General features: G+C 53.7%; 11 protein-coding genes across 19 annotated transcripts in view; 5 read left to right on the forward strand and 6 right to left on the reverse strand.

Annotated features, from left to right (window-relative positions):
* The window catches only part of LOC136138644 (CMRF35-like molecule 8), a 14,203-nt gene extending 2,930 nt beyond the window's left edge, over nt 1–11,273 (forward strand). Inside the window, exons 2-7 of the mRNA XM_065897437.1 lie at nt 2,150–2,479; nt 3,168–3,309; nt 5,815–5,909; nt 9,712–9,749; nt 10,197–10,304; nt 11,139–11,273. Coding sequence (XP_065753509.1) covers nt 2,150–2,479; nt 3,168–3,309; nt 5,815–5,909; nt 9,712–9,749; nt 10,197–10,304; nt 11,139–11,273 — 848 coding nt within the window. The remainder of the gene's footprint in view (nt 1–2,149; nt 2,480–3,167; nt 3,310–5,814; nt 5,910–9,711; nt 9,750–10,196; nt 10,305–11,138) is intronic.
* A 36,999-nt stretch (nt 11,274–48,272) lies between these two features.
* Nucleotides 48,273–119,052, forward strand: RAB37 (RAB37, member RAS oncogene family). Of its 4 annotated transcripts, none has more exons than XM_065896613.1 (9): nt 48,273–48,344; nt 104,776–104,886; nt 115,306–115,347; nt 115,857–115,923; nt 116,029–116,081; nt 117,020–117,085; nt 117,655–117,711; nt 117,785–117,861; nt 118,029–119,052. In XM_065896613.1, the coding sequence occupies exons 1-9, from the start codon at nt 48,273–48,275 to the stop codon at nt 118,132–118,134; spliced, it is 651 nt and encodes a 216-aa protein (XP_065752685.1). In that variant the 3' UTR covers nt 118,135–119,052. The 4 variants fall into 4 exon arrangements, with proteins under 4 accessions (XP_065752685.1, XP_065752686.1, XP_065752684.1 ...); XM_065896614.1 differs by lacking the exons at nt 48,273–48,344; nt 104,776–104,886 and adding exons at nt 110,850–110,861; nt 114,255–114,365 and having other exon boundaries at nt 118,029–118,134; XM_065896612.1 differs by lacking the exons at nt 48,273–48,344; nt 104,776–104,886 and adding exons at nt 111,488–111,580; nt 114,255–114,365 and having other exon boundaries at nt 118,029–118,134.
* CD300LF (CD300 molecule like family member f) lies at nt 70,748–76,233 on the reverse strand. The gene is made up of 6 exons (XM_065896451.1): nt 75,885–76,233; nt 74,440–74,560; nt 73,522–73,634; nt 71,867–71,889; nt 71,395–71,541; nt 70,748–70,903 (listed from the first exon to the last, which is right to left on the reverse strand). Exons 1-6 carry the CDS (start codon nt 76,231–76,233, stop codon nt 70,748–70,750), a joined length of 909 nt encoding a protein of 302 aa, XP_065752523.1.
* Nucleotides 119,053–120,744: 1,692 nt separating the features above from the next.
* On the forward strand, nt 120,745–137,955 carry NHERF1 (NHERF family PDZ scaffold protein 1). The gene is made up of 6 exons (XM_065896993.1): nt 120,745–121,426; nt 131,938–132,099; nt 133,143–133,296; nt 135,561–135,601; nt 136,757–136,846; nt 137,058–137,955. The coding sequence occupies exons 1-6, from the start codon at nt 120,965–120,967 to the stop codon at nt 137,247–137,249; spliced, it is 1,101 nt and encodes a 366-aa protein (XP_065753065.1). The 5' UTR covers nt 120,745–120,964; the 3' UTR covers nt 137,250–137,955.
* Nucleotides 137,956–139,845: 1,890 nt separating this feature from the next.
* NAT9 (N-acetyltransferase 9 (putative)) lies at nt 139,846–143,222 on the reverse strand. Of its 6 annotated transcripts, none has more exons than XM_065897099.1 (7): nt 143,140–143,216; nt 142,755–142,757; nt 142,134–142,243; nt 141,442–141,585; nt 140,788–140,847; nt 140,484–140,563; nt 140,242–140,376 (listed from the first exon to the last, which is right to left on the reverse strand). In XM_065897099.1, exons 1-7 carry the CDS (start codon nt 143,214–143,216, stop codon nt 140,242–140,244), a joined length of 609 nt encoding a protein of 202 aa, XP_065753171.1. The 6 variants fall into 6 exon arrangements, with proteins under 6 accessions (XP_065753169.1, XP_065753171.1, XP_065753168.1 ...); XM_065897096.1 differs by having other exon boundaries at nt 140,484–140,578; XM_065897097.1 differs by lacking the exon at nt 142,755–142,757 and having other exon boundaries at nt 139,846–140,376; nt 140,484–140,578; nt 143,140–143,222.
* A 1,599-nt stretch (nt 143,223–144,821) lies between these two features.
* Nucleotides 144,822–199,954, forward strand: TMEM104 (transmembrane protein 104). The gene is made up of 9 exons (XM_065897629.1): nt 144,822–144,866; nt 152,228–152,349; nt 155,020–155,101; nt 155,571–155,667; nt 156,650–156,730; nt 161,023–161,122; nt 161,567–161,675; nt 184,775–184,868; nt 199,194–199,954. The coding sequence occupies exons 1-9, from the start codon at nt 144,822–144,824 to the stop codon at nt 199,952–199,954; spliced, it is 1,491 nt and encodes a 496-aa protein (XP_065753701.1).
* A 5,908-nt stretch (nt 199,955–205,862) lies between these two features.
* Nucleotides 205,863–217,982, reverse strand: GRIN2C (glutamate ionotropic receptor NMDA type subunit 2C). Its single transcript, XM_065896452.1, has 12 exons — nt 217,584–217,982; nt 214,714–215,312; nt 214,296–214,410; nt 213,015–213,226; nt 212,693–212,858; nt 212,196–212,349; nt 210,518–210,643; nt 209,975–210,204; nt 209,428–209,588; nt 208,740–208,927; nt 207,552–207,784; nt 205,863–207,101 (listed from the first exon to the last, which is right to left on the reverse strand). Exons 1-12 carry the CDS (start codon nt 217,980–217,982, stop codon nt 206,013–206,015), a joined length of 3,672 nt encoding a protein of 1,223 aa, XP_065752524.1. The 3' UTR covers nt 205,863–206,012.
* A 6,332-nt stretch (nt 217,983–224,314) lies between these two features.
* FDXR (ferredoxin reductase) lies at nt 224,315–234,439 on the reverse strand. Its single transcript, XM_065896367.1, has 12 exons — nt 234,312–234,439; nt 233,076–233,173; nt 228,768–228,863; nt 228,447–228,569; nt 228,154–228,267; nt 227,716–227,817; nt 226,617–226,724; nt 226,286–226,370; nt 225,953–226,152; nt 225,699–225,870; nt 224,906–225,076; nt 224,315–224,773 (listed from the first exon to the last, which is right to left on the reverse strand). Exons 1-12 carry the CDS (start codon nt 234,388–234,390, stop codon nt 224,643–224,645), a joined length of 1,479 nt encoding a protein of 492 aa, XP_065752439.1. The 5' UTR covers nt 234,391–234,439; the 3' UTR covers nt 224,315–224,642.
* A 6,217-nt stretch (nt 234,440–240,656) lies between these two features.
* FADS6 (fatty acid desaturase 6) lies at nt 240,657–254,893 on the reverse strand. Its single transcript, XM_065897375.1, has 6 exons — nt 254,682–254,893; nt 253,857–254,023; nt 244,496–244,676; nt 243,050–243,237; nt 241,444–241,623; nt 240,657–240,856 (listed from the first exon to the last, which is right to left on the reverse strand). Exons 1-6 carry the CDS (start codon nt 254,842–254,844, stop codon nt 240,707–240,709), a joined length of 1,029 nt encoding a protein of 342 aa, XP_065753447.1. The 5' UTR covers nt 254,845–254,893; the 3' UTR covers nt 240,657–240,706.
* A 14,157-nt stretch (nt 254,894–269,050) lies between these two features.
* Nucleotides 269,051–272,849, reverse strand: USH1G (USH1 protein network component sans). Its single transcript, XM_065897688.1, has 2 exons — nt 272,503–272,849; nt 269,051–270,272 (listed from the first exon to the last, which is right to left on the reverse strand). The coding sequence occupies exons 1-2, from the start codon at nt 272,664–272,666 to the stop codon at nt 269,051–269,053; spliced, it is 1,386 nt and encodes a 461-aa protein (XP_065753760.1). The 5' UTR covers nt 272,667–272,849.
* A 1,306-nt stretch (nt 272,850–274,155) lies between these two features.
* OTOP2 (otopetrin 2) overlaps nt 274,156–278,579 on the forward strand; it is a 7,295-nt gene continuing 2,871 nt past the window's right edge. The window contains exons 1-5 of the mRNA XM_065897678.1: nt 274,156–274,474; nt 275,010–275,146; nt 276,291–276,349; nt 276,819–276,952; nt 278,558–278,579. The exon at nt 278,558–278,579 is cut by the window's right edge and continues 856 nt beyond it. Of these exons, the coding sequence (XP_065753750.1) occupies nt 274,156–274,474; nt 275,010–275,146; nt 276,291–276,349; nt 276,819–276,952; nt 278,558–278,579 (671 nt within the window). The remainder of the gene's footprint in view (nt 274,475–275,009; nt 275,147–276,290; nt 276,350–276,818; nt 276,953–278,557) is intronic.

Consider the following 278,579-nt stretch of genomic DNA (forward strand, 5'->3'; position numbering starts at 1 on the left):
AGACCCACAGAGAGACAGACAAACAGACAGAGACAGAAAAAAAGAGACAGTGAGGGAGACAGATGGAGAGAGAGAAGGACAAACAGAGAGACAGAGACACAGGGAGAGAAACAAAGAGAGACGGAGAGGTAGAGCAAAGGGAAGGTAGACCATGGAGATAGATGGTTGGGTACTGTGGGTGGGGGTGATGGGGTGACCCAGACCAGGGAGGGGAGCTGAGAGCCAGGCAGAGAAAGGTGACAATTCACAGTGAAGGAGAGGCAGGGAATCGAGTCTGGATGTGGGGGCCAGGGGCAGCATCTTACGTGAAGGAAGGTCTGGGATAGACATTTATCTATTAAGCACTTGGTATGTGTCAATTTTACTGATTTTTGTTTCTCTAGAAAATCACACATTCATCCAGATTTACACATTTATCTGTAGAGAATTTCTGCAAAGGACCGTCTCTGATTCTTTTAATTTTCTCTGTCTCTGTGATTATTTTATCTTTTCGTGTCTTCATTCAGCTGGACAGAGGATTATCTATTTTTATTAGACTGAATTTTCTGAAATTCCTTTTTTCTTCATCAAAAATAGTAGAATGTCAGCAATTTCGTATGGTTCAACCTAATATTATTTGCCAGGCATTTTACACCCATTGTCTCATTCAACGCCCCCAAATGTCATGTGAGGCTTACCGATCATCACCACATAGCAGATTAGGCATCTGAAGCTCAGAGAGGTTAAGTTACTTGCCACCAGAACACACAGCAGATATGTCATAGTACCGACAAAACCCAGATTCTTCTGCTGCCCTTTCCACTTCACCATGGCCATGGCTGCAGAGCATCTCAGGAAACATCACACCTGTGACGGGGCTAGGAAAGGTTTCTCTGAAGGGCGTCTGCCACCCAGGCCAGGAGAGGACGTCCTGATGGGCACCCGGGAGTAGGAGGATGGGAGTTTGCAGTCAGCTTTGGACACCTGTGGACTGAGAGCTGCATGGGGTGGGAGATGTGCTCACACCCAAGTGTTTGTTGAGGGCCTACTATATGTCGGGCACTTGTAGACATTGAAGATATAAGAAGGAGGCCCCTGGAGTTTACATTCCAGCGTCTTCATGTGATTTAAGAACCTGAAAAAGCAAGTGAAATTAAAGAGTTCTAACTCTAGCGAAAGAGAGCAAGCCACCCCTCCCCCACCACTCTGGGGGCCTGATCACAGAATTACAGGGGTGTGAGGAGTGGTACCCAAAAGCATCAGGGAGGGGGGCGTGTCCTCGGCTTGGTGGCTAGCATTAACGTCACATGCATCGTCTTCGTCCCCCAACTCCCCTTAGCTGAGGACTCTCTGGGAAAATGGCAGACGTAAAATCTTAGAAACAAAACACGAGGTTCCAAAAAAAAGAACAAACAAACACTAGCTTCCCTTGAAAATTAAGTCTACAGGAGCTGCGCAAACGGAAGTAAGACCCAGGATGAAATGTAGGCTTTCATCAGTAAACTTCCTGTGTGTGTGAAGGATTGTTGTTTTTGTTTTTTTTTTGTTTTTTTTTTTGCGGTACGCGGGCCTCTCCCGCTGCGGAGCACAGGGTCCGGACGCACAGGCTCAGCGGCCATGGCTCATGGGCGCAGCCGCTCCGCAGCATGTGGGATCTTCCCAGACCGGGGCACGAACCCGCGTCCCCCGCATCGGCAGGCGGACTCTCAACCACTGCGCCACCAGGGAAGCCCGGTGTTTTTTTTAATCCACAAAGTTTACCAAGTGTATCCAGTCTTCTTTTGTGCACTATTTGGCAGCCCTTTCTTGGCCTTGGTGCATATTCCCTCGGTGGGAACAGATTGCTGTGAGGGCTTCTTCAGGCCTCAGGGCGAGATGCTGTCCCTCAGGAAAAGCCGGGTGCTTGGAGGCGAGCTCTTATTGTCCAGATAAGTTCGGAAGTGGGAGGTGTCTGGTTGGTGAGGGGTGGGAAGGGCAGAGGAAAGGAGATTGGGATCTGGAGGAAGGAGCTGCTGTGATCAAATCTTAGGGGTGACAGCGTGGACGGGGAAGGACTCTCTGGCTGATGGGAGGTGGCTGGCATGAGATGGGGGAACACTGGGGGGTGACCCCAGCGTGCCCCTGACCCAAGCCCACCTAGTGAACAGCCAGACTCGGTTGTGTTTTCCAGGCTGTTTGTCCCTGAGGGGCCCCAGCAGAGTGACAGGCGTTGTGGGGGGATCCTTGAGCGTGGAGTGTCGGTACGCGGAGAAATACAAAGACAATAGCAAATACTGGTGCAAAGCCCCATGTTTGTTACCGTGGAAGACTGTGGAGACCAAAGAGCCAGAGAGAGAAGTAATGCGGGGCCACGTGTCCATCAGAGACCATCCTGCAAACCTCACCTTCACAGTGACCTTGGAGAGCCTCAGGGAGGACCAAGCAGGAACGTACGAGTGTGGGATCACGGTACCATTTTCACTTGACCCCACCGTCCAGGTTGTGGTGTCTGTGTCCCCAGGTGAGCCGTGCACACCCCTTCCCCCTGTACCAGCAACAGGGTTACCTAAAGAGTGTCAGGTTGGATTAGCCAAGGTAGAAATCTGATCAGAGACCAAACTGTGTGTGTGTGTGCGTGCGTGCGTGTGTGTGTGTGTGTGTGAGAGAGAGAGAGAGAGAGAGAGAGAGAGAGAGAGAGGGAGAGAGTCAGGGCGCTGGCACCTCTCCTCAGTCTTGAGCGATGGGAAGGTGCCTGTCAGGGAAAGGGGAGGCTGAGAGAGTGAGCGTGCAAAGGAGAGAGGAGGGCGTGCTGGGGGTGGGAGCTGAGTGGAGAGGGGGTGGTGGCCGGGTGCCCAGTGCAGCGGGGGTGCTAACAAGATCTGCAGTCCAGACAGCCGTCTCTGGCAGGCAGCGTGTGGCTGTGACTTGGGGTGGGGGGAGAACGAGCCTGGCAGTGGGAGTGATTGTGGGCCCTCCGGAGGACCCTGACCTCATCAACAGGATGGAATCGGGGCTGTTGGGGACCTGCGTCCTGTTAGGAAATGCTCACTCAGCCCCGGGAGGGTCCTGGGGAGACTTTGGCTGCAGGGTCCTCCATCCTGCCCTCTTCCTGAGTGAGCATTTCGTGTGAAATCAAACAAAGAAGGTATTGGCGAGTGGTGGGAGCGTCAGAGAGCATTCCCTGGGTCTGATTTGTGTTTCAGCACCAGCACCAGTGCCAACCCACCCTACTGCTGTGGCCGAGACCTCGACAATCACAATCAGTATTTCAACAATGTCATTCACCGCCCTGGCCATGGCACATCCCACCTACAGCGCCAGCAACGAGGAGGAAGCCATGCAGGGGTGGGGGTAAGGCACCTGAGTCCCCATGTCTTGGAGGTGGGCTTCCTCTTGTCCATTTGGGGCTGGGAGCCCCATCCCTTTGGCTGGGGACCTCTGGCTCTCTTTGCATCCAGGCTGGAAGCCGGTCTGCATCTCCTAGCTTGGGTTGTAGGGGTCAGGGTGAACCTGCCTTGGGCTCTGAGAGAGGGCTCAGGCCGGAAGGAAGCTGGGGGGTGGCTGGAGGGAAAGTAAATTTTTTTTTTTTTTTTTGCGGTACACGGGCCTCTCACTGTTGTGGCCTCTCCCGTTGCGGAGCACAGGCTCCGGACGCGCAGGCTCAGCAGCCATGGCTCACGGGCCCAGCCGCTCCACGGCATGTGGGATCTTCCCGGACCGGGGCACGAACCCGTGTCCCCTGCATCGGCAGGCGGACTCCCAACCACTGCGCCACCAGGGAAGCCCGGAAAGTAAATTTAATGAGAGCTGATGATATCCTACCAGGCTCGTACTAAATGCCTCACCTGAATGTCCGCACTTGTTACTCACAACCTTTACCATTATCACCCTCATTTTACAGACCAGTAAACCAAGGCTCTGAGAGGTTAAGTGATTGGCTGGGTCATGCAGCCACAGAGGCAGGCTAGGCTCCCAAGCCAAGTTTGTGAGATTCCAAAGTCTTAGATTCTTTCTTCTAAATTCGAGATTCTCGATCCTTTTTTTTGTGGGGTGGGAGGCCAGAAACCCCAGGAGAATCTGACAACATTTATAGATTCTCTCCCCAGAAAATACATACTGTCAGAAACCATTTCTGGGGTTCACAGGCTCTCTATTCTGACACCACCTGGTGCCCTGCAAGGTGATTCTGGCACTGACCACCTGGAATTAGCACAGACCCCAGCGTCCCACGAGACTCCTAGGGCTCAGTGCCGTAAGACGGCCTGACTTCAGAAATGCCAGAGCATGTTGGGGATTCCCCAGGTCATCACATTTCTGATCAATTGGATACAAATTTGGGGGTTCCCATGGGAAGTGCTGTACTTACAGTTTTATCATAAAGGATAAATGTCAGGACCAGCCAATGGAGGGACACCCAGGGCGAGGTCTGGGAGGATCCTGGATGCAGAGTTTCCGTGCCCTTTCCCAGTGGGGTCAGGGGGCATCGCCCTCCCAGGACATTGATGTGTTCACCGGCCAGGAAGTTCCTCCAAGCCTCAGTGTTCATCGTTTTTATTTGGGTTTCATGACACGGGCCTGACTGATTGAATCATTTTCCACATGACTGACTGCAATCCCCGGCCCCCCTTCACTTCCCTGAAGGTCAGGCTGGCTCAGAGCCCCAAATCTCTGATTACGTGGTGACCAGCTTCCATCCTGGGTCATGCCATCTCTCAGCAAGAACTCAGGCAGATCTAAGGGGCTCGTGAATAACAAACGTACTCCTATTACTAGGAAAATCCCAAGGATTTAGAGTCTTCCTTCCAGGAGCCAGGGGCAAAGGCCAGTCAGGTTCTTTATTACATGACACCCCCAAGGCCCCTCCACTGGCTTCCTGACAACCCAAGTCACAATCCTAATAACAGGCAAGGTGAAATTCAGCCCCCAAATATGCCACCTGGCTCTGTGGATGCACACCTGGGGGACAGAGCTGGGTTTTGTATGGCTGAGGCCTATACAATTTACAGGGGGCGGGGAAGTGCATCTTTAAGAAAAGACTAGAACATTATGGATGCAAACAAGGCATTAAAGAAGGGGCCCGAGCAAGTGAGGGACCAGAAACCCCAAGTTATGTCAGCGTCCCAGGAATTCAGCTGCTGCTTGGCCAAGTGTGAAATGGTATAGTTACAAGGTGAGTTTTTGCAGCCATGTTTGTAATTGCAATAGACTGGGAGAAATGCCCATAGAGAGGGAAGAGTTAAATAATTTATGGTCCGTCCATGCAATGGAATCCTATGCGGCTGTAAAACAAAACAAAACAAAACAAACACCCCGAAGGACTTCTTCATGTACTGACATGGAAAGCTCTCCAAGATGCATTGTTAAGTAAAAAAACTAGTGTTTAGGGCTTCCCTTGGGGCGCAGCGATTGAGAGTCCGCCTGCCGATGCAGGGGACACAGGTTCGTGCCCCGGTCCGGGAAGATCCCACATGCCGCGGAGCGGCTGGGCCCGTGAGCCGTGGCCGCTGAGCCTGCGCGTCCGGAGCCTGTGCTCCGCAACGACGGGAGAGGCCACGACAGTGAGAGGCCCACGTACCACAAAAAAAAAACCAAAAACTAGTGTTTATACCCTGCCTCTTTTGTGTGAAAAAAGGACATATGTAAAAATAATGTACATTCGTATTTTCTTGTATCTGAATAAAGAGCCTCTGGAAGGTTCTTAGGTATACTGTGTGTGTGTGGGGGGGGGATTTAGGTAGATGGGGGATGTGTAGAAAGGAGACCTTATACCATCTACATTTTTTCAATGGGACCTTATCTATCTATTGAACAAGAGAGGGAAGGCGTGATGCCCCACCTCACCCTCTCTCCCCTCAGGCTCCAAGTGCTGCTGGCCTTGTTAGCACTTCTGCTGCTTCTGTTGGGGGGCATCTCACTGCTGGCCTGGAGAATGGTTCAGAGACGGATCAAATGTGAGTGAGTTCCTTACACCTGCCGCCCCGGGGTAGGCAGGCCCCGCCCACAGCCTCTGGCATCTGAGGCTCTGTGTCCTGGTTCCCAGAATGGTCTTCAGATGCATCCCCTGACACCACATATCCTGGGTGACCCTAGAGGGCAGACCCCAGAGGCGGTGTCCTGGCATGGCAGATCCAGGCTGTGGGAGATGGCTCCCCGAAAAGAGGCGTTTCCCACAGCGGGGCCTGGGGTGGGTGCTTGTGAAGCAGTGTCCCTCTTCTGTCTAAACCCTTCTGTGACCTCCCACACTCTCCAAAGTCCAGGTCCCCACGGGACACTGAAGGCCCTCTGCAACCTGCCCGTCCTTACATTCTGGAACAGCTGGAAGGCAGCTGTTTCCCAACTTCTGCGTTTGCTCTGGGCGCCTGGGGTGCCCCCCTGCCTCTCTGTGGCTCACTCCTGCTGGGCCCTAAGCTCTGCTCTCAGATTTCCTTTCCTCTGGGACTTTTCTTGGCCCCCCAAGAGCAGCTTAGAGGCCCTTTCCGGGTGGACCTCGGTTCTTCCACCACGATAGCCCTTTTCACACCAGATTGTCACACCTGCTTCCATGCCCACCTGCCCACCAGCCCGTGCGACTCCTTAAGATCAGGGACCCTGACTCGAGAAAGTACAGTATTTGTTGAATGAATGTATTATTTAATATCGTCACGTTGGGCACCCCAGGAAGCTCCAGTCACTCTTCTCTGAGCTCAGATTAAAAGAGAGAACGTAGGGTGCACCCAGCATCCTGTCCAGTGCTCAGTAAGTAGGTGCTCAATAAACAGTTGAGCAAATTTAAATAAACAGAAGAACAGAGGAACCGGTGAAGCTGTGGTCCTGTTGCTGGCTGGAGGCCCAGCTGTCCCCTGGAGGACAGCCGGTTTCTGCCCGAGATGGAACGTGAGCCTTAAGTTTTCTTACCGTGCTGACGGTTCTTGATTCCATGCGCACAGGGTTCTGGGGGGATGTTCGTGCGTAGTTACCAATGCTGAGCCTTTCAAGCTTGCTCTGCTCCATAGCTGCAGTGCTAACTGGGAGTTGGTACTTTCTGGGGGCCGGGTAGAGGGGACCCTGCATTACTCTCCCACCTCCAACATCCCCGTGGGGTTCAGCCTCTCCCCCCAGCACAGCTCAGGCCTTTAGGAGAGAAATCAGCCTCAGCATATGTATCCATGGTGGATGGAAAGAAAACCACTTCCTCTTCCCCATCTGCTGCTCGCATATCATTTTTGGGAACCCTCCCCCTAAACTTCAACCCATACTGCTTACCACATGGGGATTTTCCCAGCCTGGATTGCCTCAGATCTGTGGGTCCCAGCCATCTCCACAGTGCCCTTTCACCTAAAAAGCACCGCCCCGCTCCCCCCCCCCCCCCCCGCTTAAAAAAGGGATGCATGATCACTGTAGAAAATTGGAAAAGTAAGTAAAGCACAAAGAAGGAAATAAATTCACCCTAGTAAATAAAAACGGAAGCTCGCACCACCTAGAGAAAACCAACCACGGGCATTTGAGTCACGTCCTTGCAGTCCCTTTTGCACATCTGACTTCTTAAAATGTTTGCATCATACTGTAATTCCACTTTTTTTTTTTTTTTTTTTTTTTGCGGTACACAGGCCTCTCACTGTTGTGGCCTCTCCCGTTGCGGAGCACAGGCTCCGGACGCGCAGGCTCAGCGGCCATGACTCACGGGCCCAGCCGCTCCACGGCATGTGGGATCCTCCCGACCGGGGCACAAACCCACATCCCCTGCATCGGCAGGCGGACTCTCAACCACTGCGCCACCAGGGAAGCCCTGTAATTCCACTTTTAAACCTTAACATATTGTATGATTTTCCCTGCTAACAATGTTCTTCCGAAAATCCCTGACTCAGAGTTGACTTGTGCGGGTGGATCACACCTTGTTACGTGATCTTTGTTCAACACGAGAAAGGTTTTCTGTTCATGTAGCCTGACTGTCCCTCCCCTGCTTTGCGTCGCAGCTCCTGTCTCCTGGCTGCATCTGGGGTTGTTTACCCAGTGTCCTTGCCCCTCCCGCCTCAGCCTGTTGCCTGCCCTACCACCCCTCAGCCCACTCTTGTTCATTCATTCATTCACACAGCAAAGCTGTCCTGAGCACCTATTGTGCACAAGGGCCTGTACCGGGCTCTTGGGGACACTGTCATGACCAGGGTAGACTGGCTCCACCTTCAGGGTGCTTCCCGTCCAGCTGGCTGCCACCCAACTCTTTCAATGCCAACTTCCCTCCCCAGGAATGGACTCCCATCCCTTCCTCACCAGCCCCCTTCCTCCTTATCATCAAATCACCCATCTCAGCTGAAGGGACGGAGGGTAGTGGGGCACCCGCCTGCAGCATTTGGAACAAAATGTGTTCATATCTCAGAGCCCCTGGTTGCATGTTCTGCTGAGTCAACTGATGGGGCTTAGCAAACACTTCTGTCATACGTGCCCTTGTGTCTCCTGAAGGTGGGTATCTCACCTTTGACTTTGGGGCTCCCTCCCTGAGGCTGGACAGTGTCCCCCCGCAGCGTTTAGTGGACTGGGCTCTGGAGTTGCCTGGCGGTGCGCCTCGACCTATAGGACATTCTGGCTGTGTGTGCATCACCTGTCCCCATCGGCTCCTGGGGCTCCAGGATGAAAGGGCCAGGGGTGCACAGAGCTTTGCTCGGAGGCAGGACACCTGCAGAGCCACGCTGCAGGAGCCAGAAACAAAAGGTTGTGTGACCTGAGCTGCGATCCCTCAGAGCTGACAGGGCCTCGTGTCTGGGAGGGGTGGACGCCCAGGCCAGGGGTCAGAGCAGATGACCCTTGTGACTTTGTATAGTTTGATGTGGCTCTAGGTCTCCACAAGAACACTGCCTTTTTCCGTTGCGGAGCACAGGCTCCGGACGCGCAGGCTCAGCGGCCATGGCTCACGGGCCCAGCCGCTCCGCGGCACGTGGGATCTTCCCGGATTGGGGCACGAACCTGCGTCCCCTGCATCGGCAGGCGGACTCTCAACCTCTGCGCCACCAGGGAAGCCCAAGGACACTGCCTTTTATTTTATTATTTTATTTAAACAAATTTAGGGCTTTGCTAAAACACAGATAGCTGGACTTCATCCTCACCGTTGATAATTTAGTACATCAGCAGTGGGGCCTGCAGATCTGCATTCTTTTTTAATTGCGGTAAAAAAATATGTACCATAAATTTTTTTTTTTTTGGCTGCGTTGGGTCTTTGTTGCTGTGCGCGGGCTCTCTCTAGCTGCGGTGAACTGGGGCTACTCCTCCTTGCGGTGCGCCAGCTTCTCACTGCGGTGGCTTCTCTTGCTGCGGCGCACGGGCTCTACGCGTGCAGGCTTCATTAGTTGTGGCTCACGGACTCTAGTGCACAGGCTCAGTAGTTGTGGCGCACGGGCTTAGTTGCTCCGTGGCATGTGGGATCTTCCCCGACCAGGGCTCGACCCCAGTCCCCTGCATTGGAAGCGTGGAGTCCTAACCAGGGGACTGCAGGGGAAGTCCCTGGGGAACATTTTTATGAGTGACTGTTTGGAGAACTACCTTTGTTTGGCCCCTCTCCCCACGCTGGGTCCTTCCTGCTCATTTGTTTATTCATTCATGTCCTCGTTGACTAATTCACCCATTCAACAAACCCTTGAGTTCCTACCATGCTACCGGCCTGAGGCAGTAGGTCCCCAGGGCTGAAGTCTCTAGGGAAAGGCCTTCCTCCGGTTGGACCGTAGGGATCCCCATCCCTGCCTTGCGCTGGGCTTCGACCTCCTTTCTCTTCTCTTGTCTCTTTAGCTGGTGAGAATCCACAGCCTCCCCAGAACCCCAGTCAGGTAAGAAAGGCTACTGCAGGAGGAGTGTCTGGGTAGCTGCGGGGAGCACAGAGGATGTTGGGGGCCTGAACTGTCCCATCAGCCAGTGGAGGTCTGTGTGGATCACACATGGATGGAGCGAGGTGCTCACTCCGAACGGGATGAACAACGCCTGGGAGATCTGGTCATTGGGTCATCATGAACTCTAGCCAGTCTCTTCCCACCCCAGGGGAAAGTGGAGTGAGGGAGAGTCCTCCCAGCCCAGCTGTTGACCTGACCATTCAAATTCTCCCCTGAGAGGACCAGCGTGTGGGAAGGGGGAGGCCGAGTGGGAAGACTGGGATGCTCAGAGCAGAGAGGGAAAGGGGAGATGCTTGCAGAGAAGGAAGGACAGCGGGCACTCTGGGCTGGACCACGGAGGGGCTCTGTGGACACCCACCAAGCCCCCACACCTCCTGCCCACCCTAGGATACTGAGCAGAGTGAACCCTGCTATGAGAATCTAGAGCTGCAGATGTGGCCCCTTCCGGAACAGCCCGTTCGACCCACACAGGAGGAGGTGGAATACAGCAACTTGGTGAGTGCAAGGGCCCAGCTCCTGTCACAGGGACCCCGGGCTATGATAGAGGCATCACCTAGTGGGGTGGCAGCAGGCAGAGAGGGGAGTGAGGGGATCAACACTGTTTCTCTAGGACAAGGACACGTAGAAAACGGAGCAAGTGTAGATTTTGCCAAAGGTTGTTGTCCTTGTAGCTGGGGGTGAGGGGGTGGGGTGGGAGACGAAGGAGCTGTTGAAATGGCCGGTGATAATCAGTACTCAGTAAAGCACAGCATTCATCAGGCACCGACCATGTACCATACACCCAATGTCAAAGACTGCGATTTCTCACTGCTTTGGTCCTATGATCTCTTTGGTATGAACTCTGCTTTTCAGATTTTTATCGATGACCCCCTGTGGGTCAACCCACAGCCATTGTAAAGTAGAATGATGGAAGAGGCTGCCTCCCAACCCCACCCGGCCCAGGGTCGTAAGCCTCCCATTAGTGGAACAGTTTAGGCAGAGGCTGAGGGATCAGTTGTTAGAGAAGATGAGGGGGAGATTTAAGCATCAGACACGTGGCCCTGAGACTAACAACATCCTTGTTTTTCTAACTTGGTGACTAATGACCTCAAAGTAAACCCCAGGGAATCCCCCGGCTCTGAGGCCTGAGACTTTGTGCTGTGTCTTGACCAGGTCGGGTGGAGCAGGTGGGTGGACAGGATCTTGGAGACCAGCCCTTGCAAGAGAAAGAGGCCAGGACAGTGGGGGAGGGTGGAGCCACCGCCCCCCCAGTGGAACCTCTCTAAGGCCCTAAGCTGGGGATTCCTGCTTCCCCTGCCTCTCCTGAACCTCTGGTCTCTGTCTCTGCAGGGCCTCCCCAGTGAAAACCTTCACTACACCTCAGTGGTATTTGATCCCCGAAGCCAGGATTCTAAGACGGACAGAATTCCCTCCCAGAAGCCCCAGACGCAGGAGCCAGTGTACAGCGTGGTTAAGAAAACATAAGCTTGTGTCTCCAGCCTTGCCAACTGGAGGGCTGTGTGGGTCACAGGAGGCCCGGGGCTCAGCCCCCACCCACGTCTGCCTCCACCTGCTCCCCTTGATGGTGACCGACAAGGCAGCTGGGCTCCCCAGGACTGTCCCTCTTGTGCCATCAGCCAGGCTGGCTTCATTGAGGATGACCAGGAATGGGGCTCTGGATGGACCTGTGGGAAACCTTCCATCCTACTGGCTCTCGATGCATCTTTCCCGTCTTAGCTCTGTGTGTGGACGGCAGGAGGTCAGCCCCATGTGACTCCAGGAAAAGATGTGGCTCATGTAGGGTGGTACCTTCGAATAGCTTTGTAAATCACAGCCCCATGGAAATGTCTGGGATTGCTGGGGAGTGGGGAGAACTGATGCAGAGCCAGAAGCATATAAAGGCACTGCAGGCTGGGTGCCCCTCATCTTACAGACAAGGAGACTAAGACCCAGAGAGAAGAGAGTCTTGCCCATGGCTCCCGAACTAGCGGCGCGTTTCTCTGGACTCTTAGGTTTACTGTTAATATGAGAGATATTAATAAAGCTTAAAGTATCTTAAGAGAGAAGAAAAAATTAAAAGAAAAATCCTTTCTTTTGAAGGCTGAATAATATTCCATTTATGTACATATCACATTATGCTAATCCATTCATCTGTCAGTAGATACTAGGGGTGCTTCTATGTTTTAGCTCTCGTGAAAAATGCTGTTATGAACACGGTGTACGAGTATCTCTTCGAGACCCGGCTTTCGATTCTTTTGGGTATATACCCAGAAGTGAAATTGCTAAATCATAGGATAATCTATTTTTAGTTTCTGAGGAACTGCAACACTCTTAACTGCCGCATATGTACCGTTTTACATTCTCACCAACTGTGCACAAGGGTTTCCAATTTTTCCACATCCTTTTCAACACTTGGTTTTTATTCCTGTCTTTTGTCTGTTTGTTTTTTAATAGTAGCTACCCTAATGGAGGTGAGGTGGTATCTCATTGCAATTTTGATCTGCATTTCCCAAGTGATTAATGATGTTGAGCACTTTTCATGTGCTTATTGGCCATTTGTATATCTTCTTCGAAGAAATGTCTGTTCAAGCCTTTTGCCCATTTTCAAATTGATTTTTTGGTAGTTGTTGAGTTTTAGTTGTCTGTGTATCCTGGATGTTAATCCTTGTCAGATACATGATTTGCAAATATTTTCTCTCATTCTGTGGGTTGCCTTTTTACTCTGTTGATAGTGTCTTTAGAGCACAAAACTTTAAAATTTTCATGAAGTCCAATTTGTCCATTTTTTCTTTTGTTGCCTGTGCTTTTTGGGTCATATTCAAGAAATCATTGCCATAGCCAAGGTTGTGAGACTTTGTCACATATTTTCTCCTAAGAGTTTAATGGTTTTAGGTCTGACATTGAGGTCTTTGATCACTTTGAGTTAATTTTGTATATGCTGTTACGTAAGGGACCAACTTAATCCTTTTTTTTTTTTTTTTGCGGTACGCGGGCCTCTCACCGCTGTGGCCTCTCCCATCGCGGAGCACAGGCTCCGGACGCGCAGGCTCAGCGGCCATGGCTCACGGGCCTAACAGCATGTGGGATCTTCCCAGACCGGGGTACAAACCCGCGTCCCCTGCATCGGCAGGTGGACTCTCAACCACTGCGCCACCAGGGAAGCCCCAACTTAATTCTTTTGCATGTAGATATCCAGTTTTTCCAACACCATTTGTTGAAAAGACTGTCCTTTCTCCATTGAATGGTCTTGACCCCCAAGTCAAAAATCATTTGACTATATATGTGAGGGTTTATTTCTGGACTCTATTTTATTCCATGGGTCTATGTGTTTGACTTTATGCCAGGATCACTCTCTCTTTTTGAAAATCTATTTATTTATTTTTTATTTTTGGCTGCATTGGGTCTTCGTTGCTGTGCACAGGCTTTCTCTAGTTACAGCGAGTGGGGGCTACTCTTTGCTGCGGTGCGTGGGCTTCCCATTGCAGTGGCTTCTTTTGTTGTGGAGCACGGGCGTAGTTGTGGCACGTGGGCTCAGTAGTTGTGGCTCGCGGGCCCTAGAGCACAGGCTCAGTAGTTGTGGCACACGGGCTTAGTTGCTCCGCGGCATGTGGGATCTTCCCGGACCAGGGCTCGAACCCGTGTTGCCTGCATTGGCAGGCGGATTCTTATCCACTGCATCACCAGGGAGGTCCCCAGGATCACTCTCTTTCAATTACTGTGGCTTTACAGTGAGTTTGAAACCAGGAAGTGTGAGTCTTTTAATGTTGTTCTTCGTTGTCAAGATTGTATTGGTTATTGGAGGTCCCATGAGATTCCATATGAATTTTTGGATGGGTTTTTCTATTTCTGCAAAAAATGTCATTGGAATTTCGATAGGAATCGCATTGACTCTATAGATCACTTTAGGTAGTATTTTTATCTTAACAACATCAAGTCTTCCAATCCATGAACATGGGATGTGTTTTCATTTATTTACGTCTTCTTTCATTTCTTTCAGCAATGTTTTGTAGTTCTCATTGTACAAGTCTTTCACCTCCTTGCTTAAGCTAATTCCCAAGTATTTTGTTCTTTTTGATGCTATTGTCAATGGAATTGTTTTCATAATTTCCCTTTCAGATTGTTAACTGATAATGTACAGAAATGCAACTGATTTTTGTGTGTTGATTTTGTACCCTGCTACTTTGCCAAATTCATTTATTCATTCTAACAGGGTTTTTTTTTTGTGGAATCTTTTTGGGTTTTCTACATATAAGATCATATCATCAGCAAACAAATAATTTTACTTCTTTCTTCCCAATTTGGATGCCTTCTATTTCTTTTTCTTGCATAATTGCTCTGGCTGGGATTTCCAGCACCATGTTGTATAGAAGAAGCCAAGTGGGCATCCTTAGCTTCTTCCTAATCTTAGAGGAAAAGCCGTCATTCTTTCACAGTTGAGTATGATGTCCACTGTGGGTTTTCTATATATGGCTTTTATAATGTTGAAGTCGTTTCCTTCTATTCCTAGTTTGTTGAGTGTCTTTATCATAAAAGGATGTTGAATTTTGCTAAATGCTTTTTCTGCATCAATTGAAATGATCACATGGGCTTTTCCCTTCACTGTGTTAATATAGTGTACTACGTTGATCAATTTTTATGTTGAATCATCCTTGCATTCCAGGAATAAATCTCACTTGGTCATGGTGTATAATTCTTTCAGTATTTTGCTGAATTCTGTTTGTTAGTATTTTGTTGAGGATTTTTGCATCAGTGTTTATAAGGGAAATTGGTCTTTAGTTTTCTTTTCTTATAGTGTCTGGCTTTGATATCAGAGTGATACTGGCCTCATATAGTGATTCTGGAAGAGTTCCTTTTTTTTCTATTTTTTTGGAAGAGTTTAAGAAGCACTCGTATTACCGCTTCTTTAAATGTTTGGTGGAATTCATCTGGGAATCCATCTGGTTCTGGGCTTTTCTTTGTGGGGAGGTCTTTGATTACTGATTCAGTCTCCTTATTTTGTTATTAGTCTGTTCAGGTTTTCTATTTCTTCTTTTTTTTTTTTTTTTTGCGGTACGCGGGCCTCTCACCGTTGTGGCCTCTCCCGTTGCGGAGCACAGGCTCCGGACGCGCAGGCTCAGCGGCCATGGCTCACGGGCCCAGCCGCTCTGCGGCATGTGGGATCCTCCCAGACCGGGGCACGAACCCGTGTCCCCTGCATCGGCAGGCGGGCTCTCAACCACTGTGCCACCAGGGAAGCCCTCTATTTCTTCTCGATTCAATCTTGGTAAGTTCTAGAAATGTGCCCATTTTCTCTAGGCTATCCAGTTTGTTGGTGTACAGTTGTTTGTAGTACTCTCATAAACGTTTTTGTTTCTGTGGAATTGGTAGAGATGTCTCCACTTTCCTTTCGAATTTTGGTAATTTCAGTCTTCTGTTTTTCTTAGTCCATCTAGGGAAAGTTTTGTTGATTTTGTTGATCTTTCAAAGAACAAACTTTTGGTTTCGTTGATTTTCTCTCTTTTCCTCTATTCTCTATTTTGTTTAGCTCTGCTCTAATATTTATTATTTCCATCCTTCTGCTAGTTTTGGGTTTATCCTTCTTTTTCCAGTTCCTAAAGTTGTAAAGTTAGGTTTTTTATTTGAGATCTTTGTCCCCCCCCACCCCCGTTAATGTAAGCATTTAAATTTCCCACTTAGCACTGCTTTTGTTGTGCCCCATAAGTTTTGGTAGGTTGTGTTTATGTTTTCATTTATCTTTAAGTGTTTTCTAATTCCATTTATGATTTCTTCTTTGATCCATTGGTTGTGTAAGAGTGTGCTGTTTAGTTTCCACAAGTTTGTGAATTTTCCAGTTTTACATTTTTTCCCTTTTCAAGTGTTTATTGAAAGATAAATAAACATAAATTGGTTGTGTCAGTGTCAATTCGTTTTTTGAATTCTGTCTTATAATACTGTGTAATCTCTTATAAGAAAAAAAAATTTTTGAGCATTAAGTAATGCCCTTGCAGTATGAATTGGGCCAACCATCAGATGTGGCTCTTCTCCTGTCTCAATATGAATAAAATGCAGTTAAAAAACAATGAAGAGAATCCAGTTTAACATTTGTTATTTATTTCTAATTTCATCCTGTTGTGGTCAGAGAAGAAACTTTGTGTATCTATCTTTTAAACCTATTAAGAGTAAGTTTGTGGCCTCATATATGGTCTATCCTGGAAAATGTCCCATGTGCACTTGAGAAGGATAAGTATATTGTTTTTGGGTAGAGTGTTCTGTATGTATCTGTTAGATCTGGTTGGTTTATTGTGTTAAGTTCTCTATTTTCTTACTTATCTTCTGTCTGGTCGTTCTATCCATTATTGAGAGTCAGGTAATGAAGTCTCCAACTACTACTGTAGAACTGTCTATGTCTTCCTTCAATTCTGTCTGCTTTTGCTTCACATATTTTTTTTTTTTAATGAATTTATTTATTTATTTTAAATTTATTTTTGGCTGTGTTGGGTCCTCACCGCTGCGCACGGGCCCTCTCCAGTTGCGGTGACCGGGGGCCACCCCCTGCCGTGGTGTGCGGGCTTCTCACTGCGGTGGCCTCTCCCGCTGCGGAGCACGGGCTCTAGGTGCGCAGGCCCCAGCAGCTGTGGCTCGTGGGCTCTAGAGCGCAGCCTCGGCAGCCGTGGCGCACGGGCCTACTTGCTCCACGGCATGTGGGATCTTCCCGGACCAGGGCTCGAACCCGTGTCCCCCGCATCGGCAGGCGGACGCTCAACCACTGCGCCACCAGGGAAGTCCCTGCTTCACATATTTTGATGGTCTGCTGTTAGGTCCATAATTATGTATGATTGTTGTATCTTCTTGATCTTACTACCTGTCCACATTTATGTTGTATGAGACAAATAAACCTGAACGTCTTTAGGTAACTGTTTGTTGGAGTTTCTGCGATTTACAGGAAACTACATTCCAAACTGAGGCAGAGCTCTAACCCAGAATCTTTTCCTATTTTGTCAGGGATGTTTGTTAAAACGTCACCATCCACCCAGATGGAGGAGACATCTGTTTGGAGTTCCCCCAGTATGTCCTAATCAAGTCTGTATTCATTCGTTTGCTCATTCACTCAACTATCTACCTAGTCATTGGTTCAACAAAAATTATTTGAACACTCAAAGGTACTATTAAATGCAGCAGTGAAACTATAGCAGCAAATACAGTAGAGAAAAAGAAACACCATACCTGTTTTCAGAGAGCTTGCTGTCTAGTGGGAGCACTATTAAATTACAAAATGAAAACAGCCAGAGGAATAGCCAGGTGGCCTCATGCATCTGTGAAGCCTGACCATGACACGGCGGTAGGTGGAACCCTTCACATACAACACGGTGTTGAGTGGTGTTCCCTGATGCCGTGCAACATGGACTCCTGGCAATGAGGATTTGAAAGGTGGATGTGAAGAGTGTTGAGGGGCCCCATAATGTGGACAGGGGCTTAGTCACATACCTGTGCAGAGTAAGTGCTCAAAAACATTTGTTGACGTGAACTGAATTCGGTCCAGTCACATTCCAAGCTTGACCTAAAGCGGCCCTTAGAGGTATCCCCTTTCCAATCAGACAGTGACCTCTGCAGGGTGGTTTAAAACATAGAAGGACATGGTAGAAGATAGAATCTAAGACCTAAGAGGTTCTTTGCAGGACTCTGTCCCCTCAAATGGAGTGAATTTTAAGATATTTATTTAGTCTGAATTTTCACCAATTAGAAAGAAATCCTCTGTAAAATGCAAATATCTAGAGTATCAGTCAGGGGAATTAATGCTAGCTGCTGTAACAACCACAACCATGAAACTGGTTGGCATGGCAGTGGGGGTCAGATCAAGATGGTATTTCTGTTATAGCTGCATACTGTCCCCAACCCCTGTCCCATGAATCTCTAAGGTGTAGTGTAGAGATGTTTCCCAGTGTAGACTGCCCAGCATGGTTGCTACCCCTTGGGAGTCCTTAATATCACTTCCTGAGAGTGGGTCTCAGTTGAGACCATCCCAGTTCTCCAGAGGAGGTCTACCAGAGAAAGTGGGGTTGGCTCTCCATCTTCTTTTCGCAGAAGTCTTGTTGCCTTAATCTACACAGATTTGCCCAACTTCCTTTCAGGAAGCTCTGCACACCAAAGGACATTGGGAAAGGCAATCTTTGCAAGCCAGATATTTTTTCAAGTTCTTTTATAGCTTTCCTCCAGGGCTCCCGGGGGAAGTGTATCATAACTGCGTCAGGAAGAGCGGCAACCTGGTGACTCTTCCCTGAACAAATATCTGCTCTAGGGTGATTTGTCGGGAGATGCCTCAACTTACCTTCGACTGGATTTCATATTTAAGTTGTATTTATTAGAAATTAGGTATCGTATTACCCAATTGAAAACTCAAAATTTATAGGAGAATGTACAGTGAAAATCAGTGCCCTTATTCTTGTCCCTAGTCATCCAGAGATAAATGTTAATATTTCTTACGTTTATTCCCTTTTAATCATATAGCATATATCTATACAGCATATATCTCTAGCTACCTACCTATCTATATATCTATCATCTATTTATCTATGATGTATATGATATATATAGATATATAGTATATATGGTTTGATACATGATATGTGACATATATGTGTCTGACCTTCAGTTTTCTTATCTGTAAAATGGGGGAAATAACACTATAAACCTTTGTATGTTTGCGATGAGGATAAAATGATATAGCAGGGTACTTAAATCACATAACACAGTAATAATAAATGCAGCTGATATAAAATACTACCCCTGCCCACAGGGAGTTTACAGCCTGTCCCCCGGCACCTTTCCCTCCCTGGTCCTCCAAGCCAAACCATCATTCCCTAAACTGGCCTCTGGTCATCCTTCTTACATTCAAGCAAGTGACGCTGAAGAGGCTGAAGGATCGGAGCCTTGACCTGAAAAGAGGAATCTGTTGACCCCGAATTATCACCTCCTGGTGGAATTGGAAGAGTTTTGGGGGAAATCCTTTTTCTACTAGGGAGCTGCCCACTGCTCTCCCCATCCCCTGCACCCCACAACACAGAAAACAAAATTAAAGGAAAAAAATACTTTGCTGTACGAAAATAGTTTTGATTCAGTTTTGTAGTTCCTGGTAGTTCCTTCTAATCCATTCAGTCCACTGGGTTTACTGCCCTCACCGTTCAGGGAAGCCAGGGCACCGCAGAAAGCAGAGGATAAAGGTTGCTTGTCTTCGTAGTTCCAAAACTGTAAAGGCTTTGTTGCAAGAGGAAGAAATGTGCACTGACCATAGATTTGAGGGACAAGTGAGGAGCGAGAGAAAGCTTTCCAGCCTCAGACCAGAAAAGAGTAGCCTGGATGGGGGCTGGGGCTGGACCCCAGCTTGGAGCTGCCCAGAGAACCAGCGCTTCTGCTGTTCACACTGAGGCAGCCATGAGACACAGGTGGGTAGTAGCTCTTGAAATGTGCTAGCTCTCAAATAAGATGGGCTGAGTCCAAGAAGACAATGAAAATAAGAGGATTTAGAATATCTCATCGGTAATTGAACGCAATGATTACATATTGAAATGATAATATTTTGGATATATTGTAAATAAAATACACTACTAAAATCAATTTCACTTGCTTTTTTCTTTCCTTCCTTCCTTCCTCCCTCCCTCCATCTTTCTTTCTTTTCTTCCTTCCTTCCTTCATTCTTTCTTTCTTTCTTTCCTTCTTTCTTTCCTTCTTTCTTTTTTCTTCCTTCCTTCTTTCTTTCTTTTTCTTTCTTTCCTTCTTTCTTTTTTTCTTCCTTCCTTCTTTCTTTCTTTTTCTTTCTTTCCTTCTTTCTTTCTTTCTTTCTTTTTTCTTCCTTCCTTCTTTCTTTCTTTTTCTTTCTTTCCTTCTTTCTTTTTTTCTTCCTTCCTTCTTTCTTTCTTTTTCTTTCTTTCCTTCTTTCTTTCTTTTTTTCTTCCTTCCTTCTTTCTTTCTTTTTCTTTCTTTCCTTCTTTCTTTCTTTCTTTCTTTTTTCTTCCTTCCTTCTTTCCTTCTTTCTTTCTTTTTCTTTCTTTCGTTCTTTCTTTCTTTCTAGGGGAATGGGTGAGCTGAGGTTTATCCATACAGTGGAACACTCTACAGCAGTGAAAAAAATTGGATTCTTTGTTTTACAGAAGAAGAGACACAGGCCAGATAGGTTACCTGAAACAACCAAAGCCACTCAGATGGGTGGCCGCTGAACCTGCGCGTCCGGAGCCTGTGCTCCGCAACAGGAGAGGCCACAACAGTGAGAGGCCCGCGTATCGCAAAAAAAACACAAAAAACAAAAGAAAAAACCCAAAACCTTTTATTATTTTAAAACAATTTCAAATTTACAGAAAAATTCTGAAAACAGTAGAAAGCACTCCCATATATCCTTTATCCAGATTCACCTTTTTTAAAAAACACATTTTGCCACATTTGTTTTGTTATTCTGTTTATATCTAAACATAATTTTTTTCTGAGTCTATCTCTATTGGACTAAGCCTGCTACACTTAGATGCCCTCCTGGTGTGTCTTCCAGTGGTGTCTGATAAAGTCCTCCCTGAGTTGTGTCTTTTTTTTTTTTTTTTTTTTTCCGGCTGTGCCGGGTCTTAGTTGCAGCACACAGGCTCTTCATTGCGGCATGTGGGATCTAGTTTCCCAACCAGGGATGGAACGCAGGCCCCCTGCATTAGGAGTGCGACCACCAGCACCACCAGGGAAGTCCCTCCCCCAGTTGTGTCTTGCCTTTGTTTTACAGTCCATAGTCCCTTTCAAAATACAGCACTGTGTTTGCACAGGGCGCCAGCATGATAAATATTTGCAGTATTAAATAATGTTAGGTTAATCATGTATTCACAACTGGTCTAAGGAATTGTAAGGTATTTCTAAATTATCCCGAGTCCTTTAGAAAAATGACCCCGGGCTGCCTTACTCAGGGTTAAGAAAATGACTACAAAACTATGTTTGTTTTTAAACCTTACTACCCAGCTAATGCACTGTTGGGTAAACCCTCAATACGGCTCAGCCTTGGAACAAGACATAGGGATTGACAACCACGTGTCTCCACCTTGTGGCCATGTCTGTAATCACACATCTTGGATCCCAAGCCCATTTCAGTTGCTCCAGCTGGTCTGTCAATGCAGAAGGAATTCTGTGTTTTCCGGGTCCATGCAGCTGAGAAGGGGAAGCGCCTGAAACAGGGGAAAGGACAGGAAAGCTCTGCTCAGCCTTTCAATTCCCCCGTTGCAATTCCCGCCCCTTGGATGTCATTGTGCTGAAAGAAAAACTTCCTCCTCAACCTTGACTTCACTTGTTTGGTGCCCAACTGCCTTTTTCCAATTCCTGGATTTTCCCAGCCCGACTTCAGCAGGTCAATGGGAAGGGCAGTCATACCACCTGTGGCTGATGTAATGGATTTGGGGGTCAGACAGAGCAGGTCTTAAATCTCACCTCTGCCCTTACCAGCTCCAGGGTCTGGGGCTGTCATCTGAGGCCATTGAGTCTCTGTTTTCTCATCCAGCGACCACTAGTGGCCCCTCCGTGTTTTCTACCTCGCCAGACTCAGAACCAAGCTCTTCTTAAAAGGCCCTTTCCACTCTGCGCCCCCTGCCGTCCACGCTGTTTGTTGCCTCTGAGATTCCTTCCAGGGGCCCTTGACCTGAATTCTTGGTGTCTGCAAGTTATCTGTTGCCAATTCTTTGATGTAACGCTCTTCCCGGATCTTTTGAATTTGACCCTCAGGACTCTTCCCCTTTCCTTATGGGCTGCAAATCTGGGCCACCTGGGGCAAACGAACCCACAACACTTCCTAAAACCCAGGCCAAGGGCAAACCCTGGGTTCCCATGTGTCTGGGGGAAAAGCGTAAAAAGGGCATGACGGTGCTTTCAGGATTGTTGAGAGTCATGGCGATGCACCGAATAGAGGCCTTGAGTCAAAAAATATTCTCCGTATATGTGAACGACCTTCCTCCCTCCCTCCCTCTTCCTTCCTTCCTTCCTTCCTTTCTTTCCTTCTCTCCTTCCTTCTTTCCTCCCTCCCTCCCTCTCCCTTTATTGGTAATTGTTAAGACGTCTATAAGGCACCACGACCTTTATTTTAATAGGTATAAGAGGGAGCATAACTAGTTGCCCTCTACAAGTAAAACTCAACAGCGCGTGTTGGTTGATTTCAGTGATGAAATGACCCAGTCGACCTCAGCTGCCTAATGCAAGCTGTAATAACGTGTATTTAATAGCCACATAACGAAAACAAACTGTAAGGATGCTGGCTGTACCAGCCAGACATGTAACAGTTCAGTAAGTAAAGCACCACGTTGGCATCGATGAGTTCGTGTGTGCAGGTGCGTGACTCTGGAAGGCAAGTGAAGAGGAGGGATGACAGGTTATAAAGAACGAGCAGGGAGCTTGGATTGACAGGGGTCTCTGATCACCTAACACTCGATGCACTGAACTCAAGGTGAAAGTCACCAGTGAGACTCACAGATGCAGAGAACAAAGTAGCGGTTACCAGTGGGGAATGGGGAAGCGGGGAGGGGCAAGAAAGGGGCAGGGGATTAAGAAGTCCAAACTACTATGTGTAAAATAAATAAGCTACAAGGATATATAGTGCAGTGCAGGGAATACAGCCACTCTTTTATAATAACTGTAAATGGAGTAGAACCTTTAAAACTTGTGAATCACTACATTGTACATTTGTGACTTATATAATATTATACATCAACTATACTTGAATAAAAAAGTCACCTGCAGGCTTCCCTGGTGGCGCAGTGGTTGAGAGTCCGCCTGCCGATGCAGGGGACACGGGTTCGTGCCCCGGTCCGGGAAGATCCCACATGCCGCGGAATGGCTGGGCCCGTGAGCCATGGCCGCTGAGCCTGCGTGTCCGGAGCCTGTGCTCCGCGACGGGAGAGGCCACAACAGTGAGAGGCCCATGTACCAAAAAAAAAAAAAGTCACCTGCAGAATATCGACTGGCTAAGCTGCTCTTCACTTCCGTAGTGGCAGAGCTGTCCTCACAGTGTGGGATCGGTCAGTGAGAGGGTCAGACATGTCCTAAACTTGTCAGATTATCAAACTCATGGGCTGTCTGCTGATCAAAAGGATATGGGGTCAGGAGAAAGGTCTGCATAAAATTCTCTACAAATGTCAGAGAAAGAGCTCTGGGGCTTTGGGGGCTCTTTCCATTCATGTCACAAATGAAGTTGACATGGCGTCATCTTCACTAAGACCAGAGCCAGCCACTCAGCATCTTAGGGTCACCTTGGAAGGTGTGTGTGTGTGTGTGTGTGTGTGTGTGTGTGTGTGAGAGAGAGAGAGAGAGAGAGAGAGAGAGGATCAAAAATCCATACATCCATCCTTAGCCATCACGAACCACGTTTTTGTACATGTGTCAGGGTGTATATCTGTGACTGTAGCTGTCAGAAAAAGTCCCCTCGGTGGAAGGGATTGATAGATATTGACAAGTTTCCCTTCAGAAAGGCCTTGCTCTCTTAACTTTCTTGTCAAGAATACCCGAGAGCCCATTTCCCTTCACTCTTGCCAATCTTGGATATTTTCAGAACTCTTATTTTATTTTCAGTGTGATTGGAGAACATAGTATCAATTTGCATCCCCTCGTGGGTGAGGTTGAACCCATTTTCACGTTTACTTACCATTTTAAGTTCTTATCTTGTGGACTACCCATTGGACCACTTGGCCATTGAGTTGTTCACCATTTTCTTATTGAGTTCCTACCTGAGCGCTTTGTAAATGAAGGCTCCTTGTCAAACGCCTGCAACGTTTCCTCCCCAGTTTGCCATTTCATCCTGAATTTGTTTGGGGTATTTTCACCCAGGGCAGCTTTATGTTTTTATGAGGGCAGATGCCTCCATCTTTTGCATTATGGCTCACGGGGTCCAGGTCCTTACATCGTTCCCATTTCAAGATTCTAATAGATTCACCCATTATTCTAAAATTTTTAGTTTCATTTTATTTTATTATTTTATTTTTTTGGTCACACCTCATGCCTAGTGGGATCTTAGTTCCCCGACAAGGGATTGAACCCAGGCCCTCGGCAGTGAGAGCACGGAGTCCTAACCACTGGACCTCCAGGGAATTCCCTAGTTTCATTTTGTATTTAAATCTTTCGTCTATCTGTAAATTATTTTGGCTAAGAGAGTGACATATGGATAGAACTTCATTTTTTCTAAGATTCAGCCGGTTATGTCAATGCCATTTATTGAAAAATCCTTCCTTTCCCATGCGTCGTACAAGGCTCTGCTGTGCTCCGTTGGAATCTTTCCAATACTTACCCAGTGTTGGAAACCTCTTCTGTTTGGCTCAAAAGTCCACAGCCTTTCCTTCCTGCCTTGATTTTTTGACCACTGCTCTTTGTTTTACAAGTGATAGCAAGTCCTGAAGGGTCCCACCGTCCGGGATGGGTCCCAGGTCTGAGCTATTTGCTGCTCTAATTGGATGTGAAGGGTCTTTAAGGGTGAGGTCACACACAGGAGTGGGGCCCCGAGGCTATGTCCTCACAGGGAGGCAGCTGCCTCTGCTGGGTGCTGTCGGGGGGGCCCCAGAGAAATCCCAGACCCCAGCAACTCTCCCGCCCACCTGTCAAATCACCTACGTCCCACCTGTGCAGGTGGGAGCTATTTATTTGGATCTGCAACTTTAGAAGACTTTGTTCCTCTGGGGAGACTCGGGAGCCTCTGGGGCAGGAGGGGTTTGGACAAAGTCCTAGACGAGGCTCAAGATCAGCTGGGGTAGCAGAGGGGATGCCCCTGGACTTTGTGACTTTCCTCTTGAAAAGGTGTAAGGCTTCTAATAGGAAGCCTCTCTCACCTACAGAGATGTAGCCAGCAGTGGGAGTGGAGGGAAAAGACTCTGGAGGGAGAGGCCAGGGATCCAGACCGCGGTCCAAAATCCTCGAGAAGGAGGGAGCGAGAGTTTTCTAACCCCAGAAGCCGGGAAATCGCCACTTTCATCTGGACCCCAGGTCAGGTGCCACCAAGCGCTAAGCCATGTTAGTAAGTGTGGGCAATCGTCACGGTCACGGTGAATGTGCATCCCCGTGAAGTCCTTGAGGGACACAGCCTCTCATCACTTCCAGCCTGAGGCACATTTCAGCTGGCGTCCCAGGCTGCCCTGACACCCCTGTCGCCCAGAAGCCTTCCACCTGGTTCGAGTGACCCTCACTGCTCAGCCCACGGGATCCCATCCATCCACTGTGTGGACTCTGCCCACACAAGCAGAGATGCTCAGTGCTCTGGAACAGCCTAGAGAATGCCAGCCTCAGACCCACGCATGCAGGGAACACAACCCAGGTCCACGTGCCCGAGGGAACTGTCCAAAGTCTACATCAGGAGCTCCTGGTGGAAACTGGCCAGGAAGGTGTGCAAACAGCAGGACTTCCTGCCTTCCTGGGACTCTGGCTTAGGGACAAACACCTGTCCTCACCCTTGTCACTGAAGCACCTTTCTTCCTGGGGACACAGCTTTAGGGGGTTGACTTCAGAAGGAGCCACTCTCTACCCACAGATATCTGAGGTAGCAAGTCCTCCAATTTCAAATTCTCTGCTGACAGAGCAGTACAGCCTGGTCAGTGATCAGAGAGGCCTGGAATCAGGTACCAGGAAACGGGCATCCTGTCCTGGCTCAGAATCATGGGAAGCAGGGGCTGGCAGGGGTGAAACAGGTCACGCATCATCCATTTCACAGATGTAAAAACTGAGGCCCAAGGAGGTGAAGGGATGCCCCCGAGTCTGCACTGTTTGCACAGAGCCTGGATTCTGGACCAGGCTCTAAATAGACCTCTAAGTAGACCTGAGTCTATACTTTTTTTTTTTTAATTGAAATATAGTTGATTTACAATGTTGTGTTAGTTTCTGGTGTACAGCAAAGTGATTCCGTTTTTTTATACACGCATACATATTCTTTTTCAGATTTTTTTCCTTATAAGTGATTACAGGATACTGAATATACTTCCCTATGCTATACAGTAGGATCTTGTTATTTAGCTATTGTATATATAGTAGTGTATATCTGTTAATCCCAAACGCCTCATTTATATCCCTCCCCCACCTTTCCCCTTTGGTAACCATGAGTTTGTTTTCTATGTCTGTGAGTCTGTTTCTGTTTTGTAAATAAGTTCATTTGTATTATTTTTAAAGATTCCACATGTAAGTGATATATCTGTCTTAACCTGACTCACATCACTTCGTATGATAATGTCTGGGTCCATCCATGTTGCCACAAATGGCATGATTTCATTCTTTATTTATGGCTAACATTCCCTGAGTCTATTCTTTGAGTTGAATTCCTTCACCTGTGAAGTGTTGGAAAGGACAGGTGGGATGGATGTGTAAAAGTGTGGTTTGAGCTGTCAGCACGTGGTGCGTACGTGTTACAAAACGTTATTACCGACCTATGCTGTGAGTCTCCTGCCCTCCCCTGACCATCTGCTCACAGCGGGGTTGACTCTCTCTGACCTCCCTCAGTGGGCCCTTCTCCTTGCTCCTGAACTCTAGGCTCAGGACAACGATTTAGTGAGGACATGCAGGGGTGATGCTGAAATGAGATCAAGAGGGTATGTAGAATCGAATCCAGCAAGGAACCAGAACCTGTGCCGTCAACGTCAGGCGTGAGTGAAATGGCAGCTTGCTCTCCATCTCCTCTTGCTGACGATCCTTCAGCTCTACCGTCTCCCACCTCCTCTCCCTCCTCCAGTGAGTAACTCTTCTTGCCTGTTCACTCCGTGCCAGCCCCTGTGTGCCGGCTGTTGTACTATACTGCTGTACTTTTCAAGGTACTGTGCTGTGAGATGAAAAATGCTTTATTTTGGGGGTTTGCATTAGTTGTGTGAAAAGTATTATAAACCTATTACAGTACAGTACTAGATAGCTGATTGTGTTAGTTGGGTACCTAGGCTAACTTTGTTGGACTTAACGAACAAAGTGGACTTAAGAACGTGCTCTCGGAACGGAACTTGTTCGTATGTAGGGGACTTACTGTACATTGTAGGATGTGTAGCAGAATCCCTGGCTGCTACCTGGTAGATGCCAGCAGCAGCCCCCAGCCCAAACACACACCTGTCGTGACAACCAAAATCGTCTCAGACACTGACAGATGGCCCCTTGTTGTCTTGTCCCTGGTTGAGAACCTCTGGTTTAGAGGGTTTCTTTGGCTTATTAAAGTGAAGTCGGGAATTCCCTGGTGGTCCAGTGGTTAGGATTCCATGCTTCCACTGCAGGAGGCCCAGTTTCGATCCCTGGTCAGGGAACTAATATCCCCACAAGCTGCTCAGCACAGCCAGAAAAAAATAAATAAAAAAAATAAAGTGAAGTCAGGTCATGGCATTGGTCCTTTGGGCCTGGCAGACATTCCACGTGTCTTTCTAAATTTCCTCCCTCCCCAGCCCCCAACACTGAGTTTTATTTTAATGTATTTTTTAAAATTAATTAATTATTTTGTTTATCTATTTTTGGCTGCTTTTGGTCTTCGTTGTTGCACGCAGTCTTTCTCTAGTTGTGGTGAGCGGGGGCTACTCTTCATTGCGGTGCACAGGCTTCTCATTGCGGTGGCTTCTCTTGCTGTGGAGCACGGGTTCTGGGTGCGCGGACTTCAGTAGTTGTGGCACATGGGCTTCAGTAGTTATGGCTCGCGGGCTCAGTAGTTGTGGCTCGTGGGCTCTAGGGTGCAGGCTCATTACCTGTGGCACCCGGGCTTAGATGCTCCGTGGCATGTGGGATCTTCCCAGACCAGGGCTTGAACCCGTGTCCCCTGCATTGGCAGGCAGACTCTCAACCACTGCGCCACCAGGGAAGCCCCCCCGCCACTTCTTCATTTTAAATATCTTGAATTTTTTCACTTTGTTTCCCAGCAAGTTCAAGTGGCCCACTGACCTATATTCTACATCAGAACGCTGTCTACCTCTCCCACCAATATTCCCTAAAGCAGTGGTTCCCAACCAGCAGTGATAGTCAATAGCTGAGATACGGCAGTGTTTGAAGACATCTTTGATTATCACAATTGCTGGGGGGCAGGGAGGAGGGGGGAAGTTGCTGCCCTTGAGTGGGTAGAGGTCAGGGATGCTGCTAAACACCCCACAGTGCACAGGACAGCTCCCGCCGGACAGAGTGATGAAGCCCCAATGTCAGCAGTGCCGAGGTTCAGGAACCTTGCTGGGGGGGGCGCGCAAGATGCCCAGCCTGAAGACCTCCAGACTCAGGCTTGGGAGTTGGCAGGAGTGGGTACAGCAGCACGGAGCCCGCTCTGTGCATTTGCTGGTGTTCTGGGCCCAGGCTCTGAGGGCACTGGTCAGTGATCAGTGAAGGGAAGCCAGAGGCCGGGCATGTGTGCCAAGTGTTCACCGTTCCCGGTCTGAGCTGTTCCAGAGCCAGATCCTGTAATAACTCTGTCTCCGTGACTCTGACCCCTGAGGATCGGAAACGATTTCACCCTTGCTGTTCAGCCAGGTGAAGAGTCGTCCTCACTGAACCTGTCAGGGTTCCAGGCCCCTTAGGGACACGGAGCCTGGATGGAATCTGTTTGCGGTTTTAGCACCTCCTGGAGCCCTCAGCTCCCATCTGACCCAGCAACACCAGGAAACCTCTCTTAACCGCACGCCACCTAAGAACCACCCACATGGCTGCCAGGCCACCAAGCAAGCAGGCTGGACCCAGGGGCGGCCCCCAAACCCTCTCCCCACACCCTTTCCATCACCTCCTTTCCCCCCATCTGCCAAAATGAAAAGTCAGTCTTCAAGAACAAATCCTGAAAAATGAGTGAATATGGAAAACCAGGTTAAGAGGAAAGTATCACTTAGGCTTAGAGCATTAAGAGGGGAAAAGTCTAGAAGGAAACTTGAATGAAGAGAGGCAGTGTCTGAGGGGAAAGCCAGCAAGAAGTTAGAAGGGTGGAGTCTAGTCCCGCTTCTGCCATTCCCCCGGGTCTGAGGGTTCCCACCTGCAGAAGGAGAAAACAAGAGCCAGTGAGGGAGCCAGACCTCACAGCTCCCACCTGAGGTCCTGGCCCCCCTCAGAGGTCGTCTCTAGGCCTTAGAGGGAAGGGCTGATAGAGCCAGCCTCCACGGAGCCCCCCTGCTTCAATTAAGGCAGCTTCCAGGTGAAATTTTCTGCAACCTACAAAAAAAGAATATTAAATATTTCATACAAAGAGTATATATAACCTAGAAGTACATGATAAAGACTAATAATAAAACGCACACCTGTATGCCCCCCATCCAGCTTAAGAAAATTTCTTTAGTTTTTTTTAATTTTAAAAATTTTTAATTTTTGTTTCCTCGTTTAAATGTAATATATGTTCACTATAGAAATTCCGCAAGATTCAGAATACTGGGAAAATAAAAATCATCGCAATCCCGTTACCTCACTGCTAATACTCTGGTAATAATACTTCCCCGTTTATTCTGGATATACTACTTTTCTGAAACTGAAATCCTATTATACAAAATGTCCCCTTTTGTCATCATGACCACTTTCCTTGAACCAGCTAATCTCTCAGCATCCTTCCACCTCTGGGATGCCAAGAAAATGACCCCCATATACTCTTACTTTTGACCTGAGAGTTGTTTTTCCAAAAAGAAGCAGATGCGGGAATTGGTGGATGGGGGAGATCTTTCTTGTCTGGCTTCCACCTGAAACATAAACTAAATTAAGAGATTGATAAGGTGCATCCTGTCATGTCTGGCACAGGGCGGTATCTGGTGAATAATTGTTGATGGATGATTGCCTCTAACGAGGCTGAAAGCACCTCTGGAGATGAGAGGGAAAACAAAAGCCAGTGCTTTCATGATAAGCAAAAATGCCTGAGAAGCCTTCTCTTCAGCCCAAGCCAAGTTCTGGGTCCAGGGTGGATTCTCAACACAGACCAAGAGTTCTCATTACCTGTGCCTTGTCATTGCATCTTTGTTTAATCATAATTGGTCCAGAGAATAAGACACAGTGTTGGGGGCTTTGAGGCAGGCAATGAAGAAGCTGGCATGGGTATTGCTTTGAAGGAGTTAACAATTTAATGGGGAAAGTAGGACACGCAGACAAAAGACTCTATACCCTTTGTAGCCCAGCTCCCTGCGCACAGTTGGCTTCCTCCGAGAGAAGGAAAATACAGCCACTGACCTCTCCCAAGTTTACCTTCTTATGGGTTTTACTCCCAGAGAGGGTCTTACTCCCTTATTGAGTCTCAGTTAAAAGAAAATAAGAAATCCTGGGAAGAACTGAGATTGGCCTGGCTTTCATCAGGTGCACATCCTGGACTGTTCCACTGTGGCCAGGTGGGCAGGGTCCTTTAAAAGTGATGCCACAGGGCTTCCCTGGTGGCGCAGTAGTTGAGAGTCACCTGCCGATGCAGGGGACACGGGTTCGCGCTCCGGTCCGGGAGGATCCCACATGCTGCGGAGCGGCTGGGCCCGTGAGCCATGGCCGCTGAGCCTGCGCGTCCAGAGCCTGTGCTCCGCAACGGGAGAGGTCACAACAGTGAGTGGCCCGCGTACCGCAAAAAGAAAAATGTGATGCCACAAAAAAATAAATAAGTGATGTCATGCTTCCTCCATCATAGCCATGGGGGATATCTGGGGCCAAGAGCAGTGGGACTTGAGTCACGACAGTGGCTGAGATCACCCAGCGAGCGTACACAAAGAACAGAAGAAAGGGAGGACAGAACCCAGCAGGAAAATGAAACATAAAGAGTAGAAAGAAGGAAGGGAAAGAGGAAGGAAAGGAAGAGGGAATGAGTGACAAAAGGAAGGGAAGGAAGTGAGTGACAAAGCATGTAGGTGGGGGACCAGGACAGCCCAGGGTCACAAGAGCCATGCAGACTAGGGTTTGAAGGAGGACAGAGAAACCAACAACATGGAGTCCAATAAAATATGCAAAGAATGGCCTTGGGATCTAGCGGTGTAAGGGTCATTTGTGATTTATCCAAATGCCACTGAGTGGAGGTGTAGGCGTGGAAGCCAGTTGTCGATGAGGCAATGCAGACCACGAGTGTAGTTCTTGAGGAACTTAGAAAGGAAGGGTGGAAAAGCAGTGGGAGATGAAGTGACAGAGGTGAGGGGACAGCCCCCTCCACCTGAACCATGTGGGCTGATGGAATCGAAACCCCTTGACACTAAACCCTTTGCGGGCAACTTCCCATTATGAAATCAGCCACCACATTAAATGCTTATGCTGTACAATGTAATAAACTATTTCTAGTAATAATAGCTAATAATTATTATCATAAATTACACAGATCTGACCCCAAACTCATATTCTCACCCATTCTTTCTGCTACCTCCCCACCGGTGGATGCAATACAAAGATGTAAGTTATCCAGAAGAAGACGACAGAGTCGCAGAAGCCAGCCCCCCTCAGCCAGCCCCTTCCTTAGGGCCTTCCACAAAGAAAAGCTCTCTGCTTCTATGTCTACCACCATCTACCTCCATTCCCACCAAGACTCTCTCCCAGCTCACCGAAGGAAACAAAGCTCTATTTGAATTGTTTTTAGGCACAGTCATTGCTTGGATCAAGCAGCAGTTCCAGACAACTGCCACATCCAGTTGGCTGCCTCTTGTGCCCGTGACCCATCCCTGGAGTCTGGATCTCCCCTTGTCCATGCCTGCGCTATGGGGAAACTGCAGGGCTGCCAATGAGGTCATGTAATGACTTGATCTATAACAGACACAGACAGTACCAGACTCTGGGAGATTACTCCAGGCTGACTTTATTTACTGTGTCTCACAGCCAATGATCACCTGGCAGACTGTGATGCTGTAGCCGATAGGACAAGACAAAATAGCTCTGACACCTGCATTGGCCTCCTGGAGGTGGGAAGAACATGAGACCAAAGTCCCGTCCTCAGAGCTTGTCTTGGAAATAGGTTCCCCCTCTAGTTCGGCCACAGCCATTGCCTGGTGACCTCCCTTCAAATACGGCTGGGAGGTGTCAGGTGCTAGTACTCACCTGACTGTCACAAGTCCCTGTCCTTTGTCACAAGTCCCTGTCCTTTGTCACAAGTCCCTGTCCTTTGTCACAAGCTCCCTGTCGAGTGCAGTATTTTTGTCCCCGTCTATGCCTGTTTTTTTTGGGGTTTTTTTTTCTGGTACGCGGGCCTCTCACTGTTGTGGCCTCTCCCGTTGCGAAGCACAGGCTCCGGATGCGCAGGCTCAGCGGCCACGGCTCACGGGCCCAGCCGCTCCGCGGCATGTGGGATCTTCCCAGACCGGGGCACGAACCCGCGTCCCCTGAATCGGCAGGCGGACTCTCAACCACTGCACCTCCAGGGAAGCCCCTATGCCTGGTTTTTAGAGCAGTTAGATGAAATAAGACCTCCTGTCTGTTCCCACTCCTAAAATATCGGGTGTAAAGAAATATTCTCTCCGAATCAAAAATACTCCACGTTGAGCCGTTGACTTGAAGGTTACCCCTGACTCTCCTTTTCCCTTTCCTCTCTTCCATTCTTCTCCTTTAATTCCTCTCCACCCAACCCCATCCAGTAGTTCCTAAACTTTTCTTCACATTAGAGTCATCATAGAACTTTATAATAATGCAAATTCCCAAGCCTTACGCCCCGCCCCCCCAACCAAGAGATCCTGATTCAGACAGTCTGGGGAAATCTGTATTTTTGATAATGGCATCCAACCGTCTCTCCGGTTCCAAGGGAACTCGTCTGAAGTCTGTATTGAGAACTATTATTAGACTCCCTCCCTCCAAATCCAGGATTTGAATCTCTTCTGCAGAGTCCCCACCCAGTGGACACTCGGTCTATGCAAGGAGCTCACACTACACCCCAGGTTAACAGCGGCACCTACTGTGAGCCAGGCACCGGCCCAGAGATTTATGGATTATCTCATTTAATCACACAAAAGCCTCAGAGCTCAGGATAATTCCTAACCCCCACAGGGAAGCAGAGACTCCAAAAGCAAAGTAAGGTTCCTGAGGTCACAAGCAGGTAAGTGGCGTGGGCTAGCACAGTGTGAACTCTGACGTGTTACCTCAAGGGGGCGTACTTACTCTCAGGCAGCTCTGCGTCTCCAGCTATGCTCTGATGTCTCACTGTTTCTTGCATGTTATTTTTAATCCTCAGATATATCATAAATCCCTCTAAATTGAGAATTGCATGCTTTATTTCTGTTATTCTGATACTAGGTATAACAACATAGTATTATAGTAGATGTACAGTATATATGATATTGTATAGGAATAATGATAGCACCTGGGGGTTGATATAAATGAAAGAATAAGCATATAGAGAGTACCTACTATGTGGTAGGCAGTGCTTATCGCATTTATTCCTCACGACCCCGTGAGGCAATATTATTGCTCCTCGTTTTAAAAATGGGAACACTGAAATCCAAAGAGGTCAAAAATGCTCCATGTCACATACCTAGTAAGTGACCCAGGTGGACCTTGGATCAAGTCTGTCTGAACCAGAATCCCAGGTTTGTCTCAATATGTCACAGCCCTTTCCAGCAGAGCGCCGTGCAGCTCCGTCCCCCCAACAAGGTTTGATGTGAGGAATGCCACACTCTCCACGATGACCAGGGCAGTACATGCGGTGGGTTTGAATAAATACTTCTCAGATGGAGAAATAAAGAGAAACGCTTGCACATGTACAACGAGACAGTTATGAGACAGTTTACAGCAGCGTTGCACACAACAGGTAAAAACCAGGAACAGCCCACGTGTCCTTCAGTACAAGAACAGATAAAAAAAAATGTGGCCTATTCATTCAACCAGACACACACAGCAGTCAAAACAACAAACGACAGCGAAAAGCAAAAATATAGAAGAACCTTAGCAATATAATCTTAAATCAAAAAAAAAACTAAAAAGAAAAATGTATTTTGAGAAATGCATACAGGTGCAACAAAACTATCTTTATAAAGGAAAGAAGGAAGTGATGGACACAGGAGTCAGTATGATCATAACCTCAGATGCCGGAGACAAAGGCATGGGTGGGATGGGTGGAGGGAATATGACCAAACATAGGTGATTGTCAAGGTCCCAGCTTTTGGTCTGGGTTTACAGGTTCTTACTGCATTATAATGAAAGAAGGAAGGAAGGAAGGATGGAAGGAAGGGAGGAAAGGAAGGAAGGAAGGAAGGAAGGGAGGAAAGGAAGAAAGGAAGGAAGGAAGGAGGGAAGGAAGGAAGGGAAGGAGGGAGGGAGGGAGGGAGGAAGGAAGGAAGGAAGGAAGGAGGGAAAGAGGGAAGGAAGGAAGAAAGGGAGGGAGGGAGGGAGGGAGGGAATCATTCATGGATGAATGATGAATGTACTAGAATTCAATTATTTTGATTATCCCAATTCTGTACACCCTGAAGTTCAATTGAAAGAAAAAATAGGTTAATAGATGAATAAATAGCTTGAGATCCTTGCATTATCAGCTCTTGGAAGGAGGGATTGAATTCTCCTCTTCCCAGTTTTGACGTTCAGTTGTGTGCCTTGAGGAGAAACTCACAATGGAGAGGGAGCACGTAGGAGCCCAGAGTACCTTCTGCCTCTTCTGAAAAATACCTGAAACTGAATCTGCAGATCCCTGCAAGCAGGTGGCAGGCTGCATAAGACGGCCTGCTGGTATAGGATCATGGCCAGGTGGTGTGTGATTTCAGCAAAGAAAGACCCTCAAAAAAACATGATGCCTCCTACACAGAGATGTACAACACACACCTGCTGCTAGCTATGGATAAAATCTTCTGTTAATTCTCACAGCCAAGGCTGAAGCCTAAAGAACAAATCCCTTCCCAAAAGGTGATATGTGCAATGGAAAGCATATTAAGATGTAAACGACAGGTACCTTCACTTCCTAAAAGTATATTTCTTATGTGCAAAGGGGCCCAAGTTCCACAAGCAGGAAGGGCTGGAGCAGAAAGGGTAGCCGAGTGAAGCGCAGGTAAACTTCGCCCACTTCGTCGTCTAGTCTGGGCTTGCCTGACTATTGGGCAAACGCAGCCCATCTCCCCCGATCTCCCCCCGGGGCTTCTGACCTTACAGTCCTCCAACAGCACAGCTGCCAGCTTCTGTGAGCCCGCTGGGGACAAATGTCCACAAGGAGGAGACAGTAAGTTACAAAGGACTTTGAGCTCAGTAGGGAGCCTGCCTGGATGCTCCGTGGGTCCGGAGGTCTGTGCAGCTGGTCTGTACATGAGACAGGACAGCACCCCAGTACTGATGACCCGTAGAAGGACCACCGGTTTGTGGGTCCCAGCCCATGCGGGTTATCACACTTGCGCAGATTCCAGGTAAGAAAGGCACTGGGACACCGCTCACAACTTTGTGGCAATCCCCTGTATGTGCCAGGTATGGGGGTGCTGGAGCAGATGTGTCAAGACCACCAGCACTTTTTTTTTTTTTTTTAAGTTTAGGTGTTTTTTTTTGTTTTTTTTTTTTTTTTTCGGTACGCAGGCCTCGCACCACTGTGGCCTCTCCCGTTGCAGAGCACAGGCTCCGGACACGCAGGCTCAGCGGCCATGGCTCACGGGCCCAGCAGCTCCGCGGCATGTGGGATCTTCCCGGCCCGGGGCACGAACCCGCGTCCCCTGCATCGGCAGGCGGACTCTCAACCACTGTGCCACCAGGGAAGCCCCCACCAGCACTTCTGTGCCTCTAGAGAGGCAGACCCCCTTAGCTTTTCCTCCCCTGACCCTGACTGACTGGCAGAAAAGGTTGGAACTTAGAAAAAGTAGTGTATGTCAGAGTGTGTTCCCAGTGATGGAGCTTAAAGCACTGAGCAAATCTCTACAGCCCCTTCTGTAGAAAAAGAAAACCACAATTCTTTTTTTTCTTTTTATAAATTTATTTAATTAATTTATTTATTTATGGCTGTGCTGGGTCTTCGTTGCTGTGCGCGGGCTTTCTCTAGTTGCGGCGAGCGGGGGTTACTCTTCATTGCGGTGCACGGGCTTCTCATTGCAGCGGCTTCTCTTGTTGTGGAACACGGGCTCCAGGTGCGCGGGCTTCAGTAGTCGTGGCACATGGGCTTCAGTAGTTATGGCTCGTGGGCTCAGTAGTTGTGGCTCGTGGGCCCTAGAGTGCAGGCTCAGTACTTGTGGTGCATGGGCTTATTTGCTCCGCGGCATGTGGGATCTTCCCGGACCAGGGCTCGAACCCATGTCGCCTGCATCGGCAGGCGGATTCTTAACCGCTGCGCCACCAGGGAGGTCCCCACCATTCTTGACTGATGGTTCTATGCAAATGAGGCAGTTGCAGGTTGTGAAATGCATATCAGCCTGCGGCCGCACTGCAGGAACCAAATCTCAGTTCTGTCTGCTATCTGCGTGATCTCGGTGATGAGTGTCCCTGAACTGAGCTCACTTCCACCATCCATGAAACCGGAAGAAGAGTAGCTTCCTCCAGAGGATTATTGGGTTAGATTAAACTAGATACCTGAAAAATACCTGAAAAAGAGTGTGGCAGATGGCGATCATAATACAGGCTCATTCATTATTCACCCTTGCATCTCCCAGAAAGCAGCCAATAAAGAAGCCAAGGCAGCAGAAATCTGGTACCATGGTTAAGTTACCCCAGTGGCCTTAGAGTGAATTTCCCTCATTGGAGGCTCTTGTCAATGGTCAAAAATGTGACTGGGCTTCCCTGGTGGCGCAGTGGTTGAGAGTCCGCCTGCCGATGCAGGGGACACAGGTTTGTGCCCCGGTCTGGGAAGATCCCACATGTCGCGGAGCGGCTGGGCCTGTGAGCCACAGCCGCTGGGCCTGCGCGTCCGGAGCCTGTGCTCCGCAACGGGAGAGGCCACAACGGTGAGAGGCCTGCATACCGCAAAAAAAAAAAAAAAAAAATGTGACTCTTTGGAGTTCTGGGACAAGGGAAGATACTATCTGGGGGCCTTTTTTTTTTTTAAGATTTTTTTTTTGATATGGACCATTTTTAGTCTTTATTGAATTCGTTACAATATTGCTTCTGATTTATGTGTTTTGGTTTTTTGGCCACGAGGCATGTGGGATCTAGTTCCCCAACCAGGGATCAAACCCGCACTCCCTGCATTGGAAGGCGAAGTCTTAACCACCAGACTGCCAGGGAAGCCCCTGGGGGTCTTTCTCAGGAAGGAAGTGTCAGTGCTTGGAGATCCCTTCCTGGATGAAACCCTCCCTGACTCCCACCCTCTTCCTCATCTCCAGGCAGAGAGCTGATCACCATTTTCTCCAGACTAGCAGCACACGTTATTCTCAATATTTACCAGGTACTGAGATGAGCATTTCCCGTGCCTTATTTCATTGAATCCTCACGACAACCCCATGAGAGAGGAAAGTGAAGATTACCAAAGTGAAATAATAGAGTCGTCCAGACAACAAACGGCAGAGCTGGGATTCAGACTGCTGACTTCAGTGTTACACTGTCTCCCGGACATCCCCTCATGGCCCGTATCACATGCTATGCTCTTTCTGTATCTGTTAGTCACACCTCGTAGACTGTCAGCTCTTCAGAGGCAGAAACCAAGAGGCTCTTTTATGTATTTATCCCCAGCACTTAGCACAGTGCCTGGCTAAGAATGAATGAATGATCTTCTCCAAAGCCCCAAGGAAGGAGACCACACCATTGCTCCTCCTAGGTCAATATGACTCATAACCTCCATCCTCATCCAAGCTTGTTGGGGGAGGGGGTGGATTTGGGGGAAAGGACAGGTGGCTGCATATACAGGCTGCTCCTTCCCATAGTGCGTTTCTCACTCACGCCAAGAGCCCAGAGCTTCATCACGGGAACTGAGCCAAGCCCTTCACTAGGGGAGAGATGTTGCTGCATCTTTATTGCTACAAAGGCCATCCCATCTCCTCCTCTCACAACTTTTTGCGGCATTAAATCATCATGGAGTTGATGCTGGATATCAATAGTTAAAGGGAGGAAAAGGTTAATCAAGAGAATTATCCAAAGAAAAAGGAGACACTCATCTTCAAACTGAAAGGGTCTACAGAGTACCTAGCACAGCAGATATAAAAAGGTATACAATCTATACTCGTGCTTCTCTTCATAATTGAATGAATCGTTTGCTTTTTACTAAAGATTCATATAGGGATGGAAAAGCATGACTGTTGCCTCAATTTTTTGAGGCCTTGTGGGAATAAACAAGGCTGATATTTCTGTGATAAAAATAGATCTAGGGGCTTCCCTTGTGGCGCAGTGGTTGAGAGTCCGCCTGCCAATGCAGGGGACGTGGGTTCGTGCCCCGGTCCGGGAAGATCCCACACGCTGCGGAGCGGCTGGGCCCGTGAGCCATGGCCGCTGAGCCTGCGCGTTCGGAGCCTGTGCTCCGCAGCTGGAGAGGCCACAGCAGTGAGAGGCCCACGTACCACAAAAAAAAAAAAAAAAAAAAATAGATCTAGCGATGGACCTTCCTGCTAGTCCAGTTTGTGAAACTCGGTGCTCCCGATGCAGGGGTTCCGGGTTTGATCCCTTGCCTAGGAGTATGATCCCATGTGTATCCAGCAACTGGGAGTTCACATGTTACAACTAAGGAGCTCTCCTGCCGCAACTCAGGAGCCCACGTGCCGCAGTCAAGACCCGGTGTAACCAAATAAATAAATATTTTTTTAAAAGGGTATACAATTAGGTAAATTAATGTGAAATTTCAGAAAACCATGGATCAGGACAAGATCCTAAAAGCTGCCAAAGAAAAACAAATAATAAAACAGCTCATTTCCAAAGCTGAGGAATTCGTCTGGCAACAGACTTTCTGTTGGCAACACTTCCAATTAGCAATGCTCACTTCGGTTAGTGCACCTGAGGGCACTGCAGTCATGTCTTCAAACTTGGGGGAAATAGTCTTCAACTGGAATTCCAAATTCAGCTGAAACTGAGTAAGAGGAGAACAAACACATTTTCAGATGTGTCAAGACTCAGGAAGTTCACTTCCCATACTCCCTTTCTTAAGAATTTATTCGAGTACATTCTCAAGTAACTTCCTCAAATACTTATTCACGAGAAGTAAATCAAGAAAAGTAAGCCAAGTTCATGAGGGGGTAAACAAAGAAAGAGGAGGAAGGTGTGAATCACGGGGAATACGGAATCCACATGGGAATAAAACTGAAAGAAAACACCCGAGTGACAGCTATGCAGCAGGCCCAGAAAACAGCCAGCTCAGACTGGAGCAGGAATATAAAGTCCTAGAGTGGAGAGGTTACGAGAGAGCATAGAAGTGAACTTGGAAAACGAGGCTTGAGCATGTGATGAAGGCCCAGAATTCAACTTTTTTTTTTTTTTTTTTTGCGGTACGCGGGCCTCTCACTGCTGTGGCCTCTCCCATCGCGGAGCACAGGCTCCAGATGCGCAGGCCCAGCGGCCATGGCTCACGGGCCCAGCCGCTCCGCGGCGTGTGGGATCTTCCCGGACCGGGGCACAAACCCGTGTCCCCTGCATCGGCAGGTGGACTCTCAACCACTGCGCCACTAGGGAAGCCCCAGAATTCAATTTTTAAAAGCAATTAAACACTAAAGGAAAAGGAAATAAATATAAGAAAGTCATTATCTAAATACAAAGAAACCAGTCCATATCAGACCCGGAAGTCACTGAGATTCAAAAAAGGAATGGAATGAATACCGCATAAAAAGAAAAGCAAAAAAGACGGAAAATCTGGGAGATATAATAAGAAAAAGGAATGTACCTCCTATTCCAACAAGCATAAAGAAAGGCAACATCAGAGAAAAGACAACAAATATACAAAAAAAAAAAACCCAAGTACATATTAAAACAATGCATGATTTTGAGCAATGGGAGTATTATAAGAATAATCTTTTTTGAGCTTGATGATATAAACCTTTGAAAATGAAATGAAAACATAATCGTAATGTACTATCTGCTTCTCCGAGTAAACTGTATTTGCCTACCTATAGCAGTTTAAATACCAGCGTTTGGAAAAGGATTCAAATTTTAGAATAAGTCTATAAAGAATCACAAAAGATTAGAATATAGTTACATATTATATTACTATGATTACATAAAATACATTCTATCGGTTGAGAAACTTTAAAAGCAAAAGTACACCTGACAGGGGCTTCCCTGGTGGCTCAGGGGTTAAGAACCTGCCTGCCAGTGCAGGGGACACAGGTTCAAGCCCTGGTCCGGGAAGATCCCACATGCCGCGGAGCAACTAAGCCCATGCGCCACAACTACTGAGCCCACATGCCACAGCTACAGAAGCCCACGGACCTAGAGCCCGTGCTCTGCAACAAGAGAAGCCACCGCAATGAGAAGCCCACGCACCGCAACAAAGAGCAGTCCCTCCTGGCCACAGTAAGAGAAAGCCTGCACGCAGCAATGAAGACCCAATGCAGCCATAAAGTAATTAATTATTTTTTTAAAAAGTACACCTGACAATATCTCAGTAGCAACGAACATATCAAGCACCCAGATCTTGTTCCTAATACTTTCTCCAACAAAAGGAACCAGGGGTTCTTAGAGAAATGACTGATTCTAAGTCTGGGGTAGAAAAGTATAAGATAACCCTAATTAACAGATACACACTACTGTATATAAAATAGATAAACAAGGTCCTACTGTATAGCACGGGACTATATTCAATATCTTGCAATAACGTGTATGGAAAAGAATCTGCTTTTATATATATAATCACTTTGCTGTACACCTGGAACTAATACAACATTGTAAATCAACTATACTTCAATAAAAAAAAGAGGGAAAAAGAAATATACAAGATAACCCTAGAGCTAGGACCCTGGAATCCTAGGAATCTTAGTTCCAGAAAGAATGAAGTATTCCAAAAGAAAAGAAGGATGTTAAAGAGGAGATAGGGCTTCCCTGGTGGTGCAGTGGTTGAGAGTCCGCCTGCCGATGCAGGGGACACGTGTTCGTGCCCCGGTCCGGGAAGATCCCACATGCTGCGGAGTGGCTGGGCCCGTGAGCCATGGCCGCTGAGCCTGCGCGTCTGGAGCCTGTGCTCCGCAACGGGAGAGGCCACAGCAGTGAGAGGCCCGCGTACCGCAAAAAAAAAAAAAAAAAAAAAAGGACATACAAACAAAGTATGGACTTTAGTTAATGATAATACATCAATATTGGTTCATAACTGTGGCAAATGTGCACAGGTTAATAGTAGGGGAAACTGGGTACGGAGTATATAAGAACTTTCTATACTATTTGTGTAACTCTTCTATAAGCATAAAATAATTCTAAAAGGCTATTTTTTAAAGTATATCTGAGAGAGGTTGGGAAATGTACGGGGAAGAGAAGTGAAAGGAAGGATGGGGGTGCTAATTATTCATCTCACACCTTGGGGACTAAAAAGATACAATCTACGATTAATGAAGCAAGAAACGGAGGTTTCAGTCTGTTACACGAAATGGCAGAGTTAACTAGTGAAAGAACGGAAGACAGTGGCATAACTATATCAGGAAGGATGAGTGGGGAGATATAGGGGTACAAGTCAACAGCAAGTGTCTGTAGTTGACAAACATAAAATTGACATCGTAGGAACTAAAAACGAGAAAGAGCTAGAAAGGGTTTGCCTTAAAGGAGAGAGATTGGTAGTGGAGAGAAGAGCCTTTTCTCACCGTTTTATTTTCCTTTTTATTTTTTTTCTTTAATATAGCATTCTGGTTTTGACTATAGGCATTTATTTTTTGTTTTGTACTTTTTGGGTTTTTTGGCCACGCCACGTGGCATGTGGGACCTTAGTTCCCTGACCAGGGTTCGAACCCGCCCTCCCTGCATTGGAAGCGTGGAGTCTTAACCACTGGAAGTCCCTATTGCTTTGTTTAAAACTTTCAAAATGAAGTGAAAAAAATAAAATTCTTTAATGTCGTTAGTTCAGTCGTGACAGATAGGGAAAGGAAATCCACCAAAAGTGATTGTCTTTCCCAGACAAAGGACTGAAAGCTTCCTATTAAAATGTAAATGAGTGCTCGTAAGAATCCCATCTAACAGGGAGTTGCTGAGAGAGATAAATTTCTCAGGGTGGACATAACCTGCCATTAATATAAAAATGTGGATTGCAAACCACAAAGGCAACTGAACCCACATAACCCAACAGCACTGATCACTGGAGTTGTGCAGAGATAAGGAAGGGAAACTGAGCACAGAAAATTCAAATACTCACTGACCCTGAAATCAAGGGCTGAAAGAAGAGACTCTGAGAACCACAGGCCCTAGTAGAATTCTAACTCCATTTCCCAACAGAGGGAGCTGGACCAAGAGGCAGACCCCAGCACGGGGAATAAGCAGTTGGCAACAAAGCTGGATTTGCAGTGTAGTTGCCTCTCTGCCTCTTCAAGGAAACATGGCGCCAGAGAATCCATGCGCAAAGAAATTACCTCCTCAGCACATGGAGACAATTGTCGACAAAAAACTGAATCCAAAATAAATTTTTTTTTTGGCTGCGTTGGGTCTTCATTGCTGCACACGGACTTAGTTGATCTAAGAAAGGACCAGATAATTTTATTCAAGACAACCTAAGGGTTATAACCTGGGAGACAGTCTTTCAGAAAGCTCTGAGGACTATTATATATGTTTCTGAGACAAAGGGTTATACATCAAATGAAGTATTGATAGTTTATCCAATCCAGATCTGCACGTACAAAGCGAGTAATGGGTCATCGTGACCACTTACAAGATTAAGAAGGAATGGTATCGTCTAAGGAGGTCTGGGTAACGCAGATGCATGATACACACTAAAAGGGAGGGAGGAGACCCAAACAGGCAGAGAAATATGTTAGATTTGAATTTTTCTTATCTTGCCATAAAATATGAATTTTATTTCATTGCAGTGTAAGAAAATGTCACTTTTAAAATCTCCATAAAATGAATCACTATCCTGAGATAGGTCTGCTAACGTGTAGGCAGATAGGGTTGGGGGTCCCCAGAGGAAGAGAACCAGACATAGCTTTCTTGACATAAAAAAGGCATCTTGGGCCGAAGCCATTTGGTGACCTAAGCCTGACAGCAATGCTCACCCTTGCAGAATAGGTCTCAGTAGTTAATGATTTTAAGACGAATAAAGAATGTAAGAACAAACAGCTATTACCAGCCCAGAGCGATAACTTAACCATATCGGAGGCAATATATCAGTTACAAACACTCCCAGTTCTGTTTTGAAGGTAATGAAAAAACTTTTAGCCTAAAGCACGTTCTTGAGCTGTTTTGCAAGATCCAACCCCCCTTAAGCAGTCAACCACCAGACGAACTGGAACCTAGGGAATGATGATGCTAACCTTTGCCAACCATCATGACTTCAATCAACTAGAGCTTGGACTCTGTCGACCCAATTCTATGCTGAATTCTCCTCTGCTCAAGCCCCTTCATGAACATGCATGCACTCTTAGCTTAAAATTTTCCCAATTTTGCTGTTCGGAGAGACACTGCTTTGGGAAAGATCCCCAGTGTTCTCCTTAGTTGCTGAAAGTAATAAATCCTTCCTTCTCCCACACTTTGGCTTAGTTGTGTCTTTTTTTAGACACCCCCTCAAGAGGCAAACCCAGTTTTCAAGTAACAAATGTACTTTCCAATGACACTTGAGCAGCTCCAAATATTAAAAACATACCAATCCAAAATGTAATTACTGTGAGAATAAGGTGTCTTTGAAAATTATTATGTTGATTTAAAATGTTACAAAAAGGTCCAGAAGACATGAAGCCCAGAAAAAGAGATTGGAAATCAAACTTCTGTTTGTTTGGCTGGTTGATTTTTGTATTTATTTTGTTTTGTTTTTTGGTATTTTTCCCAGGAAAGATGATACTCTAATTCTAAATGAAGGACTCGTGGTTTTAACTCTGATAGGTAAGAGTTGGAAGTCATCACTCCCATCCTTACAGGAAAACGCAGGACAAACTAAAAATCAACTGCTTTTCTGGGACCTATCAGAGAACTGAGTCTGCAGGGAAAACTGCTACCCTGAAATCTGGAGAGACAGATGAATCCAGAAAGTCACGGCCGAGATCTGCTTCCCTGGAGGAGAAGATGCTGGAGCCATGAACTGATAGGAACTCTTAAATGGTAATGTTAGGGGAACCACTGACTGAAACCGCCCACCCTGGTCAGGCACCACAGTAACCATCTGCATGAGTTATCGTGCAACAGGAGGTCCTGGTAAGGAACTCAGAACTAACAAGCCACGTCCAACCGGAAGAATTCAGGAAAGGTCAAAAGGAGAGAGGAGATACCAGTCCTACCAACCTCCCAGAATCCTTCTCGCTGGAATCCATCTCAGCTGAGTGATGCACGCACCACCAGGAAGGACCCTGATTCAGAGTGATTGGCCAGAGACAACCCAGAAACTAACCCCATTACCATTAGGCTTCCCTGGTGGCGCAGTGGTCGAGAGTCCGCCTGCCGATGCAGGGGCCACGGGTTCGTGTCCCGGTCCGGGAAGATCCCACATGCCGCGGAGCGGCTGGGTCCATGAGCCATGGCCGCTGAGCCTGTGCGTCCGGAGCCTGTGCTCCACAACGGGAGAGGCCACAACAGTGAGAGGCCCGCGTACCGCAAAAAAAAAAAAAAAAAAAAGTAAAGGGATGGAGGGCTTCCCTGGTGGCTCAGTGGTTGGGTATCCGCCTGCCAATGCAGGGGGCACGGGTTCGAGCCCTGGTCCGGGAAGTTCCCACAAGCCGTGGAGCAGTGAGGCCCATGAGCCACAGCTACTGGGCCTGCTGCGCTCTAGAGCCTGCAAGCCACAGCTACGGAAGCCCGCGTGCCTAAAGCCCATGCTCTGCAACGAGAGAAGCCACCGCAGTGAGAGGCCCGCGCACCACAGCAAAGAGTGGCCCCTGCTCACCACAACTGGAGAGAGCCTGTGCACGGCAATGAAGACCCACTGCAGCCAAATACTTGAGGCCAAAACTGATAGAACTGAAAGGAGAAAAAGACGAACCCACAATTATAGTAGGAGGTTTCAAAACCTTCTGTCGGTAACTGATAGATCTAGCATGCAGAAAATCAATAAGGATAGAGTTGACTTGAAAAGCACTATCAGTCAACTTGATCTGATTGATATATTTTTAAACATCTTTATTGGAGTATAATTGCTTTACGATGGTGTGTTAGTTTCTGCTGTATAACAAAGTGAATCAGCTATACATATACATATATCCCCATATCTCCTCCCTCTTGCTTCTCCCTCCCACCCTCCCTATCCCACCCCTCTAGGTGGTCACAAAGCACCCAGCTGATCTCCCTGTGCTGTGTGGCTGCTTCCCACTAGCTCTCTATTTTACATTTGGTAATGTATATATGTCCATGCCTCTCTCTCACTTCATCCCAGCTTACCCTTCCCCCTCCCCGTGTCCTCAAGTCCGATCTGATTGATTTTTATAGAATACTCCATCCAACAACAAAATACATATTCTTCTCAAGATCACCTGGAATGGTCAGCAAGATAGATCATAAAACACACCTTAACAACTTTAAAAGAAATCATAAAGTTTGAAATTCTAAATTAATAGTATTAGTTATTTGAACATAAATAGCCCTAGAATAAAGAAAATCAATTTATCATCCTATCACATTTTAATGGACACAGTCCCTAAAGAATATCAATTTTTCTTTACTTATATTGTTTGCTCAACAATACACTTTCTGGGGCTTCCCTGGTGGCGCAGTGGTTGGGAGTCCGCCTGCTGATGCAGGGGACGCAGGTTCGTGCCCCGGTCTGGGAAGATCTCACATGCCGCAGAGTGGCTGGGGCTTTGAGCCATGGCCGCTGAGTCTGCGCGTCTGGAGCCTGTGCTCCGCAACGGGAGGGGCCACAACAGTGAGAGGCCCGCGTACCGCCAAAAAAAAAAAAAAAAAAAAATACACTTTCTGATATCCTCTGCCTGGCTAACACCTACTTATGCTTAATCCAAACTTAAAGATTAAAAACTTTAATATGGTACAATAAAAGCATAAGCAAAGTTAATCATTAGAAAATAATCCACAGAAAATAATGAAATATTTATGACATAAAAGATTAATGTCGGGCTTCCCTGGTGGCGCAGTGGTTGAGAGTCCGCCTGCCGATGCAGGGGACACGGGTTCGTGCCCCGGTACGGGAGGATCCCGCATGCCGTGGAGCGGCTGGGCCCGTGAGCCATGGCCGCTGAGCCTGCGCGTCCGGAGCCTGTGCTCCGCAACGGGAGAGGCCGCAGCAGTGAGAGGCCTAAGTACAGCAAAAAAAAAAAAAAAAAAAAAAAAAAAAAAAAAGATTAATGTCCTTAATATATAAAGAGATTTTAAAATCAATATAAAAAAATGAGCACATTTATTCTTGACTCTTAATCCATTCTCTACACAATAGCCAGAGTAGTATCTTTAAAGCTCAAATCTGACCACGTCACTTCCCTATTTAAAGTCCTTCCATGGTTTGAATTGCTTAGAATAAAGTCCAAAACCTGGCCCACAGATACGGTCCTTACCTCTCTAGACTTGTCTCCCATCATTTTTCTCCCCTCCTTTTCTGGACTCCAGCCAGACCGGCTTTTGTTTTTTCAGCTCCTGACCACCGTGAAGTTTTTTCACATGCTGATCAATGTGCCTAGAGACACACCACCACTTCCTTCACCTGACAGATGCCCACTCTTCCTCTAGATCTCAGCTTAAACATCATTTCTCAGGGAAGTCTTCCATCATCAACTCCAGATCAGTTCAGATCCTCCATTATGTGCTCTTCATAAGCCTTGAGCAAACAGATGAAATCATGTTTATGAACCTTCAGCACTCAGAACCAGACCCCAAGAAGTGGTGACCCTTCCCAGGAATGTAAAGTTCAGGGCTAAGCAGCTGTTGGCTTCTGGAACCTTCTTAACTACAGTAGTCATGGATGGTGAGGAAGCTCAGGGAAAAGTTATGATGAGAGTTTCTTTTAAGCTGTTGACCCTTAAATTTTTTTTGAATAGACAACTTTGAAAACATAACGAAATCTATGAGACTTCTCTCCATAAAAATCCACATAAGCAAAACTTTTCATAACATTGTTCCATCAAACAATGTTTCACCGTTCACCTCAAGTCCATCTGTTCACCTCAGGTTAAGAACCCCAACCACAGGACTACTGAGAACCTCATACATACAAACACAGTTTCCCTGGCTTTGTTCATTTAACTAATACTTATTGAGTATCTATAGTATAGAGTTTCCAGTAATACTAACACCTGGTAAGTGAAAGTTATTTTACAGTTTAAAAAGAAAGTAAGATGTTCACATAATTGTCTTCTTTACTCCTCACAAAAACCCAATGAGGTAGGTACACATAGCTCTACCTATTTTACAGATGAGAAAATGTTAGCGATCCCACAGAACTTAAGTGATTTGGTTAAAGTGACCCAGCCAGAAAAGGAATTGAAGCCCAGAAGTAAATGCACCCTTTTAAACTTAGGCCTGGCCCTTTCCCTCCATATTAATATTGACTCTAGAGGCCAGTGGTGATAGGACTTGTGTCTAATGAGGTAGCTGCCTGCTGAATGCCAAGGTCATCCTATTAGGAAAACCTCTGAGACCACAGTCTCAGCTCCCAGTTCCCATGGTGGTCATCTTCATGCTCACCTTTCCTGGTGGTAACACAACTCTGCAAATTGGTGGTCCCAGCAGCAGGACTCTCCTGGTGTTTAGGGGAGGTAGACAGAGCTCCCATCCCCTTGCCCAGAGAGCACAACGGCTAACATTTTTTTGAGTTCCTAATATACGTCAGGCACCGTACTAGGCTCTTTACATAAATAAACTCATTAAATCCTCAGAACAACACCATGGTGGAGGTACTCTTATTATTTCCATTTTGTGGACACTTAGGGGAGGTTAAGTAACTTGCCCAAGGTTACACAACTTATAATTTTCAGAGCCATGATTTGAACTCTGGAGTCTGTGCTCTTAACCAAACAACACTTCTGCCTTTCCCAAGACAATTGTTCTTAACTTTGGGGGGGTATATGCATCCTAGAGAGTGTAATTTAAGCTCTGGACCCTCCCTCTAGGAAAATGCAGTTAAGCAAGATTTTGAAAAATATTTCAGAAACGTCAGGGACCCCTCTGGGTGATCATCTGTCGACCTCATATCATACATACTGGAGGGAACTGTCCAGAGACCAAAAGAGAAGGGGCTCCAGCGCCGCAGGGCTTTGCCTCTGCAACCGCGGGAGGAGAGTTGAGCGGCGTGGTGTGACGGGCATGCTCGGTCACTAAGAATCAGGGACGGTGAGCTCCCGGGACCGCAATACCCTGAGAACGCAGCTGGGTCGCTGAGGCTCCGGAATCCGGTAGCTGAATGAGATACGCACGGGTCACCGGCTAGACTGAAATCTTGCGTCCCTCCCAGCATCCTGGAGTCACGAGACAGGGGACTAGGACAGAACTCTGGTCCCAGGCGCGCAGGGACTGTATCGCTGTTCCTGGTGCTGAAACGCCGCGGTTGCCGAGGGCAGCAGCCGCCTGCTCTCAGGGTACCGCGCCGCAGCGGCTGCGGGAGCTGTCCAGTGCTGAACCGGATGCGGCCCGGTCCGCGGGGCTTAGACCCGAGCCGGCTGCACCCCGCAGAGCCCGGACAGAGCTTCTGGGAGCACTGACTGCAGAGCTCTGGGAGAGTGGGGAGCAGCGGGCTCCAAGCCAGGCATGGATCTGCAGAGACTCGACTCCTACCAGGGGGGAGCTGCCCCTGACTTCCATGAGCACGTCCTGTATAAGGTAAGGATCTCTAGTCCCCCGCCCCCATCTCAATCCTGGGAGAGGGCGCCGTCACCAGTTCTCTCCGTTCCCCTCGCTTTGCTTTGGAACTTAAAGAGAAACTAGCCTGTATCTGTGAGCCTAGAGAACGCTTTCTGCGTGATCCTGTTTGCTGCTCAAAACAGATGCTTGAACGTGGGGGAGGGGCCGCCCCCAGTGGTTCAGAAGATCAGGAGCTTGGCTCATGCATTTAAATCACCTGTGTCCCTTTCTCACTCACTCTTCCTGCCTCTCAGCCCTGTGAACCTCGAGCACCTTTGCCCTCCGTTAACCCTTGTGGGAGGCTACATTTGTCCTCCCACCCTTACCTCACAAGCTCCGGACCCGGTAAGTCTGGTAGCTACGATCAAATATCTGAATTCCTGGCCAACGTGGCTGACATTAAACATAGAAATGATCTGTAGCAGGAATAAACTGTTGTTTTCAACCCAGATTCCCTTGTGCCTCCAGAAAGCTGCCCTCCAGCCATGACTCACTCATAACCTCCTGAAAGTGTTTGCTTATTTCATCGCTCAAGCTCATCCCTCGCTTCCCTCATTCAAGTTTTTTTAGACAACTAAGTTACCAGTAACATAACTAGATTATAGCTAAATTATCAAAAACGTCCTCTTGAAGTGATTGTTGGGGAAAAGTAGCAGCTCCTCTCTAGGCAACACTTATGGATCCAACACCCATCACCCTGAAGCATCAGAACCTTATATTTGCCATAAGAAGTCGTTATTGTACCTCATCCCTTTCTCTGCCCTCCTCATTCAGCCCTTATATTTCCCACTTTGCTAATACCGGTTTATCTATTGGTCCCCTGAAAGGCTGTACATGGTCCTATAAGTGGAGATGTTTTAAAATCAAAGTATCCCTCTGAAAATTCCATGAACGTAAGCTTCGAGGTCATCTCATCCACTTTGGTCCCCTATTATACAGTTGACATTTGAGGAAACTCAAATCCGGAGAGGCAAAGTGACTTGTTCAAGAAAACAAGGCCAGGGATTATGATTCAAAGCCTAATATTCCTTTCCTTCTACAAGTTTGGTCCATAGACCAGCAGCATTGGCATTACCTCACAGCTTGTTAGAAATGTGAAATCTCAAGCTCCACCCCAGACCTGCTGAATCTGAATCTGTGTTTTAACACGATCCCTGGAAAATAAATACGCACATTAAAGTTTCAGAAACACAGCCGTGTGCCACACTGGCTATTTCTGACACAAATTGCAGAAAACCAACTACTAAGGGAAGTGGGCTATAGATTTGAAGAGCCCAGTGACTTCTCCCTCCAGGTCCCTAAGCCCCTAGGGTATAGAGAAGGAGAAAAGTGTGTAACTTCCCCAGTCAGGAAGTTTAAAAACCACTACAGTTTGAAGTAAACTAGAATAAGATCTGTGTTCTTTGAGGTGGTGAATCTAGCCTCAGTAGAAAAGGCATGCAAACAAAAGGGAACATAATTACAAATCAATTACAAAAGCATCCTGGTGACTAGATACATGGGTCTCTTCAAGTTTAAACCATCTTATAAAGATATAAATATTCATTTTAAAAGCTTTAAGATTTGGTGGTCAAAGATTTTAAATTATTGATCAAGTGTGGTCTTTCCCACCTCAATTACCCACGCATGAAATGCAGGATGTAGCCCATGAGAACTTTCACTTCCTTTGGGTTTATTGATTACCAAATTGGAAGAGAGCCTTTTCCTACGAGTCCCAGTATATTTGAAGACAGGTGTCTACTCACCACTAGTAAATACTCGATATCTTCAGCTTGGTTGTAAGCATCCCGAGAGCAGAAGCTGGCCTTAAACCTTCTGTGATGCTCAACAAAGTAACATATATGTGGAGCAATTTTCCTTTTCCTATAATACTGGTCACCTCGTCCTAATATTATTTTATTTTTGTACATGACTTTTTATTATGATACGCTTAGAAACCTTTTTGTAAAGGGGCAAGGTATCAACATATTTGTATTTTTTTAATTAATTTATTTTGTTTATTTATTTTTGGCTGTGTTGGGTCTTCGTCGCTGCACGCAGGCTTTCTCTAGTTGTGGCGAGCGGGGGCTACTCTTTGCTGCGGTGCGTGGGCTTCTCATTGTGGTGGCTTCTCTTGTTGTGGAGCACGTGCTCTAGGTGCGCGGGCTTCAGTAGTCGTGGCGGGCGGGCTTCAGTAGCTGTGGCTCATGGGCTCTAGAGCACAGGCTCAGTAGTTGTGGCGCACGGCCCCAGATGCTCCACGGCACGTGGGATCTTCCCGGACCAGAGCTCGAACCCGTGTCCCCTGAATTGGCAAACAGATTCTCAACCACTCTGCCACCAGGGAAGCCCCTGGAGGGGACATTAGTCTTAAGGTCAAACATTCCTCATGGGTCATGTATACATTATAATGCTTACTGTATACATTTCACTTGATAAAGCTAATTACATCGCATTATTTGTGAATATCCAAATTTTAAAAAGTCTTAAAATTAAAATGGCAGTGTGATACAACCAGCATATAATATTGGTCCCCACAGAGTCTGATGCCTTATTCCTTGTTTTCCTTCTTTCTTTTATCTTCCCACTGAATCAAAGCCTCAAGTTACCTAGATTTCCATCTGATAGTCTGATTAAATTAATTGAAACTCAGATTTGAATTAATGATAGATCAATAATCTTACTAATTTTCCCAAAACTATAAAAGATCTCCAGTTGACAGAGTAAGAAATGATGATTTTCCTGGCATAACTCCAGGCATTCTTCTTAATCCATAAAATGGCAGGCATGTCCTTCTCCTTCCTTCCATATATATCGAGTAAACCTGCTAACGTTGGAGGGTCTTCTGCAGAGGCGGGGGGTGGCCGTGGCTCACCGTGAGGGCAAGGACACCGGCAGCAGAAGTTCTGGACATATTTGTATTATTTTTAAATGTGCTGTGTAATAGAGTCCAGGGAATCCTGGTGATTAATTAGAACATATTGACCATGGGAGGTAGGGCTCCCCTCCAACATTAGTTGCTAGGAAGGATTTTTTAATTAAACATTTTATTGAAGTATAACAAACACAAGAAAAGCCCAAATCATATGTGTATACCCTGATGGGGTATAACCTGATGGGTTATCACAAAGAGAGCCGCTCTGTGTAACCGCTATTAAAATAAAGGTAGACCCTTACCAGCTTCCCAGAAACCACACCCCACATACCCCCTTCCACACACACTTCCTATTCTCCTCCCCAGAGGTCACCTTTATAGAGGAGGAAGTGTTGTTTAATGTTTTGACAGGGCTATCAGATTTTATGTAGGATCGTCTTAGAAACCTGCCAGAAAAGAGGTATTGCTGTATGATGGAAAGAAACCCCAGGCTTGGAATCAGACCTTGATGTGACTTTGAATGGCATCTGTGAGCCTTTCTTTTCTTATCTATAAAATAGGAATAGTAATACCTGGCTTATTGGGGTTTTTTGAGTGAAAATGTTAGATAACATAATGTAATTTCTTTCTTTCTTTCTTTCTTTCTTGGGTGTATAGGAAACATTCAATAAATGGTTGTTATTAGGACACACATCTTGAGCTCCAGCACAACTTCAATAGGTGTCACATTGGGTCTCACCCAAAATAATGAAGCTTTGTGAGAAGAGCAGCAACTTCATATGCAGAAACACACACATATTTCACAGGCACGATCCCATGGGATTAAGCTCACACACCCACCTACACAAAAATCATGACTGTGTGAACTTGCAACCCTGAGTTCCTACGTTGAATAGCTCTTTTCTCTGGGAGGTGAGATATGGGGTGCAATGAAAAAATTCACTTATCTGGAAAACACACACCAAGTATCATCAACCTTGGAAGACACTTGCACTTTAGCTCATCCGGAGAGGTGGAGGCTGACCCAAATGAGCCTGAGTAACTCTTAGAATATCCTCTGAGTGTGGGCTGGAAGCTGGGAACTGTCTGGAAACACTGAGTCCATCCATGACATGCTTGGAGTTTTTAAATAGAGTCGCTGATGTTCTCACCAATCTGAATATTTGATGCAACTAAATAATTTAAAACATGTGAACAAGCTTGCTGCTCTTTCCCTTAGAGTACTCCCAGCCCTCTTTCGCTGCCAGTACAATCTCATGAGCCATCGAAGGCAATGATGTGAGTTAGGGGCTCAGAAACACTCCGTGGTGGGTTCTTGCTGTGTCAGGCCCTGACTGTGAATTCTGAGCAAATGAAGTACAGAATGGGGGCAGCTTTTGCCCCAGATGCTAGTGAATCAGGACAAAGTGAGTTCAGTAGCTCACTTCCTGGACTTCCCTGGCGGTCCAGTGGTTAAGACTTGGCGCTTTCACTGCAGGAGACACAGGTGCAATCCCTGGTCAGGGAACTAAGATCCCGCAGGCCACGTGGTGCAGGCCCCCACCCCGCAAAAAAAAAAAAAAAAAAAAAAAGGAGCTCACTTCCTAACTCATCCTCCCCAGTGCTGTGATGAACACCCTCAGGCTAATCTTGTTCCAAGAGGAGCAAATAATTACTAAGTTAAAGTCAGTCTCTTCTATCAAAACTCAGAAAAACCAGCAACCAGGGGGCATAAAGGCGTGGATGGTCCATCCATTCATCCAGGGCTTGGGCCTCACTGGAAAAAAAATGGAATCATTAGAGAGATAAGGATGAAAGTTCTCTGTCCTACAAGGATTCCCATGTCCTCTAACTCTGCTCCAACACCTCTTCTAGGTGAGTGGAAAAGGTAAGCAGGTCACCTCCACTCCTCGCCCACCTCTCTTGTGCTTGTGTTTCATGTCCCTCTTCTACGGCTCATCTTGTATGTCTACCTCTTTCAATAGTCCACGTGCCTCATCTAGTCATTCAGCAAACATGTACTGAGCATTTTCAAAGGATAAGAAACTATGCTGAGCGTTATAAAGAACACACACACACACACACACACACACGCACGCACACGCACACCCCAAAAAAGTAGTTCCCACCTTCAGTAAGCTCATGACCTGTAAAACATGCACACAGGGCTTCCCTGGTGGCGCAGTGGTTGAGAGTCTGCCTGCCGATGCAGGGGACACGAGTTCGTGCCCCGGTCCGGGAAGATCCCACATGCCGCGGAGCGGCTGGGCCCGTGAGCCATGGCCGCTGAGCCTGCGTGTCTGGAGCCTGTGTTCCGCGATGGGAGAGGGCCCGCGTACCGCAAAAAAAAAAAAACATGCACACAAATTGCTATAATACTGTATAGAGTCTCAGATGGGCCCTGATAAAGGTACAAGAAGATACAGTGAGATAACTCAGAAAGAAATGGTCACTTCTGACCCCAATTTGAGGCCTCTCTCTCATGGCCTCTGCTTGAGACTTAATATCTAAAAAAGGCAAAGTTCCATACACCAGCCAGCCTCCCTCCCACAAGGCTGTCACCCACTGATCCTAGAGAAGGGTCTGGGTTCAATGGTATTGTTATTCCTTGCCAGGAGATTTTACCACAGAAGGACAAATCAACCAGCAAGAGGCCATACCAGCTATTCTATCTCCCTCTACCATTCTTTATCCCTCAAGAGCACTTTTCTTCCATTAAACAATGTTGATGAGGGACTTCCCTGGTGGTCCAGGTGCTAAGACTCTGCGCTCCCGATGCAGGGAGCCTGGGTTCGATCCCTGGTCAAGGAACTAGATCCCACATGCTGCAACTAAGAGTTCGCATGCCACAACTAAAAGATCCCTCATGTTGCAAGGAAGATGGAAGATCCTACGTGCCACAACTAAGACCCAGCGCGGCCAAATAATTAAATAAATATTTTTTTAAAAACAATGTTAATGAAACACAAATTTGTGGTCAAAGAATCCGATTCCACAGAAAATCCATGCCCTGTAGGTGAAGAGATTTTAGTCTCAAAGTGAGTTCATCAATACTTCAATACCATAATACCTCAATAAAGTGGTTTATTTTCTAAAAAAGGAAAAAGAGAGAGAAAAGAAGAAGAAGAGGAGGCGAGGAGGAGGAGATGCAGGAGGAAGAAGCAAAAGAAAAAAATATACAGGGTTTCCCTGGTGGCACAGTGGTTAAGAATCCACCTGCCGATGCAGGGGACACGGGTTCGTGCCCCGGTCCGGGAAGATCCCACATGCCGCGGAGCGGCTGGGCCAGTGAGCCACAGCTGCTGAGCCTGTGCTCTAGAGCCCATGAGCCACAACTACTGAAGCCTGCGGACCTAGAGACCATGCTCCGCAACAAGAGAAGCCACCACAAGAAGCCCGTGTACTGCAACAAAGAGTAGCCCCCGCTCGCCGCAACTAGAGAAAGCCCACGCGCAGCAACAAAGACCCAATGCAGCCAAAAATAAATAAATAAATAAGAAATTTTATTTTTTTTTTAAAAAAGTTTTTAATTTTTTTTTAAAAGAAAGAAATATATAAAAGGAAAGTGTGAGAAGACTAGATCCAATTCTTGCCAGATTTCTATCTTCAGCTCGGGAACAAACAAGAAAGCCAAGAAAGGTTAGCTGCTCCACTCCCTGTAGAATATTTCCATTTGCTTGTTTTCCTCTCTTGCCTGCTCTGGAGACTTTCGGATAAACAAATGTGTATGTTACATCATTAACAATCTCTGACCATCTGGGACTCCTTTGGCTAATTCATCAGTCCCGCCCAGATCCCAGCCAGCCAGCTAGCATGGGGAGTGATGCCGGCTGGTTCTCCTGCATAACCTTAGCAGGAAATGACCGTGACTCTGTCCAATGTCTCAAAGGCATTTTCCAAACTCTCAGGCTTCCCTCTCCAAGCACTCTTCCCTCTAATTTAGAGCTCCTGGGACCCTTTGTGAAGAAACTTCTGAAACTCACTAGTGTTGCTATGCTAATGTTTCCCTTGTGAGGTGTTCTGGGAAAGGGCTACGCCTTCCTTCATCTTCAGGGCAGGAAATCCAGCTTTGCTGGAAGTAAACAGCCAGAGGTGAGCATCAGGTTAGGGAATTGTGGAAATGGACGTTTGAAGTGGCTCTAAGTTTATCCCGGCATGCTCCTTGTTTCTATCCTCCTCTCTCAGGCAAGAGAAACAATCCTTGGAGATTCCAAGTGAGAATGGAGATCACAGCTCCTTTGCTACCTAGCAGAGCTCAGGCAATGTACCTCCCCAGACGGAACAGCCCTGGACCATCCTCCCATCTGCCAAGCAGAGGAGGTTTTCTGGGGACAAATGAGAGAACTCCAACACAGCAGCAGACAACAGATCTGTGAATCTTAACCCCTGATTGCACCCATCAAAGCCTCCCCGACCTCACGCTGCTCACAAAGTTAGCAAGGTCCTAAGCAGTGCAGTGAAAATAATAGAACTGTTGAAACAAGCAGAACTCAAAATTCCCCAGCAAATGACTCTTACTTCCCTGACCTTGATGCCAAAGTCTGCTCCCTCCCTTCTTGTTTGCATTTCTGCGTATTAGCGGACAGTTTTTACCCATCAACATAAGGGTGTATTTTTAATAATTTGTGCTTATGTAAATGCCATAGGTGGTATGCTTTCAGGTGTCTTGAACCAAGTTGTGTTTAAGCTCCTATTTCCTTTTGCTTTCTAGTCCTCTGCCCACTGCTGCCAACAGCACACACACACTCCTCTCACAAGCTATAGGCAGGGCCAGTGATGAGGCGTTCTTATTCTTTGTCTCTTCTTTGGTTGTTACGAGCCTTTTAAAGGCAAAGCAAGAACTTTCCCTTTTCTTCCTCCCTCTGCCATTTGAGTTTTGCATCCACATCTCTGCTGGCAACTGTGCTTTTTAAAAAGCGGCTCTGCCCTCTATCAGAGTGATACCCCCAGGGGACAGTCAGGAATTGGCAACTACTTCTTCCAGCCCCTCCCAACTTCACATGGAGAAGCCACTTAACCTCTGCGAGGGAATGAAGCTGCTGGTACGGGCTCAGCACAGAAGAGGCAGAGACCCCATCCAGCTCCTCAGGACCCCCCTCCCTCTGTGGGAGCAGTGCCAAACCTTCTCCGTGCCCAGATTCTTCCCTCTTCTCTGGTCCCCTTCCCAGGTTTCATTAGGCTATGAACTAAGTATTAAAATCGTCTACACTATAGTCTAGAGGGGCCCAGTAAGACTAACAATTGTTAATAATAAATGATAAAAATAAAGACAAATGGTTCATTTGTGGAGCATTATAGTTTACAAAAAACTATAATGCAAATGCTATGACACTTTACTCTTACCCCATGCTTTTTCCAGTAGCTGTTATTATTAATTCCATGTTATAAATAAGGAAATGAAAGCCAGATGGAAAAAAAAATAGTTACTTGCTCGAGGTTCACAGCAGGTAGGCGTTATGGGAATTCAAACAATAACAGCAGAGCCTTACATAGCACGTATGTGCCAGGCACCGTGCCCAGCACTTTATATCCTTCAGTCCTACAACAACCCTATTTTTTTTTTAATGAATGTATTTATTTATTTTTGTCTGCGTTGGGTCTTCGTTGCTGTGCTGTGCGTGGCTTTCTCTAGTTGCGGCGAGCAGGGGCTACTCTTCGTTGCAGTGCATGGGCTTCTCGTCACGGTGGCTTCTTTTGTTGCAGAGCACGGGCTCTAGGCACACGGGCTTCAGTAGTTGTGGCACACGGGCTCAGTAGTTGTGGCGCACGGGCTTAGTTGCTCCGCGGCATGTGGGATCTTCCCGGACCAGGGATCGAACCTGTGTCCCCTGCATTGGCAGGTGGGTTCTTAACCACGGAGCCACCAGGGAAGTCCCAACAACCCTATTTTAATCTCATTTTACAGATGAGTAGACTGAGGCACATAGACGTTAAGAAACTTACCTAAGGTCACCCAGCTAATAAGTGGCAGAGCCCAGATTCAAACCCCAGCAAGCTGGAAATGCAAAGAGGTAGAGTCAGGAGAGGGCAAAGGGTTTCTCCAAGGGGCTCACAGATTGTCATCCCTTTATGGTGTCCCCAACTCTGCAGGATCAGAGATGAGTTTTGTTCACTCAGTCAAGGGTGGAGCCATCTCAAAAAGCATTAAAAATAGAAGCCAAAAAATGCAAAATAAAGCAAAAAAAAGAGTGGAACCATATCTCCAGGCAGGCTTGTGTTCATCAAAACTGAGGTATTGTCCTAGACGCCAAGCCACATTATAATCAGGGGATGGTTTGCTAAGCTTGAAATTCAGAAAAAAAAAGAGAGAGAGAGAGAGATTTGGAGACCTCAGATGTTTAAAGATATCAGGCTGATATGGTTTGACGGCTGGCTACACTACAAGGACAGCCTCAATCTACAACCCCCTCTGCCCCTCCGACCCTCGGGTCCTCTCCACACTGACCTCTGCCTCCCTTGACTGTGTTTAACTGTGACTTAGGGCAGGTAGGCATTCTATTCTCCCCAGATACCCAGTTTCCAACACTCCTATAGGGACCACTTGCCTTTGAGTTTGAGAATGCCCTGGACTTGACCTGGTGATGGGGAGAGAAGAAGGTGGGGGAGGGATGCTTCCCCCAGCTGTCATCCCACCACTGCCTCCATCTCGCTCAGGGCCCATGTCAGGGCCTTAGGGATATGGGTTTCAGGGGAGAGACCACGAAAGAGAAAAAAGGTGATTGCAGTCATTTCCTTATATCCCACCACTGCCCCATTCCACATGCCCCCCTTGAAACTGGATATTTCTGGTTGAGAATCTTGAGAATCAGCAAATGTCTGCCGGATGCCATGTGTCCCTGAGGGTCCAGGCACAAGACCCATTCCCCACCCCAAGGAGCTGAGTCTGGCAGGCTGGGTGGCTTAGCCGGCTGGCACAGAGGACTCAGGCCATATCTGACTGTAGCCCATGTTGACACATGGACATCAGTGCCCGTGAAGACTTCTCAAAAGTCAGAGACCTCTCGTCTCACATGGTGGGAAGCAGGGGACCAGGTCAGATACTTGCAGCTCTCTCAGGCTGCCACATTCTGGATCCTGATTCAGCCACTGATCCGAAAGGCTGTAAACTCCACAGCCCCAGGAAAGGGCCCCATCTCTGAAGGCCAGAATGGCTCTGGGCACCCAAGACAGGGATCCCTTCAAATCCACATCCAAAAAAGGAAGGTGTTTGTTCTGTGAAGTGCCCAGAGCAAAGATCCGTGGCCCAAGCATGGCAGAGTCAGATTCAGAGAAACAAAGCTGGTACCCCTCCCTCAGCGTCTCTAAAGATCTGAGCCAAAAAAACATCCAAATTCAACAATGCCAGGGCCCTTTTTTGTTTATTTTTTTACTTATTTGCGGTACGCGGGCCTCTCACTGTTGTGGCCTCTCCCGCTGCGGAGCACAGGCTCCGGACGCGCAGGCTCAGCGGCCATGGCTCACGGGCCCAGCCGCTCCGCGGCACGTGGGATCTTCCCAGACCGGGGCACGAACCCGCGTCCCCTGCATCGGCAGGCGGACTCTCAACCACTGCGCCACCAGGGAAGCCCCAGGGCCCTTTCTTGATTTGGATGATTTTATTTATTTTTCTTTTCTGATTGTTCTATCTGCAGCTTACACTACTGTGTTGGATGAAAGTGACACAAGTGGCAAAAAAAAAAAAAAAGGCCAGGGCCCTGACCCCTTAGGATGACAAGTTGATGTATGAAGAGAGGCTTTAGAAAGACAGAAGTGAGGGGCCAGGTGAGCTCTGGGGTCACGCCCTCCAAGACCTTCACTCTGCCCTGTCTATGCCTGAAAAGCCAGGTCTCCCCCAGACGTCACGGACACCACAAACGCATGAGAAGGCCACACAGAGTAGTCCCGGACCCCCTCTTGTCCTGTCCACTTTCTTCCCATCTACACCCTGCTCTGTTCACCCCTGTCCTGTCCACCAACTATCCTGCCCACTCCCTGCCCTGTCTGCCACCTGCTCCATCCAACACTTGCTGTTTTCACTGATTTTCTTAGAGCAGGAGGCAGCTCATTAGCGATACAAGAGAACTGGGCTCGGGGTGTTGTCCTGGCTCTGCATCAGCTGACTGACCCGCCCTGGTCATTCCATTCCATTCAGAAGCCCTTTGCACGTAAGTTGTCACATTTGATTTCCACAGCACGAAGCGTAAGCCGCACAGACGTTATTACTGCCTGTGAAAGGGGAGCTCTGTGGTCAGGACCCTTTTGATTGCCAGTGACAGAACCAACTCAAACCATCTTAAGCCAAAACGATAATTCACTGGCGAGCCTGGGGATGCTGCTGACATCCGGCTCGGTTGGATCTGGGGACTCAGACAATGGCACCAGCAGCCTCGCTCTCTCTGTCCCTCAACATTCTTCCCTCTGGTTCAGCTTTAATTACAACTTCCTCCTGGGGTCACATGGTTGCCAGCAGCTCCAGGGTCACATCCTCACAGCTCCCTGTTTCAACTAAAGTCCTAGATCTAATGCTCATTGGGCTGAGATGGGTCACGTGTCCACCCCGAAGGTGGAGTCCGTCCTGCCCATTCCCTGTCAGTGGAGGGTGGAAGAGAGCAATTTCCAAGGAAAATGGGGGTGATGTAAGCTGTGGGCTCGCCATGCAATGACAGATGTCCCTATGGCAATCCCAGAGGAGGTTGGGTAACAGTGTCTTTTAAATGTTTTAGTGAGAAGTGATTGACAAAGAAATGAACTGAACTTGCCACTCTCCCATCGAAATCGGGCTAGTTGTGTCCCGCTCACGGTGTCACTTAAGACTGACTGATCCAACTTAGTTTCTTAGTAACCAGACCCAGGAAAGGAACTGACGTCACCCTATAAAGGGATTGGTTTACTGGGGCTGTGGAGCCAGACCTCACCCTGAGGCTGGGAGTAGATTTTCCTATGGAGGAAGATGACCCGACTTTCCACTTTCAATCACCCAGGGAGGAGGCAGATTGGGGTGGGGGAAGGGGGGCGGGGATGAGGATGCAGGAGGTGAAGCTCAGGCTGGAATGAAGGAAAGTTCTTCCTCTTCATTTTGGGATGAGAGTCAGATGGTGTGAAGATGCCTGGACTGGACGCAGGAAGGCAGACGAGAAGTGAGACAGAAGCCCGCCCAACAAGGCAAGTGGCATGAGTGTGTAGCCTGGGCCCTACATTTGGAAGGGCTCCGTGATTGTTTTAATGCTCTGCTGTCACCATCTTGAGAGTATTAATTTTTGTGCAAGGAACCCCATATTCTTATTTTGTGCTGAGACCCACAAAATATATAACCATTCCTACTGTCAAATAGGAAGCCCTGGAGGGTCTGAGCACAGGTCTCTGCAGTAGTTCTGAGCTATCCTTTGGGGCGTATCTCCTTTCTTTTGGCCTCACCCCACGCCCGGTTTCAGATGAGCTGGGAGGACCTAGGGAAGGGCTACCTTACGCTCTGGGCAGAGCGGCTGAGGAATGAGTTGCACTCCTCCCCAGGGCCATCACTGTGTCAGCAGTGGAGGCCACTGGCAAAGAATGGCCCAGCCGCAGAGCAATCTGCAAGGGCCGTGAGCAGGAAACCTGGCATGGAAGGCAGATCAGAGCATCCGGGGGCGGGTAAGCCAGGCCCCAGCCTCGGGCAGGCCCCTGGGGGTGAGTGGCCGCCACATAGGCCGGGGAGAAGTAAATGAGGCTTGAGCACGGTGCTGGGTGAGCAGTCAGCTTTTATTGGTGGCTGTTAGTTAATAATGGGAGCCATTATTATTAATACACGTTTAATTACAAATTTGAGAAAAGCAAAGCAAAGAAAAAAGTTACCTGTGATGCCACTACTTCAAAACACCTTCCTTAAATAAAAATGGAATTGCACTCTGAATATATCTATTCAGAATATATAGAATATATATATATAGATAGATAGATAGATAGATATCTATTCAGAATATATAGAATATATCTATGTATATGTGTGTGTATATATATGTGTGTGTGTATATACATATGTGATGTGTGTGTATATATGTATGTATGTATATATGTGTGTATATATGTATGTGTGTATATACATATGTGATGTGTGTATGTATGTATGTGTGTATATATGTATATATGTGTGTGTATATATGTATGTGTGTATATACATGTGTGATATGTGTGTGTGTGTATGTGTATGTATCTGTGTGTGTGTGTATATATATAGATAGAGAGATAGATAGATAGGACAGGCATTTTGTCATCCACATTTTTTTAATGACTACGTGATATTCCATTGTATGGATACGTGTTAATTCTGAAATTTTAAAGCTTAACAAAAGATACAGAGACTAACATAACAAAAAAGAAATGCCCACATGCCCACCATCCATATTAACTAAATGCTAACATTTTGCCTTTAAAAAAGCCTTAAAGGAGCTTTCTACTGGGTGTGTGGCAGTAGCTCCTGAGGGACCTCTCAGAGAGAGCTGGGGTCAGCTGGAAAGACATCAGCGGGGCCTACGCTATTACACACTGGGAACCAGAAGGTTACCTTGAGATCACAAACTAGAGGGTCTGTGGCACTTTGGTTAACCTCCATCTTGCAGAGGACTGAAAAGACCCTGAGACACATCTATGATTGTCCAAGGCCACCCAGCAAATAAATAAGAAAAAGACAGAACCCTGGAACTTCCCTGGTGGTCCAGTGGTTAAGACTCCATGCTTCCACTGTGGGGAGCACAGGTTCAATCCCTGGTTGGGGAACAAAGATCTCACATGCCATGTGGTGGGGCCACAAAAAAAGAAGAAAGAAAAAGGAAAGAAGGAAGGAAGGAAGGAAGGAAGGAAGAAGAAAGGAAGGAAAGGAAGGAAGGAAGGAAGGAGGAAGGGAGGAAGGAAGGAAGGAAGAAAGAAAGAAAGAAAGAAAGAAAGAAAGGGAGAAAGAAAGAAAAAGACAGAACCCCAACCTGGGGCATCTGACCTCAGGCCCTGAGCTCCTCCCCATTATCATGCTGGCATGTCTCACCTTGGACCACCTGGGTCCACAGGAGACAAAAGCTTGCACTGGAAGCTGCCTCAAGCCCCTTCTGTTGCTGACCTCCCAAAATTCTAGTGCAGCCCTGGCAACTATCTCAGCCTAGCCCTGGACATACACTGAAGCGCAGTCGATGCCAATGGGGGACACGAAGCAGATTCAAGACTCTGCCTCCAGAGCTGCCCAGACATCATTGGAAAGTAGGCCTGGTGCAGTGAGCCCCTGTTAATGGGGCTCAGGGGCAATATTATCCCCTGGGAATTTGCCTCCATCAAAACCTCACTGCGACTGTCATACAGAGTGAAGTAAGTCAGAAAGAGAAAAACAAATATCGTATATTAATGCATATATGTGGAACCTAAAAAAACGGTACAGATGCATATATGTGGAACCTAAAAAAATGGTACAGATGAACCGGTTTGCAGGGCAGAAATAGAGACACAGACGTAGAGAACAAACATGTGGACACCAAGGGGTGAAAGTGGTAGCGGGGTGGGTCGGGGGGCGGGTGGGATGACTTGGGAGATTGGGATTGACACGTGTACACTAATATGTGTAAAATAGGTGACTAATATGAACGTGCTGTATGAAAAATAAATAAAATTAAATTTAAAAAACAAAAAAACCCACTGCTGGGACTTCCCCGGCCGGTCCAGTGGTTAAGACTCCGAGGTTCCACTGTGGGGGACACAGGTTCGATCCCTGGTCAAGAAACTAAGATCCCACATGCCACACAGCACGGCCAAAAATATATATATATTAAAAAAAATACAATACGCGATAGATAAACAACAAGGACCTACTGTATAGCACAGTGGACTCTATTCAATATCTTGTAATAACCCAGAAAGGAAAAGAGTCTGAAAAACAATATATGTGTGTGTATATATATAACTGAATCACACCTGAAATTAACACAACACTGTAAATCAACTATACTTCAATAAAAATTTTAAAAAAAATTAAAAACCAGCTGCAAGATAACAACCCCAGGAAAGAAAGCCAAGATTTACTGACACCAAGACAGCTCCAGGGAAGAATCTCCTTCGTTTTACCTCCACTTTCACATCTGTTCTCATGTCTCAGATATTTTCTGGTAAAATACTTCTCTGCTAGTTCTGCTTTCATTTGCCATCCGAAAGACATCAGCGTGTTTCAGTGGGAGGACAAGGGTCTCTGGTATTTGGTCCTTCTGCTTTTGTGGCTTATTACAAATCTTGCAAAGGCCTGTGAACTTTTGAAATGAGTACATCGTCTGAACTTTGCAGCTCCTTCCGATAACCAGAGGGCTCGTACTGGGAAGTGTGGCTAAGACCAAGGGCTGTGTCCTGGTGCTTCCTTGTCACAGAAACCCTCACCATCCTTGATAGAGGGGAGCATTCTGCATGGGGATGCCAGAAAGAAACTCAATGTGTTTGCTCCCCCAGTGACAAACCCATCACCAGATCTTTAAAGAGCACATAGGCACAGTTAAGCAATTGGCTTGTAGGTTTACTGGGGGAGAAAAGTCGTATTAATACAGGAAGAGGCGCATAGGTTTGTTAACTTAGTATGAACGCTGCATAATGTAGACCAGCTATCTGATGGCTTTGGTAATTAACATGAAGGCAAGGAGAACAGGCCAAGCGTCGAGATGGGCCCTTAGAGCTACCTTAGGCAAGCAGCACATTCTTCCTTGGAAGAAAACAAAGACAGACAACGAGTGGGTGGCTTCGGTGGATTTGATAATGTTCCATTTCTTCATTAAGGCTGTGAACATGAGGTGTTTGCTTCCCTATCCTTTATAACATATCTGCATCCTATATAAACACATAGTATACACCAAATATTTTATAACTGCAAATGAAATAATTAATAAGCTAATAAAACACAGGATTGGGGATATCTGGGTTTGTGGCACTGCAGATGGAAAGGGTGATAGGGAGGATGCGGGAGGCTTCAGAAACTCCCCAGGATGGCATTTTTATTCTGGGAACGTAGAGTAGGCATCCCTCCTTTCTGCTAAGAGTGGATTTCCTACCACACAAGCATTCAGAATGTCTCTTCTCTATTTCTGACCCTTAGAAACAGAGTCTTACCCCTTCCTTAATTCTGAACCGCTCCTCAGAGGTTCAGTGGGTGGGTCACCCTTCCTTGATGCTAGAACCGCACCCCTTCAGGACAAGACCGTGTGAGTTTGCGATCACAGTGGATTATTTGGGGGAGAGCTTATGCTGGGCGGGGGAATCTAAGTGATTAAAGGGACCTTTCTCCCAACTGATGTAGTATCACGGGGCCCTCATGAGTGAAAACCTTAGAGTTTCGATGAATAAGATTACTCGAAGGCTTTAGGGGAACACTAGACCACACTAGCTGGACCTAGAGGAGAGAATCCACGTCTAGAGAACAGTGTAGACAAGCTCAGTAGCTGCCAATCCTTAGCCCATGTGTGAGCACCAGCCCTTGACAAAGTATCGATAAATGTGTAGGAGATTATATACACACACAACAGAAATCCATATTGGCATAAAGTCGCCAACTGTCCTTCTTGGGAAACACTGCCTATTCTGACTTGGGGTGCTTAAATGTCCTTTCTTTTATGAAACTATGGTCATAACAGATGGTTTAGTAGAAACTGTCTTAACCAACCCCTTTCTTAACCAACTTATTAGATCAGCCAGCACCCTCCAATCTCTTGGTGAAACATACTATCTTTATGCTTGTGGCAATGGGCAGATTCTCTTGAAGATCCCCTCGCTTCTGCTCTCACCTGCTGAGGTATGTGTTTAACAAGAGTCAACGGCATTCAGGCCCAAACTTGTTTAAGCCGGTCAAACATGTTAATTATAATTATGCAATTTAATGAATTCATCCATAAACTAACCAATTAAGAGTGTAAACAGAAAGGATATTGACCAATGACAGGAAATGTAAACAAAGAGAACGGTTATTTCGACAAAAACTAAATTGAATGCTTTAGAGCATGCCATTTTTTTAAAAAAAACATCAAATTAGGAATGAGGGAGAGGACTGTAAAATATTCACAGTGAAAACATAAAAATGAAAAAAGCTTTTTCAATCAGGTTGCGTCGTAAGTATCTAGAATGTCTTGCTTCACGTTAGGGAAACTGGAACTAGGAACTCCAGGACGAGACAGTGTGTGTGATTTGTGCAGAAAAGGCAATGAGTCCCTCTTTCAGCAGACCCATCAGTGAAAAAGAGGCTTAGAGCTACATCCAAATACTAGCAAATGACGACACATTTAGATATTTTGAGCCAAAGAAAGCATTTAGAGAAAGAATATATCTTTTGTGTGATTCCTTGATTTTTTTTTTTTTTTTTTGCTCTACGCGGGCCTCTCACTGTTGTGGCCTCTCCCGTTGCGGAGCACAGGCTCCGGATGCGCAGGCTCAGTGGCCATGGCTCACGGGCCCAGCCGCTCTGTGGCATGTGGGATCTTCCCGGACTGGGGCACGAACCCGTGTCCCCTGCATTGGCAGGTGGACTCTCAACCACTGCGCCACCAGGAAAGCCCTGATTCCTTGATTTAACCAACTTTTCCAATGAGCTGACCAATAGCAATTTCAACTACATTGGGTAAGAATGCACCTACTTGATAAAATAAAAGGCTGACTACTGACTATATCAGTCCCTCCTGATCTAAAAAATTGTTGATACATGAAATCAACAGGTGTTAGCTGGCCCTTCCTGCTAAAGGCCATGTATTTTGAAGATCGCCAGTGCAGTATATTTTTCTCCCTCAACTGACTCTCAAAAGGGCTCTGTCCATAGAGAACGGACTTGTTTGCCAAGGGGGAGGGAGGGTGGGAGGGGGAAGGATTGGGAGTTTGGGGTTAGCAGATGCAAACTATTATATATAGAAAGGGTAAACCACAAGGTCCTACTGTCTAGCACAGGAAGCTATATTCAGTATCCTGTGATAAACTATAATGGAAAAGAATATGAAAAAAGAAGATATATATATATAATATGTATAACTGAATCACTTTGTTGTACAGCAGAAATCAACTACACTTCAATTTTTTTAAAAGGGCTCTGGGGCTTCCCTGGTGGCGCAGTGGTTGAGAGTCCGCCTGCCGATGCAGGGGACACGGGTTCGTGCCCCGGTCCGGGAAGATCCCACGTGCCGCGGAGCGGCTGGGCCCGTGAGCCATGGCCGCTGAGCCTGCGCGTCCGGAGCCTGTGCTCTGCAACGGGAGAGGCCACGACAGCGAGAGGCCCGCGTACCGCAAAAAAAAAGATAAATAAATAAGAGAGAGAGAAAGGGCTCTGTCTTCTGAAAGCCAGCAATATACACATAGTTCTCAAAAGGAGACTACCCAAGCCCTCCAATTTTTATAAAGTGGAATCTTTAAATATTAATCATTCAAAAAGCAAAGGAGGGAAACCCCGGAAGCTTTAGTCAGGTTATAAATAATCGTGCACTCAACCAGAACTGAGTGGTTAAATCTCTCAGAGTTTGTCTTAACAGAATGTGCTTTCCTGGAAAGTGGTAAATGCCACCCTCACTCATATCATCAGAACCTTATCTGAACTTTCTCTCTCTTGCAATAAAGGTGCCAGTCCACAGCCCAAAGTCTGCCTTAGCAGGGTCTCTGTGGAGCAGCCGGATACGGTTGAGACAACACCTAGATGCCAGTCTATAAACATTATGAAACAATTTCCCTTCAAACCTCTTGCACATGTTTGCCTCCCTTCCCCCACCCTGACTACTTCCCCAGCGCTCTCAGGACTGAACAAATCGGGCTGGTTTCAGGGCAGAGTCCTGTAGTCACAACCCAAACCTAAAGAACCTAAATGCCTCCCGTGAGGACCACCAGTCAGAAATCTGCTCCATCCAGCTACAGAACGGACTGGACAAATTTCACAAGTATCATGGGCTACTCAGCTACATCTCTAAGGACATGAGAAGGTCTCTTTTCAGACAGCCACCCATCCAGATGGCTGGGAGCTGGGATAAAAACATTATATCCCGCGATATATCTGGTAGACACTTTTTTAAAGCTTGAATGAGGCAATTAAAAGTGTGAATCAGAGTGAATCTGTCTTCTAGGCTGATTTACCTTTCCTCGGCTCAGCCGGGCGGCCAGGACCTTCCACATCCAGCCCATATCCACCATGCAGACAAAGTCAGGGTGGGAGGGAAGTCCAAGAGGGAGGGGATATAGGTATACATATAGCTGATTCACTTCATTGTGTAGCAGAAGCTAACACAACGTCGTGGAGCAATTATACTCCAATAAAAAAAAAAAAGAGGAAGAAGAAGCAACCAGACTCCTCCAGCCAAATCAAACAGAACTGAATACTAGTCTGTGTTCCTAGATATGTCACAAGTTTCACGACAGTAAATCTTTACTAGTATCTGTGGTAGATTCCAGAGAAGATGAGTCCCCTACAATCTGACAGAAGCTTGTACTGAGCGAGTCTATTTTGTGCGGGCTGCTTAAACACTCAACAGTAAAGGCACTTCACGCACAACGGTTAAAATGGCGCAGTGACGCCATTCAGAACGTGACTGTCTGTTATGACTTATTCATAGAGCTCAATTCACTTTTTCATTTAAAGGTCTCCCTACAGGCACTTCTCGCTCTGTAAATCTTAAAACCACCTGGGTCGAAAACACTCTTACTCTGACGCACTCAGCTCAGGTGACCAGCCCAAGAATATTTAAGCTTGCTTGGGCTCCGTAAGCTCTCCCAGGATGATAAAGCCCTTGAGATTCTAGGGAATCATCTTTCAGGGAGTGGGGGCAAGAAGAAAGCGCAGCCCATGCTGAGATGAGAGGCCATCCACTAAGGCCACCTCCGCCAGACTACTTGGGATGTCCAGAGCTGTGAGAAGTTGGGGAAACCCCAGGACACACTGATAATGGCTCAACTAAACATTCCTACCGTCCCAATACCTGCTGGGGCACTTGTCTGTGACCCCCAGGCAGAGCTGGTCCTTTCTTCCCAAGTCATGACTCCCTTCCCTGACACTTCCCTCCAGCCTGAAACAAAAGAAACCCAAGCAAAGGAAGAGACCTTTGTCCTCCAGTCAAAGGGAATCATGGCGCCTCACCGCTCTCATTTCGAGAGGGGGAAAAAAAGTCTCTCCACTGCATGCTGCTGGGAAGGGGATCCTGAAATCCCTCTGGTTGTTCAGGTGACCCAGGGGTCCCTTCCTCACGTGATGGATACGGGTGTCCCTGCTCCTGAAAGCTCACCCTGAGTTCCCAAGTCTGAACCATCACGTTACTTATTCATTCGGTCAACATACAAATATTCAAGAACCCACCCTGTACCTGACATTAAACTAGGCATGGGGGATACAGCAGTGAGTAAGATAAATTCCCCACCTCTGGGCAGCCTACAGCCTGGTGGAGAGGGGGCAATCAGTAAACCCATGTGCCAATAAACAAGTTAGCTCATAAAGTAGTAAGTACTACTTTTTTTTTTTTTTTTTTTTGCGGTACGTGGGCCTCTCACTGTTGTGGCCTCTCCCGTTGCGGAGCACAGGCTCCGGGCGCACAGGCCCAGCAGCCATGGCTCACGGGCCCAGCCGCCCCGCGGCATGTGAGATCTTCCCGGACCGGGGTACGAACCCGTGTCCCCTGCATCGGCAGGCGGACTCTCAACCACTGCGCCACCAGGGAAGCCCAAGTACTACTCTTACTTAGGGCAATGTGACAGAGAGGAATCAGAGGTGTAGCAGGGGCCACTCCTGTTAGGGGGGTCTGGGAAGACCACCCTGGGAGGGAACATTTGAGCTGAGCTGTGATAATAAAAATAAGCTTTTTTTTTTTTTTTTTTTTTTTTTTTTTTGCCACACCACGTGGCTTGTGGGATCTTAGCTTCCCGACCCGGGATTGAACACAGGTCCCTGCAGTGAAAGCACGGAGTCCTAACAACTGGACCACCAGGGAATTCCCTTTTCTCCTTTTCTCCCTCTCTCCCTCCCTCCCTCTCTCCCTGCCTTTCTCTCTCTTTGGCAAACCTAACTATTCACATATCCGTTGGAAGACCATTCCAGAAAGAAGGAATAGCCAGTGCCAATGCCCTGAGAAGGGACCACGTATTATCTTGTTAGAAGGATGGAAGAAAGTCCAGTGTGGGCAGAGCAGGGCAAGTGAGAGGGAGAGTAGCCAGAGAGAGGGTCTTAGGGGCAGGCAGGGACCCATGGACCCTGGGGGCCTCCTGGGCTGTGGAAGAAGCCACTGGAAGGTTACAAGCAGGGAGTGATCAGGTCTGTGCTTTAAAGAGATCCCTCTGGCTGCTGGGAGGAGACTGGACTCAGGAGCAGAGAACAAGAGGGACTCCAGGCCGGGGACTGGAGTAGTTTGGTAACCATGGAGATGGCAAGCTGGGATGAGATTCAGGATTCCAGAGGGAGAGCTGCCAGGACCCTAGAATAAAGGCAGCAAGTCCAGCGTCTGTATATACTCGATGGCTGTCCCTGTGTGAGTAGCTGTGTATAGACACACACACTCACACTCACACACACACACACACAACACACATTATCCTCCTTATATGCACAGTCCAGGGTGGTGGCCCAGACTCCAGATTCTGGAGCCAAAATGCCCAAGTTCAAATTCTAACTTATCCACTTGCTAGCAGTAAAATTTGGTAAGTCACTGAACCTCTCTGTACCCAGATTCCTCCTCTGTAAAATGGGGACAATAATAAAGGCGTCCTCTTAGGGTTGTGGTGAGGAATAAATTAGTTACTGTAGGTAAAGCATTTAGGGAAGAGTACCTGTTACATAGTATATTTTTTCCTAGTACTGCTGTAACAAATTACCACAAATGTAATGGCTTCATTAACACAATACAAATTTATTCTCTTACAATTCTGGAGACCAGAAGTATGAAATCAGTTTCACTGGGCTAAAGTCAAGACGTCAGCCGGGCTGCTTCCTTCCGGGGGGCTCTGGGGAGGATCCGTTCCTGCCTTTTCAGCTCCTGGAGGCTGCGGCGTTCTGTGGATCCTGGCTGCATCACTCCGACCTTTGCTCCCACCATCACACTGTCTTCTCCTCTGTAACCGTCTTGCCTCCCTCCTATAAGAACCCTTGAGCTTATATTCAGGGCCCAGTTGGATAATCCAGAATCGTCTCCCCATCCACAATCCTCAACTCTGTTACACCTGCACAGTCCCTTATGCCACAGAAGGTAACATTCACAGGTTCCGAGGGTCCAGGTGCCAATAAGTCTTAGGACCGTTGTTCAGTCCAGCGCTCGTGATAAGCGATAAATAAAAGTGAATTACTATTATTATCGTTACCATTGTGATTGCCCCCTCAGCAGCTCCAGAGTGTAGCCCCAGCCCCCTCCCAAGCTGTGTGGGAGAGAAAGGATGTGGAAAGACCCCTGTCTAACTCCCAGCAGCTCCCTGAGACTAGGCCCCGAGCCCAAACCATAGCTGGCCACGATGCTGACTGTATCAGACGGAGGCCTCAGGACCTGGCTGGTCCCATGAGGGGACTGGGGGGCAGGCAGAGAGCAGATGAAGCAGGAACGTACTCAGAGGCCTCGAGTGGGTCTGAGAGGGGCCCCTAGAGCGCAGGCTAAGGCTTCCTGATGGCGCTGTATTCCGTGGGTTCCTCATGGCTCCTGCTGGGAATGCGGGTGATGAGGTGCCCCATGTTGCTATAGGTTGGCTCTTGATCTGAGGTTTCCAAAGACAGAGCTGCACGGGCAACGTCTTCCCTGAGAAAGGAAGCCTGCAATGAAGACGTCCTCGGGGTTAGAGAGGCCGGCAGGAGGCTGTGCTCATGGACGGAGGAGACCTTGGAGGAGCCTGGGGAGACAGACCCTCCAGGGCTTCTGGAGTCTTCTCCCAGGCCCCCCAGCTGCTCCCCCCTCCACTCTGCCAGGCACCTTTAGCTCCGGTCACGGCAGAAGATGCTCTCCCTCAATTCCATGCCAGGGCAGCACATTTGGCACGGAATCCCAGGTCCCTCAGCCTGTCTGGGTCTCCCCTGCCCAGCATGAAGACCGTGTCTGACCGGACTCTGAGTCTCCCAATGCTAAGACCTGGTGTGGAGGCACTTCAAATGCCAAAAGCACGCAGGAGCTCGGCCAGCAAGTCTTTCAATGGCTGCATCTTGGCCCAGCACCCACCCTCCCACGTGGGCGGGAGAAAGCCGGTCCTCAAAGGAAGGGCAACAGCGGGTCCGGTCTGAGCCCCATAGCAGCCCCACCAGGCGCATACCATGGTGACATAATCCACTTCCTCCACGTTGGCCTGGGCTGGGGAAGAGGACCTCGTGGAAGCCTTCTTCCGGGACGACCCAGAGTTTTCAGTCTGTTGCAGGCTCAGGTTTGCGTAGCAGATGTCGCCCTCCTTGGGCTGAAGCACCTAGGAGAGGAAACACAGGTTTCTCTTCCACGGAGGGACGCGTGGCTCTCGGCTTGGAGGACCCCCCTCTCCCAGCTCCCTCTGCAACCCCCGTCTCCTCTTAGCCTCCCACACCTCCCCCTCCCAAGCCCTCCTCCCTTCTGGCTGATTCCCGCATACGACCGGGCCCCTTCCCCGGCCCTTGCAGCTAGGCCATGAGTATATGGACATTTGGGTACAGGGTTCGTCTGATACATTTGGACCTTGGTGCTCCTGGGAGATGGAAAAGAAGGAAGTGAGGGAAAGGTGTCTGGTGTCTCTGCTCTGAGCTCGGGGACTCTCTTACCTGCTCTGGGGATATCCCAGCAGCTAAAAGACAAAAGCAATAGAGTTAGAAAGCCCATCCAGAGGCTCACAGGCGCTCTCAGGTCTGGGAGAGAAAAGAGGTGAATTAGGCTTCGGGCTCAGAGAGGAGAGACCTGGTTCTAATTCTGATCCCTCAGATGAGAACTAAGGAGACCTCAGCCCATCCATTCCCCACATCACAGAACTGTGCAATCAGCTGCTCAGGTGGCCCTGCCAATTACCAACTCCCCCGGGATTAGGCTCAACCTAAAACTTCTGCTGGGATTCTGCCTGTGACGCCACCATTTCTCCACCTGCAGGGGTCAACTCAAAGTCACACCTACTTTCTCCAGCTATCCAGGCTGTCGAATCCCTCCCTCCCTGGCTCCCAGGGCATTTGATTTATGTCTATCTCATCACCCTTGTCCCACTGAATTCTGGTTGGTCTTCAGGTGGGATGCGGGCTGCTGGATGGCTGAGCCTGTCCCTCCCATGCCTTCTGGGTGTGGACTGTACCAGGCACAAGAGGGGCTCCATCAGTACAAGGTGTCCACGAGACGGGATGGCTCTAAGCTGCCCTCTGAGTGGAGTACCCGAGCTGGGTCATCACTGTCTGGACCAGCTCTCAGGTGCCCTCAGGTTCCTGTTTCTTTCTCTCCCTGCCCTCCCCCTGCCACCGTCACGCCCCCAGCTTCGGAGACAACAAAGAAACAAGAAGATTTTCCCTATGGTTTTTAGATACTGAGGGGGACAGAAAGTATTTTTAACTTAGGTCGCGGACAATACATTGGGGGGAAAGTATGATGAACAGGAGTCAGGCTCCCGTCTCTCCAAACTACAAGATTCCCCAGGCTGTGGGGACAGAGCAGTGTTAAAGAGGGTCCCGTGAGCTCCCAGATCCCAGTGGGTTCTGAGAAAGGGAGGAGGTGCAGTTAATGTGAGAACGTGGAAGTGGAGCCAGACAGGAAAAGTGTTTGGCCGAGGCCAGACCTCGTGATAGACAAATGCAGACTCGTGAGCAGAGGCCCTTCCCTAAAGGGCAAATATACACAGAACAAGTAGGGTAGCCTGAGAAAGGGCTGAAGGGAGGAAGGGCAAACATAGGAGCGGCCACCAACACTCCTGAGAAAACACAGAGAACTGTGTATGAGTGTGAACAGGTACACGTGTGCGTTCGTGTGTGGGCTATGTCGCGTGTGCGTGCGTGAACGTGTGCTCGTGCACGTGTGTGTACACCCGTGCGTGTGCATGCGTGTGTGTGTGTTTCTCCATGCCCCCATGTCTATTCAGTACCTCCTTGACCACCACAGGAATTCTACTAAAGTGTCTGGGGACCCTAGGAAGGCTGCCTGCCTAAGGCCATTGCCATCTCTGCCACCAGGAACCAAACCAAGAAACAGACAGGGAGGCAGAGCAGAGAGGCAAGAGGAGCAAAGAGGGATGAGCAAGGTAGAATTGAGTCCAAAACCTCCTGGGTTCACCTCCAAGCTCCAGCCCCTCAAACTTCCAGTCGCTGGGGCCTTTGGGACGGCACCCCTTCCAGACTGTGCAGGTATCCCCTTGGGCTGATGGTTCCCAGATGACCATGCTGGCCATCAATCCCACACACTTCCCCCCCAGCCCAGCCCCAGCCCGGTGTCAGCCAAGTCCCCTCACCTTTCTTCTGTTGTTTCATCATTCTCCAAACCACAAGTGAGGCCACCATCAAGAGAAGAAGCAACACAGCAGAGATTAAGGGAAGGAGGGTGCTGGTCTTCAGGAAGACACTGCTGGGAACGACAGAGGATGCCCCAGGCACCCAGGCTCACCTCCTGTCTTTGGCCTTATCCCACCCACCTGGGAGCAGGGACAGCCACAGGCCTTGAAACCTTTCAACCTACAGGCCTGAAGTTTCCAGTCTGGGAACCCCTACTCCCGGGTGCCCTCAAAGATGGTTTTTTAAAAAAAGAGAGAGGAGGGTTCCACAAGGTGTCTCAGTGGGTCTAGAAGCCAGACAGAAATTGTATGGCAAAGGCTCTGAAAAGGCCTCCCTGCTTCTAAGCTTGCCCCTTGTACAGGCTGAACAGTGTCCCTCATCCAGTAACTCATATTCATTAGGAACTGGAGAAGGTGACCCATTGGGAAATAAGATCTTTGCAGAGGTCGTCAAGTTAAGATGAGGTCATACTGGATTAGGATGGGCCGGAATCCAATGACTGGTGTCCTTATAAAAGGGAAATGGGGGCAGACACACAGACACAGAGGGAAAAGGCCATGTGATGACAGAGGCTGAGATTGGAGTGATGCTGCCATAAGCCAAGGAGTGCTTGGCTTACTGGCAACCACCAGAAGCTAGGAGAGAGGCCTGGGACAGAGTCTACTTTTGAGCCCAAAGAAGGAGCCAACCCTGCCGACACCTTGATTTCAATTCTGGCCTCCTGAGCTGTGAGAGTAAGTGAGAGGAGGCCCCAGCATCCTTGAACTTGAGGGTCCGGAGACAAGCTCTGGCTGGGAGCTGGGACTACAAAAGTCCCCCCTTTGGAAGAGTTTGGGCCAAGTGGGCCACATGTAACAGCAGCATCAGAGCTGGCTTACCCGCTGTTGGAGCCGGGGCTGGTCGCATCCAGGGAGTCACTGGTCTCTTCCAAGCTGACCGGCACTGTGAACGTGTCGATAGCAGAGGTGGCAGGAGTGGTGGCCGGCACTGTGGTTGGTGCTTGGCGTACAGACCAGGTTACACATTGCTCTGCCTGTTCACCCACTCGCAGCCTTAAACATGGCTCTGAGCCGGGGGTGGGGTGGGGGAGTGGGGATCATGGGCTACCTGAGGAGTCTGGAGCAGGGCCAAGGGAGAGGGCCTATAGCCTGGACTGCTCATATCTCCCTGGCCGCTAGGAGACTCAGAGCCTCAGAGGCAGGTGGAGCTGGCACAGGTCCGGGGAGGACATCAAGCAGAACTTGGAAGGTTAGGGGGGGCCAGGCTTGCCTCAGGACAAGGGCAGCTGGAGTTCAGCTGGAATTCAAACACTCCGGCTGCTTATGACAGGGCCTCGGCCAGTGGCCAGTGCCTCTCACCTTATTTATCCACAAGGACATGAACAGAATGGGGGCTCTCAGGTGGCTGACATACCCCAGATCTGTGGACCAGCCCTGAGCAAATTCCTGAGGTTCAGGAAGAGCCTTTACTTGGGGCAAGTTATAAAGCTTTCACAATGGGGATGGTCGCATCTCAGGAACGTCGTCAGGATTGAACGAAATAAGGCTGTGCTTTGCAAGTATAACAAGCCTCACACGTTCCTGGTGTGGTGGAGGCTCCGTTGACTCTGCGCCCAGCCCCGTTGCCACAGGTGCCCAATGAGCCGGTGTCACCTGTCCGAGGGTCAGCAGAAGCAGAGCCCAACAGATAAACTCGATCAGACCAAGGCACTGAGACCCCTGAGCCGACACGCTCAGAGTGTTTGCATTCTGAAAGGATTTAGGAAGAGAACATCCTTAATCCCAAATGTGTAAATGACAAATGATGGGATTTCAGGCACCTGGGAATGCAGCCCTTTGATTGTGGAGGCCTTTCCAGACCCCAGGAATTAACCACAGCAGCCCCGCTGTGCTGGGTCTTTCCCCCTGAGATGGGATATGGACCAGGGAGTGGGAGCTGCAGCTCTGAAGACCCAGCCCCAAATTCCAGAAAGAATAGGAACACCTGGGCAACGAGGGTCCCAGGAAAACATTAGCAGAAATTAGGGTCTCCGGGTGAGACCATCACCTTGATCTCCATGGGCAATAGACTCAGGCACTGGGAAAAATAATGTGTCGAGAAAGACTTGTCCCATCCTGGAGGAGGCCCTGGGGGCCATGAGAGCCTCTAAGGGAAGCCTTGCCCCTCCCAATCCCAGGTGGTCAGTGTGGGTTCCATGAGACCTCAGGACTCCCCCACCCTCTGTGACAGTTCACTCTGAGTGACAAGTCACTAAAGAGGGACCCCAGGGACCAGGACAGAGCAGGCCCTGAAGAGACACATCTACACATACACATACGCTTACCTGGGTCAATGGTCACTTTAACTTGGACCCCAAGGTCAGTTCCAAATCTCTCAATCCCACACCAGTAAGTGTCTGCATCGTTTAGCCTGAGCTTCTCCATGGTCACGGCGATGGTGCGGTTTTTCCTATTGTCCCTGATGGACACGCGGTCCTTCTTCACCTCCTTCTCTGGTTCAGTGGTTTTAACGACGAACTCGCAGCTGCTCCAAGCAGCTCCTCGGCACCACCACTTCACATGCTTCTCCCACCCAGGGCTGTATCGACACAGCACAGTCAACGAGCCCCTCTCTAGGCTTCTCACTGCTTTTGGGCCAGTGATGGCAGATGAGCCTGGAAAACACGAATCCATGTACCTGTCACCTCCCATCCTGAGGGCAGGGCCACAGCCTCCTGCATTGTGAATCGTTCCAATAAACCCAAGGTCCTCATGAGTTAAGTAGCCATCAAGAAAGGAATATACCTTACACATAAAGACCTCTTGTTCTTCAAAATTCTACCAGATCAAAGCCACCAGGAAAATCCCATAAAAGCACAACTACAGACCTTAAAGAAACAAAAACGTTGACACAGAGCAATAATAACTTCCTGTAGTTCACCCCCTCTCCCCTTCTCTGTGGCCAGTAAGTCTTTCTATTTCCAGCAATGTCCTTTTGCAACCGTCTCTGTGTTATGCTGGTCTGATGGGGAAGAAAGACCACAGCACCCATTTCCACAGAAGATGACTTTGTACTGAGGACCTCAGGAGGTTCAGCTGAAACACCCGCATCACCTAGCCCTGGAGAAACTTCCTAACGGTTCTAATTGTTTTGAGCGTTTCTACTGTAAACCACCCTGGAAGGAACGCCTTTGAAATCGACCAAAACAGTGATGCAAATCAGTCTCCCCATGCTATGGCACCCGTAATGCCCAGATCCCATTTCTCCCCATTGAATTGCTTTGGTTCCTTTGTCAAAAAGCAAATCTGTGGGCTTCCCTGGTGGTGCAGTGGTTGAGAGTCTGCCTGCCGATGCAGGGGACACGGGTTCGTGCCCCGGTCCGGGAAGATCCCACATGCCGTGGAGTGGCTGGGCCCGTGAGCCATGGCTGCTGAGCCTGTCTGTCTGGAGCCTGTGCTCCGCAACGGGAGAGGCCACAACAGTGAGAGGCCCGCGTACCGCAAAAAAAAAAAAAAAAAAAAAAAAAGCAAATATGTGAGTTCTTTATGGATTTTCCATTCTGTTCCGTTGATCCATTTGTCTGTCCTTTTGCCAATCCACACTGTCTTGAATACTATAGCTTTGCAGTAAGGCAGGTATCATAGAGTAAAGCAGCATTTCCCAATATATATGTTCTTACTCTTTCTTTCATTTTCTCGCCTTTGAAAGACTCAAGATACAGAGAAATGTATCTTTATTATAAGAAAAACAACACTTCAAGCATGATGAAGAATGGCATCAGTGTCAGACCCTGGGAGGTAGTGAGGACCAGGGCAATCTGGAGAGCAAACGCCCCCCGCAGAGGCGTGGCCCCTCCCACTCAGCCCACTGTCCTCATGCAAGAAGCAAGCAGTGTAATTTAAGATCTTTTCATTTTTCTGGAGGAGTCCAAATTCTGGGTTTGGGGTGGAACCTCTCAATTTTAAAACTCTGGCTTATTTAGAAACAACAGCAATCCAGCCCGGGCCACCCAAACCCGTCTGCCGGCAGAGCCTGCTGTCCGGGCTTAACTCAGATCCATACTCATAAGGGAGGTTCTTTCTGTCATTTTCCTTGTGTGTCTTTGTCAGCGTCGGTAGTAGAGATACGCTACTTTCACACAATTGATCTGGCAGATTTCCATTATTTTGTGCTCAGAGATCAGAACATAAATAGAGCAAAGGAATTTTGGTTTCTTTCGGATCTTAAAAAATTGGCTAGAAAACTATCTGGCAAATTCTTCATTGGGGCAAATTCTTTGATTACTTAAATTTTTTTCTCCATGAATATTGACCTATTTAAGCTTTTTTTATTGTTCTTTAATAAATTCTGTTCTTTGTTTTGTTTTTCCCCAAAAGATATCTATTTTACAGTGTATTAGCATAAAGTTCTGCAAATATAAAGTATCCTTTAATAATTAAATTTTTCATACCTATTATAATGACACATTTTGCTGACATGTGCTGTTTTATTTTATTGATTACATGTGTCACAAGATTTCCTCCTTCATGTTTTTCCTCCCCCTCTTCCTCTTTCTTTTTTCCTGTGCTAAACCATTTTGAGATTTAGTTGGTAAATGTTACTGTTTTTAGTTTTAAGTTATTAATTTCTCATAGATATAATTTTATTTCCTTGAGATTACCACGTATCTTTTTCTAATTTGCTAAGTTTAACGCTGGGATAATTGTCTTCCTTTCTAAAGTTAAATAAAGCATGTTGAAAACTAAGAATTTACTTCTGTCCACTTTTAAAGTTAAGATATAATTTGCATATCATAAATTTTACACTTTGAAAACGTATACTTCCGTGGGTTTTAGGATATTCACAAAGTTGTACAACCATGAACTCTATCCAATTCCAGAATGTTTTCATCACCCCAGAAAGAAGCCCTGTACCCATTAGTAGTGACTCCTCACCTACCCCTTCCCTGAAGCCTCTGGAGACCACTAATCTTTCTGTCTCTATGGACTTGCCTTTCTGGACATTTCATATAAATGGAAGTACACAATATATGATCTTTTTTGTCTGACTTCTTTTACTTAGCATAATCTTTTTAAGATTCATCCATGTTATAACATGTATCAATATTTCATTCCTTTTTCTGGCTGAACATTATTCCATGGTGTGGATCTGCCACATTTTGTATATCCATTCATCACTTCATGACGTTTGGGTTGTTTCCACTTTATACATAATTTTGGAACACTGTAAAAGTGTTTTTCTTATAAAACAAAGCATGAATCTATCCTCTGACCTAGCAATTTCACTTTTAGATATTTATCTAAGAGAAGTTAAAAACAAATGTCCACAAAAAAGAATTTTTATCACAGCTTTATTTATAATACCAACATATTAGAAGTAACTCAATGGAGTGGGAGGTTGGGGTGAGCAGATGTGAGCTTTTATATAGAGGATGGAGAGACAGCACGGTCCTACCATGCAGCACAGGGAACTATAGTCAATATCCCATGATAAACCCTAATGGAAAAGAATATATTTTAAAGGAACGTATATATATGTATAACTGAGTCACTTTGCTGTATAGCGGTAATTAACACAACACCGTAAATCAACTGTACTTGAAAGAAAGAGAGAAAGAAAGAAAGAAAGAAGAAGAAACTCAAATGTTCACCAACAGGGGAACAGGTAAACAATTAGTAGCATATTCATAGTAAAAGCATAGTACGGAATAATAAGAAGGAGTGAATTGGTGATACAGAAAACAACATGGATGAATCTCAAAAACACACTGTGTGAAAGATCAAAAGAGAATAAACTTCATGATCCCGTTTATGCAAAGTTCTACATTAGGCAAAATAACCTTCGGTGATAGAAATTACAACAGTGATTCATGGGTGGGGGAAAGATTGGGAGGGACACTAAAGAACTCCAGGTGATGGAAATGTTCTGTATCTTGATAGGTGATACAAGTTACACGAATTTGTCAAAACTCAGAATTATACACTTAAGATCTATACATTTCACTATATGTAAATTATACCTTAATTTAAAAGACTCTTATGGGATGCATCTGGAGTTATGCTTAAGGACATTTTATAACGTTAAATGCATCTATTAGAAAAGTAAAAAGGACTTAAATTTAATAAACATATATTTCAGAAGTTAAAGGAAAAACAGAAGGAGGAGTAGGAGGAAAGAAGAAAGTAGAAGAAAGGAAATAATGAAGTTAATAAAAATTAATGAAGTGGAAAAAATCATATAATAAGGAAATCAAAAAAGCCTAGAGTTGGTTAAAAATAAATAAATAAATAACCCTAATTAGATATTCATTACAGAAAGAGAGAGGTCTAAATAACGAATATCAGGAATGAAATTGGGGACATCAGTACATATCCTGCACACATTAAAAGGATAATAAGGACTTCCCTGGTGGCACAGTGGTTAAGAATCCGCCTGCCAATGCAGGGGACACGGTATCGATCCCTGGTCCGCGAAGATCCCACGTGCCGCGGAGCGTGCGCCACAACTACTGAGCCTGCGCGCCTCGAGCCTGTGCTCTGCAACAAGAGAAGCCACCGCAATGAGAAGCCCGCGCACCGCAACGAAGAGTAGCCCCTGCTCCCCACAACTAGAGAAAACCCGCGCGCAGCAACGAAGACCCAATGCAGCCAAAAAACAAAAAAACTAACAAGAGGATAAGGCAATAATAGGATAGGATAATAAAAGGATATCTAGATAAGATTATGGCAATAAATTTAAAATTTTTTGGAATAAACAGATGCCTAGCAAAAATAATACAATGTGCTAAAACAACACAAAAAGAAATAGAAATCTGAATAATCTTACAACTATTTAAATAAATTAAATCCATTATTAAAAACCTCTCCAAAAGAAAACTCGAGACTTATATAGCTTCAATGGAGATATCTATTTACTAAACATTGAAGGAAGAAGTCATGTCTACCTTACACAAAAGAATTCTGAAACAAAGGAAAGGAGGATGCAATCCCAAATCCATTTAATGAGACTGGCATAATCTTGTTGCCAAACCCTGACAAGGGCAGTGCAAGAAAGAAATATTATAAGCAAATATCACTCATGAATATAAGTGCAAAGGTCTGAAATGAAAACTCAGCAAGCTGAATCCAGGGCATCTTTTTAAGATTCATGCATATGTTATAACATGTGTCAGTATTTCATTCCTTTTTATGGCTGATCACTCTTCCATGGGTCTGCCACATTTTGCATATCCATTCACCAGTTCACAACATTTGTTTTTCCCACTTTACACTAAGATCCCACATGCCGCGAGGTCAACACCCATTCATGATTTTCTAAACATTCTTAGCAAATTAAGAGTAGCACATGCTTTATCTGATAAAGATTATCTATTAAAAGCCTCAGGGCTTCCCTGGTGGCGCAGTGGTTGAGAGTGCGCCTGCCGATGCAGGGGACACGGGTTCGTGCCCCGGTCCGGGAGGATCCCACATGCCGCGGAGCGGCTGGGCCCGTGAGCCATGGCCGCTGAGCCTGCGCTCTGGAGCCTGTGCTCCGCAACAGGAGAGGCCACAGTAGTGAGAGGCCCGCGTACCGCAAGAAAAAAAAAAAAAAAGCCTCAGCAAATACCACAATTAATGTGAGACATTGGCATATACTTTATAATAATGTGTTAACCTGGACATTGATTCTGTATCCACTTTTCTGTACATGTGCTGTTTTCTGAAATTCTGAGACATGGAAAAATATAAAATAAATTACTGGGGGGAAATAATAACATTTATAGAAAAATTTTAAATCTTAAGTTTAAAAGGATTTTCATTTATAATGGAATTCAATAGAGTGGCTAAAGCCACAATAAATATATTAAAATCAATGGCTTTCCTATAAACCAGTAACAAGTAGTTGGAAAATAAAATAGAAAAGTGCTCATTTACAGTAGTAATAAAGGTGTATTAAATACCAAGGAATAACTTTAACAGAAACAATCAGGACTTATAGAAAAAAAACCATACACAAACACAATGAAGTTTTCTTGACAGACATAAAAGTTTAAATATAAGAGAAGAGCTCAGTTATGATCCCGAATGAAAATGCTGTATACTGTAAAGATTTTCCTCCTTCCCAAATACATTTATAGATTTAACTCAAAACCCCCAGAACATTTTTAGAGCATGTACATTTTTTTTCAGCTAATCTCCATCTATACAATGTGTGTATATATATGAATATGTATGGCTATGTAATAAATATTATATTTAATATGTGCTAGAGATTATTTGAATAAATGAAGAGAAAAGAATTTTTAACATATTAAAGATGAGCAGTAAGGAGGGACTTGCCTGCCAGGTATCAAAATAGTACCAGGCCAGGGGCTTCTTTGGTGGTGCAGTGGTTAAGAATCCACCTGTCAATGCAAGGGACAAGGGTTCGATCCCTCGTCCAGGAAGCTCCCACATGCCGTGGAACAGCTAAGCCCATGTGCCACAACTACTGAGCCTGCGCTCTAAAGCCCACAACCCACAACTACTGAGCCCGCATGCCACAACTACTGAAGCTCTCGAGCCTAGAGCCCGTGCTCCACAGCAAGAGAAGCCACCACAATAAGAAGCCTGCACGCCACAACGAAGAGTAGCCCCTGCTCTCCACAACTAGAGAAAAGCCCACGTGCAGCAACAAAGACCCAACGCAGCCAAAAATAAATAAATATTTTTAAAATAAATTAAAAAAATAAAATAGTACCAAGCCATAATAAAGAAACCAGTTTGTGAATATAACAAGACTGTATACACATATCAATGTGTATACAGGACACAGTCAATAGCCTAAAAACAGACCTAGTCTATTTAAGAATTGCACATATACCATAGAAGACTAAAACGATAAACAGAGAAGGGAAGGGTTAAGGCATAACCCTATCCTGTCACCTCTCAGGGTGCTCCATTTAGGTAAATATAGAGAGATTAAGGAGGTCAGCATAAAATAGCAAAGCATTTTTTAAACTGAAAGAAAACAGAAGTGAATCTCCATAAAATTCCTGGATGACAGGGGGATCTTTCGAAACTTGAAATCAATGGACGACAGGAAACAAGAAAGAGTTAGTAGTGAATTTGACTGCATGCAAATATAGCACTTGGACATACCAATAAAAAAAGACTGAAAAGGCAAAGAACAGACTGAGAGAAATATTTAGAACAAACAACATAGAAAAGGATTAATAGAGTTTCTCTCGATTAAGAGTGTATACAAGAAAAACATTAATACCCCATTTGGAAAACTGATGAGAGGTAAGAGGCAAGTCACAAAGAGGAAATTCAGAGGCTAATAAAATTCAAATGTTTCATTTAAATAATCTAGCAAATAAGAAATGTGGAAGACAACACCTTTTTTCACATAACAAACCAATCAAGTTTTGATGACTCACTTTTTTGCTGACGGGGACCAGGTGGTCCAGGCACTGTGAGAATATGCTGGAAGGAATGTAGCTGGTTCAGCCATACAGAAAGCCATATGGCAGTCATATGTATCAGACACAGTCATGCCCTTTGCTCCAGTAATGCTACATCTAGGATTTGGTTCTCGGGAAATAATCAAAGAGGCTAACGAAAAGGGTGTGCACAAAGATTCATCACATAATTAGCAAAAATAAAGGAAACAAAGTTAACTTCCACCAATTAGGGAAATAAGTATATAATGAAATATAATGCAAACACTGCTACTTATGCTTAGAAATATTTTTAATTATGTGGAAAATTCTCATATGAAGTGAAAATAAGGGTGTTAAAAAATCGTATGCAGTATAACACCAATGAACTTTTAAAATATGCATAGAAAACAAAGCTTACACATAAATAAACCAAAATCTTAACAACTGGTCACCTCGGGCATTAAGACAGGCATAAGGGTTTTTTTTGTTTTTGTTTTTGTTTTGATTTTTATTTATTTATTTTTGGCTGTGTTGGGTCTTCATTTCTGTGCGAGGGCTTTCTCTAGTTGTGGCGAGTGGGGGCCACTCTTCATCGCGGTGCGCGGGCCTCTCACTGTCGCGGCCTCTCTTGTTGTGGAGCACAGGCTCCAGACGCGCAGACTCAGTAGTTGTGGCTCACGGGCCTCGCTGCTCCGCGGCATGTGGGATCTTCCCAGACCAGGGCTCGAACCCGTGTCCCCTTCATTGGCAGGCAGATTCTCAACCACTGCGCCACCAGGGAAGCCCCAGACATAAGGTTTTTTTATTTTTCCTAATTCTTCATTTTTTTCCTGTACTTCCCCAAGTGTCAACAATGAGCATTTACTACTTTCAAAATCATAGGAAAAACAAATGCCTGGACAGGGCTGTTTAATAGTGTGGTAGGCAGAGCAATGGCCCCCAAGGATGTCTGTGTCCTAACCCCCAGAATCTGTGAATATCTTCACCCTTACATGGCAAAAAGGGACTTTACAGATGTCATTAAATTAGGGATCTTGAGATGGAGAGATTATCCTGGATTATCCCAGTGGCCCAATATAATCAGAAAGGTCCTTAACCGAGGGAGGCGGGAGGGTCTGAGTCAGGGAACGAGTGATGACAATGGAGCGGGGGCTGAAGTGACGTGGGACCACATGCCAAGGAAACCAGGCAGCCTCTGGACTTCCCTGGCGGTCCAGTGGTTAAGACTCCGCACTTCCACTTCAGGGGCCGCAGGTTTGACCCCCAGTGGTCGGGGAAGTTCCGCACGCCACAGGGTGCGGCAGGCAGCCTCTGGAAAGCCTCTGGAAGTCGAGGAATCAAATTTTCCTCCTAGAGCCACCAGAAGGAACGCTGCCCTGCTGACTCATTGTAGACTTCTTATCTCTAGACTGTAACGTTATAAATTTGTGCTGTTCTAAGCCATTAAGTCTGTGGTCATTTGTCCCAGCAACCCTAGGGTTCTAACGTGGATGGCCGTTCCATCTTTAGTTGTCATTTAGTAACAGATCTGACCCTTGAACTCGACTGAGCATTTAGTATCAGCTCTGACCCTTGGACCATCTGCTCCACTCACTTCTCGGATCCCTCTTCCAGGTCCCCACTCCCCATCAACCTGTGCTGTGGGAACCCTCCTGGCACAGAGGCAGCCTGGAGCTCCAAGAAGCAGCATCCTCCCTGGGCATGGTTACTCACAGCCTAGATGATCAGGAATAATCCTAGATCAGGTGGAAGCTGAGCCCCAGGGGGAGGTGAGTGGCTCACGGTCAGTGAGTGACAGTTGAGACTGGACCCCATCTCCGGCTCAGCAGGGGACATCAGCTAATTTCCACTCTGGGTCAGCACGTCTGGGGTCTTGTCCACCTCTGCCACCACTTACCGTGAGGCTTAAGTTGGACAAGACGGCTAATTTTTCTCTGAAAAAAATAGCATCATTAAGACTCTTTTCTCATAGAAAATGAATGCTATAAAGCCCAGTGGGAACTTTCTGGGATATTTTCTTGTGTACTTTTAAAACAATGAACCCTTGCGAAGAGGGAAGTAGTGCTGGTTAAATGTGTTACTTGCAATCGGAAGTTCTATGGGAAAGGCCAGTGACAGGTGGCACAGAGGTTCCCACTTGAGACTGGCTTCCTGTTAGTGCACAGCTGAGCCTGTCCCACTTCAGACGGATATTCCCGCTCTGCCTCAATCACTCCTAAACCACATACACACGCGTGCGCACACACACACACACACACACACTACTCTCACATCTGCTCACCATCAAGTTCCCCTGTTCCCAGACGTCAGGGAAAAAAAAGCAATCCTTTACGTGCATTCCCTGCTTCGCTTGTCAATTTGTCCCCTATCTTCTCTGTTTCTACACCGAAACTCAAGGCTGAGCACCCACAAGCCACCCGCAGCCACCGGCAGGAGGAGAGCCACACATCTCTCTCCTCCCCAGAGACCTTTTCCCCAAAGAGATAATAGTATCCTCCCAATCGGCCCCAGCAGGCTGTTGTGAAGTGTGTAAGGAAGCCACAAGGCCTTTCTGTTCCTCAAACGTACCACGGCCAAGCTCATTTCCACATCAGAGCCTTGCTGTGCCCGGTGCCTGAAAAGACGTCCCTGATCTGAAGTGCCCGTTCCTTCTCATCTCCCAGGTCTCAGCTCAGAAAGCGCCTCCTCAGAGGGCTCCTTCTAAGCCCACCCTATCGAAAGCACAGCCACCACCCCCTGAGTCAGCGCATCTGGCTCAGCTCTGTTCACAGCACGTGTCACTGCTTGGAAGCATCATTTTCATTTCTATGCCTGATGGAATGAATGATCCAATCAGACCACGTAAAAGAGTCACGGGTCACAAAGGGATGTCCGGTTGTCATGCCCTCTGGAGACTCAGATCCAAACGCAACCACAGAAACTTTTCTCAGGAGAACACGACTGCTCCTAATTCTTCTCTCTGCTCCTTATTATCTTCTTATGGAGATATAATTCACATACCATGTAATTCACCCTTTTAAAGTGGTTTTGTAAGATATTCACAAAGCTGTGCAAACATCATCACTAATTCCAGAACACTGTCATCATCTCAAAGGAGAAACCCCATACTCACTAGGCGTCCCTTCCCCTTACTCCCTCCCCCAGTCCCCGGCAACCACTAATCTACTTTCGGTCTCTATGAATTTACATATTCTAGACTTTTCATATGAACGGAATCATGCAAAGTACAGCCTTTTGTGTCTGGATTCTTTCACTGAGCTCAATCCAGGTTGTAGCAAGTGTCAGTACCTCATTCCTTTTCACGACGAGTAGTATACCCTGGTATGAGTATACCACGTTTTATTTATCCATCCATCAGTTGATGTGCATTTAGATTGTTTCCACTTTTTAGCTATTATGGACTATGTTGCCCTGAACATTTGCATACCAGTTTTTTGTGTTTTGTTTTTTTTTTTTGCGGTACGCGGGCCTCTCAGTGTTGTGGCCTCTCCCGTTGCGGAGCACAGGCTCCGGACGCGCAGGCTCAGCGGCCATGGCTCACGGGCCCAGCCGCTCCGCGGCATGTGGGGATCTTCCCGGACCGGGGCACGAACCCGCATCCCCTGCATCGGCAGGTGGACTCTCAACCACTGCGCCACCAGGGAAGCCCCCCCTTGACTTTTAATCAAAATGGTATCCATGGGACTTCCCTGTCGGTCCAGTGGTTAAGACTCCAAGCTTCCAATGCAGGGGGTGTGGGTTCGATCCCTGGTCGGGGAACTAAGATCCCACATGCCACACGGCGTGGCCAAAAAAAAATGGTATCCATCAACCTCAAGTTGGCTTCAACCCTGTGTCTCTGCTCACATCCCTGTCCCCTTTTCCTCTTCATTCTACCAAGCTAACCTCCTCTCGACCTTTCCATTCTACTATTTCCTTCCCCGAAAGCCTAGAACTGCCTCTCCCTCTCCATCTGGCAAACTCCCGCTTCCCTTCCTTCCAGGCCCCCTTCACCCTCACCCCTTCCCCAGAGCCCTCCCTTGCTCATAAAGCTTTCTGGAAGGTGACAGTGCAGGAGCGAATATTCGCCAGTTCTCCTGAGCAACCAGGGTGCCTCTGCTTCTCTGTGACCAGTGGGAGCCATCCGTCTGTCCATTTTGAATGACCAGCCCCTGGGTGGTCAGGAGTTATGCCTGGTTCTAGGTTCATCATGAAGACCATGCTCCATATTTCTGCATCGGCCGTTGTGGGCACCGCAACACAAGGGTGAGGGATTGAGTGGATGAAACACAGGCTCACGACGGGGAGGAACTACTTAGAAAGCGGGTTGGTTTCTCAGCAGGACACCTTGCTGGGCTCCCTCCTCCCTCTGCCAGCCACTTCCTCCTGCCCCATAGGCTTTTCCCGAGAGAACAGACCCAGGCCCAGCTCACCTGCGAGCCAGCGGAGGAGATAGAACAGCAGCAGCAGGTGCATTTTCTCTTCACACGGGTCCTCCTTGGTGGAGTGTGTCAGCGAGAACCAACTGCAGTCTGCTTCATCTTCCAGCCCTTCTGTGTTCACTTATTCTCACTCTTGTACTTCCTCTTTCAGGCCCTTCCCACTGGCGAATGAGACTCAAAGAGGAAGGAGGTGGAATAGGTGAAATTTCAAGGCAGTTGGCAATTCAAGAAGTGATCATAAATAAGCTTTTGAGAAATACCTCCCTGTCCGGAGCCATGATGGGTTCTCTAATAGGAGAACTTTGCTCCTTCTTGGCCTTGAAGTTTGCAGACCCACCAGTTCTGAGCAGCTCTTACTCAGTCCTTCTCCGTTGGTGGGAAGACTGGGATGGGGGAAAACCAGCCCCACTGGAGAAGTCGTGGGGAGCTAAGGCTGATGCACACAACGTCCTAAATGTGGAATTTCAAGCGTAGCCAAATTCTCGGGAGCCTGGAAGGTCAGGAGTTCCACTGTATCACGGGGGGCTTGAGCCAAAGTCAGAGAAGAGATTGTAGATTCCAATCTAGACCAGAGATTGGAATGAGGGGGTGAGGGGGTAACAAAACCCAGACTACCTACTAAAAGAAAGGGGCTCAAAGAGTAGGGACACAGGTATTCCCTGGGGGTCCAGTGGTTACGGCTCCGCACTTCTTCCACTGCAGTGGGCACGGGTTCGATCCCTGGTCGGAGAACTAAAAAACAGAGTAGGGACAAGTGAGCAGGGAACTACTGGTCCGATGGGCAAGAGGGGCCTCTGTCCTGAGAACATACCAGGAACTCTTGTTGCTGTACCCCAGTTTACAGCGTGAGAATCCACGGATATCGATTCCAGCCTGAATCCTCCAGAAACTTGTCAGTTATACCTTCCTGAAGAAACCAGCTCATTGTTCATGGCTAGTACTCGCTAGCTCCTCTCACCCCCGACACACACCTTGTGATAACCATCTGTTGCAGTGGGAAGAAAGGATGCACCAGCTTCGCCTGTCTGACTCCCTTTCTTTTTTGACAATTTTGTGCCCATCTCCCACCCCTCTCCCCCATCAGAATCCCAGCAGGACCTGGGATTAAGCACGGAAATTAGGAAAGGATTGGACGTTTCTCATATTTTGTTCCTAGAGCCACCTTTGCTGTGTGTCACACATACCTTGTGACATCTTGAGGAGTGAGTGAATCCCAAGGAGAGATATAAGCCCTCACAGGCTCATCAGGAGTGAGTAGGCATCAGGAGGGCTATCTGCACTGAAAAACACAGCAGCTAATAAGCCAGGATGTGGCCAGAATTGGCCTCTCACTTTACATACCTCCAGACCGTAAAATAAGGTCAACAACAATACAGGGTGAGAGCTCGGTCAGCCCTTGGTCCCCATGCTCAGCAAAGCCATCCTTGGCCTGTGGCACTGAACAGCTATGCCAAGAGACATTGGGCCCCAGCAAACAGGAACACCATTTGGCTTCCAGGGGAAATGACCAAGAAATTAAGCAATTTGGAGCACCCTGAAAAATAAGGGACAGGTGCTTTGAGGGATGTGGGGTAATCTTTCCTTTCTTGAGAGCAGGCAGTAGGAGTAAACAGCCTCTGAACTACCCCAAAACTCTGCCTGTGGCCTGACCCTCTGCTCCTGGGCCCTTCTGGATCAAGAAGAGAAATTCTCCTTTGAATCAAGAAAAGAGAATTCTTGGGCTTCCCTGGTGGCGCAGTGGTTGAGTCCGCCCGCCGATTCAGAGGACACGGGTTCGTGCCCCGGTCCGGGAAGATCCCACATGCCACGGAGCAGTTGGGCCCGTGAGCCATGGCCGCTGAGCCTGCGCGTCCGGAGCCTGTGCCCCGCAACAGGAGAGGCCACAGCGGTGAGACGCCTGTGTACCGAAAAAAGAAAAAAGAAAAGAGAATCCTCTGAGCATCTCTAAGTGATAGCAAGTGTGTTCCTCTAAACAAATGCCTCTGGGCACTCGGGGAGCGTCAGGCTTTTCTGGGGGCCCTGTGTCCTCAAAGACCCGTTTGAGGCCCTCATCCCGGCTTGGCCATTGACGTCTACATAAGCAGTAACCTTCAATGGCCTCCAATGTCCCGATCTGCGAAGGAAGGAATTGGATGGGTCGTCTGAGATTCCCCTGCCCCGAGGCACCTGTGGGTGTGCGCGTGAATATGTGTATGTGTGCACACATGCGTGTGCATGTATGAGCACACGTGGTGTGTTCCTGTTTGTATGTGGGCCCATGTGTGGGAGCTGTGTTACAAGTGTGTCATGCATTGTGCGTGCTAGTGCTGTGTGTGCACATATGTGGTGTGTGTGTTTTGTGTGTGTGTTGATGCAATCATCAGCTTCTCCTGGTGGCAAGGAGCAGGTAGCTTGCTCAAGCTACTTCTCTAGGTCATACTGGACTTACAAACTACAATCATTTCCGAACCCAATCTGTTCTCAGGGGGAGGAGCTCCTGTATCGAAAGGGCCGGTTTTGTTGAGTCTCTCCCACTCTGGAATAGAAGGCCCACGAGATGTCTGTTCCAAGACCCACCGGAGAATTACAAAACCAAAGTCTAAACCAGGTAGAACTGAAGAAAACCAAGGAACTAAGCCTCTCCACGGAGGAAAAACAAGAAACAGCCAGACTTCACCGGGACCAGAGCAGATGGGTGTCCAGAATCCAGGCACCCCTGGGCTGAAAGAGCCTCACTCTGGGCTCTGCCACCAGCACGGCAGTGGCTCTGCTGTGCTCCCCTTCTCAGCTCTTCTCACTGGGGTGGCTAGATTCTCGCTTCTTTGTGACAGTGAGGAAGAGGTCCATTTGCCACGAATCAATGGTGTCAGCACCCCTCACTTGACCAGACCCCTATATCAAATTTTGTGTTCATAATTTGGGGATCCTTTTTTTCTTCAAAAGAGCCCCCAACATTGTATAAGCTGATATAAGCATTGTATAAGTGATAGATGGTCCCACCCTGGATATCTACCCTTTGACTCCCTAGCCCTTCTCACAAAGAGGCAGAGTCTCTCCCCACTCCACCCGAGTCTGGACCAGACTTAGAATCTACTTTGCCCAAGAAAACGCAGCAAAAGTGATGCTGGGACTCCCCTGGTGGTGCAGTGTTAAGAATCCACCTGCCAATGCAGGGGACACGGGTTTGATCCCTGGTCCGGGAAGATCCCACATGCCGCAGAGCAACTAAGCCCGTGCGCCGCAACTACTGAGCCACACTCCAGAGCCCACGAGCCACAACTACTGAAGCCCACGCGCCTAGAGCCCGTGCTCTGCAACAAGAGAAGCCACTGCGATGAGAAGCCCGCACAGCACAATGAAGAGTAGCCCCCGCTGGCTGCAACTAGAGAAAGCCCGTGCGCAGCAATGAAGACCCAATGCAGCCAAAAATAAGAAAGAAAGAAAGAAAGAAAGAAAGAAAGAAAGAAAGAAAGAAAGAAAGAAAGAAAGAAAGAAAGAAAGAAAGGAAGGAAGGAAGGAAGGAAGGAAGGAAGGAAGGAAGGAAGGAAGAAAGAAAGAAAGAAAGAAAGAAAGGAAAGGAAAGGAAGGAAGGAAGGAAGGAAGAAAGAAAGGAAGGAAGGAAGGAAGGAAGGAAGGAAGGAAGGAAGGAAGGAAGGAAGGAAGAAAGAAAGAAAGAAAGAAAGGAAAGGAAGGAAGGAAGGAAGGAAGGAAGGAAGGAAGGAAGGAAGGAAGAAAGAAAGAAAGAAAGGAAAGGAAGGAAGGAAGGAAGAAAGAAAGAAAGAAAGAAAGAAAGAAAGAAAGAAAGAAAGACAGAAAAGAAAGGAAGGAAGGAAGGAAGGAAGGAAGAAAGAAAGAAAGAAAGAAAGAAAGAAAGAAAGAAAGAAAGAAAAGGAAGGAAGGAAGGAAGGAAGGAAGGAAGGAAGAAAGAAAGAAAGAAAGAAAGAAAGAAAGAAAGAAAGAAAGAAAAGAAAGGAAGGAAGGAAGGAAGGAAGGAAGGAAGAAAGAAAGAAGTAATGCTGCACCATTTCCAAACCCCAGCCTGCGGAGGCCTCCTGCACTTTCTCTTATTCTCATGCTCTTCTGCTTCTGCCACGAGAACACGCCAGGCTAACCAGTGGCTGGATTGAGAGACAGGTGGAACAGAGCAAGGCGGCCCTAGCGAACAGCCAGCTGACCCCCAGATGCGCAAGGGAGCCCACCTGAGGCCAGAAGGACCACCCAGATTAAACTGCCAATTCACAAACTTATTGCATGCCACTGAGTTTGGGACAGTCCATTGTGGCATTATTGTAGCAATCAAAAACTAAAAGAAGACCCCACAAAATCCAGACCCGCCCTGACAGCACCTGCCTCCATCCCCCACTCCATGGTTTTACCTGCCCCAAGGTTTCTGTTCACTCCAATCCTCTCTGCCCTTCTGACTTTTCCTCGCAGCTCCTCAAGGATGGCCTGTGCTGGCCCTTCTGTCTCAAGACTCTCACCCTCACCTCTTCCCCAGTGTGGTTCAAATCAGAACAGCCTTTGGACCACTAGAGACATCCGTGGCTTGTGATTCAATAAATTGGTCTAAATTACGAAAGCAATACATGTTCATTTCAGGAAAGTAAATTGTGAAATAGAGATAAGGTCAAAAGAAAAGGATTTAATTGTTTCACTTTTAAGAGATAATCACTTGTAACATTAAGGTTTATACTTCACCCATCTTTTTTATCTCTTCCTGCAGAAATGCAACGTTATTCCAGAAACTAGATAGAGCCACTAATGTATGAGTTCACGTCACTCACTGCTCAACAGATTCCCACTGCAAACAACACTATCTCCTTTGGGGAAAGATGTCCTATAAAACAAATATCATCAAGGAGGATGGTTTTAGGGAATTCCCTGGTGGTCCAGTGGTTAGGACTCGGTGCTTTCACTGCTGTGGGCCGGGGTTCAAGCCCTGGTCAGGGAACTAAGATCCCGCAAGAAGCGTGGCCCGGCCAAAAAAAAAAAAAAGAAGGATGGTTTTAAAGCTTTGGAGAGTAGAACCAGTTCACATTTCTTTTTGGTGGAAATGCCTCCAGCGACTGCATGACCACAAATTCCTCTTCGTCCCGTTGGACTTGCAAACTACAGTCTTTTCAGAACATAACTTGTTCACAGGTGAAGGAGCTCCTGTATTGAAAGCACCAGGCTCGTTGGGTCTCTCCCACTCTGGATTAGAAGATCTGTGAGGGCTGTATCCCCAGTGGCTAAAACCACATTTGACACTTAGTAGATTCTCAATAAAGTAATTGGTGGAAAATGAATAAACGAATGAACCATTTTTACTGCATTGTTATTCTTCCCCTAGCCATGTAACCTCTGCTAAGAAGCTCTGTCTAGCACCTAGGAACCAGTCATAAACCATAATTGTTCTCAGCAACTGTCCCCAACCCCTTTCAGTTCATCTTGGACCCAGCCTCACTCCATCTTTCCAACCCACTATGTGCCACGCTCCATGTTTCATATCGTTACCGTATTGAACCCTCACTACAAATCTAGGGGAAAGGTGATGTGATTCCTATTTTTCAGGTAAAGAAATTAAGGCTCAGAGAGCAAGTACCTTGTCCAAGGTCACATGGCTAATAACTGGCAAACCCAGGATTCAGCCCCAGGTCTGGCTCGTATAAGCATGCCATCCTGCTTCCTGCTGGAGAGGTTGAGAAAGAAGCCAGCTGCCCTTTGATCCTGTTCAGTGCTGACAATGAAGAGGAAGGTCAGCATCAAAGAGTTAATAAGACAGAGCATTCTTGAGCTGCTTGTCTTCAGGGTATCCCCTCCAACGCTGTTTTCTTTTTTTTAATTTTATTGAAGTATAGTTGATTTACAGTGTTGTGTTAATTTCTGCTGTACAGCAAAGTGATTCAGTTATTCATATACATATTCTTTTCCATTATGGTTTATCACAGGGCTGAATATAGTTCCCTCTGCTATTCAGTAGGACCTTGTTGTTTGTCCATCCTATATATAATAGTTTGCATCTACTAATCGCAAACTCTCAGTCTTTCCCTGTCCCCCACACTTGGGAACCACAAGTCTGTTCTCTATGTCTGTGCATCTGTTTCTGTTTTGTAGATATGTTCTTTTGTGTCATGTTTTAGATTCCACTTATAAGTATTATCATATGGTATTTTTCTTTTTCTGACTTACTTCGCTTAGCGTGATAATCTCTAAGTCCATCCATGTTGCTTCAAATGGCATTATTTCATTCTTTTTAATGGCTGAGTAATATTCCATCTTCTTTATCCATTCATGTGTCAATGGACATTTAGGTTGTTACCATGTCTTGGCTATTGTAAATAGTGCTGCTATGAACATAGGGGTGCATGTATCTTTTCGAATTATAGTTTTGTCTGAGTAAAGACAAAAAAACCTTCTCCAAAAGTGAAAGAATGTGTTATCATGAACTGGAAACTGATTTAACAAAGCAAGTGACTGATAACACCGGCGTTGAACATTTTCCAGGTCTAATGCCCCTCTAGTCTGCAGTCTATGGAATGAGAAACTGAGTCTCAACCAAGCTCTTGTCCAGGAATTCAGGCAGAGGCAAAACTTCTTTTTGAGAAAAACGCAGGTCTCCAGAGAGTGAGTTTACCCCCTACTAGGATCAGAAGATGAAAGGGTTTTTTGATTTTCAGAACAGAGTGTCTGTCATCTCTGCTGCCTGTTCCTCGGGTATCCAAGGTGTGCAACACCTGCTGAAATTGATGAAACGGAATAGCTGCTATTCAGGTTCCCTTTGCCCAAAGAGCCTGATCCATTTTAGTGTGCTAGATTTGTTTGCAAAAATAAAATCAAGTATTTTTAAGCAAAATTAGGCTAAACATTGGCATTCTTCTTGGCTTTTACCAGAGTTGTCCTAGCTCACCATGCTCCCCCAACACAGACACAGACTTTTTCAGATTACAAAAGTAATGTGTGGGACTTCCCTGGTGGTCCAGTGGTTAAGACTCCATGTTTCCACTACAGGGGGCATGGGTTCGATCCTTGGTCAGGGAACTAAGATCCCGCATGCTGTGTGAGGCGTGGGCAAAATAAATTAATTAATTAATTAATTAATTAATTTTTTAAAAAAGCTTATGCAAAACCAGCATATATACCTAAGTGAGGTACACATAGGTCATCATACAAGCAGACCTCTCTGCCCCTTCTTCTTTTTTTTTTTTGCAGTATGCGGGCCTCTCACTGCCGGGGCCTCTCCCGCCGCGGAGCACAGGCTCTGCACGTGCAGGCCCAGCGGCCATGGCTCACGGGCCCAGCCGCTCCGCGGCATGTGGGATCCTCCTGGACCGGGGCACGAACCCGTGTCCCCTGCATCGGCAGGCGGACTCCCAACCACTGCGCCACCAGGGAAGCCCCGCCCCTTCTTCTTTGGATTAATAATATAGTTTTCCCCAAACAGCACATATAGATCTTCCTCATTCTTTTATCATTCCCAATATTGCATTGCATGTACATTCTAGAGTTTATTTCACCTATACCAGCTGCTTAATTATTTGCTTCTACAAATGCTACAATGAGCAGCCTTGTACACATATCCTGGTGTACTTTTGCAAGCAAAGCCACAGAATTGCTGAATCAAGGGAATTTGCTTTTGTAACTCTGCTATTGTCAACTGCTCTCCAAAATGCCCCAATGTAGACTCCCACCAATGATGTATGTGTGAGTACCTGCTTCCCCAAGTCTCAGCCAATATTGACCATTACCAAAGTTTTATCGAACCTTTGTATATTATTTTGTATCAGTCAGGGTTCTCCAGAAAAACAGAACCAGTAGGAAATATATCTATAAAGAGAGATTTCATTCAAGGAGTTGGCTTTCACAACCGTGGGAGTTGGCGAGCCCAAAATCTGTAGGGATGGCCAGCAGATTGGAAATCCTCAGGCAGGAGCCAATACTACAATCTTGACGCATAATTTTTTCTTTCTCAGGGAAATCTCAGCTTTGCTCTTAAGGTCTTTCAATTAACTGGATAAGGCAAATGCAGATTATTGAAGACTTACAAGTCAACTCACTGTAGATGTTAATCACATCGAAAATATGCCTTCACAGCAATCTCTAGATTAGTGTTTAATTGAATAACTGGGATTATAGCCTGGCCACGTTGACACATAAAACTAACCATATATACACACACATAAAATATATCTATTCATAACCTTTGTTCATTTTTCTATTGAGACTTTCTTTTGAGAGCTCTTTATATTACTTGGTGTTTTAACCCTTTGTCTGTTATACGTCTTGCCAACATTTTCCCTCTGTCTTTTTTTTTTTTTTTCTGTTTGTAACTGCATTTTTTTCATTTTTTTTAACATCTTTTTTTAACATCTTTATTGAGCTATAATTGCTTTACAATGGTGTGTTAGTTTCTGCTTTATAACAAAGTGAATCAGCTCTAGAGCCCGCGAGCCACAACTACTGAGCCCTCGAGCCACAACTACTGAAGACCGTGTGCCTAGAGCCCATGCTCCGCAACAAGAGAAGCCACCGCAATGAGAAGCCCACGCACCGCAACGAAGAGTAGCCCCAGCTTGCCGCAACTAGAGAAAGCTCTCACGTAGCAATGAAGACCCAACATAGTCAAAAATAAATAAATTAATTTTTTAAAATGGGCATTTGTAATTTTGCAGAAGATGCAAAGTTTTTCCTATAGTTTTTGTATCGACCCTTGCTAAAAGCCAGGGACTAACATTAAATCACATTTCCATAGAGGCCTCTCAACGGGAGCTGGGCTAATGCTGTCTAAATACATTGCTTTCCTGTGACTTCGTGATTCAGGGGAACATTTAGAAAGCAAGATGAATGCGGTGGTTACCATGGCTCTTACAGTGGCTCTGAGCGACCTTCTTTTTTTTTTTCTTTTTCTTTTTTAACATTGGTGTGTTAGTTTCTGCTTTATAACCAAGTGAATCAGCTATACATATACATATATCCCCATATCTCCTCCCTCTTGCGTCTCCCTCCCACCCTCCCTATCCCACCCCGGCAACCTTTTAAATAAGACAGAAAATTTAGATGCCATAAAGAAAAAGATCAATAGATCTGCTTGTATAGAAAAAAATACTCCAGTCTACAGAAGATACCAGCAATAAAATCAAAAGACAGAGGGGGACATATATACACTACCAAATGTAGAATAGATAGCTAGTGGGAAGCAGCCGCATAGCACAGGGAGATCAGCTCGGTGCTTTGTGACTCAGTAGTTGTGGCACACAGGCTTAGCTGCTCTGCGGCATGTGGGATCTTCCTGGACCAGGGATCGAACCCGTGTCCCCTGCATTGGCAGGCGGATTCTCAACCACTGTGCCACCAAGGAAGCCCTACAAATGCCCTTTTTTTTTTTTGGCAGTACGCGGGCCTCTCACTGTTGCAGCCTCTCCCTTTGCGGATCACAGGCTCCGGACGCACAGGCTCAGCGGCCATGGCTCACGGGCCCAGCCGCTCTGCGGCATGTGGGATCTTCCCAGACCGGGGCACGAACCCGCGTCCCCTGCATCGGCAGGTGGACTCTCAACCACTGCGCCACCAAGGAAGCCCACAAATGCCCATTTTGTCATTCAGGACCTCTTGTATAAGAATCTACATAAGAGTTTCCTCTCAGCAGCTCATGTCAAGAGAAAATACTCATTGATTGACAGGACTCAAGTACCACACACCCCTTCTGGTTTCCCATTTTGTCTTGACTGCCAAGAAACTCAGAATCAAATGTAATTCTCAAATGCAGGAAAAACCCAGCCTCACTCTGGGGCAGAAATTCCTCAGGCAGCATCATTAACTGCCCTCTTTTACAGTGGGTTTTGTTGTAAATCACCTCAAATCCCTTTTGGATGTGGATGAGGCACAAATACAGACATAAACAAAATGACTTAAGAAGAGAGAACAGGGTTCAAGATGGCAGAGTAGAAGGACGTGCGCTCACTCCCTCTTCGAGAGCACCAGAATCACAACTGCTGAACAATCATTGACAGGAAAACACTGGAACTCACCACAAAAGATACCCACATCCTAAGACAAAGGAGAAGCTGCACTGAGACAGCAGGAGGGGCGCAATCACAATAAAATCAAATCCCATAACTGCTGGGTGGGTGACTCACAAACTGGAGAACACTTATACCACAGAAGTCCACCCACTGGAGTGAAGGTTCTGAGCCTCACGTCAGGCTTCCCAACCTGGGGGTCCAGCAATGGAAAGAGGAATTCCTAGAGAATCAGACTTTGAAGGCTAGCAGGATTTGATTGCAGGACTTTGACAGGACTGGGGAAAACAGAGACTCCACTCTTGGAGGGCACACACAAAGTAGTGTGCACATTGGGACCCAGGGCAAGGAGCAGTGACCCCATAGGAGATTGAACCAGACCTACCTGCTAGTGTTGGAGGGTCTCCTGCAGAAGCAGGGGGTGGCTGTGGCTCATGTGGGGACAAGGACACTGGCAGAAGTTCTGGGAAGTGCTCCTTGGTGTGAGCCCTTCCAGAGTCCGCCATTAACCCCACCAAAGAGCTGGGTAAGCTCCAGTGCTGGGTCACCTCAGGCCAAACAACCAACAGGGAGGGAACCCAGCCCCACCCATCAGCAGACAAGCGGATTAAAATTTTACTGAGCTCTGCCCACCAGAGCAACAGCCAGCTCTACCACCACCAGTCCCTCCCATCAGGAAGCTTGCACAAACCTCTTAGATAACCTCATCCACCAAAGGGCAGATAGCAGAAGCAAGAAGAACTACAATTCTGTAGCCTGTGGAAGGAAAACCACAATCACAGAAAGATAGACAAAATGAAAAAGCAGAAGACTTTGTACCAGATGAAGGAACAAGATAAAACCCCAGAAAAACAACTAAGTGAAGTGGAGATAGGCAACCTTCCAGAAAAAGAATTTAGAATAGTGAAAGTGAAGATGATCCAGGACCTCAGAAAAAGAATGGAGACAAAGATCGAGAAGATGCAAGAAATGTTTAACAAAGACCTAAAAGAATTAAAGAACAAACACCTAGAAGAATTAAAGAACAAACAGAGATGAACAATAACTGAAATGAAAAGTATACTAGAAGGAATCAATAGCAGAATAACTGAGGCAGAAGAACAGATAAGTGACTGGGAAGACAGAATGGTGGAATTAACTGCTGCAGAACAGAATAAAGAAAAAAGAAATGAAGACAGCCTTAGAGACCTCTGGGACAACATTAACAACAACATTCATATTATAGGGGTCCCAGAAGAAGAGAGAGAAAAAGACCCGAGAAAATATTTGAAGAGATTATACTTGAAAACTTCCCTAACGTGGGAAAGGAAATAGCCACCCAAATCCGGGAAGCGCAGAGAGTCCCAGGTAGGATAGACCCAAGGAGAAACACGCCGAGACACATAATAATCAAATTGACAAAAATTAAAGACAAAGAAAAGTTATTGAAAGCAACAAGGGAAAAATGACAAATACAATACAAGGGAACTCCCATAAGGTTAACAGCTGATTTCTCAGCAGAAACTCTACAAGCCAGAAGGGAGTGGCATGATATACTTAAAGTGATGAAAAGGAAGAACCTACAACCAAGATTACTCTACCCGGCAAAGATCTCATTCAGATTTGACGGAGAAATCAAAAGCTTTACAGACAAGCAAAACGTAAGAGAATTCAGTACCACCAAACCAACTCTACAACAAATGCTAAAGGAATTTCTCTAAGTGGGAAACACAAGAGAAGAAAAGGACCTACAAAAACAAACCCATAACAATTAAGAAAATGGTAATAGGAACATACATATCGATAATTACCTTAAACGTGAATGGATTAAAGCCTCCAACCAAAAGACACAGGCTCGCTGAATGGATACAAAAACAAGACCCATATATACGCTGTCTACAAGAGACCACTTCAGACCTAGGGACACATACAGACTGAAAGTGAGGGGATGGAAAATGATATTCCATGCAAATGGAAATCAAAAGAAAGCTGGAGTAGCAATACTCATATCAGATAAAATAGACTTTAAAATAAAGAATGGGGCTTCCCTGGTGGCGCAGTGGTTGAGAGTCCGCCTGCCGATGCAGGGGTCACGGGTTCGTGCCCCGGTCCGGGAGGGTCCCACATGCCGCAGAGCGGCTGGGCCCGTGAGCCATGGCCGCTGAGCCTGCGCGACCGGAGCCTGTGCTCCACAACGGGAGAGGCCACAACAGTGAGAGGCCCACGTACCGCAAAAAAAATAAAAATAAAAAAAAAAAATAAAGAATGTTACAAGAGATGAAGAAGGACACTACATAATGATCAAGGGATCAATCCAAGAAGAAGATATAACAATTATAAATACATATGCACCCAACATAGGAGCACCTCAATACATAAGGCAACTGCTAACAGCTATAAAAGAGGAAATCGACAGTAACACAATAATAGTGGGGACTTTAACACCTCACTTACACCAATGGACAGATCATCCAGACAGAAAATTAATAAGGAAACACAAGCTTTAAATGACACAATAGGACAGATAGATTTAACTGATATTTATAGGACATTCCATCCAAAAACAGCAGATTACACTTTCTTCTCAAGTGCACATGGAACATTCTCCAGGATAGAGCACATCTTGGGTCACAAATCAAGCCTCAGTAAATTTAAGAAAACTGAAGTCATATCAAGAATCTTTTCTGACCACAATGCTATGAGATTAGAAATTAATTACAGGGAAAAAAACGTAAAAAACACAAACACAAACACATGGAGGTTAAACAATACATTACTAAATAACCAAGAGATCACTGAAGAAATCAAAGAGGAAATCAAAAAATAGCTAGAGACAAATGACAATGAAAACATGACGATCCAAAATCTATGGGATGCAGCAAAGGAGTTCTGAGAGGGAAGTTTATAGCTATACAAGCCTACCTCAAGAAACAAGAAAAATCTCAAATAAACAATCTAACCCTACACCTAAAGGAACTAGAGAAAGAAGAAAAAACAAAACCCGAAGTTAGTAGAAGGAAAGAAATCATAAAGATCAGAGCAGAAATAAATGAAATAACAACAAAGAAAACAATAGCAAAGATCAATAAAACTAAAAGCTGCTTCTTTGAGAAGATAAACAAAATTGATAAACCTTTAACCAGACTTATCAAGAAAAAGAGGGAGAGGACTCAAATCAATAAAATTAGAAATGAAAAAGGAGAAGTTACAACAGACACTGCAGAAATACAAAGTATCATAAGAGACTACTACAAGCAACTCTATGCCAATAAAATGGACAACCTGGAAGAAATGGACAAATTCCTGGAAAAGCACAACCTTCCGAGACTGAACCAGGAAGAAATAGAAAGACAATATGGTACTGGCAAAAAAACAGAAATATAGATCAATGTAACAGGATAGAAAGCCTAGAGCTAAACCCACGCACCTATGTTCCACTAATCTATGACAAAGGAGGCAAGGACACACAATGGAGAAAAGACAGTCTCTTCAATAAGTGGTGCTGGGAAAACTGGACAGCTACATGTAAAAGAATGAAATTAGAACACTCCCTAACACCATACACAAAAATAAACTCAAAATGGATTAGAGACCTAAATGTAAGACCGGACAATATAAAACTCTTAGAGGAAAACATAGGAAGAACACTGTTTGACATAAATCACAGCAAGATCTTTTTTGATCCACTTTCTTGAGTAATGGAGATAAAAACAAAAATAAACAAATGGGACCTAATGAAACTTAAAAGCTTTTGCAAAGCAAAGGAAACTACAAACAAGATGAAAAGACAACCCTCAGAATGGGAGAAAATATTTGCAAACGAATCAACGGACAAAGGATTAATCTCCAAAATATACAAACAGCTCATGCAGCTCAATATTAAAAAAACAAACAACCCAATCAAAAAATGGGCAGAAGATCTAAATAGACATTTCTCTTAAGAAGACATACAGATGGCCAAGAAGCACATGAAAAGCTGCTCGACATCACTAATTATTAGAGAAATGTAAGTCAAAACTACAATGAGGTATCACCTCACACCAGTTAGAATGGGCATCATCAGAAAATCTACAAACAACAAATGCTGGAGAGGGTGTGGAGAAAAGGGAACCCTCTTGCACTGTTGGTGGGAATGTAAATTGATACAGCCACTATGGAGAACAGTATGGAGGTTCCTTAAAAAACTAAAAATAGGATTATCTTATGACCCAGCAATCCCACTACTGGGCATATACCCAGAGAAAACCTTAATTCAAAAAGACACATGCACCCCAATGTTCACTGCAGCACTACTTACAAGAGCCAGGTCATGGAAACAAATGCCCATTGACAGACAAATGGATAAAGAAGATGTGGTACATATATGCAATGGAATATCACTCAGCCATAAAAAGAACGAAAATTCCTTTCGTAGAGACATGGATGGATCTAGAGACTGTCATACAAAGTGAAGTAAGTCAGAAAGAGAAAAACAAATATCGTATATTAACGCATATATGTGGAACCTAGAAAAATGGTACAGATGAACCGGTTTGCAGGGCAGAAATAGAGACACAGATGTAGAGAACAAACGTACGGACATCAAGGGGGGAGAGTGGCGGTGGGGGTGGGGGTGGTGGGATGAATTGGGAGATTGGGATTGACATGTATACACTCATATGTGTAAAATGGATAGCTAATAAGAACCTGCTGTCTAACAAAATAAATAAAATAAAATTCAAAAATAAGTCCTATGATAAACAATAATGGAAAAGAATATGAAAAAGAACATATATATATAACTGAATCACTTTGCTCTACAGCAGAAATGAACACAACATTGTAAATCAACTATACTTCCATAAAATTAAAAAAAAAAAAAAGAAGGGAGAACAAAGACACTTGTCTGAATGGTGGCGAAGCTGACACAGATTTCTGTCACAACCACAATTAATTAACAGTTTCATAAATGCTCCAAAAGAGGGAAGGTGGAGTAGAAAATCTAGATCTGAGGTTGACATCTGACTTCTCCAAGCAGTAACATTTGGAACCCCCCTGGAGAAACTTGAGGAAAATCCTGGCAGCTTTTGAGTGGAGAAACTCCATTGTGTCTCTAAGGTAATAGATTAGGCAGACCCACCTGTAACATTTGGGAGACCAGGGCTAGAATACAAATGGTGGCCCATCAACCTTATGTCTCAATATTTTCACGTTCTAAATCAAGCTAAAAAAACTATCCAATCAAGTGCATCTGATCTTCCTACCTTGACAAAAATACCGGCCTACTGACCCAGAAGCTGGATTTGAATGTAGGATTCTCAGAAGTTCTGCACCGAAACGTGGCAGCCTAGTGACAGCCACCTCCCGGTCCTCAGCCCGCCATCCACAGACACTCCCCTGCCCTTCTCCCTCCTGCACATTCCACACCCCAAAGGTCCTCAGGAGGATGCATGTAGACACCCCAGCCTTCACATCCAAGCTCTGTTCACATCCCTGCGAAGAGCCACCCCTTGGCCACTCCTCAGGCAACTCTAGCAGTGAGCTGGGAGTAAAGTATAGTCTATGGGAGGGACACGGGTCTTTGGACCACTCATTTCATGGGGAGGGGCACAGGCAGAGGGTGACCAGGGCTAAGGGTGGTCCTGGATTTAGGGGGAAATCATTCAATTTGTAAACTGATCCACTCTGAGCTCTCCATGGTGGCCCAGGAAAAAAGTCTGTAGCGTCATCAATTGATTTCCTGATGTGATCACCTTCACGGGGCTGATGTTTCTAAAAAGCCCTATACGAGGGCATCGTCCTGGCCCTGCCTCCAGGCAGGATTCACCTGGATCTGAAATGCTGAACCCCGTCACCCCGGAGTGTGAGCTCACTGAATCAGAAGATGTCCTAAGAAGAACTGTTTTCATATGAGAGAACGTCCTAAGAAGAACTGTTTTCATATGAGAGAAGAAAGTGATGAGAACTCTTCACCCTGGAAAGGAAAAGGATATATCCTTTAGTAAATGAATGAGGTGGGCACGGATGGACAGATTGACCCCTCACATTCTGGAATATTCTCTCTAGGAAGCACTTCCTCCAGCTTGAGGAAGTTAGATTTGAGACGTGAATTATTAAAGCCGCTACACACAACAAACAAATGGAGCCTTTTAACCCGGGAGGAAAATAAAAGCTGAATGGAATTTGGTTTGCGAAGTGTGGGTGGGGGACGGTAGTCAGAGGAGGTCCAAAGGCAGCATCATGGATAACTCCATGTTTGCCCTGCTATCGAGTCAACGCCACGGTCAGAGCAAACAGTGCTGACGCCCACGGCTCTGACCTAAGGAGGCTCTGTCAATCTTTATGCTTTTACATTTTTGGTTTTTTATGTCTTTATGTTTTTTCAAGTTGAGCTAAAGTTGGCATCTCCTAAGCCTTTCCAATGACTTTGAATGCTTGCCTTTGGAAAGTGGCTACTGTCCACTTGGAAACTAAGGCATTTATCCATTCATTCATTCAATGAGCACACACTGGGTATCAGCCTCTGGGTGCAGGTGTATTTCTTCCCTGCTGCTTATGATTTTCTTTCAAATACACACCTGAACTTCCAGCTAATTCTCCCCCACTTACTTCTTCCAAGTTCAAAAGTAGCCAGACCCTTCTTTCCCAGACTCTGCTTCCCTTTGAAATGCCGTCCTCTCCAAGGCCAAGTGCAAACTCTTCCCAAGATCTATATCCACACAACCTGATTTTTTTTTTATTCTATAGGCTTTCCCATACAGGAAACCCATTGTGTTAATCCAGGTCTTCCAAGAAGCAGATGCCGAAAGGGAATTAAATGCGCAAGGATTTTATTAGGGGAAACACCTACAAGATAAATGGAGAGGGAGCCAGGAGAGGTAGGGAGAGCAGTGAGGCCATGGGGGAGGGCAGGTCTGACCCCAGGTGAAGGAGGGAGAGCAGCAAGGTTGGGTAGAAGCATCTCAGGCTGCTGTGAAGTCTCTGGAAGGTTCTGTAAAACCTAGAGAGAGTCCTTGAGCCTAATTTGGCTTTTAGGGGAGTCTTGTGTCTCCCAGGAACAGATCTGCCTCAGTGTTTCCGCCACGCTCCACCTTTGGCCAGGAAGTTCCCGTGGGAAGCATGGCCTCAGCACAAACACATCAGTGATGGATTGGATTGCAGAGTGCAGCCACGGGGGCCTCAGTCAGGAATGCCCCTGTGTCTGGAAGTCTGAGAGGCACATTCTCAAGGTCACCTCAGATGCCAATTAACTTGGGTTGAAACGAGATTTCCTCTGTGCTTTCATGCTGTCCTCCGTGGTTTCAATAGGAAATCCGGAGCTTGGCCTGTGTCTGTGTATGTGTGTGTGTGCGGGGGTGGATGTGTGTGAACACACGTATATGTGTATTTAGAGAACCCGCTCCCGCAGCCACCAGGACCTCTCAGCAGACTAATCTACACCGCAGGCCCTCAAACCCCTCTGCTGCTCCCTTTCAGACCATCCTGGTGGGCGACAGCGGCGTGGGGAAGACATCTCTGCTCGTTCAGTTCGACCAGGGCAAGTTCATCCCGGGATCCTTCTCAGCCACCTTGGGCATCGGATTCACAGTAAGTACCTCTGGGCTCGGGGGCCCCGCTGGGCCTCTGACAGGGTCCCGGCAGGAAACAGGTGGATGCTCACATTGGATCATTCAGGAGGTTTAATAGAAATGCTATTTACCAAGGTGCAGTCCATGGGTGGGGAAACCAGGAGGGATGGCCCAGGGCCCTTGGGCAGGTTCAAGGCGTCCATCCCACCCCGAGCCTGAAAATCAGTGAGGAGGGCACCGTCACCAGAACCAGGGACAAAGGGGGCTGCGTGGGCAGGGCTGGGAGGAGCTGCTACCCTCGGTGGTGGAACGGAGCAACCAGGGCAATAAGTCGGCCGCCCTCCCGTGTTGCTCTCCTCCTGCTTCCCCTCCATCTTCTTCCTGGGCTCCGCTCCAACTAGTAAGCAAGGGAATAGCTTGATACAGACACAGGGCAAGAAGAGCCTGGAGAGGCAAAGGGACGCCTTAAAAGTTTAAGCACAGGGCTTCGTTGGTGGCGCAGTGGTTGAGAGTCCGCCTGCCGATGCAGGGGATGCGGGTTCGTGCCCCGGTCCGGGAAGATCCCACATGCCGCGGAGCGGCTGGGCCCGTGAGCCATGGCCGCTGAGCCTGCGCGTCTGGAGCCTGTGCTCCGCAACGGGAGAGGCCACAACAGTGAGAGGCCCGCGTACCGCAAAAAAAAAAGTTTAAGCACAATCCCAACTTGGCATTGTCATGTGGGTCCTAGGGCACTGGCAGGTCAAGGGTTAAAGTTCAGGTTTTAGCACTCTGTCTCTCCCTGGACACAGCCTCAAGTTTCCTCTATTCCCAGCCCTTCTGTGGGCCACGAAGCCCTCGCTCTAGCTCACATCCGCACTTTCAGCATGGCTGCCGGCTGCTGTCAGAAGACCTTGAACCCTGGGGAGGCCTTTGGAAGGGTCTCAGCCCTCCCTTGGACAGTGGCAGGAGCAACAGGACCCTCTTTGGGGGTCTCCAGAATCCTAGTCTCCAGAGATGCAGAAGAGCAAATGTCATTTCTTGGGCAGCATGGGTATTTGAAAGGCCAGCCCCCGGGACCAAACAGCACCAGGCCTGCGAGGTGCTGGGACACAGCAGAGCCACGCTGGTGGGAAGAGAGAGGGGACCCCCAGAATCTGGGCCTGCCCACTGGGTCACAGTGCAGAAGGCAAGGGCCCACGATGGAGCAGAAATGAGAGGCTGGCCAGGGTGTGCGCCAGGGCCTGGAGTGAGGGGCGGGACCGAGCCCCCGGAGGGCGGGGCCGAGTCCAGGGGGGCGGGGCTGAGTTCCAGGAGAGTGTGGCCCATCCTGGCAACCCCCAAGCCTTGGACCAGGCTGCCATGAAATGAACCAGGATGGCGGTGTCAGGCGTCCTCCACCGCGGGCCCACGTCACCTGGCCCTCAGCACCCAGGGCACACGGTGTCCCCACAGTCACACTCCTCACTCACTCCAACCCCGTCCTTCCGCCTGTCAGAGGACAGGAGGCAGAGAGTGGGGTGGGGAGCCTGATTCACGCTCCACAGAGGCACAGGGGTGGGACCTCCAAATTCTGCCACCAGCCTGGTAAGAAAAGTGAGGCAACTCGCCCGTGAGACGGAAGAAAGTGTGTGGTCCACAGGGCAGGCCGGGCTCTTCCCCTCTCCTGGGCCAGGGCCTTCCAGAGCCTCGGCTGCTCGCCTGGCACCGCTCAGCACCTCAGGACAAACCCGTGGGCGGCTGATGCTGAGTGAGGGCCTGAGGGCCCAACTCAGGCCTGAACCTGGGCCCTCCTGTGTCAAGTACATGACCTGGGAGCAAAACGGGTACATAGTCTACCCCTCAGCTGGGACACAAACCTAGGGGAACCCCCATACTGGTGGTAGAGGGCAGGAACAACAGCCCACGATGGGAACCACACCAAGGACAAGTGACTGACCCTGGGCCTAGACACACTGCCCAGTTATATACAAAGAGGTCTGCAGCTCTCGCTGAGAAAATGTCTGTCTCCTCCGCAAGCCCCCTTCCCACCCCTCATCTAGCACTAAGGACCCTCAATTCCTTTCCTTTCCAGAGACAGGTCTTTTTCCAACCCTCTGCTCAGAGCAGCTCAATCTTTGTGGAGCAGCTGAAGTCTCCTGTGTTGTCTGACAAAGGGGCTGGAGGGCATTGGGGTCTCCTTCCAATATCAGTGGTCTAGGGAGCCCCAGGGAGCTGGGCTGCAGGACACTCATTTGTCTGTCTGTCATTTGCACAGAGGTTTGAATCACTGCCGACAGCTGGCCATGTGCAAGTGCCCTGTGGCCAGCCCTGGTTGTGGCTGAATTCCCGGTAACTGAGGTCCTGCTGGCCTAGCTCATAAGGCTGAGTGTGGCCTGGGCAGCAGAAGAGGGGAGGAGTCCTTGATCTTCACTTTAAAGGAGACAGAGGTGGGGAATTCCCTGGCTGTCCAGGGATTAGGACTCTGCACTTCCACTGCAGGACAGCAGGGGTCACGGGTTCGATCCCGCATGCCATGCGGCCAAAAAAATAATAATAATACTAAAAAATAAAGGAGACAGAGGTAAGTGGGGGGAACCACCTGGTGTCTGTCCTCAGGCCACTTCTCAGAGCCTCTGGAGCCCACTGCTTCCAGAATTGGGACCGGCCCAGGTCCTGGGTAGATGCCTCTCAAACCAGTATCTTCCCCGACTGCTCCATCATCACCTCCATCAAACTGGCTGTTGAGTCCTGCGGATGGGTTTACTGGGGTGCTGACACGGACCGGGCTCACACAGTAGTTGCTCCAGCTGGCCCCTCCCGCATGCCAGTTCAGGTCCTCCTGGCTACCTCCTGCCTCGGTGTGCCCCAAACTCTGCAGTCTTGCCTGAACACTGCTGTAAAGTTCATCTTCCAAAAGCCTTGCCCCTGCGCCCCACCACCAAGCACCATCAATCTCACTACCGCCTTCCAGTAAAGTCAGAACCCCTCATCTGCCAGTCGAAGTCTTGCACGATTTAGCCTGGTGGTTTTTCAAGCACTCATGTAATGCACACGAAAACCTCCATTTTGTCTGCGGTGCAGACCCCAAGCTCACCCACGCACGTGTGGGGACCAGAATTTGCATGTTGTCAGCCGCCATGGACTCTCATGGAGATGCTCCACGTGCCTCAGTCCCCCAGCCTCTGTCTTGGTCTCCCCTCCACATCCTGACCCTGCACTCACAGGGCTGTGCACCTTTCCCCCCAGCTCTGGGCGTTTCTTCCAGCCCCCTCTGCTCGTTCCCCGATCTCCTTGGCCGCACACAAGGGCCCCCCTCTGAACAACCATGAGGTTTCACGAGGTATCGTCACCTGCTGTATCAGGAAGGGGTGTGGCTGTGTGGGGTGACTTGTGCACAGGCGGGCAGGGAGGTCTGTTAGGGGTAATGTGGGGTGTATGTGCCTTCTGGATTTGGAGGTGATGGGAGGGGCTGGGGTCATTTAAGAGGCGCTTTCTGGGAATTCCTCGACGGTCCAGTGGTTAGGACTCCTCGCTTTCACTGCCGAGGGCGCGAGTTCGAGCCCTGGTAGGGGAACTAAGATCCTGCAAGGCCCGTGGCACGGCCGGAAAAAAAAAAAAAAAAGAGGGGCTTTATTTGGAGGGTGATTTGTACATCTGGGGACGGCGTGAGACATGGGGGCCAGTTAGGGGTGTATGTTGGCGGTGTGGGATGAGCTGTGTCTGTAACTGTGATGTGGTGAGAGGTGTTTAGGGGGACGTGAGGTGTGTGTTTGGGAGGGGTGGTCATTTAAGACGCGTGTTTGGGGGCGGCCGTGTAAGGCATTGTGTGTTTATGGTATGATATGAGGTGTGCCTGTGTTCATGATGTGACATGTGTGTTTGTGGGATGATGTAGGGTATGTGTGGCTGTGGTATGTCATGAGGCGTGTACGTGTGATTGTAGCTGATACAAGACGGTGTATGTGGCTTGATTTGAGACGTGCATGGTGTGGGGGTATGTGTTTCTGTGATGTTGCGTGTATGTGAGATTTGAGGTGTGTGTGTGAGTTGTATGCACGATGTAAGGTGTCTATTTGTGGTGTGGCGTGAGCTGTGTGTGTCTGTGTGGGGTGTGTGGTGTGGGTGGGGTGACGTGTGCCTGGTGTGAGCACTTGGGGAGATGCAGGCTGGCCCAGCATGTACACAGCACTAAAGAGGCTGTCGGGAGGCCCGGACCTCGAAGCGGTTGTGCTCTCCAGGACGCCCGTCTAAAAAGCCCCCATCCTTGAGTGGGTTGTGCTCCCTCCCTTTGGGGCAAAAGCTGCCTCTCCTGCACCCCCAATTCTGAGCACCCCTGACCCCCTCTCGCTTCTGCCTCACTGGCCACTGCCCTTGAACACCCCGCCTGACGCTGCAGTGTCCCAGAGGACAGTGTGTAACACTGCATACAACACAGCCCACAGGCCCCGGACCCAGCGGGCCACACAGGCATGACCCAGAAGAGGGCAGCCGGGCCCCTCCAGTGCCACCAGCCCACTCGGACTCCACTGCAGCGTACAGCAAGACAGTGTTTGTATTTCTCCCCTACTTCTGGAGTGTTCACACTGATGGGCAACCATCTCCATCCCAAACCTGTGTGCCACAGGACAAAAAGGGTCTTGGTGGAGCCAATATAAACCACAGCCGGAGGCCAGAAATCAAGGCGTCGGCAGGGCCACGCTCCCTCTGAAAGCTCAGAGGGAGGGTCCTTCCTTGCCTCTTCCAGCTTCTGGTGGCTCCCAGAAATCCTTGGCATTCCTTGGCTTGTAGCTGCAACACTCCCATCTCTGCCTCTGTCTCCACATGGCCATTTTCTCCCCGTGTGTCCTCTTCTTATAAGGACCCCAGTCGTACTGGATTAAGGGCCCACCCTACTCTCTATGACGTCATCTTAAATAATTACATCCGCAATGACCCTACTTCCAAATGAGGTCACATTCTGTTACTGGGGTTTAGGACTTCAGCATCTCTTTGGGGAGTGGGGGGAGCATAGTGCAACCCGTATCAGCCTGGTTGGCAGTGGAAGGCCCGGGAGGACCAGGCCAGGTCCCGTCTCTCCTTCCTCCTTGGTCATTACCCACTTGCGCTGAAACCCGCTCCCCTGCAGGGTTCCTGGAGGAGCCTTCAGGAGCCCGGAGCCCAGGACATTGAATGGACTGGGGCGTTATGTACAGCCAGAGCCTCTGGCACCCGAGCAGCAGGCAAGAACGCACACCTGCAGGGCTGTGTAGAGCTGCTCCTTGCCCAGGTATAGTCCCTCCCTGTGTGCAGATGAGGTTATGGCACACCACTTCCGGCAAACAGCTCCAGCTGACGCCAAAAGTCACGTGGTAGGAAGCGGGTGCACACACGGTCCCCTCGGGGCCTATGGTCACCCATAAGCCATGCCTGCCCCTTGCCCCTCGCCCCAACATGTAGGTAAAGAGGTGCAGGGCCCCTGCCTCTCCTCACACCCTTCACACAGTTCCTTTGTATTGCACCCACCCTGTTCCGCGGGAACCTGACCTCACTTATATAAGACGTTGGGACAGCGTAATTTAATGGTTAGCCCAGGCCAGGGCCCCTGAACTCCGCTATGGACAACCCCGGACATACTCTCACCCTCTGTCACCAGGAGCTGCAGGGTTCCTTGGATGTCCTGGAGACTCTGCTCAAAATGACTCACCACAGGGACTTCCCTGGCGGTCCAGTGGTTAAGACTCTGCGCCTCCATTGCTGGGGGCGTGAGTTCGATCCCTGGTGAGGGAAGTAAGAACCCAGGTGCCAGTGCGGTGGAGCCAAAAAAAAGATTCAGGACTTCATGAATTCTTTTGATACCAAACGTTTAAGGCCTACTCGGTGCCAGGGGTCAGCTCTGCCTTCGGGAGCGCCTGGATTGGGAGGTGTGCAGGGAAGCCCACCTCGGAAGGCTCTCCGGGGTGGGTACATTCTGGGCGCAGCCCAACAGAGCAGGCAGAAATGGGAGGTGTCAAAGTCCAAGCACCGGCCAGGGGCTCCGAAGTGCAAATGTGCTGCAAGGTGAATATCCATCGGTCGGTAAACACAATTACATTCAGGTGACGTCGAGCTGGGGTGCATTAGCAAAAGCGAAACTGCCTGAGAGCTGCGCTCGGAACGCACGCCTCCTCGTGAACCCCGCGCCGCGCTGCCCAGGGGCGTCTCCAGCCTCCCCCAACCCCGCTCCCAGAGCCACCTGTTGCCCGCCAGCCGGATGGAGCCCAGGCGCCGCCTCCTGGCCACGCCGCGCAGTGGCAACCCGGGCGCGGGTCCGCGGGTCCCAGCGAGGCCAGACCTTCCCCTGAAGGCGGGGTCTCCAGGGACAGCTCCCGGTGGGAACCTAACCCCGGCAGCTGGCAACCCTGGGGACCGGTCGGTCCTAGGGCTGGATTTGGCCCACGCCCTCAGGCCAGTGTGGCGCACGGGGGCCCTCCTGCTCCTCGGGAGCTGACCCTGCGGTCCTGCGCGCCTCCGCGGGACAGCCCGCTCCCCGCCAGTGTCTTTCAGGTGGCGGACGGAGGGAGGAGCCTGTCGGGGTCCGGGCCGGGGCGGTGGAGGGAAGAAGGAGTGGGTGGAGCCTAAGGCGAGGCGGTTCCTGCGCCATCCCTCGCCCGCCGCCTGCCCCAGCTCACCTCTGGTCCAGGGACATGACGGGCACGCCTGGCGCCGCTGCCACCCGGAACGGCGAGGCCCCCGAGCGCTCCCCACCCTACAGTCCGAGCTACGATCTTATGGGCAAGGTGGGTGGGCACTGCACCCAGCGCTGGGGACTCGGTGCCGGCTCTGGGGGTCACCCCTCCCCGCGCTCTTCGCCCTGAGACCCCGGCCTCCCCGCCCAAGACCCTTTCTGGCTGCGTCTGCGTTGGACTCATCCCTTCCCCCCAGGCAGCCGGGTCTCCCAGAATAAGGAAGGAGGGTCGAGACAGAGCCCTGGGCCCATGCCAGCGTCCAGGGATCTGGGCTGGCTCCGTGGGAGAAGGGAGAGGAAGGTCGGAAGGAGCGAGTGACTCCCCACCCAGAGGACCCCAACCCCATTTTCTTCTGCCACACTCCGGCCAATACGAGCCCCAGGAATCCCATGCTTCTAGGTAGGGTTTGAGCGCACAGCCCTCCAGGGTACAGGCACCCGAAGCGCTGGGAAATAGGGCTGCCTGGCGACTCGGAAAGGACGCCCCCTGGCGGCGGGGAAACTTGCAGTTAATGCCCTTCTCCCAGTTAACCAGGCCTTAGGACTGAAGATCTTTAGGACCCCAGCTGCCCCCAGGCGCTACCCCTTCCCTTTCCACCCCTGCAGTCACTGCCCACACCTTCTTCTGGGAGGATGTTGCTAGCCAGAATGCAGACCCACGCGGGAATTTTTAGAACGTGAGAAAGACCTGGGGCGTTAGGCACAAATCTGCCACCTGGGAGAGCTTAAGTCAGCTGTCTGGGGCTGGTTCCCTCTGCGGGTGGCCCTGAACGGAAGCAGGTGGGGCTGGTGGCGGACACTGGTCTGTCTGCCCTCCCTTCATGCCCTTGGAGCAGGCAGGTACCAGGAACTCTGAAAGAGGTGCTGAGAGAGCCCAGAGCCTCCACTCCTCCTCTGTAGGGTTAGGGATAGATTAGCGAAGGGGCCGCCCGTCTCATGCTACATGGCCTTGAAGGAGACCTGCCTCTTTCTGCGCCTTGGATTCCTCCTGCAACCCCCCTTGTTTCAGAGGAAGCTACTCTGCAAGTCACCCACCCAGAGCCGTTGCGATAAGCGTCCTCTGTGGGCTCCAGGCAGGAAGTCGGCCCCCACTGTGTTCAGGGGAGGGGAGCTGCTGAGGGCCAGCCCCAGGCCGCTGGGAACTGCCTGACCTCCTTGCCTGACACGCCAGCTGGGTGTTTGCCTAGGAGGTGGCAAGGCTGGGCAGCTGTTTGGTGGACTTGCCTGGCTGGGTGGGTGGCATCATTTGCTCCAGGCAACCGTCAACTGTAAAGTACATAGGTGCTTGCCCTACCTCCCTCTCTCCCTCCTTCCCCATCGGGTACTGGGACCCAGGAGCCAGGGAGCAATGCAGGCTCCAGAAGGCTCCTTAGCCCCCAGCCTGCCATTTGTCCCCTGGGCCAAGCGGCATTTGTGGAGAGTTGGCCTCTGGCCCCCACCAGCCTTCGTGCCCGAGGCCTGCCTAGGAGACTGAGTCCGGGATGGTCTGGGAAGAGCCTGGTGGGAGCTCCTTGGGGAGGATTAGAGGGGATGGGGCCACAGGCAGGCAGCACCCACCCCGGGCCGCTCTTCTGGAGTCAGGTGGTTCATGCCAACATTGTTGACGGAGTCTAGAAAGGCCTCAAAGAAATTATCCCTCTTTCCTTCTAACCTCTATGGAAACTGCCACAGAAGGGTTAAGAAATCTTCCCGAAGTCCCCCAGTAACCCATGTACAAGCCAGGACCCCAGCCTTCATACACCTTTGGTTCAGCCCCCCACCTCTCCAACAAAGTTAGCTAATCCCATACCCCATGCCCACAGCAGGAAAGCCCTTGGGCTCCGTTGTCAAGGTCAGAGCCTCAAAAATAACTCAAACCTAGTCCCTGCTCAGCCCATTAAGTATCGACTCGGCCTGTTGGGAAAGTTCCAGCATTAGGTCTGGACCTCTGTTCTCCAAGATTGAGGAGTGACTAGACAGAGGGGTCCCCTCGCCCGCCCATGGTCCCCAGAGAAGATGAGCAGAGACTGGACAGACAGGAAAGGGACAAACATATCCCCCCACACACTCCCTCCTGCTCTGCCACCTACAGTGACCAGGGATGCCAATTGTCAGCCATTTGTCCCACGTGGGAGGTTTCTGCGGAACGAACTTCAGACTAAATGTCTCTCCGCTTCAGTATAAATTTCAGCCTTCCCTAATTCGTGCAACGCTTTTATAAACATAAAATGTCATTAGGAACTTCCAAATAAATGTAACCAAAAGTAAAACACCGGAACAAAAGTAAGTTTAGAATATGGCCTTGCAAATGACAGAGCCGTGCCCCCATCAGATTCTGATACACTCCCTCGGGTGGGAATCCCTGTCCGAGGTATTAACACTTCTCTTTCTGGCACCATAGCCCCACCCACATGTGCACACATGCGTGGAACACACACAGAGAGGGAAGGGATCCTAGCATGGGGCAGAGTCGAGACCACGTGAATGTGGATGTTCTCTGGGGCCACCGAGCACGTTTGAGGTCCTGTTGGTGCTAAGTTGGCAACTCAGGCTTCCAGGAAACCAGATGAGGACAGGAGGGTCAGAGGGAGAGCCTGAGAGGCAGCCGGAGCCAGGGAGTGTGGAGAGGAGAGGCAGGGTGAAGGCGGCAGCAGGCTTTTCCAGAAGCAGGTGCCCTCGGGGCAGTGGGCATCCTTCCCTGGCTCTCCCTGGAAGCCCAGCTAACTGCCTCTGCCCCCATCTCCTAGGTGATGCTTCTGGGAGACTCAGGCGTCGGCAAAACCTGTTTCCTGATCCAATTCAAAGATGGGGCCTTCCTGTCCGGGACCTTCATAGCCACTGTCGGCATAGACTTCAGGGTGAGGTGGCTGCAGGCTCCTTCTCCAGCAGCGAGCCAGGGGCTGTGGCTCAGGCACGGGGGACGGTCCTCTCCTCACCTGCGCTGGCTTCTCAGGACTGCTGCGGCTCACCCTAGGGCACACCATGCTCCCCTAGGGACCCCAGAGGCGGCCAGCTTAGAGGAGTCTGGGCTTGGGGAGGCTCTTGGCTCCCCTACAGGATGAGAAATGAGAGACTGAGTCTTAAAATCCTGCCCCCAGCCGGGCAGACATATCCCACAGTGCTAGCTGGGCCCCCCGGCAAGACCTGAGGTCAGCCAGTCTTTCTGGAGTCCCGGGAAGCCCAGCACGGCACCAGGTGGAGGAACTGGGCTGGCCCTGTGGGGAGAGAGCAGCTTGCCAGCATCCCTCCCCCTCACCTCGATGAACCCATCTTTACAAATCGGCATCCCGGGTCTAACCCTGGCAAGGGTGCTCTCAAAGGCCAGGTGCCTCCCTCCCAGTGCGAGGGGAAGCTTCACTGAGGAGAACTAGTGGACAGCCAGGGGAAAGACGGCCCTGCAGATCCAGCCTCTGCGATCCCCGAGATGCCGGTGGGCGTCTCATCTCTAAGAGCTTGGAGGCTGGGCTCCGCCTGTGTACCTTGCTGAGCCCCGGGCCGGGGCGAGAGGAGGGGTGCGGTCAGGCAGGCTCTCAGGCTCTCCCTGCCTTGGGGTGTTGTGAGAAGGGCAGACGGAGTCCCCAGAAGAGAGGACTCCAAAGTAGGGGTACCTGGGGACACAGTCCCACTGCCCTGATGGGGCGATCTGGCTGGAGATGTCTCCGGGGCTCACCGGACCCCCGTGGCCCTGGGGAGCAACCAGACAGGATGTTTGCTGTACTGTAGGATTCAGCAGAAGGCAGAAACCGAGACTCCCCTGCCCTCCACGCCCACCTCTCCCTCTGCCCTTTTCTCTTTCAGAACAAGGTGGTGACCGTGGATGGTATGAGGGTGAAGCTGCAGGTAAGACCAGCGGCTGGGAGGGCTGGGGTGTGGGTGAGAGGATGGGGGAGCCTGCCCAGCCTCCGCACCCAACCACAGGAGGCCTGCGGCCCTGCGCTCAGCCTGGGCTAACTTCCTGTGGGGGTCAGGAGAGGAAACGGCCTTTGTTTGTTTGATGTCTGCAGAAAAAGCCATTCCCAGGCACCCTCCCTTCTGTCAAAGGCAGCAGCTCTAAGTGCCTTCAGACAAGCTTAGGCTCGCTCCAAATCATCCCCAGTTTCCCAGGCCTCATCTGCTCTAGGAGGTTGGACACCTCTAATCCCTGGGCTGGGCAAGAGGCAACAGCACCGAACTAGCTTGAGAACTCATTAACTACCGCCATCCGGGACATCACCAGATGTTCACAAGCCCATGAGAAACTAAAGAAGGAAACATCTCACCTCCCCGCCCATCTCTCGTACCACAACATGGCTTTCCTCTGCCCAGCACAGTCCCTGCCCCCTTCTGACCATTTGTCCATCCCTTCCTAGATCTGGGACACCGCAGGGCAGGAGCGGTTCCGCAGTGTCACCCACGCTTATTACCGAGATGCCCAGGGTAGGTCCCTCACGTGCTCCACCTCCACCACCCCCCCCCCAGCCCACTTGTAACGTCCACCCTTCTGCCCCAAGTTCCCCATGTGACCTCTCTCTCCCCCTCCAGCCTTGCTCCTGCTGTATGACATCACCAACAAATCTTCCTTCGACAACATCCGGGTAGGTCCTCCCCACCCACCACTCACGAGCAGGCAGGGCAGGGCCTGTGCAGGCCAGGGCTGCTTCCTGCTTTGTGGGAATGGGTGGAGCGTGGAATACTGCTGCCTCGTTAAAAACACCGGAGCTGTGACTCAGAAGTAATAAACTACTCCTGGGTAGTTGATGGGCATGTGGGCATAAAGGCCAAGCAGGCTGTGTGCTACCTGCTCACCCCTGACTATGATTCATGGAGCATTTCATGACAAAATGTTCAGAAAGTGCCCAGCTCCACCCTGGACAATTACCCACAGAGACCAAGAGGAGAGCCCAAGCAGAAAAGTCTACCCGTACATCCACCCCAACTTTCAAGAAGGTGACTCAGGCAGACAAAGTGAGTAGCTCCCTCCTCACAAGCAAACTATTAAATAGTCGAGACAGTAATTCAACAAATACAAACACTGACTCTGTGCACAGCATCGTGACGATTTCACATGCTCCCTGACCTCAAGGGGTTGACAAGCAAACTGGGGGAACAAGACATACAGATATAAAACTGCTTATAAACTGGATGGAATCCATGGCACTCCTACCGCCACCTCCAACCCCATGCTCATGGCAGACATCACTAATCAATCACAGTATTTTTGATCACTGAGCCCTTATGGGGCCTTAGAATCCTCAACAGGGCACTCGAGGAGACTGCTGGTGACTACCAGCTGATTTATAAGATAAAGCCTCTGTCACCTCTGTCTTTCATAGAACTGAGAGCTACACTGCAAGGGGTTTAGAGCTACTCAGGACTGGAGAGGCCCAAACAAAGATGTAGATGAGAGAATGCACAGGGCATTATGATCGGTGTTCAGGGGCAGTGAATAGTCCAAGATAATCCACAGGGCAGAAGAAGGAAAGGCAGGAGGGAGGAGGGGAATGGCTGGGGCTCAGCGCACCCTCTCCCACAGGCCTGGCTCACTGAGATTCACGAGTACGCCCAGAGGGATGTGGTGATTATGCTCCTAGGCAACAAGGTGAGTGGCTCCAGGGCAGGGTCAGCCCACCCTTCTCCCACTGCCACAAGTATTAGCTGGACATCCTTCCAGCAAAGCACTCTTTACAGCCTCCAGTTCAGGAGTCAGACCTATCTGGAGGCTTCAGTCCATCATATCTGCCCTCTTAAAGCTTTGGAAATGGCCCCCTGCAGGGAAAGGTCAAGCTGCTTCCTGAGAGATCCAGGGATGACCAGCTGCTCAGCCCCTATTAGATCCTGGGGACTAGATACACGGATTAAGAGCTGTGTGTGGAAAGGGTTAACCTCAAATACTGTCAGCCCTTCGAGGCTGCCCACCACCCCCTTGCCAAGCAGAGTTACCCACCTCCCTGAGTTGGGGTGAGATCCCCCTGCTGGGAGCTGGGTAAGAACTTGAAGAAGGCAGAAGCCCTGGCCCCAGGTGGATCATACCACCCGCAGTCCCGCAGGCTACCAGCAGAGGGCGAGAAGTGCCTGCTCCCGGGGCAGAAAGCTGGGCCAGCGGGGCAGGAGAGGGGCCATCTGGGGTCAAGGCTTCCTTCCCCAGAGTGACCCACCTGGGCTTGACAGGCGGATGTGAGCAGTGAAAGGATGATCCGTTCAGAGGATGGAGAGATGCTGGCCAGGGTAAGTGACTGCCTGGGGGGAGTGGGGGTGGGCAGCCGGAGACTGGCCACTGAGGATAATCTCACCCTGGCAGGAGTATGGAGTTCCCTTCATGGAGACCAGCGCCAAGACGGGCATGAACGTGGAGTTAGCCTTTCTGGCCATTGCCAAGTGAGCGCTGAGCCGGGAAGGGAACGTGCAGGGCAGGGTGGCACCATCTGGGAATTCAGTAGGGCCTGGCCCTTGGCATTCGGAGGGCCCCTGGCCCCGGGCCGTGGGAGTGGGAGAAGGCTCAGTTCCTCACTGCCTGCCCAGCCCATTTCTTCTTCCTCTTCAAGGGAGCTGAAATACAGAGCCGGGCGGCAGCCTAATGAACCCAGCTTCCAGATCCGAGACTATGTGGAATCCCAGAAGAAGCGGCCCAGCTGCTGCTCTTTCTTGTGAATCCCAAGGGGCTGAGAGGAAGCTCCAGAGACGCACAAGGATGCAGCCTTCTCCCTCAGACCTGGTTTATTCTAAGTGGCTGAGCCAATGAGGAGAGAGTTGGGGGACCCAGCGCACAGCCCCTCCGTACTCCTGCCCCTATTCTAGCTCCTGTAGCTTCCCTGCATCCCCGGAGGAGGGTAAAATATTTTTATTTCATTTTAATGATACATAATCTAATCAAAAGGACACCAGAAAACGGAGGAAGGGAGCTGGTGCCCCTTTTGCCTCCTAGTGCTAGGACTCAGGGGGCCTGGGCCTCCCACCTACCCACCATGAGGGTGGTATTGCACCAGCTCAGCACCAGGGGGCACTGATGCACTTCTGGGGTATGAGGCAGGTAGTGACCCCATTCCCACCCTTCAGCTGGCAAGAGGCTGAGCAGACCCAGGCCTTCATTTCCTCCGGCTCCCCAGAGAACAATCTTCCCCAATAAGACAGGGCCCTTGTGCCGGGAGCTAGACCAAAGCCTCAGGAAGATAAGAGATGTGGAGATTGGGCAGGGACCCAGCTCCCTGGGGGGAGGGGGGGAGAGGAGTAACAGAGATTAGGTCTATTAGGCTACCTCTGGCCTTACTAGCCCCTCTCTGGGAGGTGCACCCCATTTCCCCCAGCCCACAAGCACATTAGGGCACCTGGAAACATCTGGTTCCTATTCACTGGACCTCAGATCCCAGGGGAGCCCCTCCTCCCTGAATCCCTGGCCTTATCTTCCTACCTTTCTGCCTGTGTCCCCAGACACCTACAGTTACTGATAGGGAAAGGTTATTCTTCTGTTCCAATCCTTTGGCAGGTATGCAGCCCACAGGCTACTTCTTCAAGCAGCTGTAGTGCTTCCACTGGATAAAGAGCCAGATAAAAAGAAAGCCCTGACTCCTGAAGTAGGTGGGAGGTAGAAGTGAGCAAACCTCACCCCATTGTGTAACCCCTAAACCCAAGGGCCATCTCCTCCCCCATCAGCCACATCCTTTTCTTCTCAGACGGACATTCGGGCCCAAACTTCTTTATCTCCCTTCTACTGAGCCAGGTTAGGGAGTGAGAGATCATCCATTTCTGGGAAAATCAACGCATTGTATGCAAAACAAGGTCATGTGGGTGAGGCTTGGGGTGGGGAGACGGGCAGCAAGGATTTTACATGCTAAAGGAGTTTACATGGGGCCAAGGTCACATGTCTCCCAAAGCCCTGACCCCAACAGTGGGAAGAGGGCAGGAGACGTGCAGCCTATGACCTAGAGGCACCTTTACTCCAGCTCTGTTCACCAGGGGTGGGGAGAGGGGTGAGAAAGGTATTTCTGCAGCTGCTGCATTTGCTTTCGAGGCAGAAATCTTGCTCCCAGAGCAGAGTCAGCACGATAAGGAAGCTCTCCAGGCCTCTCCCAGGCAGAGCAGGGAGGAGCCTGACCTTGCGGGGTTCTTCTGGGGCCCAAGGCAGGTCGCAGGCAATCCAATCACATGGGCTGCTCTGGGCCTTGAGCATTTGTTTTTCAGAAGTAAATGGCAGTATTTTGGAAAGTACACCCTGTCCATGGCTTCTTTGAGGTGCACATGATGCGGGGTCGGGGGGGGGGGGTTGCGGGGGCGGATCATGTTGAAAGGATTGTCGTTGCTTGTCACTGATTGCCAAAATCATTTGCTTCTCATCCTTCAATGTCCCCAACTAGTCACCTCACCCCTAACAGACTGCCCCCAGCCTCTGTGACCAGCCTCTCATCTGAAAGTAGGAGCTGAAAGAAGGTTTATCTTACGGTCCTAATCATTTTTCCTTCTCTATTGAAAAAAGACAGGGCTCCTTTTCCTATGGAATGTACCCAGAGATTGGTTACCTGACTCTGATCTGCCTCTCCCCAACCCCACCTCCCTAGCCAAGGGCTGACGCCAATTCCCACGCCATTGTCCCTAGGTGGCCTGTCTTGGATGGGCAGCCCCGTGAAGCCTTGGGCTCTCTGCTGGACCCTCACACTGTCCCAGCGAGGATCAGAGCCCGCACCCCTATTAGCAGTTCCTGGGACAAAGCAAAGTGGCCCCACAAATGGGAAAATCTCGTTATTCAAACTACTCTGTTGGGTCCGAGGTGGACCTCGTTCTTATTCGTAAGACCGCTCGCAGCACTGGAGCGGCATTGATTTTCCTGGCAACAGTCGCCCCCACCCCCACCCCCAATTGGAATTGCACACTTTGGCTGAAGGCTGTTGAAATGTTAGGGTCCTTTACCCGAGGGTTGGCTCTCAATCCCCGAGGCAGGTGGAGGGAAATCAGAAAAGATCCTGCGGGCCGCTCTGCCCAGTACCAGGAACTCGCCCCCGCCTGGCCCTCCCCCTCCCCCCCCCACCCCCGGGCCTCAACCAGCCACTTGGTAACAGACACTTCCACTTCCTGAGCCCTCTTTCTTCTCCCGCCGCGGGGCGCCGCGCTGAGAGCAGAAACTCACCCCTGCGCGCTCCCATTGGCCGGTGTCATTCACCCTGCCAGAGCGCCCCCTCTCCGTGGTGTCTGATTGGCCCTCGGTGGTCCACACCCTCCACGCGGCCCCGCCCCCCGGAATAAGCAGCCTGGGCGGGCTCTGGAACGCTCAGACTCCGCGCACGGCGGGGATTGGTCCGTGAGCTTCGGCTTCGGCTCCTCGCAGTTCGCGTCCGCCGCTCCCAGGACACCTGCTCGCTCTGCCAGTCCGGCGGCGTGGGCTTTCCGTGCCGCCCTCGCTCTCGTCTCCCGGCCCGCAGGGTGAGAAGAAGGAGTGGACCGTCCCGTCTCCGGACCCCGACCGGACGCCGCTGAGCCGTTGCAGGGCGAGATGAGCACGGACGCGGCGGCCGGGGCGCCTCTTCCCCGGCTCTGCTGCCTGGAGAAGGGTCCGAACGGCTACGGCTTCCACCTGCACGGGGAAAAGGGCAAGGTAGGCCAGTTCATCCGGCTGGTGGAGCCCGGCTCGCCGGCCGAGAAGTCGGGACTGCTGGCCGGAGACCGGCTAGTGGAGGTGAATGGCGAGAACGTGGAGAAAGAGACCCACCAGCAGGTGGTGAGCCGCATCCGTGCCGCACTCAACTCCGTGCGCCTGCTGGTGGTCGACCCCGAGACCGACGAGCGGCTGCAGAAGTTGGGCGTCCAGGTCCGGGAGGAGATGCTGCGCCCCCAGGAAGGATCCGGGCAGGCCAAGCCGCCGGCCGTCGTCGAGGAGCAGGGGGCTGGCGGGGAAAATGAGCCGCCCGCCGCCGCGCCGGAGCCGCACGAGGCCGAGAAGAGCCATCAGGAGCGGGTAAGTGCGGGCGCGGGCCGGACGGCGAGGCTGGAACCGGGTGGGAGGGAGAGTAGTCCAGAGACCCAGGCGCCCCGGACGCCCAGCCCTGCTGCCGCCTTGTCTTTCTGAAACTGGATCCTCACGGGGGAGACTGCTTCCGCCCGCCAACCGGGCGAACTGGCAGTTACAGCTTTGAGGCTGCGTCCCGCGACCCCTACTCCCTCTCCCCAGGCTGGGCTGGGACCCTGAGCGCCTTTGGGAGTGAGGGTGAGGGCGAGCGGCTCCAGGGAGTCCAGTCCCCTTTTCCTCGACTCTGTCGGTGGTGTCTGCTCCGGTCCCTTGGGACTCCCAATCCCGCCCCTCCTGGTGCAAATGACCAGCTTTCTCCAGGGCCCCTGGGGGTGGTAAATGAAGCTGGGGTGAGGCTAGAGCGGCCCCGACTTGAAAAAGCTAGAGGAATAACTACGCTCTTTCTGTGTGGAGCTGCAGCGCTGGGAGGGGAGGGGAGGGGGTCACACGCTGGGTTCTCAGGCACTTCCCCCCTTCCTCACAGCCCGCTGGCTGGCGTGTGTATCATTAACTTCAGCCTGGCTGGACTTCATCCTCCTTAAATCCGGTGTGACTTCTAAGAAAGAAGCTCCACCGTCCCAAGGCGATGTATGGGGGTGGGGCTCAGGGAGGAGGCGCAGAGGCGTCTGGTCTGGGGGATGGTGGCAGCTCTGCCACCCAGGGGGATTTATGATTCTCAGGAATGTGAGGAGTAAGCGCTGGCTAGTATCTGGGAGCAGGAGGGAAGACCTTGGAGGAGGAGAAACGGCGGCGGGAGTGGTCCAGCGTTCCTGGGCTGGACAGCGGACAGCAGGTGGTCTTGCCCTGGCATCAGCTGTCTCACTCCAGTCCCTGGACAGCAAGCAGACTGGTTGCTTTCTAACCACGTTTGGTGTTTCCTCTCATGACCCTAGTTTGGATCGGCCGTAGGAGGGGCAGAGGCAAAAGGGAAGTTGTACTGAGCCTGCTGTTCCCCGGAGAGTGAAGGGGGGGGCCCTCAGGGTGGGGTTGTGGGGAGCAGGACCAGGGCATCCCCTGGGCCCGTTTGGCTTCACCAGCTCTCCACCTGCTGGCAGGGGTGTCCGTGGTACCAGTAGGAGCCTCCCTTGACAGAGAAAGGGCACAGTTCAGCCTTTAAGGGTAGTAAGTGGAGCCGGAGAGGGCCGGTTGGTTTGGTGGAGGTGAAGTCACCAGGAGCCCTGTCCAGCCAGAGCTGGGTGCCGAGAACGCCAGGGCCACCAGGCTCCTGCTTTCTGCCGCTAACAAGCTGGCATTGGCAAGGGTGGGGGTGGGGTCGGAGCACCCCTGGCAGGGGTTTGACAATGGGGAGTTGGGACCCATGACCTCTGGTCCCAGGCAGAAATCCAGTTTGAACTTTGTGCCGAGGGCATCGATTGACCATTCCTGTTTTGTTTTTGTTTTTTTTGGACTTCGGCACTGGCACAAGTAACCGGCCTCCCCGACCCGCCCCCCTAGGTTGCAGTCATGTTTAGCTCCTCCTGGTGCCCTTTTGGTTTTGCTGCTGGGTGCAGGAGGGCCTGCGGGGAGCTGGGGGGCGCAGAGGCCAGGACGGAGGCTTGACCTAGCACATGTGCTCCCACCAGGCCACCTGAGAAGCAGCAGAGGTTGGCTTCTGCTCTCTGGGTGAGCGCAGGATGGGGTTGCCCCAGGTAGTGGCGCGACACCTGCATTTGTGTGTATGCTCTGTTGTGCCCGTGGAAGGGAACAGAACCCTCCAGCCAGTCCCGGGGACACCATCACCAGGCCTCTTGGGGTTTCAGGTCAACGAGCAAATCAGAACTTCTCTGAGCCTTGGTTCTCCCATCAATAAAATGAGGGCGTTGGATTCCAGTGACACCTGCCTTCTCTAGAATTTTACAACTAATGGAAAGTCCTTGAGCCCCTAGTGTGCTGGACTGAGCATCTTGTACGCCCAGGCATTTGAATCCCAGCTGTGAGCGGGGTGTCTCTTAGCCTCTGCATGGCCGCCGAGCAGCGTTAAGTCCTTCCGGTAGGAGGTTCCCATGAAATCTGGTACGGTGGGCCTGCAGATGACCCGGCCTGTCGTTGCAAAAAAAGAAAAGAAAAAAAAAGTTAACCGACGTCATAAGAGTTCATTCATCGTTCCGCGAAGAGACACGGGATGTCTATGTAAGGGATACACCCAGCGTTTGAATGTTACCGATCAGTTTGAGTCTGAATTCGTTTGCGAAGTGGGGGCTGTTAATGACATCCCCGTTAGTTCTCAGAAGTGAAAAAGATGTTAGTGGGAAAGTGTCATGCAGAGTGGGTGGCGGTGACATCTCACTGGGAAGAGCGGCCTGGGTTCGAGAACGATGCAGGGCAGAGGGCGAGGGGTGCCCATAGTACTGATCTCGGAGGAGGTGGCGGGGTGCTTCCAACTCGGCACACCTCCACCCACGGAGAGGGAGGAGCAACAGCACCTCTGCTCACGGCCCCCCGCAGTCACAGGATGAGGCCTAAATCCTTGAGCTGGGCAGCCGGCACGGGGCCCGCAGCGGGGGCTGGGCAGGCCTGAGCCAGGTCAGCTGCACTCGCTGGGCCACCGCGAGCGAGCCAAGTTTCTCTAAGCTTCCATTTCCTCTTGTGTAAATTGGGGGTGACAGCAGGGGCCTCGTGGCGTTGGCGGGGTTACCTGAGGATGCCTGTCGAGCCAGTAGCTCAGAGCCTCCACTAAGTAAGTGCTCAGTGAACGTTGGTTGCTGAGATCTGAATTAATACATATTTCACAGTGATGATTACACGCCCACCCAGGGGGCAGCTAGCCCTGGATCTGCCTCTCCCGAAGGCGTGTGCTGCCGTGGCCAAGCCTGGCATCCGAAAGCGCTCCATCTGGGGTCGCTGTCATTGAAGAATCAGCCCTTCACAATCTCGCAGCCTTCTCTCGCCACCCGCGCCTCTTGTCCCCACCAGCCCACCAAACCACACCGAGGGTCCGAATTCCCTCCCAGCGTGCCACGTGCTTTGAGCCTTCGCACCTGATATTTGCACGTGGGAACCCTCAGTCCCCTTCTGCGCCAAGCACGCTCCCCAACACCACTCACCTCCCAGGAAACCTTTCCTCGACCCCACAGGCATCGTGAACTCTTTCCTCACCTTCTCCCCCCTGTCCTTCCACCTTTTCTCACACTGAGCACGCAATATCTCAGTCATCTGTTCGTATCTCCTCCACCAGCCCGTGCTGGGTCCCAAGGGCAACAGCTGTGGCTTATTTATGTTTATATCCCTATCACTGTCCCCGGCAGCGAGCAGGGAGGGGCTCAATAAATAATTTTTGCATGAATGGATGAATGCGAAACAGCCACGGGGGACCTTTGTCCTCGTTCATCTCAGCCCAACCCACCTGGGCCTGTTCGTGCCTCGAGAGCACACCCGGAGATTGGAATTCCAGATAGAGCTTTACCGCTCCTTTTTCTTGCCTACTAGCAGCTTCCATTTTAAAACTAGAGAGCCAAAAGTCTGTGAATCCCAGCCCTGTTGCCCTCTGGCTCTGGGACCCTGATTGTTCAGCATTCCCCACGAGCCTCAGCTTCTGCCTCTGTGAAATGGGGACCCCGACCCCACCCTGCAGGGTTCTGGGAAAGATTTGATGAGATGATGCGGAAGGTGTGTGTTAAGTGCCCAGCGTGGGGTGGGTTCCCACCACGCCTGACCTTGATCCCAGAGGTACCCCAGGTGGCAAAGTCGGGGGTGGGCACAATTAGCTGGCAGCCTCCAACCTCGTTCCCATGTTTCCGTTTCACACCGACCGAGCTGGAGTCTGCCAGGGCAGAGCAGGGCTTGAGCTGCAGGATGTTTGGATTGGAAATGGACAGGGTGTGACGGCTTGTGTGCTGGTTCCTCCTCTTAAGCCACATACTTGGGATTTCTTTCTCCCCTGGGATAGCCCCTGGTTCTGACCTTCTGGTTCCTGTTCAATCCTGGAGATGATTCTCTTGGAAAGAGAAAGGGGCTTTTTTCTCAAGGAACCCCATCATGTCTCCATGGGGGGGCCCTTCTCTTCCTCCTCAGGCTTCCCATCCCATGGATCCCTGAGGAAGTCAGGGAGTGCTTAGGAATTAGGGGAAGAAGGGGCCTGGCCAAGGTCTTGAGGGTGCTGTGAGCCTCTTACAGAGAGAAACCAGAGCTCTAGACCCCAGTAATGGGAGCTACTCTAAGCCTACTAGTTGCTCGGCCCTAAAGATAGTGATACACACTTCATTGATTTTTTTTTTTCTTTTTCTTCCCTCACCACAACCCTGCAAATCAGGTATTATTTTCTCCATTTTGTAAGTTGATAAATAATAAGTAAATGGTAGTTATTATATGTGTCTGGCAATGTGCTGTGTACTAAACATGCCTTATCTCAGTTAATCCACATGACCACCCTACGGGGTAGATAGTAGCCCCACTGTCCATATGTGGAGACTGAGGCTCCATCAGTGTGGGCGGTGGGCCCCACGGTTCTCAGTAGGGAGCCCTTACCCTGTAGCAGGGCTGTGTCTGAGAACTCCGCTCACTCTGACTCCAGTGTCTGCATGTCCATCCGGCTTGTGTTGTGCTTAAGGGCCTGACCCTCCAGCTGGGTGTCTCCGCCCATCACATTCTGGGCCATACCAGGGCCATCACAGCAGCATAAATTCAGGCTGCTGGAACCAGCTCCCTGCAAGGATCCAGGGCTCCCAGGTGCTTCTGTCCCCAGGGGACACCATCAGGAAAAGTGTCAGCCCCGATGGAAAACCTCGGCGCAGAAGGGGCAGGCTCCAGGCCCCATCCCTTCTCACACGATGGGCCCAGCCGGGAGTCTGGTGACCAAGTTTCTACCCTCATCCCCAGGGCCTGAGAACTGTCCTTGCTGGCTCTGGGGCTCCCCTGTAGCACAAAGGACTCCCCCTGAGAGGCTGATCTTGACGGCCTTGGCCTTCCTCCCCGACCCCTCAGGGTAGGACATTTCACCACATCCCCCGACCCCAGACCATGTTTGGCTTCCTGCGCCCTGAAAAGGACAAGTGATGCGGATTCCCCGAGGCCTGGGTTCTAGTGCCGTCCAAGGCTGGGGGACTGAGGCCGGAGCTCTGACTTCCCAGGGACAAAGGCTCCGGCCTCTCCCTGTGCTTGTTAGAAGGTCGTGATGCCCAGTTGAAACAGCAAAGGCCATGGGGACATAGGGGACAGCCTAAGAGTTGAGAGTGAGACCTCTAGGGTCTGTATGGGCCTTTTTGGCAGGCACTGGTCACGTGTGGCTCTTAGCGCTTGAAATGTGCTGGTTGAAATTGAGATGGGCCGTAAGTGAAAAATAAAATGCACACCAGATTTTGAAAACTTAGTACAGAAAAAAGGATGTAAAATATGCCATTAATAACTTTTAAATGGATTACGTGTTAGAAGGATAATATTTTGGATATGTTGTGTTAAGTAAGATATTAAAACTGATTTCTCTTGTTTCTTTTTACGTTTTAATTTGGCTACTAGAAACGTTAAAGTTACCTACGTGACTGGCATTCTGTTTCTATGGGGCACTGCTGCTCTAGAGCTGAGCTCAAAGCCGACCCTCTTCTCCTATCAGCTGTATGTACTTGAGCGGTTTATGCCACCTGTTTGAACCTGAGTTTCCTCATCTGTGAAGTGAGGGCAATAATACCCTCCTCCCAAAGGGTTACAGTTGGGTCCTGACGAGAATATACACTTATAAAGCCCTGGTGGGATGCTTGGCACTTAGTAAGTGCTCACTAAACGTAGAGCCCCGATTTCACAAGCTCCGAGAAGGTCCTTACAGAGCCTCTTAGGACAGCCCACAGGAGTTAAATCCAGCAACTTCTGGAAGGAGGGTGAGGAGGGATGACGGTAGAGAGCCTGCCAGCCTGGGTGGTGTCCAGCCAGGCCGCAGCCCAGGTACCAGCCTGCTCTATCCCAGGCTTGCCCAGGCCTGGGGAGAACTGAGCCAAACTCTCCATCGGGTGGGTCTCTGGCCAGCACCGGGAGAAAAGAGCCAGAGGGAGAACCTGGCTCGGGGTCCCTGGGCGGGGATGTCAGGGAAGCAGCCCCCACTTTATCACCTGGCTCCCTCCTGGATCCCACCCTGCGGGTCTCCGGAGAAGGGCCTTCCCGCTGAGAAATGGCAGAGCATGAGATCGAGGCCTAGAGTCGCTCCTTTTTTGCAGAGGGAGGTGGCAGCATTCCTCAGTGTGCACAGACCTTGGGCTGGGGTGTCTTCTAGGGAGGAAATAAATGAAGCCACATCAGGGCCAGAGATCATGGGTCAGTGACAGCTGAGCCCTTGGTCACCTCCCTTTGGGTGAGGAGAGGATGCCTTCAGCCTAGAGCCTGGACACTGGCCAGCAGTCTGAGCTCCTGGTCACTTCCCAGCCTGCCCTAAGGACAGTGCCCCCGTGCTGCCCAGTCACACGTCACCCCCAGGCAGAGGCAGCTTGCTCCATCCTGGTTTCCTTGAAGAGTTGGCACCAGACCCAGGCCTGTGTCTCCAAGAGACCCGTGGAGCGGCCTGAGCTGCATCCCAGAGCAGCCCAGGCTCCTTACACCCAGTATACCCCACCCCTCCCCTACCAGAACAGCCAGGGCTCCATCTCTCCACCCCCCCACCCCTCCTCCCTTGTTGGGGCTGATTCCCCTGTGTGGGGGCAGGGTATCATTCTTATCTTATTTGCATAAAGAAGAGCCCTCGGCTGGCCGGGCTGGGGGGAAGGGCAGCCTTGGGAGGTGACGAGTCACCTCTGTTGTTCCCCTAGCCACCTCGGTGGTCTTGCTGCTCCTCCAGCCGCCCCTTCTGGGGCCCGGAGATGGCTGGCCTGGGAGAAGCAGCCTGGCTTGTTTTCTATAGGGCCCATCACCATGGCACCGGCCAGGGAGGGGCTGGGCCCAGTGGGGCGTTGGCCCCCAGCCGCCCTCCCCAAGGAGGAGCAGGGAGCGGCCCTAGGCCTGCTCCCCAGAGACGGTCACCAGGATTAGGGTATCGACTTTCCCCAGCTTTCCAGGTGGCTGCTGGTGGTGCCTATTGAATTCCGTGCCCAACATCCGCTCCCTGGGCTGAATGGGTGGAGGTGACTGGGCTCCCTGGGTGAAGAGGACGGAATGGAGCCAGCAGCCAGGGCAGGCCTGTGCAAGGCTCGGGTCAGCCCGAGACCCGCAGGGTGGGAGAAGCCCCCATGGGAAGAGTCTAGAGGCAGCTCTCCTGACGGGGTCTATTCTGGAAGGCAGGTCTGGCATTGTCTGGAAGTGAGAGACTCATCCAGCCCCCAGCCGCCCCAGCCCATTTGCACAGCCCGTCGGCCACCACCGCCTCCTGGTCTTTCCTCTCACTTCTCTGCCAGTCTCCCCACTGAGCAGATCCTGATTTTTGCTTCCGAGCTGCCATCCACACTGGAAGACCCACCTGAACCTCTGAACACGCTGGGGCCGTGTTGCCCTCCGGAGCTGCCACTATGGCACAAGTCCCCTCCTGAGCTCCTGGGAGCCGCAGAGCACCCCCAGGATGTCCCAGGCGTTCCATTTATTCCCCTTGCCCCAGCTCTGGGGGTGTGGGCCCAGAGCAATGGTGGCCAAGCTCCGGCCAGCACCTGACACCTCCCCTCCCCGTCTTCTCTTCTCGGTGCTGACCACACATCCTGAGGGAGCTGCCCCCAGGACTCCTGACAGCACCAGCCTCCACCAGGCTGGGATGGCCTCCTTTGATGGTCTGACTCAGCAGCTGGCAATGACACCTCCTGGGGGCAGCTGGGGGAAGGGTGGAGAGCAACACGGGAAGAATGGGAAGCCCCCCCCCCATCCCCATGGGAAGGGAGGGAGCCTCTGAGGACTGGGGAAGATGGGAGCTGGGGTGGGGCTCTATACTTGTCTGGGCGCTTCGGAAAACGCCTAGGGTTACCTTGTCCCCCGCCCCAGCCACCCCAGAAAGCAACGGAACAGGTCCCAGTACAGGGGGAAGGGAGCAGCGGGGGCCTGGGCCCTGCAGGTGGATCTACCATGAGATCCTCATGGCTTGGCGCCAGCAGAAGTAAGTGAGGTGCATACGACAAGTCACCAGGCAAGGGTCCCCGGGGTGAAAGGTGCTGAGGATCAGTGAGGGAAGCCCGCGGCACAGAGACGCATCATGGGGGCAGCCAGTGCCGCCCCGCCAGCCAGGAGGACACCTGAAGCCGCCGGGCCTGCTCGCCGCCGTGTCGCCCCGCGAGAGGCCGCGAGCCTGAGCCTCGGAAGGAAGCCTGCGGTTTCATCATCTCCTTGCCCCTCCCAGCAGAGGCCGCAAGCGGTGTTTGCAACTCCCCACCTCCAGTGGGCCTCCTCCCAGCCTGGGCTTGGGTCCTTCCAGGGATGGTGGCGGGAGCACAGGTCCCAAGTCAGAGCCCGGGGTGGCGTCCTGGCTTCTCCACCGTGAAGCTCTGACATCAGGCAATGGGCTTCCTGTCTCAGTTTCCCCATCTCGAGAACAGGGGTCAGGCTTAACCCTCACCCTACCCCTAACCCTATCTCGAGGCTGGGGGGAAGGCTCTCTGGAGTGAGGGGCGGCCGGGGGGAGCAGAGACATCAGGGCTGCCCTCTCCCTTCCCCGTGATTCACCCTCCCCACTTTCTCAGGGTGACTGCAGAGCACTGCCCGGCTGGGGCAGAAAGCTGAGCCTGCCCCGCGGTAGCAACTGGTCGGACCTGTTCCTGTTCCCCTGGGCCTGGGGGAGGGCTGGGCTGGCAGCTCCGCAGAGGGATTAGCTTGAGGGGAAAAGAGCCTCACTCCCGGAACTAGATCCCGGTGGGGGGCGGGGGCTGCAGGCTGCGGGAGGGCCTCCCCCCCCACCCCACCCCAGGGGAAGCAGCGGGAGGGGGGCATCAGCAGGGGGGTGGGCCTGCAGTGAGGACCGGAAGGGATGAGGAGAACTGGAGAAAAGAGGGTGCCTCCGTGGGCGCCCCCCACTTCTTTATGCTCACTTAACTGTCTCAGCTGTGGTCTGGGGTGAAGTGAGAGTGCACGGGGCCTCTAGCCCAGATTAGGGTAAACCCAGGCCTAAACGTCGCCTCACCCCTCCTTCCTGTCTTGGCCTCTCCACACCCCCTACCAACATCCTGAAACACACAAAGGCCCACCCAGGCATCTAAAGGAAAGCAGAGTCACCCTCCTCCGGCCACCTCCCTACCCCTCCCAGAGCAGAGGGGTGGGGACTGAGGCTTCACTGCAGATGGCAGCCGCCTCCTGGGGCCAGCGAGTTGGGGCAGGAGGCCTGTAAGCCCTCCCCTCCCTCCCCACCCCTCCCTTGCCTTCTCCTCTCCCAGCTGGGGAGTGAGGTCTCAGAGCTACCGGGCACCCCACCCCACCCTCAGAATCTCACTTCTCAGCCTGTATTGATATTAGCAACGATGGCAAACCGGGCACAGAGATTTTAGCGTGGTCAGGTGTTCCCACATATGTTAATTACCCCCTGGACCTCCTAGCAACCCTGGCACCAAGAATGGTCTACAAACAATGAACCCTAGGCTCTGAGAAGGAAATTACTTGCCCCAGGTCACATAGCTCCTAAGAGGGAGATGCCTGGCAGCCGGGTGATAACCCAGAGCTAGCAGGCCTGGGAGAAGGGGGAGAGGCACCCCAAGTCGGTCATGGGCTCAGGCCTCTGGCCCCCTCACACTGTATTCCCTCCGTCTTGTAAACGTACCCCAGGGCTGCAGCTTCTAAGCTAAACTGCTTAGGCTGGAGAAAACCCTTCTCGGCGGAGGGTCTGAGTGTGTAAGGGCAATCTTCTTGTACCTTTTCCGTGGGTCCCCTCCCCAGGCCATGGCCACAGCCACATGGGGCTCCCCACCACTCCCCTCCCCGTTCGGGCTCCTTGGGGACCCACACGGTCTTTGGGGTTCTTTTGCTGCCTTTCCCCTCAGCCTTGGTTCTGCTGGTGGGATGTGCCTGTCGCGTCCGGGACCCCTGGCTGTGCCTCCCTCCGGTCTGTGGTCATCTGGCCCCCAGCTCCTTTCTGGCTGGGTCATTTTGCTTGGTGGGGACGAGACAGGAGTCCGTGTGGGCGAGGAGAGGCTTTACTGTAAACATGCTGACAAACGGCTTTGAGTAACCAGCTGCCCTTGCTTCCCCCGCTGCAGACAATAGGGTACAGAAGGGCTGGGGGTCCCCAGTCACTGTCCCAGGTACCCAGCCAGGCTGGCAGGGATGCTACCCCCTGAGAGATGAGGTAGTGATCAAAATAACGTGGTTACCCTTAGAATGTCAGAAGGGGAGAGACTTGAGCTAATCTGCTCCCACCCCGCATTTGCCAGAAGAGGGAACGGTGGCCTGCCCAGGGTCACCTGGCCAGGTTGCTGCAGGCGGGGGTCTTGGGTCTTCTGAGTCCCAGGCCAGCACGTAGGATCTCAGCAAGGTTGCGTCCTCCCCCAGTTCTCCTTGGTGGGGAGGTGGGGTCAGGCACGGAGCAGGGACGGCGGAACCCGGGGTGCTGTGGGATGACCGTGGCCCCTCCTTTCTCCCCGCAGCACGAGCTTCGGCCTCGGCTCTGCGCCATGAAGAAGGGCCCCAACGGCTACGGCTTCAACCTGCACAGCGACAAGTCCAAGCCAGGCCAGTTCATCCGGGCAGTGGACCCAGACTCGCCCGCTGAGGCCTCGGGGCTCCGGGCCCAGGACCGCATCGTGGAGGTAACGCTTCTTGCTTTCCTCCCAGGCTCTTCCTTCCTGGCTGCAGGAGGCCTAGCCTGCGGCAGGCGTCACATCATTGCTCCTTCACTATTAGCCTGTGAGGCTCGGGCAGCCCAGAGATACCAGACAGATGGATGGATGGGAGACGGGGGAGGATGGTGGGGGAGTGGGAAGGAAGGAAGGACAAAAGGAAGGAAACATGGGGGACTTCCCTGGCGGTCCAGTGGTTAGGACTGTGCGCTTCCACTCCTGGGGCCTGGGTTCAATCCCTGGTCGGGGAACTGAGATCCGCAAACCGTGCGGCGTGGCAAAAAAAAAAAAAATTTTTTTTAAAAAAAGGAAAGAAGGAAAGATGGGTGGTGGATGGATGGAGAGATGGACTGACTTCTCTCCTGCCTGGATCTCCCCTGGGCTCTTCGTCACCGAGCAGACACACTCAGCTGTCCACGATTCACCCGTCCATCCAGCTAGATGTCTGGGGCAACCGCCAGAGCTTCCCTCTGCCCAAGGCCTTCATGCCAGGCACAAGGATGGGGGCAGGAGGATGAAATCCTTCTCCCAAGTGGGGCTCTCAGGCACACTCTTACACTCTTGTGCTATGCTCGTTGGGAGAGGAAACGTGAACCAAGTGTCTTGGGGCCGGTCCCAGAATCTCAGTCTTAGAACCTTAGAGCTGGAAGATCAGCTCTCCCAAGACTTCTCATTTTACATGTGAGCAAACCAAGGCCCAGGGAGGGAAGTACCTAGAAAAGCTGGGGCCCAACTCAGGCCTCCCAGATCTTTCCCGTCCCATGTCACAGCTGTGTTTGTTCAGTCTTGGCCGGCTATTTTCTTTGGCTTTTCCCATGTGTCCTGCCTCCCCATCTGACCATCAGGTGGGAGGATCACTTGGCCTGGTTCAGGACTCCACAGGCAAGGGGGGGCTGAGTGTCCCCCAGTTGCCAACTGGCCGAGGACAGAGAGAACCCCTTGTACTGCTTCCAGCTGCCCCCGCCCACCCCGGAACTGAGACCTGTGCCAGTAACCCCTGCCCCCACCCACAGGTGAACGGGGTCTGCGTGGAGGGCAGGCAGCACGGGGACGTGGTATCCGCCATCAAGGCTGGCGGGGACGAGGCCAAGCTGCTGGTGGTGGACAAGGAGACCGATGAGTTCTTCAAGAAATGCAAAGTGATCCCGTCTCAGGAGCACCTGCATGGTGAGCTGGGCAGGGCGGCCCGAGGCCCCCAGGTCAGGGTTGTGGGCCGGTGCTCTAGACTCTACTGTGTCCCACGGGACGGGAGGCAGACGGTGTAGGTTGGGAGAGAGGGTCAGGGAGAGGACGCCGGCGCTGACATTGGGTTTCTGAGGGTGGCATATGACGGGGGGGGGAAGCTGGCACGAGGGATGGCGAGATGGAAGCGAGCTGCCGATTGATTCCCAGGCCAAAGTCGCAGCGCCGGAGGGAGGCCTGGGCCCCCACCCCTCTCCCCCCCCCCCCCCCCCCCCACAATCTCTCAGGGCAGTGCTGATGCAAGGAAAGGGTTAAGTCTGGAGAGGTTTCCAGCCTTAGCTTGGTCAGATCAGAGTCCAATGACAGGGCCCAGTACCTCCCCTTCCCTTCTCTCAGGTTGTCTTGGAAACCCAGGCTCGCTGGCTCTAGAGAGCAGTGGGTCCCTGGGCCCCTGCCCTTCCCATCCCCCGCATCACCCTGCCAAGCCTGGCACCTCCCCCACCCTAGCCCAAGCCAAATGGGGCAGGGCTGCTGCACCAGGACAGGGAGGAGTTGAGTGGTGCTCTGCTCCCTGGTCTGGACTTTTCTCCCTGGGAAGATGGCTCCTGGAGGGGTGGGGGGCTGGGTGGTAAATCTTTGGACTTTGCAATGGGTGGGGCCTCCCTGAGGGTCATATTTGTAGCAGATGGGTCCACACAAAGGTCCTGCCACAAACTTAGATCCCCAGCTGGGGGGGCCCAGTGGGTTCCTGGAGGCGGGGATGGGTGAGTTAGAAGTCGCTAGCAGACCCTGGGCATGGGAGGTGGGTACCCCTTTACCCTTGGCTCCCAAGTTCATGGAAACCAGGTTACTCAGATAATCCCCTTTCTCATTAAGGGGGAAACTGAAGCCAAGAGAAGCCCCCAGCCTTGTTCTTGGCAACATGGTGTGGGAAGACACAGCTGAAATCTGGATTCCCCTCAGCTGCTCAAATACCTCCCCCGGCCTCCCCCAGCATCCTTTTCTGCCCCCCACCCCCAAGTCATCAACCCTCAGACATTCCTCCCTCCTCTGTCTCCCTCTGGCTGGGTGGGAACACCCTGGGAACCTCAGTGCCTGCAGCCTCTGGCCAGAGGACCTGCACAGGGAGACCTGGGGGTGGGTACTCTCCCCAGGTGACCCTCCTCCCAGCTGGATGTAACTCTCCCCATGGAGAGGAATGCCCCCTCCCAGCGGCTGCCTCCCTACCACAGTGAGACAGCCTACAGCTCATGGGTGAGGGGCTGCTTGCAGGGGGATGGGAGTGAGTGTCCCCATGTCCCAGCAATCCCCTGCCCAGCCACCGTGGGAAGGCTGGGTGGTCGTCAAGTATGCCTGCCTTGTGCCGGGGCCACGGTCCAGGGGAGGAGAAAGACACATGCTGATCTTAAGCTAAGAGTTCAGAAGAAACCCACCAGGCTGACCAGTCCCCAGAGACAGAACAGCCCCCCCTTGCAGCCAGGTGGGGTGTCTACCCTGAGTGAGCCCAGGGAGGGTGACCCCAGGCCCGGTGTCTCTCCCTCTGACCCCTTCTGCCACCACCAGGTTTCCCATTGGCTGGGGGAGGGCACACCCAGGACTCTGCCCTGAGCCTTCTGGTCCCCCCCGCCCCCGATCCCCACACTGGCCAGTAGGAGTTGGGGTTCTTTTCTTTCAGCTGATGCAGGTACGAATCATAACCAGGGTGTGGTCCCAGTTCTGGTGATGCCACCGTCACCTAGGAAGCATTTGAAAGATACTGATTCCTAGGCCTGTCCCAGACGCACTGAAGCAGAAACTGATGCGAAAGCCCAGGAATCTGTATTTCCAACAAGCTTCCCGGGTGGCTGGTAGGCAGCCAGCCTGGAATTTCAGCCCCCTCTAGGACAGCGCTTTTTTTCAAACAGCTCCTTACTCATCAGTGGTTCTTGGGATTAATCGAGTAGGCAGAGGCCAGCATCTTTTTTTTTTTAATGAAACTGAATAGAAAATATCAAAAAGCATTGCGATGTAGTAAGGGCAAGTCGTTTCGTTAAACTTTTGTCACACACGCATAATGTACGTGGGTACTGGGTTGTCAAAATGTCAAAGGTACTCACGGTGGGTGGCAGTCAGGAGACTTTTAAACACCGACCTTGGGGAACATGATCTGCTTATCTGCCCAAACCCCACAACTTCACTGCCTTCCATGCCCCACTCCATCGGCATTCCCCAGAGCGTGCCTCACCTCCGCTCTTTTCTCCTTCGCCTAGGTCCCTTGCCTGAGCCCTTCACCAATGGAGAGATCCGGAAGGTAAAGGCAGACCCCTAATTGCTTCTCTGGCGCTGAGTCCTGGGGTGCAGGGGGAGGTGGGAGGTGGACAGCATCTGGCTCAGGTGGAAACTACAGGTTTCCAGGCTGCTCCCTCCTGGGCCCCAAGCTATGTAACTGCCCGTGTATCCCTCAGCCCCCGCCTGGGCCCAAGGCAGCGGGGAGGGAGGGGGCCTGGCCGGCCCGTCCGCAGCCCGCCATCCTGAGTGCCAAGCTCCGCCTCTAGCTCCCCACCGCACAGAGGCGGCCATTCTTCCCCCCAAGAACAGAGCTGCAGTGTCTGGCCGCGCGCTCCCCGGCCCCTGCTACTTCCAGTCTGGGCTGGAAGAACAAAGCCTGTCCTCCCCGGACAGAGGGAAGAGGAGGCAGTGGAGGCTGGGGGGAGATGGCGGGGCCCGGTGGCAGCTGGGGCCACAGAGGAACCCAGGCAGGAGCTGAGCACCAAGCCACAGCCCTGGTCAAGGCCTTGGCTCTAGGATGGGCCGACTCGCTGTCAGACCACGGAACGGGAACTCTCTGCAGGGTCTGCTCAAAGGCTTCCCTTCCCCGGGGGCTCCTGCTGGGGGACAGACACAGCAAGGGGCTGGCCCTGGACCACCTGAGCCTTCTGTCACTCTACCTGTGGGTCTAGAACTCTCATCTACCTCCTTCCTTCAAAGCCCTTCTTGGCTGCTTTGGGGTTAAGATTTCAAGAATCCCAGGGTCAAGTCCAAGTAAACAGTCAGATGGGCTGCAGGAGATTCAGGGAGCATCACGGGCGTTCCCCACGCCAAGCAAAGATGCTCCCAGTGTCCCCACACTCCAGGAGGCCCCTCCTGGGTCGCCGTCCCAAAAGGCGAGTCAGCCCCAAAGGCTGCATTGGGAGGACTGGGGCGGGTAACTCAGCTAATCCCACGATGGATGGTTCCTCCTGCCTGGGTGGTGGAACCGGGCTACCCTCTGATCCTTGGAAGAATGTGAAAATGTAAATCCTCGAGGGGCCCTGGCAGGCTCAGGCGGTGGGGCTCTGGGGTGGATAGCAAGGGCTTAAGTGGAACTTCTCAGACCGAGGCGCCTGTCTTCCCTGGGAATGCCCTTCCTCGCCCAGGACTGCCCACCCCATGCCCTGCCCACCCACACGCCTCCTCTCTGTGCCAGGAGAATAGTCGTGAAGCCCTGGCCGAGACGGCCTCCGAGAGCCCCAGGCCAACCCTGGCAAGATCCACCTCCAGTGACACCAGTGAGGAGGTAGGCTGGCCGGCTGGGCGGAGGGGGGTGGCACTGGGTGACAGGAAGTCCATTCCCAGGCCACATTTGATCCTGGCACACCAGCCTGTGTGGAGGTCACATGCTGAGCCACGTTCAGTTCTTGTGACCTGGCTTCCCTGGGCACCGCCCCAAGGGAGCCACCTCGCCAAGGCACTAACTCCCGCACTCTGCCGCCCCCTCCTCTTTACAGCTGAATTCCCAAGACAGCCTCAAGAAACAGGACTGCACGGCACCCTCATCTACCTCCTCCTCCTCCGACCCCATCCTGGACTTCAACATCTCCCTGGCCGTGGCCAAAGAGAGGGCCCACCAGAAGCGCGGCAGCAAACGGGCCCCGCAGATGGACTGGAGCAAGAAAAACGAACTCTTCAGCAACCTCTGAGTGCCCCAGCCACCAGGAAGGCTGGCAGGGCCGGGCCAGCCCCACACCCCGACCCGGCTCCTTTTCCCTCTTCCCCACTTACCCCCAAATCGACATACAAATCAGCACCAGCATCTCCTCTCTTGGCAAATCTGACTTTTTTCTAGAGAACTGTGTTCTTCCCTTACTTCAGGGAAGGTGACTTTTTCCGTCCTGGCCCCAATCAGAAAGCAGCCTGTCCCCCACTGGGTGCTTCAGCCTACCAGGTGTCCCGATGCCACCCTCCTGGGACATCACTGGGACCTCCACCGAGCAAGGATCGTGGGACTGGGCGAGAGGTCACCTTCCCACATGACCCCAAGTGATGACTGGGTCCAGGATTGATCGAGGACTCAGATCACAGCAACATCTCAGAGTGGACAGGGGGCCGCCATCCTCAGCTGTGGCTTGGGCATCTTATTTTTGTTTGATTTTTTTTTTTTTTTTTTTTTTAAGAGTGCAGTACCACAGACTTTAGTAGCGGGACGTCCGTTTCCTTGATTAACGTGATTTTACAGGTTGTTGCGTCCAGGACATAGCAGCGGCCTTAGCCTAGAACTTTTTTGTTTCTGCTCCCACCCCCCAGAGACCTGGGCAACACGGGGAGGGTTTCGCCACCCGCTGCCCAGCCCTGAGCCAGGCACAGTTGTAAGGAAATGCTATCGAAATTGAACCGGTTTCTCCAAACTGCCTTGGCCTCTGTGTTTTCCTTTGGAGCTCTGTCCATGGGTGTTCCCGGCGTGGCCTCTGGCAGAGAGGGTAGGGAACAGCTGGAAGGAGGGGAGGTGGGGTGGCTTTATCCCGAGGGCCTTGAGCCTATAGCTGCTGGGTGGCCCTGCCGAGGTGTCCCCCCCCCCCCCGCCACCACCCCACGTGCTTGGCTCACTGGGGCTGCCCTAGAGGGACATTCATCAGGGAACGTGGGAGCTAAACCCACGTGCTCGGAGGGCGCCGGGAAGGCACCTCGGATTCCAGGAGCGTTCAAACTGAATTCACGATGGAGCCAGACTTGGAAAGAGAAGGCTTCATCTTTCCACCCACAGCCAGCGAGGTACAGGAGTCCCAAGAGTGACCTGAGCTGGTCCCAGATACTCTCATCTTATCTGGCCGTGGACCTGACTGGAGGGACTGGGGGAAAACAAACCTGGCCCACCGAGCCCTGGGACGTGCCTGTGGCAGGTGGCATGGAGGGGACTCTCCAAGGACTCACCCAGGTCCCTTATACCTCTGCCCCTGAGGCCACATCCTGGAGATCTGCCAGGGTGGCCTGCCAGGGCCAGGTTCCTGGGCAGGTGCTCAGAAGGAAAGGAAGCTGGCCCTGGGCTAGTCTCTACCCAACCAGGAGACCACTCAGAAAAGCCAGGTTCCTGGGACTGAGAACAAGTAGGGAGACAGTGGACCAGGGAGGGGACCCGTGGAGCCCCTGGGGTGGAGAGAAGGGCAGGTCACCATCTGGCCATCACTATCTGACCTGTTAAGGTTTGAATCCCACCATTGTTAAGAGAAACCTTTCAGAACCCTTATTACGACACCACTGGCAAGCAGTTAGGCTGAGCCTGGCCAGGCCCCCAGCCAGCCCTTTGACCCCTGATGGAGGCCCCCTGCAGGTTAGCAGGCCTGAGAAGGGGCCCCTCCCCACCTCACCTGCTGGGTGGGGAAGTCCTCAGGACTTTTGACTCTGATTAAGCTGGGGACAGGTGGAAGGAACACGTGGCTCAGAGGGAACTGTCGCTGAGGGGCTGGGGGCCCCAGCAAGCAAAGTTTGTGTGTTAGCTTCAGGCATGTTTCAGATTCTAGTTTCCCACATGCGTAGTCTGGTGTGCGAGGCCAGGATCGAGAGGCCTGGGAGCTGGGGGTCGTCAGCCACAGTCCTGGCTCTGCCGTCAAAAGCTCTGGGGCCTTGGGCGAGTGCCTCAACTTGCCTGGGACCATTTCCCCCCCTTGAAAATGTCCTAGGTGCCCTCAAGAGTCTCTTGTCCAATTGTGTTTTGAAACACGCCTGACTTTTCTTGACGGCCACCCCTGATTACGACAGGGCATGAGACGGGGTTAGAAGTCAAAGGGTGTCCCCCTCGCTGTGAGGTGGGGAGCCCCGGCCCGGCTCTGCCCGTTAAGCCCCGGTTGCCATGCAGCCTAGTCATCCGAACCTGTGCCTCTGGCACCCCCTAGTGGACTTCGCGGGTGCAGCTGCTCCCAGAGGCAGAGGCCTGGAGAGCGAGGACGCAGGTGCCCTCGGGAGGACACCCTGCAACTGAGGAGGCCCGGAGCTTCCTCGGCAGGGGGGGGTACTCCAGCCACATGCAGCTGCATCCGAAACTAACCTACTCCACCCTCAAAACTGGCTCCAAAGAGGAAGGAGCAAGGACACTCGCCCACTTTCCAAGCCACCTGTCCGTCCTTCAAGGCCGAGCTCATTTATTTCCAGACCTCCCGGGGTCACACCCACCTGCTTCTGCTGGATGACAGACGACCGAGCTACCCCTCCCCCGTCCCTACGACGCCGGACCAGATGCCGCAGGCTGGCCCTCCTGGCAGCTCACCTCCACACGGGCCCAGTGAGAGAACAGGGCAAGCTGCGTGCAGTGTGAAGTGCGCTTTACTCCCGGCCAGAGCCTCGGTGGCCCCTCTGGCCCTCCGGGGGAAAGGGAGGTCCTGCCCATTCACCAGGCGCCCCCTCGTCTCCACCTCCACCCTGCCTCTTCCCGTGGATTCATGCCATCCACTCCAGATTCCAAGAGTCTGAGTCCAGGTTTGGCCAGGAGGAGGGGCTGGCCCTGGAGTGGCTCGGCCACAAGGCCAGCCAGAGGGAGGCCAAGGCAAGTCCAGCCCGGAGTCTGAAGGGCCCCAAGAGGAGAGTTCCAGGCTGCAGCAAGGCCAGAGCAGTCTGCCCCATAGGCCCCCTCTGTGTGCCTGCTGCAGCGCTCTGGTCTCGCACCCCCATCCACACAGGGTGGCTGGTCCGCAAGGCCGGCTGTCAGCAGCGCTCCGACGCCCCAGCTCTGTAGGGCTTCTCTTCCACATGGCTGGTCTGCTCGAGAAGCCACTGCCGCTCCCGCTCACTCATCGTCAGTCTGAGCGTCACCTCCTGGAAGACACTGCTCACAGCCACCTACGTGATCCAGACAGAGCAGGGCCGGCTAAGGTACAGGCCCAAGTCCTAGCACCACTGGGCCCGCCCAGACCCAGGCCTCACCCTTGCGCTGGCACCGTCCTCACCTGCTCAAAGTGAAGCTTCCGGAACAGCTGCATGCTCGGTTCATTTCCTTGCCCAATTTTAGCCTCAAACTTGGTCAGACCTAGCTTGGTCACTCCTCCCAGAAGAGATTAGAGAGGGATGAGCTGCAGGATGAAGCCCTCCCCCACCTCCCCAGCACCGTCGGCCCCTCCTGTCCCAGCCTGCGATGGAAGCGCCTGTCACTGGCTTCCACCCTCAGGCCCGAAGGCTCCCTCCCAACACGCCCTTGCCTTCTCCCGGGGCCTGGCCACTTGTCCCCAACATAGCCTGCTCGGCCTTCCTTACCGTAAGACATCATCACGAGGACGGCCTCGGTGCCCAAGCCCTGGCCCCTGCAGCTGGGCTCTAGGAGGAATGACAACAGTCACTGACAGTGCGTGCCCGGCTCACATCACCCTCGCAACCCTAGGAGGTTCGCAGATATGGGTACCATTCTGCAGATGAGGAGACAGAAGCCCAGAGAAGTTAAGTGACTCGCCCGGGGTCACACAGCTTAGAGGCACCCAGCAACCTGACCCCAAAACTGACCCCTTCGGCTCAGTGTGCTGTCACACGGCCCCTTAGAAAGAGGCCGAGGACCCTGATGGACACAGAAACTGGAGGGGCTCCTCCCACGGCATGGGGAGATGCTCCAGAGAAGATCGTTTATTTTGGGAGGGTCCCCAGTCCACCCCAAGGATGGGGCAGACTGCAGTTTGAAGACCCTAAAACCAAAGGTTAAGTTCACACCTAAGCATAAGATGGAAATAAAATGAACTACCAGGGGTGAGCCACAAGGCTAACAGGGTGCCGAGTGACAGTCTGCCCAGCCAGGTGCTAGGCTCACCAAGGCCGGAGCTGCCCATGGAGCTCTCTGAGTGCCCTACACAGCCTCGGTGGCTTCGGGTTCAGCGGATCTGAGGACCAGAGGGATGGAGGGCAGGGACCGGTGGAACAAACCTGCAATCATGACCTCAATCTCCCCCAAGGTGGGGTCCCCTAGATCCGTGAGGAAGAGGTTCACATCTCCCACCATGCAGCTTTCTTCGCTGGTGCCTAGCTGGGCCTGCCACTTCTCTGCATCCAGCACGATGAAGGTACACTCTGAGGAAGGAGGTGACGGGATTATCACCTACACTCCCCAAAGGAGTGCAGGGAGGCCAGTCTTCCTACCCGAGCCAGAGAACTGCAGAGAACTACCACTGTCTCTGAGTCGGGCAGGAAAAGGGAGCCAGCACTTCCTTCAGCTGATTACAAAGCCTAAATCGGCCTCATGCAGGAGACGATGGCCTTCTGCAAACAGCAACTGTATTCTCAGAGCACGAACCACACGGGGCTTGCGGCAAGGGGCACAAGGGGCAGGGCCTCGATTTACAGCCAGAGCCCCAAATGCTTTCCTTTCTCTAAATCCCTTCACGCCTGGTGCAGGGAGTGGGGAAGAGGACGGAAGCGTCAGCCACAGGGACTTGCTTCAGGGGGCGTCGCAGTCTGAGGGCTTCAGGCACCTCCTAAGCTTTTCACGAAGTATTTTTTGCAAACTTTCTGTGGCTCCAGCTGGGCTCCAGCTGGGAACGGTAAAGGGTGGGAACCCGGTAAGGCCTCTGGAATCAGCCCTCCCGTGACCGGCACAGCCCGGGGCCTCCACTTCTCACTGTCTGCATCTTCCTGCCAGCTGCACTGCATCACATACTCCTGCTCCAGGGTCAGCGGCTCGGAGGCTGTCAAACGCCGCAGCTCCTCTGATTTCATCCACTCGTGGTACCTGCGGGGACGGAGGGTTGGCCTTTGGCAGGCAGGACAAATTGAGAAGCCTAAGTCTGACGCTTTATGAGATGAAGAAATGGATAGCTGAGGGGAGACCCCCCCCAGGGCTCACAGAGGGTTAGAGAAGAACCCCAAGAAAGAGTTATAATGGCTCCTATGGTAGAAGGCCACAGGCCCAAGAACTAGAGGCAGGCTAGTCCTAAAGAGAACCGCAGGAGGCAGTTCTATCCATCCAGCCTCCTCTCCTATCTCAGGGGTCAGTGCGGGGGAGCAGCATTCCTCAAATTCCCCAGGGGAGGTCCTGGCAAGCCAAACTCAGCAGAGAAGGCTGGACAGATCTCCACAAAGGCCAGGCACCAGGAACCCCCAAACAGAAGACCACAAGTAGAGAACACACGCCTACAGCACCAGTATCCCTGTCTACCAGACATTCGTCACCTGGCCCACGACAGTCCCACCCTGCGACTCGGTCCTGCCCTTTCCAAGCAGTAGACATCACGACGACCCACCTGCTCAGTTTTATGACAAGCTAACATTTAGTTTCCAAGAACTGAGCCCATTTACTGGCACCAGAGGAATGGCACTCATTTATAATTAGAAGACAGTATCTTTTTTTTCTTGCACACATGCAGTTTACATAAAAGAATTCCCGGCTGAAAGGCCAGAAAGGAAGCTGAGGGGATGGGAGGGAGAAACAGGGGGATGGATGACTTCTTCCAGGGAGGTCACAGCCCTCTGTTTCAGTTTTCACTTTTCCCCGTATGCAATTACTTCTCACACCAATGTTTCTCCTTCTCAGAGAAAACAGCCTCTGAGATTGGGGTTAAGTCAGGCTCACCCTCCTCGCTGCCCCTTGGAGAGCTGGCTTGCACCCCATGTCAGGGGAATGGTTACCTAGGCACATGCTCTGGGGTGTAGGGTACCAGCACCACCTTCTTTCCCAGCAGCAAGATGTTCTGATTTAACCTCATGGTAGCAGCCTGCGGGTGGGAGGGCAAAGATTTCAGCACCTGAGTTTCCTCCCACTTAGGGTGGGAGCCCCGGCTCTCAGTTCACTAAACGCCTCCTGGGGCTAAGCTGTCAGAAGAGCCTCTGTCCTTCTTCCTTTCCAAACACTTCAGAGAACACGGACTTTAAACCCTTTGCAAGAAAGGGAACACGGCTGGTGAAAGATGATTAAACAATCCTGGGCTCGCATCTCAAGGGGCCAAATATGGGCTGCTTTTTCTGCCAGTCCCTTCAGCCCCATCACCCGGAAGCTCGATGCCCCACACTCAAGCACCAAGACTCATCACCAAAACTGCCATCACTCGCCCCAGTTCTGAGACTCCGCCCCACGGTTACTTCTCAGCCCTGTCTTAAACCTATTTCCAACCCCTTTACCCAGCGACCACCCCCCCGGGCTCGGGTCCTCCCTCTTCCTGCCCCCCAAGCCATCGGGGCCTCCCTGGCCACTCTTGGGTGAGGCAGGCTTAAGGCCTCAATCCCCTCCTCTTTGTGAGGAGTTACAGGCTACTCTTCTCGAACCCCCACAACCACTGGGGTCCCGCGACGGCCAAGTTCACACCCGCTCCTCGCCGACGAACGTGTCCCCAGCAGGTGTGATCCACCCCTTCCAACCTACCCCGCTTTCCCACCTGGCAGGCGGCCGCCCCTCCCGCATGCGCGTGGGAGCGAACCCCGCCCACTTCCGCCACGCAGACGGCAGCCGCCGGGGCCTAATCCCGGTCCCGCCTCCGCGAGGCGCCCAATCAGCGCCGTGCGCCCCGCCCGAGGCGCGCACAAAAAAGGTGGGCTCCCGGCGCGGGCGCATGCGTGCTGCCGGCGCTGGTGCGGGACAGCTGTCGCCGGCAGCAACCCCGGGTCGGAGACGTTGGCCGCGGCAGCGGGAGCAAGCTTCGCTGCAGGTGTCGGAGCGGGAGGGTGGGATGGAGTGGGGTCGTGCCAGACTCGGGGCTCCTCCAGGAGGGAGGAAGAAATGGGGGAGAGGCTCGGAGAGGGCCTCTTGGGAAGAGGGGGAGGCTGGAGAGCCCTAAGGCAGATTGGGAGACGTGGAGGCCCCGTTAAGAAGGAGAGGCTCTGGGGCAAGGAGTTGGGTTGGGGGGCGACCTAGGAAAGCCCCCAGCCCCTTGCTCTAGGCGGAGGAGGCAGACAGTTGCTTGGCTTCCCTGTGTGGTAGTGAGCTCGCTGTTCCTGGCATGATATGGGGGATAACCAGAGTGGGTAAAGGGGACCCTTGTGGTGGGTGACTCTTAGTGGCGTCTGAGGCCCCTTAAATCACTTGGAGTCTGAGCGGTAATGAATACATGCCCTGCACAGGCAGGAAAAAGTTAGAAGAAACCACCCAGGTGTCATCATACAGGGAGGTCCTTCCCTCCGGGCTCTCTTTTGACAGATAAGGCCATAAGTGGCTGTGATTAAAGGACAGGGAGGGGGTGGCTCTGTAGACATCCCTCCCCCCGCGTCTAGGTCCATCAGAAAGCTGAAGTCTGTTTTTTTCCTAGGGAGCCGCGGCCGCCGCCGCCCCTGCACGGAAGGAACCTTGGCAGCCAACGGATCCTTCCTCGCTTTTGGAAATGGCGGGTGAAATCACAGAGCCCGGGGAGCTCTATTCTCCCTATGTGAGTTTTACTTTTGGAGCTGTTTTGCCCACATCAGTGCCCTTGGCTTCTGGAGAAGCACACTGCTTCCTGTGGACTGTACTTGTGAGTCCAGCGGCTTTCATAGCTGCGGTCTGGGAACCCCATTCAGCAGCAGCCACGGTGAATGTATGTTGAGAGTCAGGTTTGTTCACTCTTCACATGTTGATCAGAGAGTGGTCAAGAAAGGAAACCGGACTTGCTCCCTCGTTATTTTTGTCTCAGGGCTGCTAGCAGTTGCAAACTGAGGCCAGTTCAGATGGATGAAGGCTGTCGGCTGTCGACTCTGGGTTCTGCTCCCCTCAGCAGTTTAAACCACTGCAGTTCTCAGCTGAATTTTAAGTTGCACAACTTTTATAGTCTTGGATGGTGTAAGAGGCAGAGAAAGCATACAGAGACCTTCAATTGCCGTTGGGTGGAGTCTGTAACTAGGACAACTAGAATGATTGATTTCTCACTGTCTTGGGTCTGCTTTACCCCCACCCCTCTCACGTACACTCAGTTTATCTTCTTTGTGTAATATAAGATGGTCATGGTTACATCACGGAATCCTTGCTTGGATGAGTAGCTGGAGGACCGGAATAATCAAATGATTGATTCATGTTGCTGCCAAGTATCCCAGAGAAAGGCAGCACTGCCTTAAGTAGCAAGAGGCCTCTTTCTAGAAAGTACCTAACCTTCAACAGCTGCCCCGCTCTGCACCTGCCTGGGGATCCATGCTCTGTTTCTGCCAGCTTCATAGACTCTAGAGCTGTGGTGTGATGCATAAGGAAGCACCTCTGAGAACATCTGGCAAAAACCCTCACACTGGGGTCCTCCTGCTGGGTCTGTGCCATTTGTGTGTGGCTCCAAGGGAGCCTTCTTCACCTGAATAATTTATCAGGGAAGTCTTTCCTTTTTTTTTTAAATAAATGTATTTATTTTTGGCTGCGTTGGGTCTTCGTTGCTGTGCGCAGGCTTTCTCTAGTTGCGGCGAGCGGGGGCTTCTCTTCGTTGCGGTGCACGGGCTTCTCATTGCGGTGGCTTCTCTTGTTGCAGAGCATGGGCTCGAGGTGCGTGGGCTTGAGTAGTTGTGGCTTGAGGGCTCTAGAGCGCAGGCTCAGTAGCTGTGGTGCGCGGGCTTAGTTGCTCCGCGGCATGTGGGATCCTCCCGGACCAGGGCTCGAACCCGTGTCCCCTGCATTAGCAGATGGATTCTTAACCACTGCACCACCAGAGAAGTCCGGGAAGTCTTTCTTGAACCTTGGAATGAATCAGGTCGTGCCCCTCTCATTAGTGGAATTGCATAACAGCTCACAGCCTCCTCTTGGTATCAGCAACGACATGTCCACGACGCTGTCCATGAAAGTCACCATGGTTCCTGCGTCATCTTACAACATCTGTAAGCTGAAAGGCGAGGAAGTGAGTTATTTCTGTAGCTGAGTGCTGGGAAGGAAAACCTTTGATGTGCCCACTTTTCTCGTGCCTCTAGCTGTTCAGTAATTTCACATATCAGCAGTGCCCACAGGAAATGGGGCAGTGAGACCTAAAAGTCTCAGCGGGTTCTGCTTTTTTAAATTTTTGCCTCCATTTCCTATGTGTTTGGTTTTGTCTGAGGCATGTGTTCAAGGGCCGACTCTGGGCGCTGGCCGTAAACAACTGCTCGTATTCTCTTATCCTGCCGGTGAAGAGAGGGGCAGGGGGAAGGTGGATGGTGCTAAGGATGAGGTGGCATTAACCAGGATCAGTGGTCTCGGTTTGAGCCAAGAACACACCTCTTGCCTGAGGTTTCCTTAACTCTGCCATCCTGCAAGAATGGTTCTTGATCCCCTGTGAGACCAGGAGAAGGGTGTGAGGTGCACCACCCACTGAGCCCAGAGAGGCTGCAGAATGGACTTTACCGCACATGCTGCCCGGTACGATGTGGGCGGAACCTGCTCTGCCTGCCTTGGGAGACCGTGACCCTGAGCGGTGCATCAGCCCATAACCCGGTCATTCCCAGCACCGAGCCTCTCCCTACCTCTGCGGTGCCCTGTTGGGAGTTCTTGCCCCTCCTGGGTGTCAGGGGTGTTTGCCTTAGCCCGCATTCTTCTGCATAAACTGTGTGTGTGTGATGGGCAGACGAGCCTCGCAGGGGACGCGGATGACAAACTCTCTCAAGGATAGTGCCGGACGCAGGAGCATGGTTTAGGCCCGTGCATCCCCCCCATAAGTGATCTCAGAACAGGCGTGTCTGTTTCCCCATTTATGGGGACCACGAGTGGCTCGGGACTGAAGGGGTCGTGTGATCAAAATAGAGGAAGAAGGGGGTCACTGGCTACATAAGGATGACTGCCGAGGCTGCCTTCCGCCGGCCAGTCTCGCGGAAGATCGATGCGGGTGCTTTCGAAGGAAAGAGGGCTTGTGTCCCGGCCTGAAACCCTAGTCGTTGCTTCCACATCTCTGCCACCTTCTGTTTCCTTTGACAGCTGTCGTTGGGGAAGCCGTTGAAAGGTGCCCGTGACCCCTGCCTCATGCATACCTGTGGGAACGCTGCACTGAACCCCCTCGAGCACAGGGGAGCGGGTCAGCCACCCCAAGGGACAGGGACTGTGTCTTCTGCACTTCAGCCACAGGGGAAGAGTCCAGAACAGGAGGAAGCTCGGTTTGCATAGCCCTCTTTGTTGAGACCACAGCAGGGTTCTGTTTCACCACTTTTGGTCATGCCTCCCTGCAGGCTGTCCCCACAGAACTGTCCCCTAACAAACAGAAGAGCAGTTCACTCCCCCGTTTCCTTCTGTGTCACAACTGCCTTCCACCCGGCCTGTGGCCCAGCTCAGGTCTGCTTCCTGCGTCGTGCTCTTCTCCTTGGTATTGGTCCCTACTGATCCCCGTTACTGAAAGTAAGGAGGGTTTGACTCCGGCCAGGAAGGTGGAGAAGCCGTATGTTTCCCTATGGGATTCCCTGCAGTACCACCAGGCCCGGAGTGCTTGCCTCAGAACTAGAACATAGCAACAGCCCAAGACAAATGTGATGACTCATTTCTGCTCCGAACTTCCAGTAGTTGATCCCTAATTCACTTCCTTGTCACCTTCGTAAAGGGTCTTTTTCACTGAGCTTTATTTGAAGTTTCCATTGGGAGTGTTTATTTCACTGCATCTTTATCGGCCGTGGTTCTCAGCTGGTGGCAGTCTTGCCTCCCAGGGGACATTTGGCAATGTCTGGAGACGGTGTGACCATCACAACACAAGGGCAAGGTGGGGGGTACTGGAATCTAGTGGGTACAGGCCAGGGATGCTGCTAAACATCCTACAATCCACAGAACAGGCCCACAGTACAGAGTGAGCTGGCCCCAGGTGTCAGCAGCGCTCAGGCTGAGAAACACTGCTTGACAGTAGACCCTTGACTTTCACATCCCAAGACTTTCAGGCATCCCTGAATTCACAGATGCTTCTTGTACTACTTAATTTCCCCATAAAACTTTTTTTTTTTTTTGGCCGCGCCCCGCGGCTTGCGGGATCTTAGTTCCCTGACCGGGGATCGAACCCATGCCTCCTGCAGTGAAAGCGCAGAGTCCTAACCACTGGACCGCCAGGGAAGTCCCATCCCCATAAAACTTTTGGCTGAGAACCATCACTTTCTTAGGCCTCTTTGCTTTCTCTTAACTTCTGTCACGAGCCCATCACCGGGGCTGTTTTCCATAAAGAAGTAAGGTTCTGCCCTTCAGAGTGTTACAGCTTATAAAAGCGATACGCAGAGAACAAAGCTGCCGGGAGATCAGACGTTAGGTCATCGATCAGGGCCTGGCCTCTTAGCGTCCTGCTTGCAACCCTGCCTGTGACGTCGAACTCCCTGTCCCGTGCGCCAGGGCCCGGGAGTCCGCCTGCAGCCACGCTGGCCTCAGAGTTCCTGGGAAATCCCTCCCCCTCTCCCACCTTAGGCCTTCCTACCTGCCAGTGTCTTCCCTGGCCCTTTCCCTCGCCCTTTCCCTGGGTGGCTCCTGCTCGGCCCTCAGGTCCCGGCTTGAATGTCACCACGAGGCCGTCCTCTGCTTGAAGTGCTGACCCACTGTTCTTTGTCACGGAGCCCCTTCTTTCCTTCAGAGCGCCTCTCCGAGGCGGTAATCATCGTTTGTCTTCTTGTCTGTGTCCTCCTGTCCGTCTTGCTCACTGTCATTCCCTGGGCTCTGAGCACAGGGCCAGGACCGTGGAAGGCTCTCGGTGGCTGTGCAGTAAGTGAGCAAACGAGCCCACGCCTGGATGTACTCGCCTCAGAGCGCCAGTGATCGAAGTTAAACCCAACAAAAGGCAAAGTTAGTTTGTAGACGTTCCCATTTGTGAAAAGTCAGTTCAGAAGGCCAGCTGTCACCCTCACATTTATTCTCATAACATCACCCTGGGCCAAGACTCCCGGCAGGGCAACCTCATCACGGTTTTGTGATCCAGTCAGGAGCTAGAGGAAGACGATTCAAACTTGTCTTAATCCTTCTGGGATCTCCTGGGGGATCAGAGTGAGACCGTGACGTTTAAAAGGGGCCGAAGACTGTCAGGTTCACGGCAGAGAGGACCTGAGCCAGAGCCGTTGAGGGCCCCCATCTTGAGGCCGTGTGCCAGGTGCCCCAAGAAATGTAGAGAGAAGTGAGTTGCAGGCTGTGACCGCAGCGAGCCTCAGATTTAATAGTGGGGAAAAGATAAACACATCAACATCAAAAACCCAAACTAGGAAAAAAAAACCCAAACTATGGCGTAAGAAGTGTTTTTGCTCCAGGGCTTTGAGAGGGGGAGCAAGATGGGTTCGGGAGACTGGGAAGGGCTTTATGGTGGGACAAGCATTTGAATGGGCCCCTCGTGGTGGGTGGGAGTTGAGGGGCTGGGTGGGAGGCACAAGGGCTTGGTGCCCTGTGTCAAGTGTACGTGGGCTCTGGGCAGAGCTGTTCCCTCTCTACAGGACGCCCTCCCGTTTGTCCAGCACTCACATGGCCAGTCGGCACCTGCCCGGAATCCTGTCCCTCCCAGTCAAGGGCCCCAGAATGGTAGCTGTTGCTCCCTATCTCTGTTTCGTCTTGTTTTTTAGATCTGACTGAGGCTGGTCTGAGAATGGGCCCTAATTTGTGTGTTTCTGATTAAGAATGCAGCACGTGGTCATCTTGGAAAAAAAATTAAATACAGAAAAGTGCATATTTCTCAGAAAGGGGAAGTGAAAACGAGCGATGGATAGGTATTTCTGGTGTTTGTCTTCTCATGACCAGAAACAAGTGGTAAAGCAAACTGTAAGTTAGCCAGTTGAGTGGAGTAGAGGGAGACCCGTTAGGAACCTGCTGTCATAGGCCAGGCCAGAAATGGTTCACTTGAATTGTAAATGGAATAGGAGCCAGAGGCACCCACAAAAGACTCTTCAGAAATAAAATCACCAGCCCTGGGATATGGAGGGGAAGCGGGGAGCTGAGGCCACGCTGGGGTGTCCAGGTGGAGGTGACCAGCAGGCAGTTGGATTTGAGGTCTGCAGAAAGCCTTGCACTAAGAGAAATACCGTCCGCCATGATGGTTAAAGCCTTGGGATTGAATGATGTTGCTGAGGAAAAGAAACGCAGAGAGAAAGAGAGACCACTGACGTCAGAAGGGCAAGAAAGACTAAGTCTAAGAAAGCCGCTGGATTTGGCAAATAGGAGGTCATTGGTGATTTTTAAGAATGCAGTTTCAAAAGAGTTCTGGGGATGGAAACCACAAACTAGAGGAAGTTGGAAATGAAGGCGGAGGATATAGGTTGCTCCTTCAAGGAGTTGGGCTGAGGGAAAGTGAGAGGGCAACATTTTAAAGGTGTCAAGAGCGTTCGCAGTCAGAGGGGGAGAGAGCTAGGAGGAGGAGAGGATTCCAGAGAGAGCTGAGCCCAGCTCAGATGCAGGGCTGAGCCTGTCAGGGAAGAGGAAGCAGCCGTGCTCCCCCAGACATGGGGAGGGGGGCAGAGGGGAGGCCCACACTGACTTCTGAGCTCGGAAGGAGCAAGGCTTGGGGGAGCGCATGTCAGACGGTCTCCGTATCCTCCGTAGCGTTGGAGGTGCAGCCTTCACTTGGGAGAGATGGGAGCTGTGGGTCTGGGACTTGGAGACGGAGGTTTGGAGCCTTTACGTGCGTAGGAAATACTCGCAAGTCCACACGGAGGAGTAAAGAGAATCTGTTGCTGCTGGACCACAGCTGAAGAGGCCATCTGTTAGGGGGACTCACAGTTAGAATTTTTTAAAAATTCCAGGAGCCTTCAGCGGCTTCCTATTAGGGAGTCGAGGAGGTGGGTGCCAGGTCGTCTCTGAGGCTGGGGGCCGGAGAGGTTAGAACGGGGAAGGTGTGGGGAGCTCGGGGCAGTGTGGGCTTTGAGCAACCAGCCGATTGTCAGTGAGGCCACCGTGGAGGTGGTGGCCTGGGTAGGGAGGGTTTGGGGGGACTGGACGTCATGATGAGGACAAGGGCGGGTCAGTGGGAGTGCACAGGGTTGTAGGCGGCAGGGGCTTCAGGTCAGCGAAAGGGATTTCATGATCGAGGAGGGCCCGAGAAGGGAATAATTGTAATTAGCTGAGCTAGAGTCAAGTTGGTGTGAGTTAAGTTTAAAACCTGAAGTCAGTGACCCAGCAATTCCGCTGGGAGGATGGTTGCCAGGGGAGAGAGGGGGAGGGGCTGCCACTGAGTAGGGGGTGTCTCCGTGGGGTAATGAAATGGAATTAGATGGTGATGCTGGTTGCAGAACTTGTGAAAATACTGCAAGGCTGTGTACTTGAAAAGGGTGAGTTTTATGGCACGTGAATGATCTTTTTTTCTTTTAACCCCTGAAGTTAGTACGGGGCAGAGGACAGGAAAAGGGAAGCAGCACGTACGGCGGCGTCCCGGAGGGCATTGGCAAGAACGGGCGGAGAGGAGGATCAGGCCACGCGCTCAGTGGCCTTGGAAAAGTGGGAATTTTTGGGGGGGTCAGCGCTATGGGTTGATCCGTGTGCCGGGTACCCCAGACGTGACGGCCCGTCCTCAGGAAACCTGCAGTCCGGTTGAGCCCAGAGCTGTCATCTGAGACACGGCTCTGAATAATACACACTGATGAGGGGATGGGGCTGATGACAGCCAAAGTGGAGAATCAAACCCAACGCCGGAGACATTTTGAAAAGTCTGATGGAAGCCAGGGCTTCCGTCTTCCAGGTGTTCACGTTCGGCTCCCAGCAGCCGGCTGCAGATCCCGCCCCCCTGGAACCTGGGTGGAACCCTCCCTACTTACCTGCTCGCCTGCCTAAGGCCTGGCCTCCCGGCCTCCACGGTTTTGCCGTTGCCCAGGGTCACCCTTGGGAGCCGTTCGGGGGTGAGGTTCGTTCATTTCTGGGCTCGAATGTCACCTCTCTCGCTTCCAGGTCGGACTGGTGTATATGTTTAACCTCATCGTGGGCACCGGTGCGCTCACCATGCCCAAGGCCTTTGCCGCGGCTGGGTGGCTCGTCAGCCTGATCCTGTTGGTGTTCCTGGGCTTCATGAGGTAAGAGGCCACCCCCGGGGAGCTGGGGGCAGAGCTGGGGGAGTCTGCCCAGGAAGCCCGAGCTCTCTCCGTCAGTGTGGGGGAAGACTTCTGTGGTGAGGGAATCCTAACAGGTGCCCGGAGCCAGGAGAGGAGGCCCAGAGGTCTCAGGGGCTCGCTCTGATGGAGCGGCTGTCCACCCCCAGTCACTGAGAAGTGAAGACCTCCAGTTAGGCCGTGGGGTGTCTCACCGTGGTGCTCGTGTGTTTCTTACCCAGCTGCTTTGCCTCCGCTGTTGTACCCTTTCTCGATGGACAATTAGACGGACAATTAGTAGTGAAGGTAACAAGTGTAGAGTTCAGTTAGGTGATGAGTGATAAGGGGAAACGTACAGCGAGGTGAGGGGCTCAGGAGCCTGGGGTGGCCGCGGTTTGAAGCAGGTGGTCCATGGCCATGGAGGGCAGCAGACTGGAAGGACGAAGGAGGGGGCACTAGTGGAGGAATGAAACAGTTCAGTAGCTGAAGTGAGTTAAGACCTAGAGGAGGCTGCACAGGATGGGAAAACACCCGTGTTTTTCAGTTTCTTCCCACGTTTTCTTCTGGGGGGTTTTGTGGCCAGCCTTGAGGGACTGTTGGCGCATTACGTACTGCGAGCCCTGGTGACCGACAGCCCCAGAAGTCCTTGTCCTTCTGTGACCCTGCAGTCCCCTTCAAAGGACCTTCGGCGCAGGCGGCCACCCGAGCGGGAAGTGATTACTGGGGGCCGCCACGCCCCAACCTCGTTCAACCCATCTGCGTTCAGACGTGGCTTTGTGCAGCCTGGAGAAGCCTCTTTACGCCTTATGATTGATTTTAGTTTTACTTCCCAAAAGAAGGGGAAATCTAAAGCCCTTAAAACGGTCACTTAGGCAAGGTGGTGAGAAACCTTTCTAGGAGGTGCTGCGGTGGCCGGAGTGGTAGTTTCAGAGACGGCTGCCCCACCCGTACCGAGATGGAGTGGGTGTGGGTTAACCTCTGTGTCGTTCCCCCCGACCCCCAGCCCCCTGACTCCCGGGCCAGGCAGCCAGCCTGCAGCAGGTGACAGCGCCCGAGGCAGGGGCTTGGGGTCGAGTCTGGCCAGGGGCTTGGGGTTGAGTCTGGCGTCAGGCTCTGCCGGGTGGCTTCAAGAAACAGATGCAAGGACGGAGTCATTCCTCAGGCTTTATCAGCAGGAAGGCGGCCCTCCCCTGTACTACCGGCTGCTAGGGAGAGCCCTCCCGCTGTCATCCATGTCTCTCCCATTTCCTTAAGTAAAGACGATTTTTCACTCTAGTCTGACTTCTCAGCAAACGTCTGGTGTCACCTCCCAATTTCCCTTTTCGGACCAGATTATTAGGAAATTAAAATGTGAACATACTTTAATTTATTAATACGTTTTAATTTATTAAATATATTAATTTATTGGTATACTTTAACTTAGTGACACGTTGTTTATCGGGACTTCCCTGGCGGCACAGTGGTTAAGATTCCGCACTCCCAGTGCAGGGGACCCGGGTTTGATCCCTGGTCAGGGGACTAGATCCCACATGCATGCCGCAACTAAGAGTTCGCCTGCCACAACTAAGGAGCCCACCTGCTGCAACGAAGACCCAGCGCAACCAAATAAATTAATTAATATTTTTAAAAATACATTATGCATTAATATATTGTAGTTTATTTTAATAACTAATATTGAAGTAACAGTTACTTTAATACTAACCAGATTATTAGGAAAGTAAAGGTACCCCCCCAAAAAAGAAGGAGGGGATGATTCCAGAGCCAAGTGTCCTTTTCAATTATTATTATTTTTTTTAATTAATTTATTTTATTTTTGGCTGCATTGGGTCTTCGTTGCTGCGCACGGGCTTTCTCTTTGCGGCGAGCGGGGGCTACTCTTCGTTGCGGTGCATGGGCTTCTCATAGCGGTGGCTTCTCTTTTTGTGGAGCGCGGGCTCTAGGAGCGTGGGCTCAGTACTTGTAGCTCGCGGGCTCTGTAGTTGTGGCGCACGGGCTTAGTTGCTCCGTGGCATGTGGGATCTTCCCCGACCAGGGCTTGAACCCGTGATCCCTGCATTGGCAGGCGGATTCTTAACCACTGCGCCACCAGGGAAGTCCCCCTTTTCAATTATATCCACACCTGTGCTCCGTCCATTAGTGTGTGTAACTGGGGGTTGACCGCTTGGCTAGCGAGGAGAGGTGAGAGCTGCCTGCTGCCCCTCCCAGAAGCTCTGGGAGGGCCCCCTTGTGGACCAGTCTCCTCTTCCCAGCTTAGAGCATTACCTGGTGTCCATCCTCCCATCTCTCCCACCTCTGCCCCCCGACAGGCCCCTTCTGGGGAGCAGTACCACCTTGCCCCCCGGGCAAGGGAGCACCTCTCCCCCAGGCTCATTCTCCCTCCTTCCCATCAGCTTACTTCACACCCTTCTCTCCAGTGCACTGGAAATACATTCTAAATATAGACAGACGTCAGGAAGAGCACGAGAGGCACCACGTATTCACACATGCTTTTTTATCAGGTCAGACCCATCTCAGAAGTTGCCATCCCTTCCTCAGGAGAGAGAATGCTTTGGGCTTACTGGTCGGGTCAGGTCTTAAATGGCTTTTCCTTTTATTTTGTACCTTCTCCAAACTCCTCCCTGCCTTTCGCAGTTAACACGTGGCCTTCCCTTGCAGTTTTGTGACAACTACCTTTGTGGTGGAGGCCATGGCGGCAGCCAACGCTCAGCTCCGCTGGAAGAGAATGGAAACCCATCAGGTGTGTGTGCTGCTCTTGGCTCCAGGCAGTGCCCCCAGGCAGTCGTGTGCAAAGAGGTGGCCCTCAGCAGCCAGTCCTCTCCCTCCCGACGCCTGGAGGGCTCCTGACCACAGCGCTGCTCCAGGACCCCAACCCAGAGCTGAAGTTCACAGCCATGTCAGCTTACGGAACAAACGCAGTCTCTGCTCTTTTAACATCCCCGTGTTGGTCCCTCCTACCCCGGCCTTGAGCTGGCTCAGTCATTCTGAACCTTTGTACCCGGGAACTGTGCCGCAGCTTCTCCCTCCCAGTGTGTCTGACCCTCTAATGTGACAGCAGGGAAGTGTTGAAAGCTTCCTAATCAGATACCTTCTAGAAGGAAATCACAAAGGAAGCAGGCTGTCCATTGGCCGCCCCGGGGGTTGCTGTAGAGCTGTGTGCCCTCTGTTTCCTTGTTTGTTCTCATCCGCCCTGTGCCCCCCCTCCCCAGGAGGAGGAAGACGATGGGTCCTCCACGGCCTCCGACAGTGATGTTCTCACCCAGGACAACGATGCGCGGGCAGAGAAGCGGCCCATCCTGTCTGTGCGTAAGTCCTGGGGTTCTGGGCTGGCCCGTGCTTCCCTCTGGTCCGCGGGCTTTCCCTTACTCGTGGAGAGGGCCCCGGGGACTCCCTACAGAGACGCTCTGGCATTTACCACCTGAGGGTTGAGCCGAGGACGGCACCATGGGACAGTAGAGCAGAGCACCGGCCCTGCTGTCTCTGCTGCTAACTGGCGCATGCAGCTTGGGGAGGTCCCTTCACCTCAGCCCCTGGAAGCTCAAGTAAATGTCGGTTCTCTGACTTCTGTCCTTCCTCCTATCCCCACACACACACACACACACACACACACACACACACACACACTCGTGCACACGCCCACACACGTGCACACACACGCTCACACACACGCACACGTGACCTCACGCACACACACGTGCGCGCACACACTCAGTCTCACACACTCTCACTAACACACTCATACTCCCACACGCGCATGTGCCTTCACGCGCACACACGTGCACACACCCACACACGCTTGCACGCCCACACACTCACACACTCTCACACGCACACGCTCACACACGCACACACGCTCACACTCCAGTTGCGCCAGGGCGAAGCATCCCAGCCTTCCCTCTCACCCCACAGTGAGCACCCCTGGGATCCCTTTCTATAGACGATTTATTTATTTACTTGTTTATGTATTTATTTACTTATTTAATTTAGTCTATTTATTTATGGCCATGCTGCATGGCATGCAGGATCTTAGTTCCCCAACCAGGGATCAAACCCACACCCCCTGCAGTGCAAGTGTGGAGTCCGAACCACTGGACCGCCAGGGAAGTCCCTCTAGATATTTCAAAATGTTTCAAGCAGGAAGCATTAGGAAAACTTTTCTCAGGAGTTTGAACCCGTTGGGATGTCATTATTCTGGAGAATTCAGTGAACTCAGCACCCCTTCTAAGAGCTTTTCCTTGTGAGAGGAAAAAAAAAACAAACCACTTCCTCTTTCTTCTTGGTTCCACAGAGAGGCATGGATCTCCGAACCTTTTTGAGATCACAGACCGGGTGGAGATGGGGCAGATGGCCTCCATGTTCTTCAGTAAAGGTGGGAGTGCTTTCTCCAGGTGGGGCATGGGCAGGGGCAGAGCTGGTGCCTTCTTGGGGGCCGGGGCAGCCGGAGCGGGGTTTCCGCCTCAACTAGGGATGGGGCAGGCGAGGGGGGGGGAGCAGATCCTCAACCCGGAGACCGCCTTGCTGAGAGGCGTGAACAACTTTATGGTTTTTCCTGGATTCCTCCCCGCTCATCAGCGCATCAGGAATAAAGAAGCAGCTACTTAGCGACTACAGCTCACACGGGTTGAGAGTCCCAAGCAGCTTTCCAGGGAAGCCAGTGGAGGCGGCTGGTGGTTCTTTGCCTCCTGCTCGATTACTTCTGACTTGTCTTCTCTTTTCTTCTGGACTGTTCTGTTTAGGACAGGACAGAGCAACCACTTTGTGAAAGGGTGTGTGTGTCTGTCTGTCTGCCTGCCTGCCTGCCTACGTCTGTGTGTATGTCTGCGTGTCTTCCTGGTGGCCAGCAGAGGGCGCTAGGGGCCCACACTCAGGACTGCTATCTGGACTCTGCGCATCTAATCCTGACAGTAGGGTTGTGTGTGTGTGTGTGTGTGTGTGTGTGTCTGTGTGTGTGTGTGTGTGTCTGTGTGTGTGTGTGTGTGTGTGTCTGTGTGTCTGTGTCTCTTCCTGGTGACCAGCAGAGGGTGCTAGGAGCCCACGCTCAGGACTGCTGTCTGGACTCTGCGCATCTAATCGTGACTTCTCCGTGTGCTCCACCTGCGGCTTGGTGGGATCGAAGGATAGCACCCAGCTCGGGTGCTGCCTTGTTGGTTCCGGCAACAATAGCTTAGACCTCCGTTCCAAATCTTGTTCTTTTGGAAGATGAGCTATTTAGGGTTTAGTTTTTTTAAATGTTCGATCCTTCACAGAAAGTCAGACACATCTCAAAAAATCCTTGACCTTGCAGTTACCTTGGGAGATTTTGTGCCCCTTTGTCAAAGCCCCTGTTTGCAGAGGGGAGCGTCTCCCTTGGTTCTTTCCTGTCTTGAATGTGGCCGCACTAAGTTAGAGCCGAGGGGGATTGTGGAAACTAGAATCTAGAATCTTCTCAATGGCTTCTTAGGACATCCGGCGGTCCGTTTATCACCATGGTGTGATGTGACAGAAGATCCTGATTGAGGTTGCCTCGGGGTCTGCCTCCCTCCGTCCTCCCCACCAGACCGGCCTCACTGAGGGTTCTCAGAATTTATCAAAACCAGATTGGGGGCTTCCCTCGTGGCACAGTGGTTAAGAATCTGCCTGCCAATGCAGGGGACACGGGTTTGAGCCCTGGTCTGGGAAGATCCCACATGCCGCGGAGCAACTAAGCCCGTGCGCCACAACTACTGAGCCTGTGCTCTAGAGCCCACGAGCCACAACTCCTGAGCCCATGTTCCACAACCACTGAAGCCCGTGTACCTAGGGCCCGTGCTCCGCAACAAGAGAAGCCACCACAGTGAGAGGCCCACGCACCACAATGAAGAGTGGCCCCCACTTGCCGCAATTAGAGAAGGCCCGCGCACAGCAACAAAACCCCAACACAGCCAAAAATATATAAGTAAAAATAAATATACTTATTTAAAAAAAACCAGATTGGTTGTGTCTGGCGCACTTCTGTGCTTTTCCTTTGTTCCGTTTCTATCTCTCCCCGTCTCGTTAGACTCAGATCAGAGAAGCAAACATTCCCTTCTGGCTGCTGCACAGCCTCCTCCCAAATGCAACCTTCTGAAATAAAATGCACTTTGGAGGGGGGACACATACCTCTTAAACGTCCTTCCTAATTTTCATGTTTCACAGTCCACCCTGATTTCTTTAAGAATTCTAGGAACTTGTGGTTTTGTTTTGTTTTTTAATTTATTTATTTTATTTATTTATTTTTGGCTGTGTTGGGTTTTCATTGCTACGTGCAGGCTTTCTCTAGTTGTGGCGAGCGGGGGCTACTCTTAGTTGCAGTGCGTGGGCTTCTCATTGCAGTGGCTTCTCTTGTTGTGGAGCACGGGCTCTAGGCGCGCGGGCTCAGTAGTTGTGGCTCGCGGGCTCTAGAGCGCAGGCTCAGTAGTCGTGGCGCATGGGCTTAGTTGCTCCGCGGCACATGGGGTCTTCCCGGACCAGGGCTCAAACCCGTGTCCCCTGCATTGGCAGGCGGATTCTTAACCCCTGCGCCACCAGGGAAGCCCTGGTTTTGTTTTGTCTTTGTGTGTGTGTGTGTGTGTGTGTGTGTGTGTGTGTGTGTGCCCCACAGACTAGACTCCTAGTTTACCCAAATCTGATAGAAAATAAACACGTTCGTACAAGAGCAGCTCAGACTTAAAGGAAGCTCTCTTCCCACCTGCTCCTGGGCTTCTCAAGCTCACCACTATAGCTGTGTGGCTGGGTCCTTCTTCATTGCAGGGCCTGCCCTGTGTGTTGTAGGATGTTGAGTAGCATCCCTGGCTTCTACCCACTAGTCGTCAGTAGCACCAGCCAGTTGTGACAATCAAAAATGTCCTCAGACTTTGCCAAATGTCCCCAGTAGGGGGTGGGGGACAAAATCACCCCCAGTTGAAACCACTGCTCGGCTCTATCCTAATTCATAGACTGTCACCTTCACCTTTGGGAGGGCTGCCACACTCCACACAAGTATCCCTTGGGGTCCAGACTCAGTCCTTGTAATGAGAAATGCCAGTCCTGGTCGTTGCCGTCCTCAAGGAAGTTCATTGATCCTCCCACTTTGTGTCTCGTAATGAAATTTATTGATCAGGGAGGGCCAGTGACAGTTTTATAAACAGCGGACATGAGTCCACGGCAGGTGGAGAAAAGGATGGGAGTGGGGAGGGGCAGTGCCTCCCTGCAGGAGCGACAGCTCAGAGCAAAAAGATGAGCGGGGGCTGGGCTCGGAGCCTGGGGGTGAGTGGCAGCTACGCCAGGGGCCACTGAGCTTGGACATCCAGGGTTCTTTCAAGAACTATATCTTCCGAATCTTTTCCGCCTAGGCTCCTAGGAGCAGAGCCGACCTCAAATAGCCCAGGAGGAACATGTCCCTGGCTTTCCCCCGGGACCTAGAGGCTCATCTGAGCCACGTGGATTAGAAGGAAACTGTCACTTCATTTTTCTTTCTGTTCTCGGAGACTCCAGCAGCTTAAGATCAATGAAACCAAAAACAAGCAATCAGTCTGAATGGGAGTTTGAGACTGGCCGTCTGGGGCCACGACCCTGAGGTTGTAGGGCCCAGATGCTTTTTTCAGCACTTTTACCCCTGATCTTTGTAGCTGGAATCACGTATGGAATTTAGCACTGGCTGAATGCTTCTCACTGCACAGGATTAGAGACGGTCAGGGACTTGCCAGGGTCAGGAGAAGAGGCCGATGGGATGAAGACCAGAGCCTGAGTTCCCGCCTGCCAGTCCAGGCCCCTCCTGGAGGGAGAGGGGACCAAGGTTTGCCTCTGCAGAGGGAGCTTCCGCGTCCCATGCCTTCCAAAGTCAGTATCCTCCCCTGCAGACGCTTCCTGTAAGGAGGGAAGTGAGCCGTCCCACTCCTGCCACTGTCTCCCTCCCCAACGCGCCAGGCCACCCTTTCTCCTCTTGGGTGCTTGGTGATGGGCCACATTCAGAATGAGGCACTTGGTCTTTGGAAATCAAGGGCTTTTCACCCTCCTGATTTCAGCTTCCGGAGCTGGGCCACTTCCTGTTCTCTTCTTTTCAATCCCTCAGTCTTTCATCTTAGAGCCCTGTGTGTGGCTGCGAAGGAGGCCCTGGTCCAGGCAAGCCCGGGGGTTCAGGCCCTGACTCAGGCCATCCCTCCTTCTCCCCTCCGGTCAGCCTGTCCCGAGCGCGAAGACGCCTCCAGGTCCTCCCTGGCCAGTCCACGCCCCACACTCACCCTGGATGCAGAACCTCTCTGATCCTGTCCCGCTCACCACCGGGCGACAGTCTCGAGCAGATGTGTCTCCCGCCAGCATCTCGGTGTCGGTAGCCAGAATGAGAAACAGGACTTGGGGGTGGTTTTCCCACTCTGCTTGGAGAACGAAAGCCGTGGATGGGGTAGAGCTGTAGTCATCAAAAAAGCAGGCCGGGGCTTCCCTGGTGGTGCAGTGGTTGAGAGTCCGCCTGCCGATGCAGGGGACATGGGTTCGTGCCCCGGTCCGGGAAGATCCCACATGCTGTGGAGTGGCTGGGCCCATGAGCCATGGTCACTGGGCCTGCACGTCCGGAGCCGGTGCGCCGCAACAGTGAGAGGCCCGCGTACTGCAAAAAAAAAAAAAAAAAAAAAAAAGCAGGCAGGCTTCTCCCTGTGGCTCCCTGACCGATGGTTTTGTTGCTTTCAGTGGGGGTCAACCTGTTCTATTTCTGCATCATCATCTACCTGTATGGGGACCTGGCCATCTATGCTGCCGCCGTGCCCTTCTCTCTCATGCAGGTGACCTGGTGAGTGTCCTCCCTGCCCCCCACACCAGCTGCAGCCAGAGGGGCTTCCTTGGGCAGTCGGGGCAGTGTTTTCTCAGGGTAGAAGCCCAACACCAAGCGAGTCCATCGTGTCTGAGGCCCTTTTCTGCACGCATCACAGCCAGCTGTGTGTCCTGGCCTTCAGAGACACACAGCTCACCGCCGACCCCATCACTGCCCCGCTAGGAAGGTGACTGGGATTCCCACCAGTCGCCGGGAAACAGTGCAGCAGGAATAAGGAATAAGGTGCCTGCCCCCAGAGACAGAAAAACGTGGCTTGTGGAGGGTCAGAGCATGGGACCTGAAGCTGCAGCTGCGCGGCGGGGGGTCGGGGGCGCGGCAGTTGCCCCTGGTCAGTAAGGGCAGGTTCTCTCTGCTCCCGGCCAGGCAGGGAGGCCCACACTGAGCCATTGTTCTCTCTATCAGCAGCGCCGTGGGCAATGACTCCTGCGGAGTGGAGGCCGAGGCCAAGTACAACGACACGGACCTGTGCTGGGGGCCCCTGCACCGCGTGGACGCCTACCGCATCTACCTGGTGAGTGGTCGGCCAGGCTGGCCCAGGGGCCTGGGAGCCGCCCGCCTGCACTCTCGGCTAGAACGTTCCCCAGAGCGGAGAGTCTACACAGCCCCACAGCCTGGCTAATTACTGGGGCTTTGGTCCCGGGCAGAAAGTGGATCATATGGCTACAGTGCCAGCCCCAGGGCGTCCCGGCCAGCGGGCTTCCATCGTATGCGGTTTGGAGTTGGCATTGGGGTTGGCGCCAGCTCCAGGGCCGTGAACTCTTATAAACTCATCTGGGGGTTTGAAGGGCATGCTTATCAAAGCCCTGTAAGAGGGCCAGGGCTGGCTTTCCAGAAACTTTCCCTGTTTTGACCTCACTCCCGGCCAGCCCAGGAGCACATGAGTGGATGCCGGGTTTGCTAGCTAGGCAGGCGGGACTGAGCCATCTCACGGCTGACCCCAGGTACAGACAGCTCTCCAGATCAGGAGGGATCAGCCCAGCTCGCTCCCAGTCTCCCCTGCTCCTCGCAGACAAGGGAAGAAGATGAATGTCCAGGCTCCGTCTTGAGTGCTTTGTGCCGGGGGCGGGCCGGGGGTGGGCGGAGGGGGGAATTGGAGCTGAATAACGTGTCCCACGGGTCTCAGGGAATAAGACGCAAAACCAGAGGCAGGTGTCCGTCTGCCTGCTTTGCAGGCGCGACTCAGAAATGGTTCCCTTCCGCCTGTGCGGTGTCTGTTAATGCGCTCTGCTCCCTCCTGGCCCTCCTGACACAGATTTAGGTACATTAGGCGACACACAGCTTGACACGTGGCCACCTAGCTGATGTGAAGCGGGACGCGGGACACGGGAGAGCCGGCCTCGCAGGGAGGCTCAGGGTGTCGGCCTCTTGACTTAATTATCCCTATCCTGGCAGAGCTTCCCGCGGCCGCCACCTGTGTTATGCGGCTCTGAATTTGTTAACCCCAAGGACAGCGGAATGGTGGTTTCACCTTCCCAGTCCTATCCTATCGACCTACCCCAGGAGTCCCGTGGCCCCAGCCCCGGGAGAGATTTGTTTTCCTCTGTGCGTTTCTGGACCAGTCGGGTGGTCAGCTGCGGCTAGGAGGGTGTCTTCCAGGAGGACTGTATCTCAGCCAAGGTCCGATGGGACTTCGGTGGCAGGTTAATTTCCCGGCCCCTTCCCCACTTCCCCAGCCTTGGGGGCAGGCAGAGAACTCAGCAGGGCCACCAGGAGAACCCGGGAGAGCGGAGGCCTGTTAACCTCTCGGCTTTCAACAAACCGTGATTGATACAATTAGCAAAAGTGTTGGTGATTGTAAGGACCCATCTGGATCTCTAACCGGCACAGTCAGGCAGAAGGAGGAGGTTGAAGAAAGGGTCCCAGGGGCTCAGCACAGACCCGGGAGCAGGTCCAGGATGGAGGGTCAGCGGCAGAGCCCCTCAGGCAGGTCTGTACCGGGGGCGCTGCTGGAGGCTGTGCAGGGTCTGCCTGGCTCGTTCCCCCGCGCATCGGCAGAACAGACACGGAGTGCTGGGAATGTTGCTGCCGCCATCGGCCCGATGAATTATTTAGCAGCGTCATTACCGCCTTATTAAACTGTTCTTCCTCTCATTCCTATAAACCTTCCACATGATGGAAGCCTCCCTGCCCGAGTTTCAATAACTGTCTGACCGAACAGAAGGAGCCCTTCAGGAAAGCAGACAGGCATTAATTACAGCCTTTGTCTCCCAGATACTGCACTTATAGCTCATAAAGTTAATTGCCACCGGGCCCACAGAAGCTGCACGAAATAGGAGGGGGCGGGGCTGAGCAGAAACAGAGCCCGTTCTCTCTGGGTGGTTGACACCCTCCCACTGCCGGGGACTTGAGTTGGCTCAGAAGGTTTTCGGTTCAGACGTGCTCTTCTGCCTGGTTTGGAGAAATTCAGGGCAGGTGGACCTTCGCGTTGTCTCAGAAGTTACTTTACAACTTTGCATGTGGCTTCCGGGGGGGTCCGCGGCTTCCACAGAGCTGTGCCACCTGACCCTAAATACCGGGGGGCGGGGAGGGCTCTGTCCCTGTGCAGGCCACCCCCTCTTAGTGAGTCGGAAGCGGCCTAGCGACTGAAGGAGGGGGTTGCCAAACGTGGGTTTCCTTCCTCCGTCCTGGGTGCTCTGTGACAGGTGCTAACAGCATCTTCCCCTCCCAAGTCCGGCCCGCGGGGCTCATCCCTGCATCCTTGTTCCACCAAGTGGCCCCTTCAGATCATGGGAGAAGAGGGGCATCCTTTCCCCTCGCCCCCCAGTCATTCGTGTTTGGAAGATTGTCCGTCCCGCCTAGAGAATCCCGTCGCGCCTCTTTCTACCAGCTGTCTTGTTGCTGCAGCGTTGGCCACGGAGGCGGGCGGGTTTTAAGCCCCCTTCCCCCCCCCCAGGCACAGCCACTTCTTTGTCTCAGGTACACGATACACCTATCCGGCTGCATGTTCAAAAGGACCTCTAATAGCCACTTCTTTTCTATTCCAGGACAGTATTTTTCTGCCTTTAACTTTACGGTTTAATTTTTAGAAAGTCCTCTGGAAGCAGCCTCTTCCGTGTCTTCCCGGGAGTGCTGCTGAGATGCACACCCAGAATGAGAATATTCGGGATATTAACCGTCTCCAGAGGCCAGCCTGTGTAGCATGATTACTTGTCAGAAGGGAGCTTTCTCTACCACCAGCTACCGGTCGCCTCCCGAAGCCCTTGACCTTAATGAGTGGAAAATTCCTCCTCCCTTCCCGTAGCCTGTGACCTCTGTCCACATCCTGTGACTCCCATGCAGCTGATATGAGTCAGTTTCTCCCTCTCCCTCCTTGAAGTAGCCGCAGAGCAGGCTGCTGTGAGGTGGGGGTGGTCCCGTGAGTCACACGTGCCCCCAGGGCGTCCCAGCAAGACGCCGCAGCTGGAGCCAGCAGTGACCTGGGCCCCCCCCCCCCCCCCCCCCCCCCCCCCCCCCCCCCCCCCCCCCCGTCATGAGGGCCCGTGAGAATTAGCATCAGGATCTGATCTTCCGAGCCCCACCGCCCACCCCTCATGCTCCTTTGAAGTATCAAATGGGACAGGCTTTCAGACCCGCAACCTTGCCTCCAGGCTGGGGAACGTCCTGGGATTCTCTCTGCAGAGCACCTCTGGCTTGAGTAGGAAACAAAGTCAGAATTTAGCATTTCATTTTCCTATGTGCTGAGGAAGAGTCAGGAGCTGCTGGTGAACGGCAGGGTCATATGGAAATGAGTTCCGTCCAGGAATCGTACTGTCCCGAGTGTCTGGGAGGCAGGACGTGTGTCGCTGTCCCCTTGAGTCAAGGGCACTGCCCGGTGCTCTTGTTCTCCTTCCTCATTCCTGCAGGGCCGTCCGGCCTCATTTGCGCCCCAGGCCCCGTCAGTACCGCCTCCTGGAGAGTGTCAGAGGGAAGTCCTGGGGGGACAGCGGGACTCCCCGAGCGCTGAAGCCTCCTCACTGCCCGCAGGAGCGGCCTCCACAGCTTACAGGTGGACAGGTGCCGCTGCGGCACCGGCGGCCCAGCAGGCCCCGGGTGGGCAGATCCAGGCCCGTAGATGGCAGAGCGGAGCTCATCCTGGCTGGAGACCCAGCCGCAAACTGGCAGCGTGGGGCAGGGGGCCCCTCGTGGGCTGCTTTGAGACAGGACAAGGTCACCCTGGCTTGCCATGCTGCCTTGAACGCAGGAGCTGTGAGGTCCACCTCTGGGGTCTGGGGGTGAGCGGGGAGAGAGGTGCAGCCTGGCAGGTGACCTGCCACCCACTGCCAGACAGAGGGGCCTCTCCCTGCGGACACCCCTTGAAGAAACAGGGTATGTGTTGGGGGCTGCAGGGGGGATCCTGCCTGCTGAACTCTTCCTAAAGGAGCAGGTCAGTCTGATTCGGGCTCAGGTTAGCGGTGAAGGGTGCTGGTCTCTCCTCCTCTGGCAGGAGGCTGTTTTCTGAATCCGTCTTGTCTCAGTCTTACACGGCAACGCTTCCCTGCCACTGGCGACGTTTAAACAGCGCGCGATTCCCTGCCACTGGCGACGTTTAAACAGCGCGCGCTTCCCTTTTTATTTTTATTTATTTATTTGGCTGCTCCGGGTCTTAGTTGCGGGATGCGAGCATGTGGGATCTAGTTCCCGGACCAGGGATCGAACCTGGGCCCCCTGCATTGGGAGCACAGAGTCCTAACCACTGGACCACCAGGGAAGTCCCACACGATCCCCTTTTTAAAACCAAACAGTCTCTTTCTAGAACGGTACCATTCAGGGGAAGAAACATCCCTTGTGTTGGGGGGTGGAGAACAGAGTGACGTACCCGAGTGGAGGCGCCAGGCCGAGCACTGCCAGGTCCTTCCTGCGTATGGTTTGCGTCAGTGTAGCGAGTTACCCATTACTTTCTCGTTTCCAAACAATAAAGTCTGTGGCCTCATCCCATTTCACAGCAGAGCAAACTGAGACTTGGAGACCGTGACTTCCCCAGGGTCTCTGAGCTGAGGCAGAGATGAGAGCCCAGAAACGAGGGGGCAGGTCACGCCTGCTCACCAGCCCTGGGAGCCTGACGTTTGCAGAGGTTGGGGCGACGCTGCCCCAGGATGGCATCTGCTCGGTGACCTGTGTCTGCGCATCCTGCCCATCTGCCTGACTGACCTGCTGTCTTCCTGCCACCCCTCACTCCTGGGTAGCGAGATGGGCTTCTTCCATTCACTCAAGTAGCGCTGGAACTCAGAGCGTCTGCCCAAGGACGTCTCCCTTCCCTGCCACGGTCTCTCTCTCTGTTCTTTCAATAGCAACCACGGTACCCTGGAGCTGTGGCATCTGCTAATAAGTGGGTCACCACTGCCATTGCTTGAATGTTTATTCTTAGCGACGCTGGGGCAGGAGGTGGTCTAGAGGCCTTCAGGATCAGTGAGGAGGGAAAGGTAGTGTGAAGCAACAAGGTTCAGCGGCAGCAGTGACTTCACGGGACCTGGGGACTCTCGGGGACACCTCCAGGGGAGCCGCCTGTGCCCCTAGAGCACAGCCCCAATAGGAGACAGTGTGAGCGCCGCCCCTGGATTTGCACAACGTGGGGAACCCGGAAGGAAGCAGAGACCATGGCGAGACAGGCAGGGTGGTCCTGGAGGGCAAGCGCAGTGCTCCCAGGTTGGCATCTTCATGCAGGAGTCTGATGGGTTGGCTCCATCCGCAGATGGAGGGCAGGGCCCTAAGTGCAGTAAACGGACCAGTGGCAGTTTCCCTTCTTTGGGGACATCGCCCTCCTGTCTGCCTCCTGTGGGTTGGGACCTAGCCCAACACCAAAGCGGAACAAGCCAAGAGGAGGTTCCCGGCCACCTGGGCAAGAAGGGGGTTGCTTACAGGGTCTGGGACATCAAAGCGCCTCCCTCATAGGGTGGGGACTGTTTGGGGACCTACCTGGGCTACCAGGGAAGCCCGTCTTCTTTGCCTTCCTTTCCTCCCTTCCTAACCCTGACATCAGCTCCTCATTTGGTTCTGGAGGCTCCTGGAAGGTCAGTTGTGCTTCACCCTTTCCTCGCTGCTCGCGGGTGGGAAGGTGCCGGTCATGCTGGGCAACGCCCTGCAGGTGCGGCGAGCAGAGTAGCTCTCCCGGTCCCACCCCGACTTGGTGGGGGGTCTGCGGTCGTCTGCCAGCTCATCTGGCCCCCCGGGAGGCCTTGTGTCTCAGGGTCCTAGCCCCTCAAGTGCCGAGCCTCTGCTTTCAGCCCACGATCCTGGGTCTCAAGGAAGAAAGCATTTCTGCCCAACACCCTAAAACTGCGTGTACCCACTCTGCAGACAGGCAGGCGCTCGTGCTGAGCAAATTCTAACTCAAACAGTGGCGGTGCTCAGCTTGAAAGGACTGACTTTAAAGGATTAGCTTGTCTCTTCTTTTTCAAGGATATCAACAATACAGGGGCAGGCCTGCATTCTTCCTCCTTCCTCCCTCCCTCCCTCCCTCCCTTCGTCCCTCCCTCCCTCCTTCCTTCCCTCCCTCCCTCCCTCCTTCCCTCCCTCCCTCCCTCCTTCCCTCCCTCCCTCCTCCCTCCTCCCTCCCTCCCTCCCTCCCTTCCTCCCTCCTTCCCTTCCTCCCTCCCTCCCTTCATCCCTCCCTCCCTCCTTCCTTCCCTCCCTCCTTCCCTCCCTCCCTCCTTCCCTCCCTCCCTCCTCCCTCCCTCCCTTCCTCCCTCCCTCCTTCCCTTCCTCCCTCCCTCCCTTCCTCCCTCCCTCCCTTCCTCCCTCCCTCCCTTCTTCCCTCCCTCCCTCCCTCCCTCCCTCCCTCCCTTCCTCCCTCCCTTCCTTCCTCCCTTCCTCCCCTAGGAAGCTGTCTCTATGGCTCATCCAGGGAATGGCTGCTTGTGTTTCGTTGTGCTTTCCATCCCCCCCAGCCCTTTCTAAATGAAGTTCAGATCACGCTGTCACTCACTCTGACACTATGGCTTGTCTCTCCAGCTCCTGCCAAGGGACCCCAGGGGCACCCCCATCACCGCCCCCCCACTGCTACTGGTGTCTGGGCACAGCCTCCGGTCCGTCCCCAGTGCCAGCCCAGCTGCTGCCCAGCATTGCTCAGGACCAGCCCTCACCTTTCCGAGGAGACCTGGGTAGCGCCTCGCTGGACCACGGTGACCCCCTCCTCCCTGACCCCCAGTGCCTTGGGGTGTTTGGCCCGAGCTCCCTCCGGCTCAGTGAGAGGACTGTTTTTATTTTTAACGCGGCTCTCGGGGACATGGGTTCTGTCCGCCATCCATCACCCACCACGTCCTGCCTCTGCGATGGCTGATGCCTGACACACCAGCTTAGAGGACGGCGCTGACTCCCCTGTGCCATCCGCTCCGAGCGCCCGGTAAAGATAGCAGGTGACGGGCGTCAGGATCACAAGACAGTCCGCACCACCCCTCCCCGAGCCCTGGAAGCTGCTCACCGGCTGAGCTCGAGTCCTCTGGCCTTTCTTCCGTCCTAGTGGATGAAGGGAACTCGGCTGTAGCTCCTGAGCCAGGTGAACTGCCCAGAACCCCTTCTCACAGTGGCAGCTTGAGTGTCTCTCTGACCCTGTTAGAATGTCCCCGACCTCTACCCCCATCTCCGTCGTCTGGAAAGTAATGAGTACATCCTTACAAATAGGACTTGCCCAGGGCACAAGCCACTTTTACCCTGGGCACGCGGGAAACTGTCAGTTTGGCTTGTCTGGTGTCTCGTCCTTTCTCCCTGCCCCCTTCCCCAGTTCACTCAGGGTCGGGCACTGCGATGGGGAAAGTTATCTGTGCACCACAACCGAACCGCCCCTGCCAGCAGACTCGGCTTGTAAGAAGCCCCATGATATGAAAATCCCAATGTATAAAACAAACTCAGCGGGTAATTATTTGTTACAAAACAATTTGATACTTTACAGAAGGGCTTGCTGCAGGTTTCTCTTGAGTACTTACTTTCCCTAGTGCGCTTAAAACGTTATTCTGTGGAAATTAAGTATCTATAAATAGAACTTTTAGAGGCCCATCTCTTGGGTAAAGCGTATCCACATGTTTGTATGTAAAGTGCAGGAGTCCAGAGCCCATTTCACGGAGAAATAGGCCGACATGGGGTTGGCGTGGACATCACAGACAGACGGATACACACACACACGTGCACACACACGGGGCCCCAAGCCGGGAAAGCGTCACGGAGCTTGTTAAGAATATACCCACGACCCACACTCGTGCACAGGCCAGTTTGGTTGGGAAACTTCCAAATAAGTCTCCTTGGGGAGCGTTCATCCCTGCTGGGGACCTTCTGCACTGTGCTCTTTCAAGACCATTTTTACCCACACTTCACACTGATCCCGGGCACGCCCTAAGCTGGAGGCTTCTTTCTTTGTGCGCAGCGTGATCGGTGGTGCAAAGCTGCTGTTCCTTGCTTCATGAGCTCCCCGGGCTGGTCCTGGCCACTGACCCAGGTGTGTGTGTCCATGTCTGTGTGTTTTTAGTCAGTCCCCTCAGAAGCTGCTCTAGGCAAACTCCCAAGATGCTACATCTGAGGCCATCTCCAGACTCTGCATCCCCTCTGCTTGCAGACCTCCCATTTCTGGGCAAAGAGCTAAAAAAATGACTTTGTATTCTTTAAGGAAATGTCCCAGTTGTCAATTTCAGATCCTTACTCTCCCCTGCTCTTTTTTTTGGCTTCATTTCCCAAAAAGTATAGGAAAGAACTATAGGAAATACAGCAGCCTTCCAGTTGTTTTAAGAGTAATATGGAACGTTCTTAAACATCTCGCGCTAACGAGGATCAAAACTGTTTACGCTAAACCACGTTCCTCCTTCAGCTCCATGTCTCTCTGATGCTTTCATTCCATAGCTGAATCCGTGGTCCTCGCGACGGCCCTGCTGACTTCTGTGAGGCTATGCTACCCCCTGAATGATGCTTGCTCTCTGTTACAGGGTGTCTGTTATAAACAGAATCTGCTGTATTTCTAAATAGTGTCCCAGGGCCCTGGCGGTAATTGTTTAATTAAATAAAGTGCTCATTCTAAAGTAATAAGTGTGCTCCGCCGTGTGGCTGGTGTCCCAACCGGAGGCCCAGCAAACCGTGCGGAGACTAAAAGTATCCACGGGCACGTTCCCCAGCCTGCAGGCTGGCCCCAAGGAGAAAGCAGCAGCTAAGGAACCCCGAAGCGTTCTCAGCCAGCAGAAGGGTGCCTGGGACACGGACGTGATTAGGCAGAGCTGAACAATTAGGGTGCATACCAATGATGACATCCGATTAAGTAGCACGAGCTTGGGATGTCTCGTGAATTAGCCAAGAGTAGGCCAAGGTACATTTTAATAAGCCTTCGCGTGCAAAGGGAGGTACCGCAGAGGGCACGGCTGAGCAGATGCTGTGTGAAGCCAGAAGGAAGGGTCACAGAGCACAGCAGGGCATGTTGAGTTGAGCTCCAAAAAAACTTCCTTTAGCCGCGGATTGAGACGCTCTCTGGAAACCTGGACAGGAGGAGGGAAGAGGCTGCCGGGCCAGGTTAGATGCTGACCAGGGCTGGAAGGCCCCCCACAGTTTGTGACACCCAAGCAGTTCTGGCAGGAGAACTTCTCACTGCTGTTTCAGGAGGCTGTGCTGTACCCGAGGGGTGGGTCGCCAGCCTCCAGGAACACTGCCCAGCCCTCTCCCCACCCCCGGCCAGGAACAGTCGCCTCAACTGGGTCTCCGAGCTTGGTTCCAGGACCACTGGTGCTTATTAAAAATATAGATCCCTGGGTTGCACCCCAGGCCTAATGCAGCAGCACCTAGGACTGCAAGGCCCAGGAATCTGCGTTTTCCACCTGTTCTGAGGGTGCTTCTGTGTCCTCTGCCCTTTGAGAAAGTCTGCTGGCCGAGGCCCTCTCGCAGCGATACGTGGTCTTGCTGACGCCCAGCCTCCCGGGGAGGGGCCTGCTCTGGTCTCCCTTGGATCTGCTCCCCAAGCTTCAGCTGAAGAGGCAGCGGTCAGGGCCCTGCCGAACCTCCTCCAGGGAGAGACGGGGCAGGCGTCGCAGGTCTCCAGCCTGGCTTCCGGCGCGTCACTGCAGACAGGGAGCAGCTGCACTCCTGCTCTGACCAGACTGGTTTCAGACTCTGAGTGTCCCCAGGAGAAGAGGGCCTCCAGGAGGACCCCTTTGCCAGCGGCTGCTTTGTTACCTGTGGCCAACAGGTCCCACCCGGTCCCTTCCTCCTGGAGCCCACAGCGTGCCAGCCCCACAGAGAGGCCTCGGCCTCTGACCATCCACTAGGGAGGGATCCGGGGGTCATTAGTGTGATTCCTTACACCCGACTCCACGGAGCTCGTTAATCACCCCCTTGCCTTGCCGGCTCCCCTCCCTCCGCACCTCCACCGGGGTTACTCGGTACCCCGCAAAGAATCCTGCTGCTTTCCGTTTATTTCGAGGTCGGGGGTCAGCAGGGGAGAGGTGGAGCCAGTCCGCCCCGTGCTCTCTGCAGGGCTTCCAAGTCCCGGGCCCTGACTTCCTTCCCTCCCTCCGCTCCAGCCCTGGCCCCGCTCTTATTGCGCAGAGATGAGCGGGAAGAGTTGGGAAGGTTGGGGGTGCCTGAGCGTCCTTAGTGATTATCCGGCACCTCTCCTGGAGCATCACGCAGGCGTCAGGCAGTTGAGGTGACAGAGGGCAATGGCTCCGCCTCCTCGTGTCCCCGGGGGCGGGGCCAGCAGAAGCAGTCAGACTCCAGCAGGTTACTGGAGACGCTAACAGCCCTGCGGGTCGTAAGGGTCCACGGGGCTCACGTCCCGCCCAGCACCCAGGGTATCTGAGCAGCTTCGTTCTTGACGGAATCCGGTGGTTGGGGGTGTGGGTGCTTTTTTCCGAGGGAGCTGAGGGCCCAGGGGCTCCCCACCCCTTGTCACTCATAACACAGTCCACGATATAGGGTGTTACCTGCCCACCCGTTCCCCTCAAGTCCTCCTGTTCTGAGGACCTGTAAGGCCCAGTTGATCTCTAGTCTGGCCGCGACAGCTGTTCCCCAGCCCCTGGATCACGTGGCCAATAGCTCCAGCTTCCTCGTGTGTGTGAGGCAGCCTGTAAGTTCAACCGGCCCTGGGGGAGGGACGCCAGGTACCCATCCTCTCCCCTTGTTTGACGGCCAGCAGAAATAGACCGGGCCACAGAGCTGGGTTTGACTCTGCAGACAGATTTCAGTGGCTAAAAAGTGGGAAGGGGTAAACCCAGCCTGCGGCGCCCAGGAAGTCGTCATCTGTGCACCTGTTCACTGAGCCCGAGGAGAGGTTGCCGCCCGTTGGCAGAGCCCTGCCTCCCCCGTGAGACCTGTTCTCTCTTGCCGTGGAGGGCTGCTTCGGAGCCTGCCCTGGGCTTGTGCACCTCCTTGCTCGGCCTCACCGCCAGGCCCGGGTCAACGTTTTCATGCATCTGTCACTGCACCCAGCTGGACGGGGAGTCCCAGCCGTGCCTCCTCTCCTCCGGCCCCCAGAACTTACAGTTCTAACGTTCCAAGTCCCTTTCAAATCTCCTCCTGTGAGAACAGAGAGGACTCCCACGCGGGGGATTCCGAGGGGGGCCTTGGAGCCCGGGCGCCCGGGCTGCTTGTCCAAGGAGAGTTGCCTCCTCTCAGCATGAGGATTGCCCCAGGGTCCTGAGGCATTTCTGTTTCTGACATCTCATTCTTTCAGCCTGGTTTTAGGTAAATCTGAGTGCCATCTCCGTACTTAGTCCTTTAGAAACTCCTCTCTGCAAGGCAGCTCTAAAGTCCTTCACGGGACGTGGTCTGCTCTAATCTCCTTCTGGAACTTTCTGTCTCACCACCGCCCCACCCTCACTGGCCACTGTCCTCCACAGACGCCGGGTACTTTCACGGCTCTGTGCCCTTCACGTGCCTTCCCCTCGCTTCAGATCCCGACAAGCACGCACTCATTCCAGACTGAGCTCAGGGACCCCCGCCCCTCACCTGCGCGTGGCGGTAATGGGACTCTTATCCGTGTTCAGTTCCTTGGCCTCACCGTGAGCTCCTCGAGGTTAGGGCCGTGCCTTATCCACCTTTCAGTCCAGAGCCAGCACGGGGCGGCCCGCAGGCGGGTTGCTCCACGAGCATCTGAGTGGACGAGACCCTTCAGGTGGGCCGCCGCCACGGGGTCTGCGGCCGGGCACGGGTGCGAGACCCTCCACCAGCCCTTGGGCCTGCTGACGCCCAGGGCTCACCACAGCTGGCGGCCGTCCTCTGCTCCTTGGTGCTGGGACAGAAGCTGCCCCTCAGCGAGGGCTTAGGGGCCCCCTATCTTTGGTGGCTGAAGGTAGCGGAGAGCAGTCCAAAGCCATCCAGGTGCCAGGAGGTTGAGGATGGCTCACCACCCATCTCCTTCTCTGCCACCTCTTGGCACCTGGAGTGTGAGAAGTGAAGTATTAGAACAGGTGCCATCTCCAAAGTCCAGTCTTCTTCCCCAGGCAGAGCCCCCAGCCTTCCACCTGTTTCACCCCGCTTCCCGCATCGTCACACACCCCCTGTCCCTCCCCAGCTCCTTGTCATAATGTCCTTAAAGCCCACCTAGTTCAAGATCAAGCCCCTTGGTCTTTCACCTGGATGTGGCAGGGCGGGGGGGAGTGGAGCCTCCCCTCCCTGCCCCGGTCTCTTTCACACCTGTGAGAAGCCAGGCCGTCCTTTTTAAACCCTGATGGCTTATCATCATTGAGTGAGTGACTGCATGGGTTTTCCACAATATTTATCTTTTCTCCCCAAATCACAAGGGTTGCAGCTCTGGCATCATATCCTTGGAACTCTGCCCACCACTGGTTACCATCTGGCTTTTCAGCTGAGAAAGAGACAACACAGGCACCCAGGCTTGTCCTCCAATAAGACCACAAGGACGGCAGCAGCCATGCCAGGCTGATGCCATCAGACCCAACCAGCCCTCCTGGCCCGGCCCTGGTTGCCAGCCTGGAAGGGACATGGAGGGGGTGTTGGAGAGACTCTTTCTCTAGGACGTAATCGAGGGAGGCAGTCAAGTGCTCCAAAGGAGGACTGGGCCTTGGATACAGACAGCCTGACCTCTGATCTCAGCTGTCTTGGTTATTATGAGATCTTAGACAAGTTAGTTAACCCCCTCAACCTCAGTTTTTATAAGATGGAGACAGTAACCGACTTGTAGGGTGTCAGGATTCAAAAGCGATCTTAGATGGAAGATGCTGTTGTCTGGGCACTCAGTAGGTGCGCGGTAATGTTGGTTCACTTGCCCATTGGTTCTCTGAGCCTCCTTCTTCCCCACCCCCGCACAGAGCCTTCCTTCTCTGAGAGGTGGCTTAGTCTCCTGGGGAGTGTCAGGACGCAGGAGTAGGCTCTGGGCAGAAGAGTGGCCTGGTCGGGGGCAGAGCCCTCGCTCGCTGCCAACAGCATCCCCTCAGAACTGGGGGCTTGGAGGTGATGTGGGCATGACACCTAGACCAGGTGCAGGGGACACCGCCTGACTCCAGAGGCCGGGAGAGGATTGTGATGTGATGGTGGAGACCACTGGCTGGGAGCCACAGTGTATGTTCTGGAAAGACCCGGCCTCCCTCCAGCAGTGGTCACAGCACACGCCAGGCCACCCTGCACTGGAGGAGCCTCCTGTAGGCTGTGACATTTCACCCCCCACCCCGAGGTCGCTCCTCCCACCATCTCTAAAACTGCGTGAAGCAGCCAGGCTCCTTGGTAGGACATCACGGTGCTTGATCATAGAAGTTTGGGATGAATTTCCCAACCTATCTTTTTCACCATCTGTGGGTTAGGGAGGAGATACGCTCTTTTTGTTGTTGTTTTTTTTTTTGCCTCCCGGAGCAAAAACCATAAAGCTGGGTACAAACCTCAGGTCCCTAAGTAGGGATTTTCTATCTCATCTGAGTAAGGTGGGGGGTTGTTTAGAGAAGGGGGCTCGGAAAAGGAAGTTATAGTTATTTGGGTTCTTTCCTAGGTCTGTTCTGTTTCCAGCTGCCTTGAAAGAAAGGGAAGCAGGCAGCTTTGAGGGAGGGATCTGGGGATGTTTTCAACTGTCAAACAGTCCAGGCAGCCTTCCAGTCAGTGTGTCTGGGGAGTCACAGAGGGAGCCTGAGACCTGCCCTCTGCGTGCATGGTTGTCTCCGGGCTGACAGGGCTGAGATCGCATCACCCAGGCTCCTTGAGAGCTGGGGAGCGATGCGCCGGAGGCCTGGACCGTCCTGTGCCCAGCCCTCCCCTCTCAGAGCTGGAGCCCTCATCCCGTGCAGTTGCGGCGTCGGCTCAGTCCGGGGGGCCTCTCTGCCGTTGTCTTCCAGGCCGCCCCCTCCCCAGCCACAAAGCGACTGAACTCACGCCCTGTAGGAGGCAGCACTCTGGGCTTCGACAGCCAGAGCTGCCCGTGTGCATGGGGTTGGGAGCAGCCACCCCTTCTGTGGTCCCTCCCTGAAATCCCTCCCAGGCTCCCCGGTATCAGAGACAAAGGGCGTGTTCACAGTACCTTGGCAGAGGTTGTTCAGGCAGCCCCGCCCCGGCCAGTCCGTGTTGCTGCCGGGAAGGTGCCCCGGCATTTCATCCTCTTCTCGGTGAATTGTGCGTGGGGAGAGGTCTTTTCTCCCGGCCAGCCCCCTGATCCCCGGGTCTGACAGGCGGGCGAGTTCCTGCCGTGTGGGTTTGGTTTCTTGCCTCTGTTCTGTAGCTCAGTGGCTACTTAAGAACTCCCTGGGGAATCTTAACTTCTGGCCTCGGCCTGGGGCTCGGCGCCTTGCTCTCCTGGGCTTAGTATCTGCCGGCAGCACGCGCTCACCTTTTGATGAGCGCTACAGATGTTACGAGTCTCGGAGCTCACTCAGTCCGAATGGGGCTGAATTGTTTGACAGGAGTGGACTTTGTTTTCTGCTGAAGGGCGTCATGAGATAACAGCTGAGTTTATAGAGTTGACGTCTATGCTCCAGAATCACACGCTGCTTTAGAATATCTGGGCATCAACCCTCCACTTTCTTTTAAATTTATTTATTTTTGGCTGCATTGAATCTTCGTTGCTGCGCGCGGGCTTTCTCTAGTTGCAACGAGCGGGGGCTGCTCTTCGTTGCCGTGCACGGGCTTCTTATTGCCACGGCTTCTCTTTTTGTGGAGCACAGGGTCTAGGCGCGTGGGCTCAGTAGTTGTGGCTTCTGGGCTCTAGAGCGCAGGCTCAGTAGTTGTGGCTCACGGACCTAGTTGCTCTGCGGCATGTGGAATATTCCCGGACCAGGGATGGAACCCGTGTCCCCCGCACCAGCAGGCAGATTCCCAACCACTGCGCCACCAGGGAAGTCCTAGCCCTCCTCCACTTTCACCTTCAGGCATCACCTGAATCTTTCAGTCTTTCAACCCATTCAGCAAGCATCTCCGAGGTACCTTCTAGGTGAGGTTTGGGGAATCTGGGGAGGGACCCAGGGACACTGAGACAGGGTGACTCACCCTAAGCAGCGCGTCTGGGGAGGGTGCCTGCCAGACAGGCCACGCCTGCGAGGCTGGAGAGGCGTCCAGCCTCCATCCGTCTCCATCACTCCTTCTCCACCAGGTAAGCGTGTTGGAGGGATCGGTGAGTAAGAGGTTGGCAGCGCCCCCATCGTTGCTGGCGTGGTCGTCTGAAGCCCAGCAGTCTATCCTGGCAGGAGCCCCCTCCCACAGCAGGGCTCTTCACGCTCTCAGGGTCAGCCCCTCCCTGCCCTGTCGGGGAAGGTTGTCGTTTCCGAAACCTCATTCTCAGAGCTTCCTGTGAGTTTGCCGGTCCTCCTGCAGGACTCAGGTGACCTCCTCTAGGTGGCACGATGCCTCTCGTCTCAGGGTTTTGGCGGAGAGGCTGTGCTGATGGATGGTTCACTGGGTCCAGTGCACAAGCTGCGGACGCCGCTTCAGCCCTCCCCCCTGTTCTCATTCCCTCACATCATGCATTGCATCTGCTCATGACTGATCCTTCATGCTTGGTACTTGAGAGCTTGAACTCCGCCTGAAGAGCGCTTGGGGTGGAGGTGCTGTAAGTCCAATAGGAATAGTATCGACCTAACATTCTGTGGCCGGAGGTCATCACTTGGCTTCACTTGTTCCGAATTCCCCCTCCCGGGATGTTGGGAGGACAGGTGGGCTGTGATACCGCGAGGGTGTGCTGATCCTCGTTGGGGTCACACGGCCAGGGCTGCTGCGTATCGAGTACCGTCTCTGCACACGTAACGTGCTCTGGGAAGTTCACAGGTGCTCTAGGGTCTCGCCGTTAGCTGGGACAACATTAGGATTCAGACCCCCCGCCCTGAGCGTGTGACCCCTCTGGTCCCTCCGCTGTCCTTCACTGCCTCAGAACGCACCTCCTTCTCGTGGCTGGATCACCAGACATTGTCATTCAAGTTGGGAAAATACAAACTCCCAAACCAGAACGTTCACAGCCACTTGAGGGATAAAAATAGAATCCTTGAGCATTTCTTCACTGCACCTCAAGGACGCGTGGAAAGTTCAGCTCCCGTCTAGGGACGGGTTCGTGCTGAGTTTCCATTAACCCCAATTAACTCTTAACCCTTAGCGCCCAACAAGGACAGCCGTGTCAGCAGCAGGGCGTCCGTTTCCTTTGTCCTTTGAAGGAACCTCCAGGACCAGTCCACAGAGCTCGGCCGTGCCCTCGGTGTGTGGCCACCTCTGAGTGAACTGGCTCCCTGGGGCCCCGTGCACTGGGTCGTCAGCCCCACGGGTCCCTGTGTGTTTAGGTAGATCAAGCAGCATACCGCCATTCCCCCTTCCAAGACGTTTCGCTTCGTCACACCTGCTAGATGAACAAGAGAAGTCGGAGTCCCCCCAGCGCCCTAGTACAAAAAGGCTCCAAGCGGATCTGCCGCTCTTTTATGTTGAAAGTCAGGAACTGACAGCTGAAGTGAGAGAAAGCTGCTGACGCCTGAGTTCTTGTCCCTGGGAAGCTCCATCTCACTACACCATGGGAGCCACAGACAAACCGAAAAGATGCTTATTTTTAGAGGGAAGTAAGTAGGTAAGCAGACAGTCCAAGGACTGGCCGTCCAGCCAGTTACCCAGCCAGGCAGGGCGTCACCTCCTTCAGCTCCAAGCCCTCTCTCGGCCCGGGAACGATGGGACACCACAGAAGCGTTGCCTTGGTGCTTTGAGGGCCACTGCTGGCTTCCCTGACCATCTGGCCTTTGTCCCCCCGGATCCTATCCCTTCGCTCACGCCAGCGTCGGGGGCAGGGCTGGGAGGGACCCTCCCCTGTTGGGTCAGCAGTCGGCTGACTGTTCCGCTGCTCTTCTAGGATGTTTTCTCGCTGTCACTTGTTAGGGGAGGTGATTGGTGTATCGCCCTTTGTCCCATGGAGTTGCCCAGAGGCTCTTAGGACGCTTGTCCTGTACGGTGGCCATCACTTTAGCACATCATTCTCTCCTGCTTCCCTTTCCTCGAAGAGGAGCGCGCCCTGTATCTCCTCACCCCACCCTTTTTTCAAGGGGAATGAGATGGACTTATGGGTGTTGTTGAATTTCATCCAAGTTTAAGTTCTAATTAAAAACTATGGTCCCGGGCTTCCCTGGTGGCGCAGTGGTTGAGAGTCTGCCTGCCGATGCAGGGGACACGGGTTCGTGCCCCGGTCCGGGAAGATCCCACATGCCGCGGAGCGGCTGGGCCCGTGAGCCATGGCCGCTGAGCCTGCGCGTCCGGAGCCTGTGCTCCACAACGGGAGAGGCCACAACGGTGAGAGGCCCGCGTACCGCAAAAAAAAAAAAAAAGAACTGGTGGGTGGCCGGTGTATGGCTCTTGGGGAACCATGAATCCACTGTCTCCCAGAAGTAGGAGAGGGAAGAGCCGCTCCTCTGAAGACGTATAGGTTCTTGACTTTAGGTTTCTTGTGAGACGTCGCCCCTTCCTCAGTGGGCATCCTGGGAGATACTGCTGACGGCGGGCAGCCGAGTACCCGAACTGATCTCAGACGGGCCTTTTCCTCCTCATCGGGGCTGCGTCTCACCCTCCCCTGGAGCCAGCTGCGTGCTCAGAGCAATGCCATTTCCATGCACTCTTCCTAAATCAGAGCACGTTGATTTCACAACTGTTTTGGGAAGGGAGCTTTCCCCTGACAAAGTGAACTGCTTTCCGGCGAGCGGGTGACTTCTGCATACCCACATGCCACTTGCTCTGCCAGCCCAGATGCTGCCCGTGACAGAGGGTACACAGCGAGTCAGCAAGACTGGGGTGGCCTCTTCCCGCCCTGCAGGAGTAAACCTGCCTCTATCAGGCACTTCCTCCACCAAGTTCAGTGTATGCTGTAAATGTTTATTTACTGAGCATCTCACATGTGCCGAGAGATGCAGAGCTTGCCATCATGGCGCTTACCCTCTGCTGATGGCACAAGCAGCCCACGAACAAGGAGCGACACAGAACCTACAAGGATTAAGTGATGTGGTACCGACCGTGCGTTCGGTGATTCAGTCAGGAGCCCCCAGGGAGGAATAAAACATTTGGAGAAACTTGCAGGGGAGACTGGCACTTGAGCAGGGCTTGAAAGGTGATAGGAATAAGGAAGGTAGAGAGGAAATTCTTTGCCAGCAGGAGGAATCACGAGGGTTAAGGCATGAGGGTGAGAATTAGCTTGATGTGGGGAAAGCAGGAGTCAGAGGAGAAAGTGGCCTCACACAGGATGCAGTGTGTGGATCACAGCGGTCGGGGCAGAGGGCCAGGAGACCCCCCAGTCCCCTCTGCCACTTCCTTACCCTGTCACTCAACCTCTCCAGTCCCTCCGCCCCCATGTCAGTAAAATGAGACATCGTCAGCTACCTGGTGACCTCACAGATGGCAGTGAGCGTGACTTGAAACCGTGCCTGTGTGAGCACTTTGTGAAGCTCGGGGGGTCTGCAGCCCTGGGCAGCGACCTCATCACGGGACCCCTTTGATGTGATGGGTGGTTAACAGGAGCGGCAGCTGGGAGGACAGGGCTGAGGCTGACGTGACAGATGCACGGGCAGAAGGCGGAGCCCAGAGACTTGGCACCCAGGTCCCCTGGCGGCTAATTTGGGATTCCCACCAAATTAACATTTTCGTTCTCTGGCCAGCTAAACTTGCAGAGAAATTTGGGGGTGGGGAGACAGGCGGCAAGCTGCTTTACTACTTTGCCCCGATTCTGACTCGCTCCCGCTTTTTCATTTTGCACCATTGAGCAAAGGACATAGCACATGGCCGATCCCGGGCTCATTTTGTGTGTGAAGCAAGATTGAGTTGTGTTAGGGGTCTCTCCTCTCCGAGGGCAGTGGGCGCCGCTTAGCCTCCGCACTTCTGAGCAAGGGACCCTGATTGAAAGATGCTCTCCGAAGCAGCACAGCATGTGTTCCTCTCTCCCGTCCCGTAGCTGCAGCTGTTTCCCAAGAGGAAGGCGGTGGCTCCAGTTAGAGACGAGCCTTGGGTTCCCCGAGGCCAGCCGGCTCGTGCAGGCCTGAGCGTCTGTACTTTGGGGTCTCAGCAAAGCCGCCGTCCTGTCCGGGGAACCTCCTGTCCCAGGCATCTCGGAGCGCAGCCCCCCTGGCCTTCCTTGCGTCTCTCAGACACTGACTCCCGCCTCTGGTGGACCGGGAGCTGGGAGTTAGGTTAGGACTGTCTTTATTCCCCTGTCACTGGGTCTCATTTCTGGCAGAGGCTGGAGAAATGGGCTCATCCCTGCCCACCCCACCCTCCAGGCATGTGCCCGGTCAGCTCAGTCCCATGGGGGACACAGATGTGCAGGGCAGCTCTGCCCACTCCAGTGAGGGGACTCAGGAGACAAGGGTGAAGGAGCAGACTTTCGAGCGGGACCCTGACCCGCAGAAATGGTGTGACGAGCTTGCCAAGCAAAGGCCCAGCAGCCGGAGGGGGCGGGCAAGTCGGGGACTCACGCCCGTAGGCTCTCGGGGTGGTGTCTCCAGAGACGAGGTTGAGAAAGGCAGCTGGCACCAGACCATGGGGCCTGGACTTTGTCGTCTGAAGCGATGAGCCCTTCGCTCATTACGAGTGGAGTATGGTTGGGGCTGACAGTGGGGAGGCGGCCCTGGCACCAGCTGGCTCGGGCCCAGGAGGGAGAGGACAGGGACAAAGGGGCCCGACAGCTCCCCAGTCCTGAACCGCCCCCAGCCCTCTGCCCACCTGATTCCTCTTACTTTATGTATTGTTACCCCTGTGTCCCCCCGCTCCCCGGCCCCTCCCAGGCTGGGTTAGGAGCCCTTGCTCCGTGTTCCCGGTGTCCCCTCCAGGACTACAAAAAACACGTTCCTGCGGTTTTAAGCCACCAAGTTACAGGGGTCATGGGACATCAGCACAGAGAGTGAGGAAGGGGTCAGGGGTAGTTGGAAGTTTGGAGTGGGAGCAGGTGGACGTGGGTGGTGCCCTTAACCCGCCTGGGGATGTGGGCGGAGAGACAGCACTGAGTTCTAGACTCCGTGTCAAGTTCACGGTGCCACCGGGACACTGTAAGAGCCGTGGCCAAGCGTTGCCGGCCGTGCCTGAGGACGTGAGCTGCGTCCTGTCCGTCAGGGTTGCCACAGGGCACATCTAAACTCAGCAGCCAGAAGAGAGAGGCACGTGGGCGGCCCCGTTTGCACCCTCCCGGGTCTGTCTCAGCGTTTGCTCCCAGTGACCAGTTTGAAGGTTTCATGAGAAACCAAAGAATTGTTTTTTTTTTTTTTTTTTTTTTAAAGAAACACATTCGGGACTTCCCTGGTGGTGCAGTGGATAAGAATCCACCACCCACCAATGCAGGGGACACGGGTTTGAGCCCTGGTCCGGGAAGATCCCACATGCCGCGGAGCAACTAAGCCCGTGCATCACAACTACTGAGACTGTGCTCTGGAGCCCGCGAGCCACAACTACTGAAGCCCACGCGCCTAGAGCCCGTGCTCCGCAACAAGAGAAGCCACTGCAGTGAGAAGCCCACACACCGCAACGAAGAGTAGCCCCCGCTCGCCGCAACTAGAGAAAGCCCACGCGCAGCAACGAAGACCCAATGCAGCCAAAAATGAATAAATAAAATAAAATAAATAAATTTATAGAAAAAAAAGAAGCACACTCGGCTACAGCAGCTGGTGTCCCTGCCTCCTGTCATGTGTCGGGCTCGCAGAGTCCTTGAACAGAGACCGAACTTGAACTGATCAATGGCATTTGGGAGTTGGGAAATTGCTCGGGAGCCAGGTGATTTATAATGTCATACAGGCTGGACAAGAAGACCCAGGAGGACAGGCTGTCTCTCGGCTTTTAATTTCTTCTTTTTGTAAAAGAAAAGGGAAAACAGAAGGTGCCAAGCTTGGCTGGTCAGCTGGACCATCGGGCCACCAGGGCCGTTTCGTCCCCCAGACCTGGCATCCACACCGCGGTGAGGCCAGACACGCCGCCGCCGAATCCTCTGTCCTTCGCCACCCCGGATGCTGAGCCTGGCAGGAGCTGATTTGCAGAGGACACCTGTTCCTTAACTAGCCCCAGCTTGGGCCGTGTCTCGGTCTGGGCTCCCTGTGCTGCGTGAGCTCTGTCCCGCGCGAGGGCTGCCGTTTGGCTGTCGGCCCTGCGCCTTCCCGAGCCCCGTGTTCAGTCTGGGCTCCTGAGCGGAAAGAAAGAAAGCGCTTCCCAGCCGCCGTCCAGCCACAGATATCACAGCCTGTTGTCCGAATCTTCCAAAAGAGTCCTTCACCGCCAGTCCCCACCCTGAGGACAGACCTGCTGTCCCGGAGCTGGATCTGAAAGAGGGCGGCGGACCCTCGTTCTCAGCCCAACTCACGCTCCCCAGCACTCGGTGGGCCCCTCGCGTACGCTTCCGACTCTACCCTGGGCGGTGTGTCTGTGTGCTCAGTCCCTTCAAACGAGGGGTGCTCTCAGCGGGGTCCCATCCTACAGGGTCCTATAAAATGAACGTCTGCCGAGGAGGTGGAGGAAGATGGATTCCCTCCTGGCGAGGAGGCCCCATGCAGCCCGCAGCAGCAGAATTCCCCACCTGCCTCTGCGGCTGGTTCTGTGATCTCCCTGGTTTCAAGCAACGGAACCTTCGAAAACCCAGTCTTGAGGCTTCCAAGGTCAGATCTGACCTCCCGCATAAGCCACCCACCAAGAAAATGTCCAGCACCCGCAGCTGGAGCACCGTGTTTTCAGCAGGGGGCGTCGCAGGTCAGAGGTGAAAGTCCCCAACCTCTGGCCCGGGTGCCCCAGAGTCCAGTTTCTAGCAGGCCAGGGCCGTTTGGGAATGTTTGTGACAAGCGGCTTTGTACGTGTTCTTCCACATGGCGTGTCCCTCTCCCATCCTTCAAAAGAGAAATTCATCAGTGGAAAGTTTCCCTTAAGTGGTAATTTTCCTAAACGACTTTCTCCTGGTGCTGTATACAGACTAGCTCGGCCAAGGGCTTCTGATCCAGTACCTCACTGTGTCCTCGGGCCAGAGGGGCACTGGCGAGGGCTGCCCGGAGAGCCCCTCGCCTCTGCCTCCCCCATCACCCCCGCCCGATGGAGACGCTGCTCCTTCCAGAGCAGAAGCGGGGCTGGTTGTCAGCCCCCAGGAGCAAGCTCCTTCCCGAAGTCTCCCAGCCCGGGCGCCTGCCAGGAGGCTTTGCCCACCCCAGCTAATTAGAACCTCTCCTTAAGCAGCGCTTCAGTCCCTCCTGTCATTCATTCTCACGGTGATAATGGACTTACTTAGATGAGAGGTCACAGCCTCTCCCACATCCTGCCTTCCTTGCAGCCCCCCTCGGGGGAGCCAGGGACTGGCCGCCCCACCGAGCAGCCAGGAGGTATTCACCCGCATCACAGGGCCAGACCCACCTCCCCCGAAGCGGGCCCCACTGCCCACTTTCGGGCCTCGCGCAGCCAGCCGCGTCTCTGGTGAATGTCACTAGCAGTAACGTGATAAAATGGTGCGGTGTAAATGTTAATAAGGTCTGACGCCTCCGCTGCTTCCGAGTGGCAGATCGGAAGTGGTGCCATCATCGTAACTCCAACCAGCAGCTTCTAACCACTCTGCTCTCTGAGCAGCCGATGGGCGTGGAGGTCGCCTTCCCTCGGCCCCAGCCCCAGTGTCTGCAGTGCCACATCTACCCCCTTCTCCAGGTCCGGGATGTCTCTCTGACGGGTTTGCCCTGGGAGCCGCCGGCTGTGGTTCTCCAGGCTTTCCCTCCTCTCGAAGTCCAGGACGTTGCTGATGAACGACATCCTGATTCATCCTTTCCTCTGAACCCTCCAGGATGGTGTCCTTCCCACTGTGCCACGTCATCAGGGCCCGTGCGTCCCCCACCCCACCCCTGGTCCTTTCTTCCCAGTAAACCGAGAGGGTCCAGGGTGTGCCTGGTGTTTGTTTTGGAGCCTCATCTTCCTAACTCGTGCTTGCACCAGCTCAGTGCCGGGCCCTCGACCCTTCAGTCAGTGCTTGCTGAAGAGAAGCAAGCAGGGCCATGTCCCTAGGATGTCACCTCGGATTTGCCTAGAAAGTAGCCTCAGGGCAGTAAGTGTGAGGAACAGCAGAGAAGCACAGCTCTGAGTTTCTATTGCACCCCTGGCCCTGGGAACTCACCAGGTGATGCTGTCTGACCCCAGGGAGCCTCTGCCGTTCCAGGTGCACACCTGGGTTAGGAGCGGCCCTGGGGTGGCCGGGGGCTGCGTGAACGGTGTGCCCTCCCCACACACACGATGTGCCGTGTGCGCCCAGTCTCTGCGCCCTCTCACTCTTGTTTTCATCACCAGGCTGTCTTCACTCTCCTCCTCGGACCCTTCACCTTCTTTGACGTCCAGAAGACCAAGTACCTGCAGATCCTGACGTCGCTGATGAGATGGATCGGTGAGTCTGAGAAACACCTCGGGTCTGATGCCCTTTCTCCCCTCCTGTCCTCAGCCACGTGGGCCACGGCCACATGAGCTCACAGCCAGGGCTGCGACGTGGCAAGGGCTTCCATGGACTCCCGCGGGCCAGGAGGCACCAGGTGCTCTGTGCCTTTTTACTGGTAGGGAAATCTAGTACCAAAAAAGAGAAGTCACTTCAAGGTCCCGTAATGCGAGCAGAGGCGGGGCTCAGCCCTGGACGGCTGATTCCAAGTGCGCTGGGTCCGCCTGCAGCCCACAGGTGGGCTCCGAGGCTCCTGGGGGCCTGGGTCAGGCTCAGCCCCCTTCAGGGCGGGGGAGAAGCCTGCTCTTCGCTCTCTTGGGCGCACCGTGTGGCACAGCCATAGAACCCCGTGGGCCATGGCAGCCACCAGGGTGGGAAGAGACACCCCATCTGCAGTACCTTCCAGCTGTCTGACGCCCTGCTGAGTGAGAGCGCCACCATCCTCAGGGGAGCTTGGGGGTTTCTCCCCCATACCAGGTCTGCGACCAGGAGCTTGGTCACCCCCGACACTGTCCTGCCAGCCACCCGGAAGGGCCAGGCTGCTGACCCACCTGGACCCGTGACCGGAGGGTGTGCAGTCACGGCTCCCCCGCCACCGGCAGGCGCTCTGGGATCAGTTGCGCGCCTGCTTTGGTCTAAAAACAAAGATGCTGTTGCTGTTATGGCTGACAGGACTGGCAGAGGGGGTCTGCCCGGCCTCCAGGACCCCTGCGGGGTGCTCCCCAGGATCCCCCCTGCCCGTCAGCACAGAGGCTCCCAAGGAACCCGAGGTTGGAAGGCCTCGCTCCTGACCCTCTGGCCCGGCTCCCGTCGCTGCTGCACCCGCCCTGATCAGGACTCGGGGTGCACGTCGCTCCGTATTCCGTGCTGGCACCCGGCACTGGATCGTGACGAGCTCAGGACAGTTTCTGATCCAGACGGTCTCCAGCAAGTCTGGCACCTTTAGGCCCCCGGCACCCCCTCACTCCAGGGTTCCAAGATCCCAGTGTAAGGAGCCACTGCGTCCCAGGAGTCCTGGTGCATCTCCATTTGGAAGGTGCCAGGTCATCCAGCCCAGCCCCTCCCCTGCAGAGGCAGGCGCTGCAGCTCGAGGACGGGGACGGGGCAGGCAGCCTCCAGCCCAGGAGCTCCCGAAGGGGGAAGGCCCCTGCTCCACCCTGAGGGGACGTCTGCCAGTGCCTTGTCTTGAGCCAGACTCGCCAGTCTGTAGCTTCTTCCCACTCTTGGTCCTTCCTGCAAGGAAATGAGAGCAGGACTGAGCCGTCCGGTGTGTGAGCTCTGGGGCCTCTGTAGCTCTATGAGCTGCCCTTCACCGTCCAGCTGGAGACGAGGGAACACCTGGATGCGGCAGGCGTCCTTGTCGGCCCCACCCAGTTGGTCTGACCCTATAGGCTGCTCTTCCCAGATTTCATTCACAAGCTCCAAAGCCCTGGGTTAAACTAACATGACCACCTGGGGAAAAAAAGGCAAACTCCTTCCTTAGAACGTAAGGATCACGCTAGCTCCGGGGTAAGAAGCTGAAAGGGAGCCTCCGTGAGTACCAGGAGGGGTTGTGCCCCAAAACTGGGATCACAATTACTGGCCGTCCAATCTTCTCCTTGTAAGTCCGCTTATAGGAAGTATTTGAAAGCCCCGGTGATCTCTAGAAGGAAAAGTTTTCTCTCAGTAAGCTGTATTTGGAGAAAACGGTTCTCCCTCCTCGCTCCCTGGCCCAACTCTGTTGCCCCAACTCTTCCGGTCCCTGAAGTCGGGTCCCCAAGTCCTGGAGGTCTGGCCCCCGCTCGGCTCGGGCTTGGCTGTCCTTGACCTGCCGCATCAGCGGTGGAAGGGGCTCGTTAAGCGCTGGTTCCGTCGTCGGGGGGACAGAGCAAGGCGCGGGGGGTGGAGGGGACGACGTGCTGTAGCTGACATGACGGATTCCCGGTCAGCCCACGCGGGGAGCCTTCTGGATAATGACAGTTAATGGCTTCCATAGCACCTGGGGCCTGTTTAGCACGACGCATCTGGTGAGCGATGCATTTGTTAAAAGGGAGAAGGTGGTAAGAAGGAGTGGAGGAGGCTGATGGTAAACAGAGAGCGATTGTCTGGGTACAGGATGCCAGGTGCTCCCAGGCTCAGGTCAGACCCAGCTCCCACCCGCAGAGGTGGCACCGAGCTCCCGTTGCTAGCTGGCCACAGGGTCCTCAGGCCCCTTGAGCGGCCCCTCCTGCTTCTGCGGTTGGAGTTCTCTTCCTCGTCCTCCAGAACCGGGCTCACGGAGTGTCACCTGCGGCTCAGTTGCTTTAGAAACTCAGCCGCTCTTTCCCATGGCACAGGCCACCCTGGCCCCCAGTGACCCCATCCTGCCTCTCCTCCCAGCCAGAGCCCCCCTCCCACAGGGCAGCAAGGGGGCTGCAGGGGGGACTCCTCTGGTCTCCCACCTGCAACTTCATGGGCCCTCGGTGGCAGCCCCTGCAGTGCGACAGAGCCAGGCGGCTGTGGCCTTGAGAGAGGGTGCCGGCTGGAGACCAGCCCGTGAAGGTCATCCGCGCTCGTGTCTTGGTGGTGACATGGCTGTCTCTGCAAGTCACTCGCCTCTTTGCTCCCTCTGATCCTTGAGATAATCAAACGGCAGCAGCCTCTCCACGAACCTTCTCCCCGAGGCGCTGCTGTGGGTGACGACACAGACCCGTCGTTTGTCTCCGTGAGGGACTCAGGCCTCTGGGCTCGGGAAGTAGACCCGTCTCTGACACAAAGCCCTCTCCAGTGGAAGACAAATCGGCCAGTGAAGTCAACTCTCTAACACGTAGTCGATCCCGGGGTTCAGTTCCCAGCCTGGGGCAGTGGAGACACCTGGGCGTTTTCCTTTGTAGACCTGGTGGAAGGAGTTTCCCTGGTCCTGACCCCAGGCAGCAGGCGGCAGCAGGAGGGGGTGCAGGGAGTGGAGACTGTGGAAGCCGGGGAGCCCCCAGGCAGCCCCGCTGTGGGAGGGAGCGAGCCCCGCCCATGGGACGTCCCAGGGGGGTGTCTCCTCTGGCCCCAGCTGACCCCAGGTGATTTTTCTAGAACTCCTCCAAAGGCAGCGAGCACCAAGGCCCCATTAGCCCTCTCAAGTTTGCGCCAAGTTGTCAGTTTGCAATGAGCTCCCTCTTCGTTTTGCTCCTGAAGGGCAGCTGTGCGGCCGTGCCCCCCCACCGACCTCCCTCCTTCCCACGCACCCTGCCTCTTCCCGCCGCCCAGATTAGGGCCCAGACTGTCCAAGAGAGCCGAGCGGGGAGCTCAGGGTGGCAATAAGCTGGCTTGGGTTCTAGGAAGACAAAAGGGAAGAATGAGCACCAAAGGGACCGGAAAATCGTAAATAAACGTGCTGAGCCGGCCAGAAACGTTCTCGTGCGTGATTAGGAATGTGTTCTGCCATCTGTTGAAATGAGGCTGGGGCAGACTTGCAGGGACCCCACCCCGAGCAGGGGCCTCCGGAGCTCCAGACAAACAGGGAAGCCTTTAAGCTGGTTCCTCCAGGGTGTTCACCATGCCCTCCGCCAGAAGCCCCTGCTTCTGCCAGGACGGGATCTACAAGTTGGACGGCCGTTGCAAATAGCCGCTTGTCGGGAAAAGGTCAGAACGTGTCTGACACGCCCCAGCATCGATTCGTGTCTTTTGCTGCTCAAATAAGTTCTGGGGAGACCAGGCTGCTGAGTCTGGGAGACCCGGTTTGCAAATGCCCCTGAATTTGTGTGGACGAGAGCGATCGGTTGCTGTCCCGGCAGGTGAAACTTGTTCAGGCCTCAGCAGACTCCCTGACCTGCCCCCCGTGCCGTCCACTGGTTCCTGAACACTTGGCTCCGGCCCGGGTGCGCAGGTCGGCCGGTGTCCGTCGCCGGTGTGCGCTGACGGGCCAGGCTCCCTGTCGGGCGGTGGCGAAGGCCGGAAGGTGAACTGGGACTGTGTGGAAAGCACTGTTGGCAGAGTGCTCAGCAGTGGGTCAGCATCCAGACGCCAGCCCCGTGCGCGGCCCTGCCGTTGGCGTCTCCGGCCACTGCGTCCTGGGAGTGGCCTCAGAGGGAGCCTCCCTTGGGGCTGGCCCGGAGATCAGAGACGTGGCCCCAAGCCACCCGCAGAAAGAGCTGTGTCGCTGGATGGTCCCCGGAGAGACCTTGGAGCATCGCCGGCTGCCTCCGTATGGCCTCCCCTCCGCCCCACCCCAGCACTGTGTGTACCTGGGGAACACCGGGCAGGGGGCCTCCCTGCCCCCACCAGCCTCCACCCCCATCGTCTTCAAGGAAGCCTGAGCCCAAGAGAAATGAGACGCAGGCCCACCTCACAGAGAGGCTGGGCTTCCTCCTGACTCCCAGCTCTCACTGTCAGCCGTAGGCCAACCAGGGACACTTAGGAGACGCCGACGACCGTGCTGTCCTTCATGTCCACAGGCCCAGCAGCGGTGGCACCAGAGCCTGGAGCCCTAAACCACGAAATGGGCCGCCCAGCAGGGAGCTCTCAGGCTGGAAGGGGCTGCGGCAGCACCACCACCTCACTCCCGTTACCAGCCCCCCCACCCCCGCCCCTGCAGACGCCTCCCACTCGGGGACATGAACAGCTGGCTCGGCTCGGGGCTCCCCATTTGGTGGTGTTAAAAAAACAATTCTTTCTAATAAAGGCAGCCCTGGCTCAGGGCAGCCCTCTTCGGTCTGGGTTGTCAGGGACCCGCAGGGCTGCCTTCCCTCCGATTGTGTATTCAGAGCACCACGCACGTTATTCCCATCTCTGTGCTCCCTTCAAAGTGGGTCAGGCGCCGTCCTCCCCGACTGTTGGTGGAGAAACTTGAGCCTGCCTCGTGAATTGTCTTGGCCCCGCTCGCCCCACCTTCCCTGGCTGGTGCCCCAGATTTGTCTTCCAGACCGAGCCAGCAGGGAGAGGTGGGACCCGGTGGTGGTAGCCCGAGTGGCAGAAGGTCCCCAGGAGGAGACCATCACCTGGGAACATAAGGGCTCAGGTTTTACCTGTCCCCAGAATGATCTGTGGCCGTGTGGCCTCCTCCCCCACGGATCTATGACTGATCTCAGCTGAATGTCTCCTGGTGGGACTGCTCTGATCTGCCACCACCAGCAGCCAGGGGTCTTCGACGTCTGAGCCATCTGTTCCCCACATCCTGTTGGCTCAGCAAGCCAGCTCAGCGTTTGAATTCCTTCAGGGTCACTCACTGCTGTCCCCTCACTCTCAACTGGTGCTCCTCGGGGGGCCAGGAAGGACCCCCGCTCCCTAAGGACGGTAGCACATGGGCCCCCCTCTGACCTTCCAGCCAGCCTTTGTCCTGAGCCTTTGCTGCTGCCCTACCTACCCTCTCTCTGGGCCACTGTCCAGGGCTCTCCTGGGCCATTAAGGGTCCGGCTTTCCCTCGTTACACAGCCAGTGGAGGGAATCCAGGAAAACCTTTTTATGTAGTTTCATTTCAGTCTTATTTTATTCTTGGTTTTCTGAAAGTCCTCTCTGCAGACTCAAAGGTCAGTTGAAAGAAGAGGGACTGGAGGGTTCTGTCTTAAGGCTTTCAGGGTCGAGCGGACACCTAATCAAAGTCTGCTGAAGGGCCAGCCACGTGTCATCAAGTGACCCCCTTCATTAGCGGCAGGACTGACCTGAGAGCTCCGCTGGGCCCCAAGCAGAGGCCGTGGCTCTCCCCCTCTGAGTGGCCTCTGTTGTCAGCAGCTCTGCTCTGCGTGTGGCTGACATGTGTGCTGGCCCGGCCATCAGGCAGGGACTCCTGTTCCACCAGGAGGTTAGCAGGCCAGCTGCCTGGACTCTGGCAAGAGAAGGGAGGGTGAGGCCCACGCGGGGCGAGGTGTCTGACGGACACTGATGGTTACAGGCTCGCCTCTGCTCGGAATCAGGCTGCACACAAGCCAGGGTGAACGCCAGGCAGGCAGCCAGGTCAGGCAGCCGTATCAGTCTACAGAGCTAGTGTGGCCCAGGGCAACCCTGGAGCTCCAGGGTTTACATTCAGACCAGGGCAACCCAACGCCCCTGTCACAATACTGCCTCTCCTCTTCCTCGCCTTCCTGTTTTCTCTTGGCATCCAGCCACTGCATAACAGCTGTCTTAGCTCAGGCTACTGTAAAATACCATGGGCTGGGTGGCTTAAACAGCAGAAATTTAATTTTTCAGCGCTGGGGGCTAGAAGCCCGAGATCAAGGTGCTGTCAGGGTTGGTTTCTGGTGAGGCCTCCCTCCCTGGCTTGTAGACGGCCGCCTTCTCACCGTGTCCTCACCTGGCTTTTCCTCCGTGTGTGCAGAGAGAGAGCACGTACTCTGGTGTCTCTTTCTCTTCTTAAAAGTTCACGTATCCCGTCAGATTAGGGTCCGCCCTTACGACTTCATCTAACCTGTAATACCTCTCTAGAGGCCCTGTCCCCAAATACAGTCACATTGAGGATTAGGGCTTCGACATACAAATCAGAAGACGGGGACAGTGGCGAGAAGAAAGGGTTAAGAAAGGACTGAGTGGCCTTCAGGAAAGGTGACGGTGTGGAAGTTTTATATTTCCAGTCTCTGGGAAGGAGATTAGTCCACCAGCAGCCAGAGGGCGCTCGGGTGCGCTTTCCCAGCGATTACAAATGGAGCTGGCTCTGACAGCTTAAGAATGAAGAACTGAGAGCCTGCCGTCCCAGGCGCCACTTGCCATGCCTTGAGAGTGTGGAAATTTGAAGGATGAAAAGGCCAGAACTCTTGATTTCGTACTTGAGACTTGACTGCTTCAGAGACTCAAATACCTGCCCTTTATCAACGACCTGCGCCTCCTGACACACTTGGAGGCGGGGAGGCTTTGCCCTGAGTCCTTCTGGAGTAGAATCTCAGTCCTGTAAGTTGATTATGTAAACATCCTCCTCTTCTGCCTCCATGATGATGATGACGACGACGATGGCAACTACAGAGCTAGAATCCTCCAGAAACCACGGGGGCTGACCCTGCATGGGAAGGTAGTCTGATTGGCTTTAAATTCCCTCCCTTCAGTGGAAACCCAGGTGACTTTTTTTGCAAGGGCAGCAATCACAGAATGTCTCATCGACCTGACATGAAATGCGACCCAGGGCCAAGATGCTTCTGGAGCCGAGTGCATCTGCACGGGGAGCTTCCCCTTCTCCCCAGAGGGAGCCCCTCCCAGCCAGAGATGGAGTGTGTCCTGTCTTCTCGGAGGATGAAAGGAGGCCCCACCCCGACCACAGCCTGTGCTCAGGTGGGAGGGTGATGACAGAGGAAGGATGGATGAACGTGAGCACCAAAGAACCCGAACAGAATTCCTTTCTGGTCTCGCCCAGCCCCCGACAGAGAGCACGTACCGACCCCCCCCAGATGACAGGTGGAGGGACGGCTTAGCCTTGTGTGGCCTTCAGTGGAGGGAGAGGAGGTGCCTCTGATTCACAGAGCAGATCTGAGCAGCCTGCCTGGGGTCCTCCTGACCCCCAAAGCCCCAAAGACTAGCTGACCCCTGGGCCAGAGACGCTCAGCAGGGAAGGGTCATGGCTGCGGCTCCACCCGGCTGGGGTCACGAGGATGACCCCAGTACCCGCCTTGGAGCAAAAGGAGAATTAGGGGAGAACTCGGTATTGACAAGTTTTCCTGCTTGCCTGGGCTTTCCGGGTGGGAAGTCAGGTTTTTGCGACAATAAAAGGGACTGACACGTTTCTGAGCGACTGCTGTGGGCCAGGCCCTGCCCCTGTTCTTTATTGTACCAGCTTATTCCATCCTCCCAGCACCCACGAGCATCCCCCTTTTTAAAGGTGACGGAACAGGGGCACTGAGAAGTTAAGTGACTGCCCCGGGATCACACAGTTCGGTGACAGAATCGGGAGTTGAGCCCAGAGTAACTTGAGAACTTGAGCTTGTTTAGAAGAAGGGCAGCAGCCACCTCTCTCCCTCTCTCCTGCTCTTTCCAAGGGGTTAGAGTTTCGCGAGGTGAGCTGCCACTCACACCCCTGGCCTGTGGGTCTTGTGAGCCTGCCCAGTGGCTCTCTGTTCACAGTCGGTCCTATTCTTTAAGGAATGGTTACACAGCCGCCTGCGCCCACATTTAGGGCCGAGCAACTGCTTGGTCTTCAGTGGTTCTCAGCTATCAGTTCCTCCCAGCTCTCCTGAATCTCGGGAGGCCCTGGCCCAGCTCTGATGACCCAGCCTAAGGAGAGACACATGCATGCCCCAGCACCTCTGAGGACAGTGCGGTGGTGAAGAAGGAAGCTGGTGCTGGATCCTCCCCCGGATCCAGCTCCCAGCCTGGAGCGCCAGTGCCCGAGCCGGGATGGGCACCCACGGCCGTTCATTAGCATCAGCCCTGGCATGTTGATCCCCTTCTTGGAGAAGAGAGCGCCGTCCTCCTGACAGCCGCCTTGACAGGTGGCCTCCACCTCGCACGTGTCAGAGCAGAGCCACCTACAGGGCTCCGAAAACAGCAAGGTGTCTGGGGTCAGCATCAGGGCCGGTCCAGAGCTCAGGGGGTTAGGCGGCTCCCCAGGAAGCAGGCCCACCCAGGCGAGGCATGCTGCAGGGCTGGCTTGTGGGGAGGGCCCGGGGCCGCTGGCACGGGCCCTGGGGCTCCACTGGGAGGAGTCCGTCAGCTTCGCCGTTGGCTGTTAATCACAGCTTCACATATATGTGTGCTCCAGGGCCCTCAGGGATTAAGGATGAGGGATCTGGCCTTAGTGGACATGTGTCCCCCTCTTCCGTGACAGCTGTGTTCCTTCCAGTGCCTGCAGAGGACACAGCAGGGGTCAGGGCCGGGCACGGGCCACTGGGCAGAGCCCTCCTGTGTTCCAGAGAAGCTCTGTTCCAGCTCGAACTCCCACCAGAATGTCCCTCTGACTCGATGACCCAGGACCACAGGCCACTTGCCCAGCGCCACCCAGCAGTGCCTTCCCTCTGTAGGGCAGGTCGCCCTGGTGGGCACGGCCCAGGGAACTGATAGCCTATTTTCCCTTTAGCTTTTAAAGACTGGCCCAGTATCACGCCTCGGGCCTAGGTTTCAAGTGTCTTGTGTAATTCAGGGCCGGTGACCGAGGGTTACAGTGAGGAGACCTGGGCCGAGGTTGGGGGCAGGGGGCAGAGAGCTTTCTGATTCCCAGCAGGTCAGGTGCTTCCCTCACCGCCACGGAGCACACGGTCGCAGTAAACCCACGTTGCCCCATCAAAATATAATGTGAGCCAACCGGGGACTTTTCAATTGTGTGGCAGTCACATCTGAACATTTAATTAATTTTAATAATATGCTTATCCAACCTAAGATATCAAAAATACCTTTTCAACATGGAACGAATATGAGAAAATGATGAATGAGCTAGGTTACCTTCGCTTTTCACACTGAGTCTCTGAAATCCGATGTGTGTTTTAGGCTTCAGCAAGGCTCGTCTTGGGCCGGCCGCATTCAGGCACTCTGGAGGCTCACGTGGCTCATGGCTGCCCTGGTGGACAGCACAGCTGCACGTGCTTCTCCTTCAGGGCTCGAGGGTTTTACTGCCACCTGCTAGGAGAGCCCTCAGAGGCACTCAGCATGCCCAGAGGTAGCCCATGCATAATTGCAAAGCCAGTCTTGGAGAAGGAGCGGAATGGTAAAACCATCATGAGGGATCCCGTGTCCCATTATCACAGTGTCAGCGTGACAGCCTAATGGGGGGCGTGGGGCAGGGGGCTCCTGGGAGAGCTCTGCCCTGCCCTCCTCCAGGCAGGGAGAGTCTTGGCCCGAGCTCCCCAACTCCCGTGATGCTCAGGCAGGTGGCCCGGCTCATGCCAGCCCCACACCGACCCCAGAATTCTGTAAGGAAGGCGGAGCTCTGCATAGCCTCACCACCACTCCAAGTGCTTGGGAGAGCCCCACCACAGCCCAGAGGCCAAGGCAGAGGCCCGGAAGGAACTCTCCCCTCTCCAGCGCCAGCGCAACACACCCAGGGCTGGGTTCCAGTGCACGAAGGCTGGAACTGGCTGCTGACCACTCTGATCTCTGCCTTAACCCACAGCCCCAAGACAGGCATACTGGGGCCACTGGTTGGACTCCCAGAGCCCCGGACCCAGACCTCAGACCCCTGCCCATCTCCACTTGGCCCCAAGAACGAGTCAGCTCCGACTCCTGTGAGGTCTGGGCCAGTTCACCTCTTTATGCAGCCGAGGCCCCAGGGTGCAGGGGGTCCGGGAGAGCAAAGGGAGGAACCAGGAGAGGCCGAAGCAGTCCAGATTCGCGGTCGTCTGTCTTTTCACTCTCGTCCCCTTATAAGTCTGGACCACCTTTACCCTTTGGCAGGAGTTCAGAGGGTGTCGGCTCAGCGGCCCAACTCTGCAGAGGAGAGAGGCTCTGAGGTCAGACAGACAGACAGCCGTGAGGCAAGACAGCTCCCAGCTGGGGCTCCTCATTTGACTCCAGCTCACAAAGAAGGGGGGGAGGAGCCGGGGGCCTCCGTGGACAGCGGTGCTTCTCCTCCGACCGCGCAAGGGAACTCATGCATGACTCATTAAATGTCCTGAGAATGCATCTTGACATAAAATACGACCTTGACCTCCATCCTTGAGGCTGCTGACGCCCCCAGGACAGAAAGCGAGTACTGACATGACCCCACTGACCTGCCACCATCCTGATACTGTCACCCCGGACGTGCCTGTGCTGGAGGGCCGTTCCTGGTGTAAATTTTCCTTTTAACCTGACCTCCTCAGAAAAGGAGGGGGAAAGATGTCTCCTCTAAGCAGTGCCCTCAGGGCTCAGGATTTGTACCGAGATTAGGACTTGCCTCCCCTCCTGTCTCTCTCCCTCCCTCCCAAGGCAGCGCATGTGGGGAGAGCGGAGGGCAGCTCCAGGTGTATCGATATGCTGGGCGGAAGCGGTGAAGTCCCGGGGCCCCGACCCCCTGTCGCCACCCTCATCGGGCTGCTCCTTCCCTCCTGCGCCACGAGGGGGACAGCAGCCAGGTTCTTCCAAGTTGGCTCTGGCGCCCGGTTCCCCTGTGACCCCCGGGTCTTCTTCCCTGGGCTTGGACGTCCCGAGACAGGGATCTCCCCATCTGCCCCCCTGCCCCTCCGCAGCTCATGTGGCTGTTAGGCAGTTCTTTCCGTGGTAGTAATTTGTGTCCTGTAAGTTCCACCCGGTGGCCCCCTGGACTGGGTTTTACTGCCTGCAGGACCGTGACTGCTGGCTCAGAGCGCCATCCCCAGATGCCCAGAATAGTATCTGCACAGTGGGCTCTCAGTACATCCTTGCTGAATGAACGAATGAACGAATGGTCCCGGTGAGCCCCTTGAGCCACACAAAACAAGCACAGTTGTTCTTACGTGGGCTGTTACCGCAGATATTAAAAAAGAGGTCTCCTGATCCCCCACGTCACCTGGCAGCTGCATCTTCCGAGGCCGTCAGCCACTCCTCGTGTGACATGTGTCAGGCCCTCCCCCCCTCCCCCCACAGCATCGTCCCCAGCAGCTCACTGCACCTCCTCACCCCTTGGAGCATGACTCCCGTGCAGGATGCGGGTGGATGCAGGGGGATGCGGACTGCTACCCTGTCCGTCACGTGGGCCCCCGTGAGGCTCAGAGAGAAGCCCAGCCCGCCCTGCCCTCGGGGAACTGTGAGGCCTGCTCACCCAGACGTCAGGACCGCTCGCGCCCTGTCCCCCTCTCCCAAGCGGCCACCCCCGCCTCCCACACGGCCGCGACCAGGTGGCGCGAGCTGCCAGTGGCCGCGCCCGAGCCCTGGGCATCCTGTGTGCACTGAGAGCCCTGCTCTCCGCCGAACTTCCTGGCTGCGTCTGTCGCTCACAACCTGTCATCCTCATTTCATCTTGATTTATTATCAGACCTAATGAGTTTTTGGAGCAGCTATCTCCCAGGGACGGGACGATCAATCTTAGGAGATGGCTGTTGAACTCTGCTTCCCCGGCAATGCGTGGAGGGAAGGGCCGGGAGCAGAGGACTGTCGTCCAGAGGGTAGGGCCGGGCGGCCCTGGTGCCAGGACCCCTCCCTCAAGGTCAGAGCTGCCCGTCAGGGCTGGCCAGACAGCTCGCCTTGAAGTCAGCGAGCCAGTTTCTGCCTGCGTTTCTTACAGCCTCTTGGAGATGTAGGGCTGAGGAGATGAGCAGAGAAGCATCGGCTCAGCCAGCATCCCAGCTGCAGACAGCAGCGATGAGCTCGTGTCCCAACAGCCAACTTCTCCCTGCCTCCTCCACGCCCACCAGACCCAGGGCCCCGCGGCCAAGCAACAGACAGGATTTCCCCACTTGCCTCTTCGCCAGTCCGCGCTGGCCTCGGCCTGGGCCAGGAGTAGCGCCGGGTCACCAGGGGACACTCCACTAGCGGCACGACAGGACCGAGCTCTTGTCTTACAGCAGCTGCCCCCTTTGCCCCGACCCTGGTGGCCCCCCCCTGCTGGCAGAGGCGTCAGCTGCAGCCTCGTGAACAGCTGATCGGCAGCCGGCCCACCCGCTCAGCTCTGCTTCGTAACCCTTTCCGGCCCAGGACAGACTGCCTGGCACACGGGGGACTCCGCCGCCACCCCGTCCACCGTCTCCCCTGGGTGCTGCCCTCACACCCTGCCCCAGTGCACTTCCTGGGTGCGGTTCTCTGGCCCGCACACCCCTCCTGCACCCACCCTGAGAAACGTGACGAGCCAGACTGCCGGGGTCCTGAGCGTCCCCGAGGAAACGGGGAGGCCCTCACGGGGTGTCCTGTCCCGGGCCCGAGAGGGTTCAGCCCGAGGCAGCTCCTCTGGGAGGGACTGGGTCACCGCTTGCCCCTTGACTGACCACAGCTGGCGGGATTTGTGACGCCCCTCCGTCGTGGGGCCCTCGGAATCAGGAGCGGCAGGGCGTGAGTGGGACGAGAGCATCAGAAACAAATCATCGTCTTTATCGGCAGTTTCCACAGGCCTGTTCCCTGGCTCCCCTCCCCCGATCCTGTCTGTCAGCAGCTCTGACGAAAAGTGACAGATGACATTTCCGTTGAGCCCACTTCCAAGTGTCATTGTGGGAAAACATTGGTCTGGCTTCCCGTGAATCCTGGAAGAAAGGCCTCTTCCTTCCAGGGAACGGGGAGGGTATGACGTGGCCCGAGGGGACAGTGGGGAGACCCCCAGCCTCCCACCCGGGAGGAGCCCTGAGCTTCCCATGGGCTGGCAGGCAGTCTCTTCAGCCACTGTTCCTTCACGCTCGCCTGCGTCACTCCCCGAGAAATGTCAGGTGTCATCGTGGGCTTTACCTGAGCGATGGGGGCCCGGGCTGGAGGGGCTGTCAGGTCCGGTCTGAACAGAGACAGCAGCGGTTTCTGGACGCCAACACTGGAGACAGGGACACCGGTGGTCCCTGCGTGTGCCGAGTGGCTAAGGGTGGCAGTTCTGGGAGATCTGGATAACAGATGCAAGAAGCCAGAGACTCAGAGAGAGGCTGCTGGATCTGGAAGTATGTCTGTCTGCTGGGAGCAGCGGCTGGGAAGCCCGGCTCTGGGTATGAGACCCACAGGAGGGCCGCTGTAAGAGGTGCAGCCGGCCTGGAGCTCTGTTTGCTCTGAACAGATAGATCGTGGGTCCCCTACCGCTTCTGCAGCAAAGCCAGGTCAGAGTTACTCCCTGTACTTCTGTGCCTCCTACCTGTGCCACCAGGCCCAGGAGAACAGAGCCACATGGCCTTGGCCTCCAGCCTTGGCCTCAGCTCCCACGATCCTTGAGCTTTGGTGCCGTTTCTTCCCTCGAGTGAGCCCAGGTACCTTCCTTCCCGGTGTTGGCCCCTGGGTGCCTGCCTCCGCTCGGGGCTGCCCGCACTCTTCACTGCCGCCCCTTAGCTGTCCCTGGCAGATGCCCTGGCCCAGGAGGACACCTCCTCCCAAGTGCTCCGTGCCTCCGCCCCTGCTCCTCAGACACACATTCTTGAAACCAAAGGAGAGTCAGGAAGCTGGCAGGAAGCCCCCCAACCCCCAGACCCCTGGGGCCAGTCAGGGAGCCGGGAAGCGCCTGGCCAGGAGCCTGCGCTCCTCTGAGAAGACAGCGGGGGGCTCCGCTGCCGATCTCCCCGCGCAGCCCCCGTCATGCCCGGCCCTCACCCCCAGACACCTTCCCTCACCTGCTGGCGTGGGGCGTGCACGGCATGTCCCCGACAGCAGCGGCCACTGCTGACCTGCCCCAGGGTGTGACCCTCACGGCCACAGGAATTTAACCCTTAGAACCCATCCACAGACTCTAGCGGAACCCGCAGGTTCTCTCTCATGGGGCTCGGGTCCCTCAGCAGGTGCCCCCAGACCAGAAGCTGTCCCAGGTAGGGCTGCCCCTCCTTCCCTGACTCACTCCCCTCCTGTTTCCAGCTTTCGCCATCATGATCGTGCTGGCCCTGGTGCGCATTGGGCATGGGCGTGGGGAGGGGCGCCCGCCGCTGGCCGACTTCTCCGGCGTCCGGAACCTGTTCGGCGTGTGCATCTACTCCTTCATGAGCCAGCACTCCCTGCCGTCCCTCATCACCCCCATCTCCTCCAAGCGCCACCTCACACGCCTGGTCTTCCTGGACTACGTGCTGATCCTGGCTTTCTACGGCCTCCTCTCCTTCACCGCCATCTTCTGCTTCCGCGGTGACAGCCTCCTGGACATGTACACCCTCAACTTTGCGCGCTGCGACGTCGTGAGCCTGGCCGCCGTGCGCTTCTTCCTGGGCCTCTTCCCCGTCTTCACCATCAGCACCAACTTCCCCATCATCGCCGTGACCCTGCGCAACAACTGGAAGACGCTTTTCCACCGAGAGGGGGGCACATACCCCTGGGTGGTGGACCACGTGGTGTTCCCCACCATCACCCTGCTGCCCCCTGTGCTGGTGGCCTTCTGCACACACGACCTGGAGTCCCTGGTGGGCATCACGGGGGCCTACGCGGGCACGGGCATCCAGTACGTCATCCCCGCCTTCCTGGTGTACCTCTGCCGCAAGGACACCCAGCTGGTCTTCGGCTACGGGACCGTCAACAAGCACGGGTCCCCTTTCCGCCGCACCTTCTGGGTGGGCTTTGTGCTGCTCTGGGCTTTCTCCTGCTTCTTCTTTGTCACCGCCAACATCGTCCTCAGCGAGACTAAGCTCTGATGGCAGGACAAGTCTGGTGACTAGAGGGGTGGGGCCCCCCCGCCCTCCCTGCTGGCAGAGCCAAGGGCTAGTTGCCTCCCAGGTGTCCGTGGGGCAGGCAAGGCCCGGGCTCTTGGAGGGTACCCTCCACGCCTCCAGCTGGGGGGAATCCCCCACCCAGGATTCCGCACAGTCTGCACCTCGCCTCACTTGCCGGGGTCACCCTCCTCCAGGTCCTCGTGCTGGGGCTGCCCCCAGCCAGCCGAGTCCCACAACCGGGCACACGGCTGCTCCTAGATTCTAGGACTGGTTACTGGGATCGAGCCCTCTGCTTTCACACACTCCACCACCAGGGCGGGCTCTTCCCCCGGAAGGGTGGAGACGCAGTGCTGGCACTGCCACTATGCCAGACACGTGTCCCCCCCACCCCTTACCCTGCTCTCCCAGTCCCTCCCGCATCCTTGTCTGGGAAGTCTCCATTAGGGCAACCCCAGGCCCTACCCCTCCTCTCCACTGGGCCTGGCAGGGCTCACCTTCCCACGGGGCCTGGAGGTGCCGAGTGCCTCTCCTAGGGGAGTGCCTGGCCAGCTGACAACAAGGACCATAAGTGCTACTTGGCACCAGGGTCCCCAGACCAGAGCTGGGAGGGTCCTGCTGTGGGCGCCAGCTCCTGTCCTGGGCTTCGGAGCCCATGATGACTCCGGAGCAGCGGGTGGGAGCAGCCTTTCCGCACGGGCACAGCAGCCCACGCACAGGGTTTAAAGCCCAGAGCTCTCGACCCCTGAAAGAGCGCCTCAGGCTTCCTGCGGGGGGGAGCAGCGTACAAGGGCCACCAGAGGGGAGCTACCCCCAGCTGTCACCACAGTGGCCTGGGAGCACCCCGGGCATGGAGCCCGTGGTTCCCACCCTGTGAGAGAGGTCGGGCCTGCCCCCCCCAGCACATGGAGCAGAAGCTCTTACCTTACAGAAAAAACCCTTAGAACCCATACACAGACTCTAGCAAAACCCTAACCATCTACATTTCAGTCTGAATAAAGCGCAGCTGTGGGAGTGCCCGGCCCTGCCCCCGCTCCAACACTAACAGTGGCTCCCTTTGGAGCCGAGCTGTGCGGGCTCAGCATCCACGCTCTCCATGTCCCTTGGGCGCTGTGGGGTGAGACGGGGCCCCGGCCACCATTCCCATGGAAGGAGAGCCAGGTTCCTGGGCACGTCACCAGCTCCACGTGCTCCCCTCCCCCCCTCCAACAATCATGCATGCACCTGCTGGGCCAGCCTTCCTCGGAGACACATGGGACCCTAAAGAACTCTGCATTTTCAACGTGCCTTCTCCTGCGTCAGGGCCTGGGGGCTCCTCCTGACCCCCCCTCGTGTGGCCCCGGCCCTGGGCCTAAGCCCACTTGTCCTGGAGCCCACAGCAGCTGGGCCAGGAGCAGCCTCTCGGGTGGGGTCTCGGCCCTTCCCCCTCCCTCCGCTGATTTCAGTGCCTTGCTCCTCTCTCCAGGGAACCCCTTGCAGCCTCCCCCCCTGCATCTCACCGTCATCGAACTTTGGACAGAGCGAGGACGCCAGGTCTCCTGGGGCCCACGGTGGTCTCAGGGCAGGGGGACATGGGATTTGCAAGAACACGGGGAGTCCGCAGGCAGCCCCAGCCCTCCCCTATGGCCCCCTGGCAGCCCCGGCCTGTGAGAGTCCCGTGTCATAATCGGCCACGACCTGCTGTCTCTCTTTTGCCGCACATCTTCAGTTCTCACAGCTCATCCGGCGTATTGTTATTTTTCCATCCTCGTGAAAGAAGGACGCCTCTGCCCCATTTGCCATCGTGGCTGCTTCCCAGGAGGCCTTGCGGGGTGGGCGGGGCCGGGGGCCTCCACGAGGCCCCGCCCCCCGTGGCACGGACCCCGCCGGAAGCTGCCGGGCTGTTTGCTGAAAATTAAAACATCTGTACTTACCCTTCTCCAATTACATTCCCTCTTGCTTAAGGACAAAGCAAATTAAATCATCCCACCGCCTCAGGTTCCAATCCAAATTTTGGACGCAAATTTACTAGCATGGTAAAGCCAGTTTGATTTATGGGGCAGTCTGGAGCCACAGCAGTGGAGCCGGATGGCTGCATTCCCCTCCACCTCCGAGCTGGGCAACCACAGTCCTGGAAGGAATTGGCCGGAGGTGACCGCGTCACTGGGTTCCTTTGCTCCTTGGTGTTTGCCTGCTGTCTGTCGTGCTAGAGGTCAGATGGGGTCAGCTTCCTCTCTACTGCTGATGGCCTGGGGGAGGGGGCGCGGGGACCCTGACAGCTAGACGTTCCCAGGTGAGGCTTGCTCACCTTGCCCATGCAGCACATTCGCCTGTGAGTTTTTACATCAGCTTGCGGAGGTGGGCCAGTTGGGTCATGGTTTCTGTTCTACCGATGGGCCCTGTGGTCTGTGGTGGGGAAGCCAGAAGAGGATGCCAGCCCAACCTGGCCCAGGTACAAGTGTCGCTGTGGAGGAGAACATAAACTCAGCAGGCTCCACCCGACGCCATTCACCCGCACCGACCCAGACTGGCCCCGAGGGCAGGGCAGGTCAAGGTGGGAGGCAGCCTTCTCTGTCTCGTTCCCTGCCGAGGCACTGGAGCCTCGTGCCATCGCACCAGCGGCTCCTGGCTGTTCCCTCACCTGAGGCCAGAGAGATGACTGCGGGCTTATGGATGGGACAGATGGCGGGTGACAGGCCGGGAGGCACTGCGGAGTGGTGGGAGGTGGGCAGCGGGCACCTCGCCAGGCCCTCAGACACACACCTGTTCCCGCCAGATGGGGGCCAGGAGCGGCCTCAGCAATGGGAAGAGGCTAAAGTCAGAGTGGGGGGAGGGCAGGGGCTGCCCCTACCTCATGGGGAACCAGCCCAGGGGAAGAGCCTGGTGTGTGTGTGACACTGAGCCGGCGAAGGCTGAGGCCATGCCTGTCTAGGGACCAGATCCCTGATCAGGGCTGACACCCGGCTCTTGCGCAACCAGGATCCAGAGCTGCAGGAGGGAGCTTCACAATCCCTTCTCCCCAGGGCCTGGGGCTCATGGTGTCGATTGGAGAAAGGGGAAAGTGACATCTACTAGTGCCTGGTGTATGCGGGCACAGTGCTGGGCACTTTCCACGTGGACCTTGGTGGCATAACTCGTGGGTTAAGAGCGTAGACCGAGAAGTCGGACTTGCCACTTGCAGGCAGCAAAGCCTGTGCTCTCTCCTCCTGTCCTTTGTAACATGGGGAGGATAGTACCTGCATCACTGACCTGTATGGGGCTAAAGTCCTGAGTACCTGACACAGAAGTGTTCAATAAAGCTCTTAGGTACTGATGCCCAGCTCCCTTGTCCCTTGCCAGCCATACTGCACGTGTACCACATACCTCTAGACTCGTTGAAGACCCCTGGTGTGGGTCCTCCGGCACCTAACCGGTTTCACAGCCTTCTGATGAGCAAAGTGGCTTCTTCTTAGCAACTGCCTGCCACAATTCAGAAGCGGGAAATGGACTTGAATTCTTTAGGGCTTTGGGGAGGGGGTGGTCTCTGGTTCCCCAACACCCCCAGGAAACTGAAGGACAGCCTTCCCCCGTCACAGAGCCAGACTCAGGCCAGGCTGGGGAGTTTTGGAGCCAAGACTGAAGCTCAAGTATCGTAAGTGAGGGCATCGTGCCCCCTCCCCACACACGGGCCCCAGGAAAGAGGTGGTGTGGACCATGAACTCAGTAAAGACAGAGGAAGAAACACAGCGATGGCAGCAGCAGGAGGGAACGGGGAAAGATAGTAGGAATTTCTACTGCTGAGATGTGACCAAAGGCCTCTCCCTGTGTCCCACAAACAAAAAAACCAGCATTTGGGTGCCTGGTGTCTGGGTTCAGCTGGCTGTGCTACACTGTCACAGCCTCGTGTGCGATGACTGAACCTCTGTGGCTTCAGTATCCCACACAGCCGGCTCCCTCCTCCCCCACCGGGCTTTCTGTCCTCCCCTTGATAATGCAGGACCCTTCCCCGGTCCTCCCACAGAGGGGCAGGAGGCATCCTTCCTGCCCCCACTCCCCATGGGACTCGCGTCTCCTCAGAATACATTCTTAGAGAAGGAGCAAGGCGGCCAGGAGCCCGGCCCCAGGAGCAGGATTGGCCCCTCCTCAGAGCCAGTCAGCAGCAGGCTCAGCTCCACATGTGGTTCTTAATATTATCTTTCCAGTTCTTGGTTATTAATGATCTTGGAGAGTGAGCAGAGAGCAGCCTGGCCCTCGCAACTCCTCCAGGCGTCACCTGCTGCAGTCTTCCACCCAGCGCTGCGCTCAGACCCTGACCCAGGGAGCTCAGGTCCAGGGGCTGGTGGCCAGCGGTTATCCCTCTCACCTCCAGTGGCTGCAACCAAGGTCAAGCTCCCTTCCGCGGCACTGGCCTCTAGCACCCCCCTTAGACTCACACTCACAACCTGTTTTTGAGCCCCCCGCCCCCACCGATCCTGGACCTGGATCCGTGAAAATCCATGGGGCAGAGAATGTGAAATTGACTATAATGGGCTGGGGGGGGCACACATTCTTGCGGTTGTCAGGCTCTCCACCCAGGAACGGAAGGGTACTGGTAATTTCCGCCACTCTACCATTTCAGCGGCTCTCACCCCTAAAACCAAACAAAAAAACTTCCAGTTTTCATGGCTCCAGCCCCAGCAGTAGAATATTTGGAGACTGGAGAGGGGACCTAGCCTGCTGGGAGCCAGCAAGGAGCCATGTGGGTAAGGGCACTGGGCCGTGGCCACACGTGGTACTGGCATCCAGCACTGCCCTCCCCAGCCCCCTCCCTACTACATGGAGTTAAGTTTCTGCCCTGCTTCACCCAAATTGCCAGGGACAACAAGGCCTTGGGCTTCACAGGCTCACAGTTAGAAAAGGCTCTAACGGTATCAATTATGCTCACCGTGTTTGCGGAATGGATGGAAGGAGGGCTGGCTTGCTTTAGTCATTGTGGGGCTAAATGTAACCACAGAGGTGAAAGCATTGAAAATGGTAAGCAAGAGCCATCTTTTTAGATGGTTCACAGCCAGTGACATGTGACAGAGGAAGGAGGTGGGGCTGAGAGCCACAGAGGGAGGACAGAGAACTGAGATGTGGGACAGATTCTCTGACCTGGAGGTATTTCCCTCCCAAGGCTGAGCCGTGCCTGACCCCGGAAGCCACCCATGCCAGGCTTCCAGAGCCAGCAGGCAGTCCGAGCCCTGCACAGCCACCGCGGGGCGAACACAGCTGGCCAGGGCCCAGGAGAGCCCAGCAGGTTCCCCACAACAGACCTCCCTCTGCCGTTTCCACCATGACATTGTCAGGCTCCCATGGGGGCCCCTGGCGGGGCAGAACCCCCAGAGCCCCTAGCATGAGCCCTTCTTTTCAAGGAGATTGACGGATGAGCTCCATCCATCACCACCAAAGCCCCCGTGCTGAGCACATTGTCTCATTTGGCACCAGGGCGGGCGGGAGCTGGCACTGAATACCAAGTGGCTTCTGCTGCCTGGAGCCCTCTCTCAGCCTTACCTCCCGGATACTCCACAAAGGGAGCTGCCCACCTGCTCTAGGCAGACACCCCATCTGGGATACTCCCATGATGCTCCCGTTGCCTACCAGCTCTGGTGTGCCCCCTCCAGGGATGCAGAATTAGGCAGCCAGGACCAGTGGGTTGTACAAGGTTTGTTTAATGTCCCAGCACTCTGAGGAGAAGAAACTCCAGCCAGCTGGAGCCAGGAGCAGGACCACCCTGCCCCAACACCGAGCTCCAGCCTCCATGCTCCCACACCAAGCCCCCAGAAGCCATGACCAGGGACTGGCTCACAGCAGGGCAGGGAGACCCCACTGCTCCCTGTGACTCCAGGCCAGGTGGGAAGGGATCTGCGTAAGAAGATAGCAAAAGCCCAGCCCACACCAGGACCTGAGGCTGCTGAGGTCGCTGAGCTGACCGTGGAAGACATCATCTGTCACTGGGTTCCCATGGCCAGGATTTCATGGCAGAAGCCAGAAAAGCCCGAGCCCACCTACCCCCCAACGCTGCAGTGCCAGGCGGAGAGTCCAGCTGAGCAGAACAGCTGACACGTCACACTTCCGATTCCAAGCTGGAGATCCGCCTCCATGTGCACGGTCGGGGGAAGCCGTGCATCCCACAGGCCACCCTACTGACCTCTTCCAGCCCCCCAGTGTCCCTGTATTCTGTGCTCAGCCCCAGGGTCCTGCCCCTGTGCCCCGGAGGCCCCCAAGCCCCAGGAAGCCAGGGGCCGTGGCTGACACAGGGTGGGAGGTGAGGGCAGACAGCCCCCCAGCAAAGCGGCAGGTGGGCATGGGCGTGGAGGCAGGCGTGCTGTCCGTGCGGCCAGGGGGGGGGCCCTGCCCACAGCCCTTCCTGGCAGGCCTCCCGGTAGGACGGCAGCCGCATCGACTGCGCCTGCGTCCAGCGCCCGCAGGCCGGGCGGGCACACCGGGAGGTCTCCGAGCTGGGCCGGGCGAAGGCCTCGGTCACCGAGCTGGGCAGGGAAGCGTGGCGCGGGCGCGAACCTCGGGCCCAGGCCGCGCGCAGGAGAGCCTCCCGCCGGGCCAGCTGCTCCGGCCCGAGCAGCGGCAGGTCCTCGGGCTCGGGGGTCTCCGGGAAGAGCGGAAGGAAGGGGCACCCTGACCGGTCGGCCCGAGGGAAGGAGCTGTAGTGACAGCGCTCGGGCGACTGAGGGCGCTCCGGGAGCGCGCGCCGCTCGGAGGCCGAGAGGTGCCGCCCGCCGCGCCCGGCCAGCGACGGCCACCGCGCCTCCCAGGCCGGCCGGCCAGGCACCTGGGAGACGTCGGGTAGGGAGGACCCGGGCGTCGGGGGGCGGCCCGGGGGCTGCGGGGCCCTACGCCCCAGCGCGGTGCGGCCCCCGCCCGGCGGCCCGCAGCCCGTGGGGCTCGGCTCGGGGGTGGGCGGCCGCGGACTGGGGCAGGCGGGCGGCGGGGGCGCACGGCGGCCGCCGCCCCAGCTCTCGATGGTGCGCGTGGCGCGGTCCAGGGAGCTGCTCACGCCCGCCGTGGTCACGATGTCGCGCGCCGCCTGCAGCATCTTGAGCACGCTGACCTGGGCCGAGCCGGCGGTGAGGTCCGGGCTGGGCGGCCGCGCGGGGCTGGCCAGGCTCTGCACCCCGCTAAAGCAGCTGTAGATGCCCTGGGCGGGAGGCAGGGGACCGACACGGCGTGAGCGGCGCCCTCCCTTCCGGGACCGCCCCACGCCCCACGCCCCACGCCCCACGCCCAGGTGGGAAGCATCAGCCCAGGTGTCTCTAAGTCCCAGGAAGTAAACTAACATTTGTTAAGCTCCTACTGTGTGCCGCTGGGAGCGCTTACAGTGGAGCTCTCCGAGGCACCAAGAGGGTAACTCCTTCTCCTAAAGTCACACAGCTTGTAAACGGCCGAACCCCGATCAGCCCGGCTCCAAAGTCCTGCCCTGCCTGCTGGAAAAGGGCTCTGCTTCTCACCTGCTGTGTGATGCTGGCAGGCCATGCCACCTCTCCAGACCTCAGTTTTTACATCTGTAAATGGGGCCATGGCCAGCTCTGACTTAGCTGGGTTGCTGCCCCTGAAGCTGGGGCCTGTCTAGGGTGGAGTGGGCACCCACCCTGCTGAAGGCCAGCAGGAAGTCCAGCCGGGACGCGTTGGGCACCGAGTGGCGCAGCTTCCGGTAGACCAGATGCTCCCAGGCGAAGACCAGCAGGGCCAGCCCCATGGCCACGAGCAGCATGTAGAAGACGCCGGCCATGTTATCGATGTCCAGCTTGCTGCTCATCACCTCGTTCTTCTCGTTCTGGCAGATCCCCGAGAGCCACACCGTCTCCAGCTTCTGGGTCTCCCCTGGTGGGGGCGAGGCACACCTGGCTCAGGAAGGACCCTTCCGGTGCTCACCCAAGCCTGGAGTGAGGAGGGGCCTGGGGCCAGGGTACCACCCCCCCGTAGGACCACACGGGGATCCAGCCCGGCAGGGGAGGATGGGGGAGGGGGTGTCAATGAGCAGGAAGGAAGGAGAGCAGAGTGGGAGCTGGGGGGGGGGATGCCAGCCTCTGACATGCCCACCTCCCACAAGCCCACACTCCACATGCCCAGCAAAGGCTTGTCGACTGCATAAATTTTATCATTCATTTATTCATCAAACACTTCTTGATCACCTACACGCCAGGCATGGAGCTGGGCACACTGAGACAAAAGGCCTAGGCCCCCAAGGAGGCTGCAGGCACCTTCATGGTTATCACTCGCATTATTCTATGGCACTGGTGGAAAACCAGACAGTTATTTATCTAATAGGGTTGGGACTCTAAATTCAAAGCTCTCTCTGGGTGTTTGGGGCAGCCCAGCCGGACCGCTCACACACGTGAGCCCCCGGGGTACCAAGGCAAACCTGGGTTCTGGCTCTGGGATTAGGCAGGCTGTTGGCACTACCCCAGGTCATCTCAAGATGGCAATGGAGGGGAGGGGTCTTGGGGGAAAGTAAAGGAGTTCAGATGCCCCCAACCTCCACCGTGTGGCCTGAGCTCCTTTCTGTCTTCCCATCCTGCAAGGGCTCCCCAGCTATTTCCTGCTCCCTTCCGGCAAGCCAATCCCTCCCCACGTCTCCATCCAGCTGCTCCTAATACCCGCCACCCAGCCACTGCACCCATCTCTCACCCCCAGAGACCTCTCTCCGTGCCCGCGGGCCCTGGGCACTCACAGGACAGTGGTGGAGATGTTGACCAGCCATCGGGCAGCTGTCCCGACCACGGGCTCTGTGGCCCACCTGGGACCCACCCCAGCCCCCATCAGCGGCTGCACCCACCGTCCCCCAGGAACTGCAGGAGCGCCAGGTCTATGGCCCGCTTCCAGTGGGAGTCCTTCTGCATGGCGATGCCATAGCCAGTGGTGGCAAAGACCTTGCCAGAGCCAATGGTGACCAGCTTGCAGCCCTCGTCCTTGCCCGCCATGTAGTTGAGGACAGCAGCATCATAGATGAAGGCATCCAGCTTCCTGGGGACAGGCTGAGCCCTCAGGCCAGGGATCAAGTGGGGTTCAGGGCACCAAACCTGGGGCCTGACAGGGGTCTGGGCCACGTGGGCCCACTGACCACCACCAAGGAGGGATGGATGGGCAGAGCCTTCTCTAGTTCTCTGGGGTCCTGGTGCAGAGAAGCCCCCTCCCACAGCTTCGGAACCCCACCTACCCTCCTCCTCAGAGAGGCCAGGGGACACTCTGCTCCCAGAGGACACACCCTCTCTGCCCTCCAGGCCCCTAAAGATCCTAAAAAGGTGACAACCAACACCTGAGGGCACGGCTGAACCTTGGTCAATACCACAGCTGCGTCTCTGGGCTCTGGTGGGCGTCCTCAAGCTTCACTCTGCCCCAAGACCTCCTCACCCCTTCCCCGGGGCTCCTACATGGCAACCCAGTCTCACCATCCCACCTTGGGTCTCTCGGGGAGACACGTGGGTAGAGACAGTCAGGGGGTGGGTGCAGGACTGCGGACCCACCCCATCTTGAGGCTGCTAAGCGCGTCCTCCACTGAGCGCTGGTTGAACTTGACCATGTGGGTGTGCATTTCGCGGTAGTTGCTACGGATGTTCCGCTCCGTGCTGCCGTTGGGCACGGTGCCAAAGCGGAAGGGCGGGTACTGATCCTGAGGCCGCTGGAACTGCGCACAGAGGGCAGCCGCCATTCATAACCCCTCCTCCGACCCTCCAGCCGACCCCGGCCCCGACCGCATCCCCCTAGTCTGGACTTGAATAGCGAGCGCAGCATGGTCTTAGAGACTGTCCAGCCCACGCCTGCGTTTTACAAATGGGGAAACTGAGGCCGGGACAGGGAGAGACTCACTCAAGGCCACTTAGTCAGTGGACCTGAGCCGTCTCTCCCTGTCCCCGTCCCCAGCCCCCTCCTCCCCAGGCTCCCCCGCTTCTGCCTGCTCCCGCCTCCAGTTCAAATTCCACTGATTCCAACTGTCCTGTGTCCCACCCAAGGCCTGCCCCTGGCTGCGGCATCCCCCCCACCCTCCAGCAGCACCCTCTGGGGCTCCAGAACCTTCTTGTCACTGAGGCCAGACACAGTGTCGATGTACTGCTCCTGAATCATGAAGGCGGCCAGGTTGGCGGTGTAGCTGGCGAGGAAGATGACAGCGAAGAAAGCCCAGACCAGGACCATGATCTTGCTGGTGGTGCCCCGGGGGTTCTCGATGGGCACCGAGTTGTTGAAGACCAGTGCCCAGAGAAGCCACACAGACTTGCCGATGGTGAAGGACGGGCCCCCAGACTCTGGGGGTGAAAGGGGGGACACTGGTGCTCCTCTTGCCCGGCACAGAGGGGGTCAGGTTCAGCCCACCCAACTCCACGGCTCCCGTCTCTGCTCTGTCCTGGGTGGAGACCCCATCCCTGGCTGTCCCCACCCCAGGGCACGTCAACTCACCTTGCTTCTCTCTCTCATGTATCTGATTGGCCCCCTGCCTATTGTCGGAAGGCCAGGGACCTCCCCCACGGGGCATTCTCTGAAGGGCCCCTCTGGCCCTGAACCCACCCCTCCTGGAAGTGCCAGCCCTGCCCCTGCTCCCAGGCCCAGATGGGAGCTGACTCTTGCCGCTGGTGAGGTTCTGGTTGTAGCTGACGGGGCTGAAGTACTCGAACATGAAGACGGTTATGGCCACCACGGTGAGGCACATGACGAACATCATTACCCACACGGCAGGGCTGTAGGGCTCTGGGGACAGAGGCAGGAGGTTCAGAGGAGGCGGCGCTGTGTCTCCCCCCACAGCTCAGGCGTTCTGGGTGCGGACAGGTGGGTCCATGTGGTCATATCAGCCCCGTGGACTGAGCTCCGGGGTCTCTGACTCTCAGAGCAGTGGAGCCCCAGGAGAGACACCATCCCCCAAGGAGGTCAGGCTCCCCAGCATTCTTGGTCTCTCTCCTCCATCTGCCCTGGGCCAGGGTCCCATCATCCATCACCCACCCCAGGAAACCTCCCTTTGATTCCACATCTCCCCTGGCTCTCATTCTCCCTCTTGCCCCCACTTCCTTTCACAAAAGAGAGCCAGCACCCCATGCCCTTTCCCTTTCCCCTCCCATCCCCCCGCCCCTGCCTGCAACCTCTTCCACCCCTCAGCCCCTGAGGGTGGCCCCTCAAAGCCACGGGAGCAATCTCAGGGAATTCCCTCTGCTTTCCTCCTCTCCTTCCTCGCCGCCAGCACCGCTGCCCAGGCTCCTGGGTCTAGAACTCCACCCCCACACACATACCCCGGGCCCAGCATGGGTGAGCTGCTTGGAATCAGAGCTCTGAAGCCAAGCCTTACCCCTCATCCTACTGACACAGAAACCGAGGCCTGAGGGGCTGGGGAGACCGACCTGAGGTTTCTGACAAAATCACTTCAGTCTCCCTGAGTGAGAAGTCGTTACTGCCCAAATCATTTGCTCCTTTGATACAACGCCCATCCTACGAAGTGGAGTTTGTTGCCTTCCCTGTGGCTGAGGAACCCTGCTCAGAGAGGTTCAGTGACTTGCCCAAGGTCACACAGCAGGAAGAGGCAGACCTGGCATTCCCTCTTCTGCTCCTGGTCGAGAGGCTCACCTGTCCTCAGGGCTCTTTGAACCATTCCACACTGCAAGTCCCACTTGAACTTCTGACTGGGCGCTCTGGGAAGGCCAGGACTATGGCCGGATCCCAGCACCTGGCACGGGACCCGGCACAAGGGAGCTGCCCAAGAAATGCTGAATTTCTAATCAAGTCAGAAACTAGCCCGGCTTCCCGTGCTCTGGGTTGGCTCTTCCAACCCCCCGTGAATCTTCTCCATTTGTCCCAACGGCCCAGCCCAGGAGTTCCCTGGCGGTCCAGTGGTTAGGACTCTGCGCTTTCACCGCTGAGGGTGCGGGTTCAATCCCTGCTCAGGGAACTAAGATCCCGCAAGCCATGAGGCCAAAAAATGAAACAAAAAGCAATGTCACAGCCCACAAGGCACCTCCGGAAGGCAGCCTGCCTCGCTGGTTTTCCTGTCCTTCACAATGGCGCCACGTTTTACCCCGCTCTCCCCATCCCCCGCCCTTACCGAGCACCCAGGCTCAGGACTGAACCTGGACGTCACCTCTTCCCTCTCCGTTCTACCCACCTATTATAGCTCAGGCCTCTGGCTAACCTCCAAGGACCCAAGGCTGCAGTGCTGCCCTCCGAGGGTGCACCCCAAGCTCCCCATCTCCACCCATGCTCCACACGTCCACCTCATGGGCCCCTCTGCACTATCCCTGCCCACCCCGAGCCGCACCCAGGAAGGCCGAGGGGGAGACGGTGCCGTTGCTGCGAGCCACCATCACGCTGATGCCCGTCTCCACGAAGGGCACAGAGAAGTCCACGATCTCGGAGCGCTCCTCATTGATGGTGAGGGAGCCAATGGCCATGTCTGCCCGCTTGTAGTACACCTGGGGGTCAGGCCCGGATCAGAAGAGGGGCTCCCGCAGGCTGGAGGACTCCCCCACTCCTCTCCCAGCCCCACATCCAGCACCCACCAGCTGAGTCAGTTGTTCCCACTTGGGTCCTCAGAGCTCCACTTTCAGTACTGACCCCAGGGGTCATCATTGGTGCCAGCACAGTGCCCCTGCCAGTTCAGAGACCCTTAGGAGTTGGGCCTGGGTCCCACCCTGACTGATCCCCAGAACAGGAGGAAACACCTAAGGAACATCCGGGGGTGGCTGACGGATGGATGGGGCCCAGGGCAGCAGGCGGGCAGGTGGGCGGGCTCAGGTGGCCGGGGGGCAGGCCTACCTCCCCGATCATGCCGTTCCACACGCCGCGCACCCTCTTGCCATGCTTGCCGTTGGTCACCAGGTACAGGTCGTAGGAGAACTTGACCACCTTGGCCAGCTTCTTGAGGATGTCGATGCAGAAGCCCTTACAGCAAAGCTTGGTGTAGGGGGCCGTGTCACCACTGCTGCCACCAAGAGACCAGCAGGGGTCAGAGCCAACAGCTCCTCCCAGCCTGGCTGGTGGACGCCCACCCCTATACCCAAGCATAAGGCACATACAACACCCGCCATCGCACGGCGGCACACGGCTCACACCGGGCCTCCCGGGTGTTCTCGCGGACCTGAAGGTGTGGTTGCCATGCCGGCGGCAGGGCACAGTGTTGGGCACGCAGCTGCCTGTGCCGGGGTCAGGGCTCTCCACGATGACAAAGGGTCGCTCTTCCAGCGTGGCCACCGTCAGGTGCCGGCTGTCCACCACGGGCTGCAGGGAGGCACTGTAGCGAGGCCACACCGGGTACTTCATGTGGAGGACACCATGGTCCCAGCGCCCCACCTGCAAAGGATGACCGGCCTCAGCCCGGGACCTTCAGCCCCACTAAGCCCATGCTATAGGTGGGGCCTCTGGGCAAGGCCTGCCAGGACCAAGAATCCTCCCACCACACCTAAGGACACTCAGGGCAGGATGAAGCAGGGCCTGGGGCAGGAGCATCTGGAGAACAGGAGAGCCGGGGCAAGGGGCTGGCCAAGGAGAGGGCTCCCTGCAGCCTCCCCGGCTTCTGGTCCCCCACTTTCCAGTCCAGCCTCCACACTGCTGCTGGCTCACGGCCTCTTCCTAAAGCCCAGACCTGAGCCTGTCACACCGCACTCATTCCCCCAAGCTTTACATAAAGTCCTTAGCCCAGCACTCAAGACCCTTCACGGGTTCGATTTATCTCCATCACCCTACCCTTCTTCCCCAGTCCCCACACCTCCAAACGCATCTCTTAAAAATGCTCCAGGGGAATTCCCTGGCAGTCCAGTGGTTAAGACTCGGCACTTTCACTGCCATGGGCCCTGGTTCAATCCCTGGTCAGGGAACTAAGATCCCACAAGCTGCGTGGCATGGCAAAAACCAAAACCAAACCGAAACAAAAAAAACTCTAAACCCTCCTTCCCCTCAGTCTATACCAGGCTACTATCCCTTCCCGTTGGGCTCCTACTCAACCATCCATAGCCCAGCCCAAATGTCCCAACTTCTGTGAAGCCTTCTGCAGTTTCCTCCTTTGAAGGCAGAACTAATTTCTGCCCCTCCTCTCTATTCCCACAGTGCTTTGCAAACATTGTTTCTTAAGCACTGACCGCCCCAAATTCTATTTGTTTACGTGTCCGTCTAGCCAACACAGGAGTGTGTAATAAGAGTGCTTGATAAGTTCTATAGTGAAGGGTGTTGTGGGAGCCCGGAGCAGGGCTGCCTCAGACCCCCGGGAGACCTGGAAGGCTTCTCAGTGGAAATGTTTCAGCTGAGACCTGAAGGATGAGGGGCTGGATGAGGGACAGAAAGGACTCTCTGCTCAGCTGTGGGACAAGAGCGGGGGGATACAATGAAAGGATACCGAGGGCCCCTGGGCTCACCCCCTTCTCACCATCTCCCAGAGGCGGTGCCGGTTGAGGGCGATCACCACCATGGTGGGCTGGACCAGGTACCCACCAGGGCTGAAGGAGAAGTCCCGGCCCTCCCAGGTGACATTCAGTAGGTGCCTGCGAGGGGGGAGAAGCCAGGGTCCTCTTAGCCCTGACCAGGACCAGATGTGCCCTCCCCCACCTTCTGCCTCATCACCGCCACCAACAGGTAGCATTTGTGTAATTATTGTTCTGTTTCCCTGTGTTGACCCTCGAGATCCTCACCACACCCTCACACCCTGCTCTTTTCTCGGGTGAAGAAACAATGGCCCAGAGAGGTGAGGTCACTTGGCCGCAGGCACACACCTAGTGGGAGGTGTGACCAGTGAGCCCAAACTCACGGCCACTCGTGGCCATCCTATGCCCTGGGCAGGTGCCCACCTGTAGAAGGCCTTCCGGGCAGGGCCGACAGGCCCAGGGTGGCCGCGGCACTCCCCAGCCGGGGCGGGCAGGGTGCCGTGCTGGCGCCGGTAGCCGTGGGCGCCGAGGGCCAGGATGGCCACGCCGTCGCGGACTTTCTGGCGCAGGCTGAGGCGCCAGCTCTCGGTGACGACGCTGATGAGGCCCACGGGGAAGGCGGCGGGGGGCGCGTCGGTGCTGCCCAGCGCCAGGTTGGGCACCAGCCACACGTGCCCGGGCCCCACCAGGCCGGCCTGGGCCGCCTCGGCGAAGAGCACCTCGGCCTCCTCGCGCGAGCAGTAGGCCACCAGCACCGGGGCGTCGAGCTGGCGCAGCAGGCGCTGGGTGTGGGCGCGCGTCCCGCCGGGGCCCAGCTCCAGCGTGAGCACGTCCAGCAGCCGCCAGCCCACGTAGTTGGCGTCGGCGACGGCGCGCACGCTCTCGAGGAAGAGCGTGTGGCCCGGGTGCAGGCTGGTGATCACGGCGAACGCGCTCCAGTCGTACTCCTCCAGCACCTTGAACAGCACCTGCAGCTGCTGCTCCAGGGACACGCCCAGCTGCAGGAAGGCGGAGCCCGGCTCCTAGGGGGAGGGGCGGGGCCTGAGCGGGGGGTGGGGCGAGCCGAGTCCCGCCCCACCCCAACTTCCACTCCCTCCGTCAACCCCCACACACCCTTGCGTCGGAAGGTGCTGGGTGTCCCGGGAGCCCTAGTCTCGCGATAACCTCCTTCCCGCGCGCCCGCCCGCCCCGCACGTGGTTCCCAGCCCCTGCCGCCCATTAGAATGCCCTGGAGAGATTTTTTAAATATTCGTGCCTGACCAAGGCTGGACCGCAAACCAGCAGCAGCGTCAGCTGGGAGCTTGTAGGAAATGCAGATTCTCGGGCGCAGTGCTCACCTGCTGGATCAGAATCCCTGAGGATGGCGCCCGGGAATCTGTATTTCAACAGGCTCTTTAGGTGACTCTTGAGCCCGCTAGTCCAGACCAACTGAATGGGAATCTTAGACATGGTACACTGGGTGTCTGTATTTTTCTAAAGCACTGTGTGGGTGGAGAACCACCGTGCTGAGAGCTAATGTCAGGCCCACGGGTAACTGGGAAAGCACCATCCTCTATGCAGCCCTGGGGATGAGAATGTTCTTCCTCTCTACTGCCTCTGCCACCACAAACGCCCAGGACACTGCAAGATCGAGCCTGGGCTAGCGCAAGCCTCTCCTAGCTGTGGGTTCCCTGCTGCCACTGCAGCCCCTCCAAGATTTCACCACATTGCGACTGTCCCAATCTTTTAAAAAAGCAACTCCGAGAAAACGCTACAGGACAAGTAACCCAGTTCCTTCAACAAGCAAATTTGCAAGGAAAAAAGAGAGAGATGGAGGAGGAGCCTTGAGAGGGAAGACTCTGAAGTCATCCCAACCAATCGCTGGGTGGGAACCTAATCTGGCTCCTGATTCAAGGCAACAGACATAAAAATAAACATTTATGAGACAACGCGGAAGATTTGAACACTGCCTGGATTCTTTATGATGTTAAGGAATTTTTATTATTTTTTAGATGTGATGATGTATGGTGGTTTTATTATTTTGTAAAGTTCTATCATCTAGAGATGTGTATTGAAGTATTTATGGATGGAATAAATATTGCGTCTGGGCCTTGCTTCAAAATAAAACAGAAGAGGAGAAGTGGGTGGCGGTAAGGCTGAGGCATGGTTGGCCTGGGGTGGATAGGGGATACATGGGGTCATTATACTCTTCTACTTTTATGTATGCTCAAAATTCCCCATAGGGCTTCCCTGGTGGCGCAGTGGTTGAGAGTCCGCCTGCCGATGCAGGGGATGCGGGTTCGTGCCCCGGTCCGGGAAGATCCCACACGCCGCGGAGCGGCTGGGCCTGTGAGCCATGGCTGCTGAGCCTGCGCGTCTGGAGCCTGCGCTCCGCAGCGGGAGAGGCCACGACAGTGAGAGGCCCGTGTACAGCAAAAAACAAAACAAAACAAATTCCCCATAATAAAAATATAATCATAAAAGAAAGGCAAATCAGATCAGTCTCCCCTCAACACCTTCTTCAGCTCCTCACTTACTTAGAGTAAAACCCAAGTGTCCTCCCGTGTGGTTGGGACCTCGCCTCCCTCTCCAGGCTCCTCTCTGTTCCTCAGAAACTCTGTGCTGCTTCTCACCTCTGGGTGTTCACACCACCTGCTCCCTCCGCCTGGAACACTCTCCCCCAGTCCACCCCACACACACACCTTGTCAACCCCCCTCATCCTCCAGGTCTCGGCTTAGGTGTCATTTCTTAGGAGACCTTCTCTGACCAATCCCAGACGCAGAAGAGGTCCCATTGGACTCCCTCGGGGCATCCTGTGTTTTTCCTTCAGGACTAGGATCCCAGCTGTGATTGCTGGTGAATGTGTGTTTAGCGCTTTCTCCCCACAGGACAGCAAGGGCATGACCTGCCCTTGGATGTTCTCCGCTGCAGGCCAGCTACATCAGATCCCACACCCAGCCTGGCCCTGCACCTCTGGGTCTGGAGCCTGACCACGGAAGGCCAGAAAAACAGGGAGAAGGTGGGCGAGGGCTGCCCCAGAGCCAGAGGTGGGTTTGGTACCTGCCCATCCCTCATCCAGACACAAGTGTGAAAGCAGCTCAGAAAGTTTATCTTCTAGAACATAGAAGCATCATTCCCACAGCCTTCTCCTCCCTCACCCATGCCTCCCTCCGCCCTCACCCCCTTGCTGGGCCCACCCAATCCCAGTTTCCCAGGACCTAAGTGTCTCCCTGGCCCAGACTCAGCCCCTCTCCCCCAGCCCCAGCCTGGCTCCAGGCTCATGGGATGTAGGGACATGACTTTGAATGGGCACCTTGGGGGTGAGGACCACAGCAGAGCCCCCACTGATGCTGAGGATAGGCACGTGGGTCTGGAAGGAGATGAAGTCGAGGATCTGGGCCACGGCCTCGGTGTCCACGTTGTCCTCAAAGACGATGCCGTGGACTCGGGCAGTGCCCAGGAGCCCGCAGATCTGGGTGAGAAGACTGCTGGGGTTGGTGTTGTTGACACCCACGGTGAGTGGCTGGATCTCCAGGGGCAGGTCCAGGAAGCTCTGGGGGGTGAGGCGGATACGGGCCTGGGCCTCCAGTGGCCCCGAGCTGCCAAACACCACGGCCACCGTCACAGCCTGCTCGCCCTGCCCCGGGCCCAGCCCTGCCCAGGCACCGAGGAGTGAGGTGAGTAGCAGGACCGGCCCCAGGGCCCCACCCATGTCCACTGGAGGGTCCTGCGGAGAGACCACGATAGGCACAGGGAGGGGGACAGAGGCACGGAGAGAAAAGATGAATGACAGAGAGGAGGCAAAGGCCAGAGTCAGAGGGACACACACCCAGAGGATGAAAGAGAAGAGGGAGAAACCTCCCTCCACAAAGAGAGGCAGAGAGAGGGGGAGACAGACAGACACAGACAGACAAAGAGAAAGAGACAGAGAAGTTAGCTGAGCGTCCAAGCGCAGCCCAGAGGGCAGGACCCGGGAAGAACGTGACCAGAATAGGTGCTCACTACTTCCATTCTACTGTTGAACATCAGGCTTGGCTAGAAAGGCCTGACCTTTGGAAACTCATCCATCTGGGTTCTGCCCCAGGAAGGTTCACAGCAAATGCTCATCTGGTGGGACTTCCCTGGCGGCGCAGTGCTTGGGAGTATGCCTGCCAGTGCAGGGGACACAGGTTCAAGCCCTGGTCAGGGAAGATCCCACATGCTGCGGAGCAACTAAGCCCGTGCACCACAACTACTGAGCCTGCGCTCTAGAGCCTGTGAGCCACAACTTCTGAGCCCACGTGCCACAACTACTGAAGCCCATGCGCCTAGAGCCTGTGCTCCGCAACAAGAGAAGTCACCGCAATGAGAAGCCCGCGCACTGCAACAAAGAGTAGCCCCCGCTTGCCACAACTAGAGAAAGCCCGGGCGCAGCAACGAAGACCCAACTCAGCCAAAAATAAATAAATAAATTTATTTTAAAAAAAAATGCTAACCTGGTACCAAGTGCATGGATATGAGTCAGAGAGACCTGAGTTCAAGTCCCAGTTCTGCCACTTACTAACTGTGTGATCTTGGGGAAGTTGCTTAGTCTCTCTGAGCCATGATTTCTTGCCTGCAGTAATCACAGGACTTACTTCACAGCAGTGGGAGGGCTACCCACTGTTATCAGTATCCTTATCCTATAGGTGACAGCCCCACAGCCAGGTAAAGGAAGGCAGCTCTTGTAACACACACACACACACACACACACACACACACACCTTCTCCATCCTAAACTGAATCTAACATCCCCAAGGGCCCTGCTCTTCATAATCCTACTTGGCACAAAGCCCCCTCCTCCTGGGCACTGGATATCCCTACTCTACCCTCTGTGGCCTCAATTAGTAGCAGCTCTTCCAGAGCAGGAGTGTGTCACCACTGATTTGTTCAGGGCTCGGGGTATCTCACATATGACCTGCCACCCTAGGCCATCGTTAGTGTGAGGGATTTTTTAACCTACCCCAAGGGCCTGACATGTATCCCTGCGAAACAAACATCATTGCTTTTGGACAAACAGCCACACCGGTGAGTGGTGCCCACAGATACAGCTCTCCCTCCCAGCTGGCCATCGGCCACAGCTTTGCCACCCTCTCCATCTCCATGACATCTCCAGTGAAACTTCTGAACAGGGGGGAGCCAAATGGTGACCAGGCTGGGCTTGGTTTCATTTCAAAATGAGAAGACAGGATTTGGGGGCAGGGGAGGACACACTGTGCTCAGTTTTGTGCCCTTGAAATTTCCCCCCGTGTATGGTTTCCCAGTACACTGACTTAGAACATCAGCCCGGAGGCGTGTGATTCTAGGGCGGGAACCTAAGCGTGCCGTGCCCACCACTACCTCCAATGAGGGATTTCAAATCACACCTGCAAAGAGCACTGTCGGGCTCATTTCTTCCTTTGCAATTCCTCTCTGTGCTCATCTCTGCCCACCTCTGTAGGTTCCCCATCCTCTGGGAAGCCCGAAGCTTCCCCCACTTATGCCTCCCAGGTCTGAGCTCTAGAACCGTGCTGTCAAATACAGCAGCCACCAGTCACGTATGACTACTGGGCACTTAAATGTGGCTTGTCCGAACTGAGGTAACCTGTGAAGTGTAATATACACGCTGGAGAGTGAAGACTTTGTATTACAAAAAGGAAATCTCTCACTAATATTTTCATATGGATCACATGTTGAAGAAATATTTTAGCTACATTGAGTTAAACAATATAGTGTTTAGAATTCATTTCACTTCTCTTCTTCCTTTTTCTAATGCGGCTCTCATTTTGTTTCTTTTGGACCACGTGACTCAAGATGAAGGACCCAGGTCCTCCCTCAACTCTGAGGGGGGACTGCCCCTAGAAGCTCTCTCTGCTGGGAAGGTGTCCTCCACGACTGGAGATGAGGAGGGATTGCCGAATGCTCCTGGAGGGAGGGGCCCCAATCAGGCCAGTCTCTGAGCTTCAAATAGCAATGGGCAGATTCCAAGAGATTCAGGCTCCAGAGTCTCAGCACCACGTGGCATCCAGCCTCCCCCGCAAGGCAGGAGGTCATCCCCGAGCCCCGGCCTGATCCAATCTCCCACTTGCCTCCCCCTGGCCTCCCACCTCTCCACCTCCCATCCACCCACCCCGCCACCTCCCATCCACCCACCCCGCCTGCCCCACTGACCTGAAACAGTCCTCTGGCCACTGCACCCCTCCTCAAAGGGCACAGCTGCTCCCTGGTGCCCACTAATGAAGTCCAGACACCTGGGTCCCATGGACAGAGCCCCACGCACCCCAACTGTCCTCCCCTCCGTGCACCTCACACTCCCTCCAGTCTGGTGGCCAGACAGCTCCCGCTGTCATCATCTCCAGGCCTTTGCTCTGCTGTTCCCTCAGGTTACAATGTCCTCTTCCCACTGCCTCTCTCTTGTCTACAAGACAAATTCCAGAATTTTCAGAGCCCCACCTAAATCCCTCTCCCACAGAGCACCTGCCTTAGTGCCTGGCGGCTCTGGAAACACGGGTGAGAAGACAGAGGGTCTGGGTCTGGCTGTAAGCCAGTTGCCCTTCTCCCCCGCCCCCAGCCTCATCCCCCAGGTTGGGGAGCTCCTGGCTATGCCTCTGCGCCGTCTCCCTCATCATTATGCCCCCTGTTGCAGGAATTTGCCCACTCCATGATGCCCCTGCACCATACTGGACTGTGGTCTTAAGGACCTCTGCCCGCCCACTTGCCGTCCGCACCTTTCACAAACGTGCTGTTAATATTTGATGAACTCCCGGACCCGCCAAAAGCCCGGCGGAGAGTGGCAATGGTGACACTTCCGGGACACTCAACATCACCTTGAACGACCTGAGCACCTCCACGAGCTTAGGGCTCTTCTCTTCCCCCGCTCCCCCAATCCCAGGCAGGCTCCCGCACACGGACGTGCACGCGCACTCACACTCCAGACATCTGATGGCCGCCCCCTCTTCTAAGCCGGGAGCCTCGGTCCCAGGAGTCGGCCTAACCCGCCAACCGCGCTGTTTCCCGGGCGCCCAGGGACCCCGGCTGCGCGGCTCCTCTGGATCCACTGCCCTCAGAGTGAGCGGCCTCAGCTTTGCCGTCGGGTTTCCCTCCCTCCATTTTGCCGAGCTAAGACCTGAACCCAGGCGCCAGGGGAGAAGACCACCCCTCCACCTTGCCCCCACTGGCGCGGTCACCGAGGTCTCCCTCCTCCAAGACGAACCCGCCACCCCCCCCCCCCCACCAGCTGATTCCTCCCGGAACCCCCGGGGGAATCTCTTACACTCGGGCTGTGAAGTTCTGGGTATTTTTAGGCCAGCGATATATAATTCATAGGGAACGTGGCATCGGGCTCCCCCCGCGGGAGGAGGGGGCGCGAGCGGCGAGGGCCACCGTCACCCGCGGCTCAAGGACACTGGCGATGCGGCGGCAGCAGCGGCGGCAACTCCGGGCGCGGGGACCCGCGCCACGCCTCCTGGCGGCCAAACTGGGCACCACGCACTCCGCGCCCCCCGCCTCGCTGCTACCCTCTGAGGGGATCCCGGCTCCCAGGTCCCCGTCCCCACTGCCCCAAGCTGGGTCGCCACCCCAAGCCCCGCGGGTGGGGGGCGCCGAGTTCGCCTGGCAGGCGGGGCTGTAGGCGGGTACCAGCCCAGCCCTGCCCTAGGGCGAACCCAGGAGTCCGGTTCCCGACCTACCCAGTCCCCTTCACGCTCCTCTTCGAATTCCTAACGGGGTTTAGGAGCAGGTTGGAAACGGACTGGCGCAGCCAGAAACTAGACGGGCTCTGAGACTGAGCAGACGAGCTCCCGCCGCCCAAGTTCCTTTCCTCATTTTCTCCATAGCCCGGGTCGGATCGAGCCGGGGAGGTGCCACTGTCAGAGGGCTGGGGACTGGGCCCCAAGTCCCGACGGGTGAGCAGTAGGACAAGTGGGGTGAGCCTCAGGGCCCCGCGGGAATTCCCCCTTCGCTCACCCAAGCAGGACCTTGGGATGGGTCGTGGAACGCACCCTTGGCGATTTTCTGGCCACTGGGTGCTTTTGCCTTCGTTTGGACCTGGCCCTGCCCACCTAGGCCTGGCACGAACCGCCTTCCGCTGCAGGAGGCTCAGTGGCTCCCCTTCCCCGCCGTCGGGGATCCTGGTCGAAGCCCCGGGGGACCAGAGCAACACGCTGGTGGGGCAGCCAGGGCCCAGCGCACCCAGGCTCTCGGCTCTCCCAGGTCTTCTTCGCCCACCCTTCCTTTCCCCTCCTCGGAGCCTGGGTCCACCGGGCGCGGGTCCAGCATTTGGGAAGAGCCCACCACCCGGTGAAGCCCACGCTGATTTCCTGAGGTCAGAGGAGGGAGCGCTCTACCGAAGGAAAAGCTGGGAGGGGAGGACCTGGGGGACTTACAGCCGGTGAAGGGGCGGGAGTGTGAAGGCAGATGCGCGCGGTAGGTGCTCAGCAGACCTCCGGGAGCAGGGGGCCGGGCTCCTGGAGCCACCGACAGCCCCCTTTCGTCCTCTCTGCTCCGTGCCCTCTCCAGCCCCCTTCGCTCTGGTCGAACCCAGCCACGGCCCCAGCTCCCAGCCCCGCTCCCCAGCCCCCGCCCGGCTTCCAGCAGCAACAGTTGTGGGGCCCGCAGCCCAGACTCCCACGTCCCCACACCTCACCCTCCCCTGCGGTGCCGCGGTGCCGGGCGAAAGAGCTGGAGGGCTCGGCGACCCAGGAGACGAACGTCTTGGGCGCCTCGCCCGCGCCCTTCCCTCGCGCCCGCCGCGCGCCTGTCACCTCGGCCTCTTCCTCACCTCCTCTCCGCCCGCCCGGGTCCAAACCCCAGGCCCGGTCCCCGAGGGTCCCGGTCCCCCGGCGCCCCCTTCCTGGGGTTCCCTGCGTCCACCAGACTCTCCCCGGTGCCGCGCCATCTGTCTCCGCTGTCCTTGCCCGCGCGGCGCCTGAGCCCAGCCCCAAGTTGGCGGCGAAGTTGGCGCCCCCGGCTCGGCGCCCGCCACTCACCGGGGGGAAGGGGCGCTGCGCCCGCGCCCAGAGCCCGCGCCGGCCGCCACCCGCGCGCTGCATGTCCCCGCGCCTCGGTTCAGCGCGCTGGCGCGTGCTGTCCTAGCCCGCCGGGCGCCTGAGCTAGGACGCCGCGGGGCCGGTGCCCGTGGCGCGGCCTGGCGCGCTGGACCGCGCCCGCCCCCCGGGCCCCTCTAGTGGCCCGCTCGGCGCCCGGCTCCGTCCCGGGCTGGGCAGCGCGCCGCGCCCAGGCTTCCAGGGCTCGCCGACCGGCTGTGGCGGAGCGCTTGCCGCCGCCGCCACCCGCGCGGGCCCGCCCCACCGGGGCCCGCAGCCTCCGCCCCGCCCCGGACCGCCCCGGCCGGCCCACCCCGCCGCCCGCTCCCGTGCTGTTCTAGGGCTCTTGTTGCCCGCCCTCGCGTCCCTTCTCCCCTCTCCACGACTGTGTCCCCAGACCCGACAGGACACTCGGGACCAAGCGCAACCTCGGAGAAAACAGGCTGCCCGGAACCCTGGGTTCAAGCCCGAAGCTCACTGGGTGTGTGACCTTGGGCCGGTTAATTCCGAGAAGCCCCCTGTCTATAAAGTGAGGTCAGCATCTTGGGGCCTGGTGTAAAAGATGGAGAACAGGCTACGGACATTGAGGTACTATTTTTCAAGGCTTGTCAGTCTGGCTGGAAACCAACAAAGGCGGGAAGGACAGAGTGGGGGACCCGCACCAGACAGAGGGGCCACAGGGAGTAGATGGGGCAAGCTGCTGCCCAGCTCTCTCTTTTCTTGTTTGGGTTGTACTGGGGACTAACCAGGGAGGGGACCCAGCAGTAGGGCCAGCAGAGCAGGCAAGGTGCCTGCCGTGTGGGCAGAAGGCAGGTAGGCTGCCGCAGCAGGGCCAAGCTGAGAAAAAGACGGTGGGTGCCAGCACTGGCTGCCAAAACCCCTCAAGCCCCCAGGAGGCCCCTGAACAGGGAGCTGGCTCTGCAGCGCCACCTGGTGGCTGGAGGGGAGCTGCAGCTGGAAGGTGACCCCGGGCCCAGGAAGAAGTCGCACATCAACCACTGTCCCTCGGTGGCAGGTGTTTTATTTCCAGCATATTTCCGACCTGGTGACCCTCCCAAGTCCAGCAGGAGATAGGCAGTGGGAAGGAAGGTCAGCCTGCACCTGCACCCATCCCTAACTAAGGTTATCTCCTTGCTGAGAGTTACCCACAGTGGCAAGAGCGACTTTCTGGTACGAGGAAATGCTCAGAGGCCCCTGGCAAAGGGGCAGCCAAGGCCCCACGCCAGGACGGCCAGGCGATGCAGCTGTGGTGCAGAGTCCTGCTCAGACTGACCCCGATCCCTCTCCCCCGCACAGCACTCCTCCCCTCCGTGCCTGCCTGGGATCTGGTCTCAGCGTCCCAGCAGCCACAGCATCTCCTGAGGATCCAGCAGCTTCTCCCTGGGCTTCCCCGCACCCTGGCCCCGGGACACCTCCTCAGCATCCAGCTTCTCCCAGTCCGAGAAAGAAACAGGCCAGACCCCTGCGGCAGAGGGAAGACGGGTCACCGCTTTCACCTCCTCCTCTACCCCAGCCCAGAGCAGCCCCCTTCCAAACAGTGAAAGGCCCAGGGACCCCCCACCCCACCTCCCAGGAGCTCACCCAGGGCCCAGACCTCGGCTGCCGAGCAGGGCCTTGATGGCCGCGTAGCCAGGCCTGGGGCCAGACGGCAGCAGCCCCGCTATCAGGTCCTGCAGCAGAATGTGGCCGGTGGCGAAGCTGTCAGTCATGGTAGTGGTGATGACACCTGTGGGCCCCCGCTTCACCCAGCCGCTGCAGTAGAGGCCTTGGAGAGGGGTCACAAAGGGGTAAGGAACGGGGAGTTGGCTGGACACCCCTGGCAAGCCTGGGCCTCAGTACACACACATGTACACACGCCTCCATACATCCCACGGCCTCCCAGCATCCATCAGCTGGGCCCACTCTGGCCGCTGGCCCACTGCCCTCAATGCTTCCCAACCTGTATTTACCATGCCATCCCCCTTACACCTCAGTGTCCCTGTAGACCAGGAGCTCCCTGTAGGAGCTGGGTCCTGCCCACCTTGTTTCAACAGGCTCTCAGTAAACACTGAACGAATTAATGAATGACTAGACAGGTCTGTGGATATTAAATCAGGCTGGAAGCTCGCTGAGGCCAAGGGGCTGCCGCTTCATCTCCAGTCCCAGCACTAGGCCTAGCCCAGAGCAGGCCTCAGTAAACTGAATGACTTAATAACCAGACATATGTGTGGGCATCTCAGCTAGACTGGGAGCTTCCTCTAGGGCCAGGAGGAGGCTGGGGCAGGGCCAGGGTCTTGGGACAGGGCCTGGCTCAGAGCAGGTTCTCAGTGCATGTCACCGGATGAATGAATGAATGCGAATGGCCCCAGGAGACACCAGCCTCCCTGTCCCCCACTGCACCCTCTCACCTGGCACGTCCACAACCCGGCCCTCCACATTGGGGATGACCCCCAGTTTGGGGTCAAAGGGCACACTGGGGTCGATGGGGCAGCTCTTATACCCAATGCTGCTCAGCACCAGCCCACAGGGGAGGTCCTCCACGTCTCCAGTGGGCACTGCCCGGGCGGCCTCACCAACGCCCTGTGGGGAGAGGGTGGGAAGCACCAGGCTGGGGCTGGGGAGATTTGAGAACGGGGGTGTCTTCGGATAACGGGAGACTCACCTCCAGTCTGGTGACTGCCAGGCGGATGCCTGCCGCTCGCCGCCCATCTGGCGAGGGCAGCACCTGCTGAGGGCTTCGGAAAAAGCGGAGGCCCCAGGCGCGGGAGGCCGATGCCCGGCGGGCAGCCTCCGCCACCCCTGGCTTCTCCATGGCTGCTCGAAGCAGTAGTTCCATCAGCCGCTTCCTCGGGCGAGGGACCTCTGTTAGCAACACAGAACATCTCAGGGCGGTGTCCGGGTTACAGCCCTCTCCCCTAATGCCCTCTCCCGAGCCCTCTCTGACCTAGACCATCCCCTCCCTGGTGAGCCGGGGGGCCGGGCCAGGGCCCCTCACCCTTGATTCTGTCCTGAAGGCCCAAGAAATCCGCAGGATCCAAAATGGGCCGAGTTCCTGGTAACTGAATCATCTCCCGAAGCTCCTTGGAGGTGTGGGCGGGGAGTGGGGGAGGAGTCAGGCCCAGAGCGCTGTCTACTCTGAGCCCACCCCAGAGCCCAGCCCAGGTGGGAGACACCACCAGCTCCCACCAGCACGGAAGGCACCGGGCCCCAGGGGGGGCCCTGCCTGGCTCTCCCTCTTCCACCCCAGGCAGCTCTGCCCTGCCACACCCCCCAAGGAGCAGACCATCTACTTGGGACCCTGGCCCCTCTCCCTCAGGCCCCAGCACCTTAATGGTGAAGGCCACTTGCAGGGGTCCACGTCGGCCCACTATCCACACCGTCTTCACCTGACTCTGTCTCAGTGCCCCCAGGGCAGCCTCCGTGATATCCGTTTTCTGGCACAAAAGGAGGACCTTAAAGTCGTTGGACACTGACAGCAGAAGGGGGACCTCTCCATTGGCTGGGCGGTGAGAAGGTTGGCAGCCTGAAATGGCACCACTGCCCATCCCCCCGGTGGCCGGATGCAGCACTGCTGCCAATTCTGAGAATGGCTCCAATTAGTAGCAAACCAGGCCCACGCTCTTCATTCAACAAGTGTTTACTGAGTGTTTACCACGTGCCAGACACTGTGCAAAGGGCATGGATGGGGGGGGTGTCAATGTTGAGCAAAAGAGATGTGGTACTGGCCTTCACAGAGCTTCTGATCTGGTGGAGAGAGAGACTTATCGAATATTCAATAAAAAGTATAAAATTGCAGCGGTGACAACATGCTTTGAAACAGAAGTAGCCAAGTCTATGGGAGGAGAGTATTACCGGGAAATGGACCTATTCAGGTCCATGGAGGCTTCCTGGAGGAAGGGAGAACTGAACCAAGAACTAAAAGATGCAAACAGGTTAACGGGCAGGAGGGGAGCTGAGAGGGTTCTGAGCAAGAGGAATGGTGTGTGTATACTGAAAACTTTTTTTAAAAAAGCCTATGGGGGCTTCCCTGGTGGCGCAGTGGTTGAGAGTCCTCCTGCCGATGCAGGGGACGTGGGTTCGTGCCCCAGTCTGGGAAGATCCCACATGCCGCGGAGCGGCTGGGCCCGTGAGCCATGGCCGCTGAGCCTGCGCGTCCGGAGCCTGTGCTCCGCAACGGGAGAGGCCGCAGCAGTGAGAGGCCCACGTACAGCGCAAAAAAAAAAAAGCCTATGTAGCTGCAGAATGTGAAGGGGGAAATGGTATGAGATGAAGCTCACGGGCTGCCTTCTAGAAGGCCTTTGCCCAGTACCAAGGGGAAACAGAGGCTCAGCGTGGAGGCACGAGGCCCAAACCCTGCAGACAGGGGCACCCTCTCCTTGGTGTGACCACCCCTCCACCCCTCCGGCCCTTGACCTACCCACTCACCTCCAGGTACTCAGGTGGCGTCAGCAGGATCCGGGCCACATCCAGAGCAACATTCCCCTGCCCCAGAACCACGGCCGTGTCACAGCTCAGGTCCGGCGCCAGCTGGAGGACAGAGGTCTGGATAGGGGTCCCCTAACCTCGGCCCCAGTCAGGCTAATCTCAGCCTCACGCCCAGTCCCCGGCCGCACCCTCAGGCTCCCCTACTCTCGGAAAGTCCACCCGCCCTGAGCTTCAGCTCAGGTCCCTCCACCCTGACCCGGCGCCCCCTCTTCCCAGGGGCCTCGCCCCTCGGCCAGCCTGATGTTTCACATCTCATCTCACTGCGTGCTTCCCAGGCCTGTGGCTCCCTCTTCCCCGAGCTGCGGCAGCTAAGAGCTGCCCCTGGCCCCGGTGGAGGAGTGGGGAGGAAGAGGCCGGGGGAGCGCTCCCCAAACTCACCTTCCGGTTCTCAGGAAGCCCATTGTACCAGCCCACAAAGGCCCGGGCTGAGAGCACGCCCGGCAGCTCCTCTCCGGGGATCTCCAGGCCCCGATGGTCCTCCGCCCCGTAGCTCTGAGGAAAGACCCAGAGGCCTCAGCAGCGGCTAAGGGGCCAGGCAGCCCCCGCCGGGCTCCCAGCGGCCTCCTTCCGGCTCCTCCTCCACAGCCTCCGCCGTGGCCCTCACCCCTAGGTCTTCCACCCGCTGCCACCAACCACTGCGGCGGCTCTGCCCCCTCCCCGTCTGCGCTCACCAGCACCACGGCGTGGTAGGCGTCCCGCAGCTCCTGCACGGTCACATCCCTGCCCACCACCACGTTGCCGTGGAAGGCACAGCGGTCAGAGTGGGCCGTCTGGGTAAAAGTGTTGATGACATTCTGTCGGGGCCCGGAGTGGGAGGGGTTAGAGGGTGGGGCAGCTCCAGGGCCCGTGGCTGCGCCACCCTCACCCCACAATGTCCGGGATGGCATCCCCCGAGAGGGCCTGGGGTCATTCCATGCAGTCAGGGAGCCTCCCTTCCCTCCTCACCTCAACCAAAGTCTCCAAAGCCCTGCTCTGAGCCCAGAGAGACCCACCTTCACCTCGGGGTGGTCGGGTGCCACGCCAAAGCGCACCAGGCCGAAGGGTACCAGCTGCTTCTCGTAGATGTCCACGTGGGCCCGGGGGTGGTGCTGGGGGAGAAGGCAATGGCTGTGGGGCCGAGGGGGGCCCCTGTGGGTCCTGCCCTTCCCAGGACAAAGCAGGAGAGCCCAGCTCAGCGGGCTAACAAGGTGGCCTTGACCCTCTGCAAGGAGAGAGAAAGGCCCACGACCCCCCATCTGCCTAGAGAGCCGGGCTAGAGGAGTGGGCAGCACAGGGCCAGGGCAGCCGAGGCCAGACTTCAAGGACTGCCAGCCCACAGAGATGGCGAGAACTCTGGCCAACCAAGGAAGATGGCAGCTTTCCCTCCACTGGAGTTGTATCAGGGGAGCTTCTTCGTCTACTTGGGTCAGATGTGACACACAGCCCTGCCCTAGAACCCGTGGACACTTCTAGAAATGCCCAGCCCACAGATGACCTGAGAACCACCCTTGGAAACTCACACCTGCTCTAGCCTCCGAGACCATCCTGTTGGAAAGTGGACCAGCAGGACAGAGACTTAGAGGCACAGCTGGGGCATGAGGGGAGCAGAGGGGGTGGAAGTGGCCCTACTCCTAGTCTTAGAAAAAACAATCTCACTCTTATGTCGGTTCCACATTGCCTGCCCCCCACCCCGGGGCACCCACAGGGGCCGTGGGGAAGGCTCAGGTTTGGGGGTCGGGCAGACAAGTGTGTTGTAGCTCCGCCACCAAACAGCCGCATGGCCCCGGCAAGTCCCAGCGTCCGCCCGGGTCTCAGTCTCTTCCTCTGTAAACCGGGACAGATGACACGCCCCTCAGGGTTGTTGAGAAACATCCCGGAGGCCAGGACGGTGAGACTCTGGGCCACAAGCAGGTTCAGGGTCAAGCAGCTGGGGCTCCCGTGGATGACACGACCCTGCCTCGTGCCCGATTCAGCGGGACTCGAGGCAAATGAGCTCCCGCCCTCCAGCAGCCCTCAGCCCAACAAAGCCTCCCGCTCAGCTCCTTGCCTTTGTCCACATCCCACTGCCTGCACCCAAGTCCCGGCCCCCCACGCGCCCATCGTGCCTCCCGACTCTCCCCATCCCCCGTAAGCCCCGCTGACGTCGCTGTGCCCTTGAAGAGGTGCAGCTCTGGAGTCCACAGCCGCGGGGCCAAGCCAGCCCCACCGCTATCTGACTCTGTGCCGCTGGAATGTTCCTTACTGGACCACAGAACATTCCTTCCGGCGTGGGCTTCTGGATGAAATGAGCAAAGCCTACACCCTTAGTCCAGGGAGTGACCTGCTGTGGGTGTTCAATCAAAAGCTGTCATTACCGTCACACCACCTTGCTCCCAAACCTTCCCTGGCTGTCCTGCCGTGGGACAAAGTTCAAACTGCTGAGCCTGGAGGTCAATACCGGACGCTATCTGCCTTTCCATCTTATCTTCCCTTCTTTCCAGCTGTGGAGCCTTCCCTGCAGCTCACAGGGCTCTCTCCAAGGCCACCTCCATAAGGCTCAACCCGCTGGACCTATCTACTGGTTCTCGCACAGGACTGGCCTCATCTTCCACGATGCCCTCCTCCCTAGCTCTCACAGGTCCCTCCAATCCCTCTGGCTGTTCTTTTCCAGGCCCCTTTTTCTCTGTCCCCCCTCTAACAAGAATATTCTCTGAGGTCTTCCAATCTGAGACCCCCCCCTTCCCTTGCCACCGCACACATTCCCTGGGGAATTGTCATCCGCTCCCTCCTGTGACCTCAAATTCCCGTGGACTTAGTGATGACATTCCACTCTCTCTCTTCTGCCCAGACCCTCCACCAAGCCTGAGACCCCTGAACAGCTCACCCCAGACACCTCACACCCATTGGGATGAAAGTCAGTCCTCCCCTCCCCCAAACCTCTCCCTCTCTGCTCCGGGGTCAGAAGCTGGGGCTCCTCCCTGACTCCCCTCTACCCTGTCCAGTCAGACCCCCATCCTCCCCACTGCTCTTTCGACCACCAGCCCTGCCTCTCGCTCTGCTGTCTGCCCTGCAGGCAGAGAGAGGGCTCCAGATCAAAAATGGGGTGCTTTCAGTCCCTTGCCTAAAACCCTTCACTGAAGCCAACCACCTATAGCAGCAGGCAGGGGGTTGTTTTCAAATGTTGATTCCTGGGCCCCAGACACAGTTTGATTAGGTGGGAACTAGGCCCAGAAATGTGTATCTTCACAAGTCCCCCAGGGGCCTCATGGGGGGAAGGGGGTGGACAGCACCAAGAGAAACTGCACGAGTCCAAGCTGGTCAGTGGCTTCCCAGCCACAAGGATCTCGGCCCACCTACCTCCTCCAGCCTCTGCTCTCACCCCTCCACCCTCACTGCACACGCCCACCTTCCTGAACTCAACGGTCCCCAAACCCGCATTCTCTTTTCTCTGGGTCTTTGTCACACGGTTCTCTGTGCCTGGGGCCCTCTGGCCTCTTACCCATTCCCCTGCCCCACCGGGCTGGTCCTTCTGTCCTTGAGACAGCAATCTGGACGTCACCTCCTCCAGGCTGGGTTAGGTACCCCTCCTGTACACGCCCCCCCCACCCCACATCAGAGCCCTAGAATACCGCATAAACCCTCTTCCCACCACTCCACAGCCTCCCACAGTAGACTGTCAGGTCTTGAGCACGGGGACCACGTCTGTCCTGCTCACACCCATGTTCCCAGTGCCAAGCTGTGCCTGGATCATGTCAGTGTCCAGTGGTTGATTACTGAATGGCCCAGCGTGGAGCTTAAGAGCGGGCTCTGCCATCGGAGTGCCCACGCTCAGAACCCAGGCCTTCCCTGCTCAGAGGTGGGGCCTTGGGCAGCCTCGCTCAGTTCTCATCTGTGAAGCAACAGTCATGCCACCTGCTTCGCAACTTGTCTTGGGGATGTGATGAGATGCTGTACAGACAGTGCCTGACTCGGCTAAGTGCCGCTGTCCCAAATGTGTTGCGCGTGGGCCTGCCGCGGGAGCATAGCCAGTCGCTTGGAGCTCCCGGTGGGCCAGGACCAGCTTGTAACTGGCCTCGGGGGCCCATCCTCCAGCACCTCCCCCAGGGAAAGTATGTGCAGGCCAGAGCCTTTGTTCACACTGGGGACATTGAGAATCCTGCCTGGGAGGCCTACCCTCCTCCCTCTCCAAATTTCAGGCTCAGCTCACACAGTGCCCCTTACACAGAGCCCTCCAGGACCTCCCCAGCCCCTGGGAGATCCCTGGTCTCCCTGCCAGCGCCCGTGCGGGAGGCCCTCTCCAGAGCCTGAGACCTCCTTCAACTCACTTCTCCAGGAAGCACTTTCTGACTGATCCCACCCAAATGGGCTCACACTGGTCACTTCATCGTAATTAGCTCTTTCCCCTGTGCTGCTTGGAAGCCGTGCTTAGGTCACTTTTTGGCAGGGTGACCAACTCATCCTGGCCTCCCCAAGACCCTCCCAGTTTTAGCACTGAAAGCCTTACATCCTGGGCAAACTGAGCAGGTTGATCACCCTACTTTTTAAGTATTAATATCTGCATGTGTGTGTGTGTGCATGTAATTAATATATTCATCCTTTCTCCTCTCTCTCCACAGCAAGGTCATCGTCCTATGTCTCAGTCAGCCTAGGTCTGCCGCACCCCTCCCCCACCCCACCCCACCCCACCGCCACCAACTCACACCAACCCATGATTCTCCCTCCCTCCTCCCTCCTCCCTCCCGCCAAGGTCTGCCGAGGTTTCAAGGGTGACCAGCAACCTTGGGGCCCTGCCCACCAAGGCTAATACTATAAACCTTGAGACCCCGGCCATGGGGTGGGGGGGAGGTGTGGAATGGAGGGTGGAGAGCATGCCGGAAGACCAGCACGGCATGGGGAGGGCTGGAGCTATTGGCGAGGAGCGCGCAGTGAGGGGCCTAATGTTACAGAAATCCCTGAGAAGAGGGGGTGGCCTCAAGATGCAGGATGTTCGGGACAGAGGGGAGACAGAGGAGAAAGAAGGGAAGATGAGGGGCACAACAAAGTCATCATGCAGGTCTGCATAAGCTCCCTGGAGTACTTGGCCAAGAAGGCATAACCGACCGTCTGCCACAGACCCCTGACCATCACCCATGAGGCAAACACACTTCTCTTCTAGCTGAGGACCTAGAGTGGGGAGCCCCAGGTGACAAAGCATGCAGGAGATGTCCCGTCTAGATGGGCTGGGAGCCCCTTCCCCTTCAGGGACCCAGGAGTGCTTTTAAAACCCAAAGGAGTGGAGCTTGCCCTTAGGATTGGAGCAGCAGGTGAATCATGGGAAAAGGAACCAGGAGGAAGCGGCTTACCTTTAGCAGGTGTTGGGCGGTGTAAAAGCCAGCTGGGCCACTGCCCACCACACAGATCTGGGGGGTCTGCTCCTGTGTGGAGAACTGCTGGCGGAAGCCTAGGGCAGGGGGGACCGGGGAGGAAGGTCAGTTCAAGACTCCCTCCCGGGACTTCCCTGGTGGTACAGTGGTTAAGAATCCGCCTGCCAATGCAGGGGACACGGGTTCAAGCCCTGGTCTGGGAAGATCCCACATGCTGCAGAGCAACTAAGCCTGTGCGCCACAACTACTGAGCCTGCGCTCTACAGCCCGCGAGCCATGACTACTGATGCCCACGGGCCACAGCTACTGAAGCCTGTGCGCCTAGAGCCCGTGCTCCGCAACAAGAGAAGCCCCAGCAATGAGAAGCCCGCGCACCGCAGTGACGAGTAGCCCCCACTAGCCGCGACTTAGAGAAAGCCTGCACTCAGCAACGAAGACCCAATGCAGCCAAAAATAAATTAAATAAACAAAATTTTTAAAAAAGACTCCCTCCCCATCCCAAACCCCAACTTCAGTGTCCAACAGAAAACAGTTTCCCAGGCTTCACCCTCATCTGTGCACTCCTCTTTTTCCTCAAAGCTTTAGCGTTTGCAGGGTCCCTTACTTCATCTGAATTCCCAAAGGCTGTGTCTCCATCCAGAGCCCTCATCTCACCCATGAACTTACTACGCCGCTGAAGATGGCCTACTCGACAATCCCCATCACCCCTGAAGCTTCCCTGCTCAGCACTTCTTAATTTTTCTCACCGGGTTCCCAACCCACCCAGCTAGAATACCACATCCTTCCAACAGACCCCATATCGCCCCTGTGGATCTCCCCACAAGGCCCCATTTTACCTCTTCTTACCTCTCTCTCCACAGAGCCCTCTATTGCCCATAGAGGCCCCTGTTTCGCCTCAGACTTCCCTCTTGCCCCACAGACCTCCTTATCACCCCCATTCACTCCTTCTCACTTCTGTGGACATCATGGTCTCCCCTTCTCACTTTTGTTGACCCCTGTCTCACCCCAGGAGCCTCACATATTACCGCACAGGCCGCCACCTGCCGCTGTACACCACCCCCATCTCATCTGCATGAGTGGACCCCTCCAGTCTCGCCCCTGGTCCCCTCTCTCTCCCCTCTCCAGCCCTGCAACCAGCTCGGCTCTTACTCCTATACTTAGCGCTCGCAGGCCTCCCCGCGCTCCCATTCAGCCCTACAGGTGCCCTGCTCCTACTCTGGGTGCTCTCGGAAGGAGGCAGCCGGGTCCGAGGCCATGCCGACCAGGGCCACCAGCGCCAACAGCGCGGAGCCATGCCTGGAAAGAGCAACTAGGCAGCGGACCCGACCCCGCCCTGATCTCCCACGCCGGCTCCGGCCCCGCCCTCGTCCTTCTTGTGACCCCGCCCACAATCGCGGCCCCGCCCCAAATCCCGCCTCCCACGCTCCAGGAAAGCACAGCGTGGCGGCTCCACCCACACACACGAAAGAATCCCGCCGCCCTAATGAAAAGCCCGCCCCCAGGTCCACCCCCTTCCACTGAGGGCCCGCCCCCCAGGACTTCCGGGCCGTATGTGACTCAATAAATTGCTCCGTAATCTTAACCCTCCCTCCAATTATCTGGAGCCTAGAGTTGGAGGAGAGCAAATCCCCATTACTGTTTCAATCCCGCCTGAAAGAAGGAACCAATTAGAAAGGAGCTTACTTTACTTACCCCACCCCCGGAAGCTGTCGTCGCTTGCTGATGACGCAAGCCTTTCCCATTTGATAGCGAACCCCGCCTCGTTTCCATCTCAGCCAATCACAAGCCAGGTTCAAGCGAGCCTCCCCGCCCATTGGGTAATAACCACAGAGTCCGGAAGTCTGGAAAAAGGGTCTCCAGGCAGGACTTCTGGCATTCCTTTCTCCGGCGCCGGGCGTTACACAGGTTTGACCCCGATAAGATGCTGTCCAGGTTGGGCCAGGGAGAATTTTAAACCTTGGAGATCTTGTTGCTTAAATCGTCCTCCCCTTTACATAGGTGAGGGAACAGAGAGGAGCGTCTTGCCCTCTGTACCAAGGGCAGAGCCAGATCTCCCACCCTTGTCCAGCAGGCTGGAATAGGGTGAGGCGAATGAGGCAATGGCCTGGAGTGCAAATTTTAAGGGGGCGCCAAAAACCTCAGTAATCAAAGTAATAACCTTGTAATGCAGTGTTTCAGAAGATCAAAATTAAGGCCAAAAAATCCACAAGAAACAAGATGTATTTTTTAATTTATTTTTTATATAGCAGGTTCTTATTAGTTATCTATTTTATACATATCAGTGTATATATGTCAATCCCAATCTCCCAATTCATCCCACCACCACCACTATCCCCCCCTCCCCGACTTTCCCCCCTTGGTGTCCATACATTTGTTCTGCACATCTGTGTCTCTATTTCTGCCTCGCAAACTGGTTCATCTGCACCATTTTTCTAGATTCCACATACATGCGTTAATATACGATATTTGTTTTTCTCTTTATGACTTACTTTACTCTGTATGACAGTGTCTAGGTCCATCCACGACTCTACAAATGACCCAATTTTGTTCCTTTTTATGGCTGAGTAATATTCCATTGTATATATGTATCACACCTTCTTTATCCATTCGTCTGTCAGTGGGCATTTAGGTTGCTTCTGTGACCTGGCTATTGTAAATAGTGCTGCAGTGAACGTTGGGGTGCATGTGTGTTTTTGAATTATGGTTTTCTCTGGGTATATGCCCAGTAGTGGGATTGCTGGATCATAACGAGATGTATTTTTAAATGACAGGTCCATAGTCACATCTGACCCAGTGATCCTGATGCTGCCTCCCCCACCCTTCCCCCAAGGGCCTTCTTGTGAAGCACATCCTTGGAGAAGCCTTTCCTGACCCATCCTCTCCCAAGCTGGGTTAGGGCCCCTTTTTGTCCCTGCAGCACTCCAGCCCATCATTACCTATTACACTGCTTTATCATTCTTTATTTTTTAAATAAAATTTTTAATTTTTAATTATTTATTTATTTTTGGCTGTGTTGGGTCTTCGTTGCTGCACGCGGGCTTTCTCTAGTTGTGGCAAGCAGGGGCTACTATTCGTTGTGGTGCACGGGCTTCTCATTGCAGTGGCTTCTCTTGTTGCAGTGCATGGGCTCTAGGCACGTGGGCTTCAGTAGTTGTGGCTCGCGGGCTCAGAAGTTGTGGCTCACGGGCTCTAGAGCTCAGACTCAGTAGTTGTGGTACACGGGCTTAGTTGCTCCGCGGCATGTGGGATCTTCCTGGACCACGGGCTCGAACCCGTGTCCCCTTCATTGGCAGGCGGATTCTTAACTACTGCGCCACCAGGGAAGTCCCTATCATTCTTATTTTTTTTATTGAAGTTGTCGACTAAAAGAAAAATGCACAATGTACACATCGTGAGTTCAGTTTTATTCCGGGACCTTACTGAGGACTGTAGCCCAGGAGACAGCCTCTCAGATTACTCTGAGAAACTACTCCAAAGAGGTAAGGGAGGAGCCAGGATATACATGAACTTTTTTTGCTGGGAAAAACATGCAGTCAAGGAAAAAAAGAGTATTGCTAATCACAAAGAACAGACATCTCGAGTTAATGCTTTTACTGCTTTTCCATGTAAGATGCAAGAATATGGGGTCACTGAAATTCTTCCTTAGATATATAAATTAACTATCTAGGGGCCAGTATATCCAAAGCACAGAATGCTTCCTGTTTTTCCCCATCCTGAATTCCCCTTTGGGATCATTGCCAGTGGGTGACTGCAGTAGCTAATGGCTTGATTCTTGTAGAACTGGAATGGCAGGCAACATTTTTTTCTTTACAAAGTACAATGAACAGAAAAGTGCACAAACCATAAGTGTACTATTTGATGAGTCACCACGAAATATAACCATGTAACCTCCACTCAGATCAAGTAGAACATGGCCAGCACCCCCAGGAATTCCTTGTGCCCCTTCTAGTCACTTCCCCTCCCTGGTACTCAGAGGTAAATACTGCTCTGATTTCTAATAAGTCATTGTGTTTTGTGCTCATCCCACTAGACCAGGAGTAGGCAAACTACTGTTTGCAGCCCAAATCCTGCCCACCACCTGTTTTTGTATAACCCACAAGTTCATGGCTGTTACATTCTTAAATAGTTTTTCTAAAACTGTAAAGAATAATGTTCTGTGACATGTGAAAACTACATAAAATTCTTTTAAGGACCTCCCTGGTGGGCCAGTGGTTAGGACTCAGCGCTTTCACTGCCGGGGCCCGGGTTCGATCCTTGGTTGGGAAACTAAGATCCTGCAAGCCTCGCGGCATGCCCCCCCCCCAAAAAAATATATATGTATATATATTATATATTAGAACACAGTGATGCTTATTTCTTTACATATTGTCTCTGGCTGTTTTTGCACTTTGATGGCACAGTTGAGTAGTTGTGACAGAGACCATATCATCCACAAAGCCCAAAACATTTACCATTTTGCCTTTTACTGAAAAAGTTTGTCAATTCCTGCGCTAGACGGTAAGCTCCAGGAGATTGGGGCCCCATCGCATTTACTCTTTTATCCCCAGAGCTTTGCACAGTGCCTGGCACATAATGGATGTTCATAAAGAGTTTGTCTTAATGATCCATTTATTAAGACGGGAGGAAGAGAAGGAGATTCAGGATCTGACACCCCAGCAAGCCCTATAGGGCTCCCTACCCAGAGGTAGTATGTCTGGTGGTTAAGAGCAGGAATTCTGGCGTTGGACACACCAGGTTTGAATCTTTCTTCCTCCACTTGCTAGCTATATGATATTGATAAGTTTAATCTCTTTGAGGCTTATCTTCACAATATGTAACGTGAGGGGAAAATAGTACCAATTTCTTGTAAAGATTAAAGTTAGATAGCATAGGGGAAAATGTGCTGTAAGTCCTGAATTGATGTTAGCTATCACCATCATCATTGTAAACATTATCACCTCCGATACACCTGTTAATTAGACCATAGGTGTCTGCAGAGCCCTAGAGGGGCTTCATTCACTCCTGTCATCTCCCCTCATTTCTCAAGCCCCACGCAATCCCAGCCACAATCCCAGCGTAACAGAAAATCAAGCTTCAAAGTGATGGAGTGTTCTTGGGTGCTTCTTGTACAGCCAAGTCTGGTACCAGGGCCTCCAGCTGCAGCGCATTCCCCACTCAGGCCCAGATCAATAACAATGAGTCACTGATTGTATTAGGATGGTTTCATTTTTATGTTTTTAATAAATTTATTTATTTAGTTTTTGGCTGCATTGGGTCTTCACTGCTGCACACAGGTTTTCTGTAGTTAATGAGAGCTGCGGCTACTCTTTGTTGCGGTGCACAGGCTTCTCACTGCGGTGGCTTCTTGTTGCAGAGCACAGGCTCTAGGCGCGCGGGCTTCAGTAGTTGTGGCTCGTGGGCTCTAGAGCGCAGGCTTAGTCGTTGTGGCGCACGGGCTTAGTTGCTCAGTGGCATGTGGGATCGTCCCAGACCAGGGCTCGAACCTGTGTCCCCTGCGTTGGCAGGCGGATTCTTAACCCCTGCGCCACCAGGGAAGCGCTAGGATGGTTTTAATAATTAGCCAGGACTGTGCAATGGGGCCTTTTCTGATGTTGCATTTTTCTTGTGGAGAATAAGTAGTTTGATTAATCGCATTCCCAGTCCTTAAGGCCACGTCTGAGTCGCTAATGCATTTCAAAAGAGCAGCGATAACATATAGCAAAGCAGTAAGCGGGGGAGGCTGCCAAGCCTGCCTCGTTCCAAGAGGGCTGCTTGGATCCAAACCTCTGCTCTATCAGTCAGCCTCCCAGCAGGAAACAGACAGCATGCTCAGAGGGGCTGACTGAAGAGAGTTTAATGAAGGAACTCTGTGCAGAGGTGTAGCAGGGTGCAGGGTGTGGTGAAGTCCCTCCAGGGCTAGCAATAGCTGGAAGCCACTACCAGCCCAGGCCCGGAAGGAGCAAACGGAGGGACTGTTTCAGAAGTAGTGAGAGCTGTAGCTGTAGGAGAGGGCGCCAGACAGGAGGTGTGGGCTTGGGGACAGGAGCGCAGGGTGGAGGAGAAGGTAATGGCTCTGGACGGGCAAGTGGCAGCTGCCCAGCAGAGCCACCTAAGGCCACACCAGAGCTGGATTCCCTAACAGGACCCGGCTTAGAGAATGCCTTCACCTGCCCTCTGACCCCTCAGCCCATCCCATTTGCTGGCATTTAGCCTCCCCATCTTCAGGGTCACCACACCCTTCACCTCGTCCAAGGACTTCACTGAAAAACAAGGCAGTTGTGTGCTCAGAACAGACTTGCATGTCCTCGACCAGAGATGATTTCTGCCCCCCAGGGGACATTTGGCAGTGTCTGCAGACATTTTTGATGGTCACAACTTGGGTTCCTGGAACCTAGTGTACAGAAGCTGGGGATGCTGCTAAACACCCCACAATGCACAGGACAGGCCCCCAGCGACAGCACTATCTGGCCAAAATGTCATGGTGCTGAGGTGAGAAACCGTATTTTAAACTAACTGCTCTGGCCTCCTGTCACAGGCTGGGCCTCCCTCTCTGTTCCTCCATCAGCCTCCAGCCGGGCCCTTCCTCCCACCCTCTAATCCAGCCTCCAGCCAGGGCAGCTCCCAGCCCTCTCTCAAATCAAGGCTGCGCGCTTTGGGCTGAATCTCAGTGGTGTCCCCAGTACCTGGACCTCTTCCTGCGGCTGGCACCAGTAGTTCTCTTATATTCCCATCTCGCTCCCAGGCTGCAGACCATCCTTTCACAGCCGAGCCGAGCCCTGGACCCCCAGCTCTTGTATCCGCACCCCCGACACACTCTCCTTCCCCTCCTTCCTCTCCTCTCTAAGGCCATCTGACCTCCAGACCCTGTTCCCGGAACCCCTCTCCAGCCTCAGCGACCCTCCCAGTAATTTTCTCTCTCTTCCAATTGAGAATTCTTCCACCCCTTGTAAACATCATGGAACAAAGCAGACTTCTAGAGCTGGCCAAGGTCACTTTCAAAGCTATTCATACCCTTGCTCCCCTTATTTCGCCGGGAGTGCCCTCCCCACAAAACACACACTTTGATCTCACAGATGCTGTGGGTCTTGGGAGCTGCTGAGCCAGTGTCTTGCCCAGGCTTCTGGGCTGAAAGCTTAGGAAGGTCTCTGCCAAAGGTAACCTCTCCTTGTGGTCCCTGGGGAGAGGGCTCCATAGGGGCCAGAATCTCAAGGGCACAGGAAGCAGCAGTGGCCAAGTGTGGGGCTCCCTGGCACCAGGGAGCAGACCCTTCTCTCCTGGTGTCCCCTCCTAGCCCGCCCCCTCCATAGGGCCCCTCCTTACCCCCGTCCTGTAGCCCTACCAAGGCTCAGAGCGAGCAGGGGAGGAATCCGGCTGTTCAGTCCTGAGATGAAGTTGGCTGAGGTCCAGACTGACCGGAATGCCCAGCCACCTTTATTCCTTTCCTCCAGGTATTCCTCAAAACCCGGAAAAGCAAGCAGGGCAGGTGACCCCCGGGCCCCCCAGCATGAGCTCCCCGTCTCACTGCCCACCTCCAGGCAACCAAGCCGCACCCACTGGGCAAGGGCCCGCGCCCTCCCAGCCCCGGGGGTGGGCCCGGAAGGGAGAGCGGGGTGACTGCGCCGGCCCGCCCCTCACTGCAGCCCCACCAGCTCTGTGATGGGAGGGGTCTGCACCATGAGCTCCTCGTAGTGGTGGAGAAACAGCCGGAAACGAGCCAGGTAGGAGTCCTCGTTGTACGGCAGCTGCTTCTCACGGAGGAACTGGGACACCACGGGCTTCACCTGCCGAAGGTGGGCGGGACGAGGGGCCGCTGAGCCGGGGCTGTGGGCAGGCCCATCCCCACTGGGACCCTTCCTCTGCCCGGCCCCCCGCTCCTGTCTGCTTTTTCCCATGATGCTCTGGAGGAGCTGAGGGGCTTGGAGATTTCCCGCCTCCCATTTCCAGCAGGCGAGGGACAGGGAGGGCTTCTCCCCAGCACCCTTCTCTGGAGCTCCCGAATCTATGACAGTCCTTCGCATAGAGGGATAAACCACAGCTCCTTTTCACCAGACACCTACGGAGCGCCCAACAGTTCAGATCCATTTCTTCATTTCATCCTCAGAGCCTGTCAGCGTAAGCACTACTTAGTCCCATTTTACAGATGAGGAAGCCGAGGCTCAGAGACATTCAGTTAACTTGCCCAGAGCCACACGGCTAGTAAGAAAACCGGGTGTCTCTGGTCAGAAACCCACAGTGCTGCCTGTACCCTGGACTGACCTTCCTGGGAACCTCTGACCACGCCAGTTGGTTAGAGAACCCCGAAGGTGACTCCCCCTCCACCCTGAGACAGCTTCTTCATCCAAGCCCCCCCAGCCCAACCCTCATCTACCTTCAGGCACATGTTGTCGGAGAGCCTGGGGAAGAGGTGGTGCTCCACGTGGCAGCTGATGAGGGAGTGGCCGAACGCCCAGTCCAGCACGGGCAGCCGGGGCAGGTTAAGCACCCCCAGGCTCATCATGTGAATCCGTTGGGGCTTCTTGTCCCGGGAGAACATGGGCAGCCCGATGTGCTGTGACAGACACAAGGGTCACGCCCTGGGGCTGGGCCGGGCAGCCCCGTGCCTCCCCACCCCGCCTCAGGCATCCTCAGCTATAGCAGCCTGGGACCGTGGGTTCTGCCGCCTTCCTCACCTCCCACTCCAGCGGGACCCAGTAGAGGCGCGAGGAAGCTGAGGCCCTCCATCCAGCTGCGATGCGACCCTGTCTGTGCCCCTCGCTGAGTCTCGCCCGTCTCCGGGTCCCTCTCCCTACCTGTGCAATGAAGGGCTTGGCCTGGGTGCCTCTCTGATCTCGTGGTCCTCTAAGACCACGACTGCCCACCGCCATCCCTCATGTCCCTGTGCCTGCATCCCAAAGAGACCCTTCTCTGCTTTTTTTCACCAGTCAAAATCCTGCTCATGGTTCAAGATCGAGTTTGCGCATCCTTGTGTATTTTTTCATTCAACAAGGATGTATAGGGCTTCCCTGGTGGCGCAGTGGTTAAGAATCCGCCTGCCAATGCAGGGGACACAGGTTTGAGCCCTGGTCCGGGAAGATCCCACATGCTGCGGAGCAACTAAGCCCGTGAGCCACAACTACTGAGCCCGCGTGCCTAGAGCCCGTGCTCCGTAACAGGAGAAGCCACCGCAATGAGAAGCCCGCGCACCACAAGAAAGAGTAGCCCCCGCTCACCACAACTAGAGAAAGCCAGCGCGCAGCAACGAGGACCCAACACAGCCAAAAATAAATAAATAAATGTATTTTTTAAAAAAACAAAGATGTATAAAAACACCTGCTCTGCCAGGCTCTGTCCTCGGTCTAGAGGATGCGGAAGTGAACGGGAGCTTCTGCTCTAGCAGGAAAAGCAGATGGGACACAACTATGGGATTATGTCATGGGATTCAGTCATTAATGGCGGTGTGGTAAGTGCTGGGATTGGTCATATGCAGGATGCTCTAACCCGGGGTCTTCACTTGTCCCGGGAGCAGGGAGGTGACCATCCCTGGAAATGGCCCAGAACTGAGTGCTGAGCTGCTGGCCTCTCCAGCTGGCCTCTCCAGCTCCTTCATCCGCCTGCCTCGATACGTGTGCGCTGGGACCTCTGCGATGGCCCTTGGGCTTATCACAGTAAGAGCCCTGGAGGTAGGATCTGGGGTCCTATTCACTTGTGTCCCCACAGAGCTTAGTCTAGTAACCTACACATAGAAGCTTCTTAATAAATCTCTGATCTGTGTGTGAATGGCAGCCAGTGTTGAAGAGAAGCTCCTTACCTGGGATCAAAACTCTCTGTGATGACCCACAGAGAGAAAGGAAGAGAGAGGGTGGGCGGGGGAGGTGGAGGGATGCTTCCTCAGGTGGCCTCTCTCTCCCCACGGAACCCTAGGGTCCAGCCTGTGCCAGGCACCCTGAAGAGTGATCCCTGTAGCCCCCCAGCACTCAGGGTGGGGGAGGCCTCACCTGGAAGATGTTGACATGGAGGTAAGGGTGGGCCAGCAGGGACCTGGTGATGAGCATGCAGACCAGGGCTGAGCTGGGGCTCTGGAAGCCAGACACATTCAGCAGCAGCCAGTAGTGAGAATAAAGGCCCAGGGAAATCAGGCCAAGCGTCCGCAGGGCTGTCCCGAGCTCCACCTGTCTCAGCCGTTCTGCCAGAAGGGGCAAGAGATAGAGGGAGGGGTCGGCGAGGTTCCGATCCAACATGAGTTGGCTCCCTGGTGGCTCAACAGTGCAAACTAGGGTGACCTAGGTGTTCAGTTCATCCATACACAGCCCTGAAAAGTAGGTTCGCCCATTTTCTTTGGCCGCGCGGCTTGCAGGATCTTAGTTCCCTGACCGGGGATCAAACTCGGGCCCCAGCAGTGAAAGCACCGAGTCCTAACCACTGGGCCTCCAGGGAACTCCCTTTTGTATTTTGTTTTTTTTGTTGTTGTTCTCACCCATTTAATGGATGAGAAAACGGAGCATTAAGCACCCTGACCAAGGTCGGTCTGATAGTAAGCGGTGGCCTGGGGCCCGAGCCCAGGTCTGGCTGTCCCCTCGCCCCTGCTCTTTCCACTGCATGATATTGCTCCTATGATGCTAAAAATTATAACGTGCAGTAGAGTGCGAGGCATTTAGAAAGCATTTTTATATCTATGACCTCATTATGCTTTCACACCATCCTTTTTTTTTTTTTTTTTAGAAAAGAAGATATTTAATAAACAATAACACAAGTGAATGTTTATAACATGATCAGGGATTATTAAATAGACAACAAGATGATGGTAAATGAGGCTTGTATATCAAATATAAAGAGTAAAGGTTATTCATTTATTTATTTAGGCATTTGATGCCTTCCCATGCAACTTCCTAGTCTTCTCAGAGAGCCACAGAGTTTTTTAAATTTTTATTTTATTTTACTGTGGTAAGAACACTTAACGTGAGATTTATCCACATAGGTTTTAAAGTGTGCGGTACAGTACTGTTGTCTCTGGGCACAGTGTTATATAGCAAATCTCTAGAATTTATTAATTTTGCAAAACTGAAACTTCATGCTCATTGAACAGGGACTTTCCATTTTCCCCTCCCCTCAGCCCCTGGTACCACCATTCTATTCTCTGCTTCAATGAGTTTGACTACTTTAGATCCCTCATATAATAAGTGGAATTGTTTCACACCCTCTTTGAGGAGCAGGTAAGAACCTGAGGTTCAGAGAGGTTAGGTTACCTGCCTGTGATCACCAGCCAGTAAGTGGCAGAGCCAGACTTGGCCCCAGGACCAAGGTTCTTTCCACCCTGCCTGGCTGTCTCAGAAAGTTTCTGTCTGGTCTTAACTCAGGGCTTCTCACTTCTTCCATGAAGCCAGGAGAAGAAGGAAGGAAAGGGGGAACCAGATCTTTGCAGGGCCCAGCCCTGGCATACTCACCGACAGCCACCAGCGGGGTTATGATGGGGATCAAGAGAGGAGCGAGGAACATGTAGACATAGCGGTTGAGGCAAGGCAGCCTCCACGTACTTGAGTCCCCCAGGCCCAGCACGTTGGTGTAGCCATGGTGCATCTTGACGTGTCCGTACTTGGCGTGCTCTGCAGTGAAGGACGTGCATACCTAGAGGAGGGAGCCAGAAAGGGCGCTGGGGTCTGTATCAGGCACAGGCGAGCAAAGCAGGATCTTCGGAGCCTTGAAAACACCCTCCCTCCCCAGACCACGCATTTCCAGGGCCTTCCTGCCTTCCACCCACAGCTCATCAGCCTTGAACGTCAACTCTCAGGGATCCACGACCACAGAGTGGCAGCCAGTCAAAGCAACTGCGTCCACTTGGCGTGCAAAGCAGTTGGCGTGCACAGCCCCCCGTGACTGCAGCCTGCAAGCCTGAGGATTGGACACACTGCAGGTAAAGCTCCTGGCATGTGTTGCCAATTATTTTATGAGGGTTTATCTCTGAATACCTTCATAACACTGCTTTGCATTCGGGGCCCACAGCAGTGGGGGCAGGGGTGCAGGAGTGGCCTGGGGGCGAAGAAAGGCCATCTTCTGAACTGTCCGTGAGGGTGCCCCGGTGGGGACCAAGAGTTCACTTCTCCCTAGGGGTGACTCTTCCCTGGCGTGACCCACCGTGGGATTCTCCGAAGCTGGCAGTGAGCGGCAGCAGCTCAGACTCCAAGAGCAGTCATTCTGAATGTGAAAGAGGCGCTAAGGCGTTTCTTATGCAAATATATGCAAATGAACATGCAGCCGTCAGCCTCTTGCAGTATTTTATCCAAGCCAGAAGATGTTGCTAATTTTATTGAAGATGCTGCCTGCCTGTTTCCAGGAGGACGTGAAGGGTTTCCCAATGCCAGTCAGTGTGAGCCCCGTACAGACAGCAGAACACACTCAGTGGAGGGTTCAGCATTCTGCACGTTACACATGTAACTCATTAATCTTAAGCCTGGCAGGGTGGGGGGGTTGTTATTATTATTGTTATTATTATCAGTGCTGTTATTATTCACAGCTGACAGAAGCAGAAACTGAGATAGAGGCCACATGCCCACCCCAGCTCACTCAGCTAAGTAGGTGGCAGAAGTGGGATTTGAACCCTGGTTCCATCCAAGATAAGGCATAAAACCCCTGGGATGAGTCACTGCAACAGAGAATGAACCCAGGCTTAGAGTCCAGGCAGAAGAGACAAAACCTCGAGAAGACAGATAAGGAACGACACTGTCTTCCCACTGTCTGCAGAGACTCTCTCCCTTGGAATGAAACGAAGCCGAAAAGTAGGATATGATGTCACAACAGCAGTTTCATAACAGACAGGGGAAGATGGTCAAACCAACACAGTACGGGCCCCTCTCAAGGCAGAGGATGTGAAGGTAAATGCTGATTCAGCGACGGCGTGCCTGTGGAGTTCACAAAAACAGGAGAGGTGCTTTGCTCTCAGATGATGTAACCCACAAAGGGGTGGGTTTTATCTCTGGTTTCGTAACCTTGCAAAGGGACAGAACCTGGGGGAGGCTGCAGAAGGTGGGCAGGTAGCCTGTCAGTTAAAGTGATGTCTCTTCCAGGCCTGCTGGTCTGGAAGGACCTGCTGCTCAAGAGGGCCAGGCAGTTGGTTCAACAAAGGGGCCTCCGCCGGGGTCTGCCAGGACCTCCTCAGAGGCCAGCCTGCCTCTCTCCAAGGCCTGCAAGTGTGTTTTGAATCTCACGGTTCTGTAACCAGAAGAAGCGACTGTTTTTAACTGCTCCTTCCTCGTACTTCTGCTCTGAGGGCCGATCCTGTCTGCATTGCTTCTTTCTTCAAGAAATGTCAGCTGAATGCAGCCATCTGCTCTTCCCTCTGGCCCAAGGTCCACACCTCCTCGCTGACCGCACTTTGAGTAGCAAGGCCAGAAACAACCTGGGGCCTGAACCCTACCAAGCCTGGTAAGAACTTGACCCTCAGGGGCCTGGTAGGGCCAGGTGCTCAGCCACGTGCCCAGACCTGGGAATGGGGGCCGGGACGGGGATGAGCCACCTGTGTGGTCGGACGTAACACATGATTTATGACTCAGCACGGGCTTCCAGAGCCTGTGTGCTTTGCCTTTTTATATAACTAAGAAGAGATCTGAGGCTGTTTCTGTAAGACTGGAATTCTCCCTCCCATCTAGATGTTCTTTCCAGAAGAAGAAGGAACGCGGTGGGTTTGGGAGAAGGAGAGATTGGACATGGACTGCGGTGTGTCTCACTTGCACCCATCAAGGGGCGGGAGGATGTAGCCACGTGCCACAGATGATCCCGCCGTACAGGATTATTTACAGGTCTCACCCAAGAGGATTTCCCATCCAGACCCAGAGAAAGTTCCAGAAGCTTCTTGATATTGCTACCCTCTGTACCCTCAGGAAGACTTAAGAGCCTAGACCTCTTAGCCGCACTCAGGCTCTGCAAGTGGCCAGAGTGTGTGCGGGGCGGATGTCAGTATAATTCCTCTGGACATCCCCTCTCAGCTAAAATCAGAGGCCCCAGGCCTCTCATTCACTCATTTAGTTGTTTTTTCACTGAAGCATCCTCAGACCTCTGCCAGCAGCCAAAGGTAGTTATCTAATATTCTCCTCTTTTATCTCTTACACAAACAATACTTTGCAGGATTAAAAACCATCATTATAAGATTATGACACAAACTTGGGTTTCAGATAGGCCACTTTACTGGATTGGAAGGAGAGGGGCAGGACGAGGCAGGTGACGGGCCGGAGGCTGTAGGTGTGGCCACTGGGGGAGGTGAGGAGTGGGCGGAGGAGGAGGCATCAACCAACACAAGGGCCAAGCTTCCAGCTCGAGGCCCGAGGCCCGGCGCAGGGTGGGGTCACTCCAGAGATGGGGCAGGAGAAGAGGGCCACAGGCATGGACCAGCTGAGAAAGAGGGGCTGGGGGTCGTCACAGCGGCAGCATCCCTCAGGCAGGAGGGACTCCAGGCTGGAGTCTGCCCAGCTTCCATTCCTCCCTCCAGACCCTCGCTCACTGATCCCAGGGCTGAGCAACCCCTTCACACTGGCTTCAGAGTTTGCAGGGTGGTGGGGTGCTTCTGAGGCTCCACAGGCCTCAGCAATTGGTTTGTCAGATAAAGTATAGGGCATCCACATAAATTAGAACCTCAGATAAACAACCAATCATTTTTTATAGACATATATCCCAAACACTGCCTGCATTTCTTGTTTATCTGAAGACTAAAGTTCACTGGGCATCCTGGATTTTTTCTTTTTTTTTTTTTTTTAACTGTGTTGGGTCTTCATGGCTGTGCACAGGCTTTCTGTAGTTGTGGCGAATGGGGGCTACCCTTCATTGAGGTGCACGGGCTTCTCATTGTGGCAGCTTCTCTTTGTTGCACAGCATGGGCTCTAGGCGCACAGGCTTCAGTAGTTGTGGCACGCGGGCTCAGTAGTTGTGGCTCGCGGGCTCAGTAGTTGTGGCTCGTGGGCTCAGTAGTTGTGGCTCGCGGGCCCTAGAGCACAGGCTTGGTAGTTGTGGTGCACGGGCTTAGTTGCTCCACAGCATGTGGGATCTTCCCGGACCAGGGCTCTAACCCATGGTCCCCTGCACTGGCAAGCGGATTCTTAACCACTGCGCCACCAGGGAAGTCCCGCATCCTGGATTTTTATTTGCTACATCTGGCAGCCCTACTCAGTGAGAACACAAGTCCCTGAGCGCGAGTCCTCGGGTACCACGCGGGCTCTCCTGCTAACAGTGATGTGTTAGCACCTTCGGATAACAGAGGGGCCGCGGTGAGGGCGGAAGCCCTAGGAGCCTGGAGTGCCTCATCCTGCTGGGAGCGGCCTGGATGTGGTCGGCTCTGATCCTATCAAGTGGCTCTCATGAAATTCTTTCCCTTTTCAGGCCTCGTCCCTAGAAGCTCCCAGCTCCTCTGCTTGGCCCATGGGCCTCCTTTTCCCCTTTTCTCCAGAGTCCCCATGAGATTCTAGTGACTCCAGGTTTCTGTGGGTCCCTCACGCACTATGCTCTTCCCAGATCCATGCCTTTATCTGTACCTCTGCTCAGCCTGCAGCCAGCCACCTTCCTGCTTCTGGGCCTGGGATCAGGAGCCCTGTCCCGGCAGTGTCTCCTCTGGATGCTCTCACCAGGGGTTCTCGGCACTATTGACATTTGGGACCAACACTGTCTCAGCCCCCAAAGCTCCGCAGCAAACCCAGCCTCCCTCCAATCTCCCCTCCCAACTGGGCAGGCACTGGGCCCCTGGGAGCAGCCCCACCCTTTTCTCTCCAAGCCCCTCCCCCTAGGGACACTCAGACTAAGTGCTGCCCCCCACACACGACCACCTGATCTGCTCCTTGGCCTTGGGTCCTTGGCCTCCGGGGGCCAGTGGGCAAGCCCACCCAGAGGCAGGCTTTTAGAGACCCTCAGGAGTTGGCATCACCACAAGAACCCTTAAAAGTACATTTTGCAAATCTGCACATGTGATAAAATGGCACAAACACACACACAGACACGAATGTCAACGTCCTGGGTTTGCTGTTGAATGACACTTACATAAATGGAACTACTGGGGGAAACTGGGTGAAGGATCCACTGGACCTCTGTCCTCTCTGATCTATTTTTGCAATGTCCTATGAATCTATAATTTTTTCAAAAATAAAAAGGTTTTATTTTTTTTAAGTATATTTTGTACTGCAGATCTGAGTTTGCCTGCTAAATAATTCTTTTAATTAAAAAACTTAAAAATCACAGCGGTGCAAACTCAGATTACCACCCCTCGGGGGGCGGGAGGGGCCAAACAGAAAGATTAGAGGCAGCCCAGAGGATAACAGCCACCCTGAATGCGTGGCAAGGGAGCGTTCGAGCATCACGACCAGGCTGGGGGCTCTCGGCTTTGTTTCCACCACCACCACGCGGGACTGGAACGAAGGTGACCGCATTTCCCTGGGTGACACCCCTCCCCCAGGGCAGAGCTGGCCTGTGCTCTCTGTGGACCATCTGTGACTCCACCCCCGTAGCGCAAAGCTGACTTCAGGAGGGTTTGACGTTGAGACACAGTGGAGCTTAGTAACTGGTACAGCCTGTTCCCTCCTACTCAGGGGAACATCTTGATAGTGAGTGACTTGCAAGGGAGTCCCTAAAGCCCTCTTGACTGCAGGAGTTAATCTTTCCCAACTAAAAATAGAGTTGTCATATGATCCTGCAATCCCATTCCTGGGCATGTGTCTGGAGAAAACTATAATTCGAAAAGATACATGCACTCCAATGTTCATTGCAGCACTATTTACAATAGTCAAAACAGGGTAACAACCTAAATGCCCAGTGACACGTGAATGGATAAAGAAGATGTGGTATATATATATACAATGAAATACTACTCAGCCATAAAAAAGAATGAAATAACGCCATTTGCAGCTACATGGATGGACCTAGAGATTATCATACTAAGTGAAGTAAGTCAGAACGAGAAAAAAATACCATATGATATCATTTATATGTGGAATCTAAAATGTGACACAAATGAACTTATCTACGAAACAGAAACAGACTCACAGACATAGAGGACAGACTTGTGGTTGCCAAGGGGGAGGGGGGAATGAGGGAAGGATAGATTGGGAGTTAGGGATTAACAGACGCAAACTATTATACATAGCATGGATAAACAACAAGGTCCTACGTATAGCACTGGCAACTGTATTCGATATCCTGTGATAAAACAGAATGGGAAAGAATATGAAAAAGAATGTGTGTGTGTGTACATATATATATATGGAAAACTGGATCACTTTGCTGTATAGTAGAAATTAACATTGTATATCAACTATACTTCAATAAAATAAATTTTAAAAAAATCTTTCCCAAGCTTCAGTACTTAAAACATGGGGGCCTGCCCGCCCCAGCCTGCCCCCCCACATTCCTGTGGCCTTTGACTGGCAGTCCCCAAGGATATGACTGACAGTCCCCGAGAATATAACTAGTAGTCCCTATGACATAGCCCAGGCCGGGGTGATCAGCGGCCAAGGTAGAGGGTCAGAAGTACACTAGTAGGGGAAATGGAACATTCTGGTGTAGACTGGAAATGGGCCCAGAGGGAAGTTCATCCTGGTGTAGGTGAACTTCCTGGTGTATGATTTTGGATACTTTTGCAGAGAAACAACAGCAACCTGGATGTCAGCCACCCCGTCCATCCTGCCAGCTCCTCCCCTCAGATCTGATGGGTCACAGTGACCTGTCTCACCCCCAGCCCTTGACAGCAGACCTTCAGACAAACCAGGCAAAAGCTGGCTGCCCCAGGAAAGCCAGTGACATTCAGCTGACACCTGAGGCTGCAACTAGCGGACTAGATTCTTCTATAGTGATGCTGCCTGCTGAGGGTCACGGTTTGGGAAAAGCACAGGCAGCCAACAAGAGGAGGATTACAGAGAGACAACAGGACGTGGCAGACGGGGAGAGCCAGGGATCCAAGAGGGTCCCAGGTCGTCCGCTGAGATCCTGCATGTCGAGAGCTGGTCCTTTGCGTGATGCAAAGGACAGGTGGTGGTCCAGGGCCTGAACAAACAGCCCCTTCAACACACACACACACACACACACACACACACACACACACACACACACGTCCACTGAGCTTTGCATAAGTTGGTCAACCTTTCAGTTAAAAATAAACCACTAACAGAGAAAACAAAACAAATAACAACAAAAATCACTAACCCTGGGACTAGCCTGGTGGTCCGGTGGGTAAGACTCCGCGCTCCCAATGCAGGGGGCCCGGGTTCAATCCCTGGTCGGGGAACTAGATCCTGTATGCTGCAGCTAAGAGTCCGCATGCTTCAACTAAGATCCCGAGTGCCACAACTAAGACCCCGCGCGGCCAAAATAAATAAATAAATAATTTTTTCTTTTAAATTACTAACCCTTTCCTTGCAGTTGACTGTGTTCCCTCCAGAGGAAAAAAAAAAAAAAAAAGAAACTTGTTACTTCGAAGCAAACATTGAAGAGTCAGGCCCAAACCCTAAATGAAGATCTAGGATGTCTCGTTTAATCCTCATGCTGGCTTCATAGGGAGGAAACACTATTCTCATTTATTAGGTGAGGAAACTAACACTTAGATGCTGGTCCAAAGGCAGCCACTGTGTCCAAAGTGCCCCTGACGCTGTCCCCTGCCTGGCGGACAAGACCCAGGACTCCACTCGCCCCGCCATGCCATGGGCTGAGGAGGTAGAGCCACCCCTCCTTCTCACTGGGAGCTGGATCTTCCCCAGAGGGTGGCCAGGGCCATGCCTTGATGGGGGCGTGGAAAAGTGGAGGCCTCCCACTCAGGTTGGCCATCTGAGAAATCTGTGACCTGCCCGCAGCTGATGGCAACATAGCAGCCTCTGTCACAACACGGGGGTGGCAACCAAGCCCCCCCCACCATGGGGGGGCTCACCCACCTCTAGGCTGTGACCCTCCAGCGGCTGGCTTTTCCCTGGACCTTGTCCCCCCATCACCTGCAGGGTCATCATCAACAAATATTGAGTTCAGCCCTGTGCCGGGAGCTAAAGGGACAAGGAGGCAAAGATGAGGCCACTGCCCTGGGTCCCAGGGGACAAGAGGAGGTGCAGCCACCAGGCTGCCTGGGTCTTTCAGGGTGGGCCACGCGCTCTGGTTCGCCTGGAGCCCTCCTGCTGGGGAGCCTGGGAAGACTCCTCCTTCTTAGCTGCCCCCAGGCCCCTGGGACTCAGTACAGCTTTGTCAAACCCACACAGAGCTAACCCTCCCTCTCATGTCCCATGTGACTGCCTAACATGCCCGGTTCCTCCCCTGCCTGTGATGACAAACTTAGGGGGCATCTGACCCTGGCTCCACGGTTGGGCCTGCACCTTAGAGTCTGGCTGGGACCAGTGCCCAGGGGTCCCCGGGAAGGAGAGTGTCTTGAAATGGACCCTGAGGACCCATTGGTTCCTCCTTGTCCTTGGCACTTTAGAAATGCGTGCAAGGGACTTCCCTGGTGGTTCAGTGGCTAAGACTCCACGCTCCCAATGCAAGCGGCCTGGGTTCGATCCCCGGTCAGGGAACTAGATCCCACATGCCGCAACTAATAGGAGTTCCCATGCCTCAACTAAAAAAAAAAGACCCTGCAAGCGGCAGTTAAGACCCATGCAGCCAAGTAAATAAATAAATTCTAAAAAAAAAAGGAAAGAAAAGAAAAGAAAAAGAAATGTGTGCAGGTGGGAGAGATGGGTTTGGGGAAAATGAGGGCAATGGAGAGTTCTGGGTAGGAAATGCTTCCTCTCACCCAACCAATGCAGTATAATTTTATAAAATGTCGTGTGTGTGTATGTGTGTGTGTGTGTGTGTGTGTGTGTGTGTGTATGTACAGTTACATAGAGTTTTATAAAGTTATATAACTTTATTAAAAGTTAATAACTGAGGGACTTCCCTGGCAGTCCAGTGGTTAAGACTCCACACTTCCACTGCAGGGGGCACGGGTTCGATCCCTAGTCGGGGAACTAAGATCCCGCATGCCACGAGGCACAGCCAATAAATAAATAAAAGCTCTTTAAAAAAGTTAATAATTGAGTTAATTGGTCATGGTAACCAGTTCCTGGCAAAAAGGGGCTGTTTCTGGTACCAGCTTTCATATTAGTTCATAAGGGACCTGGGTGGCCACGGGAGAGGCCATCTGGAAAGGAGGGAAGGGGCTCTCAGAAGAACTGGAAGGCCTGACACCAGTCCAGAGAGAAGGGCAACCCGGCCAGAAACCTTTGCCTTCCTGACCGTGCCCATAGGTTGAGGCAGCATGGGGAGGCAGTGGAAGCAGGGGAGCCAAGGGTCAGGAGAGAGGAGGCACCTTCCTGGTACAGCCCTGGGGAAAGAGGGGGCTTCTAGGATGGCTTGGCCATTGTCAGGTGTCCTGAGATGGGAGAGCTGGGGTGCTGTGACACCAGTCCCCTGCTTCCCTGCCCTTTGGTCTGTGGTTCACATCCTAAACCCTGATTGCAAAACCAGGAGGCCCCAAAGGTGTAGCCAGGACCTGCCAACCACAGGCATCCTGGTGGGAGGAGGAAGCTCTACCACCCTTGGCCCAGGGCTGCAGAGAGGCGAGCCGGTGCCCCCAGGAGAAACGGGTGCTCAGACCACATCGGCTGCCACAGTTAAATACTCATCATTCCTCATGCAGCCCTCTACCCTCTCAAGGGCTTGGGGACGTGCACACACAGACACACACCCACCATAGTGAAGCCTGCACACTTGGGCCCACCGACCACAGCTGCAGCTGCCGGCCCTCGAGGGCACACACAGCTGCGCACATCTAGAATCTCCCACCCAGTACCAGCAGCTGCTCCCACCCAGTCCCAGGCTCACCTCCACAAAGAAAAGCACCCAGATCTTGCTCCAGCGTTTGGACTCGGTGAGGGCACCATGAGTGGCAAGGTGGCTGCCCTTGACAGTGAGCGTGTAGTGGCACACACCCAGGATGGTGACGCCCAGGGCAAAGGCCAGGAGATTCTCAGAGCGCAGGCACAGGAACCCTGCATGCAGAAGGGAGAATTGGTGTAGGGGGGAGCGGTAAGGGCAGGGCCTTTCTCTGGTTCTTGGAGATCTGGGCCCAAACAACCCAGCCCGCATCCCTGGGAGCCCAGGCCAAAGCGGGCCCAGTCCTGAGGACTGCCACAGACAGCGGTGAGGCAGGTCCCATGATGGCCTGAGGGGCATGGGTTGGCTCTCTCTACCGGATTTGGGACAAAACAGCCCCACTCACTCACCAAGGAGACGCTGGGAGTCTTGATTCTGCGCCCCAGCCAGAGGAGTGATGGTGTGGAGGGCATGGTGGGGGGTCCAGGCCAGAAGTGCAGGGAACGCTCCTATCCTCCCTCTCACTCCCCTCACCCCATCCCTGGTGTCCCCTTGGAGCATCCTCTCCTTCCCCAGGCCACCTCATTCTTCCCTGCCTCTCCTTGACTCGGCTCAACTTTCTCCTCCACTGCCCTTCGCGCCATCAGGGCTCCTCTGGGGACACAGGCAGGACACCCCAACTAGACTTTCGGGGTTGACCCTCTGTCCTGGGGTCCCGGGCACGCGCCGTCTACCCCACCCCGCCGCCCCCCAGCCCTCTCCGTCTCCCTCCCCCGCCTCCCACCGCCCCCATCCCAGCCGGGCCCCTGATCGCCCTGGCCCCGTGTCCCTCACCGGGTGGCAAGGCGAGGAGGCTGAGCGCGAGGATGGCGCAGTCCACGCCGTGGCGCTCCCACCACGAGCTCACCCTCACTACGTCCTGGACCCGCACCTCCAGCTCGCCCAGCAGCGCCTCGGCCCCGCCGCTCGCACGGAGCGCGCCCCGCGCCGGTTCCATGGGCTCCGCGCGGCGGGCTCGGCGCCCGCGGAGGACTCGGAAGACCCGGAGCGTCTGCGGCGCCGGGCGGGCTAAGAGCAGAGCGCGAGCCGGGGCGGGCCGGGGCGGAGTCACGCGCGCGGCTGGGATCCCCGCCCCCCGGTAAGGGCGCGTGCCGGGCGCCGGGGATCCTGCAGCCGAGCGCGGCGGCGACGCGGCCCGGGGCCACCCTCCAGGCGGGCAGGACCAGAATCGCCGCAGGACGAGCGCGCAGATGTGCGGGGGTGGGGAGGCCATCCGGAGCCAGAAGCAGCTCGCGGTCCAGCGGCCCCGGCGGGGGTTGGGGCGGGGGCACAGAGACCCCAGAGGAGACCCCCGAGGGCCTTCCCTGATTGCCTGATCTCAAATAACTCCCTCGCGTTCTCCCGGACCCCGCACCCCGCTCGGGTTTGTGACACCATTTTTATCCCATAGCTTAAGTATTTTTCTCAGTAGCACTTAGCGGACTCTCCCACACAAGACACGGACATTTGTTCCCTGTTTCCACCGACAGACTGGACGCTGGTGCCGACAGGCCTCACTTTGCCGATTTTGCTCAAGCTGTATCTTCAGTACCTTAAACAGTGCACGAAAATATTTTTGAATTCATGGGACAGAAAATTCGAGGCCTCACTCTACCCAGACCAGTGGGGGAGTGGGGGCACCCCTTTGAATCCGGCTTTAGCAGCGGTGACCCGTGGAGGGTTGGCTTCCCAGCCCAGTGGCTTTGGGGGTGAGAAGGGATAGCTATAGGGAAAAAACGTTCAGAGCTCACCATTCCAGGTGGGGTCCCACTGCAGTGCCGCTCACTCGGGGGCGGTGCCCGGGTCTGAAAGCCAAGGCAAACAGCACCCGTCCTAGCCCTTCCCATCAGCCCAGGCCCCAACCCAGCGCTGCTGGAGGTCGGCCTTGGCCCCAGGAGCACAATCCACTGTGTTCTGCAGACACCCTTCTCGGCTCCTGAGGGTCCTTTCTCCTTTTTCTTTTTTGTTTAACTTTCCCCCTGGTTTTATACTGAAGTCCCTTTAAAAATGAGGTCTGGGGGCTTCCCTGGTGGCGCTAGTGGTTGAGAACCTGCCTGCCAATGCAGGGAACACGGGTTCGAGCCCTGGTCTGGGAAGATCCCACATGCCGCGGAGCAACTGGGCCCGTGAGCCACAACTACTGAGCCTGCGCGTCTGGAGCCTGTGCTCTGCAACAAGAGAGGCCGAGACAGTGAAAGGCCCGCGCACCGCGATGAAGAGTGGACCCCGCTCACCGCAACTAGAGAAAGCCCTCGCACAGAAACGACGACCCAACACTGCCAAAAATAAATAAATAAATTTATTTAAAAAAAAAAAAAAATGAGGTCTGGGATGGTGAGGACAGCAGCACTGGCCTCAGGAGACCTTTGGAGAGGGGGAGGGGAAGGGGAGGGGGGAGGGGAGGGGGGAGGGGAGGGGGGAGGGGAGGGGAGGGGGGAGGGGAGGGGAGGGGAGGGGGAGGGGAGGGGAAGGTGGCAGGAGGGAAGAGATGGAGGAGAAGTCTATGAAAGAGGGTCAGGAACACTTAAGACTGATTCCTCGGTCTTCCTTGGCGTTTTCCTTCACTATTTCTTACGAGTTTATCCCTCCAGTTTTTTATAAAAGGGCAAGATTTCTTTACCAGGTTGCTATTCAAAAGGGCTTACGATTTAATAGGCCAGTTCTCACCACACATACACGTCTGGCTCCGTACAGTTTACCACTGACTTCCAGGTACTTATACTAGCATTTTCAGGGAGGGCATACCTACAAATTTTTTTTTAATTAATTAATTTTATTTATTTATTTCTGGCTGCACTGGGTCTTTGTTGCTGTGTGCGGGCTTTCTCTAGTTGTGGCGAGCAGGGGCTACTCTTCGTTGCGGTGTGCAGGCTTCTCATTGTGCTGGCTTCTCTTGTTGCGGAGCACGGGCTCTAGGAGCACGGGCTTCAGTAGTTGTAGTGTGCAGCCTCGGTAGTTGTGGCACGTGGGCTCAGTAGTTGTGGCACACAGGCTTAATTGCTCCGCGGCATGTGCGATCTTTCTAGACCAGGGCTAGAACCCGTGTCCCCTGCACTGGCAGGCGGATTCTTAACCACTGCGCCACCAGGGAAGCCCGATACCTACAATTTTTAAAAGGATATTTGATATTAACATGCAACATTGTAAGTCTATAAGGGCGAAATGCTACTGCTTTCATTCTATAGACTGGGGAACTTCCTGGTACCAGGAAGCCCCTCTCCAGGCCTGGGCTGCCCTCTGGACCTCTAAGTGGTGCTGGAAGAAGGCAAATGCTGTGTCGAACAGGAGCAGAGGTGGACGAGTATTAGAGGAGCTCAGAGGAGCAAAGAATCCCCATGGGCTGGGGCTGGCTGGTAGCCTCCTTGGAGAGAAGCAGACTTAATTTAGAACAGAGTTAAAACAAGAGGGTCCTTTGGGTGTAGATGGCAGGGGAAGGGGCTGTGGGTTGGGAGATGGGGGGAAAAACAAAAATCCGAAAGACTTGAATAGACAGTTCACCAAAGAAAATGGACAAATGGCCAATAAACCCATGAAAAGATGCTCCATGTCATTAGTCCCCAGGGAAATGCAAATGAAAATCTGAATGAGAAAGCCCTTCAGACAGGGAGTATGGCTGGAAATAAATAGCGGGGCAGCGCTAAGCATTGGCAAGGGGATGTGGGGTAACTGACCTCTCATTCGCTGTTGATGTGAGTAGAAAGTGGTACAAACCCTTTGGAAAACAGTTTGGCAGTCTCTTTTAAGGTAATATACACTTACCCTATGACCCAGCAATTCAGCTCCCAGGTATTCACCCAACAGGAATGAAAACGAGTCCATATAAGCACGTGAACCATTATCCGTTATAGCCAAGCTGGAAACAGAGAGTGGAGAACGGACACAGCAGCTATGATACACTCACACAACCTACACGATAAAAAGGAGGAGCTGGAGCAGGCAACAGTGTAGATGAGCTGATAGATGTGATCTCACAGACATTGTGTGGGGAGTAAGAAGACACAGTTACTTTCTATGATCCCTTTTATAAATTCAAGAACAGGTGGAACTAATATATAGTGATAGAAATCAAATCAGGGACTTCCCTGGTGCCGCAGTAATTAAGAATCCGCCTGCCAACGCAGGGGACACGGGTTCGAGCCCTGGTCCGGGAAGATCCCACGTGCCGCGGAGCAACTAAGCCCATGCGCCACAACTACTGAGCCTGCACGCCTCAACTAGAGGGCCCATGAGCCGCAAATAAGACCCGATGCAGCCAAATAAATAAATATTTAAAAAAAAGAAGGAAATAAAATCAGTCCTTGCCTAGGGAGGAGTGGGTGGGGGACATTCATTACAAAGGGACATGAGGAAACTTTCTAGGAGGAGGGAAATGATCTGTATCTTGATTGTGGTGGTGTTTACGTGGATGCAGACATCTGTCAAAAGTCACTGACATGCACACTCAAAGATGGGTGCATTTTATTATAGTTAATTACACCTCAATAAAGTCAACTAAAGCAACAACAAAACAGCAAAGCAGATTTCCCTTTAAAATTCAATGAGCTGAACACTTCCCTAGGTATATACTCAACAAATGCAAAGAAACATACAAAAACATTCATAGCAACAATACTCAAAACAGGCAAAAACTGGGGACAACTCAAATGTCCCCCAACAGGAGAAGAATAAATAAAATATGGGGAATTGCCCGGCGGTCCAGTGGTTAGAGCTCTGCGCTTTCACTGCCATGGGCCCTGGTTCAATCCCTGGTCAGGGAACTAAGATCCTGCAAGCACACAGCACGGCCCCCTGCCAAAAAAAGTGGTATATGCATGCCATGGAGTACCATTCAGCCCATACCTAATGTTTAACAAGACAAACCAGACACAGCTGAGCCCAACCTCTGTTTTATTCCATTCATATAAAGTTCAAAAACAGGCTTAGGGTGGCCGTTACTGATTAGGGGTAGCGACCAGAAGGGCATACACGGGATTTCTGGGGGCTGGTAAACGTTTTGTTTCTTGATCAGATGTTAGTTATCCTTGACTGTGTTCAGTTTATAAAAATTCATCCTGCTATACTGTAATGATATGTGCATTTTTCTGTATGCGTGTTATACTTTAATTAAAACATTTGCTTTAATTTAGAAAACAAATTTATGGTTACCAAAGAGGAAAGGGTTCAGGGGGATGGATAAAATTAGCAGTATGGGATTAACAGATACAAATTACTATACATAAAATAGATAGGCAACAAGGATTTACTGTACAACACAGGGAACTATATTCAATATTTTGTAATAACCTATAATGGAAAAGAATCTGAAATGTATATATGTGTATATGTGTGTGTATATATATAACTGAATCACTTTGTGGTACACCTGAAACTAACACAATATTGTAAATCAACTAGTACTTCAAACTTTTTTTTGATTTTTAAAATTGGTAATGGTTTTTTTTAAGAGGTATTAATCAGAAGGTAGACGGCACCCATAAATCCAGAACAGTAAAGGATGGGAAAGCAGGGTGGGGCTGGCATCTGTGTTCCCTTGGCCGGGGGGGTTGGCAGCTCAGCATGCGGTGGCGGCGGGGGTGGGCAGAGCGGCTGATTTACCAAACTCCTCTCCATTCCTCTCTGTCAGCGCATTCTGAGCTCTCAGCTCCTGGTCGTCTGCCTCCCACTCCCAGCAAAGGTGAGAATGACTTGTGAGAACAAAGCCTGGCGTGAAAGGCTCTGGGTGGTTGGCCAGGCAGTCCTGCTCCCATCAAGGCTCTCTGCTTGGCTTCTCACAACAGGTTCTGGGGGGCAGGTCTGGGCAGGCTCCTTGCCCTCTGCCCACAATGGGCTGCTAAGAAAGAGACAGCCAGGGCTAGGGGCTGTCTACACCTCCCAGCCACCCTTCTCTAGACCTGCCTCTGCTCCCATTCAACCTCTCACCTGTCCACACAAGACTCAGTCAGCGTACGTGAAGAGCACAGCTTTAGAGTCTGGCATGCTTACTAGCTGTGTGACCTTGGGTAAGTCACTCAACCTCTCTGAGCCTTAGTATCTTCATATACACTAAAAAAGGAGTGAGATAAATATCAACAGGAGTTTTAATATTTTCTTCCTGTACCCCAATAGACTGTGTGCATACCCCACTTTGGAGATGACTAGACCATAGCTTAAATTCTAGATGCTCAGCTTGGTCTTTGAGGGCCTCCAAGTTCTAGCTCCACCTCTGACTACTCTCCTGCTTGGGCCAGAGTGACTGCTCCCTGACCTCTGACCCCTGGATGGGTATTGCCCTTTCTCACTTCTCTGTCTTTATTCCCAGGGAAATTGTTTCTGCTCTCACCCCCCATCCAAGCCCCACCCATCCTCTGGGTCTCTGGTGACATCAGCCACCCCTGCAAAGTTTTTCCAGTGTTCTCGTATATTCCACTCATTCAACCCATTTTATTGAGCATCTACGGTATGACAGGTGCTCCAGCTCTGTGTCTTTCCCTTCCTCTGACCTCGTCATCTCCAAGCTTGCATTATTATTTATTTATTTATTTTTGGCCATGCGTGGCATGCGGGATCTTAGTTCCCTGGCCAGGGATCAAACCCACGCCCCCCGCAGCAGAAGCGCAGAGTCTTAACCACTGGACCGCCAGGGAAGTCCTCCCGGCTTGCATTAGACATCAGCTGTCATGTACTTCCGGCAATGATCCCCCCTCACACCATGATCTGGCCACAAGATTCAGTGTGCTGTGTTGTAACAAATAACCCCAAATATCTCGGTGGCTAAACACAATACGGGTTTATTTCTTGCTCGCATCACTGTCCGCTATGGGTCAGGTGGGGACTCGGGGACTCAGGCTCCTTCCACCCTGTGATGCTTCCATCTCCGACACAGGCCACCATGACTGCCATGGGAGTGAAACTTCCAGTCTAAAGGGGCTGGGGCCCTAAAAACAGATAACAGGTGGGAGGAGGAGCCTAAAACAGACTCTAGACAAAGTCATGGGGCCTCTGTGTGTGCTCACACACTCACACGCACACACACGCCCACACACCTCTCCTCTGGGAAACTTGGAAACCCCGAAGTAAAGATAAATGAGCAAAACTACAGAGACACACGAGCACGCTCAGGCTCACAAATACATACAAGCTTCACAGGAAGCTTTGGGTCCGCTACACCCACCCCATGCATCATGGATCCACATCAGGGTCCTCGCCACATCACACACACGCACACACAGACACAGACACACACACACACACACGCCAACACATAGGCGCAGAGCAGTCAGTGGTACAGCTGAGCAGGAGACAGCAGGAACGGAGGAAGAAGACGCAGTGAGAGCCACCTGCCCCCATCCCACCTCCCCAGACCCGGCCAGCTGAGCCCCTGTTCTGACCTGGGGAGCCCCTGAGCCGCCCGCGTGCAGGGTGAGCGCCGGGGGAGGCGGCACAGTGAACGGGGGAGGCTGGGGCCGCCACGGAGAGTTTGGGGTGTGAATCCCACAGCCCTGACACTTCTGCACTCCGAGGCTTGGAGAAATGACTTAACCTGCCTGAGTCCCGGTTTCCTTACCCATGAGGCAGGGCAATGGTACCGTTCTCATGGGTTTGCTGTGCCCGGTATGTAGAAGGTGCTAGATACGTGTTCTGAGAAGGCAGCTGGCCGCGTACAGCAGTGCGAATGGCCCAGACTAGCCATCCTGGCTTATGCAGTTGCTAGCAGGTCACTGCCCCCCTGAACCTGGAGCTTGTAAATAATACCTTCCTGCCCTCGCCCTGCTCAGGTGGCTGTTGTGAGACTTGAAGAGATGGTGCTGTGAGGGGCAGTTTGATTCTGTGGATAAAGAGAGCCCCCGTGGGGCAGTGAGGTCAGGGGCCAGCCTCCACTGGTAGCTGCTGTTGCCCCCGAGAAAGCCCCCTCCCCTGACTACCCGTTACTGTTCAGGGTCCAGTGGGGCAACCTCCCAGATGTGTGTACATCCAGAGCAGGGAGAGGGTCCCGCAGCCCTCAGAACACTTGCCCATGCAGACCTTCCCGGCCTGTGGAATAAAGAAGTCAGTGTAGATGAAGGTAGGAATAGTGCCCGGGGGATTTTCAGCTTCCCAGGGCTCACCACACTGCATGCCCCAAGAGCTTTCTCGAAAGGCCAAGCATTTGGAGCTCTGAATGGACTTGCCAGAAGTTTCCCCACCTCGGGCTCCAAATCCCATAGGAGTTAAGTCATCCAGCGATAGAAACCCGGGGAGGGCTCACTGCCCTCAACCTTCCTGGAGGAAATGGGGTGACGAGAAGCAGCCAGTCCAGGGTCAGACAGGCGACGAGTCAGGCCCTGTTTGTGCTCTTACTGGCTATGTGACCTGAGCAACGGCTTGGTGGCTTGGAGTCTCGGTTTTCTCCTCTGTCAGATGGGTTTAATAATCCCCTGTCATTATTAAATGAGGCTGTCATGAGGATTCACCGAAATCACAGATGTCAGGTGCTGACATACAGCAGGCGCTCAGTAAATGCCCTCCATCATGATGAGACACGGCACAGCGGGAGCCAGCCTGACTAGGTTTGAGACAGCTTGGTTACAAATTCGGGGTTTCCCACAACCCACCACCTCAGGTTTGATAATTTGCTCGAACAGCTCACGGAGCTCAGAAAAGCACTTTCCTTACATTTACTGGTTTATTATAAAGGTTATGCGTGAACAGCCAGATGGAGATACATAGGGTACAGGAAGGTCCCAAGGGCAGGAACCTCTGTACCCAACTCCACGTGGAGTCGGCACGTGGATGCGTTCACCAACTCGGAAGCTCTCCGAACCCTGTCGTTTAGGGATTTTTATGGAAGCTTCATCATGATCAAGTATTAACTCAACCTCCAGCCCCTCTCCCCCACCCCACAAAGGATGGGGGGTGGCGCTGAAAGTTTCAAGCTTCTAATCGTGGCCTGGTCTTTCTGGTGACCAGCCCCCATCCTGAAGCCGTCAAAGAGCCCACCCAGAGTCACCCCATTAGAACAAAAGATGCTCCTGTCATCCCAGGAAATTCCAAGGGATTTAGGAGCTCTGTGTCAGGAGCCAGGAGCAGAGACCAGTTATCTATTTCTGATTATGTCACAGACACCAAGAGAGACTGAGGCCTGGGGAGATGAGATAATAGAAAGAGGGGGAGAGAGGGGGACACCAGGAGTCCCAGTGTCACAGGGAGAAATGGGACCAAGAGACAAGAAGACAAAAAGAAAGCAGACAGACTCTCTGGGAGGGAATACTTCTGCAGGCCTGCTCCCCCATCTCGGCAGGCTTGAGACACAAAGCTTTTACCCTCCCAAACTGTCCCCCAGTATCCTGTCCGGTGGCCCCATGACCCGACCTGCCCTCTCTCAGCCCAGCTCCCCCCAGGGCAGGTGAGCGCTGTGTCTCAGACCATGGGCTTGGGCTGCTGAAGCTGCCATCATGTCCCCACCCCACCTCAGGCTGAGTCTGGCACCTGCTCAGGACCAGGCATGCCCAGGTCAAGGGGACCCAAGATCAAGGACAGCCCCCATCAAAGGGTACAGTACGAGCGCTTGGGGGCCTACAGCACTGTGGTTAGGCCCGCAGGTTTCAGTATCACGGACATTTGTCCTTGAGGCCTAGGTCACCACCTAATCGCTCTGTGACTTTGGGCAAGTCATATCACCGCTCTGACCCTCTGTTTTCCCACCTGTAAAAGGGGATAATAATCACAATATGTTCCTTGTTTTATAGGGTTGCGATTTTATTGTGAGGGGTAAATGTATATAAAGCGCTTAACGTAAGAACCTGACACCTTACAAGCTCTCAACAATTGATAGTAAAAACATAGGGGTGGCATAGGGGTGACAGAAGGGACAAAGGTCAGGGATCCTGAACTTTTCTTAATTTACTGGGACCCTGGGCACATCAGAAAACCTTTCTGATACTCAATATCTTCACCTATGAAGGCTAAAACCCCTCCCTTGCCTTGTTCAAGTTCAGACAGTAGCATGAGGTGGGCCCAGGCCAGTGGGCATGCGACTCCCCCTCCGTAAAAGATACCCAGCTCCTTGGGCACCTCAGGAACAGCTCTGGCTTCTCCCTGGGTCCTTCCACTAGATGGTGGCTAGCTGACTGTTTCTGGATTGTCAACACCCCCTGCTGGTCAGATGAGGATGTCCGCAGAGCCGTCTCCAGGAGCTAGTGTGATTGGTGCGGCTGGGGTTCACTCTTATATAGGGGTCAGAAAAGCAGGACTGCTCCCTGGAACTGCCTAGGACTCACCTACCGGGCGGCTGGGACCACAGATGCAAGGAGTGCCCCAGGGGCCTGTTTCAGACCACCAGGAACCGTGATCATTAGTAACTGATGTGCGGTAAGTATCGGGCAGCGTGTTAAGTGCTTTCCGTGCGTCATCATTTCACCCTCCTAATGACCTGCGGGGTTAACTCGTATTGATATATTATAATAAACTGTAATGCCTATTTTGCAGATGAGGAAACAGACTCCGAGAGACTGGGTAACTTGCCCAAGGCAACACAACTAAAAAGGGGCAGAGCCAGTTTTGCTGCCCAGATCAGGCTCTCTCCTGAGCGTGGCCATCTCCCGTACAACCCAGGCTTGTCTCAGAGAAGGTGCTGGGAGGACAGGGGTATGGTGCTGTCCAGGACTGGTCTAACTTGGGGACAGGAGGCAGCTGGCACCATGGGAAGCATCACGAGACCTAGTGTCACTTTGCTCACTTGACTGCTCTGTTGCCATGCGGCCCCGGTTACTTCATCTGTAAAATGAGAAGTCTGTGGGACTTCCCCGGCGGTCCAGTGGTTAAGACTCCGTGCTTCCACAGCAGGGGGCAGGAGTTCGATCCCTGGCCGGGGAACTAAGATCCCGCATGCTGCCCAGAGCAGCCAAAAAACAAAAGAGAGAGAGAGAGAGAAGCCTGTACCACATACCCCGGAGGTCCTTCCTGCCTCTGATTCATTCCACCACTCCCACCTCCATCAAATCGGTAATCTCATTGATGATGTAACTTCACAGCAGTCTAACTAATGCTTCTTAACCTGGGGTCCCCGGACCTCTCCGCACTTCAGGAGCTGTCTGGAATTACGAGGAAAGTTGTACATGAGTGTATACGTATTTCAACGTGCATTTTCCCAGGGCAAGTGTCCATATCGGCACCAGATTCTAATCCCCAAAAGCGAAGAATCATTCATTATTCTAGCTTTCTAGAATTTCCCTAACCTCCATCTAAATTTTTAGGGGGACAAGTAGAGAAAGCTGAGTCCCTACCGTGTAAAGTTCTTCCCTTCACTGTGTTTAAAGTACCCTCAGGCTTCCTGGAGCCACACCTGCTCCTGCACCCCAGTCTTCTACCCTCCAGCCACACTGACCCATGGAAGCTCCAGCCCCCACTGCTTCCGGTTAGTCTCTGCCTCCACGCTGAGGTTCCGACCTCCTCTATCTCGTCTTTGCGAGTCCTCACCCGCATGTCCTTCCCTGAACCAGCGGCGCCAGGAGGCTGGTCTTTCGTGAGGTAGGTGCAGTGACCAGGACGGCCAGTAGGGGTCGCAGGGCGGAGGAACCACGAGGAGCGTCCGAGGGCAGGATCTCGCGTCTTTATTGGCCCCCTTGGCAGCCTGGAGGTGAGGAAAGCATGGCAGCAGTCAGGAGGCCTGTGTTCTGGGTCTGGACTTTCCCCTCCATAGGGCTCAGGTTTTCCATCCGTAAAGTGGAGGGAGGTGGCCTAGAATCACCAGACGGTTGCTGGGCAATCTTGCTGCACCAACGTCCTGTGGACATTTCTGATGATGCTGGAGGGAAGAGACTGTCTTGAAGTGCCCTTGGCAGAAGCACTTGGCCCAGCAGCCTTAGGGAATGAAACAAAATGACTCCAGGGCCCCTTCCCAGACTTGACTAAGAAAACAAGAGCCCATTGTCCTGCAGCTTAAGGGGAAGTCTTACCCCTGGGAGAAAGGACGGCTCTCAATAGGGCTGCCACATGAGCTGCCTGGGGTGATGAGGGAAATGGAGACCCCACTGGAGGCCTCCCAGGGGTGGGCTGGGGCCTTGAGATGGGGGTTCATGGGACCTTGGTGATAGGTGACAGCCTCCTAGTGTACAGCATCTGCCCATGTCTGGAGAAGCTCAGGGGGACCTGGTGGGAAGGCAGGAAGTGTTGACCTGCCCTCAGCAGCTGCAGCGGACAGGCCTGGACCATCCTCCTGACGCAGCTGCTGGGGGGTCTCCTGTCCCAGTTCTTCTGAACCCCCCCTCTCCATCAGCTCTAAATTCTGGGTCGAGAGAGAGAGCAAGGTGAAGACTCGAGGATGAGGGAGGGCCCTGCAGAGATGCATGGGGTGGGGGAGTGCCCTACCATCTACCCCAGGACCCCCTCCAAGGAAGAGGACCAAGTCCTCATAGGCACAAAAAGACCCTCTCCCTCTCCCACCTCCAACCTCTTGCTTTTTTCACCCTACCCGTCTCCCACCCCCAAATGATTAAAACAAGACACAGGCATGACAAGGATGGAGAAGGTTCTCTACAAAAATTATAATGAGCCTGAGGGAGGGGTACTTTGTACAGTGGTGGGAATCTGGGAGCCCGCCCCACCCCAGCACTGAGAGAACAGGGAGGGGGCTGAGGCCGTACACGGACAGGGAACAGGAGAGAAAGGGCAGCACCTGGGGCTCCAGGAAAGTCAAGTCGGCACTTGGGGGTGGCCCCAGGCCCAGAGAACGGGGAGCAGGACTGCAGTGGGCTCAAAGTGGCAGTGGCAGGCGACCAGGCCTTCAGTGTGGGAACAGGGACCACCTCCATCACGCCCCCAGCTCTGAGCAGGTGTGTGCCCGGGGACCCACGCTCAGACAGACACACCAGAGGGAGGCCTGTGGCGTTTTGGAGGGGGTTCTCTCTCCCCTGCACCAGCCAAGGGGCCCAGGAAGGAGCTGGGGGCTGTGGCAATGCTCCCGGTAGGAGCTGCTTCCTAAGCTGAAGGTCAGGGACGGGGGCACCATTGTTGACAGAGGAGGAAGGGCACATCTGCATGCGGTGTATATGTGCACACCGTGGGGGCTCCTGAGTGACCCTCCCACATCCGTGACCTTGGTCTGAGGACCCTCTGAGTCTGGCCTTTCCCCTGGTCTCACCAGCATCACAGAGCAGGGACCCGTGCAGAACTCTCCCCTACCCGCTACCCATGCAGAATCAGGCAGCCACCCAGCTGCTTCCAGACCTTTTGCCCGGAGCCCTGGGAACCTGGGGGCAATCAGCAGTTTAGACTGTCCACATCCTCAGGCTCCCGTGTCCACATGGCAGGACTCGCCCACGCGAGGCTGGACACCCAGCCACAACCAGTCTCTGCCTGGTTTGGGCCTGGGAGACTCTGAGCCAGTTGGCAGATGCCTTTCCCCAGCCCAGAGACGCCCGCCGAGCCTCGAGGCCATAATACTGTAGCCAGTCGCTCTAGCACCTTGGATCTATTGCCCTGACCCTCTGGGGTCCCTGGGGTTGGGGGCACCGGGCTGCACAACCAAGGAGAGAGTGAGTGGAGAAGGACAGGGCGGGGAGGGCGGAGTCAGGCTGGGCCCCACCCCGGGGTAGGCTGGAAGGGCACCGGTCACCCCCACCCCAGCCCAGCCTGGCACTCCAACTCCCCAGCATGGCCAGTGGGAGAAGGAGAAGGGGACTGGCCGTGCTTGGGGCGGGGTGGGGACTAAAGCTGGGGCATTTGGCTGAAGAGTCTAGCTGGGAACCTCCTCTCTGGGGTGTACAGGGGGAGGGGAGGCAGCCCAAACTCTTCCTGCACAAAAATGTAGGAGAGTCTCCAGACTGAGCAGACCACAGGACCTGTAGAGGAGGGGTGGGGACAGACAACGGCCCCGGGGCAAGCCATGCCCACTCGCACCACACGCTCCCATCCAGCTCTGATGGGCTGATCATCTAGTGGCCCCCGCCCTGGCACTGGGGCTGGCCTTCCACGAATGCACACGTGCTTTAGAGCCACTCAGAGAGAGGTGGCTTAGGGGCCTCGGGACCCCTCAGAATTGATGTTCTGAGTCACTCTCTTGGCCTTCCAGGTGCCTCCAGGCCATACCCTCTGCGGCAGAGTGGGGACAGTCTTTCAAGGGAGATGACCGCATGGTCCTTGCTCCCGGGAAGCGGCCAGGGAGCTGCAGGGCTGGCAACTGTGAGGACCTCGTGGTCCCACCGTGGGTGTGGCAACTTGCAACTCTTTTTGGTATGGGGATAGGAGCCCCTGTTATCTGTGGAGAAAGAGACAGAAACAGACCTCAGATAAGGGCCTTTGCAGACAGCATTTTAAGTCAGGACCAAATATTCTGACCACTTACCCTCTCTAGGCAGACCGATGATCAGGGATGGGGACGCTGGCCCCAAACTCTAAACCAGACTTCCTCCCAAACCCACCCCTGCCCAGCCATGCAGGGTAAAGGCCACAGACACCAGAAGGGGGCGGCCGTGTTTGCTGGGCTTGTGGGATGCAGGATGGAGTCAGGGCAGGGATGGGCCAACAGCGTTGCCAGTTTGACAGCAGCCTTGGGCTCCCCACGATGGCTTTTTGAACGTGACAACTCTGCCCTCAAGGCCGCTGTTGGCCCTGTTGAGAGTATCTGCCCGTTTCTGGTTACAAGGTTCAGGGACCAGTAGGTAAGATATCTGTCTTGAGGGCCTGGGCATTTGGTGAGAGGACTGGCTGCCACACCCTCCATCCCACGGGAGTCACCTTGCCCTCCCTAGGCTCTAGAGCCACACAGGCCAGGGATCAGGCCCAGCTGTGCACTGAGCGGCAGCAGGACCATGGGTGAGCTACTCGAAGCCTCTGAACCTCCACCTGCTCACCTGTAAAATGGGGATGATACAGCCCCTGCACAGGAGAGGACTTGTGAAAGGGCAACTCCAGTACCCAGGCGATGGGAGGGCTCAAAACGTCCCGGCTGTGATTACTATGACTACTGGGTCTCATCCATACGAAGACACCCATTTTCCTGCATTTTGACTTCTTCAAAATCGAGGTGCATTTGACATCAGCAATGTACACTGGCAGCTTCTCTTTCCGAATTGGGGGTGAATACGCGGGGCCTCTTGGAATTGATGGCGACCCAGTTATTATCCCCCACCCGAAAAGGCAGACAGATCCACGCCCACCCCAGGGCCTTACAAGCCCTATCTTCCCATCCCCACCGAGGCTCTGGGCACTCACAACTCTGTGTCCTCCAGGGCTGGCGGGCGCTCCAGCGCCTGCCTCCGCCTCCGCACGGCCCCCATGATCTTCTTGCGGGGTCCCAGGGGGACGTTGATGCTGCGGAGGTCGAGGTCCGAGCACAGCATGAGCGCCTCGAGGTCGATCTTCTCCTGCCGCAAGATGGAGGTGAAGGCCTCCATGTGCAGGGAGGCCAGGAACGTCTCCAGCGGGCTCGTCTCGGGCTCCAGGTCTTCATCCAGGCCCAAGTCCAGCTCGTCCCAGGGCAGCTCCTCCCCGCAGCTGCGGTCCTGCAGGCTGTTGGCACTGCCCAGGCTGTCGTCGTCGAGGCTGGGGGAGCTCTGAAGCCGACCCCGCGGCGTGCCCGCGCCGTCCAGCGCCGCGTCCTCGCGGCCCAGGCCGTGCAGCCCGCTGCTCACGTAGTTCCTGCGGAACACCATGGTGCCCAGGCCCGGGCGGGTAAACAGGGAGTCGTGGCCTGAGTCGGTGCTGACCTCCGAGCGCGCAGGCTCGGCCGCCAGTGTGGCACGGGAGACGCTGTCCTCGTCGGAGAGGAACATGTCCCTGAGCGGGGCGCGGCCCCACTCCTTGGGGTTGGCGTAGGTGCCCTGGCGCACAAACATCACGTCACTGCCCAGCTGCAGGCCCGAGAGCGAGCGCACGCTCTTGCGGCCGTCCTCGGAGATCTTGAAGGTGCCTTCGCCGCCCTGCTTGCGCCGCTCCAGCTTCTTCTGGATCTTGGTCTTGCCCTTGGCGGTGCCGTGCAGCGTGGCCTGCGAGTAGGGCAGGTGGCTGCCGAGCGCCAGGTGATGCAGCCGGCGGCTCAGGGTGCTGGACGTGATGCTGGAGAAGCTGAGTGTGTCCGAGCGCTCGGCCAGCTCGCGCCGGTAGCGCCGTTCCATGCGCTCGTGGTGCTTGCGCTGCATCTTGGCGCACTCGCGGATGCGCCGCTCCGCCTCGCGGAAGGCCTTGTCCTTCAGCTTGCCCACCAGCTTGGGGTTGAGGCTGCTCTGCTTGGCCGCGATGGAGTCCAGGTAGCGCACGCATTCCATGTGGCCCTTCATGGCGGCCATGTCCAGCGGCGTGTGGTAATCGTTGTCCAGGCACCAGATGTTGGCCCCGAAGGACACCAGGAAGGAGAGGCAGTGCAGGTGGCCATTGGAAGCTGCCAGGTGCAGAGGCGTGTTGCCCCAGATGTCACACTTGTCCGGGTCACCCCTGCAGGGAGGACACGCGGGGAGGGGTGATGAGCCATCGCAAGGTCAGGCAGGCAGTCGGCAGCGGCTGCCGGTGGGGGGAGCGCCCAGCCTGGATGAGCTCCCCCACAGGCACACCAGAGGGACTCGACGGCCTGAGACCTCTCCTCTGACTCCGGGAGACACGCTGCCCGGAGCCACCGGGCGCAGCTCGAGCGAGCCCAGGGTTAAAGATGGCTCCAGGCTCGCAGTGGGTGGGGCGACAGAGAAGGCGGGGCCGGGGCGGGGCCTTCCCCAAGAGAACTGAGGGCTGGGAATCTCAGGGGATAAATATTTAATGCCCAGAGAGAAAGGAGTGAATTATTCATGGAGCCCGGCGGGGAGCTGGCCCAGAGAGGTGGTGGGCCAGGGCCGAGTCTGGGTCTCTAGGCAGGCACGGCGGTGAGTGGGGCTGCCAGTGCAGGAGTGACCGAAAAAGAGGACGAGAGGGTCGTGTGTGCTGGGCCTGAGCCCTGGGGGGGTGTGTGAGGGTGCGTGCCTGCGTGTCGCCGGGCACGGCCACGTCTGCAGGGAGCAGGGCCAGGCCTGGCAAGGCCGCGTGTGAGAGCAGGTGTCGGGTCTTGGCCTGGGCCAGGAGGGGAGCATGGGGGCAGCCAGGACTGGAGGGGAGGGGAAGGGCAGCCTGCAGCCTGGGCCCAGCTGCCCTCCCCTCCCGGGGCGGCCCCGTCTTCGGGAGCGCTGTGAGGCGGCTGGCTCGGGCAGGTCCAAGGGACCCACGCAGCCCCCTCCAACACCCTCCGCGCCAGACTGTGCCCCCCTTGGGCACCCTCCCCCTGGCTCCTCCAAGCTTGCGCCTCCCTCAGGGACCTAGCTCAGGCCCTCTGCCCCACTCTAATGAGGGGGCCACCCCGCAGGGCTGAAGGAAGAATCACTTCATTGTCTCAGCAGCTCCTGCCCACACTCCCCAGTCCCCAACCCCCCGCATTCCCCTCCCCACTTCCCTTACTGGTCTTCAAGTCCTTCTAGACAGGAGCTACTGGGCATCTGGCCCACACCCCATCAAGCACCAACCCTCACCCTCTGTAGGAGCCGGGGGGGTTGGTGCCCCCTAGTCCCCTCCTCCTACGAATCTCTCCGGGGGGAGCAGAGTGGCAGATCACTGTGTGCGCTCTTCGCGTGGACAGGGGCCAGTCTCGGCGTCTGGAACGTGGTTCAGCTGCCCGATCTTAGGGGCTGCTTTCACCTGTTGCTGGGCCCGGGGAGCAGCCGTGGAGGGAGGGCAAAGGGGGGTTCCCCACCTACCCCATGCTCAAACCACAGGTCAGCTCCTGGCACCAGGCCAGCCGGGCCCCTTTCCCTCCACCAGGATTTCCCAGGGCCTGAGATGTTCATGTTAGCCCTCCTGGGGCATCTCGTACATCCCTTTTCCTTGTCCAGGCCTCCCTGGTCCCCAGGTCAACCTGACTTCTCTTTATTAAACCGCTGGGGCTGGCAAGTTGTCCACAGGGTCATTCAGCCGTAGGGAGCCCATGTCAGTGGCCCTGGACGCTACATTCCTCAACTGCCACTTCCTAACCCCTCCCCTGGCCCTGACACCTGGATTCAATGCCCACTCCTCCCCCCAGACAACTCCAAAGGGAGGGTGATGGAGCCCGTGGTGGGGGAGGGGCACAGAGGCAGTTCATGGGGTGGCTGAACCGAGTGACATTTGGCACTGTGGACAGTGCCCACAAGTCTCAGGGATGAGCGGGGAGAGAGCTGTGTGGAATCCAGTGTGTGGGGAGGTGTGGGCGCCGGCTGGACCCCTTGGACCGCATGCCGGGGGTGGGCAGTGAAGAGCTTCTCCTTTCCCAGCCCCCCTCCCGGCCCCTCTGAGGCTTCTGCTCTTTCTCTCCCGGTCTCACTACGCCCTTCACTCTTGCTTCCTGGGGCTACCCACCCAGGAGATCCCTCCCACCTTCTCCTCACTCTGAAGCCCCTCCCACAACCATGGACCCCCAAGTCCCAGTCCCTCTCCTCCTAGCCCCGCATCCAGGTCACAAATGTCACAGGCCCCAGTTTGTTTCCTCCTCCCGCGACTGTCAGTCTCCAAGGTTCCACCTTAGGGTCTGTCCTAGGGAAGAGGGTGGCACAGCGGAGGTGGGGGGGGGAGATGCCATGGAGTTGAGAGGGGGTGTCTCAGGGGCCTAGAGCGGCCCCGAGACTCTCAGTCCTCCCCGGCGGGGCTTGGGCGGGGACAGTGGGATACTCACCCTCGACTCACGATGAGGCGCAGTGACTCCAGGTTGCCGTGGTAAGCAGCCCAGAGGGTGGGGGTCATGCCATCCTCGTCAGGGGCGTTCAGCTCCTTCCTGGTGGCCTCCTTGAGAAGTTCCAGGTAGCCGTCCCGAGCCGCCCGGTGGTACTGGTCGTTCATGGCGCCTGACTTGGACGGGACGGGCAGGGGACACGGGGAAATGCCCCCCGCGGGGGAGGGCGGCGGGGTTAGAGCTGAGGCATGGGGTTGCGGGAGGGGGTCGCGCAGGGGCCGGGGCCGCCAGCGCCCGCCGCCGCAAACAGAAGATGCGGAGCGCCAGAGCCGCCGCTACTCGGACATCTGAGCCGCTCGGCGGGCGGGGAAGGTGGGGGGAGGATCTCCCGCTGCCCAGAGGGCCGCCCCGGGCTGCCCCTGGGTCCTAAACTCCCTGCTCCCGAGCAAACCGGGCCCGGCCTCTCTCCAAAACGCTGCTCACCCCAGCGTCCCGCCCCGTGAGGCCCAGTCTGGGGACAGTCCGAGGTCTGTCTTCACTAGAGCCGCGGCGCTGCGGCCCCCGAAGTCTCTAAGCGTCAAGGGAACGGGCCAAGGGCTGGGGAGGGATGTCTGAGGGCAGTCCTGACCCCTTGGACAATGGGCCTAAGAGAGTTATGAGGACCGACCGCCAGACCGTCAGCGATCGGGACACGGCTGTCCCGGCGGCCACAGTTTCGCGCGAGGTGGGCCAGCCGCGCTCCAGCAGGAGGCGCTACAAGACTGGCCGAGAACTTCGTACGCAAGAGTCCGACTCGGCAGCATCCCGCGCAGCAGGGACCAGGGGAAGGGAGAGAGGAAGAGGGAACTTCGATCACTGTGAGGGTGTCGGGGAAGGGGCGGTAGGGTCCCGATCTTGGGGCAGCAACAGAAGAGCCCAAAGGTACAGGGCCGCGGGGCGTGAGGGCGTCGGGGTGCCTAAGGGACCTTGGGGCGTTTGCTGAGCGTCAGCTCTCAGGGCTCTGGGCGTCAGGAGACAGGGGCGCCAGGGCGCGCTGGGCGCCGGGGGCGGGGTGCCCGCTGGGTGCCGCAGTGCCGGGCCGCGCCCGAGGCTGGCTGCGCCGAGGTGACAGGGCGGCGGGGGAGGGGGCGCCTCTTAACGGGTGAACATAAATCACACCTTGTCTGCCTCCGCACACTCTTCACTAAATTCAGCCCGGGAAAAAGATGGAGCATGTGAGTGGGACTGAGAGGTTTATGGAGCTGAGCTCCCGCGGCTGTAAATCACCCTGCCCTCCCCGGTATAAAGCGCCCGTCCATCCCGGCGTTAGAGAGAGGACGCACTCGCCGCCCCCTGACCCCCAGCTCAGCGCGGGCTCCCGGCCCAGCCAGGTGGGTGCCCCTGGCTAGCCGGCCGACGGATCTGGGGAGTGGGAACCTTGGACGGGGTCCGACGGGGCTGCAGCCGCTTCTCTTTTCCTCCCGTCGAGCGCGAGACCGGCACAGTGGGCTTTTCTCTCCCCCTTCCCAGCGCTTCCTTCACCCCCCGCAGCCCCCGCCCCTCGGGTCCCCAAATCTAGGGATAAGATGGAGGAAGGAGAGCTCTCGAGGCTGACCTGGGGTCCTGTCCGCTCCACCCCGACAGTGACCCCTCCAACCTCCTCCAGTCGCCTCTGCCATGTCCGAGGAGCTGCCCACGGGCCCCAAGGAGAGCCCGCCGGCACCGCGGGCAGCCCCCCGCGAGGTGTGGAAGAAGGGCGGCCGCCTGCTGTCCGTCCTGCTGGCCGTGAACGTGCTGCTCCTCGCCGGCACGTTTGTCAGCGGCGGCGCCTTCAACAAGGTGGCGGTGTACGACACCGACGTGTTCGCCCTGCTCACCGCCATGATGCTGCTGGCTGTGCTCTGGATCCTCTTCTACCTCCTTCGCACCGTGCGCTGCCCCGACACCGACGCCGTCCCCTACCGGGACGCGCACGCGGGCCCCATCTGGCTCCGAGGTGCCAGGGGAGGTGTGGGCGGAGGTGGGGTGGCCCAGGCGGGGAGCTGGAGGCTGGGGCTCCCGCAGGAACTGCTGGGTGCCCTTCGAGGTAGACCGGTGAGAAGTCCCCACCCCCCAAGGCTAGATGTGTCTGAGGGTGAGGTGGGCTGTGACTGAGGCAGAAGAGGAAGGGAAAGAGTCCTGGAAGAGGGATGAAGAGAGGGATGGAGTGGAACTTCTCTGCCCTTTCTAAAGATTGAAAGAGGGTGGCCATGGAAGAGACTTTGATGGAGAGCAGAAAACAGATGACAGCTGCAGTTGAAAGAGCCTCTCTAGGGTCCTTTCCCTTATCTATGCAGCCCCAAAGGGATGGGGGCTCAATAGGACATCCGTCCATCTACCCACTCAGTCACACACCCATCCTTCCATCCATCTTCTCACTTACCCTATTCATCCATCCATCCACCCAATCATCCAACTATTTGGCCATCCATCCTCAAATCTGTAATCATTTTCTCCTGCCTCTCTGATCCACCCCCCACCCTCATTCCCAGGTGGGCTGGTGCTGTTTGGGATCTGCACCCTCATCATGGATGTCTTCAAGACCTGCTACTACTCCAGTTCCTCTGAGTGCCAGTCAGCCATCAAGATCCTGTACCCTCTCACCCAGGCTGTGTTTGTCATTGTGCAGGTGGGTGGGAGGGGTGTCCCTGAGTGTGGTGGAAAAGAGCCAACATGTGGCATGGAGTCAGGAGATCTGAGCTCCACTCCACTTCCACGCCGAGCACTCGATTAGGGTGGGGATAGGACTGTAGTGCAGACCACATGAGTCCATAAATCTGGAAGCACTTGGTAATGAAGTCATATCCAAATGTGAGTGCCTACTTAGGGGCCCTGCGATTTCATTTCACCTTAAGCTGTGCCAGTAGTGAACACCTAGGAGGTGTCAGTTGTAGCAGCTGCTCTGTCTCCTGGAACCTGACCTGCCCTCCTTGGGTGCCCATAGAGGGCATCATTCTCAGCTCAGCGTCCTGCTGTGGGCATGGCCAGTTGGGCCTCAGCCACGTCCCCTATATTCTGTATTTTTTCAGGAAATAGGGTATCCTGTATATGGGATTTTTCAAACAAGTTCACTTTTTTATTTCTTGCACGAATAACACTGGAAAAGATCTTCTGATTGAGCTGGGGCAGGACTGGTCTTAACGTGGGACCCAAACCCTCCCCAGCCCAGAATGACCATGTGTATGGTTCCCTCTCTTGAGACATCATCCCTACTGCCCAGGTTTCCACAGTTTAACACATTTATGACTTTGGCATTTATTTAATTTTACATTTTCTGACTTTAAAGAATACTCAGGCAAAATGGAAATGCAGACACCCCAACATCAATAAACACCACAGCAAGGATTTGTGGGCAGCCAGGTGAGAGCAAGGACTTGCAGGGAAGCAAAGGGTGGGGATGAGGCAGGGACAGTGCCAGAGAGAGCTGCGAGGCCGCTTAGGTTCTTTCTGAGGCTGGCCTCGCTCCCAGGAATAAATAACTAGGCAGTCAAAACTCCACCCTACAAAGAAACAGAAAACAAACACCAAGCCCAGAGAGTTTACAGGTGGCATTTTACAAACTTCTAAAGAACAGAGAACTATTTTGTACAAATCGCTCCAGAGAATAGAAAGAGAGAAAAGCTCACGTCTCCCTTTGTAAAGCTGAAAGAAACTCGATCACGTAGTAGGAGGGCTCTTGAGGTGGTAAGCACATAGTGCCGGGCATGGACCTGGGCACTCCGGGCTGAGCCCGTCTGCAGAGTAGATGACCCCACCACTCTCTCTCAACACAGACTTACTTTCTCTGCATCTCCGCTAAAGACTGTGTTCACAGCCACCTGGACCTGACTCGGTGAGTGCCTGCTCCATGCCCATGGCTCAATGTCCATGCACAGGGGCTGGGCTCACCTGGCATGAGATGAGCGCTTCCCAGCCTGGGGCATGGGTCCTCCTTCTGCCCCCAGGTGGGGTTTCAGCCAAGGCCCCCTGGCTTTGTCAGCCTGATTTCCACCACCCTCTGCTGGGGGTACGGGGGACGTGCTTGGTGAGATGGCATGTGTAATGTACAAACGTCCTTTCCCCAAAGAGAGGGAGCAGCCGTGGCCTGAACCCCACGACACCCCCATCCCTCTTTTGGGAGGCATCTCAGCCAGGCTAAGTGTTCCTTCCAAACTCAGCTTCCCTGTTCACACAGGGGTCTGCCTGCTTTCTCGCCTCTCAGCACCATCTCCCAGGAGAGCATCCCCAGCTCTCCACCACGCCGGGGACCCAACGGTTGCCACAGACTCTCACTGGCCTCTTTGCTCTCCCTCCCCAAACAGATGTGGTCTCATGTTCACGCTCACCACCAACCTGGCCATCTGGATGGCAGCCGTGGTGGATGAATCGGTGCACCAGGCCCACTCCCTCAGCAGTCCTCACGGCAACACCAGCCATACCCGCCTCGCTCTGGAATGTGAGTGCCCACTTCAGATTCACCCTGGTCCCGTGGCAGCCAGGCCTCGGGCTGGGTGCTTTGTGGACTCATAGAGGGCACGGAGGCAAAGGTGGCTGCCCCAGGCTATGCCTCTGAAGAAGCTTAGATGTGGGTGACCCAGGAGGAAGAGTACAGGGGAGCATTTTTCCATCCTGGACAGTACAGCCTTGGTCCCACTGCCCAGGTCTCCGTCCCACCAAAGAAGGGATTCGTGCTCCAGGAAGAAAGGGCAAGAGTGATCAAGGTAGAAAGAGGGGAAGGGAGGCAGGGTGGCTCGATGGTGGAAGCATGGGATCAGAAGGGAGTGCCTGACAAGGAGGAGAATGTAGAAGTAATAATCGCAATGACGACAGTGACAATTCTCTGAGCTCCATATGCCAGGCACTGTGCCAGGTGTCTTAAGCACATCTTACTTAACCCTAGCAACCTCCCTGTGAGACGGGTACTATTAGCGTTCCCATGTTATGGATGCAGAAACTAAGGCATAGAGAGGCTAAGTAGCTTACCCAAGGTCACAGAGCTTGAAATTGGAGAACTAGGGTTGAGCTCCATCTTTGCTTTGAACCAATATGCTATGCTTAAGAAGAATGAGCCCACAGTCCCCCGGTCCTGGTTCTCTGGATTTCTCTAGCCCCTCCTCGCCCCCCGCCACCAGCCAGGATCAGACTAGATGACCAAGTCCACCTGGACCTTGCCTGAATACACACGCACACCCAGTATGGGAGGGTCCAGGAATGGAAAGCATGGATCCAGGCCTACAGGAGATCCCAGCCCAGCAGGACTGAAAAGGGCCACTCTCCACATACAGAGGGGTCCTGAGGATGGTGAAACCCAGCCCAGGGAGGTGGGCGACCTTACGTGCTAGGGCTGCAGGGTACAGAGAGGTACCTGCCTCAGGGGTGAGAGTCACGTCATTGGTGTCAGCTCTGCCATCACAAGCCACTTTCTCTGAGTGAGCCTCAGCTCCTTCTTCTGCAAAACCAGCTGAGATAGTTCTGGGGATCAAAAGAGCTGTCTGCCAAGGCCCGAGGGATCCTGCAGAGCAGTGCACACGCTGGATGCAGAATGAGATTCCTATCAGTGTGGTACAAACCGAAGTGACCGCAGGTCACGGTCGAGACCTGGGCACAGCAGCTGCTTTCTGGCTGAAGCAGATGCTGGCGAGAGCTGCGAGGCAGCTTGAATTTTAGGGGTTTCCAAGCGGGCCACCTTCTATTAGGACCAGAGGCTTGCCTATCTTGGGCAGCCAGGGGTCATTACTGGTGGGGAAGGGTCGGGAGTGTTTTTCTGCAGGAATGGGACAGGATGAAGCGGGCAACTCTGCGGCTCAGAATTTTTTTTTTCTTAATCGAGCCCTGGCTAGGGTTTACTGGTGTGTCCCACAGTTTCTGGCACATAGTAGGTGCTCAGTAAATATCTGTGGCATGGACGGACGTGCCAGGCCCTGTGTAGGCATTTGGAATACGGTGGTGATGGATAGCAACCCTGCCCTTCCAAAGGTCACCGTCTAGGGGTGAGGTTCTTCAGGTGGGGGCCTCCAGGAAGGTGGGAGGGCAGTGCAGCTCCGCGCTCCCCTCTCCACAGTGAAGCGTGCGGGCAGCCCAGT

The sequence above is a fragment of the Phocoena phocoena genome, chromosome 19 (genome assembly GCF_963924675.1).
Source record: "Phocoena phocoena chromosome 19, mPhoPho1.1, whole genome shotgun sequence".
NCBI lineage: Eukaryota > Metazoa > Chordata > Mammalia > Artiodactyla > Phocoenidae > Phocoena > Phocoena phocoena.

What these genes read in the sequence shown, in the direction of transcription:
- CD300LF (XM_065896451.1), bottom strand. Translation starts at nt 76,233, where the DNA reads ATGGATTCGTGTTTTCCAGGCTCATCTGCCATCACTGGCCCAAAAGCA. An exon ending in AGCCCCGGCTCCAACAGCGG is followed by an intron (nt 73,635 to 74,439) that starts GTAAGCCAGCTC and finishes TGTCGTTCCCAG; the next exon opens with CAGTGTCTTCCTGAAGACCA. An exon ending in AAGTGGATTATGTCACCATG is followed by an intron (nt 70,904 to 71,394) that starts GTATGCGCCTGG and finishes TCTTCATTGCAG; the next exon opens with GCTTCCTTTCTCAGGGAAGA.
- RAB37 (XM_065896612.1), top strand. Translation starts at nt 111,488, where the DNA reads ATGACGGGCACGCCTGGCGCCGCTGCCACCCGGAACGGCGAGGCCCCC. An exon ending in GCTACGATCTTATGGGCAAG is followed by an intron (nt 111,581 to 114,254) that starts GTGGGTGGGCAC and finishes CCCATCTCCTAG; the next exon opens with GTGATGCTTCTGGGAGACTC. An exon ending in ATGGAGAGATGCTGGCCAGG is followed by an intron (nt 117,712 to 117,784) that starts GTAAGTGACTGC and finishes TCACCCTGGCAG; the next exon opens with GAGTATGGAGTTCCCTTCAT.
- NHERF1 (XM_065896993.1), top strand. Translation starts at nt 120,965, where the DNA reads ATGAGCACGGACGCGGCGGCCGGGGCGCCTCTTCCCCGGCTCTGCTGC. An exon ending in GTCTCAGGAGCACCTGCATG is followed by an intron (nt 133,297 to 135,560) that starts GTGAGCTGGGCA and finishes TCCTTCGCCTAG; the next exon opens with GTCCCTTGCCTGAGCCCTTC. An exon ending in CCAATGGAGAGATCCGGAAG is followed by an intron (nt 135,602 to 136,756) that starts GTAAAGGCAGAC and finishes TCTCTGTGCCAG; the next exon opens with GAGAATAGTCGTGAAGCCCT.
- NAT9 (XM_065897096.1), bottom strand. Translation starts at nt 143,216, where the DNA reads ATGAGGTTAAATCAGAACATCTTGCTGCTGGGAAAGAAGGTGGTGCTG. An exon ending in CCTCGTGATGATGTCTTACG is followed by an intron (nt 140,579 to 140,787) that starts GTAAGGAAGGCC and finishes CTCTTCTGGGAG; the next exon opens with GAGTGACCAAGCTAGGTCTG. An exon ending in GGAAGCTTCACTTTGAGCAG is followed by an intron (nt 140,377 to 140,483) that starts GTGAGGACGGTG and finishes TGGATCACGTAG; the next exon opens with GTGGCTGTGAGCAGTGTCTT.
- TMEM104 (XM_065897629.1), top strand. Translation starts at nt 144,822, where the DNA reads ATGGCGGGTGAAATCACAGAGCCCGGGGAGCTCTATTCTCCCTAT. An exon ending in CTCCATGTTCTTCAGTAAAG is followed by an intron (nt 156,731 to 161,022) that starts GTGGGAGTGCTT and finishes TGTTGCTTTCAG; the next exon opens with TGGGGGTCAACCTGTTCTAT. An exon ending in GTCGCTGATGAGATGGATCG is followed by an intron (nt 184,869 to 199,193) that starts GTGAGTCTGAGA and finishes TCCTGTTTCCAG; the next exon opens with CTTTCGCCATCATGATCGTG.
- GRIN2C (XM_065896452.1), bottom strand. Translation starts at nt 217,982, where the DNA reads ATGGGTGGGGCCCTGGGGCCGGTCCTGCTACTCACCTCACTCCTCGGT. An exon ending in GCCCGGAAGGCCTTCTACAG is followed by an intron (nt 214,411 to 214,713) that starts GTGGGCACCTGC and finishes CCCCCCTCGCAG; the next exon opens with GCACCTACTGAATGTCACCT. An exon ending in CTGGCCTCAGTGACAAGAAG is followed by an intron (nt 209,589 to 209,974) that starts GTTCTGGAGCCC and finishes CTCTGTGCGCAG; the next exon opens with TTCCAGCGGCCTCAGGATCA.
- FDXR (XM_065896367.1), bottom strand. Translation starts at nt 234,390, where the DNA reads ATGGCTCCGCGCTGTTGGCGCTGGTGGCCCTGGTCGGCATGGCCTCGG. An exon ending in GGCTTCCTGAGAACCGGAAG is followed by an intron (nt 227,818 to 228,153) that starts GTGAGTTTGGGG and finishes TCTGTCCTCCAG; the next exon opens with CTGGCGCCGGACCTGAGCTG. An exon ending in AAGTGGCCTTCACCATTAAG is followed by an intron (nt 226,371 to 226,616) that starts GTGCTGGGGCCT and finishes CACACCTCCAAG; the next exon opens with GAGCTTCGGGAGATGATTCA.
- FADS6 (XM_065897375.1), bottom strand. Translation starts at nt 254,844, where the DNA reads ATGGAACCGGCGCGGGGCGCGCTCCGTGCGAGCGGCGGGGCCGAGGCG. An exon ending in AACCCCGCTGGTGGCTGTCG is followed by an intron (nt 243,238 to 244,495) that starts GTGAGTATGCCA and finishes CCCTTCTGGCAG; the next exon opens with AACGGCTGAGACAGGTGGAG. An exon ending in CCGACAACATGTGCCTGAAG is followed by an intron (nt 240,857 to 241,443) that starts GTAGATGAGGGT and finishes CACCTTCGGCAG; the next exon opens with GTGAAGCCCGTGGTGTCCCA.
- USH1G (XM_065897688.1), bottom strand. Translation starts at nt 272,666, where the DNA reads ATGAACGACCAGTACCACCGGGCGGCTCGGGACGGCTACCTGGAACTT. An exon ending in CGCCTCATCGTGAGTCGAGG is followed by an intron (nt 270,273 to 272,502) that starts GTGAGTATCCCA and finishes TCCTCCCTGCAG; the next exon opens with GGGTGACCCGGACAAGTGTG.